This window comes from Xenopus laevis, chromosome 7S (assembly GCF_017654675.1).
Source record: "Xenopus laevis strain J_2021 chromosome 7S, Xenopus_laevis_v10.1, whole genome shotgun sequence".
In the NCBI taxonomy this organism is placed as follows: domain Eukaryota; kingdom Metazoa; phylum Chordata; class Amphibia; order Anura; family Pipidae; genus Xenopus; species Xenopus laevis.
In genome coordinates, this window is record NC_054384.1 from 60658035 (window position 1) to 60914533 (window position 256499).

The 256499-nt window shown below is 38.1% G+C and overlaps 1 protein-coding gene across 13 annotated transcripts; it reads right to left on the reverse strand.

Moving 5' to 3' along the window:
* Positions 1–6074: 6074 nt before the first annotated feature.
* On the reverse strand, positions 6075–216221 carry arhgap32.S (Rho GTPase activating protein 32 S homeolog). 13 transcript variants are annotated; one of them, XM_041571305.1, is made up of 25 exons: positions 216203–216221; positions 202608–202662; positions 127855–127963; positions 103376–103482; positions 99204–99288; positions 66245–66331; positions 57639–57776; positions 56470–56562; positions 54581–54703; positions 53971–54048; positions 52415–52496; positions 46095–46145; positions 44029–44103; positions 33197–33346; positions 24587–24689; positions 24100–24244; positions 23584–23666; positions 21183–21311; positions 20187–20332; positions 18748–18949; positions 16154–16314; positions 15274–15345; positions 11916–12893; positions 9413–9855; positions 6075–8686 (listed from the first exon to the last, which is right to left on the reverse strand). In XM_041571305.1, exons 3-25 carry the CDS (start codon positions 127957–127959, stop codon positions 6443–6445), a joined length of 5880 nt encoding a protein of 1959 aa, XP_041427239.1. In that variant the 5' UTR covers positions 127960–127963; positions 202608–202662; positions 216203–216221; the 3' UTR covers positions 6075–6442. The 13 variants fall into 13 exon arrangements, with proteins under 13 accessions (XP_041427239.1, XP_018083205.1, XP_018083204.1 ...); XM_018227716.2 differs by lacking the exons at positions 202608–202662; positions 216203–216221 and adding exons at positions 162824–162979; positions 163098–163433; XM_018227715.2 differs by lacking the exons at positions 202608–202662; positions 216203–216221 and adding exons at positions 162824–162979; positions 163090–163433.
* Between the last annotated feature and the right edge of the window lie 40278 nt (positions 216222–256499).

Here is a 256499-nt window from a genome sequence, read left to right on the forward strand (position 1 = left end):
TAGTTTTTTTTTTTTAAACCAATTGATTGTCTCAGAATATCACTCTCTACATCATACTAAAAATTAACTCAAAGGCAATCAACCCCTTTAATATTATTCGGATAGTTTTCTCCATTTTAATGAAAACATATGAATGTTTAAATATATTCTGCTTTTGATGAATATGTTTATAGCTTTTGATTAACTTGTTTATGTGAAACTAAATAAAATATTCGAAAGGAGAAATTTAGATTTTATGCTGTCAGGTCCTTAGTAGAACTGAAAGAATACGCAAATGCACTCTGGCCTGTAGATGGCGATATAACACAAGCATTTAACTATAGGGATCATAGAGTGGCTTTGGATACATGTTTTTTTTCCCTCAAAACTATTTTAAAATATTAAGAAATATATAAGAACAGTAAGAGGCCGAAGGGGGGCTCTGACCACTCATATTGTAAAGGTTATATAGCGAAAGTAACATTGTGCTGCATGTTGTGTAGTGTATGACTTTTCATATTACAATGCTTCTCTCTGTGACATGTAAAGAAAGGAGGAGGCAAAAGGGGATTGAAATGTCCCCCCCCTATAATGGTATGGGCCCTAGTGTGAAAGCCGGCAGCATCTGATGTGAATGATAAAAATCCTCTGTAAATGTTCTTCTGAATGTTTCAGCACTAATAGCAACTTATATCAAGCACATAAATAGGCCACAGTGCTGCTGCCACCATAGGTTCTACACTTCTATCACTGTAGTCTAGGCCGTCTGTTTGTTTATACGGCAAGATGTGGCATAGATCAAAGAGGCAGCACCAGCATAGAAAAGTAGTTGTAATGAGAGAAATCTGTAGGTTGCATTGGGTTCATTGCAGGGATTGTCTATGGACTGACTAAACATTATTCAGTTAGGAATTCTGCCTATTTGTTAGAGCAGGGCTGGAGAGGTAGGGCCACATTTGTAAAAATGAAATGTTAGAAATAAAACCACCCCACTTTTTTCCACAAACTGATCTACAAAAAGCACTCCTCCTATTTATTCAGTGTCAAATAAATCTACATTTCCGCATGACTTTTTCACCTCCCTCTTCTGCCTTTGATGTGCACGTGAGTTTGGTTGAAGAAACACCTCGTTTCTGTCACAATTTTTTTTTATATTGACTGAAGCAGTTTGCTGGGAATCTGCAAATAACGGTTTATCATTTCTAGCAGCTGCTCAACTCCAGAATGTAGGTTAGACCAGACACTGCTATATGGGTGCTTCTAGCAGTTAGTTACTGAGCATTCTCTGAACATTCTCTGTTATCTTCTTGTTACCATTTATGCACTAGTTCTCTCTCTTTGCTTTTCTTTTGGCTTGTCTTTCTATTTCTCTTGTTCTGTTTCTTTCTCCCTGACTACTCTTTCCCATTTACATTGGCTCGATTTCTCTCCCTGATGCTTTTATGTTAAGGTGCCCCATTGAAGACCTCTTTTTGTAAGTGTGTAAGTCTCTGTTGTCTATTTAATGGTTGTTATCAAACCAAGCAAAGCTAAACAAGGGACCAGAAAGAGATGTTTAAATTATTGTTTAACCAATCCCCGGGTCCACTCAAACACCCAATGTAGACGAGACACAACATAGGATTTCATTTATAGATAGTCCCAGTTGTAAGTATAGTCTGTACATAACAAGGGCTAAGGGAGCATGTAGCAACCCACCTGACAGCCATGTATTATTGGACTTCTCCAGGAAATCCGCAATGGAATTATTGGTATCCTTTATTCAAAGGCTCCCCCTGTTCTAAATGATCTTATGGTTATTTGTAGAATTAATGGCATGCTAGGCCAATGTGCTTTTCCCATCTCCATGCATGGAAGTAGAGGGGCTAGGGCAGATGTTAACCCCCAATAAATCAGTACTAACACATCATGTTCTGAGATTGTTACATTAAATTGTGATTATATGAAGTCAAATAAGAGTAAGTCCTGCTTGCTGCTGCCAAGGCCTAGGTATATAGCAACCAGAAGGGAAGCCTTCACAAAATGTATAAATAGTTGACACTGTGCAGCCTATGGGGTATATTTATCAAAGAGTGAAGTTAATAGTGAAGTTCCGCCACTAGAGTGAAATTCCGCCACTTCCCATTCATTTCTATGGGGTTTTTAAAGGCGTATTTATCAAAGGGTGAAATTTCACTTTCACCCATTGATAAATACGCCTTTCAAAATCCCATAGAAATGAATGGAGAGCTGCGGAATTTCACTCTAGTGGAGGAACTTCACTCTTTGATAAATTTACCCCTAAATCACAACCTCTTACAGAGAAGTTAAAGAAATAACATTATCCTGGATATCCTTACATCCCACTGCTGCTGTGTAGCTCTTATTGTCCTTTCCAACAAACACCAACTTTCTCAAGGTTATCATTGAGAAAAAGCATAGTTGGTTCGAAACATGGATTTTCTCAATAAATTTAGATTTTTCACTCCCAGTAAATGCAGTACAGCCTTCAGTAAACCAAAAATCTTCAGCACATATTGCATGCGCGAGTGCCACCTGATTTCCTTCTTGTTCTGGATGTATTTGGAACTCCTGAGCAACAACGTTCCCAGATAGAGCACCACCCAAGTTGCCACACTAAATACGAATTTGTGTAAAAGTGAATACAATTTACACCTCTGCCTCCAAATCCAGTAAGAGAATAGTTTTGCTGAGCTGGAAGTGTCATCCAGTGTTTCCCTGAATTACAAAGAGCTTGATATCACAGGACTTGAGATTTAAGGTAAGGCCTGAATGTGGGTCTGCTGTCACTGAATTAAAATGTATGTATCAGATAAAATAACTAAATGGTCTGTAAAACAAGAGGAAATTGTAAATATAAAGTAAATGACCACAGGTGTTGATGCAGAGATATGTACCATACTAGTTATGGATTGTGGGAGGAAGTAGCACTGTACAGCATCACAGTCAGTTATAAGACAAACTGGACTGACCTTTTCTATATAGACTGCAAAGATGCTCCTACTATTCGTAGCAGGAAGGATTTACAATAATGTTAAAGTGACTAAGCAAGATATAAGTCTTCAGTGATTTAACAAGAATAAGTAGCCACTGAAAGAAAAGGCATTATAAGGAGTGGCTGGTTGTGCAGCTGTAAAGCTGATTTAAAGGCCAACAAACAAGCAAATAGCATACTATGCATATATACTGAAATATTTAGACACTGTATTTACTATGCCATTATATATATAGGTATGTATTATATGGAAACTATCCATAATATATGCAAGCCGATATTTTAAAGGCAACTAACAGCAGTTGAATCAACCTGGTTTTGCTGTTGCACCTGCAATTAAACTACACCAGCCCCAACAGCTCTATCTTCTATGATTGTAATTTAAGGGCTTATAAATTATGGCACAAGTGTTTATTTCTGACAGTTCGGTTTAGAAAGAAAGTGTGTATGCTATAAATGAGTTTTTCACCTTCGTCTGGATTGAATGTCACAAAACAGATTTTTGGGAAATGTTAAGCACCGCAGAACAAAAAAGAACTATGCAACCCGTAAGTGGAATAACGTGACCCAGCATGCACCATACAAGACAAAAAAACAAATATGGGAACAGACAAGAGAGTAGGAATTTTTTTTGCAAGAGGGACAGGTAGGGGACTAGAAGGAATGTGCTGCTTAGCCTCTGGCAACAGCAAATTCCATTGGGTTTAACACTAGGAATGGAAAGGTTTCTTGATGTGGGTTTTTTTGTTCGTCAATGAGCTTTTTTTTTAACTGTATGAACGATCATAGCTTTTTGTAAATATATTCAGGCATAGTGCAGATGTAAACTTTGAAACGAGGGCTTTGATTTTGGTTTTTGTTTTATGCTCCACTTCTATCTCTCTCAGGAGAGCAAAAGGGAATAGAGACAAAGGAATTGAGGTTAAGAATATCAAAGGAAATACTGGAGAGCTTATTTATAATATTTAGCTTAATCCAATAGTGCAGTTCTGTGGGCGCAGTGAAGTCAGTACCAGTGACTCTAGAGCACTTGCTGCATAAAAGACATGCAAGTCTGGGTGGATATAGGGGTTGCCTTCATATCTTCCCCCAGTCAATGCCACATATGTTGGGTTCTCTGTCTGCCTTGGCTCCGGCCCAATGCAGAGCAGATTTCAGCTCTGAAACATGTATGCATTTTGGCTCAGAATTCGACTCTGTGCCTGCAACAAGGCCAATGCAGTGGTTCTGGGTGTGGGCACATCAGAAACCTGTTAAGAATATAGGGCCAATCACAGGCCGAGAATCTGCCACGACGCATTAGCCTTAGTGGGTTGTGCCTACACACGCAACTGATGCCATACTAGCAATTCTTCACTAACAAACACTGGTGCCACAGCTTTGTAACAGCCCAAGGCAACCACAGCCTTTTATCAGTAAATATCTGTGTCTCCAAAGATGCCCCAGTAGCTCCTCATCTTCTTTTCTGCTGATTCACTGCACATGCTCTGTGCTGCTGTCACTTACTGAGGTAAGGTATTTATACAGATGCTAAATAGTGATTGTACTGCTAAATCCCATGCAAGCTTCAGTACATGCTAATCTGCAGTCACACAGTATTACACCAGAATTCTGAGGAAAAGCTGCATTGTGATTTGTGCATTGCTGTAGCAAACTAGTGTTTGTCAAGTTTAGACATTCTAATTTTTAGTCATTTTGATTGATGTACAAGTATTAATAAGACCCCCTGTGACAAACAGTAAAATCTCATACAAATACACCATGTTGGTCCTGAGGAAGAAATGTGTCCTTTAATAAGAAACATGTGTAGTGTAACGCAATGCCTGGGCTACTGCAAAGTCATTGTGTGTGTGTCCTTGATGTTGTTTCTTTATGTGGTTCCTTGTGGCGGATCTTTTATGTGTTCCATGATAAGAACTGCATGAAGAAACATAAGGGAGAATGGAATAAAAGTCGGTAATGGAAAAACTATTGTCAATGCGAAAAGTTATGCCTTTGCGCAAACAACTTTTGCTTTGCGCGAATTTAATATAGCTTTTGCGGAACCGGAAACTATTTAGCGACCACTTTCGCCAGTGGAAGACCGTTTGCAAAATTTTATAGTTTGCCCAGTAAATGTAATAAAACTTCTTACTGAAAAAGTCATTATGTTTGCTCCAAAAGATTACAACACCTTCAAGCACTTCTTAAGAGTGCGCAATTAAAATCCACAATGCAATAACAGGTTAAGGAACAATTTAACATTGTGAGATGTGGATTTTTATTCTTATTGGTGCGAATTGTTTTGCTCTTTTATTACATTCCCCCCCGATAGCCTGTTGTTTGCAATGAGTCTGTACTCAATAAGTTGCAGGGATGCATCTGAATGTAAGAGAAATGCAACTTGAACAGTTAACTCCTGCATTCCCTTGCTGTGGAACACATAAAAATCCACCACATGGGAAAGCAGGAAAAGCTGCTAGATACTGTAGTTTTCAATAATTAATTAGCATTGGCACTTGTTCCCAACATTAAGGAGCAGATTTACTAAGAGTCGAATTAAAAATGCAAATTTGAATTTTCTGATTTTTTTTTATGGTCAAAACTCTCAAATTCGAATTATGCAAACTCATATCGAATTATAATTTCGAAATTTATCAAATAAGAATTTGACTATTCGCTAGCTAAAACCTGCCGAGTTCAATGGGAAAGTTCCAGGGACCAATTTGGACGTTACTAGCCTTCCTGATAGTTGAGGTTTTTTTCGCAGAAAAAACTCTAATCTAGTTTAGTCTAATTCAATTAGATTCGAGTTTTAGATATTCAATTTTTTTTATTAACTAACCCCTCCAATTGAATTTCGAGTATATTCGAATTTATTAGAGTTAAAAAAACTCACATGAATTTGAAATTCAACCTTTGATAAATGTGCCTCTTACACTGTGATTCAGCAAAGCAAATTAGTATGCAAAATCATTGGCATTATTTACTGGAACTATGAAAACACACTGTTAAGTTTTGCTTTTCAAAATGTAAAAAAAAACAAAACAACCCCCCCACACACAACTTTTCAACTGTCTATGAACTACCCTCTGTTTTTTCATATATACAACAAAGCAAATAAAGATTAAATAGGAGTCCTTTATTCCTCTTTGCCTTCCTGCTCACACTCTGGAAGGACACCAAGGGGGACAAATGGTACAGGATAATGACATCACGGGTTACAACATAAAAACAGTTCTAACATTGTAGTGGGTGCATATGTATCAGTGTCTCTGTATATTGCTAGATGTATGTTGTGTGTCAGATATTTTGTATTTCATCTAGGTTTTGGTTTTCTTTTACTTTTTTTAAATTTTTTCTGTCTTTTGAAAAAATAAAACAGTCCACTGTCCAGCAGGGGTCTGCCTAAAAAGAATGAAGTCCTCTCCACATCTAGCCCTCCCATTCCTAAACCCCTGTAAAAGCCACACCCATGCTGGCAGCACCTCACTCCACATGGATTTTTGTCTCAGGCCTTTGCAAGCCGAGTTCAGCAGCTAGGAAGGCACCCTGGCCCAGGGCAGTGGCATAGGCCTGTCCATGTGGGAGGGGAAAGGCATTTGGAGTAGACTGGTTAGTGGTTCGATGATGGGGTATGGAATGGTAATTAGCTAGATTATCATACTGGGAGACTGCATTAATAGTACTCTGCCTCTTGGCATGAAGTGTTTGGTAAGGGTAGAAGATACTAGGGTCTCTCTCCAATACATCTGGATTATGACCTTGGAGGCTATGGCTCCTCTCTGGCTTAGGAGGAGGTGCAGCAGAGGCAAACTGTGCCTGCTCCTCCCTGTAACAGTCACGTTGGTGGTTGTCAGCCGGTCTGATATGTGAACGTTCAATATCCTCAGTGAGCCGGAGCTCTTTGTGATTGAGTCTCATGGGTTCCTGTTTTGTCACGTTATACTTATTTGTAGAGGAATGATATGATGTAAGGTCTGGGGAATTTGGCATTCCTTTGGCGCTGTAGTCCACAGGAGGAATTGGGGGACCATTTCTTCCCTCTGTGGGCTGCCAAAGCAAGGTATCTTGAGAAGGTGGAGTCCGCTGCTCAGTAGATATATCATGTTGCATTCGAGTCCTGCTTGATCCAGTTTGCTTCTGAGGAAGAGATGGCTTATCTTGATGGCCATTTCCAAACACAGGAGGTGGAAATGTTGTACGTTCGTTACCTTCTGCCCTTCCAGCGTAACGGACATCTTTAGTCTCTGCCACGCTTAACAAACCAGGAGTCTTGCCAGGATCAGAACGGCTTCGCAGATGAATCACATCTATGCCTGCTACATCCTCTACTAAGGATGGTGTGACATTATCATACTGAGACATTACTGGTCCTTTAGCTCTCTGCCGTGCCCTGTTCTCACGCCGCAGGGATTGCAGTCTGTATCTGTCCATGTCTTCCATGTCCCAAGAAATGTGAACAGGTCGTGGATGTTCTGGTGGTAGTGCAGGAGGAACATCTCTACTGATAAAATTGTGTTCCCGTAGAGTTCCTCTAGGATACGGAGGTAATCCTTGTGAACGATATGTGGCTTTGGGCTGCAATCTTGTAGTGTAAGAAGCAAAGTCCCGACTTGGGTAGGGAGGAAGTGGTCGTAGACGTAATGTGCCGTAGTGGTCAATATCACAGAAATTGCTGTCTGATGAGAAATAAGTTGGACCCCCTGAATATGGACTGTAGCGATAATGAACTCGTCCATTCTCAAAGTAAGGTTGCAGCTGAGTTACATGGTAATCTGATTGAGAGTTAAATGATGGGCATTGTTTGTACTGGTAAAGTGGTCGAGGGCAGTATGCTGGATCATCATCAGGAGGAACTTCTGTTCTTGAAATTGGAACAGTGCGGATAGGAGGTGGTTGCATAGGCACATGCAGAGACTGAACCCTTCGAATAGTAGGGTAGGAAGAAGAGTCATCTGAGTAGCTTCGGAGACCTGGGCTCATAGATATATAATCAGGTCTGTTCCTGGAGCGGGGGTGTTTGGTCTGATTTATGAAGGTGCCATAAAATGTTGAGGATGGGGTATCACATCTTGAACCATAAACTTGAGGAGGCATATGTGGTAGAAGTGTTTCTGCTCTATATGTCTTTGGCGCAACTGCCGACTTGTGATGCAGAAAAGGATCTAGTTGCTCCTTCAGACTCTCTGACTCATTATTCAAAGGATATGGGTGCCGGTAAGTGTTTCCTATTTCAGCATTCTCAGACTTGCCGGTGGAAATATTTGGCTGTCTGTATAAATCTCCCACATCAGCTGGGTCCTCTTGCTTAGTGTGGGGTATATAAGGTTGTCTGTAATTGACTCCTTGCTCATCTATATTCTCTGCCTTGAGAGGAGAATAGTTTTGTCTAGGCAATGCATCCTCTAGAGAAGAAGGGAGCATCATGGTGTTCAGGAAGGAGTGGTAGTTATTAGCAGTGATAGCATCATTGAAGTTGGAATGCATAGCAGTTGCCAGTCGACTATCCATTGTTCTAACTGGTGGAGTGGGTTTTGCAGTGCTGTATGCAGGGTGTGAAGGGAAGGATTCAGATCTCTGGTGAAGATGTGGTGGTTTCGAACTTTCCTTGGGTTTTTCAGTTGGTGGGGTGACAGGAACTCCTGAAGTAAATGCTTCACTTAGTATGATAGAATTCAATTTAACAGTTTCAGAAAGTAGCATCTCATCAGTAGGAACTGAAACAGAAACCTAGGATATAAAAAATATTTTCTGGTTAAAAACAGGTTTAAAATGTATAATACTATACTGTAAAGGTACAGCAGCATTAACCCTGAGTCTTAAGTGAATCTGAACCTTTATGAAACATTGTGTAATCAATAAGGTCATTGTGGTATGACATAGACTTAAAAAAACACAGATTTCTGTAATTAGCTAACCACTGATACACACATATCCATATACTTTTAACATATTCTTTTGTGGTAAAGTGCCGTAAGTGCAAAGGGAACTATAGTGACTTTTGCAGAACCGCTCAAGATGCAAAAATATATTTTTAATTGAATAGGAAAATAAAACACAGAACTGACTCAGGTTTGGTGCATGAGTATTTTCATATAATAAAAACAAAGTTACAGACACAGCATCTAATTTAGTACCATAACACCAATCCTGCACTAGACTAGACTTATGCCATTATAATGGTGCAGCTATTATTCACATTCAAATAAGCTTGGCTATAAGGTGAAACAGACACTATAAAATGAGGTGCTTTAAGAAAGATGATAAAGCTCACTGAGCTCAATAACACTGCTTGCATGTCCACACATTATTGAGTTTATAAAATATATTAAGCACCCATTAGGGATGCACTAAATGAAATCATTGATATATACAGCAATGATCTGGAGCCTGTCAGAAAACCAAACAGAACCCTGTCATAATAACATACGAGTGTGAAAGCTGTGGCTTGAATACCTGGTTTGATGAAGGACTAAGTCCAGGAGTGACTGCTGTAGGCATCTGTCCTGCAAGAGGATTATGGTTTTTCACAGGACTGTGATGCATTGTAGTGACAGAAAATGATGCGGTTGTGCTTGGTGGAGTAGCTGGAGATGTTTTATTGGATATGATTGGAGGACTGGCCGCTGGTGTTGCAGGACCAGATCCCAGTGGCTCCGGAGACATTTGTGGTGAGAACTCAAGTAGTGGCTTGTCCTCTGGTACCATTGGTGGAGGGGGCAGGGGCAGATCCATGAAGTGCATATAAGAAGGTTTTTTATTTGCAGATGCTTGTTGAGCAGATTCAGCCAGTGCTAATGCCAGCATGCGTGCAGGATTCTTTGGAGGGGGTGGAGGTGGAATGATAGAAACACTACTGACACAGGCTAGTTCCTGGGGAGATTCTGAGGCAGAAGCTCCTGCAAAAGAGAAAATAGCATCAATAAGATTAAAATATTTGTAAAGGAGAAACAAACCCTTTACCTACCCCCCCCCCCCAGAAATGCTCCTAACTTTTTTCTTAACCCACGGTGCAGAGCCACAGCATCGGAGTTCACCGTTCAGCCATCTTCCAGGTCTTCGCGTCTCCTTTGGGCGCTTCTGCAATTTGGTACATTTTGTCGCATGCACAATTGTCGCAAACCGGTTACATGCATATTCGCCACTTCGCCGGTCTCCGTCTCATTTTATCAAAGACCCGGAAGATGGCTGAGGTGAACTCCGATGCTGTGACTCTGCAACGAGGGGTAAGGGGGTTTTTTGGTAAAGGGTTTGTTTCTCCTTTAAGACTAAATGTGCTTTATATGCAAAATCCCTACTGTTACACTCCATATATAATGTGTGCATGATTATTATTATTGAGTCTTTTTGTGTTACTGTTTAAAACAACAAAAAACTGTAATTATTGCCTCTATGACATATCTGCAATACTGTGGCACCAACGTTCACATACTGAAGATACATATTCCTCAGAATGACGATATTGATATAACCCAATACCCTTCAGTTTTGTTCTTTACTAGGTTGCTAGTTAGGTGGCAGCCTCCCAGAGAAATGGCTGGAATGAAAAATGAATCTAGGGGAATTACTGCATTTACTATCTGGTGCACATCCCTGTTAAGGCAGGAACATCTTACTTGACCAAATGCCCTGCTTCATATATTGTCACTAGGGGCACCGAAAGGATGCCGAATACAGAAATGAGATTTTTTTTACCTTAGCACTCATGGAGGTCACACTACCGCATACTATCTAAGCTGCATGAACCCATACTAATGGTAAAACAATCTTATTGGGTTTATTTAATGTCTAAATGTGGTTAAGTAGATTTAAGGAATGGTGATCCAATTTATGTAAAGATCCCTTTTAAAAAAATCTACACATTCATTTTCACACTAGCTGTTGGACTGTCACTCAGCAGGCTTCTGGTAAAACATCTAATTTCCTCATGTGCAAATTCAAATATAGCTTTTGCAAAACCAGAAACTCTTTAGTGACCTCTTCCGTAAAACTGTGATTTTATAGTTTGCACCAGTGTGCAGTGTATGTAATAAAACGTATTATTTTTTGCGCAAAAAGATTATGCCTCATTGGCGCATACCTTAAAAGTGTGCTAAGATACACACACACACATATATATATATTTGGCTGTCAGCCCCCACCACGGAGGTAGGTGAGGGGGATACTTCCTGACCTTACTATAAGGTCGTAGGGAGATCCTTTGATTGTTTTTATTTATTTCACTCACAGGGTATGTTTTTCCCTGTCACAACAATCACGTAATTTGATACTGGGTGTTTAATTAGCATTGAGAGTCACTGTAGTATTCACCTATACGTGATAGGTGCACTCCTATGACACTACCACTGATATAATGCACACAATTGGCTCAGCTCCATGACACTATCACTGATGCACACAGTACTATAACCACTACCACTTTTTGTGATGTCACTGGCATGGTTTTGGCGCCATTTTTGAATCCTGTGTGTGTATATAACTTCATGTTCACTTTAGGCTCTGCTCTTCCTGATGACGGCTTGAGTTTGTAAGCCGAAACGTTGAAATAAATCTACCAGCTTTTTTTCACTTATCAAGACCTATGTGTGCGGAAGTTTTTTTTGCTTTATAGATATGAATTTTATACACACACACACACACACATTTATAGAAAAATTTGCAACGCTACCACTGTCAAGAAGAATATTACACTCGGAAATTCCAAATATTAGTCTTGCTACTGCAAAAATGTTTTCCCAGTTTAAGACATTTGTTGTAATTCCCTCTACATGTCTACCGTTAATTAAGAAATACCGTATGTGTGTTTTTTGTTACTAAACAAGAAATTAACAGTTTTCTCACTACCGTAATAATACAATACAAACAGCTTTGTTTCTCTATACAAAGCTATAGTATCTGTATTTTAAAAGGTTTTTTTTACAGTCACTTCAGCATGGTTGTTAAATTAATATGTACTTACCTTGAGGGGAAGTAGGAGGGTGAGCTTTTTTCTGATTTGCTTTTGACAATTCTGTATCACCTTTCTGATACTCTGAAGCTACATTTGTGATACCAAGTTCCAAGTTGCCATTTTCTACATATTTCAAGTCACTACTTTGCAGAGGCTGGGGAAAACTGTGAGTAAATAGTCCTGCTTTATCTTCACTTTGTAATCCGTCTGGGTTACACTGAGTAATTACAGGAGTAACTGTAGACCATGGATCAATTGTTGATGGTGTGGATGGAAGTTTGGAATCCATGATCTTACAACCATAATTGGTTTCAGTTTCTTTAGAATTGCCACTGCTTTCTCTGTACCACATTATTGACTGGGAGACAACAGTATTGCCTTGCATACCTCCGAACATTTCTGATACCCGACTAGGGAGAGAGATGGTGACAGGCTCTGAGATTGTTAATGGAGGAGATTGAACTGCTTTACGCCCCACTTTAGGTGACAAGGCCTGCACAACTTTTTCTGCAAATGATGCAGTTTTGGACACTTTATCTGTACTAGGACTGCGGTCAGGAGTTCGAAAAGGACTAAAAACCTTCTCTTGGAAAGGAGAGAAAGGTTCACAGCCAGTGACAGTGCCTGGGTTTTGTGAACCACTTTGCACTTTATCCTTGCCATTGCTAGCAAAAATGTCAATCTGAAAAAAATTGTCTGGTCCTTCAGAGTCTAGTTTGGGAGGGCTGCACTGAAAAGACATTGGGTCGAAGTCCAAACTGGCCATTCCAATGTCTGGTGGGCTGAGATCCTCATCCTCAGGAGAGCGACCCGACAGCATAGCAGGGACATGAATCAAACCCTCATCTCCATCACTATCATGGTCACGGGGCAGATTATCATAGGAGTTGCAGCGGTTGCAGCTATCCAGAAGGTCCCCATTATATGAAGCAGACAGAGCGTCACTGCTGGAACGAGGACGACGTGGGCGAAACAACTTTGACTCTCCTGGAAGTAGTTTAATGTTTTTAGTGTGAAATAAAATCTATTCTGCTCATTAAAATATTATTAACCATCAATATAAATCTACATACATTGTTATAATTTAACATTTTGTTTTGAATTGCCTCAAACCTCTCTAGTTTATTATGTAAAGAATACAGCCTGACTATTTGCTCTGCTGTACATAACAAAATAGTTCCTCTTAAGTGAATATCAGTATGTGACAATTGACAAAATATGCAATACAGAAACATTAAGGGGCTGATTTACCAAAGATCATAGTTGTGCAATCCAAGGATCTTGGTTAAAATAACATAAATAAATAAGGTTGCTGGAGTATAAAAACTATCAATTCTAAAACAAGAATGGGGTTTTTTTTGGCTCGGATTACGCAATTATAATCTTTCATCATTAACAAATCACCCCCTACATGAACATATGCATTATACAGGGCATATGTACATTGATTTGTTCTGCTCTACACAAGAAATGTAGATTTATAGCAATGATAGAGATCTAACTCTTTGCTTGAGTTAGAGTTGTGGTACAAAATTATACATGTTTTAGAATTGCCACACTTTGCAGATGAGCGTGGGAGTCACACAACTCTTGGATTAGCAACAGAAGGTGTGTGACCTCACGCGCCATCATTTGTCAGCCAAGCATGACAAGTTCTATAGTTAAAGGAGAATTCAACCGTTAACTAAAAAAACCCTACCCTCCTACCCTATGTAGACCCCCTCCATGCAGATTCAGGGATCGCAGTTCACGGCAGCCATCTTCCGGGTCTGAGACTGGCGAATCTGTGCTTTCGCAGTTGGAGCAATTTCCCGGTTTGCCACAGCTGTGTACGCTCCAAAATGGACGGAAATTGTTGAAGTGCCGGAAGAAGACACAGAGACCCAAAAGATGGCTGCCATGAAGTGCAATCCCTGAATCTGCACCGAGGGGTAAGTAAAAAGTTAGGGCCATTTCCCGGGGGGGGGGGGGGGGATCAGCTAGGCTGGGGGCGTCTAGGGGGGGGTAGTTGAATTCTCCTTTGACAAGATACTTTTATGTAAGTTAAAGAGGAGAAGAAATAAATATTTTACCTTTTAAGTTTAAATAATTAATCAAATTTGCATGGATCCATAGGCTTTTAAAGGTGGCCATAGACGGGCCGATAAAAGCTGCAGACAAACCGAGTCTGCAGATAATTGGCTCATGTGTGTGGCCCTCCGACGGTGTGGGCTTCCCTGGCCATCGGGCAGGTAAAAATACCTTTGGATCGCAAACCGCATCTGTTTGTTCATGCGGTCCCGCAATTCAACAGCCTGTATTGCTTTCATTATGATCCTAGGGCCCACGATTGGATTAGCCCGATATCGCACATCTTGAAGGATGGCATATCGGGGAGAGATCCGCTCGTTTGCCGAAATTGCCAAACGAGTGGATCTCTATGTGTATGGCCACCTTAAATTGACCATACATTAATTTGGTCCTTTAAACAAACATGCCAGATTATCTGTCAGTGTATGGGGCCCTCCGACAGGGCTACAGGTAGATTTCTGGCTGAAAGACAGTGAGATGGGGTTCTGGCTGGTTTGATCCTCACATTGAATAGAGGGCCGCATTGGTTCATTGATGCAGTCTGATGCATGATGTTGCTGTCCAAATAAGAATAAAGACGGTTTTTTTGAAAAGGGAGTGCTGTCTACTGGATGAAATTTGCCTCAAAAGCCCCAATTCTGTTTGTAGTAATGTGGACACTGGCCCCAGGACCAACAGATCAGATTAGCTCAGTTTTACCCAACTTTAGTGGTCATATTGAGGGAAAGATCTGCTTGTTTGGTGATCTTGCCAAACGAGATGATCTTATAATGTATGGCTACCTTAAACACATTAATAGAAAGCCTTGTATTAAGGGAAGCCCAAATAAAACACATTTTATTTATAAGAGACTTAATTAACTTTAACAATGTATACAATGTATACGATTAAGTGAATGTAGTATGGTTTAGCAAGTGTTCAGAGTTGGAAAATCATTGATGTGTTTCGACGTTTACTTCTTGCATATTCCTAGTAAACAAGACTCAGCCATGTGATTGTTTATTCTCACTACAAGAGTCAGTGATCTGAAATACCATTGTTTTCTTATACTATATGACAAACCTACCTTCTGATGATTTTTCTTATAAAAGTAAAGAGACCAACGAGAGAACAAACAAATAATAGCATAAGCTTATATTATCCCTGCAGCTGTTCCATTGAATTCTCCTTTACAATGGTGCTAGGCAAAACTTTGAAGTAAAAGCCTAGTTTACTATTTTTGTTCTGTAAATAGATTTTTGCTCTTGATAACAATGGGGAACTTAGGGGACTCTAAATAATATACCATAATACATACCATCTGCTGCATGCAAGGAACTGAGAGACTCCTCACTTTTAGCTGATCGCATGGTGCTACTATCTCTTCCACCTGTAGAGAAAATAAAAATTAACCAGTGTCAGTAATCAGAAATGAACTAAATGTTACCATTTATATTGCAGGCAGCCTATTCAAATGGATATTATGCAGGAAGCCAGTAATGACCACTCCCGGTTTTTAATCCACACCCACTTTAAATCACACATGTTACCATAAGAACTTTTAAGACCATGTCCACATAAATGGTGGTAGTACCCAAAAAAAAAAACCCACTCGTGAAAAATTATATTAAAACATACCCTCCAATACATATGCCTTCCCCTCCCCTGTGGATAACACAGGGCCCTCCGCACACAATTAAACACCTTAGGGGCCCCTAACAACAATTTACAAATGCTAACAAACGCCCAGAACAAACCCTAACGACTCACATCCCACAGACAGAGTAGGGCGCACACAGAGTGTGGCAGGCAGAGTATGGTGCACACAGAGTGTGGCAGGCAGAGTATGGTACACACAGAGTGCATTAGGCAGAGTATGGCGCACGCAGAGTGCGTCAGGCAGAGTTTGGCGCACGCAAATAAAGTGCGTCAGACAGAGTATGGCACACACAGGGAGCATAGGACAGGCAGAGAATGGAACACTCACATGAAGAATAGGCACTATCTGTGATAGTTGATCTGTGATAGTAGGAGGTTTAGATCTAGCATTTGAGGAAGGGCAGTCCAGAAGTTAAGTGGAGTCCTAAAATAGTACCTCTGAATGTTTATGGATTATAGCATGGATAGTAGCCTTAAAAGCTTGTAAGGTAAATACGCCACAACTCAAAACCACTTGTGAATTAATAAGTGCAGGTTACCTGCAAATGCCATGGACTTCATTTCCAAAGGCTCACTTGGATTACGCTGTAGTTTTCGTTTAGACATGGATGCTGATGTTGAAGATGATGATTTGCCTATGCTAAAAAAGGAACGCCAGCTTCCAACAGGAGACTTTTTCATTTTACTTGGTGGCCTTTTTCTAAAAAAAACGAGAAACAGAATACAAGTATTAACAAACATGATGGTTTATGAAACACAGGAAATGAGACGTTGCAACTGTTGAAATCAAATCCATGCTAGTACTCTATTATGGAACCATAAATCTACAAACTGACATTCAGTAATGTCAATTTAAGTTAATTTATTACAAATTATTATTATTCTGTATGCAACAGAAAACAATTATTTTGAGTATTTGTTATTACAGACAGTTCACCTCTGGCAACTGTGTTTGCCCATTGTAGGTATGACCCCTAGGTATATTGATCCCCTGCACAGTCTACTTGCATACCAAGGTAACTGAATGATGTAATAGCCTCAGTGTATTTATCTTGTGTTGTGTTCCTTACTAAAAGGTCATGGGGAGGACAAAACAATATGAAAGGGTAGTACATTTCTTGCTACAGCATGGACTTTGCACAGTGTTGCAAATCATGTTACAGCAACATAAGCAATCATTCTTATTTGATCAATAAAAAGCAAGATATTTTTGTTCAACAGAATTGCAGGCAAATGCTGTATAACCAGATAACCTGTAACAATGACAAGGAGATTTTTAGAGCAAGCAGACAGTAAAATTGTGGATTTTCTTGCAGTTTTCGAATTCTCTCCCACAGCCCGGACAAGCAATTAGGGTAAAGTACTCATGCAGAAACTCATCCTAGTGGGGATTATTTACTAATGTTGGATATACAGTAGCTGCACCAGCACAGTAACTGCTAACAAGAGATACTGCTTCATTGTTATTTCTGCAATAGACTGATAAAAGCCAATAATATTCTGAGTATTAATCATTATGGGATAATGCCCTGCTGCAATTTTGCCCTATGTTAGTAAATTAAATGGAGTGTGAATGTGATAGAGCTATTTTACATTTTTAAATGCACTGAAGCAGGAATTGATGTGCATGCTGAACATTCTTTGTAATAAGCTTGTACACCCTGACTTTTACTACGGAGCCATGCTGTAATAAATTCAGATTGCAGTTTGGCATGAAAAAAGTCTTTGCCTGAAAAAGACATCTGGATGGCAGCATAAGTTGCTCCAAAACCTGTATATATCATTCAGCAAATGTGCAAGCTACCTATGCCATGTTCACTACTGCAATCCCATACATAACTGATGCTGTCTTTTAAACTGTGCGCCAATAAGAAGCTGGATAGTCCTTCACCACATCTCCCTTGAAAGAGGTGGTGTCCCTGATTCCAAAAATAATGTCAAATATTCATTTGTCAGACCACAGGATAGTTTTCCACTTCACCTCAGTCCATCTCAAATTAGCTTGGGCCAGGGGAAGGCAACAGTTATGGATCATCCTTATAAACGGTTTCTTCTTCGCATGGTAGAGATTTAACTTGCATTTGTGGATGCAGTGACAAACCAAGTTTACAGACAATGGTTTGCGAATGTATTCCTGAACCCATGCAGGTCTGGTTTTTATATAGGGCCGTCTGAGGGTCCATATCATACCATTCAATTTAAGCTTTTAGCCTAGTCCCTTTCAAACATAGATTTTTCTGGATTCTCTGAATTTTTTAATCTTTGCAATTTAATTGTTGAGGAATGTTATTTTTTTGCCCCTATCCCAAATGTGTTGTTGGCATCAAATCCAAAATGATCATACATTTTTCAGAAAACAACATTTCTCAGTTTCAACATTTGATATATTTTCCTTGTGCTATTTGTAATTCAATATAGGACTTAAATAATTTGCATTTCATCCCATTCTCTTTTTATTTACATTTTACACAGTATCCCAACATTTTAAACAATTGGGTTGCAGAATCGAGTGTTCATAACCATTTGGGATACATAACCCTAGACTGGGATGTTTCAAAGAATAATATGAATTTAGTTTACACCGCAGCACGCTTGGAACCTCCACTTCAGAAGGCGATGTCAACAATGTAACATTTTAATAATGCTGAAGGTTAATCCTATCCCAAACTACAAACACTGAATAAATGGGAACAAGGCCGAGGGACTCCGGTTGTGGCAAATTAATCAAAATGTTTTGGGCTGAAAGGAACCAACAAATATGTTAATGTGTCAATTGACGGGAGAACATATATAAAATTCTGTGTGACAGGTACAGTGTTACTACATCTTATTTGCCCAAACACTGAGGGCCCTTTTTTACAGACCTTGGCACATGCAGCATTTCCTTTGCCAACCCCCCTCCCTGTCCCCAATAGGCCCTGGTAACTTGTGGGCTGATGCAACTGAGATAAATTTCTCAACACTCCACATGGCAGCAGTGCCCCTGCATACACCTCTCCTCTTTGTTGGCAGATGGTAACCAAAAATATTTATTTCCTACAAAATGTCACAAAATATTTGATTAAAATTAAATCAGTCACACACACACACACACACTGTTTAATCTACCATACTAGACAACAAGTAACCTTACCTTTCAGTAGGGAAATCAATTACTGTGTGGAATCTGCCCTGCAATGCAGCTGGTCCCTCTCCCACCTCAATGTACTTGCTGTCAGCCACAACAGGGGAATTGATTTGGGCCTGAGTCCTTGCTTGAGCCTCCTCAAGACTAAGTAGCTTTGTAGATGGAGAAGATACTAACAGGGACTTGGGCCGGGACAAAGAAGTGTGACCTACAAAAGAGAAAATCTAGTTTGTGACACAATATTTGATGTGGTAAATAAGGTAGTCAGATTATTATCTTACAAATTATTTTCAAAAGGTACACATCCTGCATTAGAAATCTCTAACTTGTGCTAAATTCATTCATTTAACCACTCAAAAAACAAAAATCTTTGGAGAGATAATGCTTAAGTATATGGGAAGACAAGAATCACTCATCAGAATTGAGAAACTGCCTGACTATATTACAACAGCATCAAGTAGAACAAGAAAAATACTGAAATAGAACCTGTCATTTTCTAAGCATTACTATAAGCCGACACTATATGAACAGTGCAATGTTTGCACTGCTGACGTAAACTTGCTTTTCTTGTATGGAAAGGCTAACCTTAAACTATAAGTAGTTTGTATTGTATTCTTTAGTCTGTCCAGGGTGGGGTTGTTTAGCAACTTAAGCTACTCTAAACTCATGTAAAACTACAAATTGTTTCATGTTTAAGACACAACCTGGATTATATTGACTGCTTAATATTTAATTATAGATTATTATAAATAAAATTGTCAGTAAAGAATGCAAGAGTATACTTAAAAAATTCTATTTGTTTTACAGATGACATGGAAATTGCAAAAGTTGAATTTATTACATTTTCACGGTTATAACCCACACATAGAATTGCAGCTAATTCCTCAAAAAAAAAATTCCTTTAAAAGTAACCCAGGGTAAAACATTACATTGTGTTCTGTCCCTGCCATGGTTGAGTCTCTGACTGATACACATGCAATAAAAACAAGGCCATATTACAAGAACTAAACATACAGGTTTTATAGATGTCTATACTTGTCATGCACTACAGACAGCTATACATCTTGTATAATCTCAAAACTTTGAATACATATTGAAATACAAATATTGCAACTAATATATGAAACCATTGTATTTTGAGCTTATTTTTTTCCATCTATAGCTTCCTCCATCACTGATCACAAAGACAAATTGTTCATTCATGATCGGGTGATATTAGATATATTTAGCTCTAAGATCCTAAAACCTTTACTCATTAATTTATGATTGTTATTAAAGAAGTTTTCATAGAGCCATGTGAATTATCATAATTGTATTCTAAAGCCAAATTTTTAGGCTGAAGCAAATGGTTAAAATGAAGCCCTGTAAAGCAATACAAGAACAATAAAATATTTTAACAAGCCTAAATACATCTTTACCTATGTAAATATTTAAGAATTACTCACCAGCACCCTCCCGTATCACAGAACTAAGCTTAGGACTAAAGAGAACCTCCACATGGTTTAGGATAAACTCCACTACCACAGACTGTATGCGCACTTCCATGAAAGCTGCAGTACCACTGAAACACGCAGACTCAATCTGTTTTGACCTAAAAGCAAAAATAAGTTAAATTAGAAAACAGCCAGTTACAGCTTAGCTTCCTTATTCACTGCACTAATGACCAGCCAACAGGCATGTATTTGAATGCAAGATAATAATAATAATGTGTATAATGCCTTGCAAAAGTATTGAGATATTTTGCAGAATAACCAATTCTACACTGAAAGTGCGTGAAAGCTGCTTGCATAATAATTCTGTCACCACACTTTAAAAGTTTGTAGTGTTTGAAGAAGAAAGAAGCTTGAAGTCATTTTAGGTATGTATTTGAACACTGTTTAGGGAAATGATTTTTGGGAAATCTGGTTCATAGTTGGACTGGAGAATTGGGGGCCCACTGGAGCTGCAAAATGAAGGGCCCTCCTGGCAGTCCCCGGGGGACCCTTCGCGACCTCCAAACTCGCACCGCGTGCATGAACATGTGCAAAAAACGCTTCGCAATAGCTCATCATCTGATCACGGGTGTAGGAATGGGCCCATGTGGGCCGGGGCCCACCGGGTTTTTTCTCAGTGTCCCGACGGTCCAGTCCGACCCTGTGGTTCATACTTACCCCAAGGGGCAGTTCTACCAAAGGGTGAAAATGAAAGCTTACCACGGTAAAATTCCAACACTCTCTATTCATTCCTACGGGATTTTTTAAAAGTTCACTGTTGATAAACACCTCTAAAAAAAACATAGAAATGAACAGAGAGGGGTGGAATTTCACTGTGGTAAGCTTTAATTTTACACTTTTATAAAAATGTTTACTTCAAAATGTGTCTTTAAAAAATATCAGTATGCAACTTATGCAAATATAAAAAAAAATGCAGAGTGTATCCTTAAATCTCTTTCTACAACATACCAGGAAGTTTGGGTACCATACCGGAGGAGGTTGGGGGCCCATACGATTGCCAAATTCTTAGTGTGCATATTGGTAATAGTGCAGTATGTCGCAAGTCTTGATAAGTGCCGCATAAGGAACTCCAGTGTTCTATGTAAAAAAAATTAAAAAGTGAGAAACAGGACAACTCAGAGATATTACCGTGGCATACAAACACATACTGTAGTCATGTACAAAACTGGCCTATAGTCACTACAATGGATGAGTTCCGAACTGTTGAAAATGAAATCTTTTTATCTTGGTAACGGAATTGTTTGGAACGTTTCATTGTGAGCTGCTTCATCTGTAATGAGGATCAGTGGTAAAGTCATGGCAAAACAGTAAAGAACAGCAAAAAACAGCAGAACAGATCTAAGAACAATACTACATCTTTGTATAACTGCCATGTCTCTCTATTGATGTGTTTTTAAAACACAGTTCATAAATTGACATATGTAATTATCATTTATTTATAATGCTATGTAGGGGTATAATTATGTATGAGGAAAACTGACATAGTTACACAATGTACAAAACAAAATCATTACGTATGCCAACAAAGGGCTTGCTACATCAACAAATTTACTATAGTTACTAAACCCTTATGATCAGTGCCTCTAAATGTTCTCTGTCTGCAAAAATATATTCACTGAAAAAACCTAAATGGTTAATCTCGACACAAATTTGTGTGCGCTGGCCTCAAAATTTGTGTGCGCCCGCATAAGCACACACCTTACATGGACACTTGCTAGAGAGGGCTATGTCCATGACTGGAGCACTCAAAAAACAATGTAGCAGCAAGGACTAAGTACTACTGAAGCACTAAAGAGGGTTCCTAACAGTAACCCACTTGCCTGGGGACATGAATTGTTTGAAGCTTGCTTTTCCTAACCAAATAAGACAACAGCTATGTATGCCCAGAAATAACTGTGACAATAAAAATTATATTACATTTAACAAATGAGAAGATGTGATTTTGCTAGTTAATACATGGGGTTGGGAGAATCTGAGTGCAGGAATGTCATGCCTGTGTATGCAGTTTTAAGAAAAGCAGACATACAGTAGATGAAAAGCCTTAACAATCAAGTCTTTGCATGATCACCTTTATTTCTAAACATTCCTTTATGCTATGTGGGCAAAAAAGTCTTGATACAGGCACAAGTGTACTAGACTGTAATCTCATACCAACCATATTTGCTGTATTTACAGTTCTATATGCAAAAGAGATCTGCTCTGCTCTATTAACCTTATAACAATATGAATTCTCTAGTTTGTTTTCCCGAGCGACATGCACATGAGCAAAGCGGCACCAATAGAAAAGTTAAGCATAAAGTTTACACATAAATTTACCAGCAAGGGGAACTAAGCTGTTATGGTAGATGGATAAGAAAAGTAAGCTGGTACATTATGGTCACACAGTGTATTTATAAGCATCTTAGATCTAAATATTCTGAAGCATTGAAAGTAGGGATGCACCGAATCCAGGATTCATTTCAGGTTTCGACCAGGATTCAGACTTTTTCAGCAGGATTTGGCCGAAACCTTCTGCCTGGCTGAACCGAATCCTAATTTGCATATACAAATTAGTGGTGGGGAGGTAAATCATGTGAATTTTTGTCACAAAACAAGGAAGTAAAAAATGTTTTCCCCTTCCCACCCCTAATTTGCATATGCAAATTAGTATTTGGGTTTGGTTCTCTATACAGCCAAATCTTTTGCAAAGGATTCGGCCGAATCCAAAATAGTGGTTTTGGTGCATCCCTAATTGAAAAAGAAGTACTTTTTCATTTTTAGGCATACAGTTTAGCACGAGTTTTCTAGATGCAAACATGCTTCTTCCAAAATATCTTATATGTATGAACAGAAACTAAAATCCTACTCAGTCTATCACTAACATATTTGTAGATAAAGACAGCATACAAGATATAATGGTCTGGATGGTCTCCCCTAATAGCACCTTAAAATAAAAGTCCACCAATGCCTATTTTGATCATAATATACTACAGGTATGGGACTTCTTATCCAGAATGCTCGGGACCTGGGGTTTTCCAATCTTTCTGTAATTTGGATTTCCATACCTTAAAAGTCTATTAAAAACTCACAATAGGCTGGTTTTGCTTCCAATAAGGATTAATTAAATCTTAGTTGGGATCAAGTACAAGGTATGGTTTCATTACTACAGAGAAAAAGGAAATCATTTTAAAAAATTTGAATTATTTAATTATAATGGAGTCTATGGGAGACAACTTTTCAGTAATTTGGAGCTTTCTGGATAACAGGTTTCCAGATATCGAATCCTATACCTGTATTACAATTTTTTTTATAATAGTATGCTTGTACACATTATCAATCAACTCACATATTTTTGGGTTTATGAACTAACCTGTAATGAGGTGGGGGAAGCTGTTGGATAACATCATGAATTTTCACCAGTCTTTCTTCATCGGTGGCCGCTGACACAGCATCCTGATGAAAGAGAAGGCAGAGAATGGGGAGTCAAATAAATGCCATGGTGGCCCTAACAAACAATTCCAACAATACTTTTTAGAAATTATATATATGACTTTACCTGACAGGCCAAGCACTGTAGATTTTGCATTTACTGGTTCTTTGTTTATTACTGTGAATCACATATTGCTAGGTAATGTACAATAATTAAGGGGTAATTAATAAAAGTTGTAAAGTTTGATGATGGGCTAATAATCCATAGAATGCCACTCAAGAGGCAAGATAAGATTCCTCATTTGCCGGAAAGAAATTATAAAGCAACAACTTCCTTACAGAATATTTATATTTAGCATCTCCTTACTAGACAAAGAACATAAAGCAGGAAGGATAACATATTAGTTATCGTCATCAGAAGGCGGTTATAAAGCTCCGGATATTGGAATATACTTACAGAGAATTTTTCATACAATTGATATGTGAGGAGAGGGTTTGGGAGTTCCCGGAAGTAGAGTTTGCAGAGAGAACCAACACAGTGAATGTCCTGGATATACACATCTTTAGTTAGGTCTGGAATCTGTTCAGAGTCAAATTCATGACTGGCCAGTAAAAGAAAGACATTTTGCTTAATTTGAGTCCAAAGTTTTGAGACACAGCATATATTTGTTTTTATTTCCCCGAAAAATATAAAGTAGCAAATTGTTAAATACTCAGTGTTAAATACTGTCCTCTATAAAACGTGTGATTTGAAACACTAAATGAAATGTATAAAATTTCATGTTAGGAAATAAAAAAAAAAAAGTACATACTTTTTGCACAGAACATTCACACTCTGCATATTTTCCTTTACACATGAATGGAAGTGGCCACAGTAGACGAAAAATAATGATATGCTACATATGGCACCAGCAGAAGTGCAAGTTCAAAATAGGTGAACTCACCGTAGTTTTTGGATGTTAGACGCAATTCCAGACAGACGGTAGATTCCATCAACAACGCCGTGCTTTTCTATGAACTCTGTACAACTCCTGAGGACTTGGGGGACTTCACGTGCAGAAAATAAGAAGGGTTAGAAGTTAAGAGCTGTAGCTTATTGTGCTAGAGACAAAGACGTGAATGCTCTTGTCATCATGGATTGTGCTGGGTACAGTACATTTACTGTATAGTATCTCTTTTTAAAAGTCTGGGGTGGGGGTTATTCCTGCTAATGCACATGGAGAAATTCAATTAATGGGCACATTTGTTTCTGTCATGACTCACAACAGCAATAGACCATGTACCCTGGGCCTCTATTTCCGTTGTATTTTTCTTGAAAGGGCATTTTAACACAATATCAAGGTAGTGGGTGGTGAAAGGGAAGACAGGGGCCAACCAATCGCAGACAATAGCATTTTAGACATTATTAAGGCTAATAGCACACAGGTTTTCTCAGTTGACACATATAGATCAGCTGCCTTCTGCCCCCTATACATGTGATACTGACAGTATACATACAAAACAGATTTCCATGCTAAAATGCATGCTTCAGTGCTTCTGCACCAAAATCTGCTGACAGGCAGATTCTGTAAATGTCAGTACAGATGCACATGTGGTGTCAGAAGGCTGCAGATTGGGTGGCTGTTCTGGCAAAATATATGACATTTTTAAGAAAAAAAAAAAATAGAAATCAAGTTCTTAGAGATGAGACAGGGGCACCCCGAAAATTTCCTCATGCAGCAGAACTAATGTCAACAGACCTTTGCATTACTAACTGTCACTCTCTATCCCAAGCCAGGTTTTCTGTGTGACAAAATCTGAAATTATTGTGTGTACCTCTTTGCAACAGTAACTCTGAAAAGCTTTAAAGGAACAGTTCAGCGTAAAAATAAAAATTGGGTAAATAGATAGGCTGTGCAAAATAAAAAGGTTTCTAATATAGTTAGTTAGTCAAAAATTAAATGTATAACGGCTGGAGTGACTGGATGTCTAACATTATAGAACCGAACACTACTTCCTGCTTTTCAGCTCTCTAACTCTGAGTTAGTCAGCGACTTGAAGGGGGGCCACATGGGACACTTGCTCATTTAGTTTGCAAGTGATTTATGCAGCTCAGATTGAAAAACAACAGTTATGACCCATGTGACCCTGCCTCAAGTCACTGATTGGTTACTTCTTGGTAACCAATTAGTGGAAACCAAGAGATCTGCATGTTAGACATCCAGTCACTCCAGCCTTTATACATTACATTTTTGGCTAACTAACTATATTGAAAACATTTACCCAGTTTTTATTTTTATTCTGAACAACTCCTTTAAACATGCCGATATGTAGAATATATATTTTTTTTAAAAATGTCAGTGACACAAAATTTCTGTATTTAGTGCATCAAAGTTGGCAAAAACACAGATTAGCCTCTTTGCCAAGTGAGATATGGGGTGCCAATTTGCACAACTGAAACTGGTACAGAATCACTGGGGCCTACATGCACCAGCCTGCCTCTGTACACAAACCTGCAGAATTTTTTATCAACACAATGATCCTGAAGAAAATGCTGAAATTTATGCCGCAGAGTAGCATTTTAATCAGCCATATTACACCAGCCTTTAAGCTACATAACGGAGGCAAAAGCTCCTCCAAGTAGAGAAATAAAAATTAAATATTATTAAAATAACTGACCTGTTATGCAATACTCAGGTAAAATATAGCATTATGTACATATCTATACAAATACACACACTTACGCTATATCAGAAATAACCTGGCTGGATTTCATTCATTACTCAATTCAATATGCTAATTTCGTTTCACATTCCTGGTGTTTGGCTTGGGTGAATAGTAATGTCACTAATCATCTGCCTCTAATAATTATGACATTTTAATTTTTCCATGTGATAAACGCTTTGTAAATTGAAAATATACCCCTTTTTCTAGTTGGGATTATGTAGAAAAGTTGCACTAACCCTAACTGAGCTTTCAAAAATAAATACAAAATTGAAAAACAGTTTTTAGTTCATTATTTTCTGCCTCAACTTGTTCAACTGTGAAGTGATGGATTCTGGAATAATTTCTGGAATTTCACATAGTGTTTATGCAACCTTTCTTTAAGCACAGATTAATGAGCTCATGTAAAAAAGGGGGTATATTTTCCTTTTATAGTCCATAAGAATAACTCCCATGCGATAAGACTGTACACTGCATTTTGGCTATTTATTTATGATGAATTTAAGTAAACAGTTGTAAGCCCTCACTATTTGTACTGACAAGTATCTGTCACAATGTTTGCAGCTATTACCTACTTTTTGTATATCACAGCAGAAAATGTTGATGCTTTGCAAACAAAAGATAATGTTAATAATGATAACACAAAAGGCCTGATGCAAGTATGTTTAAAAGTTGCTTGAGCGTACAGGCTAAAGGTGGCCATACACTATAAGAGCCACTCATTTGGAAAGGTCGCCAAACAAGCAATATCTTTCCAGATATGCCCACCAAAGGCAGGCGAAATCAGGTTAATCTGATTGTTTAGTCCTAGGGCTAAAATACAGAATACAATGACAGGAATAGGTACCGTGGGCATGAGGAATGCATCAACTAGCAGATGTAATCCTTGATCCAATGATAAAATGAAACCTGACCGATCGGCATTTGGTCAGTTTATGAGTTGGGGAGGCCTGGCCCCATACACAGGCAAATAAGTTAGTCTAAAGGATCCAAGTCGGCAGCTTAAATCTGCCTCTGTATGGCCACCTTGGCCTTTTGAGACAGAGTCAGCAGCTTATTTACCTGTGTATGGGGTGCTCCATCTGCCTTTGCCTACTGATGTCTGGTTGAAAACCAGCCCGGTTTAAAAAAATCCTATCGGATTGTATTGGCTCGTTGATGTGATTCTCCTTTTAATGGCCTTCAAATCCCTTGCTGGAATGCAACTGTTTTGGCCCAAGAGAAACACAATATTTGGGATCTTTTAGTGTACAGACAGCTTAAGGTTTCCTTCTGGTACAATTCTGGGGGTTATACAAATATATGTATTTTGTCCTTTAAAGGGGTGCTTCACCTTTAAGTTATCTTTTAGTATGTTATATAGAATGGTTAATTCTAAGCAACTTTTCAATTGGTCTTCATAATTTTTTTAGTTTTCTATCTGCCTTCTACTTCTGACTCTTTCCAGTTTCCAAATGGGGGTCACTGACCTCATCTAAAATAAACAAATGCTCTGTAAGGCTAGAGAGTTATTGTTATTGCTACTTTTTATTATTCATCTTTCTATTCAGGGGTCTGCTATTCATATTCTAATCTCTTATTCAAATCAGTGCATGGATGCTAGGGTAATGTGGACCCTAGCAACCAGATTACTGAAATTACAAACTCGAGAGCTGCTGAATAAAAAGATAAATAACTCAAAAACAGATAATAAAAAATGAAAACCAAATGCAAATTGTCTCAGAATATCCCTTTCTAGATCATACTAAAAGTTAATTTAAAGGTGACCAACCCCTTTAACAGCTATTTATTTAAAGGATGCAGATTTTAAACCCACAAAAAATATCTGCAGCTCAGAAGCTCTGGGCAAATGAAACATTATAGGTACTTCCTCTTTATAATGGCCCCCTTTTGTATGCCACCCTGGGGTTATCTCAGAAATGTACATTAGCAGACATAGATGTAGTTAAATATAAAATCCTAATGCAGATTTTCATTTCTTGTTTAATTTTCCGAAACTCTAATCTACACACCTGCTTTATAGCTCAACATGTCCCAGAATGCAACAGCTTACAAGTTAATGGAAACAAAAATGCCACAGTAACTGCAGGCCAAATAGCCAAATTGCTGCTGTCATAGCTCCAGAAGGTATCATTTATTTATGGAGATCTGACTTGGTATGAACACGATTTGTGTAACAGATGCAGCATAAAAAACATCCCAGCTTTTGGCTCAGGCTTCCTGGGAGGTGCTCATAGTATCACTGATGATGTCACATGCAGGCTCGCAGAGAATGCTTGCATCACCAGATATGATGGTGCCTTCATTGTTCTTCTTTGCTCCTCTGAGCATTGTTCAGTCTACAGATCTGTTTACGAAGTTAACGTTTGTGAAGTTGCGCTAGCGAAAATACGATAAGCAGTTTGAAGTTACGCTAGCGATTCCTTATTAGCATGCGGCGTGCAGTTAAAGTACAATGGCCGTATGTGCTGCAGCAAATACATTACACTACACAAGGTCAGGGAACCTTAATAAAATTATAAAAGTTGTTATAATGCCCTACACATGTGCCCACAGTATAGTTTAGGTGCCATATGTTAGGAAATGTAGGGGGGGAAGGAGGGTACCCAAAACATTTACGATCTTTTTCAGTCTATCACCCTGTAACTAGGAAAAAATGTCAGCGTTTTTTGGTCCTATCTACTCTATTGCATTTCGCCTGGTCTGAGGTGGCAAAAGGAATGTCTGGCGATAGAGGTAACGTTTAGTAAAATCAAAAAATTTTGAATTAGTATATTCACCAGTGCGAAAATTCGCCTGGCGTTAAGAGTGCGAAGTTGCGCCAGAGTCTATCTCCTTCGCTAGAGAATTTTCGCCAGCTTTAGCCACTACACCCTTTAGTTAATTTCCCTCTATGTGTTTCTATGCATATCTGTAGAAGCCACCGTGCATTTAATTATAAGAATGAGAATTATGAAAAGAGCTGGTTTTAAATGTTTTTTAATGCTAAAAATAGCAGTTTAGATTAACCTGTGATTATAGATGTTAAATGAACAGATATTGGAAACGTTGGAAACACTTACAAGCAGCCTGTCTTTGACTGACTAATTTTATTGCCTTTCAAAGGGATAGTTTTGACAAACATTACTGTTATCTGAGTAAAAAGGAATTGCAATTCTGTTCTGCGTGATTCTGAAGCCCCATGTGGGAGTAGTATTTAGGCTGCTCTTAGGAACTCCCCAAGCAGCAGCTGTTAGTAGGTGCACATGGTGTTCCCTAAAACTGGCTGCAATGAATGAGACAAAATGTGACCTTCCTCAGCTACCACACACTGAATTGCACAATTCTTCATTGAGTTTACAAAACATAAAATTTGAATAGGCAGTATAAGCACAGTTTATTGTGTCCATGAAGCATTTCTTCTGTTCATATTTGCCGGTGGAGATAAAGGTGTGAGCTTGCATTCTGATTTTAAACAGCATTATTTTTAGTAAAAAAAAAAAAAAGACAAAACACCATTGGTGGTAGTGGTTGTAATAAATTTAGAATACACTTCACTCAGAAAGTCAAAAAGTGATAAGTCACAAATTCAGTTCACAAGATCCTTAGCTCTCCACACTGAAGTGTATCCTGACTAATTATGTTATATTGGGCTTGACAGTGCCCAAATTCTTGTGTAAGAGCATTAGGAATTGGAATATCTAACTGACCGACTACAGGATATTTGCCATAAATTTCATACTCATCACAATAAGGTATACCCTCACATTTTGTTTCTGCCCTAAGGCTTACTCACACCACTAATCTATGTATTGTGTGCAGGAACCTGGATTGGAGACAGTCAAGTGGGTCATAAAAACACAGCACTAAAGCACAGAGATAATAAACTTTGTATATACAATCAATTAAATATTCTGCATTGTTTCTGAAATAACCAAGTTTATATTCAATATTTCTCTCTCAGCATCTGTTTCTCTTCATTCTGTCTTCTTGAAGCAGTTGGGTGTCAGATAGTCATAGACAGTAAGATCCAATATATCTTATAGGGAGGGCTTCCTTTCCTAGCAGATTTATTAGATCTCATTCAAATAGCTGATTCCAGTACAAACAAAATCTAAAAAAAATAACTTCCTTTTGCACACATCCTGCATGTAGAGAGGCACGATGTCTGGTGATTTTAATAGAGTAAACTAATACATCTTCTAGGCAAAAGGAGCCCCCCTATAAGATATACTGGATCTAACTGACAATAATTATCTGACACCCAACTGCTGCATGAAGAGAGAATGAAGAGAAACAGACACAGACGAATAGTGAAGACAAACTTGATTATTTCTGAAACACTACAGAATAATTTAATGGTATGTATTTAGAAAGTTTCTTATTTCGGTATGGTGAAGCTTATATTACATTTTAATTTTAGTGATAGTTCCCCTTTAAAGACACCCAATATACAGCACCAACAACAATACACTATAAAACCTCTAGGGTTTTATAACAATGAATTTATCTAAAACAGCTACAGACTGTGCTTGCAACAAACATATGTGAACATATAATGAGAATCATGACTATTCTTTTGTTTATTTAAGATAATAAATATAGTTCTTGCTGGGAGGAGCACTGTGGGAGGGCTGTATCTTTATGGGAAATCATTTTACAAATGCAAAAGCAACAAGAAGTAAAAACACAAATGGAAACGTTCACAGAACGAGAAAAAGATAATGAGACATTATGTCTCTCTGTCAGTGTGCAAAGGGTAAGGACTGATAATCTCCTCCACCCCCCAGAGAACACAAATGTCTGACATGCCTACGCTCTTGCCAGCAATTCCTAGAGTATGTAAAGCACCTCCATTACAAGTGATACCGGTCATTTGCTTTCAAAGTAAAGATTTTCCTGTTGGAATCCAGTTTTAGATTTGGTGAGATTGATTTTCTTTTTCACTAAATGCATCTGTGAGAGACAAAGCCAGCGGCTTCAGTTACGAAGAAGCATTACTGTCATTGATATGAACCCGTCAGCTGGATTTGGGCTACAATACAGCCACCTTTTGCATCACAATGCACAAACTATGGCGCATTTATATAGCACCAATAGAGTACACAGAGATTGTTTGTCACAAGACCGTTCCCAGCGGAGCGTACAGTCTAAGGTTCCTAATCGCATTCACACAAACATGCAAGCAAACATCAGCCTCTTTAGAAGAAAGTTACAAATACAATCTATATCCACATAAAGATCTATTTTAAGCAGATTTTCAAAATCCACAAATAGACAAAAATATGACAAAATACAGTTAGTGTCAGTGCTTCTATATACTGGATTGCTTTGCTAAAACCTCTAATTTGCACACATAATCATTCTATGTGATTATAAGGACAGTATCATCAAGAAAGGATAAAATAACTCTACTGTATCTGCCATCATAATTTGTTTCCCCCGGCATAGCTTCAGATTTCCAAGTACCGGTAAGACTTTTTATTGCCTCCTGGTATAAACATGTGAAGGAGCTGTGCTATTTCTCTAGTCACATTAGTGAACAGAAACCCAGATGATTATTCTTTGCTAGCAGTTCATTCACCTATAAATGGATCCAAATCAAGTCAAAGCAAACTTTATTGTCATCTCAGCAGTATACAAATACACAGTGAGACGAGACGCCGTGGCTCTAGCTAGTACATATCACAAAAAGGCACTTAAAAATACACAATAAATATGTAAACATGAAATGTGCAATATATTGGCAGAAATTGGCAGAAATGTGAAATATATTGGCAGGGACTGGTCCAGCTGCCATCTTGGAGACAGAAAGGAATTTTTCACCCTCCGAAGCAAATTGAACAGGCTTCAAATGGGCTTTTTCCTTCCTCTGGATCAACTAGCGGTTAGGCAGGTTTTATACAGACTTAAATGGTTGATCTTGACGGATGTATGTCTTTTTATAACCTAACTTACTATGTTACTTGAAAGATGACTTCTGAGCATATAAAGAGCTGTAACTTGTGGTCCCTTAGTCAAACAGACCTGCCTGAATCTTAGCAGTGTGTCACTTCTAAAACCAGTTATTTATGACGTTTAGGCAAATGTGACATTTATAAATTCTTTAAATAACCCAACTTTGGCTGGAGCATGCTATAACAAACTAAGTGTAACTGCATATTTGCAAAGATTCAGTTCAGCCATTCAGTTAACTTCTCACACCTGGTTTCAGGTTTCTTTAGGGCACGTCACACAAAGATAGTTCCCAGCAAAAATGTAATGCATAACTGCTCCTTTAAACCTAGTGCAACAAAGAAATGTATGTAAACGATGGGGGTGAACATGTGTAAATGTGCATGTACTGTTCTTATTGCACAATTGAAAATCTTTTGGGTGTTATTCCATATAATAAAGGACAGAATACAGGTTGCACTAATTTGGTCAGGCAGTTTGTCCAATTGTGACCATATTGCGGATTATCTGGGTATACAGGAAAGGTTTGATTTGGCAGACTACCCTGCAGTTTGCACAGTGTGAATATGTTACCACTTTATTGCTTCATGCTACATGATGTTATTCCGGTACAGCAACACACTAAAAAGATAACTATCAGTATCCTTACCAAATAGATGCACACAATTGTGTCTATATTTTAAATTCTATGCAACAACTATAATATCCAGTGTTTAATATAGTAAGATGATGTTAGATGACCCCAGTAGGTAAGTGGGAGAAAGGGACTTTTCTATGATTGCATACAGATGCTGAATTCAGATAAAAAAAATCCATACGGCTGATATTTACAGCTTACAGTAAAGGCTAAACAGTATATGCCCACACTGTAGATGTGATCAAGCAGACCCCCAAATTTTAATTGAAATGCTTCTTACCATCCTGCCCGGAGTTAAGCAGATGTTCCCCAAGGTCACAACCAAACACTCGCTCCCTCAGGATGCCTCTCTGCTTCAGCTTCTGTTTGCTGGGTCTGGACTTCATGAAGGTTCTTAGAAATGTGATGAGCTTGCCGTGCTTCCGGGACACTGCACAGACACAAAAGAAATCACGCATTAAGGCTTTGGAATCCTACTTGACTCTGGTTCTAACTGGCACAACCAATGAAACAGTATTTGTTTAAATGAATGAAGACCCCAACTCTTTATGTGATGGAGACTTCTCTGAATTGCCTCTTACAAGTACATCAACTTGTGTATTGTAGTTGTACAACTGTACTGTACATTTAACAAACGTCATTTTATCATAGAATTAGTAGAAGATTAGAAAAATGCTTATTCATTGTGCATGCAAAGATATAGTTCTATAATGCTAACAATATTTTCAAATGTTGCTTGAATGTTAAGATAAATAATTAAACTGAGAAAAATATATCCTCCCCCAAAACAAACTGTGATATTGAACAGAAAGACAGCATGTTGGAGCTCCCCAACCTCATATTACACACTGCCATTATAACAAATCATCTGACAAGAAGTCAGATAATTTCAAGGAACCCTAAGAAATCTAATAAAAAACATTCCGCAAATCTCCATAAGGCACACCAGCACTGCTCTCTGGACTCCCAGAGATCCAGCCCAATAAAATATGGGGAGGAGCCTAAACAATATGGATAGGAAAAAATACACACTCATGCAGGCAGTTTTTTTTAAAGCCAGTGCACACCTATGTGTATTACCCGCAAAGGTTACTGCAGCTCAAACGGAGAAGCACAAGGCTAGCAAATTTTTCTTTTCCAGAATAGGAACTTCCATTTAAGCTGCAGACTCAGCTTCCATTTAAGCTCATGACTCCTTTTAAAGCACAGGCCTTATATTTCCACATAATATCACATAATGGAAACACACTGGACAGGGTTCATTGCCAGACAGGGGGTTAACCAGCCTTTAGTACATGTATGAAACCAAATCCTCAGTATTCAATGCTGTTCAAGTTGGATGCTGGGCATTGCAGCTGAACAGGGAAACATACTGGAAAACAAACGTGTAATTTACATGCTTACTTGCAGTACAAGTGAGCTAAATTCTTTTCTGCCCTCTCATGTAAATAGATTGATTAGACTTTAAAGAGACATTTATGTTATTTCAGGTTACCATGAGATGACACAGTTCAAAACTTCAATACCAGGACACTAGTATTAAACACATTATCTGGAATGCTTGGGACCTGTGATTTTCCAGATAAGGGGTTCTTCTGTCATTTGGATCCCCATACTAAAAACATTACATAAACCAAAAGTACAAGGGAATCATTTTGGGAGATTAAAATATGGACATTTTTGTTAATACACTTGGATTCCATAGACTTCATAAAAAATTAGCAGGAAAATATATACATATGCTGGATTGGAGAATAAAGATCCCAGTAATTGCCTTGAGAGGTCAGTCCAAACACAGGCTGATCGGATTCAGCAGCTCTGCTTCTCTCAGCCTGCAAAAATATGCAGACTGACAACAGCCGCTGACAGTGGCGTAACTACCAGGGGTGCAAAGGGTGTGATCGCACCAGGGCCTGCACCCCCCTGGAGCCTAGAAAATGAATATTGCTGGTGGCTGGGCAGGGGGAAATTTTAGAGCATGCACGCCATCTGCAGTCCATCGTGCAATTCATAGGGGGGAGGGCCCGACAGGGGTGCCTGGGTGCCCATTATGTACCAGGGCCCGTCGGTGAGTAGTTACGCCACTTCACAAACTGCGAAAAAAAACAAGCAAATCCACCAGATTTTGCACTTTGCACTCAGCATGACTTTGTAAATGGGTAAGACTTAACATAAGCATCTGCTGCACACAGCCACACCTATTCAAACGAATGGTAAGTAGAGAGTACTGAATGCACCTTATGGATTCTCCATTTGTACATAGGGTTACAGTCCAACAATGTTTTGCAACAAGACATTTGCTTTCATTATTGTAACTGCAATAGGTCAATCAAATTAAAATGCTGAGTTGTTCTTAAGGGACTGGTCATTATGTATAAGAAGCAAAGTACGTTTTGTTCAAGTGAATAACAGAGGGGTGTTGTATTTAGAAAACACAAGTTTCAGCGACCCACTTGAAAAAATATTCTTTTAAATATAATACAATAAAGGAGAAGTTTTTAATATTTTTTCAAATCCCATTGTGCATTAGATAGCACTTGGGTGAATAATATATAATCTGGCTACAAATCCGAATTGAGATTGTTCACACTAAAACTTCCAGAGACAATAGATACAGAAACATTGAAACAGAGATACTGTAACACAGGGCACATACACCTGCAAATAAGAAGGGTGGACACAGAGTCCTTAGAATTAAAACATCTCTTTTGTAGTTAGCGCAACACATATTATGATACATTGTTCTGCTTCAACTTTTTTTTTAATAAAGCCTCATCTTATTATGTATTACAGGGGTCCACATCTTCTCTTGGTCCTTGCAGGGTCTGATGTCTGTAGATAGATTTTTATATTTTGCCTACAATTAAATAACATTGTGAGGTTGAACTGAATTTTTATAATATGCCCCTTTAATGTTGTTATAGGGTAAATAAGTAAGCAGAATTATGCTTAGAGTAATGCAACATCAGGCTTGCCTGGTTGCCAAGGATTTCTAGCACGAATACAGTGGTGCACTACAAGTATGGGATCAGTTATCTGGAAACTCGTTATCCAGAAAGCTCCGAATCACAGAAAGGCTCTGTCTTATAGACTCCATGGTAATCAGATAGTCTGAATATTAAAAAATTATTTCCTTTTTTCTCCATAATATAAAAACAGTAGCTTGTACTTGATCCAAACTAAGATATAATTATTTCTTATTGGAATTAAAACATGATTTTCTAATAGACTAAGGTATGAAGATCCATTACCCGGAAAACCCCAGGTTCACAAGCATTCTGGATAACAAGTCCCATACATGTACATGGTAAAAGCAAAATACACTAAAAGACTTTGCCATTTAACTTCCTACCTAAAATATACAGTCTTGGACAGCTGCTACCCTTCTTTTAATGCTGAAATGGAAGCTGGCGTGCTTGCGGCTGGTGCATACCTTAATTTTGCTCCTGGACTACTGCCACTGTCTGCAAACTAAGCAACTTCCTTTCTTACAATCCAAATGTATAAAAAAAAAAGAGCAAATAATAATATCATTCACAAGCCAGGTGTCTCCTGTCACACGCCAAACTCATAAAAAAAATCTCAATCTTAGCACTCCAAGAAACAGATTGTGTGTAGATTCGGTGCCAGCACTAATCTCACTCTATTCACCACACAAAAAACTCCACAATGTAACAAGCACTGTCTACAGTTACAATGAATGGAACAAACCACTGCTGTTACTTAGCACAATAAAATTGTCTATAAAAATAAGAAAGGGATAGATGAACAAGCAATTTGTCTCAAAATGACCGTTTTTGGCTAAATATTACCACTGCCTGGCATAATCCAAGCTTGCTTCTACACGTTTGGATTTTTTATGCAGATCACAGCAACATCAGACTCTGTAAGTCCATGCAAGTATATAAATCATGCAAGTAAACCCCACAAATAAAGAGGAAAGTCTAACAGAAAGGACAAGCTTGTTTCATTTCAGTAAATTATTTAAATTTAAAAATAAACATCAGGTTTTCAAGACTAGCCAAGACTCCGGTTTTCTGTAACTGCCTGTGAGTTTTTTTCCATACCTTGTTTTCCATAGACTCCAGTTTTTGTATCTGCATTAAGTAATTCTGTAGTGATTTCCCCTTTACACTCTGTAATAAGAACTGAAATTAAATCCTTTCACTTTCTAAATGTCTCTGTAGCTTTGCCACATGCTCCGTTCTTTCAGACTGTAGCAAGCCTGCAAGCTGCCCTGAATTTCTTAGCCTTTATTCATTTGTTTTGTATGATTTCACCAAAATCTTGATGGGAAATAATTTTACCTTGTTATGCTGTATTTAATCTTCCCATGAATGCCCTGTCATTAGCCTTCTTTGCTAGGCAGTCTCTCACTCTGCTTCATAAAGGTTAATCTATGTCACATAATTTATCACTTACAGATCCGCTGGGCTTTTCCTTGGTACTACTCCCACTGACTAGCTTTTTCTTTCTCCTGTATTCACACTTAAGGATCTGTTCTGTCCAGATTCCCAGCAGACTCTCCTTGGATCACCTACACATAATTTTCTTCTTTAGCAGAGTTGAAAAAAGAGCTCTGACTTGTTCCTTACACGGAATCTTTTGTCTCCACCTTCATCTCAGGTGAATGCCCCTCCCAAATACATACTGGGAATGGTTGTTTTGTATTCCAAGCCAGGGTCAATTGCACCTTTTACTCTAGATCCTGCCCAGTCTCATATTCCAGGTGCATTCACTGCTTTCTCCCCCTCCCCCTTTCTTTTCCTATGTCTGTTCTCCAGCTCACAATTCATTCTAAAACCATTCACTGCTAATAATAATTCAGGCTTCAAATAAATCCCAGGCCATGATTTTTAGTCTGTTAAAGCAAATGAAAATAAATATAAACATACATTTTGATTTGCTTGGCAGACAATTGATAATGAAGTTAAGTAATATAATAATAATAAAAAGGTAAATCCCTCTAACAAGAGAAATTCAGTTGCGATCAAGGTTGTACTAACATGTGAGAAAGATAATAGCTATAATAAGTGCAAAAGTCTGAAAACTGGCAACAAAGAATATGTGCAAAAATTAATATAATTGCTAATGTAAATATAAGGGAGAAAACAGCTTATTATAACAGCAACTGATCTGATTCACCTTCCAAACACCTTTTCCTGTTCAGTTGTGGTCAGATGGTTTGCCAGACATAATCCCTTTTTAATTGATTCCATTTTTTTTTTTAATATTTTATGCCATTTTTCCAAAATAAAAGACTAAAGTGTAACGATTCCGTCTCTGTTGTTTCAGCTCAGTCATCCAGGTGCTTATTCTGAACTATTACAATTTGCTACATTAGTTGATACATTTCTCAGCAACATCTGTGGAACATTAGCAACCAACTATTATTATATCAATTCTAATAGGTGCCTTTAATGAAACTTAGGGATTCCACTCAACAGGGACAAAAACAAGAAATATATTAACGAAGATATCAATTTAAAATGGTTTAAACAGAGTTGATGCCCCCCAGAGCTGTTTCAGAAAGCCATTAGAAGGTTAACAATTTAAATTTACACCCAATTTTAGGAACAATATGTTACAAATAGATAATGGAAATAATTTGAACTTCTAAAACATAAATGGATTTTATTTATACTGACATACCTGCTTCCACAGATTGAAAGGAAACATTATAAGGGAGCTAGCACATGGGCAGATTTGGGGAGATTTAGTCGCCTGGCGACTAATCGCCTCTTCTGCGGGGCGACAATCTCCCCCCGAACTGCCTTCCCGTGCCTGCTATAATGACAAAACGCTAGCTCCAATGCACTTGAGGCGCTTCAATTTCCGAAGTCGCCCGAAGTTGCCTCACGAGGAAACTTCGGGCGACTTCAGAAATCGAAACAACGAGAGTGCATTGGCGCTGTTGTTTTTATCATTATAGCAGAAGGCAGGCACGGGGAAGGCAGTTCGGGGAGATTGTCGTCCCGCAGAAGAGGCGATTAGTCGCCAGGCGACTAACTCTCCCAGAATCTGCCTGTGTGCTTGAACCCTAAACTGCTTGTACTCCCCCCTCCCCAACCCCCTTAGGGTGATGACACACAGAGCTACAAAATGCAAAAAAAATAACCTGCCATAGACATTAGCGAGAATTGCCTCTGCTGAAAAACATGCAGGGGAAAAATTAATAAAATTCGCAAAGAGAATTAATTTGCAAATAAAAATTCAAAAGTCACAATGTAATATTTTTCATTAGAAGAATCTTAATTGCGCATTGCAAACCTTTAACACCTGCTTAAAGATGGCATGAACTTTTGGAGCAAACATAACTTTTTCATTAAGAAGGTTTATTACCTACACTGCACACTATCACAAACTAACATTCACAATAAAATTCGCAATCCTACTTTCATGTGAGGGGCAAATTGTTCACTTTGCGAACATTTGCATTGCAAACGAGTTGCGAATGAATGTTAGCGACTAAGGCTAAGGCCACACTAGGCGATAGCGCCGCGATTTTACTCGCGGCGACTTTTCGTCGCGACTTTTAAGCAATCGCTGGGGAAACTTTTGCGCTGGCGTCTATGGGGAATCGCGTAAAATCGCCAGCGTAAAAACACACGCGGCGATCTTTTCTCTACTGTCGCTCGAAATTGCCTCGCTAGGCGATTTCGAGCGACAATAGAAAAAAGATCGCGCGTGTGTTTTTACGCTGGCGATTTTACGCGATTCCCCATAGACACCAGCGCAAAAGTTTCCCCAGCGATTGCGGCTTAAAAGTCGCGGCGAAAAGTCGCCGCGAGTCAAATCGCGGCGCTATCGCCTAGTGTGGCCTTAGCCTAATATTACATTCCCCCAGTAGTGTCTTAGCAAAGCGAATTATCACTATTGTCTAATTTGTAGCTGTGATAAGTAGCTGCTACTAGTAGCTCTGTGTGTCTTCACCCTTGGGCTCACAGAGTCACCCTGCAGCATTGTGAAGTGATAGCTTCAGCAGAGGGACTTTAAGTCCCAGAATCTAATTTAAATGATCATTACACTGATCATTTTGTTGTCCAGTGTGACTAAGAATAGCGTGACTATGCAAAATAACTGGCAGTGATGCAGCAATTACAACAATATGTACTACAAAAAAATTCTTTTGTAAATTGCTTGAAAAGTATTACCTGGGATCGGAGCTTAAACCTGTTCTGCCTAGTGTGTTATATCTAGCAACAAGCTTAAGGGGTTGTTCACCTTCTAAACAATTTTTCAGTTGAGTTGTTTTCAGATTGTTTAGAAATAAAGACATCAGTTGCTTTCCATTTTTACTGTTCCAAAATTGAAGTTTAAAGTTGAATGTAAAGTTGAATCCAGGTGCAGATTCTGAACTGTTACAATTTGCTGCATTTACTTGATACAATCAGTAGTTTCTCAGCAGCATCTGTGAAATATTAGCAACAACTGTATCAATTTGAACAGCTGCCTTTAATGAAACTCAGGGATTTCGCTCAGCAGGGTCAAAGATTAATGTATACATTTAGAATAGTTTACTGTCGGTGACCCCCATGGAGCCGCTTCAGAAAGACATAAGAAGGTAAATAAAATGAAACTTTGAACTTCAACATTCGAAAAACAATCACAAATAGTAACGGAAGAGTGTCTCTTTTTGGTGAATTATCTGAAAACAACTGAAATGAAAAGAAGGTGAAAACAGAGGTGAACAGTCCTAATACTATCGAAAGGGTTCTACTGGATGCACAAGTACAAAAACAAAACAAAAACATTGGTATCAGAAATTATTAATGTTAAATAATCTTTCCATGGGCATCTTCCCATCAGTACCCTAGTGCTTTGTGTTGTGTCAACAAAACCATTTACAGTATGCAATAAAAGCCAACACATATCAGTGCATCAGCTTCAATTAGGAGGCCTTCCTGAGCTATAGTTATCACAACAGGTTTGTCTAGCAATGTACACAGCACGCGAGTCTTGCCCAGTGACCACATGCCTGGCATTCTTTCAATATTCTTTCAATATTCAAAGATGAATATCTTAACAAAAATGAAAAATACAACCACATCAGCCAAAAGAGACTGCTTTCCCTCAACATATTTTATCTTGCATTTATATTGTTTATAAAAACACCTTTTCAGGTATACAAACTGTAAATATTGTCATTTGCAAAGCATTTAAATGATGTGACTTGTGCAAAGAAAGCAATATAATGTGCAGTCATTCAGACATCTTTAATAAACTTTCATTTCGGACCACCAATTTTTTTTTTAGATAAATGAAAACAAAACACACAATCTGGGGGTACCAATATATTAGGCACACCCAATAACCCTATTCACTAGCCAAGGCTGGTGCTATTCTTAAAAATCACACTGGCTTAGAGTACTTGGCTTATGGTGTGATGAGCATTGCATATTTGTTGATCTCCCAGGTATCTCCTGCACTGTCTCTATCTACGTCAGGTAAAGAAAACCCAACATATTCTGTATTGCACAAGAGTTTGCCCAACATGCACACTCCCAATTTACAATGAGTAAAATAAAATCACCTTATTTAACATATATGCACTTAGTAGTAGTAGTAGTATAAGCAGTATGAGAAATGTAGGAAAAAAATTAAAAGCTCCTTTATTGTACATATGTTATGCATGGCTTTTATTATTATGATAAGAATTTCTTATTATTGAATCATTTTAGTTTCTTATTATTGAATCCTTTTAATTGTGTATATGGCAGTACTTATTTTGTGACAGGTTCATGTGCGGTTATAACGCTTCTTTTGGAGCGACTATTTTTTTCATCTCAGTACAATTCCAGGATAGGAATGGTTTGGTATTATCTAGGGCACATAATTATTGACAAAAAAGATCTGTTTGGGGTCTGGGGTCTACTGAAATTTAGGGGAATGCAAGTTTTTTTTAACTGTTTTTTTTTCTTTTACTGTTTTTTATTTATGTCCTACATTTTTTGAAGAAGACAAATGCCAGCCCAGAGGAAAGTCACTAGAATCACTGGGGGAAACCTAACAATTTGCCAATCCCGTAGTCCTTTTAGGTTTCATTTTCCTTTAAAATGTTTCCATTTACCACCCAAGTGATGAACAGTGAAGCTATAGACATGGACGTTTAATTCACCCCCGCATGTGCTTGTTGGGTTTTCCAAATATTTTTTGTAATGCCCCCTAGCACTTTAAAATATTGCAGCCTATGAGGGATCTCTATTTACTACTTTGTACACACAAGGTGTATAGCACATAAGTCATTCTGCTAAAAAAAAAACTGTTTGTTTTAGAACTGTTTTCTGCTATGCACAGTGGTGGTCAAAGGCTTTGTGTGCCATAGGTCTCAGGGCTATTTGCATCCCTACATGAATATCTACATAGTATTTCTCTAAGCAATAAAGCCTAGAAAATAAAATATGCACTGGAAAAGGATGTACATTACAACTTGTTTTGGCCTGGGGTTATTTGCTCAATTATCAGGCAGTGGTATGAAGTTCCTATGTGGTAGGGACAGTATATGGCAGGGATTCAATGTGAATTACTGTGTCAAAAGCAGACTAGAATTAAAAGAGCTATGTAAGAAAAGTTAATAATAACCACCATACACATGATCAAGGGCTTACAGCTCAATTACAAAAGCTAAAAAGAGTTTAGCACACACTAATAAAGTATATGTGGCTGTACACTGACTGGTTCCAGTAAGCACACCATCTCAGATAATGATCAGCCTTCAAGAAAGTACTCTAAGCATGTGTCAGTTTCTATGGTCTTCTTGAGCTTGCCCCACATTCAGAGATCAGATTGTCCATTATGCTTATCATCATAAGAAACTCCTGGTTGATTTGTGGGGCATCAATCTTAGTGATCAAGCTGTTGAAATTCCAAAAGAGACGATTTCTCAAAATGCATAATCTGACATTAATCCATGAAAGATGTCTGTCAGTAATCCATGAAAGATGTCAGTGACTAAGTTAGAGCGGAATAGGGCTACACATCTCTATGGAATTAATGACCTGAATTAGGTAAAAAACCTGATGAACATAAAACATGGCCATCCTTGTGAGGAGCCAAACCACCATTGTATATCCACTGCTAAGGAAAGAAAATCTAATGGTTACAGTTAGTTTAGCTCGGAAGTTGGGACAAATTATGTACATTATATTAAAAAAGAGTGACGATTCTAAACTCTCTCATTGTGACACAGCCTAACAGATAATAGAAGTGAAATAAGTTTCAACTACTAACAGGTTTACTATCCTAATAAATATAGATATGAATATATTAATGTCTATCGTTTTTTTTATGTAATAGACTGGTAGTAAAGCAAGGTCTCCAACATTATATATATGATTTACTTTATGATTAACTTTTTAGGCGATTCAAATTCTGAAAGAAAAATCATTAACACAAACACCATCTTCAACAAAACAAATGCACCAAATATGTATAAACCATGGATACAGTATATTGCTGAGGCAATGAGTCCATTAATCCAAGTATTCCTGAATATAAGAAGGTGATTTAAGACAAAGTAGAATTTCACTGTAAATGAATGAACAAACTCAAAATCTTGGCTGTGCAGAGAAGACATGCAAGCTTGAAACCAAGCGTAACAATTAAAGGTATACCAAGATCATAGGGAATCGTAGAGTCTGCATATCCATTAATGCACTGCATGTGACAACAAGTTACTGCATTCCTGCCCATCCCCTGGGGTGCGTGTTAGTAGAAAGTCTATACTAAAAGTATTGTTAAGCCTGCAGACCCTGTCTTGAGTCCACTGGGGAAATAGCTATAAATTTTTGTTCTACAAACCTAAAGAGAAAAGAGCAGCGAATTCTGTATCTGGTCTTTATTTAATATCCACATGCTTAAATTATGGACAATTTTTCTTGTATTAAGCATTATTTAAAAACAAAAGGAATTGAGATATAACAGTGACAAGCAAAAAAAGCCATACTGTATCCCTGAACACATCACCTTCATAGTAAACTGAGGAATTAATGGTTCCCAGCATACAGCATTACCCAATACTAACCTATCCTGTATCAAATGGTCAAACCTCCCATGGACTCAAAGACAGGGCCTGGTCACACACACACATATATTTGCACATGGAAGAGGTACCTGAGCTTAGCTGGGAGTGATTTAATACCTCAGAACAGCACGATGTTCCAGGCCTTACACTATCCATCTCCAAATCTGTAATTATTTTTTGGGGGGGAGAATGAAAATAAATGAGATTAGGATTAGCTAATACAAATCTGGTTAGGGCTATCATGAAACATTGCTGCGTATAGGCAATCCCTACTGAATCGTTGATTTCCTAACTTTATCTCTGCTTCCAGTTGACATCCCTAGAAACACAGACCCACTAATTGTATATGACCTTGCGCTAGACCTGGCCTGTCAATAATGGAAACAGCAAAGAGCTGCTCATGAAATGTCATCCTTAGGGCACCTACACTACACAAACAAACAGTACTTGAAAGACAAACTTTTAAGCACCTTTGCAGCAAATTTGTTTATTGGACAAAATCCAAAAACACATGTGTAAGCTTACACTGTTATTTTCTTCTACTAGTGACAAACTTTGGCAACCAAGCTATCGCAGAACTACAACTCTAATCACCGCCTACCTACTCTGGAATCTTTTAAGGGGAACTATCGCGAAAATAAAAATTGAATATGAGCTACAGCATACTGAAATACGTTTTCTAAATATAATCAAGTTTATATTCACTATCCCTCTCTCAGCGTCTCTTTCTCTTCATTCTCTTTTAATGCAGGAGTGGGGTGTCAGATATTCGTTGACAGTTAGATCCAATGTATCTTATAGGGGGGCTCCTTTTGCCTGGAAAATGTTTTAGAGCTCACTCTATTAAAATCATCAGACATCATGTCTCTCTACATGCAAGATTTGTGCAAAAGTCAGTTGTTTTGTTAGATTTTGTTTGTACTGAATCAGTTATTTGAGTGAGCTCTAATACATCTGCTAGGAAAGAAAGCCCCCCTATAAGATATATTGGATCTAACTGTCAATGAATATCTGACACCCAACTGCTGCATGAAGACAGAATGAAGAAAAACAGATGCTGAGAGAGGGATGTGAAGATATACTTGATTATTGCAGAAACAGTACACCATTTTTAATTCATAATATTTAGAAAGTTTCTTATTTCAGTATGGTGAAGCTTATATTAAATTTTCATTTTCGTGATAGTTCCCTTTAAAATTGCAGATCTGCAATAGCTAGAGTGTCTATCACTTTCTGTTTTAGTGACACAATTTTTGGCATAACTTTCCTCATGTCTCATGCCATGTGGTAAACTGTGGGCATAAAAATAGGCATGGCATGCAATTTTTTAATCTAGAATGCAAAAACCAGACATAATAATAGCTACAGATGGAGAATATACTGTATAAACCCATAATCTTACCTATGCTGTGTATACTACAAAGAATTTAAAGGTATGTACAGCACCGGGCCTCTCTTTTACACAGTGCGACCATGTCTTTGGGCTGATCTCTTACCACTTAGCAGTGAAACCAAACAAGAAGATTTGTGACCTCCAGAGTTGCATGTTTAGTCAGATCAGCTGAAAATTGCTGAAGCGGCTGAACATCTCTATTGCACTACAGGTATGGGATCCGTTATCCTGAATGCTCGGGACCTGGATTTTCCAGATAACAGATCTTTCCGTAATTTGGATCTTCATACTTTAGTCTACTAGAGAATAAATCTGAAAGGATTGTTTTGCTTGCAACAAGGATTCATCTTCGTTTGGATCCACTACATGGTACGGTATTATTATTACAGAGAAAAAATAAATAATTTTTAAAAATGTGGATTATTTGGATCAAATAGAGTCTATGGGAAATGGGCTTTCCGGATAACGGATCCCATACCTGCACTGCTATTTTGTAGTTTCCTATATAGTGTTATAACCGTGAAACACAGGGCATTAGCTGTTGAATATTCAGCAATGTATTTGTAATATTTTATCACTGACAATATCTTCATCTAATACAATTTAGCAAAAAAAAAAAAGTGCTCCACCTTTTTACCCTCAAACTTTTTTCAATATCCATTATATATGGCAGACACCCCTGCGAGTACCTTACCCTTGTTTGCAGCACATGCATTACAGAAAAAGAAAAAAAAGGAGAGGACAGAAGACATGGAACCGTACAGGGGGGGAAGTAGCTCCAGGAGGCCGGCCTCATTCCATGCGCGGGGGAGACTGGAGAGGAACAGATCACAACGGAAACAGAAAAAAGCATTAAACAAAGCAACCAAGCAAAGCTGACCTATTTTCATTCCACTGATTTTCAATTATTTTTTACAGTTTATCCTTACAAATCCCATTGTAGATCGATAACGGATATAAACTGATATAAACTGGATACAGGATTAAAAACTTTAGCTTGGTTATCATTCTTCCAAAAAAATAAAATATCTCATCCTGAAACAGTTAAGATTTTTCTTTTTTGACAAACTAGTTTGACACTAGTTTGTCAAGCAGTCATACTAGCATACCTCATCATTCATAGTTAAACATTGTGACTACATTCACTTTGGGGAAAAATACACAATTCTAATGAACATTTCCAACATTTTGTAAATAGATCTACTATAACCAGTAGGTGGTTTTATTGTTTGCACAATGAAAACACAGAACTAGGAGACAAAAGGAATGAAAATGAAAAAACAAAGTGCAAATGGCAATTTGACACATTAAAGATACAACATTGCTAGATTAAATGATTCTTAAAGACATTGAGGCATTAGCCACAATGGATTTCTACTGAATGGATTCACAGCCACCTAAATGCATAGGCAACCAAACTGGTATTACTGAAAATTTTACAAAATCAACTTCTGGAAAACTGCAGGTGGGAAATGGCTTTTTTAAAAGAAAGTGTTATTCATAATGAATTCATATACTTTAGCTACAGACCAAACATGATACTAGAATGCAGTATGGGTATCATATAAAAAGGGATAACCCCCCTGGAAGAACCATTTTAGAAGAACCGATTAGAAGAAAAGAGGTTCCACCTAAATATTCGGAAGGGGTTTTTTACAGTGAGAGCTGTGAAGATGTGGAATTCTCTCCCTGAATCAGTTGTACAGGCTGATACATTAGATAGCTTTAAGAAGGGGTTGGATGGCTTTTTAGCAAGTAAGGGAATACAGGGTTATGGGAAATAGCTCATAGTCCAAGTTGATCCAGGGACTAGTCCGATTGCCATTTTGGAGTCAGGAAGGAATTTTTCCCCCTCTAAGGCAAATTGGAGAGGCTTCAGATGGGTTTTTTGCCTTCCTCTGGATCAACTGGCAAATAGGTAGTTAATAAAAAAAAAAAAAAAAGGTTGAACTCGATGGACATGTGTCTTTTTTCAACCTTACTTACTATGTTACTATGTTACTATGTATGTTACCATGCTATAACAAGATCACAGTAGGAAACTATAGTAAAAATAATACACTATGATACAATAAACTCAATAGTCTTTAGTATTTATTTTGTAGCAGCACGTAACATTAAATTATCAGTTGTATTTTGTAATAGCAACGTGCACATGGAATATTTCATGGAACATGCCACGTTATGTCATAATAACTGTCACAAAGGACTGTGGAGTCAATGGAATGCTTTATCAGCTCAATTTGACCCTGGACAAGTCTTTTTTACCAGCAATTCTGTGCTGTCAACAATGGCAAGTTCCTTTGTAATGTGCACATGAGCCTTATGACAGTTCTTAAAGCAACAGTTCAGTGTAAAAATAAAAACTAGGTAAATAGATAGGCTGTGCAAAATAAAAAATGTATCTTATATAGTTAGTTAGACAAAAATGTAATGTATAAAGGCTGGAGTGACTGGATGACTAACAGAACAGAACACTACTTCCTGCTTTTGAGCTCTCTAACTCTGAGTTCGTCAGCAACTATAAGTGGGGCCACATGGGACATAACTGTTCAGTGAGTTTGCAATTGATCCTTAGCATACAGCTCAGATTCAAAACAGTTATGACCCATGTGGCTCCCCCTCAAGTCACTGATTGGTTACTACCTGGTAACCAATAAGTGGAAACCAAGAGAACTGCAAAGCAGGAAGTAGTGTTCTGGTTATTATGTTAAACATCAAGTCACTCCAGCCTTTATACATTACATTTTTGGCTAACTAACTATATTAGAAACATTTTTTTATTTTGCACATAATATCTATTTACCCAGTTTTTATTTTTACACTGAACAATTCCTTTCAGTTTTCAAACTGAGAATGCCAGTGGGTTTTATACATTATGCCTAGTTATACTATTGCAAATTTTCACTTGTATCTCATTACACAGCACAGCAGACACACCTTCAATGTGTTGGTGGCACAGCTTCCTAAAGGCCACTTGGAGGTCGAAATGTTGCAGACCACTGTAATGTGCCCTTGACTGTCAATAAAGGTGGAGTAATGGAAATAAAAATTGGTGCTGTTCTATTGTGGCATTTTTAAGACTGCTGGGAGGGGGCCAATAAATAATGTGCACATGAAAAGATTCTAAAAGGGCTGGGTCAACTGCTGCCACACATTGGGTGGCACAGTTCAAATGTATTTGTCAAACTGTTACAGAAGTTACAAACAAGATACATTTCATTTAAAAAGAGCTGAACCAAAATTATCATTACTACTATTATTATACTTTTGTCTTTTCCTGTTACATTGTGTTACAATGCATAGCATTCAGCAAAGTAACTATGTCAATGAGCAGGTGCTGTCTACAGGGTCTTACGGTTTGACAAAATATAATGCCCACACCTTACTGACTATTCAACTGAAAAACAATACTCAATCCATTCAAAGCAAAGCCCGACAGAGTCAGGAAATGCAGCTAGTAAACACACATACACCTGTTTTGCGTTATTTTAGGAGAAAATGTACAGCTGTAATTATTGCTGAGAGTTAATCAGTTGCTTTAGGTCCCTTAATTGCTTTACAAAACAATTACTAAACTTAAGCTAAATAATTGTATGAACTACTGGTATGCTCACAGTCTTTAATTAAAAAAACCCTTCTTTGAAAGAATTTGGTAGAAATGTTGCACTTCCGAGTAACAATAAATCTACCTAATATTAGAAAAAAGCCAATGAATATTTTCTGTCGAGAGCTAGGCAGACCAGTAAATAAAACTGTTAAGTATACAATTAATAACAAAGTCATTGGTACTATATTCATTATTTATAGGACTGGCAACACAAAATTATAAATGACCAATTTGTTTTAACCCTATACACATTAAAATACTTTCTTTAAAGCAAAGAAAAGATCTTATTGGTTGTTATGGATTACTGGACATGGACAAACTTAGTGTTTTTATTACATATGGGTGTTTATGTTTATTTTATATTGTGATTGCTTTTAGATTTTCAATAATTCTTTTCGGTTCTGCTGTGTTTAGGCATCTTATACCTAGGGGCACATTTACTTAGGGTCGAATATCGAGGGTTAATTAACCTCTCGATATTCGTCCGTCGAAGTAAAATCCTTCGACTTCGAATATCGAAGTCGAAGGATTTACCGATATTCGTTCGTTCGAACGATCGTAGGAAAAATCTTTCGATCGAACTATTAAATCCTTCGAATCGAACGATTCAAAGGATTTTAATCCATCGATCGAACGATTTTCCTTCGATCAGAAATTTGTTAGAAAGCCTATGGGGACCTTCCCCATAGGCTAACATTGATGCTCGGTAGGTTTTAGGTGGCGAAGTAGGTGGTCTAAGTTTTTTTTAAAGAGACAGTACTTTGACTATGGAATGGTTGAATAGTCGAACGATTTTTAGTTTCGAATAGTTCGATTAGAAGTCGAAGTCGTAGTAGCCAATTTGATGGTCGAAGTAGCCAAAAAAACCATTCGAAATTCAAAGTATTTTTTATTCTATTCCTTCACTCGAGCGTGCCCCCTAGTAGCTGAACAAACCACCACTCAATCTGTAGCACTATATGGAGCCTTAGATAATACATATTCACGATTTAACCTAAAAAGCCCAGAATTTACAAAAGTGCAGACTAAGTTATCATTATCGGCAACCACATTGAGGGCATTTTTACTTCACAGTACATTACTGAACCTTTCAAAAATCAGAATATCAAATTCTGTGAAAACATAAAAAGACCCTGAAATTACATTTAATGACAGTGGAATTAGTTAAGATAAATTTGTGGATAACTAATATTCAGGGAACGGCTGTGGTCAGATTGAGGGGGAAAAAACAAGATACAGACAGGGTCACCAAATTTTAAAGTCAAAGGAAAAATTAACCAGCTATTACACATTAATACTTCATTTCTAACCTGAAAAATCTTTAAACAGACATTGCAATATGTTTGCTATCAGCTTAGTTTTTCCTCTACTACAGCCATGCACTCATTCTATTGTCTTTAATGGACCAAATAGTTATGGACTACTCCCAAAAGCAATATATAGTATAGTATTGTATAAATAATTTAAAAACAAAAACTAAATAGTTTCATATGATTTTCGAACCATGTGTGGATTGGCCTGACAAATTTCACACCATGGCAATCGTTCGTTCTGACAGGTTAGAAGATTACGGTCAGCTAACGATAATATGTCTGCATGTATCAATGGGTGTCTGTCGCTGCTATTTGTTTCGTAAAATTGCAGTCTGCGAATTAATGGCCAGAACATCGTCTTGATTTGTTCTTTTTATTACTTTAACATGAATGGTTAGTTGTAGGTCGGGAGAAGGATCGTTCGTCGGGACATATCGGCACATCGATAGCCAGAACATATCACAATATATACCCCAAGCCCCTTGTTAACTGTAGGCAGAAATCTCACTCATTTTTTCTATGTAAATGATGACTTCATTAGGTAAATACCAAGTAAGGTAACAAAGATCAAATTAATAACACCTATGCAAAAATAATATTGTTTGAAAAGTATTTCAAACTGTAAAATAAACACAATCCATAATACAACTGGGCTGCAAACAGGAGGCCAGAGGCTGGATGAGAGGTTGTTTTTTGTAAACCCAACAGGCTCAAGAAATATAGATATGTATTTTAACAGAAACTGGACAATAGACATGACTGTATAATAATAATTGGGCCAATTCAGAGATATAGTCCTGTCCTGTATACATTATGATTGCTAAAAGGAATCAGATGGATCTGGATTGCTATTATATGTAATTTTAGTTTTATTTATACTGCAAATTTGTGTGCATGCCAGCAGTTTTAGGTGAAACATATAAGCATATTTCATAAGCACTAAAAAAAAAATACTTTGTGGCCAGGTAAGTGCAATGGAAGGAAATGTTCCTTTAATAAAAGTTCATTTAATCGCATTCATTAACAGGTATGACTTGTTAGGGGTACATGTGAAGGCAGAGTGAATGCCATTAAAGGAGAACTAAAGCCTAACTAAAGAAGTAGGCTAGAAATGTTGTACATCATGTTTTGGCCTTCTGTACCGCAACCACAGCCATTTAGCAGTGAAGATCTGTGCCTACAAAACTGACCCTGTAGCTCCCCATCTTTTCTGCTGATTCACTGCACATGCTCTGTACTGCTGGACAGACTCAAACTCTACAGTAGACATAGGGGCATATTCATTATGCTGTGTAAAACGTATTTTGCAGAAAAAACGGTGTCAAATAAATGGAGAATTGAGCAAGGTTTTTATAAATTACACTATGCGAATGCCATATCGGATGCTGTATTTTACATTGCTTTCAACAGAAGTCACTCTAACAAAAACCGCGAAAAAATTTTACACTGTTTTTTTTTTCACACAGTGAAGCCTGCCGATGTGGGGTGTACCCGCTGTTTTTTTAAACAGCATAATAAATATGCCCCATACTATAAATGTCACAATATACGGCTGATTAGTAATTAATACAGATAATTACTACATGGCAGCACAGAAACCAGTGCAATTAGCATCAGAATTTAATAATAATCTTGTAACATCAGCTTATATTACAGACAAACATTTTCTGCTTGATAATTTGTGACAACCCCTAAGCTTAGCTTCTCAACAGCTGCACAGAGCCCACTGAGCATGTGAGTGTCGCAGACACTTTCCAAGATGGTGACCCCCTGTGACAAGTTTGAAGTCCTGGATCATTGCTGCTATTGTGATGCTGAAACTTTAGGCTGATGCAATAGGTTCATTATATAAAATATGGAATTATGGGCCATATTCATTTTTAGGGTTCAGTTCTCCTTTATAGAGGTACAAGAGAAATAAGTGAAATGGAAAGGTGCAGACACAAAGCAATGTTAAAAAAAAAAACAAAGGACTCAAAGACATACACATAAGAAACTGTGCATATTTATGAATATATAAAATATACCCAAATCCAGCTATTTTTTTCTTTTTTAATCAATTCATTCAGTCTCATAACAAGCTTAATCTGGTACCCAACTACATGCACTGTAAAGGCATATTTTAGAAAATATCGAAAACAAAAAATACAACTGATTACCTGGTTTAGGCACAGAGTTTGTCATTGATTGGGGAACTTTATCATTTATTAATTCCACACATTCACTTGGAAAGAAACCCACCTGTGAAATAAAGCAAGTACAGATGAAGTCACTTTGGTTTGTGTGTTTGACACAGAATAACTAAACCCAAATAACTCATTTATCCCATTTAACACAGAAAATTGTGTCACAGCACCCCACCTAGGCTTCATGTGAACAATGGTAGTACTGTATGCTTCTTGGAAAGGTTAAATGCATTAAATGAGTTTAGATAATTTTAGATAACACAGTTTCTTCAGTTTATCTCGAGTCATGACACATTTAACACACAAAGCCAAGTGGCTTAATGTATATTATCAAAGGTCAGTTACAAGTGAATTAACAGTATCCAAACAGATGGTTGGTAATTATTTCTTGGGTTACTGGCTTTATTAATGCCAATTAAAACAAAACAATTCAGAAGGGTCACTTAAGTTGTGTGACAAAGCATTTTTCTCCTTCTTTTAGGATCTCACAGCATAGGGAATTGCATCTCTTTTCACTATGTGATCCAATGTGTATGTTCAGACTAAACGTTTTGTAATGATTCACCTCAGTGTCGGACTGGCCCACCGGGATACCAGGAAAACTCCCAGTGGGCCCAGGTATCAGTGGGTCTCTTGCTTCTAACCATTTGGCCTATTTCATGGCTATTCCCTATTCCTTTATGGCAGGAATCCCCAACCTTTAGAACCCATGAGCAACATTCAGAAGTAAAGGGAGTTGGAGAGCAACACTAGCATGAAAGATGTTCCTGGGGTGCCAAATAAGGGCTGTTATTGGCCATTTAGTAGCCCCTTTGTGGATTGTCAACCTACATTGAGGCTCTATTTGGCAGTACAGCTGGTTTTTATGCACCAAAACTTGCCTCCAAGCCTGGAATTCAAAAATAATCACCTGCTTTGAGGCCACTAGGAGCAACATCCAAGGGGTTGGAGAGCAACATGTTACTCACGAGCTACTGGTTGGGGATCACTGCTTTATGGGAACAAAGAAGCTTAAAAATGGAAGAAAAGCGTATAGTATGTAGAGAAAAGAGACTACTAGAATAAAGAGGTTGAGTGAGGAGAGGAGGTATAATAGTTTGGAAAGTGGGCCCTCAGCCTAAGGTTTTCTGGTGGGCCCCTGGCATCCCAGTCCAACACTACTTCACCTTTTGACTAACTGCACAAAAATAAACACAGAGCTTCATTTACTAACAATGGTCAAATTGGTTGTATTACTATTGCAAATTTTCCTACTATTAGTAAATGAACAGTGGCCCTATTAAAATTGAATGTACACAAAAATTGGTCTCAGAGTATTTTACTTATATGTATAAAGCAATAAACCTATACCGGATGTGGTAATAATATACATGGGCAATGTATAAGGTTAAAGCAATGTCTTTATTTAAGAACAGAAATTACCAGTATTTGTTCAGACCTTGGACCATCAGATTATGTACACACACGCAATTATATATTTAATCACTGCAATGATTTCTTACTCAAAAAGAAAGGTTTATTCAACCTACTTGAAATCCATTCTTTCCTCTCCACCATGTGGTCAGTTCTTTTGGTGGCATGTCAATTACAGATACTATGTCTCCCACCTTAATAAAAAACAACATTAATAATCAAATAACAATTCAGTCACAGAAAATGCAGTCCACTATATCCATAGAATTAGAGTGTGCTGAACTTTGTTGCACATATTTACAGGGGTAAAAATGATTCACAGTTTTGTGAATCCAACACAATGTTTTATCCAACAGTAAATACAAGAATGCTGATCTCTGTGCCTGTACTACAACATGTAAAAATGCTGCGCATGCTTTACAAATTAGGCAGAGCTACGATGCGACATCACTTACCACCGGCAATTCAAATTTATGCTGGTGGGAAATCTACAGATAATTTTGCAGGTATCGATGAGCTTGAAGAAATTCCCAAGTTAGGAAAAATATTACAAATCAGCATCAAATGACGTAAAAACATCTTCAATGTTTGCATGATATAAAATACCAGACCCTATACATGCCTGATACAACATGGAAAATTACGACACTTTCTAGGATCTACAAGCTGCATCAGTCTTGCTGCGACAAACACTTCCTGCATCTATAGATGAGTAAATGCTGGTACCTCAAAAGAGAGTTCATCTGGGGCCTGAGCATTATATCTCTTTATGACATGGGCTGCAGCGATTGCGGGAACATTTATGGAGGACTCTTCATGCACAAGCAAATGATTGCCTTTGTTATCGATCTATAAAATAAAACAAAACATAAGAAGAATTGTATAACCTTTAAAACTAACTAGGCAAAATTAAAGGCATCGGAGATATCATACATATATATTTATTTCTAACACATTTGCTGATTAGGCAAAATTAAAGGCATCGGAGATATCATACATATATATTTATTTCTAACACATTTGCTGAACACGGCAGTCTAAATGAAATAGTTACACTAGCAAAAGTACCATTGCAACAGCAAGGGCAAAAGCTCTGAAGCCCACCCATTTTTATATGACCAAAGAGTGTTGAATGTGGATACGTTAATAACTTTCCAGAAATTCTATCTCAAATAAAGGTCCAAAAACATTCCTGCAGCAGAATAGAACTTTCAGCTGATGTGTGCATCAAGGACACTTATGACGCACAAATATTGTAGCCTACCTGTAACTGTATGTGAAGGCACTTAATTCTGAAGTTTGCATTAACATTTTAGTAGATCTTAGATCTTGCTTGTTTTTACTTTCATCATTGCTGATTTATAATATGCCAAGCATTTCTTTAGGTCTGAACAGTGAAAATCATCTAGGGGCTAGTAAGCACACGATTATGTCCTGACTGCTGCCTTGCACCCCTGGAGTCCTGAGTTCAATTAGTACCCAGGCACTATCAACAAGGAGTTTGCAAAAAATTGCCTGTTCTTGTGTATATTTCTGCCTCCCCAGAAAATTGAAATGTTGTTAAAGAAGTTGTAGCGGTTAGCAACTCAATAAGTGGCTTGTAGTATTTCCGCTGGTTTCCATAGCCCCCTCCTCTTCACCCTAACCAAGACTCATTTTCACCTTTTGTCTCTAAAAATGTCACCCACTTATACTGTATGTCTCATGCTGCATATTTTAGAGGCTGTGCTGGGGAGTAAACAGGGGTGACCTCATATCTAATGCTTCATTAAAAAAAGAAAAACAAACAAACAAAAAAAAAAAAACCAACAACCATAGTTCAGTAACTATTTCAAGATTACATAAGTTGGCCACTGACAATGCATTACTGTCATGTGAATCTAGGGATAATTAATTTTACACAACTGCTCCCATATAACTGTCAAAATGCATAAAGCATGATTAATAGTGACAGTAAGCTGTACTATATATAAAAAAGAGAGTATAACACCCCTTCCATAAACCCCCTAAGTTACCAGGTATCCCCCCCCCATCCCTCTCCGTGACATGCTTTAGTGTTAAAAAAAACCCTTTTAAAAATTCTGACCCTTAAATGCAGACTTCATGTAGTCTTTGGTTCTCTTCGCCACCACGAAGCCTGCCGGCCCATGTGCAGTTGGGCCAAGTCAGGAATCAGCTTCAACTGCACATTCACAAATTGGCATTGAGACCCTAAGACTACACATAGATCCGCAAGATGGCTACCAGGAGCTCTGCTGCGCTTCTCTGCATTTAAGGGTGAGGATTTTTTAAAGGTTTTTTTTACACTAAACCACTTGGAGGGAGAGGGGGACAATGCCTGGAAGCAGGGGGGTTAGTTCTCCTTTTAATTAATATTTTATAAGCAAATACTGTTCTTCCAGCTTGTGCATATTCTGATTGCCATGTATAATGATGAGATTTAATGTGGTTGTACATAATGAAGTATGTACAAATATATGCAGCATGTGAAATACAACACAAAATTGTAAATTAATCAATCAATTAATCAATGTGACAACGCAGTAAGATTCTCCTGAATATTCAGCTTTCTATTGCATAATGTGACTGCCATATAGCCAGAGGCATGCACATACCTCCATCCACGTCAGGGCTGGCCCACAATTGATCTTGTTACCTGCGATGGCCGAAAGCCGTGATAAGTAAGCCATCAGCATCTGTGTGACCAACTAGAAATAACAAAGTCACAGTAGTTTAGTATATGAAAAGCAATTTTTTATCATTACATTATACAAAAAAATTAAATCAGTTCTTTAATGAGTTGTAGCATTTTTCATTTTAAACAAATAAACAAATAAATCAGTAGAATGCCAATGCTACACCTTTCATTACTGTTAGCTATAGACCAGACAATGACTTTTCAGCCTTTGTCTGATTTATATTATACATATAACAGCTGCATAGGCTATATTAGCCACCTTCCCCAGCCTACGAACTGATCACTGAGAAAGTACTGTACTACAGACAAAGGTTATCCAGAAACCCCAAATTAAGGTAAGGCCACCTTTTCCCTTTTCTATGTAAAAGCAGTACCTGGTAACTGATAACTAATATTTAAATGTTTGCTTTTGCAGACTTAAAGAGGACCTGTCACCCAGAATTAAACATTCTTTTTTAATTACACCTATGCCTGTTACAAACTAAAAAAGATCTCAGCTGTCAATCATAGTTTGCCTTCCCCACACTATGCCTGGGGCATGGCAATAACTTTCCATTATGGACTTTCTAGATGCCCTCCCAACATTCCCCCTCGTTCTCACTGTCTATAATTGCTAAGCCTGATTTTGGGATGATGAAAAGCTTGCACAAAATGGTGCCTGTCTATTGCTATGATAGTGTATTACAAAAGAATAATGAAAAGTATATGTAAATAATTTATATACTGCAGGTCAAATTTATGCTGTCCAACTAACACAACAGAGCAGAATCCGGTTTTATTATTATTCAACGGCACATCCCCTTTAAGTTATTGTTATCCAAGTTAAATAAAGATCACCTATAGGGATAACCCCTGGTACCGAGCATTCTGAATAATTAGTCTTTCAGCCTATGTTCTTCCAAGAACTTGGGTACTTTATGCTAATTAATTCAATGCAATGTGCGCTCTTTGCCAAAATCCATGGAAAGCAAACCAAACTTAAGATACAGCAATACTTGTTTATATCACTCATGGCATTGCATGTTGAGTAATGCATAGCATACTAGCCCTCATTAGATACTATTTTCAGTTTGGAACAGACATTACCTCTGGACTGTCCTTCACGGGGTCGGAACGGGGCAGCTCTGAGAGCTGAGAGAAGCGTCTGTCATATATGCACAGATGAAGGTGTTTATCCAGAACCCGGAAATCTTCATAACTCCGTTTAACTATCCAGCTTCGGCCCTGCACAATTTTACAATCAAATCAGAGAGGTGCAACCATGTAGATAATTGGACACTTCAGTGTCTAAAGAGTTAGGTGCAGTTATAACACATTCTAACAAAAAGTAGCTATTTCATAGGACAAACATTAATGCAACAAAACTGTACCAGGGCACACAGGATAGTCACAAAAATGATATCTATCGAAAATAGCTGATGTTTTACAGCAATGTAGTTCTCCTTATTCACAGCAAGGAAGAAGCACTGTGTTTAATTTTCATTAAATACATCTTATGTTTGTGAAAATCCTCAGTGCCCTTTAACCTTTTTTTGTTTAGACTCTGACTGGAGGTCGCTTTTCCTGTCTGGTGAGCATCAGGTAAACATTTTCTGTGAATGTACAGTTTTGCAATATACCTGGAATCCCTTTAGTATTCAAGGGTTAATATTATTTGGCTCTAAAGAATCTTTAGCATTTGAATAGGTGTAAAGGGGTTAAACAGATCTGATTCTGGCAAGATGTAACCTAGCTCTGACAAGTGTTGTCTGCTTCAGCATGGATTGACTCTTTGCTAATGGAGATGGAATACACAAACTGGGCAAAGGTAATGTTGCCATCCCTCCATCTTGCAAAATCTCTGAAGGGAATAATTAGCACAAATTAAGATAGTTGCATATAAACACTGAAGCAAGACTAGTTGAAATCTGTTTTTGACTGCACAGTACGTCCAGCAATGGTATCTGTTTGCTAAGATCTTAGCATAGGAACAAAGCCAAATATATTTGCAGACATCAGCAAAACTGGCACCCATTTTTTTGTAGTCAGCAAGCTTAGAGAGGCTCTTGAGAGATTTCCCCTCTGAGAATAGTTCTTCCCCATTGTCTGGCAACAATATGTACATTTTTAACCCAGTTCAGAAACTGCACAGTAAAGAAGCAATTGGCTTGATCATATAAAATGTCAGACAGACAGGAGGTAGAAAAGACTAAGTCAGACAGCTGGGGTTATTTCTTTTGCATCTGGGAACTGTTTCAAATATCTCACCTTAAGTAAAAAGAAGAAAATTAATTTACATGGGAAAAAGGGGGAATGATTTAAACTAGGAGGAAAAGGAGGAGTATGGCAATTCGAATATTCTTTATTCACTTTATTAGCAAAGTAGTATATTATAGTCAGCAGGTTAATTTAGGAATTTTAACATGAGTAACAAAGTTAAATATCTGTAAAACTCAAATCAAATCCAAGGTTTAGATTTTAAAGCTAAAGTAAAGTTTTGGATTAATATATTTGGATCTTATAGGAAACACTCTACAGGTATAATCTGGAAACCCATTATCCCTTAGACTCATTTTATCCAAAAAATTGAAATTTTTAAAAATGATTTCCCTTTTCTCTGTACTGTTATGGTATCCGTTATCCGGAGATCCATTATTCAGAAAGCTCCAAATTATCGAAACGCTGTCCATCATGGACTCCATTTTATCCAAATAATCTAATCTAACAATTTTCTCTGTAATAATAAAACAGTAAGATATAATTAATCCTTACTGGAAGCAAAACCAGCCTATTGGGTTTATTTAATGTTTACATGATTTTCCAGAAAACATAAGGTATGAGGATACAAATTACGAAATGATCAATTAACCCGGCAAACCCCAGGTCCTGGGTATTCTGTATTAATTAAACAGTACCTTGTACTTGATCCAAACTAAGATATATTTCACCCTTATTGGAAGCAAAACCAGCCTACATGGTTTATTTAATGACTACATGATTTTCAAATGTTAGACTTAAGGTACATAGATCCAAGTTATGGAAAGATCCATTATGTGGAAATCTCCAGGTCCTGAGTATACTGGATAACCTGTACTTTTTTAGGTTAATTTCAAACACAATATCATGCTCTACAGCCACGACTCCCTTCAGCAGTGATCCCCAACCTGTGGCTTGTGAGCTAAATATTGCTCACCAACCCATTGGATGTTGCTCCCAGTGGCCTCGGAGCAGGTTCTTACTTTTAAATTCCAAGCTTTAGTTGCATAAAAGCCATGTGTACTGCAAATAGAGCCTTCCCGTAGGCTGTAAATCCACATAGGGTCTACCAATAGTCATTAAGAGTCTATATTTGACATCCCCAACTTTTTCATGCTTGTGTTGCTCCCCAAATCTTTTTACTTTTTAATGTTGGTCAAATGTAAAAAAATAAAAATAAAAAAAAAGTTTGGGGATCCCCGCCCTACAGTCTATGACGGCACATAAAGGGGCAGATTTATCAAAAGACTAGAACTCACCACAGAAAAACTCACTCACTTTCTCTTCCTTCCTATGGGATTTTTAAAAACATATATTTAGCAAATGGTGAACTCCATTGATAAAATATAATTCTAAATATCCCATAGGAATCTCACATTCTGATAAATCTGCCCCATAGTGTTGCATTTTGGCCACTGCTTTTCCTTCACCAACAGTGAAAATACCATGTGGCAGCATTCTCATGCAAATCCCCCTGATTTCAACAAAAGATGGTATGTAGCATCGGATGCCATAGGGGTCATTTATTAACTGTGGGGCAGGGCCGAAAGCAAGTCTGGAGCACAAGGATCTGTACTTTTTGCATACGACATGGGATGGGCTAGGTCCTTACTCGCATTTTCTTCAACCTATTTTCTTAACTCTTTGGTTATTAACCAAATAATGGTAAACAAATCAGTAAGAAATACATTTATATGGTCACAAATTGCTCACAAAGAGACACTACTACAGTAGTTTAGAGAGATATCCTCCCCTACCTACTAACCTACACCACATTCATGCAGCTAGCTAACTAGGTACCTAGGACTGGCAGGGTTGGTTCCACAGTTATCTGGAGCTGTCCATCTCTGAGAAGGATATATCTGGCTTACTGGTAATTTCAGGAATGGCACAGTTTGTTTTTAAGTATACTCTAGGGCAGGGGTCCCCATCCTTTTATATCCATGAGCTACATTCAGATCGAATAAAAGTTGGGAAGTGACACAAGCATGAAAAAGTCCCAGGGGATGCCAAACAAGGGCTGTGAATGGCTATTTGGCAGTTCTATATGGACCGGCAGCCTACAGGAGACTTGCTTCCAAGCCTGAGAATTAAAAAAAAAAAAAAAAAGCACCAGTTTTGAGGCCACTGAAACCAACATCCTAGGGTTTGGTAAGCAAAGTGCTGTTCACAATCCACAGTTTGGGGACCACTGCTCTAGGGGCAATGGGCTTTCAATTTCTGCTGCTACACTCAGTACTATGTAATTGTATTGCAAAGACAGTTTGTCCTTCACATTTGTAAAGAAAACAAATTATGGGTTCTGCATTTGTACTGAAAGGACACAGTCTACAGTTGTGATGGCAGGGATAACATACAGCAATCACTGATGTGAATGGAAGTTAAAAGGTAACTCCTCCATATATCAGTTCTGATGTGTTTATAGACTATTTCACCCAATTAAGTGAAAAGACACAAAAAGACAAAAAGCTACATACACAGATTATTTTATGTCTAAATAGCAGCCAAAAAAGTCAAATTACCAAATATATATATATATATATATATATATATATATATATATATATATATATATATATATATATATATACACACACACACACACATATATATTCATATATATTATATATGTTCAAGTCTCCACAATGTATTTAAAATGAGCAAGTTCATTCAAAGTATGGTTTTCCAAATATTTGCACATAAAGCAAAAATTCTAAAGTCTAACAATTTGGATTGTTCAAAGGTTGAACTTGATGGATGTGTGTCTTTTTTCAACCTAACTTACTATGTTACTAAGCGAAGATGTACAGTACCCTACACTTGTGAGAAGAGTGAAAAGGTAATGTTGATGTAAGTGGACAAATGTGTCAGTATAATAATCATCACTATATAGTATGGAAATGCTTTTATAGCTGCCTCTACAGGCTTTGCAGTGGCAAGAAAGCTCTTTGAAATATGAATGCCTTTGATTATAAGGAGGAAAACAGAGTTTGTATCTAACACTACATTAACACCACAGCAATACTTTACCATTACAATCCAAAAACTGAATTATTTTTACAGCACCTTGGAAAAGGAGCCATGAGATTAGAAATGAAAGTTCAATGATTTGTGAGGGAGAAGCGTAGCATGTAAAGCAATACCACTTTAGCTGTAAGCCTCTGCTCTCTTTCAAGCTATGCATACTCAAGATAGGCCTTACAGGCCCTACTTTTAGAGGATGGGCTAAGCAATGATTCTATTGGAAAAGGGGATGCTTTAAGTAAGAAAAGTCTACTATATTCATACACATTTCCCAAAAGATTATAATACTTCAGTTGAATTTCCTGCTTCAGGGCTTAAGGTGGCCATAGACGTAACAATTACAATCTTTCTTGGAAAAGATCTTTCCAAGAAAGACCGTTCGTTTCAATACACACATGAAGAGCTGAATCGTCAGATAAACAGGTAGAAACAATAGAATTCTACCTGTATCTGACGATTCAGCACTAACAATGGGTGCACTAACAACGGGTGCCTTCAAAGGCACCAGATCAAAATTTTCCGTCCAGCCCGATCAACGAGCCGACCGATATCCTTCTGCCAATATCGGCCGGCTCTTTTCTCACCATACACGCACCAAATATCGTACGAAAATTTGTTTTGTGCGATATTATCTGTGCGTCTATGGCCACCTTTAATCTTGCTTCTACAAAGGCATCACTGACCCATTTCTATTCTTTGCCTTGAACAAAACTATATTCTGTTTTCTTCCCACACAGCTCATTGTTTATATAAATGAGCTGCTGAGCAGCCATGGGGCTGCCCAATTAAGTTGAATAGGGCAAAAAGCAGATAACAGATACCAGCCAGGGCACAATCAGCAAGTAGTGTGTATGTTCTCCCAATGTCTTATGGGTTTCCTCTGGTTATTCTGGTTTTCTTCCACACTCAAAAAACACAGAAAACATACAAATAGGTTCACTTGTGTATTTGATATGGGCTCAGATAGTAAGCTGTACTGGGGCAGGGACTAATATCAGTGATGTATAATCACTTTAAATCACTGCAGAATATGTTGGTGCTATAGCGCTATATAAATAAAGAATAATAACAATCTGTGTACAATAGTACAGTAGTTTAGTCCTTAAACAAGAATATAAAAAGGGGCCAATTGCCATTCAAGAAAACCTCTCTCACATAAAATGCTGTGGGATCAAAATAATTTCACTGTAGGATGTCACTGTTCCTTTTAAGCTTTTAACGATAACCAATTAATGCCGGCAGATAAACATTTAGATTCCGCAGCTAATTAGGAAAACAATAGTGTCCCTTGATCTTATTCAGCTTCCGGGGCAATCTCTCCTTTGCTGACAAACAAAAGATGAAACAGTGTGACTAAATGGAAAGTTAAAAATGATCCTCATCAGAACTCATTCACAATGGGGCAGATTTATCAAAATGTGAGTTTAGATTTTAATAATGTTCTATTCATTCCTATGTGAATTTTAGAAGCATATTTATCAATGGGTGAAAGTTGGAACTCACCATTTGATAAATATGATTCCAAAAACCCCATAGGATTGAATAGAATGTGGATGAGTTTTTATTTATTAAATTTAAACCCACATTTTAATAAATCTGCTAACACCTTCAGCACACAGGCAACAGTATAGACCAAGTGGCAGATTATTTCACTGAACATGTGCCCAAATATTATGGCTATGAGATTCCTTGTTTAAATGAGGCGCGAAGAAAAAGTCGGAATGGTTGTCAGACTGAATGGTCGGCCCCCACACATTTTCTGACCCTCGTTGCAAATAGTTTGGACACCCATGCCCTAAGAGCTAATAATTCCCCTAAATATATGTGTCATGGAGCCAGAGTAACGGTACAATAAACGAGACTGACATATGTATGAAAGCTCAAGGTAAGTAAACTATACAAAGACAAATAGTCATTTCTCATCTCCCTGAAACTGCATAGTAACACAGGATTGGGAAAATTGTGTTCCTGGAACATCATATTACATTTCACACTCTTGCTACATTATTACCAACTTTTGGGGGAATGTAATAAAAGTTGGTAACAGAAAATATATTCCCAATGTGAAAAGTTATGCCTTTGAATGAGCAAATTTTTCTTTCTGCTACAACAGTGGAAGATGGTTTGCAAATTTTATAGTTTGCGCCAGGAGTGTAATAAAAGTTCTTACTGGAAAAGTTTCATGATGAACTATACGTCACTAAATTACATATTAAAGCAGACAGGAAAAATATAGGGTGTATATTAACATGAATGGTAACTAGGGAAAGGGGAACATAAAATCAATACAAAAGTATAAAGATAGTTATAGTTTGGGACTAAAGATGCAGCAGAACTACTACTTACTATTCATCAGATGAGATCACAAGGGGTGCTGAAGTGGCTTATCAGCTCATAAAATTTTAACTACCCGGTAATGATAAAGACAATATAAAGGCAGAACATTTAATGCCTGTGGGGTTTCTGTTTTGAAATACTGTATTTTAGGATATGCAGTATCATTACAGATTAGTTTGATACAAAATAAAAGCAACATACACAAACAAGGATGGGGGTAATTGGTAACTGGCAGCTGTCCCAGCTATATTACATGAAAGACTTGAATATTCAGAAGAGACTTTGAAATTTTGCCATCTCATGCATTAAAATATTAATATCAATCTACACTATGTCAGGTAACAACAAGAGGGCAGGACTACTTTATTGAGCTCACTAGAAAAACAAAGTAACAGTGTACAGACAATGACAAATAAGGCATTTCCAGAACTAAGGTAGTATTGCATGACTGAGCTACCAGGGTTTTTGTGGGTAACCTGTGGGTACCCGACCCGCTGTAGGACTCTACATCACCCTATCAATGGGGGATAAAATAACTAGAAGGTCTTTAAACATTGACGTAAATTACCAACAAAATAAATTGTTACACGTAGAGCATAGTGATGCTTTATTAGTCCTACCTATAAATATAAATCCGGAAACACAGTAAAAACAAGCACTAGCTATGAAATTGAATCAACTACCTTTTTATTTGAGATTAAGTTCTTATAATTATCTTAGGTATAAATTTTAATAGTTGGGTGACCTTCACCAGGGCAACCGTAATGAGGTTTGGCATGCTATATCATGGTAGTTTCTTATCAATTAAGGGATCCAAGGGAGAACAAGGCATATTAATCTTTCCCCTCTCTTCCTGTTCTAACCTCTAATATCCTGCAATTGCTCCTGAAATTTTTCCTGTGGTTAGTAAGCGGTTTTATTTGAACGTAACAATTTTCTGGCAGTTATGGGTTTAATTAAGGGCATCTTTACCATTTATTTGTTAAGAATGAAAAAGCTACTCCATATTCCTAGTGGCCTTCAGCTCAGAGCGAAAAAGTCCAGAGAGTACTGTAGATATTTGTAGTGTATGCAGCCATGCATGTGATCAGTATAGCTTGCTTAAACACAAACTGGATGTTTTAGTTACTAATTGAACATGCTACTACAGTGTTAAAGCTTATGTACAGCATTTAATTAATGTTAGCGCAATCACAGCTTACACACTAAGCTCATATTATTTCCTTCAGTGCTTAGCAAATTAGAAAGGCACCATCTCTCAGACAATTGCAAACTGCTTCAGCATGCTGTTGGCCCAGTAACGTCAATATTACATGAATCATATCAACTATATAATACAAGGATAATCTATATTCCCTGTAGTGATCACAATAAACTTGAGATTACTTGCTTTAGCAAAGGGCTGGATACCATGCTGCTGTATTAGTAATTGTTAATTGAAAAAAAAAAAAAAAATTATATATATATATATATATATATATATATATATATATATATATATATATATATATATATTTCCCAATGAGTAAGTATCAGCACTCCAAAGCTGCTATTAATGGCGGGGTGCACGATAATTATGTATGCATCAATTATCTTCAGACCAGCACTCCCTTTAAAGACTTGGTAATTTTATTATTACTTAGTATCAAATACCCGACATTTAGGTCCACATTTGGACCTTTTTCAAGGTCCAAATGTGGACCGAAACGTCGAGTATTTGATACTACTGTACGTAATGATAAAATTACCAAGTCTTTAAAGGGAGTGATGGTCTGAAGATAATTGATATATATATCATAACTCCTATGAAATAAAAAGCATAATAAACAGGAAATTTGCCCCTTAGTCTAGCGTACATATAGTGCATGCTCAGGGAAGAGTTTTACATTTTCCCAAAAAATATATACCTTATTGGAACCTCCCCTTCCATTGCCTAATCAAGAATAAGCAACTTATTAAGCTAATTTTTTCCTAGGAGAAAAGAATTTGTATTGGATACAAAATAGGTTATGGGGGTGAGGGTGGGGAGAGGACAAGGTCGGAGGGACATGGAAACAGGACACAGACTGCTGTAAAGGAATAATAATAGCACATACCTGACAAGCAATCTGCACTAGGAAAACAAGTTCCTTGGATTCACAGCCATTTCTGCTCACTTCATTTTGATCTTCTGTGAGCGTAAGCTACAAATCAGAGATAAATAATAAGTTAATTAGAGGTATTAACTATTGCATTTAAAATACAGGCTATTTATAACCTGTGGATGGTTGTTCTTCAGGCACCACCCTTCTAGCTCTTATGAGTGACCCAATTCAGGGTAAATAGTTATGATACATTGCATAAAACAAGACCATCTAGTTGCAAATGTTTATTTTATGGCATTTGTACCTCATAACAAATTCTATCTATAATTTATTTGTTCATAATAAGGATCTACAAATAATCCTTGGGAAGTTCAAAGAGGCTATCCTTGCCTTTTGACCCCCTGATAAGCACAAACTGCTAATTAGTCAGATACTGATAAAAAGTCAGTGAAAATTTTAGTCCCAAAGTTTACACAGACAGATACTCATTTCCATATCCATATTACATACCGGTACTTTGTTTCATTTCATGCCAACCTCCCTGTTCACTGACTGATCAGCTGCATGAATATACCATGCAATGCAGTATAACTTCATCAGTTAATTTTAGGCTAAGCACACAATAAAATATATCCATAAGGGGACTCCCTAATATATAATTAACATTTTAGCATAAGATGCATTCAGGACATGTTATCACATGAAATGTGCTTTAATTCTTCTCACTATCATGACCCAGGATTGTAAAACCTTGGCAGCCCTATCACCATAGGGAAAATGCTAGAAGCCCGTGCCCATTAATTACTGAAGATGCCGAGCTTCTGTGAATCAGCCTTGATCTTAATGATCAAGCTGCACTTTATATAATATGTCTTATCTGACAAGGCAGTAAATTCTCAGGTCTTGCTGTATTGTAATAAATTGAAAACATTCTGCATGAGCAGTAGAAGGGAAAAACAGTCATGAATTTTAAACAAGTATTATATTCTGCAAAGGCCAATGCTAGCACACTAAAGTGAGAGAGTTAATTAATAGCAGACATAATTTATATTTGCATACATAATTTAGCAAGCCGTTAAAGGTAACCATGAAGAACGGGATCAATTGGCTTTAGGACAAAACCAATATAGTTTCTTCTCCAAGAGCAAAGTGGAGTATTATTGCATTTACAAAGCAGTCATTAGAGAAGAGGAGCAATCTACTTCACAAGCCGTCCCTTCACAAATTAAATTAGCACAACTTCTTTCCAAGAAACACTGACTTTGCAACGCAATGCATTCCTTAAATTGAGACATCAGCAGTGACAGAAATGAATGACATTGGTAAGCTATACTGATGCATCAGTACAGCCGTTGAATGCTCACTAAGATTAAGTGGGCTTATTAATAAAGCAATGAATTTATAAAATGGTTGAACCTTAAAATATCACGTCTCCTGCAGTCAGGACTGAAAGAAAAAGGTGACCTTTTTTCTCTCACTTTGGTCGGCAAAGAACTTTGGGATTCCCTTCAATTGAAATAACCAAAATAAGCGTTTTACCTACTCAGACGTAGTAGAATTCCATTTCTTATGGAATGATTTTGATTTTTAATAATATGTTTAAAGGCAGTTCAAGCATATTTACTAATTTTTCTATTCTATTAGTTTGATGAGAAATGAGCAAATCACACCAGCTTTGCAAAGTATTTTTCTTTAATTCTATCACAAGTAACAATCCCAAAAGAATCATTTTGGAAAGAATTCTGAACTGTTGGCCCAAACTGACAGTGAACTGTATTGATGGATTTGGTTCTGGATTATGCAGCATCTGAACAATGCTAAGAGAAAAAGGGTCTTGAAGCAGGAAAAAAAACAAAAAACAAAAAAAAAACAACCCATCTTCCTTAGTCCAGTTTGTTATAAATAACGAATAATCTGTATCTTCCACCTAATACTAGTATGACTACAAAAAAAACCCTTGAACAGTGGCACCAAAGAGAATATATCACAAAAAAAATATGTCAAAGGTATTAAAGTAAGCATAACAACATAGTTCTATTTTTAAATTACTACTTACTAACAGACAGTAACATCATTTCTTGTACATTTTACTTTCTAACAGACAAACCAGAAACTACAGGCAACAGAAAGGGGCTCCGGAAGGGTTCCTCCTAAAGAATGCCCCACACAGAGAAAACCAAAAGTTTTTCCCATCTTTCTTGGCAATCCTTTCAATACAAATGTGTATGAACAGCTGTTGCAACTAAATACAGGCAGACACGAATGACACACCCCCTGCGTGAATGGGAAAAATTAAACATTTCCATTTTTAGTTCCCCGTTGGCTTGAAGTTTGCAGCCAATAAAAAAAAACCTTTATTATGGAGCCTCTGGGGTAGAATAGAACAATGGTATTGTATATGAACTACAAACCTGTTCATGTTAATACTTGTATTTATTGGAGAGATACTTCCCTGCAATTCTTTCATCAAACTGGGCTTGTTGCACAAATATGCAAGCAATACGTTCAGTTACTTTTACACACCAATTAGACAAGCACAGCTGCAGAAAGCAATAAAAAGGTAAAACAAAGTTGATGACTGGACTTTCAAAAGGGTAGACCACATCCTGAGTAGTGGAATCCTGCCATCACTCAGAAGACATTAAACAAACCTATTCAGAAGATCTATACTGTATATAAGGAAGCACTAGTGCTAACAAGCATTGCAGCATGTGTGTGCAGGAGGTGTGAATTGTATCAGGGCAAACATCAACATAGTGCTAGAAGCAAATTGCTGTGATATCCAGTACCACAAAGATGCTTAACAATCTTGTACACTCTAAGCTCCCCCCCCTCAAAAGAAATGAGCCCATGGCAAAAACTATGCTATGAGTTTCAGCAGGCTCGCTGGCTCAGTGATACTTTTAAAGTAAGTAATTTTAGCATGTTAGATTATAGAGATATAAAACACAAAAGCCATGCATATCTTGTAAATGATATCCTTATAAATGGCTCTTAGTGATGTCATAAGTTATAAACGGAGCTTAGTGATGACTCACTAAAAAACAGAAATATCAATTGTAACTACCCAATTAGAGCAAAGGGCAGAGAATAAGCCAGATCTGGATTACCCACAAAGTGGCCTAGGCACTTGCCTAGGGCCCGGTCCAGTGGATGGTGCTGGCAATCCAGACCTGGGTCAAGTTTAAAGTTCCTATCTCAAGTGTTTCAGTCTGGCAGCTCAGTGATCCAGGAGCATTCTAAACTATTTAAATTTGCTACATTAGTTGATAAAATTAGTTGATACATTTCTTGGCAGGATCTGTGGAATATTAGCAACTATTGTAGCTGCCTTTAACGAAACTCAGGGATTATGCTCAGCAGGGCTATAGATAACTAAATGTATCAATTTAAGACAGAGTGGGCAACCCCGCTCCCAGAGCTGCTTTAGAAGGCGAAAATTGACACTTTACACTTCAATATTAGAAACGGTGAGAAAGTAGAAAGTAGTTGGTAAAAGTCTATTTCTGGTTCACAAAAAGAAGAAAGATTGCTAGTGCATGGTATGCAAGCTCATGTGCCATGGTAAGGTCCCTCATTATTGTGAGCATTTGTAATGCATTTAAAATCAAGTCCCCCAGCAACCAGTGTGACTAGTAAGTAATAAGTAGTGAGTAGTAAGACCATTGTGCTCTTACCCTTCACTCATTTCTGGTGAACAATCTTAAACCAACTGAACTGAAAAATGTTTTTGAAGGTGAACAACCTTGTTTAAACATCAACGAATATGCTGTAGCTTTCAAACTGCTGACCATAATACTCTGGCCATTAGAATATTTCCGACTCATCCACATGTTCGCACACTCAGAGTAAAAACAACTTGGCAAAAAAAGTTGGTTTGAAAATCAATTTTTACTATTTGTTCAAAAAAGCATTTAATACAGACAATGCCTTACAATATGGCATAATTTTCACAATGTATAAAAATAAGTATCAACCACCCATTAGTTATATACAGCAAGAAAGAGAACAGCAAGGGAGCGGATACACCTACCAGAAAAATGAGAATGGCCCCAACATTTCGGCACCAAGGCCTTTCAAATTATGCCATATTGTAGGGATAATGTCATGGGAAAACATGTTTTTTTCAAAACACATCAGTTAATAGTGCTGCCATGACAACATTTTCATTGTGCGTTGTCCACTTTTAAGAAGTTGTAATCTTTTGGAGCAAACGTAACAACTTTTTTTAGTAAGAAGTTTTATTATATTGACTGCGCACTGGCGCAAACTGTAAGATTCACAAACCGTAGTCCACTGTCGGAAGTGGTCGCTAAACAGATTCTGGGTTCTGAAAAGCTATATTAAATTTGTGCAAAGAAAAATTTGTTCGCAAAGAGACATAACTTTTCGCATTGCGATTATTTTTCCTGTTCCTGTTATATTTCCCCAAAGGTCTTCAGAAACTCAACCTGCAGCTCTCCCATAACAACACTTTGGCAGGGGACGCTGGTACTGGGAATTTTACTTCTTCTACAGGTATGGGACCTGTAATCCAGAATGCTAGGGACCTGGTGTTTTCCAGATAAGGAATTTTTCTGTAATTTGGATCTTCATACTTTAAGTCCACTAGAAAATCATGTAAACATTAAATAAACACAATAGGCTGGTTTTGCTTCCAATAAGGATTCATTATTTCTTAATTGGGATCAAGTACAAGGTACTGTTTTATTATTACAGAGAAAATCATTTTTAAAAATTTGGATTACTTGGATAAAATGGAGTCTATGGGAGAAGACTATTTCGTAATTCAGAATTTTCTGTATAATGGGTTTCCGGATAACAGATCCCATACCTGTACTAGTTCGAGCAACAACCATTTTTGACATTGGTGCACATTTTCCATATTTCCATCTATTAGCACTTGAAGACAGTACAGACATATGCCTATGTAAGCAGAAAAAACATATTCCTATGCAAGCAAAAAAAAAAAAAGGATGCAATAGGCATGCGCCCATTAAGAGAGCCCAGATGAGATCACAAAACTGCTATTATACAAACACGCAACTTGTGTATGTGTATATGTAAGTAACTATGTATAGATCAGCACCTGCTGATCTAGCATCTTAATGGCACTATTTGCTGACAAAAAAGGAAAGAGCTATTAGCAGAACAGATTATATCCTAATATAACTATTTCTCACTTCCTCTGCTCTAAGTATTCCAGACACTTGGTGACTAAGCTTTGCCTGCAAAAAGCACTATGTCATTATCAGCACAACCCTGCAGGTGACTTTTCCTTACATTCCTATTCTTATGCACAAGATATTAGTTCATTAAAACATATACCACAAAATTCAAAAGAAATTATATTGTCTATGTAATTAGGCCAGTTCTTATTTCTTAGGCCAGTGCTTTTCAACTTTTTCAACCAAGCAACTACTAAATTCTTGGTCCAAACACATGGGTGGGCTCAAACAAGTAGAACTTTATGTGTATGGCCAGTTGTAATCTTTCTCGAAAGACTTATCAGAACCTCCAAGATGCAACATGTCTTTTTGAATGCTACTAGATGGAAGAAGGAAGGTGTGGTGTGATTGGGGTAGGGCCATCCGGTGATCCTGCAGGAGCCTAAATTAGAGGTAGGCAGACAGATCTGAACTAGTAAAAAAGCACCATATTATTTTCCAGAGCTGAATGTTACTTCAGGAGTTTTAGCAGATCTTGTAATGAACTATAGTGACATCTATAAAGAGGATTACCCTTAAGTTTCACTAATAAAATAGTTGCAAAAAAACCCTGAGGGGTACACCCCCGAAACTTTGTAACCTTTTTTCGGCTTGACATTAAACACGATATAACCCTTAAGCAGAACGTGTGCTGGAGTATTTCGTTCTTTGTTATTTACACATATCCTCCTTTCCCTGATAAATTAAGCTTCAGTGGGAACAGAAGTAAAGGTTAAGGAATATTCAAAGACATTTTGCTACTGAGCCAGTCCTTTTATACATGACGTAAGTGCCAACATAAACAAAGTCATAACTGGATATAATTGGACATAAAGGATAATATTATTGTTAAAAAAAGATGTGTAGTGGCAGGCGAGTCTGCACAAAGATATTGTGTGTTCTTACCAGTACAATAGAGAATACGTGTCATGCTTGCATGCCTACATAAAGCAGCAGACTGTGGTGTCATTACATTTGTAACGCTGTTCTGGAATTCCAGAGAGGCTTCACTTGGAGGGTTGACCTTCATCAACCTAAAACACCACAGACTAAAGACAGTAATTCCCTCCTACTAGATGTGAATGATGTTTTTTTATCCCACTTGGGAGATTATGCATGATGCTTGATATTGGTAGCCTGTTGGGAAACTGCCTGTAGAGGTTCTCCATTGCCTTTATATGCAAGGAAAAAAATAATGAAATATTAATGAATTTTACACCCGCGTTGGTAGGGTTCACCTCACTCTGTATTGCTTCTATTGATTGCTTTCCTTCAGTATTAGCATAAGCAAAGCTGCTTAGGTCAAAGCCCTGAACCAATAAAATCTTCCCCTGGTTTAGCCCTGTAAGCAGAAGGCGGGGAGAGCTGGGGAGAGAGGGGGGGTCGGCTGATTTGTATTGAATAAATGCAAAGGAAAAGCAGCAGCCAAATGGTTGCTTTTTCTTATTTTTTCCTGCTTCAGTTTCACAGCTCATTTAGACATAGAAGCATACAAGTGTGATCAAAACAAGGATTTAGTTCCATTTCACAGAAATCAATACGGAAACATATTTTGCTTGTATTGCTGCTGCTTCCTTGCAGTGCTGAGGTCCTGAGATTGATTAAAAAATGGGAACTGTGTGCATAAATGTATTGGTGTATTTATAAATAAAGAGTAATACATACCAAATGATGTCATGGAAATGTCTTCCATAATACCTTTATTTACAGCCAAGTGCCTCAATAGGATGTTGAACCACAATTCCCAGCATCCCCTGACAGTCTTTCACTAACGCTGGGATTTATATAACAACATCTGGAAGACCACAGGTCTAGCTAAGCCCACAATTTAAAACACAGCAGAGCAGGCAAAACATATACATACATATACATAAGTAATGGCCTCCATTTACAAATGATGCCATACACAATACAAGTATAAGCAGTCCTCTGCTCTCGAGCAGCAAGAGAGTTAAGACAAAATGCAGCTGCTCTACTGAAGTTCAAAGTCACACAGAGGCACAGCATAGGATTCCAAACACCATATGGCTGAATTTTCCCTTAAATTTTAAGTTCACGCAATACAGGAAACTATGACTAAATCCTTTTAACCCCTTTGGCTTTGGGTGAAACTGCACATGAAATGAGGGAAATACAAGCCTAGTTTTACTTTTTGAATTCCTGAGAAGTCTCTAGGGGCACAAGACATAATTAACTACATCTGCTCATCTATGTGTGAGTTAACCCTTTGTTAATCAGCAGTAGAACCTCCTGCACCCACACATATGGGAAATGAAGGGGTTAGCAAAGGGATGTACAATGCATCTCTTCAATAGATTTATCCAGAACATTCTCTGCAAATGAGCCAAACGCCACCATTTTCCAGTAGATACATGCTAGAACATAATCTGACATTTGCCACAGACAATATTGTAACAGTACATGAAGATGTATGCATGCCTGCATATTTAAGAGCATTCTTCCATTTACTCACCAACAAGTCTATCTAAAAATGTGCACAGGCACAAATTCACTAAGGAAAGCTAGCCTTGCGTAACTCATTGCACAACCCCTTATATTTATCCAGATGTAATGGAACATTGCTACATGCACATTTCATATAGACACAAGTTGAAATGATGGAAAAGATAATCACAAACATTTCTAGTCAAGTAAATAAAGGGTTCCGTTCTGTTCAGCAGCTGCAGTTATGCTTTAGATGCCTTTGTTTGCAAGAGCAGTGGACAGCATCTTCAGGGCTGTTAGTATTTCATCTCCAGAGATCCCCAGATTGCTGGAGAAGACAAAAGGCTAAGAGGTATATGTCTGGCAGACACTCTCACTTACCTCTGTGACAATGAGCTATTCTTTGCATAAAGACTTGCTGCCTAGTTCAGGCCCAGCTTGTCTGCTCTCTGTTTCCCGAATTCTTGCTGCCTGGAGGATCCTTGTAGGAGACATTGGAAGGAGCACCAAACCTATATAAATTACATTAGGGGCTCCTCATTGATCTCTGCGATAGTCCTGTTGGCCCTTTGATACAAATGTACTGCTGCTTCTTTTCCTAAACATCCTCCCTCTTGTGTGCTGCTTGCACGCTGGCAATTTCATGCTCAATTTGTACTATAGAGAAATCTCCCACTCACTCGTTCTCTCTCTGTTTCCTAGCTGGCTGCAGGGGTCCCATAGGATACACTCAGGAGTGCTTTACAAGAACCGAGGAGCAAGGAAGGGAGGGAGAATGGGAGGAGGTAGTGTTAATGCCATGCCTCTTCTGTGCTGAATGTGACAGCCGGCTGTCCCTGCATGCCTTCTGGGGACAAAATCATGCTAGGATAGGATGAAGAAATCATGTATGCACTGCCTACTACATGGAGAATAATAATGGTTTCAAGGGACAGTAAACATGCCAACAAGCAAGGGCAACAGCATTATTTCATCTTTCAACAAGTATAATTAGAACTTTTTGGGAACATGTGTTTAAAGGAAAACTATACCCCTCAAACAATGTATGTCTGTATAAAAATATATTGCATAAAACAGCTCATATGTAAAACCCTGCTTCATGAACGTAAACCATTTTCATAATAATATACTTTTCTAGTAGTATGTGCCATTGGGTAATCATAAATAGAAAATTGCCATTTTAAAAAAATAAGGGCGCCTCCTGGGATCGTAGGTTTCACGGTGCACACAAACAAACTATACATGTTAGGTCACATGAGCCAATTAACAGACAGGGTTCCTGTAACAGTTGTAGTATTTCTGGTTAGGTGATCTCTGAGGTAGCACACAGACCATCATGAAATGGTGGTTCAAGGCAAGAGATGTAAAAGGGCAATATTTACTTAAATCTATATTCCAGTTTCATAAGATTCTTTACTATGCCACTTAATTTGATATAAACTGTTGCTCAAATATTCATTTTGGGGGTATAGTTTTCCTTTAATATCCAAATGTATGTTTTAGTAATAAATGATTCTTAAATTAAACTAAACCCTAAACATTTATATATCATTAAAAACTGTTACACATCATTGATTAGTGGGCCACATATAAAGCCTGTTATGTTACTGCACTTAAATCCAGACAATTATGTAAACGTTTCTGAGATTATGATTTATATGCTTAATCCGTGGTTTAACCCACTTAATTAGTATAGACTGTATACATTGTGATAATACTGGATAATCACTGGACAGGGCAATGCTCTACTAGAAGTCTTTCACAAAGAAATGTTACTTGTATGATGTCTGTGCTAATCATGAACATTTGGCAATTATTTTTTCAAATTTGTTGGGCTGGTGGGCTTGGGAAAGTGACAGAGAGACTGAAGGCCAGCTAGGATAGTAATTAGGGAACAGTTTTGCTCCCCTAGTTACTATTAAAGTCATAACCCAATGATACACAGATACATTCCTATATTTCTATAGTGTTTGTAGAATAGCCATTTTTCAATAATTTTAGCTGAGAAGTCTTAGAATAACATATATACTGAATATCTGCTCCACCTATTAGTGTGTTGGGTTAAAATATATTAAAAAATAAAAGTAATTTTAGGCCATATCCCTAATTCATTTTGTTCAGCTGTAAAAAATGCTTAGAAGAGAATTGGGTCTCAGGTGGAGCTCAAATTCACAGGCTCAGGAGCACAACATATGCTGTCAATTTAAGATCCACACAGCCTGCCATTCACACTTGGATCTCTGATTGTGCCAACAGAAACTTAGGTTAAAATTAGATTATCAGGTACATGTTAGCCACTCCACCCTAACTATGTCTGGTAGATCCTTCACCATTTCCCATCATGGCCAGGCCATGCACTTTAATATGCTTCTGAGGGTTTTCATGTATGTTTCAATGCTTTTAGTGGCAGGGAATTAAAGCATAAAGCAGAGAAGAATAGTCAGTTTGAATCATGCCCTAATCTAATATCTAGAATATGCCCCAATATTTGAATATTTCCCTATAAAACTCACTAAAAACTATAAAAGAAAATACTGCAGAGTATTAAAAAATAACATGAGAGCAGAGAATCAGATGTAGTAGAGATTTTCTTATTCAGGTTGTTGCTGCCATTAGGTAAGTTGAGAATATTGCCTCATGCTGCAAACAGACACTCCTGGTAACTTTAATTACCAACATTACAATTTTCAAAAAGGAATTCTGTCTCTTCAAGTGCAGACAGTGCAGTTGGGGGTTACCAGAAAGTCAGGGGCACAGAATTCATCTTGTATACCTGCATTATTCCTGTGGTTTAGTAGGGAGCTCTTTTCAACTTTGTATCTGACTGAAGGCTGCACAGAGGCTGCTTCTCTGCACAAATGGGTCTTCCCACATTCTTTTGATTTTCTTGGGGTTTATTATACAGAGCATGAACCGAGAAGCACTAATCAACCTTGATTGATTTCTGCTATAGGTATGAGATCCCATACCTGAAAAACTGATATCCAGAAAGCTACAATTTATGGGAAGGCCATCTCACATAGAGCCCATTTTAAGCAAATGATTGAATTTTTTAAAAAAAAAAATGGTTTCCTTTATCTTTGTAGTAATAAAACGCTACCTTGTAATTGACAACCAAGCTTCATAAATCCATATTGGTGGCAAATCAACCCTATTCAGTTTCTATAATATTTAAATATTTTTAGTAGAACTAAGGTATGGAGATCTAAATAATAGAAAAAGCCCTTATTCAGAAATAAGGTATAAGATGTATTATCCACACTGCCTGGGACCTGGGAGTAGGCAATAGGAGGAGCTAGAGTGTAGTCCCTGCTATTGACAGCCCCATTAACCCCAATGCCACCCTCTTCTGTTTTTTTAGATCAGGGCTGTCCAACTGGCAGCCCGCGGGCCGCATGCGGCCCACAACCCCCCCTTATGTGGCCCTCCACATCAAAGTCTGCCTGCTGTGTCTGTTTACCATGTAAGGTTTAAAAGTTATCACTACAGAGATTAACTGGCCCCTGCATTGTCAAAACCTCAAATTCAGACGAATCCTCTGTTTTGTTCACACCTGTGATCTGCCTTCCATATGCTCCCTGTGTGTGTCATACTTTGGTATTTGTTCTAGGGGTTTGTTAGCATTTGAAAATTATTGTTAGTGACCCCTAAGGTGTTTAATCATATGCTGGGGTACCCTATTAAACACAGGGGAGGAGGAGGCATATGGATTTATGGGTATGTCTTAATATGACTTAGCTTTTTTCACACGAGTGGCATCCTTGCCAGGGCAGGCACAAGGTAGTCCGGCACCCTAGGCAAGAGTTTCAGTCAGTGCCCCCTGTCCTGCATTACCATTTCCCTCCTTACCAGATGGTTTTTAAATAAAGAGAGCAAGAAAGCGTACAACACTTTTTCATTTATATTACTGCCCCCCATACCTGTACCAGTAAGCTCAGCAGCCATCCATCATACAGACCTCCTGCAGCCATCATATTGCCCCAATCTTTACCTGTGTAAGCAGCAGCCAAAAATAAATCTGATCACATCATATTGCCGCCAAGTATTTATATACCAGTCCCAGCGCCCAGTCCAGCAGCAACAGCAAACATATGGCCCCCAAATCTGCACCTGGCTGTGCCAGCAGGAAGCTTCAACACTTTACAGTAATAGAAAGAATGTCTTCAGTTCAGTGCAACTGTGCAAGGTTGAGAGCAGCAAGAGCGAGCCACATCAAGCAGGCTGCCAGCTCTCTGTCTCTCTCATCCAACACATCAGTGACGTCATTGACGCATTTACTCACATCGCGGTGCACCACAGAGAAGGAGCTATTACTTGCCGGCGGGAGAAGGGGAAGGAGATGGATTCCACCCAACTGGGTGACCATGATTACTGAAAAAAATTATTAAATAAACCCTTGAAAAAAGTGCGCCCCTCAATGATGGCGCCCTAGACAGCCGCCTACTCTGCCTAACCCTGGTTCCGGCCCTGATCCCTGCAGTGAGCACCAACCATTTGGTTTGCTATTAATGTGGACATGGTCTTGCGGTAACATGGGTGTGGTTTAAAGTGGGTGTGGTCTAAAAACAGGGAGTGGCTAACATTGGCTTCCTTTATCGGCCCTCCACCATGTAGATTAGAAAAATTCCAGCCCTCTGTACCATAGAAGTTGGACAGCACTGTTTTAGATAATACTATTATAACTCAAGAGACAATGGCTGTTTAAGCAAGACTAAAACTGCAAGCTGAGCTATGTATACCTTTAAAAAATCTGATAAAGCTAAATGGAAACAATTATTAATTCCAATCTTTAAGAACTTAAGGCATACAAACCCCCCAGGACTGTTCTTCACAGCGATTGATACTTGTGGATCTTACAGGTGACCCCAGCAGTGAGCACCTCACCAAAATATTAAAGTTATATGGAGTGCACCACCAAATACCTTTGCTTCACTGTGATTGGGACAGTACAGGAAACCCCTGATTAAAATTTGACTTTAGTTGCCCTTAAATAATTTCATTAGACAGATCTACTGTATGAGTAAAATTCAATTATAAAGTATATAAAGTGAGCCCACAAATGTACTCTTTAGAAGGCAGCAATGTGCATGGTTAATGATAAAAAAGTGGGGTTTTAGAAGTGTGATCACTGTATACATCCTTTCGTTTTTTTAATTATTGGCAGATTGTTTGTATTACAAATTTCACTTTGCATGTAAGCAGTTTATGATATCGAGCAACAAGCATTTCCTAAGCTTCTTAAACACCAAGCCAAATGAGCAAGGACAAGCCTTTGTACTGGAACACCCCTCACTTTCTGCTTACAAGATGCATTCCTTGTGGGTTTTCCGATTTTGAGAACCAAGTGGATTTTTCCAAGATGGGTTACAAACTACCCTACAAATAACATGCTTTCAGCCTAGTAGCTTTGAATGATAACTATGTCTAAGAAAAATGCTTGTGGCTGCTGGAATTTGTAGGCAAAAGCCACAATGATCTCAGACTGATATTGGCAGTAGCATTCCAATAATAGGGGAAACTTCCCAGTATTAAATATATAAATATTACACTGAACACATGAAGCAGATAAAATATATAAACAGTCATATGAAAAAGTTTGGGAACCCCTCTCAGGCTGCATTATAATTTACTCCATTTTCAACAAAAGATGGTGGTATATCTTTTATTTCACAGGAACATCTACTGGGGTGTTTTCTGAACAAAGATTTTTAGTGAAGCAGCATTCAGTTACATGAAATTAAATGTGAAAAACTGGCTGTGCAAAAATCTGGACACCCTTGATAATTTGAATGCATGTAATTGCTCAATACTGATTACCAGCAACACCAAATTGTTTGGATTAGCTTGTTAAGCCTTGACCTTCATAGACAGGTGTGTCCAATGATGAGAAAAGGTATTTAAGGTGGCCAATTGCAAGTTGTGCTTCTGTTTGACTGAGTGACAGCATGGGATCCTCAAAGCAACTCTCAAAATATCTGAAAACAAAGATTGTTCAGTATAATAGTTTAGGGGAAGGCTTAAAAAACTATCTCAGAGGTTTAAACTGTCAGTTTCAACTGTAAGGAATGTAATCAGGAAATAGAAGGCCACAGTTGCTGTAAAACCCAGGTCTGGGCGGCCAAGAAAAATACAGGAGCGGCATATGCGGAGGATTGTGAGAATGGTTACAGACAACCCAAAGATCACCTCCAAAGACCCGCAAGACCATCTTGCTGCAGATGGTGCATCTGTACATCGTTCTACAATTCAGCGCAATTTGCACAAACAACATCTGTATGGCAGGGTGATGAGAAAGAAGCCCTTTCTGCAGAGTAGCTTGTTATATACAAAGCTCATTTAGACAAGCCATAGTCATTTTGGAACAAAGTGCATTGGACTGATGAGACAAAAATGGAGTTATTTGGTCAGAACAAAAAGCACTTTGCATGGCGGAAGAAGAACACCACATTCAAAGAAAAATACCTGCTACCTACTGTCAAATTTGGTGGAGGCTCCATCAGGCTGTGGGGCTGTGTAGGTAGTTTAAATTCGAGGGTCGGGTGAATTCAACCCAATATCAATAAATTCTTCAGGGTAATGTTCAAGCATCAGTCACAAAGTTGAAGTTACACAGGGGTTGGATATTCCAACAAGACAATGACCCTAAACACACTTTGAAATCTACAAAGTCATTTATGCAGAGGGAGAAGTACAATATTCTGGAATGGCAGTCACAGTCCCTCGACATGAATATCATCGAAAATCTATGGGATGATTTGAAGCAGGCTGTCCATGCTCGGCAGCCATCACATTTAACTGAACTGGAGAGATTTTGTATGGACGAATGGTCAAAAATACTGCCATCCAGACACTCATCAAAGGCTATAGGAGGCATCTAGAGGCTGTTACATTTGCAAAAGGAGGCTCAACTAAATATTGATGTAATATCTCTGTTGGGGTGCCCAAATGTATGCACATGATTAATTTTGTTCTGATGCATATTGCATATTTTCCGTTAATCCAATAAACTTTATGTCACTGCTGAAATACTACTGTTTCCAGTTGAAGGCTTTAGCACTACAGTAATATACCAAACTGCTAATGATTCAGTTGGTAGCACATTTGCTTTGCAGTGCTGGGGTTCAGAGTTTGATTCTGTCCGGGCACAGCCTGCAAGGCATTGGTATGCTCTCCCCATGTCTGCAAGGGTTACCTCTGTGTAGTACTCTGGTTTCTTTTCACATTCTAAAAATATAAAGACCGGTCAACTGGCTCCTAATAATGGATTACGAACTAGATGAGCAAGCAACCCAGAAAACATCAAATCATACAGGAAAATTAGTATAAAACAAATTGGCTTTATTAAGTTTGTTTAAAAAAAAAAAAAAAAAAAAAAGCCTTACAAACTTCTTACTGAAGAACACATGGAGGCTTATTTATTAAAGGTTGGATGGTTTTAGAGGTTTTGGAAACCACTACTAAACTCAAACTCTAAAACCACAATTGTGTTGTGTTAAAAGTTCGATTTTAAAAAGTAACAATGAAAAAAAGCACTGAATGATCCAAAAAAATAAAAATTCCTCTAAAACCACTAAAATAAAATTGAGTTTTTCAGACAATTCATACTGCAAATAAATAAAAGACATCTAACATTATGATTGGATTTAAAATGGCCCGTTAGAATGGCTTCTTCCATTGACAAGCACCTTGACAACTTTTACGTGGCAAAGTTTTGACTTTTGACTGAGGTTTTTGTGGTTAATAAAATACACTTAATAAATCTCACATTTTTAGAGCTTTTTAGAAATATAGGAAAACCACAATTTTGTTTGTGGTTGTTGGTAAATGGGCCCCTTAGTTATATCTGGCTACAGCTTTAAGGCTTGGCACCTAAAGCCAACATTTCTACCAGTGAGTGTACTGTATACTCACTGGAGGTTATTTCTTATCCTACCATATCCTCATAAAATAGACTATAATGTGTGTAAATGTCATAGTAACCATAGAGTCTAAGCTCCTTTGGGGCAGGGACTGATTCTCTGTACATCTATACAAAGTAGAATTTTAAGTATAGTTAGCATTTTCTGTTATGAGCTGGAACCTTTGGTTGCTTTTTTAATATTGAAATTTTTTTAAGAACATGACAAAGCCAACAGACTTTCATGCGAGTAGGGTTCTCTCCTCACGGTTCTTCTCATTGGACTCCTTAATACCAACTCAGAAGAACCATGTAGCGTAAAATAAAATTACATATTTTATTACTTGCACCACAGACCACTAAAACCATATCCTAGCCCATAAAAACAAGGCAGCAGTATTAGAGGGGCCCCTTTAGCAGTGATTAAAGTTAAAACATGTGAAATGTTTATGATAATTACTTTATAAATTAGAATGCTTCTAGACCATGTTACATCTTCACCGTTACAACATCTGCACCTTTACAAAATATTACTGAACTTGGAATAAACCAAATATAAAACAACTATTGTTCATGTATGTTGCAAAGAAGGATACTCTGATGTGGAAGGCACAGAACTCACCATAAGCCTCTTTGTGTCATTACAGTAGAGGCTTATATCAACCCATCTGCAATAGCTCAATGTGATCCTTGCCCAAATGGATTTGAAAACCAATAGATACATGGCCAGTTAAAACCAGGTTTAAATTTGGACACATACATGGGCTAATAAAGTGTAGAGTTGCCAAATGGTGTCAGTGTCAGACTGTGTATAGCAAGCATATGGATACAGGCTTAGAGATCCAGTGATCTTATACAGCCAGGGTAGGTAAACCATACAACGTTCTTATTTAGTTTGCAAACACAAAGTGAATAGTGGAACACATACACAATGAAACTTGTTCTATTATGCCACCTCTGGGGATTTCAAAGTGAGTGAATCCTTAGGATATTATATAATTTGAAGGTGAAATCACTCTGGGGTTTTCAGTCAATAGGATACGCGTAAGAGATCCTGTTTTATCCAGCAAAGCCATACAACACATTTGTGGATATGTATCATGGCTCAAACAAGGGAGGTATCTATGGGCATATATTTTGTTTTATTTTAATTACTTTGATTAGGTAAAAAAAATAGATGAGTCTGAGTTGAAGCATTTATGTACCGACTCCAAAGCCTTGGTTACAAAGAAACTCATGGCAACTGAAGGCCTGTTTCCCATTGGTGAATGTTGATGTACATGAGTCCACTGAACCATAATGGTGCGTATGGCAGGGTAGCAAGGAGAACGCCCCTGCTCTCCCACAAAAATATTGTGGACCGTCGCAGTTTGCATGAAAGGAGAGCATGTGGACAAACCAGAAGGATGCTGGTAGAATGTTTTGTGGACAGATGAAGCCAAAATAGAACTTTTGTGTTTAAATGAGGAGTGGTACATGTGGAGAAAGAAAAACACTGCAATCCAGCATAAGAAGTTTATACAATCTGAGAAACATGGTGGTGAGTTTTGGTTTGGGCCTGTTTTGAGGCATTTGTGCCTTGACAGCTTGCCATCATTGATGGTACAATGAAATCTGAATTATACCAGAGAATTCTAAAGGAAAAAAAAGACATATGTTTGTGAACTGAATCTTAAGAGACAGTACATCATGCAGCAAGACAACAACCTTAAACAAACAAGTTGTTCTACCAAAGAAAGGTTAAAGAGGAATAAGGTAGGTGTTCTGGAATGGCCAAGTCAAAGTCTTGATCGTAATCTAATTGAAATGTTGTGGAAAGGCCTAAAGTGAGTGGTTCATGTGAGGAAACCCACTAACATCCAAGAGCTGAAGCTGTTCTGTATGGAGGAACCGTTACCGCAAACGTTTAGTTGCAGTTATTGCTGCACAAGGGCGTTACACCAAATACTGAGAGCACAATTCACTTACTCTTGCCACGTGCAAATATGTTATTGGATTTTTTTTTTCAATAAATACATGACCAAATATAATAATTTTTGTTTCATTTGATTAACTAGGTTTTCTTCATTTACTTAAGACTTGTTTGAGAATCAGATGATGTTTTAGGTCACATTCATATAAAAATATAGAACATTTTAAACTTTCACACACTACTGTACCTTAAAAGCCATCATGACCTGCATGAATAAAAGCAAACTGAAGGTTTCGGAAAGGCCCTCACAGTCCCCAAAAAAGCCGAGGATAGAGCTTAAACATGCAAGCTCGCCCAAGAAGATCTCTGTATTGAAAGTGATTAGCAAGGAAGATTTGGCAATGCTCATATACTGTATATTAAAGACTGTGAAATAAAATCAAACTGCACATTAACATTTGTAAATATGTTTTTAACACACAAATGTCTGCATTAGTTGCTTACATAGTGAGTTAACTTTAAGTAAAATGTAGTAACTACAAGGGGTAGTCAACTGTATATATCAACACACACGGCAAGCTCCTAACTAGAATTTCATCAGACAAAACAATGCCTCATCTTACTAGGATCAGCCTAGACTTCCATACATCTCCCAGCACAGTTTCTTAGCCTAATAGCTCCTAAAGGTGGCCATAGACGCACAGATAATATCGTACAAAACGAATTTTCGTACAATATTCGGTGCACGTCTGGTGGAAAAAGAGCCAACCGATATCGGCAGAAGACTTGGATATCGGTCGGCTTGATTGGGTGCTTTGAAGGCAAACATCAGCCATTGTTAGTGGTGAATCATCAGATACAGGTATAATTCTATTGTTTTTATCTGTATATCTGACGATTCTGCTCTACACATGTGTGTTGAAACAAATGATCTTTCTTGGAAAGATCTTTTCCAAGAAAGATTGTAATTCTTACGCCTATGGCCACCTTAAGGGTAATAAAAGTCATTGAAGCAAAAAAGTAGTGATGTGCGGGCCAGCCAGATACCCGTGGGACTCGCAGGTTCTGGCTGACCTCGCTGCCCCATTTGCGGGGCACACTGCCGGCGCCTGCCCTGACCCTTTTGTGATATCATCAGCAGTGCGGGTCTATAAAAGGAAGCCCGAAGTTGGGTACAGACAGGCATGGATAAGGGGTGTGCGGGTCCAGGCCGGGTGCAGGTCAACTATTTCTCGACTCGCATTTCACTAATCTAAAGTGATAAATGCATAGTTAAAATGGTTACAAGATCAAATGACACTTTTTAAAAGCTTTCATAAATTTTGTACTCTCCAAAATTAATTAAACCAGCTTACATTCAAAGCTATCAGAGAAAGTGTGAAGGATTAACAGGTATACCAATTCTCCCCTGGAAGTACTCGTGCTGCAAGTAGCCATGGATTGGTGATCGTCCTCAGACAGGTTTGTTTATGCCACAATAGATCGAAAACAAATCCCACAGTAAGGAGAAAGCAAAAGCTTATTCCATTAGCAGATATTAACAGCAACAAAGAGGTTAATTTAAGTTGAATGTCTAAAGTATTTCTTTTAAAACACTTTGATTTTCAGGCCAATGGAAAGTAAAATTAGTATACTTTCCATTTAACAATTCAGTATGGAAAACTCCTTTTACAATGCAAAAAGTACAAATGGAAAATGGGCTGAATTCCAGTGCGTTCATCTCAAATGCTACACCACCAGTTAAAGTAAATAAATAACTTCCAGCCTAAAGTAAGAAAAGTGTCATGAGATAGCATCCAAAATTTAGCACATTTATGACCGAAAAACAGATGCATAGCCAGCAGGAGATTCAGTGTGAAAATGGAATTTAAAGAAACAGGCATAAACAGTGGCGTAACTAAGGCCCCCCCAGACGCCACAATAAGGGGGGCCCAAGGTCCTGAAGGTCCCCCCCACACATTGCAAGGTCACGGGGTGTCTTCTTTATGACACTTGCCCGGAGAGAGCAAGTAGGCAGCAGGATGTACAGCTAAAGAACGGCATCTCATATTACCGATTTGCTTATTTAAACTTGAATTTTCAAGCTACGGCTGTCTACTTTCCAGATTCTCTTCCCTCCAGGAGGGAGACCAGTGAGAACTTTAGCCTTAACTCTTTCTCTGTTGTCTGCCATTACCTGTGAAAATGTGATGTTTATTATTATACATTTGCTGAGGCTGTTGTACATAAAAATAATTGTTCAGTGGTATCATTTATGATTCATTTGCCATCCTGCTATGCATTCTGAGAGTATTATACATTGAACTGCCTCTGTGCCATCCTGCTATGTATTCTGGGAGGTATTATACATGGATTGCCACTGTGCCATCCTGCTATGAATTCTGGGGGGGTATTATACATGGAATTACCTCTGTGTTATCCTACTATGAATTCTGGGGGGTATCTTGTAATTGCATTTTGTCATTCAATTTCTATTCAATCTTCCACTCTAAATATTATCTATCCTGCTTTCTTGTTTCTACTTTGTCTCATGCCCTCCCATTCTAGCCTTCTGCTCTTTTCTTTAGTTCACTCGATTCACATTATCTCCTTTCCTTCTATTCCCTCATATCTTTTCTCCCCATTTTTACATCCTACTCATATGTTCTGATTTTGGCTTAGTTCTGTAATTTCTTGTTCTTCCCTTTTTTCCAATAGTCCATGAATATTTTGCCCCATGTATTGCGTTTCCTGCTTTCAGCATGCTTCCACCACTTTAATTTTATGTTTTCACTCTTCTTTTTGCCAATAACTTCTTCCCTTGCCCCATGCTACTGTCCTTTTCCATTTTTCTTCAGCCTCCCTATTTTATGCTTGTCTATGTTTTTCTTTTATGTTCTTATACCTTTTCTTTGTTTTAGCTGTTCCATTTTTCTTCTTTCCCTTCTACCCCTCCCCTTTCCCTCCGGCAGTAATCCCCTTTAATTAAATTGAATGTCAAAGAGAACTGCACATGGATAGAATAAGTTGAGTCCTAGTTATCTAGATAGCAGGTCTGCTATTAGCATGGATTCCCAACAGGTAAAAGGCTAATCCTATAATGATCATGTATATTTTTACATTTCTTCAGAACTGGATTAATACAAATGATCAAATTCTTCAGCCCTTGTTTAATTTGTTTTTCCTTTATCGAATTTCCATAGATTCCATATGATATATATGAAAGAAAAACTGTATATTTAATATCGTCATTGCCATTGACTAATATAAATGGAGGGGGCACTGAAAGTTCCTGGCCAGGTGGGGCCCGGAAAGTTGCTCTGCAGAGGGGCCCCAGAAACTAGTTAGCCATTGGGCATAAGGAAGTGACTTTTAAAAAAAAAAAAAAAAAAATAGAAAAACAAGGTAACATGGTAATCTTAGGATTGCCTCCACAGGTCTACAGCCATACATCATCACCTGTTCTCCGCTACTTTATAAGAAAATATTCATCACAAATAAAGTCATGTACCAGCTTTCTGAATAAGGAAAAAGACCAATAATTCATATTACACATGCATCACAACTAGAATTCCAACTTGTTTGACACAAATTGTCTCTTCTTCGGGGCGGCTAATCTCCCCGAACTGCCTCCCCAGCCTTCCTGTCGGCTAAAATGTAAATCACCGGCGGGATGGCACTCGGAGCGATTTGTTTTCCGATGTTGTCCGTAGTTTCCTCGTCAGGCAACTTCGGAAAACAAATCGCTCCGAGTGCCATCCCGCCGGGGATTTACATTTTAGCTGGCAGGAAGGCAGTTCGGGGAGAATAGTCACCCCGAACAGGAGGAGATTTGTATCCGAATCACAACCAGAATTCAGGAAAATTTATGACAGCATATTTTAAGGGATGAACAGACAGCGTACAGCTTGGCAGTGAAATTGCTCAACATGAAGCAATATGATGGCTTGTATTTTAACCCCACCATAAACATGGCACCTTAATCTGGTTAAATTAATGTTGGCTTTGAACATAGTAGTTGTACCTGGATAGAGAACTGACTACAAAGAGTGGTGGTAAATGGAACATATTCTAATTGGACCAGTATTGTTAGTGGAGTACCTCAGGGCTCTGTACAAGGTCCTTTGCTTTTCAACTTGTTTATTAATGACCTGGAGGTGGACATTGAAAGTACTGTTTCTATTTTTGCAGATGATACTAAATTGTGCAGAAATATGGGTTCCATGCAGGATGCTGCCACTTTGCAGAGTGATTTGTGATTTGTCTAAGTTGGAAAACTGGGCAAAAAACTGGAAAATGAGGTTCAATGTTGATAAATGCAAGGTTATGCACTTTGGCAAAAATAATATCAATGCAAGCTATACACTAAGGATCAGGGCACACAGGCAGATTCTGGGAGATTAGTTGCAAATCTCCTCTTCTTCGGGGCGACTAATCTCCCCGAACTGCCTCCCCAGCCTTCCTGCTGGCTAAAATGCAAATCACCGGCGGGATGGCTCTCGGAGCGACTTTTGTTGTCGAAGTTTCCTCGTCAGGCAACTTTGGAAAACGAAACGCTTCGAGTGCCATCCCGCCAGGGAATTTCCTTTTTAGCCGGCGGGAAGGCAGGGGAGGTAGTTCAGGGAGAATAGTCACCACTAACAAGAGGAGATTTGTATCCAAATCTGCCTGTGTGCCCTGACCTTAAATGGCAGTATGTTGGGAGTTTTCTTAAATGAGAAGGATCTAGGAGTTTTTGTAGATAACACGTTGTCTAATTCAGGTCATTCTGTGGCTACTAAAGCAAATAAGTTCTGTCTTGCATAAAAAAGGGCATTAACTCAAGGGATGAAAACATAATTATGCCTCTTTATAGGTCCCTGGTAAGGCCTCATCTGGAGTATGCAGTGCAGTTTTGGACTCCAGTCTTTAAGAGGGATATAAATGAGCTGAAGAGAGTGCAGAGATGTGCTCAGATGGTGAGAGTGCAGAGATGGAGGACTCAAATTATGAGGGTAGACTGTCAAGGTTGGGGTTGTTTTCTCTGGAAAAAAGGCACTTGCGAGGGGACATGATTACACTTTACAAGTACATTACTTACGAGGAAATTATAGACAAATAGCAGGGGAACTTTTTATCCATAAAGAGGATCACCGTACCAGAGGCCACCCCTTCAGAATAGAAGAAAAAAAACTTTCATTTGAAGCAATGTAGGCAGTTCTTCACAGTGAGGACAGTGAGGTTTTGGAATGCACTGCAGGATGATGTTGTGATGGCGGATTCTGTTAATGCTTTTAAAGGAATTGTTCAGTATAAAAATAAAAACTGGGTAAATGGATAGTCTGTGCAAAATAAAAAAATGTTTCTAATATAGTTAGTTAGGCAAAAATGTAATGTATAAAGGCTGGAGTGACTGGGTGTGCAATATAATAGCCAGATGGCAATTATATTAAAAATGGCAATTTTCTATTTATGATTACCCAATGGCACATACTAGAGGTGTGGGACCTGTTATTCCAAATGCTCGATAACAGACCTTTCTGTAATTTGGATCATCATACCTTAAGTGTACTAGAAAATCATTAAATTAAACATTAAATAAACCCAATAAGCCTGGTTTGCTTCCAATAAGGATCAAATACAATGTACTGTTCTATTACTACAGAGAAAAAGGAAATCTTTTTAAAAAAAATTTGGGCATTTGGGAAACAGCCTTTCCGTAATTCGGAGCTTTCTGGAGAACAGGTTTCCGGGTAATCGATAATAATAACTTTACAGCGCGTAGATTTCACATGAGCAATGTTTACATTACTGCAGGTGAGTTTTCTGTAGCTTGTATATTTTGTTGCCCATCGCATAAATCAAAGTTGCAGGCAGATTTCAGTGGTCTGCATTTTAGTTTTTCTTCAATTTCTCTTGGATTCCAGAAGCTTTTTAAGAGTGTTCCTTTGGTTAATGCCTTGCAAGAGATTACTTTTTTTGTCATTCATAAGCCAATTTCAGTGTTGTTCAATGCATCAGAACAAAATATATAAAATATATAGCTTTAATAAGAATTCTTCAAAATTAGGATATTCCAACATGAGATCTTTTGGTTAGCATTGCCTTGCAGTACTTAGGTGGCAATTTCAACATTGGCCTGGGCACCACTTTCAAGGAGTTTGTATGTTCTCTCCATGCTTATTTGGGTTACATCTCCAATTACTCATATCTGCAGAATAACCGTTCTGAAAAAACTTATCATTAGGGTTGACAACGTGTTCGTTGTGACCCAGACAGCACGGTTTATTGATGGGATGCCTGGGTCAAAACTGCAGGACGGTTTTCCAAATTAGGAAAAAAGGGCAAGATTTTCCTATATTGACATGTCAATCAGCCTATCCCCAATCACCACATCACAGTCACGCCGTATGATAGTACCCGGTCTGCCCTGCAACATAATCTGCCCAACGATGTCATGGGCCCGCCCCTGCCCGAACAGTGCAGCCCCTAAAGGTGGCAACCCAACTTATCATAATGCGTGTGACAATTTAACAGGGTCTTTAGACTGTAAACTCCAGTAAAGTAAGGACAGATTTAATTGATGCATAATCCCCGTAAAGGTCTGTGTAAGCACTGTGTAAATAATAGATAATACTAAAATGACAAATTTAAATTTTTCTGTTAGTGCCTATACCCACCCACAGGGTCTGGAAATATCTAAATTGTAATATGTTTGAGCATTAGCATGGGCTCAGCTGAAAGTACTACAATTAAGACCTTCCACAAACTGCTTTTTACGTCACTAAAATAATATTGTATAATCAGCGATGCTAAAGAATTCCATGTGCATCCAGATATCAGATCAAATTACTTTGTGCAGAAGTGCATAGCAAGCCAGTGGGGGAGGGAGCAGCTGGCCCACAGCAGCTGACAGTCTTAGTGGAGGAGATGAATAGGATAAAGCAGTACCAGTTCAGCTGTTCTTTCCAACTAACAATTTATACACTAATTCAAGCACAAAGCAGATTTGCAAAGATAAAACTCTTGGGAGTCTTACATTTGATGCTTTCACATTTGGTGCATTCACAGAGTTTTAGAAATATTTCACAATGTTAATAGTTTATCAGTGTGTAGCTCACCGTTAAAGGTTAACATTTAGAGGGCTATTTATCAATATACAATTTTTTAAGTAAAAAACCAAACTAGAATCCACGATTTAACTTATTTATCATTGGAAAAAGTCGATAAGATTGGTTTGGGAAAAAAAACACAAAAGTGTGAAGTTTTGCTGAAAAAACCCCCCCCAAATATTTTAAGTTTTTTGCCCGAATTGCTCTAATTTTTCATGAAATCTCTCGAAACCCACAATTTTTTTTGGACTTTTGCCCGAAACTCAGCGCAGACAATGATATCTGCTAAAATTGAACACTAAACAAAACTAAATAGTTTGAAAGTAACAAAAATTTAAAAAATGAAGACTAACAAATTATCTCTGTCCATTTTCTACATAATACTAAAAGTTAGCTTGAATATTAAGTATATATTATACTATTTGCTAATATGAATGCGTCAAAGAGGATCCTTTATTTGTCCTATGTAAGATACCACGTTTTACAGTAGACTGTAAAAAAGGTATAAAATATGGAAAAAGAAAAATTATCATTATACATTGTATAGTGTTGGGACACAAAAAACAGCGTAAAATGAGGGAAATCTTAAAATCATTTCATAATAGTCTTCTATATTTGTAAGAAGTAAAAGCTTTCAATCCAGATGTCTGACAAATGCAACAGCTTCCATGTGTATACCCTAATAGAGCTTTCTGCCAAAAGTGCTGCAGTGGGTGTAATTTTTCAGCTAATAGACAGCAAATTAAATAACAATCCTACTAGGCTTCAAAGGTTTGTCATATTGCCATGTGTCCATAGGAATGTGTTGAGGAAAGCACAATTTCAACAATTTTCCTCCCCATCCCAAAGTGAAGATTTTGGAGGAACTTTTTTTATGAAAATAGAAGAACTGCTGGAAACTTGTTACAAATATTGTCATGTATGACAATAGTTTAGGCCAAAGCAGAGCAGGCAAATACATTAATCCAGAGGAAAATTTAAAAATGCAATGCAAAATAATGCAACAAAAAATATTTTCCTTTGAACTTCACTCATAGAAATAAAGAATATACACATTAAAAAAAACATCCACTAAAAAAAATAAAAAAATAAAATAATTGCTGCCAGATGACATGGAATTCTTTTCACAGTGAAGTACTTCCCTTCCTTTATACTACTGAAGAAAGAGAAAGGTCGTAGCTTGATTCAGCTTGATTAGCTTCCTCATTCAAGTCACATATATTGACTCTAATACCGCAATCTCATCTAATTTTGGCTCCTTGAGGAATGAACATGACATATTGTATAACTCTAATTTCAGAAATGGCATAGGATTCTCTTGCATATATGTTCTCCAGCTGCTTTGATTAATAAATAAAGATGGCTCCATAAACGTATCACTGTAGTATGTTAGCCGGAGTAGTGGATATATATATATATACATATACACAGTATCATGCCATTGTCCCACACATATGCCATTATTAACTCGTACACTTGACTGAGAGTGTAAATTATAATGACTTTACGCTAGAAGGTTATTTTGTGTATATTACTGCAACCAACAATTGTATTTGAAATATCATATTAAAGGGGACCCGTCACCCAAAAAACTATTCCAAATCCTATTTTATCACATTAGTCAAGCAAAATGAACTTTAATTACACTGTTTAAATGATTTGAATCTTGTTTCCTTCAGTCTGGGAATTCAAAATGATAGCAAGCAGGCAGCAGCCATTTTGTGGACACTGTTTTTAAGGAAAGCCTTGCGTCATCTCAGAATCTTGTTTGTGCACCAGAATGGGGGACCCGATGTCCATTCCCATGCCCTGGTTACACAATTAAATGGTAAAGAGAACTGGGGGAATGTGTGGAGAGCAGTGACATCTAGGAAGTGCTGAATGGAAAGTGAAAGTAATTGTTTGCCCCGCCTCTATGCCCATGGCATAGAGGAGGGGCAGACAATATTTGATTGACATCTGAGATTTTTAAATGAGCTTACAGCAGCTATGAATGCTTTAATAAAAAATAGAAATTGGGTTTCATGTTTAATTTGAAAAGGACTTTTATTATACAGATTTTTGTGTCTGGGTGACAGGTCCACTTTAAAGGGGACCTGTCACCTACACATAAAAAGCTGCATAATGAAAGTCCTTTGCAAATTAAAAATGAAACCCCAAAAAATGTTTTCATTAAAACATCCATACCCGTTATAAAGGTGTTTAAATATCTAAACTGTCAATCAAATATTACCTGCCCCGCCTCTATGCCCGTGGCATAGAGGAGGGGCAGTCAATTACTTTCACTTTCCATTCAGCACTTCCTACATGCCACTGCTCTCCTCACATTCCCCCTACCATCCTCAGACTCTATAATTGTGTAGGGCACTGCACATGGATATTAGGTCCCCCATTCTGGTGCATACACAAGGTTTTGGGGTGATACACAATTTCCCTTAATAACCGTGTCCACAAAATGGCTGCTGCCTGCTTGCTGTGATTGTATAATTCCAAGACAGAAGGAAACAAAATTTAAATAATAAATACAGTGTAAGTAAAGTTTATTTTGCTCAACTAACATGATAGAAAATAATTTGAAATTATTTATTAGGGTGACAGGTCCCCTTTAATGGGAATTTCACTTTCTAGTAACATTTAGTTTCTTATAAACCTATTGGAAATGCAAAAATCAGCTGGGCTTATATAGAAAAGGTGCATGAACATCTGAACTTCTTGATATAAATATAAATGTATTTTTGGCTACACAAACATGACTGTGAATCCACAGATTGCATGCAAACTACTGTATGTTACAGGATCCAAATTCTCCACCCCGCAAGCATACACAGTTATGCAACTCCTTCCTTTTCTTGTTCCAATTGTGAAGTGATGTTATCTGGGACTAGTAGTCCCTCTGCTTTCCATAGCGGATGGTGCATGGTTTCTCTGCAAAGCAGAACGACTTCAAGTCCCAGAATTCATCAAATCAGAACTGAACAAGATATGGGTGGAGTTGCATTAAGGGATGTTGGGAATTTGTTTAAAGTAATTATCATAGTTTTCTTTTAATCTGTGGAATCAGGGTCGGACTGGGCAGGTGGGACACAAAAAAAAAAACCTGCTCCTTCAGCTGCCCCAGAGCAGAGCACGCGCCGGGATGAGAGTTTGGAGGTCGGGAGAGGGCCCTCGGAACTGCCAAGAGGGCTCTTCATTTTGCAGTCCCGGTGGGCCCCAAACCTTCGACCCTGCTTCGAATCATGGATGTTTGTGTCAAAAATAAATAAATATTTATTTCTAGAAGTCAGGTTAGGAATAAAAGGTTCATAAAAACTAAGCCCAACTGAATGAGCTCCTGTCAAAAGGAGGGCGGTATTTACTCTAAGGTACTTTTGTTTTGTGCTTCATCATTAGTTATGTAAGTTTTTTAGACATTTAAGTCTTCATATTTAGTTTTTGGTGGTTTTTTTTTTTTTAAATATTCCTATTTTTGGTTCTGCAATTCCCAAGTTTGGAATTTCTACATTATGGATGCTAGGGCTTAATCACCCTAGCAACAAGGCAAGTTATACTGCTGATTAATAGAAGTGGACCTGAAAAGAAAAAAATAGATATATGAGAAAACTAACTATAAAATATACAGTACCTTTACAGCTGACCTGATTTTGGGTTGCTGGGGTCACTGACCCTGACAGCAGTTTCAGTAGTAGGTAGGAATAGACAAGAAAGGTTAATAATACAATAACGTTTTAAAAAATACAGCCCCTACACTAAGAACAGGGAGTCATTCTCTGTGGGACTTTTAGTGCTCAGTATAGTCAGGCTGCATGTTCAGGCACCTCTAGTTCGGCAAAACAAAGTGCCACCCCCAGGACATCAAGTACTGGGGCTGGCACGTCTACATCACTTAGAATTTCCAAAGCCAGCTGACAGTATTGCTTGAAATCGTTTATTTCAGCATTATGACCTGAACATTTTCTTAAAAAATTAATAGTTTAGACTAAAAAATTATAACACTAAAAAGGACCATTATCTGCAACATAAACCTTCTGTGCCAGTACAGGTACAGGTGGAATATTATACCCGGAAACACATCATTAAGAGAGCTCCATGTCTTGTGCCATTATGTTGTATTTAAACAAACAATTCACCTTTGCCTTTTTTATCTGTAATTGCATTACAGCTGTTACATCAAAGTTTATTCCAGAGTGGAGATTCATATCATGCAATTTTAATTTACAACTTATATTCATGGAATCTGGAGTTAGCACCTTTATGTTTTAGATTTTATTTTCAAGTAACATATTTTGTAATTTTGTGCCTTGGAAAAGTCATTAAATAACTATATTCTATTACTCTATGAAATTGTAGGATACTAAATTGAAATTATATAATTATAATGATCAGAAATTGAAATATATATATATATATATATATATATATATATATATATATATATATATATATATATATTTAAATATTTGTTATCTGAAATGTTAACAAAAAATATTTTTTTTAGTCATTCATAAGTCCCACGAGTGCTCCATTTTTTCATGTGGCTATTCATTTCTCTTGGATGCACCTGGACAGTTTTTTAAATTTTAATTTCTGACACTGACTGCTGTAATACACACTTAGGGAGTTATTTATCAAGGTCCGAATTTATCTCAATATCGGCTGCTACAAACTCCGATCTAACCCGCTCGGGTTTTTAACACTTATTTATTATTACATTTTCCCGAAAATTACCATTGCGGGAAAAGCTCAGATTTTCAAAAATTTTTCGTGAATTTTCCCCAAAAGCTCCGAAAACATTGTGAAATTGCCCGAAACCCCCCGACACAACCAAAAATCAATGGGAATGTTCCCATTGACTTTTATGCAACCTCGACAGGTTTGAGATGCCGTGGTTTTCAATTCAGTCTTTTTAGCCCTTGGGGTTTAATAAATTCCGAAAAATTCGTGATTTTTTCTAAAAGTCCGATTTTATATTAAAAAAAAAATCACAAATATTTCTGATTTCGGGGAATTTCAGTATTCGGAGCTTAGTAAATAACCCCCTTATATTTTATTTTACTTCTAGGTATCAAGCACTTAGGCTTTATAAAATAGGAGATAAAAAGAAGAATATTTTATCAGGAAAACCTAGACAATTTTTTTTCCCTGTAATTGAAAGGTATAAAACTACCAAAAACAATTCATATTAAAAGGGAACTCCGGCTTCCAAACCAAAATTTTATAAAGAGACCCACATAACACAGAAACTAGGGATGCACCGAATCCACTATTTTGGATTCAGCTGAACCCCCAAATCCTTTGTGAAAGATTCGACCGAATACCGAACCGAATCCGAACCCTAATTTGCATATGCAAATTAGGGGTGGGAAGGGGAAACCATTTTTTACTTCCTTGTTTTCTGATAAAAAGTCACGTGATTTCCCGCCCCTAATTTGCATATGCAAATTAGGGTTCGGATTCGGTTCGGCGAGGCAGAAGGATTCGGCCTAATCCGAATCCTTCTGAAAAAGGCCGAATCCTGGCCGAATCCCGAACCGAATGCTGGATTCGTTGCATCCTTTACAGAAACCCCTAATATACCCATCACAGTTACCGGTTTCTTCAAAAAGTATGAATAAATGCCATTTTCTATGCTGAAATTCAACAATTAACAATTGCTAGTGAAAATAAAAAATGCTTATTAAAAAGAATGTCTAACATTTCAGCTACAACAACAGCACTTTGACAATGGCATCCTTTATAATTAACATGTTTTATTTTCACTTAAAGACCTGTGAGTGTGACCTCTTCAAATGGTTTCTATATACATATATATATATATTTATGTTTTATTCCATTTGCGTTTCATCTTGTTTTTTTAGATGTAGTATGTGGAGTTTTGTTGCACTTGATGTTTGTTTAGAAACCAGTAGAACAGAGGGTCCCATTTGGAACTGACAAAAAACACACCTATGCATAAAAACATATCATCTACCTATACATATATTTACTCATTAACAATAGCATGATTTTAAAAATGCATTAAAAATGCCCATGTGTAAGAACCCTTGGAGAGGATAAGAATCCCCCCAATAGTTTAAGCTACAACATATTCATAACAAATTATAAATGATCCATTGTAAAGCTGGTTTTGGTAGCCTCCTCATATTTATCAATGGCATTAAAGGGGAACTCCGGCTTCCAAACCACATAACACAGAAACCCCTAATATACACATAAAACAGTAAGAAAAATCAATATATCTGTAAGCTTAATCACAGACAATGACTGGGAAAAGGGATTATGAAACCATGAATACAATGCTATGTCAGATGCATTTTTCTCAGAAGCACCAGTTATAATTTGGTACATGTACTGAAAAGGGAAGTCACTAACCTTGGAGTCACCAACATTTAGTATATGAAATAAATTTGTCAAGCAGAACATATTGGCTGCTTTTCACAGTGATGCCTCCTGTTTGCTTTATGTAAGAAATACTGCCACTTGAATTGCTTTCCAAGTCTTGTGGCGTGCCTATACTGCCCTCTGGTGGTTACAGGTCATGCCATGGTTAGTCTGCAATTCTAGACACGATCGGTATTACTTACATGTGCTCTTTGGTTTCTTTTAGCCCTTTTCACCCTAGTAAGGATGATTTAATTTCTTACACACAGACACTAGAGTATTTACAATGATGTAAGCTCAATCAGTGTCCAATACCAACCCCTTTAAATGTAAAGAAACAGAAATTCCATAAGAGATGCCATATTTTGATTAATATTCTAAGATGAAATATTGTAATATTGCCAAAAGATCCATTTAGACAAGTGTTTCAACACTCAAATTGCCTCCAGAAGCAATGCCAATGCCCAGCATTGGCAGGAGGGGTGCAAAGATCTATGCCATTGTACCCTGGAGCGGTGGAAATGGGTTCTCTGAAGTTATAAACATGCTTCACATGTGACAGTCTAAAAGACTGCGTCTTGGGTAACATACTAACATAGTAAGTTAGGTTGACGCTCGTCCATCAAGTTCAACCTTTTAAGTCTATATTTAACCTGCCTAACTGCTAGTTGATCCAGAGGAAGGCAAAAAAAACCCATCTGAAGCCTCTCCAATTTGCCTCAGAGGGGAAAGAATTCCTTCCTGACTCCAGGAAGTGGGTGGATGATGCCAACTGCTACCTGCCTAAATATGCAAGACTCACTGTATAATTTGATAGAGGAGGATTGGTCTGAGGCTAATTTTCATGGATTGGCATATGATCATTGGTGCTAATAAAAACAAAACAGTCTGTTACAGCGTACATTAACATTCATAACAATTCAGCACTTCCTACTTTGTTGTCTGTACAGAATCATTTTGCTGAGATGACAATAGAAGCTTGCCCAGAGCCCTGACTTCAACCCAATGAATCCTGTGGGATGTGTAGTGATTGTGCAGAGCAATGAAGGCGTTTGCACATTATTTTGTGCCAGGCTCACTTGCCTAATCCCTGAACTGGAAACTGGTACTAATATGACAGTGTCACCCACTGTAACATACAACACTCAATATCCTCCTATGTGTCTCTTGGTTACTCACCTATTTAGATTGTAAGCTCTAGGGGGCAGGTACCTCCATCCTCTTGCTCTGACACTAAGGGAGTTATTTATCAAAGTCTGAAAATTTCTCACTATTTTGTTAAAACCACTCTGACAATGGACTTTTTTTTACTGTGTTTATCAATATAGTTTCACGAAAAAATCACGGAAAAGACTTGATAAAATCGAGACTGAAAACTCAGACTTTTTCAGATTATCGCCTGAAAACCACAAAATCTTATTATGGATTATATTGCGAAACCAAGCACAGATCATATCTTCCAAATGTAAACGGGACATCTGCCATTGACTTCTACATGACCTCTGCAAGTTTGAGATGGAGTATTTTTTATTAGGACTTTTTAAGACCATCATGAAAAATTTGGTTTTTCTTTCCCCTTTAAAAGTCCAACCAGAAAAAAAAACAGAATTTAGTAAATAACCCAAGCACTTTCTTTACCATAACTGTGGTATTGTATTTATTAACCAATCTGATATATTAATTTATTGTTCTGCTGTACAGTGTGTACTATATAAATAAAAAAATATATACAAATGTAGAAATGTATGAAGCATATAGTACAGTTAGCTTATTAAATTCAATAGAGATCTGTCAGAGTTAGTCTTTCAGATGAGTCAAAGGGATAAGCGATGGTTGCAGAGAGAGAAATGAAGCAGGTCACACAAGCTGCGTACAGATCTTCATATGCTTCATTATATATCAATCAAATAACAGATAAAAGATTGTATGTTGATGGCAAGCCAGAGATTTTAAGCACTCTTTTTTAAAATGTGAGTGTTTAAAGCCCAAATGCAAATCTGCCAGGTTCCAGCTGTTCAGAAAAATAAAACAATTGAATATAACATCCCCATAACAGGCTTACCTGTATGCTGCCAAAGTCTACATTTTCATAGTGGAAATGTGCGCATTCTGCAAGTTTAGGGAAATGTCCTTTGGTGAAGGATAACCTGTTTAAAAAGACAGTGGAATGTTACTGATTTAGAGTGTCAATTCCATGTTGCTTTCTTAGTTCGGTTCACAATTAGCTGACAACTGTCATTTATTTTTGTACAATTATAGGACAAGTCAACACAAAAAATAATGTTTTGCCCATACAAGAAAACCTAATTCTAAGCAACTTTGCAATATCCATTCATTACAAATTTTCTATGATTTGTATTTGTATTAAAAGCAGTGTTTATCTGACCCTGTCTTTTCTCTGCCCTGGTCGCTCTGCCATTTGAAACAATGTAACAGAACTCAAGTAATTGACAGACCTGTCTTCCTGGAAGAGACTGGCTTTTGCAACACTGTATAAAAAGTAACAACCAGGAGTTAAGTAAATGCTGCTTTCTACAGCAATTACATTTACAAATAACTTTTAAAGCACTAACAATGTTCAATATATTCACATTGCAAAGTTGCTTAGAATTGTGCTTTCTTTTATTAGGCAAAACATATTTTTGCGTTGATATGTTATTTAAGCTCTCTATTGCAATCATTCATTGCAACCAAATAGTACATGCTCCCCTTACTAGTTATGTTATATATATCACTTACAGAATGAATAAGCAATGTATTTTTACATAATGACCTACAAAACCCAGTATAAATAAATAGGGTGAACACCAAATCTACGGAGGCACCTTGTATGATGTGCAAACTATGGTCTTTGATGGAAAATTTAGATTTGCACTTTGTACATGTATGGGATCTGTCATGAGAATGCTCGGGACCTGGGGTTTTCTGGATAAGGAGTCTTACGTAATTTGCATCTGCACTCCTTAAATCTAGTAAAAACAAACATTTAAACATTGAATAAATCCATTAAGATTGCTTTGCCTCCTGTAAGGATTCATTATATCTTAGCAGTGATCAAGTTCAAGTTTCTGTTCTATTTTTACAGGTAGAAATGAAAACCATTTTTTAAAAAATTGTATTCTTTGAATTAATAGAGTCTGTGGGAGATGGCCTTCCCATAATTTAGAGCTTTCTGAATAACTGGTTTCTGGATAATGGATCCAATACTTGTACATATTGTCATTTCAATGACAAAAGCAAAGTCAAAACATGTGTGGTACCAAAAATGGTGACCAGCACCGTATGGAATTAATGAACATTTATGCGAAAAGACAACATCCACAAAAAATTATGGGAAGGATTTTCCTCATAGAATTCACTTCAAGTAAATAGTTGTGTATATTTTTGATGATTTCCTTTATACCTGTAGTGTTAAAACAGTACTTTTGCACTTGATCATAAAGAAGCTGCAAAAATTCATGTCAGTGGCAAAAATAATCCTATCAGGTTTATTAAATGTTTATATGCTTTTTAGCAGACATGGTATGTTCCCCAGCAATGGGTAGTCTTGCCAGGAGGCACCTCTCAACCATTTTATTTTATATCTCCCAGGTGGTCCTAACATGGGTTAGGGCATGACATATGAACAGCTTAGCATTTCTAAGAAGTCCCATTGTATTGGACATGTGTGTGCTAGACAAGTACCCTGGGCTGGTTTGTTTTTTTTTACTTTGAAATGATCTAGAAGTCTGTGCTGGTCCTGCAATCTAATACAATAGTACCTGCACTGACAGAATGCGGTGAATACTATTATTTTGTCTATAATCTCATCTTTTCTTTATTAGATATATAGTGAATAAAGTACCCCCTCCTCTTGTAAAATATAAGGATATTATAAGTTACCGAGGAGTTTCATGACAGGTCATGGAACTCCGAGGTAACTTCTAATATCCTCATATTTTGCAACAGGGGGTACTTTATTTATTATAATACACAAGTTTTAGTGAGTCATGTGACATAAATGACATCCGTTTATAACTGATGACATCAGAACTCACCGTTTATAAGGATATAATTTACAAGATATTCATGGCTTTTGTGTATTATATACCGCTCTCTCTCTCTCTCTATCTCTATCTCTCTCTCTATGCATCCATTCAGAAATAAAACAGGAAGAGCACAGGGTAGAAGTATCAGATGCTTTGGTTTTAGGTAAACCATAAACTATCCAGATTTTTGTTGCCTAGAGACTGACAACTTAACTTAAAACTAAAGTAATGTACTGACTGCAGGTAGATACAACAGTTCTTTATTCTTGCCACAGGAAAAACAAAAAAAGTACAGACAATTGCACACAAATTGGATAGTACTATCATGGTACATTGATAATTTATTTTTTAAATCTCTCGGCTCCATTGTATTCTTACTGTATAATCTGAATCCAATATAAATGAAAAAGCCATATAACGTTCGCTCTTTTTCACTTAGAAATGACAGAAAGTAAATGGATCCAGAGAGCAGTGGGGTTGTTCACAATAAATGCTCTGCTCAAATTCACATCTAAATATTCTTAGGCTAATGGAACACATGCTATTTTATCTGCCTCCATGTGCCCCAAACTGCCCTACAATAACAGCAAAAGAACCCCCATACACCACTAGTAATGGCAGTCCTTGGCCTTAAAATATATTTGCAGTAATAGTTCCCATGTGGTAATGGTAGATTTTCCAAGGCTCACTGATATATGCAGATAAACACAGTATGACCATAGCTATTTTTAGTGCAGCATAGCTTTACTATTCAAAGTTTAAGGGTTGATATAAAAGGGTTTAGGGGTTGATATTGCCCCAAATCGTAGAGAAGAAGCCTCAAGCACATTAGAAAAGTAGAAGCAAAGCAATAAGTGCAGGGACAAATCAGTGGTATAACTACAGGGGAAGCAGACCCCACAGTTGTGGGGGGCTTCCTTTCTATATACAGGGGCCCCACAAAGGAGGGTTAAGAGTGACCTGAGACTCTGTACTTCACCCGCGATGCATGCAAAATCATGATGACTATGTTTTGGGTGTGTTTTTTAGGGGGTCCAAAAAAAATTGCTCAGGCCCACAAAGGTACGCCACTGGGGCATATACAGGTATTTGAAATGGGTTTTATTTGAGCTGCATCAAAATGGCATTTGCTGCAGATTGGCCTGCCAGTTATTGCTGGAAATATGAGCAGAAGGCTTACACAAAAAAAGAACACATTTCATCTGCTTTACACTCACGATTATTAAAGGAGAAGGTAAGGCTAAAATTAAGAAAGGTCTATCAGAAAGGACTATTTAATGCTGCTCTGAATCCTCTGTCAAAAGAAACACAGCATTCTTTCCTTCTATTGTGTACACATGGGCTTCTGTATCAAACTTCCTTCTTTCAGTTTAAACCTCCAGGACAGGGGCTTGAGCATGCTCAGTTTGCTCCTCTCCCCCTCCCCTCCCTGCTGTAATATGAACCCAGAGCTATGAGTGAGCAGGGAGACTCAGGCAGGAAGTGATGTCACACCAAGCTAATATGACAGTTGCTATCCTAAATAAATAAAGAGTTTATAGAGCTGTTTACTCAAGTATGTTAAAGCATTCTGCAGAATAAATATAGTGTTATAGCTTGCACTATTGTGGCTAATCTATTGGCACTAAACTGCTTTGGTATATTTTCTTCTCCTTTAATATAACATTTAAAAAGCTGTGGACTGCACTGGACCTAAGGCCGCCCCCTGGCAGGCAAATATGCATGCTCGTGCGCGTGATGTCACTTCACCTCCACTAATGACTCAGACACCCCACACCCATCCAGCTCCACCACCAGATTCAGACAGTAAGTTCTGCCTGGGCTGGTGAGATCATTTATATTTGATTCAAAAAAACATAGGCACCCAAAGGCCACCCTTTACAGCTGCCACTCTAGGCACAAGCCCTTGAGTGCCTATATATTAAAAAAAGGCTCTGTGTGTTATATGACTCATTGAAAGCTGCGTATATTGTACCCTCGGTGGATATTAAAAGTTATTTTGGAGTTCCATTATCTGTATTAAAGTACTCTGCCTGTAGACTTTGCCTTTATATTGTCTTGAACCCATCATAAAAAATATATGCCCCCAGTGTTTACTTGAAAGCACAGAATACCAACAGAATCCAGAACTGTACACTGTACCCGAAACCTAAGGACACTGAATTCATGCTACTGGTTGGGTTATTTGAGCACGACACAAACTTACTTCTTGACATTTTTCACCTTCATGCTGGCAGTACTACCACAGGAGCGGATAGGAAGTTCTGCAGGAATCTGTATTTCTCCTGGGACTGGGATGTCTGCCCCTCGTGCCTGTAGAAGAAAAACAAATGCTCATGTTGCTAAGTGTGTAAAGCATGTCATTCAAAAAGCATATCAGTTTTATGCATATCAGCCCTACAGGAAATTAGCTTTGCTTTTTGCAAGTAAGTAAACAGGATTTCCATAAATGTCAAGTATCTATCTAGTTACTTGCATTTATAGTTCATAAGTAGATGGTCTTACTACAGCAACAAAAACAGAATCACTTAGGTTGTTAAAGTTAATCCAGTAAATGTTTCTGAAATTATTTGTTCTAAGCGACATTTCTGTGTTTTTTTTTGAGTGAGGTTTTTTTTTCATTAGAAGTCTTTTTATTCAACCTCTTTCCAGCCCGCAACTAAAAGTGCTATCAGGGGACTAACCACATCAACCAAAACATATACAGCAAGCATTTAATATTATTGTTATTCTGATTTTATATTGATTTTTTTTTTGTTGGAGCCATCTCCTATTAATTTTTCATTCCAATATCCAAACTGGTAACAGCAATCTTTTAAGATAAATTACATAAATACCTTGAATTGTGAAAGAAAAATTATCATCCAAAAAACAAAATATAAACGCTAACTATAAATTGTCTTAATATACTACTTCCTACACCATACTGCAAATGTATTTTTCAGATGAACTGCTTCTATTGAACAGGGCCATCGTTATCTCTTGTAATAACCTGTTTCAGCAGCTCCTCAGAGAGAAATAAAGTTACTTGCTCCCTAAGAACAAATTTTACCACTTAAACATCATATTTAAAGGGGAAGCGCTCCAAAAAAACTGTTATTTTTATTCAGAACCTAATTATAGTAATCAGATTTTATAATGAATATTATTTATTTTTCAAGATAATCAGAATTTCAATTCTTCCAGCCTCCAATTTTAAAATTTTTAAATGCTAGCCTCAGTCTAGAGAGAAGACTGAATATAGAGAGCATATTTTATTGGTATTATCTTTCACTATTTGTTTTTTTCCTTTACAGGACCACTTGTATTTATCTTTTATTGTCTGTTACTGAAATGAATTCCTAGTTGCTAAGGACCATGCCATTATAGTTCGATTTTAACCTCAAATGAGAGCTGCAGAACACAAAGGTTCATTCAACTCCCCCCCCCCCCCTCAATTTGTCACTGAATACTACTGTCTACATCAGTGATGATCAACCTGGGGCCCTCTGAGACTGCTGGATTAGATCTGTAAGAGATATCAAGTAACAAATAGAATGGGTAGCCAACAAGAAGCATTCCAGCTATACATCCAATCTCATTAGTCAGGACATCTTATTTTACTTAAAGAGAGCTTTGCCAGCCCTTGGGTAGGGGTTCACATATTTATACTGTAACCAGAGGAGGGCAGTAACAACACTTAAAACAGAATGTGGAAGCTGAAATGCTCTAGTAACTGTTTATTGTACATCTATCATGATATACAGGTCAACCACATTTTTGGCATATTGATTTGGATTTCACTACAGGTTTCAACCTTTTACATTCCTGCTCAAAACTGAAGGTACCATGCAGTCACGAGTTTTCATTTTCATCCTCTAGAGAGCTTTGCAAAACATAAAAAAAACACCTTTTATTTGGTACCAGGGCAATTTATGTAATAGCAGTGACCAGGATGAGTATTCTAATAAAGTACAACCATATAGTATAGGGTATAGGGTCCAGGGCTGGACTGGGATTCAAAATAGGCCCTGGCATTCCTAGTACACAGAGGCCCAAACAGCCCCCAGCAACCCACTTAATAGTCACTTTCTATGGCATCTTACAGCAGCCCCTCTGGCATTTGTCAGAACCCACAGATGGCCAGTCCGAGCCTGATAGGGTCCTATTATTTTAGTAACAATACACCAATGCTCAATAAGGTGAAGTGAGGCCCAATTCACACAGTTGTAATATAATATAAAAGTACGTACGTTAGTACATTGACCTCCGTATCTATTGCAAACAGTGAAATCAGCATGACAGGTCCCACACAGAGCTCACATAAACCTTTAACAGAATTCTTTGAGATCACTAGATATATACAGAATAAAATGATCTGTACTTTTTTGTAAAACTTTTAATATGTAAAGCAGTTAAAATCCTAAGTGTATTTTCTCTTTAGTAAGACTTCTTTAAAAAATCCAATTATTAACACTGGTGGAGAGCAAGCCAAATATTGGGCAGAACCTTCAGAATCTGAAAATTCTGATTGGGTTAAAAAAAAAACCCATGAGCAGTTATTGGATAGCTCTTATCCTTTCTGCACCAACCTAACGACAGGCTGGTAAAGTCTAACTCATTGACAATCAACCTTTGTTAGCTCAACTTTTAGAATAGAAACAGCCTAAACTTTTAGAATAGAAACAGCCTAAAACGTTTCATGCCTAACAGGGAACTTATGAGAAAGTGCCCCATTAGGCTGTTTAGGAACAAAAATTTTTGGATCTGAACAGAGCAGAAACAAGAAGCTTTGACACCAGGACAAGGGTGGCAATTTGTGTGCCTCCATGATACTATTACTACTCTACACTATCTGAGTTGGGGCAGACAATCCTCAAGACAAACTAGAATGGTCAGGAAACAAGGAGTTAATATTGATGACCTATTGACTATTGGACAATATATTTGGACAATATAAAGTCAAAACCCACAATATATTTTTTAAAATTTTGCTTCCCTTTTGTTCAACCCCATACACACTATTTCATAAGCAAAAAAAATGTCACCACTTTTGATTTTTTTTTTAACACTATTAACTTAACCCATTTCATGAGGGTGATAACAAGCCTGTCCTGGACTTTTATTTAATTTTTAACCTTTATTTATTAATCCAATTATTAATTCCAATTTCTGTCTTGGGTCAGCACTAGGAGGGAGGGCTCCCTATGCAGGAGGAAGCAGAGTTGAGAGACCCCCTAAAACGTAAGTACTCATTAAGCATATTACAGCATAATTACTTTAATGTCATACAAGTCTTTGTTATCCATTTAAGCACAGTGCTGTAATACCAATATAGTTACATAAATAAAGTATTGTGATACTGCAGATATGGAGATACTTGTACTTAATTATACTTTATATATTTCTGACACACCTAACCAATATTTTCCCTGGAATGCAATGAAATAAGTTTATGCAGGGAGGCATTGCCCCAGTGGAATATGCAAAGTCAAAATGCACAGGATGCAGAGACCAAAGAGAAACATTAATTACATGCTCTGTGGATACAAAACAAAGCTCTGCCTCGAAGCATACAACCATTAATAACTGAAAAAGAAGCTATGGGGCTGCATTCCCAAGGGACTTGGGTGAATAAAGTTGGAGAACTGTTTATCTCAGCCTCACATGCTATTTCCAGTAAACACACATGCCTCACCCATGTGAGACTGTGTTACTAAAACTGATGGTAGGCGTCTCTCACCATCACTGTTGGCCATTTTGCAATGTGTCTGTAGAAAGAAATATATAACAGAATTTTCTGTTAATATTTTATCCTGAAAGTAAACAGGCATCCAACATGATTTAGGTAGAACTAGGCGAGGAAGGTACTATCTTGGTTAATGAAGACCCAAAGTTTACTTTTCTATCCCTGTCTACCTTTCCAGTACATCCTCCTCTTTATCTCATACATCTCTGCTTCTTTACATGGCAAAAAAAGAAAATAAATTCTATTTATACTCAAAGTTCCCTTACCACTGGCACTTATGTAAACCAACGATGGGTTAACATACAGTATGCACCGGTGTGTTTATGATTTACATATATGGTGGTGGGAAAGGAACTTAGGAAATTATGATGTCTGTGATAGAATAGATTGAGCATAATGATCCATGAGGCCCTAAACTGGCAATAAAAGTTGCTCTTTTAACCCTTTAAGTGCCAGCAGAATTTCACATTTTGGTTACGCGAAATGCCAGCCGTTTTTGAAACATTTTGTGCTCTCTCACTTTAGGGGCATTTTCTGAGGGGAAACCTATAGTTTACCTAGGAAAACTATACATTGTTTTTTTCGGTAGAAACTGAGCTTTCTAAATCTGCCTGAGTTTTCATGTATTTCCACCTGTGCAAAAAAATTTATAGTGCTAAATACCAAAAAAAAATGAAAAATTACCATTTTTCATCGTATATCAATTTATACCAGAAAAATATTTCATTTTACGGATGAAAATCCAACTGATTTGGAAAGCCTTATGTCTCTCGAACGTGCCAATACCAGATATGTATAGTTTTAGGGAGATTTAGGATTTCTGTACAGCAAAAACTCCCGGCAGTATATTACCGAATTTTGAAAGCACTAAGGCAGAAAACGGCATGCTTTAGATTCCAAGGCAAAAAATCCTGAAACCGTAGGTTTACCCCAGAAAACCATACATTTTTGAAAAGTACACATTCTGCCGATTACAAAATGGGTAACTATGTCTCTCTACTCCCAACTACCAAACATAAAAGCTTGTCTGAACATAGCGGTTTTTCAACAAAAAATTCAAAATTCTGAAAAATCATTTCAAAGGTTTTATTTTGCTGCTCCGCATATCCCAAACTATATTAGGTACCAAGAAAAAGCACCTGAAATATGATTGCCAGGGGTCCACTGAACAATTTGATACCCATTATGCATAGGTTTACCAAAGTATCTGGCATTTAGAGACACCAATATGAAGTTAGCACATCCAAATTGTTCAGGACTTTACTTCAGCTACTGAGAAATCAACACATTGACTGCATTTTTTGTGGGGTAAAAACACAGAAATATATGTTTACCCCCCAAACCCATATATTTTTGGAAAGTACACATTCTACTGAATCTAAAATGGGTACCCATGCCTTTCTGCTCCAAACTACTGAGTCGCAAGGCTTTCCCACAATTGTCGGTTTTGGTGAAATATCTGAAAATTTCCTCAAAGCTTCAACTTCCCAGCACCATATCGCCCATGTATCATTACGTACTAAGAAAAAGCACCCTAAATATGATTGCCAGGGTTCCTCTGAACATTTTGGTGGTCATTGTTCATAAGTTTACCAAAGTATCTGGCATTTAGAGGCCCCAAAATGAAGTTAGCGCATACAAGCAGTCCCGTGGGTAACTTCAGCTAATGAAAAATCAACACATTGACTGCATTTTTGTGGGGTAAAAACACAGAAATATATGTTTACCCCTCAAACCCATATATTTTTGGAAAGTACACATTCTACTGAATCTAAAATGGGTACCCATGCCTTTCTGCTCCAAACTACTGAGTCGCAAGGCTTTCCCAAAGTTGTCGGTTTTGGTGAAATATCTGAAAATTGCCTCAAAGCTTCAACTTCCCAGCACCATATCACCCATGTGTCATTACGTACTAAGAAAAAGCACCCTAAATATGATTGCCAGGGTTCCTCTGAACATTTTGGTGGCCATTGTTCATAAGTTTACCAAAGTATCTGGCATTTAGAGGCCCCAAAATGATGTTAGCGCATACAAACAGTCCCGTGGGTAACTTCAGCTAATGAAAAATCAACACATTGACTGCATTTTTGTGGGGTAAAAACACAGAAATATATGTTTACCCCCCAAAACCCATATATTTTTGGAAAGTACACATTCTACAGAATCTAAAATGGGTACCCATGCCTTTCTGCTCCAAACTACTGAGTCGCAAGGCTTTCCCACAATTGTCGGTTTTGGTGAAATATCTGAAAATTGCCTCAAAGCTTCAACTTCTCAGCACCATATCACCCATGTATCGTTATGCACCAAGAAAAAGCACCCTAAATATGATTGCCAGGGTTCCTCCGAACAGTTTGGTGGCCATTGTTCATAGGTTTACCAAAGTATCTGGCATTTAGAGGCCCCAAAATGAAGTTAGCGCATACAAACAGTCCCGTGGGTAACTTCAGCTAATGAAAAATCAACACATTGACTGCATTTTTGTGGGGTAAAAACACAGAAATATATGTTTACCCCCCAAACCCATACATTTTTGGAAAGTACACATTCTACAGAATCTAAAATGGGTACCCATGCCTTATTGCTCCAAACTACTGAGTCGCAAGGCTTTCCCAAAGTTGTCGGTTTTGGTGAAATATCTGAAAATTGCTTCAAAGCTTCAACTTCCCAGCACCATATCACCCATGTGTCATTACGTACTAAGAAAAAGCACCCTAAATATGATTGCCAGGGTTCCTCTGAACATTTTGGTGGCCATTGTTCATAAGTTTACCAAAGTATCTGGCATTTAGAGGCCCCAAAATGAAGTTAGCGCATACAAACAGTCCCGTGGGTAACTTCAGCTAATGAAAAATCAACACATTGACTGCATTTTTGTGGGGTAAAACACAGAAATATATGTTTACCCCCCAAAACCCATATATTTTTGGAAAGTACACATTCTACAGAATCTAAAATGGGTACCCATGCCTTTCTGCTCCAAACTACTGAGTCGCAAGGCTTTCCCACAATTGTCGGTTTTGGTGAGATATCTGAAAATTGCCTCAAAGCTTCAACTTCCCAGCACCATATCACCCATGTGTCATTACGTACTAAGAAAAAGCACCCTAAATATGATTGCCAGGGTTCCTCTGAACATTTTGGTGGCCATTGTTCATAAGTTTACCAAAGTATCTGGCATTTAGAGGCCCCAAAATGAAGTTAGCGCATACAAACAGTCCCGTGGGTAACTTCAGCTAATGAAAGATCAACAAATTGACTGCATTTTTGTGGGGTAAAAAACAGAAATATATGTTTACCCCCCAAAACCCATATATTTTTGGAAAGTACACATTCTACAGAATCTAAAATGGGTACCCATGCCTTTCTGCTCCAAACTACTGAGTCGCAAGGCTTTCCCACAATTGTCGGTTTTGGTGAGATATCTGAAAATTGCCTCAAAGCTTCAACTTCCCAGCACCATATCACCCATGTGTCATTACGTACTAAGAAAAAGCACCCTAAATATGATTGCCAGGGTTCCTCTGAACATTTTGGTGGCCATTGTTCATAAGTTTACCAAAGTATCTGGCATTTAGAGGCCCCAAAATGAAGTTAGCGCATACAAACAGTCCCGTGGGTAACTTCAGCTAATGAAAGATCAACAAATTGACTGCATTTTTGTGGGGTAAAAAACAGAAATATATGTTTACCCCCCAAAACCCATATATTTTTGGAAAGTACACATTTTACCGAATCTAAAATGGGTACCCATGCCTTTCTGCTCCAAACTACTGAGTCGCAAGGCTTTCCCACAATTGTCGGTTTTGGTGAAATATCTGAACATTTCCTCAAAGCTTCAACTTCTCAGCACCATATCACCCATGTATCGTTATGCACCAAGAAAAAGCACCCTAAATATGATTGCCAGGGTTCCTCCGAACAGTTTGGTGGCCATTGTTCATAGGTTTACCAAAGTATCTGGCATTTAGAGGCCCCAAAATGAAGTTAGCGCATACAAACAGTCCCGTGGGTAACTTCAGCTAATGAAAAATCAACACATTGACTGCATTTTTGTGGGGTAAAAACACAGAAATATATGTTTACCCCCCAAACCCATACATTTTTGGAAAGTACACATTCTACAGAATCTAAAATGGGTACCCATGCCTTATTGCTCCAAACTACTGAGTCGCAAGGCTTTCCCAAAGTTGTCGGTTTTGGTGAAATATGTGGAAATTGCCTCAAAGCTTCAACTTTCCAGCATCGTATTGTCCATGTATCGTTACCAGCATAAAGCATCCTAAATATAAACATATGGGTCTACTAAACAGTTTGATACCCAATGTGCATAGATATACCAAACTATGTGGCGCACAGAGACCCCCAAATGACAATATGTATAGACATTTTCACGGCTGACGCGCTGGCTGCTGCAATATAACCACCCGGTGTGTGTATTATGCGACATTAGCCCACCTAACAGTACAGAGACCCCAGAAAACCATATATTTTCAGAAAGTACACATTCTGACGAATCCAATATGGGTAAATAAGTGTTTCTACTGCAAACTGCCAAACTGCAAAGCAATGCTGAACATAACGGTTTTTATCAAATTTCGGAAAATCGTCACAAAGCTTGAATTTTACCCCATTATATGCCACACATTTCGTAACGTATCAGCATAAAACATCCTAAATATGAACGCCAGGGGTCTACTGAACACTTTGATGCCCAATATGCATAGATATACCAAACTATGTGGCGCACAGAGACCCCCAAATGACAATAGTGTATATACATTTTCACGGCTGACGCTCTGGCTGCTGCAATATGAGCACCTGGAGTGTGTATTATGCGACATTAGACCCCCCTAACAGTACAGAGACCCCAGAAAACCATATATTTTCAGAAAGTACACATTCTGACGAATCCAATATGGGTAAATAAGTGTTTCTACTGCAAACTGCCAAACTGCAAAGCAATGCTGAACATAACGGTTTTTATGAAATTTCTGAAAATCGTCACAAAGCTTGAATTCTACCCCATTACATGCCACACATTTCGTAACGTATCAGCATAAAACTTCCTAAATATGAACGCCAGGGGTCTACTGAACACTTTGATGCCCAGTATGCATAGATATACCAAACTATGTGGCGTACAGAGACCCCCAAATGACAATAGTGTATATACATTTTCACGGCTGACGCGCTGGCTGCTGCAATATAAGCACCTGGTGTGTGTATTATGCAACATTAGACCCCCCTAACAGTACAGAGACCCCAGAAAACCATATATTTTCAGAAAGTACACATTCTGACGAATCCGATATGGGTAAATAAGTGTTTCTACTGCAAACTGCCAAACTGCAAAGCAATGCTGAACATAACGGTTTTTATCAAATTTCTGAAAATCGTCACAAAGCTTGAATTCTACCCCATTATATGCCACACATTTCGTAACGTATCAGCATAAAACATCCTAAATATGAACGCCAGGGGTCTACTGAACACTTTGATGCCCAGTATGCATAGATATACCAAACTATGTGGCGTACAGAGACCCCCAAATGACAATAGTGTATATACATTTTCACGGCTGACGCGCTGGCTGCTGCAATATAAGCACCTGGTGTGTGTATTATGCAACATTAGACCCCCCTAACAGTACAGAGACCCCAGAAAACCATATATTTTCAGAAAGTACACATTCTGACGAATCCAATATGGGTAAATAAGTGTTTCTACTGCAAACTGCCAAACTGCAAAGCAATGCTGAACATAACGGTTTTTATCAAATTTCTGAAAATCGTCACAAAGCTTGAATTTTACCCCATTATATGCCCCACATTTCGTAACTTATCAGCATAAAACATCCTAAATATGAACGCCAGGGGTCTACTGAACACTTTGATGCCCAATATGCATAGATATACCAAACTATGTGGCGCACAGAGACCCCAAATGACAATAGTGTATATACATTTTCACGGCTGACGCTCTGGCTGCTGCAATATGAGCACCTGGAGTGTGTATTATGCGACATTAGACCCCCCTAACAGTACAGAGACCCCAGAAAACCATATATTTTCAGAAAGTACACATTCTGACGAATCCAATATGGGTAAATAAGTGTTTCTACTGCAAACTGCCAAACTGCAAAGCAATGCTGAACGTAACGGTTTTTATCAAATTTCTGAAAATCGTCACAAAGCTTGAATTTTACCCCATTATATGCCCCACATTTCGTAACTTATCAGCATAAAACATCCTAAATATGAACGCCAGGGGTCTACTGAACACTTTGATGCCCAATATGCATAGATATACCAAACTATGTGGCGCACAGAGACCCCCAAATGACAATAGTGTATATACATTTTCACGGCTGACGCTCTGGCTGCTGCAATATGAGCACCTAGAGTGTGTATTATGCAACATTAGACCCCCCTAACAGTACAGAGACCCCAGAAACCATATATTTTCAGAAAGTACACATTCTGACGAATCCAATATGGGTAAATAAGTGTTTCTACTGCAAACTGCCAAACTGCAAAGCAATGCTGAACATAACGGTTTTTATCAAATTTCTGAAAATCGTCACAAAGCTTGAATTCTACCCCATTATATGCCACACATTTCGTAACGTATCAGCATAAAACATCCTAAATATGAACGCCAAGGGTCTACTGAACACTTTGATGCCCAGTATGCATAGATATAGCAAACTATGTGGCGTACAGAGACCCCCAAATGACAATAGTGTATATACATTTTCACGGCTGACGCGCTGGCTGCTGCAATATAAGCACCTGGTGTGTGTATTATGCAACATTAGACCCCCCTAACAGTACAGAGACCCCAGAAAACCATATATTTTCAGAAAGTACACATTCTGACGAATCCAATATGGGTAAATAAGTGTTTCTACTGCAAACTGCCAAACTGCAAAGCAATGCTGAACATAACGGTTTTTATCAAATTTCTGAAAATCGTCACAAAGCTTGAATTCTACCCCATTATATGCCACACATTTCGTAACTTATCAGCATAAAACATCCTAAATATGAACGCCAGGGGTCTACTGAACACTTTGATGCCCAATATGCATAGATATACCAAACTATGTGGCGCACAGAGACCCCCAAATGACAATAGTGTATATACATTTTCACGGCTGACGCGCTGGCTGCTTCAATTTGAGCACCTGGTGTGTGTATTATGCGACATTAGACCCCCCTAACAGTACAGAGACCCCAGAAAACCATATATTTTCAGAAAGTACACATTCTGACGAATACAATATGGGTAAATAAATGTTTCTACTGTAAACTGCCAAACTGCAAAGCAATGCTGAACATAACGGTTTTTATCAAATTTCTGAAAATCGTCACAAAGCTTGAATTTTACCCCATTATATGCCCCACATTTCGTAACGTATCAGCATAAAACATCCTAAATATGAACGCCAGGGGTCTACTGAACACTTTGATGCCCAATATGCATAGATATACCAAACTATGTGGCACACAGAGACCCCCAAATGGATATATAGTAAATAAAATTTACAAGGCAAAACAAAATAAGGCAGTAAAGAGTGAAATGCAAAAAAATCCAATAAAACCACAAAAATCAATGTTTTTTTCCAGACTCGTGTTATCGGCCGTCAGAATCACAGTTTGAATATTTTAGCTGGGCCAAACAGGTTATACGGCTAGAAACAAGTGAACACAACATACGCAGAGCTGAAAATGCAATAAAATGGCTAAAAATGCAATAAAATGGCTAAAAATGCACCAAAATACCCAAAATTGCAATATAATCACCGAAATAACATAAAAAAGATATTGCACAGTACGGTTAGCGAATACGCTATTCGTAATGGCAATAAAACATTTTTTTCAGCCAAAAAAAGAAACGATGCGATAAGAAAAAAAAAAAAAAGCCACAATGCCATGTATGTGCGTGTGCGTGTGTACAAATGGTAAATTACATGTTATGTGCGCGTGTGTGCGTGTGCACATGTGTGTAAGTGCAGTGAGTGTAAGTGACCCCCCCAATCCCCAAAAATGTATGTGTAAGTGTGTGTAAGTGTGAATCTAAGTGTGTATTACTGTAATAAGTGTGTGTTGGTGTGTTTGTGTGTGTAATTGTTGCACTAACCTGAAAAAATCGCTGGAGACTGTTGCAGGCGATCTGGAAGGGCCTCAGGAAGAGATCTGCGACGTCCTCTGTGTGCCTGTGCTGTGGGGGCGGAGATATCCAGCGCGGTGTAGGCTGCAGCAGCAGGACACGTAAGTTACACGTGCCTGCTGCTGTTTTTGGGCCCCTGGGCGATCGCGCCCCAGGGGCCACTCGATCCCCTGCTCTGCTCGTTGCCTAGGGGCAGGGGATCGATGCGGAACGGAGCGAGCGGCTCTAACAGCCGCTCCTCCGCTCCAGAACCCGGAAGTGCTGCAGAACGTAGAATCTACGTTCTGTGGCATTTCAAGTTACTTTTCCACAGAACGTAGATTCTACGTTCTGTGGCACTTAAAGGGTTAAAGCTATTTGTAAATGTGATTGTTGTGTGTACTGTATATTTTGAGTTGGTCCCTTAGCTCAGTAAGTGACAGCAGCACAAAGCATGTGCAGTGAATCGGCAGAAAAGAAGATGGGGCGCTACCGAGGCATGTTTGGGGATACATATCTACTGCTAAAGGGCTGTGGTTGCCTGGGGCTGGTACAAAAGCCCAAAACATAATGTACAACCTTTCTTGCTACTTCTTTAGTTAAGCTTTAGTTCTCCTTTAACCGGGCATGCTCCTGACCAGCCAAGAGCTAGAAAATAAGGATTTCATGTACACATACAGTAGATGCCACCCATGGGCAAACATCGCAGTATTGGGGGTCTTGCATGGTTTGGGACAGAATGTGGCAGACCTTTAAAGAAGGTCTAACAGAGTCAACTGTTGAAATTAATGTATCCTTATATTCACCTTGGTGTGAATATAAAGGGTTGTCCACCTTACAGTACCTTTTAGTATTATGTAGACAGTGATGTTCTGAGGCAACTTGCAACTGGTTTTCATTTATTAATATTTGTGGTTTTTGCCTTATTTATTATTCAGCAGCCCTCCTGTTTGCAGTTTCAGCATCTGGATCCTAGGGTCCAAATTACCCTAGCAACCATGCACTGATTTGAATAAGAGATTGGAAATAAGAATAAGGGAGAGACTGCATAGCAAGATTTATAATAAAAGTAGCAATAACAATAAAGTTGTAGTCTTACAGAGAATTTGTTTTGAGATGTAGTTAGTGACCCCTATTTCAAAGCTCGAAAGAGTCAGAAGAACAAGGCAAAACTTAGATGCCAAAGAGGGGGAGATAGGAAAACACTGCTTTTGAGACATTAAGTCAATGAAGCATTGAACTTTTTAATAGTATTGAACCAACAGAATGAATAAGGCACGGAGCTTGATGCTTGATGCTTTCTGTAATTTTTTGTAACGAATATATCGTTTTTGATTTATAATAAACTTGATACTTTCTTACAGACTTGTCTCCATCTGGGGGTAGATGGACTTAAAAGGCTGTTCTCACTCAGTGTTCCTTAAACTTCACCAATGGAAGGACCCATTAGGTCCCAAACATGAAGTGCTATACATTTCTAAACTACACAGAACTGCACTTGCTTGCTCTCCAGTGGACCTGTATTTTCATGGTACAGGTATGGGACCCCGTTATCCAGAATGCTTGGGACCTGAGGTCTTCTGGGTAAGAATTATTATAGTAATTTGGATCTCCAGATCTTAAGACTGCTAAAATCAATTTAAACATTAAATAAACCCCTAATGAATTGGTGCAGCTGGGAAATTGACAGATTTTGTCAGATTTCAAAATTGAATATAAAAAAAATCTTTTTACTCTTTTGAGAAATGGATTTCAGTGCAGAATTCTGCTGGAGCACCACTATTAACTGATTCATTTTGAAAAAAAAAATTTTTCCCCATGACAGTATCCCTTTAATTGCAAATAATAATACAGAGTTTGTGCCAGCAGACTAATTTAGTTTCTTTTAAAGTGGACCTGTCACCCAGACACAAAAATCTGTATAATAAAAGTCCTTTTCAAATTAAACATGAAACCCAATTTCTATTTTTTATTAAAGCATTCATAGCTGCTGTAAGCTCATTTAAAAATCTCAGATGTCAATCAAATATTGTCTGCCCCTCCTCTATGCCATGGGCATAGAGGCGGGGCAAACAATTACTTTCACTTTCCATTCAGCACTTCCTAGATGTCACTGCTCTCCACACATTCCCCCAGTTCTCTTTACCATTTAATTGTGTAACCAGGGCATGGGAATGGACATCGGGTCCCCCATTCTGGTGCACAAACAAGATTCTGAGATGACGCAAGGCTTTCCTTAAAAACAGTGTCCACAAAATGGCTGCTGCCTGCTTGCTATCATTTTGAATTCCCAGACTGAAGGAAACAAGATTCAAATCATTTAAACAGTGTAATTAAAGTTCATTTTGCTTGACTAATGTGATAAAATAGGATTTGGAATAGTTTTTTGGGTGACGGGTCCCCTTTAATGAGAAGGTGAGCAGGGACCTCGATTCTGAGATGGCAGTGGATTGATCTTAGACTTTGCTAAAGCATTTGATACAGTGCCACACAGAAGGTTACTGGTTAAATTAAGGAATGTTAGCCAGGAACACAGTATTTGTACCTGGATAGAGAACTGGATAAAATATATATTACAAAGAGTGGTGGTCCTTTGCTTTTCAACTTGCTTATTAATGAACTGGAGGTGGGCATTGAGAGTACTGTTTCTATTTTTGCTGATGATACTAAACTGTGCAGAACTATAGGTTCCATGCAGGATGCTGCCACTTTGCAGAGTGATTTGACTAAATTGGAAAACTGGGCAGCAAAATGGAAAATGAGGTTCAATGTTGATAAATGCAAGGTTATGCACTTTCACAAAAATTATATAAATGCAAGTTACATACTAAATGGCAGTGTGATGGGAGTTTCCTTAACTGAGAAGGATCTAGGGGTTTTTGTAGATAAGCAGTTGTCTAATTCCAGGCAGTGTCATTCTGTGGGCACTAAAGCAAAAAAAGTACTGTCTTGCATAAACTCAAGGGATGAAAACTGTAGATCAGGGGTGTCCAAACTTTTTGCAATGAGGGCCAGAATTGGTGAGGTGAAAATGTGTGGGGGCCAACCATTCAGCCTGACATTCTTTGAACCATTAACATCATTTAACTCATTTAAACAAGGAATCGCCTAGCCGTATTATTTTGGGAACATTAGTGAAATGATCTGCCACTTGGTCTATACTGCTGCCTGTGTGCTGAAGGTGTTAGCAATAGACACGTACTGGCATGCAGTTTACTGTACCCTGCATGCCAGTACGTCTATTGACACCTTCATCCCTAAAGAAGTATGTGAATCAGCACATCACTATGTGCCAGTACGTGTCTATTGCTAACTTCTTCAGCACACAGGCAGCAGTATAGACCAAGGGGCAGATCATTTCACTAATGTGCCCAAAAATTACGCTAGGCGATTCCTGATTGCACTGTGCTGGTCGGCCGCATTATTATTAATTTAATGATGGAGGCTGAGGGCCGGTGTAAATTTGAAGATTAGCCGCACTTTGGACATGCCTGCTGTAGATACCGTATATACCCGAGTATAAGCCGAGTTTTTCAGCATCCAAAATGTGCTGAAAAAGTCTACCTCGGCTTATACTCGGGTCAGCGGTACCCGACTGGAGTAGCTGAGATTGCAGTCACTTTTAATCATTCCTATACCAACAGTACACTTGGGGAGAGACTGCAATATCCCACAATTCCCTCTGTTGGTTATATGAAAGAATAACAGTGCGCCCTCTGTTGGTTATATGAAAGAATAACAGTGACTGCAATATCACACAGCGCCATCTGTTGGTTGTATGAAAGAATAACAGTGCGCCCTCTGTTGGTTATATGAAAGAGTAACAGTGACTGCAATATCACACAGCGCCATCTGTTGGTTGTATGAAAGAATAACAGTGCGCCCTCTGTTGGTTATATTAAAGAATAACAGTGACTGCAATATCACACAGCACCCTCTGTTGGTTATATGAAAGAATAACAGTGCGCCCTCTGTTGGTTATATGAAAGAATAACAGTGACTGCAATATCACACAGCACCCTCTGTTGGTTATATGAAAGAATAACAGTGACTGCAATATCACACAGCGCCATCTGTTGGTTATATGGAAGAATAACAGTGACTTCAATATCACACAGTGCCCTCTGTTGATTATATGAAAGATTAACAGTGACTGCAATATCACACAGCGCCCTCTGTTGGTTATATGAAAGAATAACAGTGACTGCAATATCACACAGCGCCCTCTGTTGGTTATACGAAAGATTAACAGTGATGGCAATATCAAACAGCACCCTCTGCACATGGTAGTGGGACAGTGGGACAATGCACACAGTAATCCGTTTGGCAATTCTCTGTCACCATCAACTTTGCAAAGAAGTCCGGTTGATCGCTGGGGGGGTCACTTTGGCAGAATGTGCGCTGCTGGGAAACAGGGCTGTAGTTGTGTCTAGGCTTATACTAGGGTCAATACGTTTTCCCAGTTTTCGTAGGTAAAATTAGGTACCTCGGTTTATACTCGGGTCGGCTTATACTCGAGTATATACGGTACTAAAGTCTACAGTTATGGGCAGATTTATTAAGGGTCGAAGTGAATGCGAGAGAATTTTCGAAGTAAAAAAATTCAAAATTCGAAGTAATTTTTTGGATACTTCAACCATCGAAAAGGATACTATGACTTCGAATTTAGTTTTGAAGTAAAAATCGTTTGAATATTAGAATATTCTATAATCTAAGTAATGTCTCTTTAAAAAAAACTTCGACTTCAATACTTCGCCAAATTAAACCTGTCGAAGTGCTATGTTAGCCTATGGGGTCCTTCTACATCCATTTTCTAAGTCTTTACACATCAAAGTAAAATCGTTCAATCGTACGCTAAAATCGTTCAATGGCCAAATTCGGTGAAAAATACTTCGACTTCGATATTCGAAGTATTTTAATTCGATGGTCGAATTTCGAAGTATTTTACACTTCGAAATTCGACCCTTGATAAATCTGCCCCCTAGTGTAGATATGGGTATATATAGTTTATGTGAGTATATGGAGGGGTTAGTGTGTGCATTTGTATAGATGCTGCACTTTTTCAACCCAATATAAACTGTTTTAGCATTATAGAGAAAAAGAAAATCATTTTAAAAAATAGTATTTTTTTTTTTTTTTAAATGGACAATATGCACAATGGCGTTCATGTAATTCAGAGTTTTCTGAAAAAAAATGGGTTTCCAGATAAGGGATCACATACCAAAACATACTAGATCTATAGATCTATATCCTTCAGGCAATTTTATAAGCCGCCGATTTTCCTGGAAAAAACCCCACAAAGTATAGTATTCCGAGGTAAACTAAAAGCCCCCCTGAAAAAATGCCCCTAAAGTGAAAGAGCAAAAAAATCCTTTTTACAAGTCTAGTTCTGAGTGTTACAGAAATATGTTAATAGTGTAAACTGTTTCTGTCTAGCAGTTTATATTGTTTTCATTAGAGACTCTTGTCTGCTGAACCAAGGTAGAAGAATCCAGCTGATTCATATACGTTGAAGAGAATTACATTAGAATTATATTATTTCTAGTGCCAGAACCAGAGACCAGAAAATATGCAATAATACTTCTTTCATTTGCAATTACAATTACGAATAACTTTAGACCCTGTAATTTTTTCATTAATGAATATAGTGTAAGGCTGATTAGAATTACACTGTTTGCATTATGCACATGGGAGTCACAATCGCATAAACCCACTAAAGCACAAGCAGGGTCCAGGCTCTACTGTTAATAGCTAGGTTAACTACACTAACCACTATAACTAACAAACTAGGGGTACACAAACAGCTTATATGATAAATATAAATAGCCATGCTCAGTGCTAAAGGGAACATTTTTAAAAATTAAAAAACGCATTCTTCATAAATGCAATATTACAAAAAGCTAGAGTGAAATAATAGGGCAATTTTAGATATTTAATCAATATTATTTCAGCACTTTAATATAGGCTCACTGGTGAAATGGCATTAATGGTGAGGGGAGCTGAAAAGAACATCGAATCAATAACATGGTTCATTCATACCCCCAGCTAGAATCTATAAAAAGAATCTATAAATAATCTATAGAATCTATAGAATCTACCCTCTTTTCTTGGATTCTACCTGCTGCTACTCAGCAATTATCTCTTCATATATGGGATCAAGTGCCAAAAACATTAGTAAGGAAATTCAAGAGCCCTGGAACTGACAAGCATGAGAATGGCACAAATAAATTGAAGCCTGAGCTTTCAGCAGTAAAAATATATCTAGACTAGAAACATGAGATTTATGTTATTTTACTCTAAAAGCAATACGTCAGCCAGTTTGGATATGTATATCCAAGCAAATTGATTGAAGTTTATGGATTGGGGGAACCTAAACTGGCACTAAGATTTCACTGTCTCATAGGATTGAGGGACTTTAGAAATTCAATATCCCAATGCATAAAAGTGAAACACTACATAGGAACAGCATATAGTCAAAAGGTGAATGTTACCAAAAAAACAAAACAATAGAAGTTTAAAAAAGACAAACAAAACAAAAGACATTTGAATATAAACTATAACTCTTTGCAAAGTGGGTTCTGCTGCAAAACTATCTACATTTTAAGGGGAAATTGCATTTGGTTTATTACCGTAATATACTTTATTTGCTGTTAATCCATAAATCTTATAAATGTAAGGTGCTATTTTTGCTCTGGGGAGGAAATGTCTAGACTATTCTTATTATTATTAGTAGTAGTATTATTAATAATAATAATAATAATAATCTCCAATAATTTAACAGTGACATACGAGTCAAATTTTTTGTACAGTGGTAAAATGCTAGCTTTGCCAAAAAACTACTATTACCTTAAGAATAAAGTAGTCAACAAGACTCACAGAATTTGATTCTATGACAAGGAATTGAGTAGATAATGTGTACACAAAGGGCTAAAAAGTCATCACCAGTGATTACTGCAAATTTACAAAATCACTAGCCTGCAGGGTCAGAGAACCCTGAGACTTTTGACATCCTTATAGTTTTTCATAGGTAATTATTATTTATATTGCATACATGTTAAAGGAACAGTAACACCAAAAATTTAAAGTGTTTTAAAGTAATGAAAATACCATGTAGTGTTGCCCTGCACTGGTAAAACTGATCTGTTTGCTTCAGAAACACTACTATTGTTTATATAAAGAAGCTGTTGTGTAGCAATGGCGGAAATTGAAAAACGGCTATATGGCACAGGATAAATAATGGATAACAGATAGCATTATGTTCTACAGAGCTTATCTGCTATCTGCTGTGTAACTTGAGCCTTTTCTCTTTTGAATAACTGCCACCATGGCTACACAGCAGCTAATTTATATAAACAGTAGTAGTGTTTCTGTTTTACTAGTTTTTTTACAATTAATTTACAATTAAATTTTTTGATGTTACTGGTTACTATTTCATTTTGGATAACACTATTTCCACTCAAGTGACTCTAGAAACGAGCCTAACAGAATAAAAGTATCATTGTAATGATACCATACATTTTGGTTATAGGTTCTGCTTTGATCCATACCGCACAGCAACACAATTAAACAACCATGGCATGGAAAGGGTTAAAGCACACAATTAAACCCTACCTTCTAACCAAAAATGAAGGCAACAGAGACAATTAGCCAGTCATTTTGTACTGCCAACGCAGTCAACAAGGTACAAAGGTGCTACAAATGATGCACCACAAAAATGTACCCTCATGTGTGAGCAACTCTGGCAGTTACATAATGTGGAGCAAAGCATTTTAAAGTAAACTTGACTTGGGGTAATGGTGACTTTTAACGACACATTCTGAGATCTTAAATATGTTAAAAGCTATGAATTACTGAGTATCATCAACAATGCCAGCTTTTCTAATGTTGAAATGGAAAGTTTCATTTTTCACCTTCATATGTCTTTCTGAAGCAGCTTTATGAGAGGGGTCACCAACTGTAAACTGTTCTAAACTTAAATATTAAAAAAAAATTGTCCCAAATAGAAAATAATTGGAAAAAAAACTTATTTCTGGTAAACAACCTGAAAAACTGAACTGAAAAAAAGTGTTTGGAAGTTGAACATCCCCAACAGATAAAATGCAGGTGTATTTACGGCACAGTCTTTGAGAATCCCAAAGAGAGCTCCAAGAGTTTTTAGAAAGATACAATAGCAATGGACATCCCTGCAAAAACAAAATAATTTTTTTCTTTTATTAACCCTATTAGGAGACTACAATGACATTTGCCAACTCATCCCTTAATAATAAAAAAAAATAGTGTTATATGTATACATGATACATTTTGGAACACATTCATGCATTTTCCCTTTTAATTGGGGAAATATAATGGCCACTGTTCCCTTAGTAATAAAGGAATGGGTAGCGTTATGTGTATGTATGATATAGTTTGTGGAACACATTCGTGCATTTCCCAATGTACTGCATTGCTTATATTATCTGGGAAAACAATCTAGTCAAGAAACATAAATATAGAGAAGCCATTAAATAAAGTTCTTAGTATTCCATAAAGGATTCATACATCGCTTCTGCCTGTAGTAAACACATCTTGTGCAAATCTCAAGCAGAGATGTTCTCTGTTATTCCAGTAATGAGTGAATGTGGGTGTATCTATAAAGAACATTTGACAAAAGACTGCAGAATTACCATTCATTGATGAATGAAGAACTTTGTCTTTTTGTCTGCCATTATTCCTCAGCTATTATATTAGCCTAACATAGTTCTGTAAGGCATGAAATAATATTCTAGCCTCATTATACAAAAAGGCACTTTCTCTATGGTGCCCTTTATTAGTTGCCAACCACATGAGCAAACACCTTCCTGTGACTTAATATCCATATGTTTGACATTGGATACAAATAAAATCCAGCTCCATGCTACAACCTAAGACCTATTTGCCATAATAAGGGTCTAATAACTCTTTTATGGATGAAAACACATTGCGACAAGGAATCTCATATTTTGATTCTAAATATTACAGAATAACATGGCACAAGGACTGATAGAAATGCAATTTCAAGAGGAAGTTCTCATTAAGAGTATTCAGGGGCAATGTTTACAAGAAGTCTGTTTTTACTTGTTTGCTATAAACATTTTTAGGACTTTTTTTCCTGGAGTGCTCCAGCTTGAAATTGAAATTGCTATCTAGCTCTGAGCAATAATGTCCCTAGAAAAAAAGCAGTAGCAATGCATGCTAAGTGTCACTGGAAGTTATGGCTTATGCTATTTTACCCAGTCATAGTGGAACATGCCGACAGATAAATCGCCTTGGGTTATCCAGGTGCTTCTCATGACGGTATTTCCTTCAGTTTTATCAAATGAGATTCTCATTATTCACACAATCATAAACATTATAATCTAGAGAAGATGGTGGGCTCCCCAGGTGCAAGCGGATTTTAAATAAGAGAGATTTCTAACCAAATAATTCCTGCTAGGGAATGAATGCTAAATGAATAGGAGACATCCCCCCCCCACCAATAATAAAAACCCTACATAGTCCTCCCTCACCCTCCGCATAGGTGATTACCGTTGAAAGTGTCCCTAATTCATTACTCACATATAGGTGCAGAGTAAGCGCAGAGGAGCTCATAGGCACCATCTTCCTGCTCTTCAGTATTCTTTGGGTCCTCTATCGGCAATTTCCGAATCTTTTGGCGCGTGCACTTTCAGGGATAATCACCTATGCGGGGAGGAAGCAGGGGGGGGACTATGTAGGGTAGTTGGTAGGGGTTTTTATTATTGGGGGGGTCTAGTTCTCCTTTAATGGCAATATTGCATTGTAAAACGCTTGATCATTAGGAGTCTGAAATTAGACCATTATTATTATTATGCTTTCTTATACTAAATAAAGAAAAAAAAGAGATGAAGGACATGAGAAGGTGCATGTTTATGGAGTCCGAAACAACATTTAATACATTAGCTGAATATCAGATTCTATTAGTTGATGGGACAATTTTTTCACATTATGCTACTACTAGGGATGCACCAAATCCACAATTTGGATTTAACCTAGTCCTTCATGAATTAATCAGCCATATCTCAGACCAAATCAGAACCATGATTTGCAGATGCAAATTAGAGTTTGGAAGGGTCACATGATTTTAAGGATTCAGTTCAGCCAGTTCAGGAACCTGGATCCTGGCATTTGGTGTATTACTAGCTCGTACAGAAAATCATATATTTCATGTTCTCAACAAATTTCAACATAAAACAGCTCTGATCGGACCATTGATACATTTAGACTACTATTTATGTACTTAAGTGAAAAAAGTGGGAGCAACATTAAGGGGCACATTTACTAAGGGTCAAATATTGAGGGTTAATTAACCCACGATATTCGACTATCAAAGTTAAATCCTTCGACTTCAAATATCGAAGTCGAAGGATTTACTGCTATCTGTTCGATCGAACGAAATTCCTTCAATAAAAAAAACCTTGGAAAGCCTATGGGGACCTTCCCCATAGGCTAACATTGATGCTCGGTAGGTTTTAGGTGGCGAAGTAGGGGGTCCAAGTTTTTTTTAAAGAGACAGTACTTCGACTATCGAATGGTCGAATAGTCTAACGATTTTTAATTCGAATCGTTCAATTCAAAGTCGTAGTTGAAGGTCGATTCAATTATATTCAATTTTGAAATCTGACATAGGGCTAGACATTTTGTCAATTTCCCAGCTGCCCCTGGTCATGTGACTTGTGCCTGCACTTTAGAAGAGAAATGCTTTCTGGCAGGCTGCTGTTTTTCCTTCTCAATGTAACTGAATGTGTCTCAGTGAGACATGCGTTTTTACTATTGAGTGTTGTTCTTAGATCTGTTTGCTCTTTTGAGAAATGGATTTCAGTGCAAAATTCTGCTGGAGCAGCACTATTAACTGATTCATTTTGAAAAAAAAAATTTTCCCATGACAGTATCCCTTTAAAGTAGTAAAGTAATAAACATCTTATTTTATAATCTGCTAATGGTTAATTCATTTAGGCATCCACTTCTCACTCATTGACGATGTAGTTAACTAAGAGTGAATGATAGTAGTTACTGGAAAAACTAGATGTTTATTAGAGAGATAGTAATTACTAACGGATGCTCCATTAATTATGCATCAAATTAGAAAGTAGGAACACAAATATTCCATAACTTTTGTAAAACATTTATAAGGTTGCAGCAGAATATATCACCTTGTGATGTGGCTGCAACATAACAACGATGGGTTCCAATTAGCCCCTGCAATCAATGTAACTTCAATGTGCTATTTGTGGCATACACAAATCCACCATACTTTGAACAAGAATAAGGGCAATGGCACACAGTATGTTTTGTTACCTGTTTTTAATCTCGTCCAATGTGAGTAACTAAGCGTTACACTGGGGTTTACCACCTGCAACAAAGAGCACGGTGTGCTACTGCCCTAACAGGCCAGGACGCCTGAATGAAATACAATGAAAATAAACAGGTATTTTGTATTATTAAATTCTAAAAGATCAAAATATAACTGGATTACTACCCACTGTTAACAATTTAATGTTTGTCTGAACCTATTAATACATTGTATTAACATCAATAACTGAAACAAAAAGAAATAGAAAAAAAAGCACCTAATTTTTATGCCTCTGATCTACAAAAAAAAGGAGCATCCAGCCAGTGTGTGTACTCTTATTGCTTATAAAGAACTCAATAATGAATAATCAAAAAGCAAAAGTATCACCTTGTGTGAGTCCATGCTAACTAAACAACATACAAAACAAATATTTAAGCAAATATGCATTTCTAAATACAGCCTTCAATATGTAACATATGATATACTTTCTATTTGAACAAAGGGGAAAGGTATGTGGGATCAATGAGGCATAAAGCTGCTCTACTAGCAAACAAACAAAATACTCTCAAAATACCTGCTGGTATAGGATGCTTACCATCTATTTTCCTTCACGTAATTTGAACTGATATTTTAGCCTGAAATCACAGATTTTCATGCCTGTGGTTCCAAATAAGCATGGTGTTTTAGAGAAAAAAAATCTTGGAACTTCCCTAGAAAATAAAGAATGAGTCCTCCTGTAACCTGTCAGGTGCTTTTATGCCTTTCAGGTGATGCTATATTATAGGAAAAAGGGAAACGCCTTGAAAACACATATGCAAGAGGAAGTGGATATAGTGTGCAGAGCAGCAAATTTAACTGTTTTACATTTCATGTCCTTAAAGGGGTTATTCACTTTTGAGACAACTTTTAATATGATGTAGAGAGCGATATTCTAAGACAATTTGCAATTGGGTTTCATTTTTTATTAATTGTAGTTTTTCAGTTATTAAGCTTTTTGTTCAGTAGCTCTCCAGTTTGCAATTTCAGCAAACTAGTTGCTAGGGTCTAAATTACCCTAGCAACCATGCATTGGTTTGAACAAAAAAATGGAATATGAATAGTAGAGGACCATTCTATAACATACTAAAAGTTACTGTGAAGGTGAACCACCCCTTTAAGGATATTGATATTCGAACTAAACAGCAATCCAGTGCAAGCCTTAAAGCATGGGTTTCATCCGAGATGTAAAATATGGAAAGCAACCCCCTGAATGTGTGAACAGTTCTGACTCCTAACTGCAATCTGAACATATTAAAGAGAAAAGAGACAAATGCAGTCACAATCATCAATGGAAAAAAGTCAGTTCCAACCAGCAGGTGTTTTATAAATAATAATTACTTATCTAACTATAACAGTAAAGTAAAACCACTGTGCACCACCTATGCAATCCCTAAGCAAAATCACACTAATAGGTGTTTACAAATTCAGGCAGACTCACCATGGCACTAATAGTCTCCTCCCAGTCGGGCCTCTCTCGGGGATGGATGCTCCTTGGCAACTCAGGTACAAAATCATCCTCTTCTAAGTGAAGTGAAGACTTCATTATTCTGTGAATATATGTAAAGAATATGGTTTACGGATTTATTAATCCTTTCCCCCTGTTACAGATGAATAGTAGTTATAAATATGCATGCTTCTGGGTTTTCTACCTCTCTGCACTCTTGTAGAGGTTAATGGAACAGTAACAAAAAAATTTAACGTGTTTTAAAGTAATGAGAATATAATATAATGTGCTGCATGGATACAACTGGTGTTTGTTTCAGAAACTCTATTATTATACAAGCGGCTGTGTAGCCATGGGGGTGGCCATTCAAAGCTGAAAAAAAGAGAAAAGGCACAGGTTTACATTACAGAGAATAGAAAAGCTCTGTAGAATATAATGGGATTGTAGCAAACGTTTCTGTTATCTACTGTGTAGCCTGTGCCTTTTCTCCTATTTACCAATGTAGGGCAACAGTAAATTATTTCGAGATTCCTTTCAAAACACTTTAATTTTTTTAGCGTTATTGTTCATTTAAGGCATTACAAGGGCTAGAGAAAAAAACATCCAATCTGTACATTTAAGATATATATATATATATAGATGTATATAGATATATATATATAGATGTATATAGATATATATATATAGATATATATATATATATATAGATATATATAGATATATATAGATATATATAGATATATATAAATATATATATATATATATATATATATATATATATATATATATATATTACAGTATAGTGCTGCAAGATCCAACAAAGGATCAACAAAGCTTATAGTGCTTTAATTAATTCTAGTAAATTATGATCAGCGCTAGTCTGCTAACACAAATTAATGGCTTTATGTACCTTTATATTTACAGGCCCACATATACATAACAAATAAGCTTTTTAGAATACAACAGGTTTTCGTATTTAAGTGATAAAATAATGCACACATAGAAAGTCATAGGAGAGCTTTCTTGGCAAGAAACATTTTATTTGCAGATGCAGAACGGATATCATTAAATGTACATCTAATAACTTTAGCAGGCCCCTTTAAGTGAACCTTTTATGCATCAAACACTTTCAAACCATTAGATGCTCTTTCAAATTCACAAGCCTATGAACAAGATAGCATAATAAAACTGTAATGAACATTCTGATGGAAAGGCATTTTACATTTTTTTTTAATTTCATGAGTTTTTGCAGCTGCTGCTTTCAGCACAGATCTCAGCTCTAGTTCCCAAACCCAACTCCAGATATTCAAAGAAACCAAAGTCTTTGTGCTCATTAACACAGTCAGCAAAATACAAAGTAAGCACTGAGCTAAGGAGCTATTTCTGGTGGGATTGAGAGTGAAAAACTTATTTGTTGCTATAAAGTTGCAAAAAGTTGTATGGAACTAGGACAAGGGCTATGGCAAGTGCAACTGTTATATTCTATATTCTATTTATATTTTATTACAGCCAGGGTCATGTCCGCAAGGAGTTTGTATGTTCTCCGCCTGTCTGAATGGTTTTCCTCTGGGTACTTGGGCATGTTAGTTGACTCCTGATAAGATTGGAACTACCATGTGAGAATATGACAGGGACCTTAGATTGTAAGCTCCATTAGAGCATTAGTCCACTCGGTGCACACCATATGCTACATCTATACCTGGGTGCCACAGCAACAAAAACATATAAAAACAAACAAAGCTGGTGCATGCTCAGTATTTGAAAAATAGCAAAAAAGATTTATTTAAAAAGAAAATAAATGAAGAATACTCAACGTTTTGGCCCTATACAGGGACCTTCGTCAGGATAATGTACAAGTAATAAACAGAGCTGTAGTGAGATTACAGAATATGAACCCTTGCCTGAAAATGGCACCAAAATGGTTGCTCGGTAACCAATCACCATGTAATTACACACACACACAAAACACTGTCACAAGTTAAGACATTATCGAGAAAGCAAAGTGTAAACAGTTAACTAGAGAAAGATCAGAGAAACTGCAATAGGGGGTAGTATACTGACCATTGTCTATGGCAGGGGTCCCCAACGTTATAATTTTGGAGAGACCTGCAATGTTCGAGGTACAGTTTTCCTTTGAAGGAGAATGCAAGCTTAACTGAAGAAGTCGATATTGTAGTCAGATATTGATCGGGAAGACACATCGGATGCCTCCATACACGAGCAGATAAGCTGCCGATTTGGGCTAAAGGGCCGATATCGGCAGCTTTAATCTGCCCGTGTATGGCCACCTTTAGAGATCTGTTCCAAACCATTAAAAATCATGAAAAGTGTGCATATTTTTTAATTTATGTATATTGCAACATTGCTTGAAATTATGCTTACTTTTCCACAAGCTTAACTTGTGTGTGTGGAGTTCCCCTTTAAACATTTTCAGCGCTTTAAAGTTATTTGTAAAAACAATTGCTATTGAAAAGCAGCATTTTAGCAAAAGGTCTTTTTATCAGCTGCCTTGTCTTACATTGTATCAACAGTCTGAGCCACCAGTGCCGAGAACAGAAAGGTGCAAACACTGCTTTCAATAACACTACATACACAAATAAAGTAAAAACCAAAGAAATATGTAATGAATGTGCATTGCAACGTTGCTGAGAATTATGTTTTCTATTAACAGGCAAAAATGTAGGCTGGCAAGTTGCAGTGTGCCCCTGACCAAGCATTTTTTTTTTTACAATAATGAATATGAATATTTTTACAATAATGAATAAAAATGCATCATCGAAGAACACTATATGCATGTAGAAGAACATTATATGCACTTATACATGCATCTGTATTCAAAATTGTAAATGCACATACATGCTCTGTGTGTATAGCTAAATTTACAAAATTAACGATTAGTTATGATTAGTTGCTATGGGTAACTGTACTGGTACAGCTTTGCAACTATTTTAGAATAAATCAAACCCAGGCTAAAATGAGAAGTAAACTCGCCCACCCACACCCCAAAAACAAATACAGTCTAAGTAAATAGACATGACTAGTTCTAGGAAGAAAAAAATGCTTTGGATTTCAGAGTTGACACCTATTGGTGCAGAGATCATTAGTATGGGGTGCTGTTCTACCAAAGTGAGCTGCAGCTGTGAACAAGATATCATAGATTGACATAAAGAAATGTTATGGTATTAAACCATTTCCAGTAAAGGAAAATCATTCATCTCTTTTTGTAAAAATAATTTAAAATAAAGATGTTAATATTACAGTATATAAATATCTGCCTTGATAAATGCTTAATAAATGTGGGAATATCTATCAATTCAAGAGAAGCAGGAGGGATATTACTAATGCATAAATTATGCAGTATGAAGAACTGACTTGGTAATATATGATTTCTCATCTTAATGTAATGTTATAGGAAACCAAATACAAATAAAACTAATTTACTAAGCATTCAAAAATGCTAAAATAGGTAATTATCTAAAAAAAACAAGAGGAGGAGCGGATTTTTACCTTCTCCAAACAATTAACATTTATAATGTAAATATAATCTACATATGGGAGAACATTTGGGAGAAAAATATGTAAATTTTTAGCTTGTAAAATTTATTCCTGAGGAATGAAAAGCTAACAAAATGATGAAAAACATTACAAAAAAAAAACTGCCCACAGACTTTTTATAGAGACAAAACACTAAAAAGATGAATCAGGAAAATCACTTTAGCAGTCACAGGAATATTGCATTCTATACAAAATAAGAGAGAAAGCCTGACGTTAAACATGTGATGGGCACTGCATTTCCTTGGGTTTTTCAACAGCCAAAAATCTAACTGCCAATTTGCAGACAAGAGGCCTATAGGACTAAAAATGCCATGTTATATATAATGAACTTATTGAACCATCCTAAAGTTTCAGCTTCTCAATAGCAGCAATGATCCAGGACTTCAAACTTGTTACAGGGGTCACCATATTGGAAAGTGTCTGTGACACTCACATGCTCAGTGGGCACAAGTTATCAAGCAGAAAATTAGGCTGGCCTGTCACATAAGCTGATGGTACAGGGCTGATTATTAAATTCTGATGCTAGTTGCACTGGTTTCTGTGCTGCCATGTAGTAATTATCTGTATTAATTACTAATCAGACTTATATTGTCACATTTAAATTCTATGTGTACTGTATAGTGTGAGTGGGGTCCTAAGCTCAGTAAGTGACAACAGCACAGAGCATGTGCAGTGAAACAGCAGAAAAGAAGATGGGGAACTACTGGAGCATCTTGGAGACACAGATCTTTACTCCTAAAGGGCTTTGGTTGCCTTAGGCTGGTACAGAAGTTCAAAACATAATGTACAACATTTCTAGCCTACTTCTTTAGTTTAACTTTCCTTGTCCTTTAAAGCAATGGCGCACAGTAATGGGATAAGATCTTCATTCAAAAATACTCCCATCCTTTTAATGGGTGTTTAGCTATAGTGGTGGTACCAGGTAGTTATGTGCTTTTCTGGTATTTTTCCCTGCAGTAAGAACATTTACCAAATTAATAATGCATAACATTAGCAGCTTTAAAGAGCTATAATGCAATAAACCAATCTTTGTAGCTGACAGAGTCACTTAATGAATTAAATGCAGTTGACATCCCACTGGAAAATGTACCATAATTACAATAGGTGATAAAATGACAGGTCACAGTAAATATCACAACTCAAATATTGACATAAAAAAGCAATTACTGAGAAATGTAGTCACAATTCATAAGCAATGCAGCTCTTCAACAATTCATACAGCCTTTGTAGAAATGAATTCTGTGATTTGTAAGGGATGGGATTAAGATAAATCACACAAGCTTTTATGTTCGAGAGTGTATTCTATACAAGAAAAAAAAGATGGTTAAAATTTAAGGTAAAAGTGGAGGAAGATATTCATGGAAATGCAGGAAAAAGACAACAATACAATAAAGCATAACCCATGCCAGCTGCCCATTATTCCTTAGGAATCTAGATATCAATTTTTTTTTGTTTCTGTGCAGCAAATGCGGATTCAAACCACATTGTGTATGTGCAAATATCTCTCTGTCGTAAGGTGAAGGATGATTGGAATCATGTCTAAACATAGGACTTCAAAAATTGCTCTTGCATTGGAAATAAAAATTACACCATTATACGTCAAAAATGTTCTAAACCGATTGGTGCATCCTAAAATAAAGGGAGTTTACAGGGAAAGAAGAAGCTAGGTATGAATGGATGAAGCTATGCACATGTGGATAGAGGGATCGACATCGATCCAAAAGCAAAAGACAAAACAATTATAGATGTATTTGCCTCTAATATTCTGTATTAATGCAGGAATGATTTATCAAAAACACATCAAATTCAAATTAAATATGTTAGACAGTCAAAATGGTCGTTAATTGCTACAGTGGTTCAAATAAGATATAAATTAGCAACAGGCAGTGTAGCAATTATTAGAAAAAGCTGCCCCTGTAACTGCTAGTAGACGGGGAGAGTATAAGGGGACAAGTAGGGCACAGACTGATAAGCAGTTTCAGAATATGTTTATTTCCAGAGTTTAAAGAGGCCCTAAAATGCTGTTTTTCTATGAAGCACAGTAACATCTAGTTATGTCACTGGCAACAGCTATACTTTCACGGTTTTGCTGAACACAAAATATAAACTTGATCATTACACTCAAATAAGTAAACATTTTTGCACATAGAAAGAAAATTAAATTTTAAGCGGTTCTGAAATATATATTAGTTAAAACATATAAATTATTTTGTAATGTGTTAGTTGTAAATGGTCTCTACACAGTTTATCCAGACTGTTGATAAAATATACCAAATGAAAGCTCTCCTCCAGGCATAACTTCAACCACACAATACCCACCCAGTACACTTTCTTTATACAATATGCTAGCATTGTGGGAACAGGAGTTTTGTCTGGAGAATTGCTGTATTCTATTAAAAGTACATTGTTTCAAGAGTCAGAAGGAGAAACAAATAGAAAGTGGCAGACTGTTGTTAGTAAAAAAAATTAAAATATAAATGTAAAACTTTTCAGTATGCATTGTTTTGGGGGTGTTCCCCTTTTATACACATATGTGATTAGTGTAGGCAACTGTATTTCATGTCCCACTTTTTATTTAATGTTAAAAAGCAAAAGAATAGTTGGTTGATGAGCCATGTAAATTGCATTTAGATACACATAGGCAAATGCTTAAAGGAATAGTGTCATGATTTTTATGGTGTAGTTTTTATTTCTAAATTACACTGTTTACACTGCAAATAATTCACTCTACCATGCAAAATTTCATTCCTAACCCAACAAGTTTATTTCTTTAAGTTAAATTAGTATGTAGGCAGCCATCTTAGGTCATTTCAAAAAGAGCCATCACTTCAGGATGGAACTGCTTTCAGGCAGGCTACTGTTTCTCCTACACAATGTAACTGAAGGAGTCGCAGTGGGACATGGATTTTTACTATTTTGTGCTGTTCTTATAGCTACCAGGAAGCTGTTATCTGGTTTCCTTCCCATTGTTCTGCTGATGGCTGCTGGGAGAGAAAAGGGATGGGGTGATATCACTCCAATTTGCAGTGCAGCAGTAAAGAGTGACTGCAGTTTATCAAGTTACATGACGGGGATACCTGTAAACTGACAATATGTCTAGCCCAGTGTCAGATTTCAAAATTAGGTAAAAAAAATCAGTTTGCTCTTTTGAAAAATGGATTTCAGTGCAGAAGTCTGCTGGAGCAGCACTATTAACTGTTGTATATTGAAAAAAACATGTTTTCCCTTGACAGTATCCCTGTCTGTACAAGTGAATCCAGAGTTACAGATTCATTTATTTCATGTTAACAATCAGCTTCTATAAATGAAAATCCACAAAAATATTAAAGCTTTGGAAAACAGGATTTAAACTGAACGTTTATCATTTAACTCAAAGAAAAGAAAGCAGCCTTTTATAGGTATTTTCTGAAGAAAATGCCTGGTCTCTGCAGACTGCAGAGTCCATGAAGCACAGAATAGACAAGCCTCAGGAGTAAGTGGAAATGCTTCTGCTTGCACTCTTTTAGTAACCGTCACTGAACAAAAGGAACAGGCATTCTCACGATTCACAATGTGACCACTGTGGTGCTTACAGTTTCAACAGATTGCATTCACATGCACTGTCCTGAATAAGTCATTTATATTTGCAATGAAAAGGGTTTTCAGCTCTGGGACAGCATAGAGGCTACTACTCTACATGTGCAGTTATTTCTATTTACAGTGCCACAACACGTGTTATTGTTACGCACAAAAAAAAGTTTCTAAACAGTCACTTTTAAATATACAGTTTTGCTCCAGAAGACCAGAAAGTGAAATATGGAATGGGGGGGGGGGGTGGAGAATATTGAATAGGAACCTATGAAAAAAACAATTATTAAAAATAAATATGAAATAATAAGTATACAGTATAAATAATTATTAACAAAACTATGGAAGCACCAAATCCACTATTTCTGGATTCGTCTGAAACATAAATCTTTCATAAAGGATTCGTCCAAATCTTGAACCAAATCCAAGGCCTAATTTGCATAAGCAATTAAGGGGAGAAAAAGGACTGCATGTGCAGAATGTGGGAAAAAATTAGCAACTCCTTCTTGTGTGATGAAAAATCAGATGACAAAGGATTTGGTTAAGAATCAGGCTAAAATAAAGGCAGAATCCTGGATTCCTTAAAAAAAAAAAAAAAAACAGTACTATGTTCTTGATAGCAATTAAACTTTATAACAACATAAGGGTAAGTCCACACTGGGCATTTTGAAAATGAAAAACCGCTGGCGCTAATCACACACGGCGATTCGTTTTCCGAAGTCGCCCGAAGTTTCCTCGTGAGACAACCTTCGGAAAGCAAACTGTGTGTGATTTTCATTTTGAGCCGGTGCAGAGTCAGAGAAGGCATTTGTGGACTTACCCTAAAGGTTGCAAGACAACTACCCTTACCCCCGCCCTGAGGCAGATTCCATAAAAACAGGAAATTTGAGCTCCAGCTCAAACACACTTCACAGAAAATGTCTTGCGTTTCATCGACCGAAATCCGCCAAGTGTGTCCGATATGGAGCTGATAAATAGTTCCAGTTGTAAATAGAAGTGGAAGTCTACTGCTGGAAGTAGGGACTGAAATTGGCCGGATAGGCTGATTTCGGCCCTGTGTCAGCCTAGCTTTAGGGAAGGATAGGGTTTGTTTACACAGAGCAATTTGAACAAATTACTGTTTACAGTAATTTTTTTAGCAGGATTCGGCCGAAAACTTCTGACTGGCCGAACCTATTCCAAAACCTAATTTGCATATGCAAATTAGGGGCGGGGAGGGAGATTGCTTGACTTTTTGTCACAAAACAAGGAAGTAAAAAATGTTTCCCCTTCCCTCCCCTAATTTGCATAGGCAAATTAGGGTTCGGATTCGGTTCGGTATTCGGCTGAATCTTTCGTGAAGGATTCGGAGGTTCGGCCAAATCCAAATTAGTGGATTCGGTGCATCCCTAGTAAAAAATGGTGGAATAACTCGCCACACATTGCGGTGTAAAAAAAATTATTTAAAAATGTCATATTTTTTATGAGTCAGTCGGAATAAAAATAATGTAAAATAATGGTGTCAAAGATAAAATAAGGCAATAAGGCAAACAATTACATAGCGCATGAAAGATAAATTACTGTATTTAGAATGCAAAACAAGAAATATAAATGTAAAAAAAATGAATTTTCTGATTTATATGATGTTACTGAGCCTTTAAAGATGGGGCTCTTTGAGCCACTTGGCAGAAAAGCTGCCAAAACGAGAACACCTCACCAAATGAGCAGATCTTTTCCCAATTTGGCCCACCCACACATAATATGTGTATGGGCCTATGCAGACCCACTGGAAGTCTACAGTATTGACACATTGCTACTTAGCCATAGAGGATGCCATTCAAGATAAAATGAGGCAATAAGGCAAACAATTACATAGCGAATGAAAGAGAAATTACTGTATTTAGAATGCAAAACAAGAAATATAAATGTAAAAAAAATAAATTTTCTGATTTATATGATGTTACTGAGCCTTTAAAGATGGGGCTCTATGAGCCACTTGGCAGAGCTCTAATGCACGCTGGTATGGATTGAGAAAATTTCCAGAAATCAATGCCAGTTGCATGAAATACAAAGCCATTCCATGGGGATGAGCCAAACTAAACCATGGCTAGGAAATGCACCAGCTGTTTGTCCTAGTGCCTAGCTAGCAGAACATTTTCTGAACTCCCGCAAGAAGTCTCCGAGGTCTCTTCCTCATGCCATGCTAGCCAAAATATTAGGCAGTGGGGTATGACCAATATTTTTATGCTTGTCTAATCAGGATGGGATTTTAACCACTCAGTAAATTGTATTGTAACTTTAAAATAGAAGAAAAATAGAGTTACAACTCATTCACTTTCTATTTATTCATATATGGAATATTTAGTGTTTTTAAAGGAGAAGGAAAGCTATGGAGGCATTTTATTGCCAATAGATTAGTTGCAATAGTGCAAGCTAGAATACTATATTTATTCTGTAGAATGTTTTACCATACCTGAGTAAAAAGCTCTAGAAACTCTCTGTTTGTTTAGGATAGGAGCTGCAGTATTAACATGGTCTGACATCACTTCCTGTCTGAGTCTCTCCCTGCTCTGGGCTCAGATTACAGTAAAGAAGGGAGGGGGGGGGGAAGAGGAGCAAACTGAGCATGCTCTTGCCCAGGGCAATGAGGTTTAAGCTGAAGGCAGAAAGTCTGATACAGAAGCCCATGTGTACACAATAGAAGGAAAGAAATGCAGTGTTTCTTTTGACAGGGAACTCAGAGCAGCACTACTTTGGGGGTTTACTGGTATATTTAGATGGACCTTTCTGATAAGCCTTACTTAGTTTTAACCTTTCCTTCTCCTTTAACAAATTGGGGACTCGAACTTTCACACATTGATAAATACATTTCAATAAATCCCATAGTAATGCATAGAAAGGGCGAGTTTTTTATATGTTCATTTCAAGATCACTCCTCCCTTGCCCCCCAAATTCTAGTTATAATCTGCTCAAAATCAAAGAGATCCCATTTCAATATGATTGTAATGTGTGTAAAATCTGCAATGTGTCAAGCCAGAGCAGACACATGGTATGGTTTAACCCCACAAAGAGGATTTATTGTCCTACTGTTATTTGTGTCCCCTGAAAACAAAATGAAGAAACCCTGAGATAACATACCACATGATGTAATTATGGGGCCTATTTACTAACATTCAAATGGGTTTTTTATCATGACCCAAATATTCATGTTTTTTTCCTATTTCTCTAAAACTCTAAAAATGAATTATGTATTAAGTGTAAAAACGCAAAAAAATTGCCAATTAAAAGTTGTCAAGGTTCTTTAGAAGCCAATGTCAGAAAAAACAACAGAATTTTTACAGGTTTTGGTTTTTTTCTGGTCTTTAATACATTTCATGACATTCGTGGTTTTAGAGAAATTGTTTATTTGTGGTTTCTAAATTCACTAAAATGACGGTTACATGGCCCTCTCTACCTTTAGGATTTTTAAATTAAATAAATACAACATACATATATACTGACAGTATAGAATAGTTTCTGAAAAAGTCACCAGCTCCAAGTATAGGTTTTAGGGAGAACTAACACAACAGCTCCACATGTGCATCTGTGAATTCTTGGTAAATATCAATATCTCCTTTATGCGCTGCTAGTTTTATGGTAACCTCCATGGGCAGCCCAACCCACAATTTGAAAGCTCTAAACACATATGCACACTAAAGACCAATGGACTTATTTGGGAGAAAAACATTTAGTAGGGTCCCTTAGATGTACCTGAACCATGTGTTGTACTTAGTACTTAGTACTCACGGCAAACCAGATTAAAAAATGCAGAGAAGCAATTTCTCGTGGTTAAGCCAGATGGCCACAAGTACCACATTTTGCTTGCAGCAATCATAATGTTATGGAAAGCTTTTTCTGTCATCTGTAGTAGCAAAGATTTCACTGCAGGTAAATCTCCCCGTGTGCCATGGCCCTTAAGGTCCCCTTAGACGCAAAGATTTCTCTTGCTGAATGACCGATTTTAGCCCGACCAATCCTTCGAAATTATCGTGCGGTTATTGGGATTCAAACAACTGTACATCTTACGATTTTTCGGCCGACATCTGTCAGAAAATTGATCGGCCAGGTTAAAAAATCTTTGTCGGTCCCAGTGCAATCTATCTATGTTTGCAGGGCCAAGCAGGCAGCTACCCTTTGTTTTCCTGGCAAATTGGTCTTTTTAGTTGATGGACAATTCGTACGATCGTTCCGAGATGATTCAGGGAGATTGTTGCCCAGACAAAGAGGTGATTAGTCTACTAAACCTCTCCAAACTTCACCAAAGTGAGAAAAAGTAAACAGAAGGTCTGTAGCTCAAAGGATGAGTTTATGTTTGAAAAACAGAAAGTTTATTTTTTAACGAGACAAAGCACCAGCAAGATGTTATGTATGGAGTGTTGCGTGTTATTACAGAAACTAAAAACTTTTGAATGAGTGCATCTAGAGGTTAATAGGTTAGTGTGTACGCAGAAGTGAGTTTTAAGTAAACATTTTGAACCGTAGAAAAACACAGCAACTTCGATTCTACGGTGATTGGCAACAAAAGGGTTAAGGGTCTACAGCTGTTTGTTAAATGCAAAAGACTGGACAATATTTCATATTATTTACAACCCTGTACCTGTATATATATAAAATAAAGGGTGCAATAAAAGAATCTCTTGGTGGGTCACTAGCCCCCCAGTCAAACAGCACATTATAATACATACAACAAAGTAGAACTGCAATATTTAATGAATCCAGGGGCATTGCAAAAGCAAGTATATGCTTCTGGAAGCTAGTGGTTGCCTACCACTAGTTAAAAGTGTGAAGAGACTTTTTTTTTTATTTTTTTTTTTTTAAGTAACTTTTACTTTCCTGTTAAAAACACCTGCAAGGCATATGCGACTTCTGCACTGGAGATACTGCCCTAAAGCAAAGCATTCAGAAAGTCCCCTGCTAAAGGAATTATTATAGGAATGTTACTTCTGTGTGCAAAAATCTTTTAAATTCACTTTTTGTATGGTGGTTTCAAGTAGTTAGTGATCATGCATTCCTTGAATGTATTTTTCTCCTCCTCAAATTCCTGTCTGTTTTAGGTTAATAAGGGCCTATTGTTGGAGGTTTCTCTAGCTGAACTAATGCAGTTTCCCCAAGACCAAGAGTTGCAGCTGTTAAATTGTGCCGTGTCTGCAATTCAGTGTTCTATCTTCCAAAATTTCAGGGTTTCATCACTTCAGCTCAAGCTGATGAAAGGTAGAGAGAGGGGCAAAGGAGAGACAGAGCAACTCGAAAAACTTTGGAACTTAGCTCTTGGTAGTAAGGACACAGGTGACCCACAAATATATAAAAGGCACAAGTTGGCAAGCAAAGCAAGTAATAAACATAGGCAAAGTTGGATATTCTAAACTCTAGGATGCATTAAAGGAGAACTAAAGAAGTTGGCTAGAAATGTTGTACATTATGTTTTGGGCTTCTATAACAGCCCACTGCAACCACAATGAAGATCTGTGCCTTCAAACATGACCCAGTAACTCCCCATCTTCTTTTCTGCTGATTCATTGCACATACTCTCTGCTGCTGTCACTTACTGAGCTTAGGGACCCACTCACAATATATAGTACACAGAATATAAATGTCACAATATAAGGCTGATTAGTAATTAATATAGATAATTACTACATGGCAGCACAGAAACCAGTGCAACTAGCATCATAATTTAATAATCAGCCTTGTAGCATCAGCTTATATTACAGGCCAACCTAATTTTCTGCTTGATAATATGCAACAACACCTAAGCTTAGCTTCTCAACAGCTGCTCAGACCCCACTGAGCATGTGAGTGTCACAGACACTTTTCAAGATGGTGACCCCCTGTGATAAATTTGAAGTCCTGGACCATTGCTACCATTGCAAAGCTGAAATGTTAAGCTGGTGCAATAAGTTCAGTGTATAAAATTTGGCATTTTTAGCCACATTCATTTTTAGGGTTTAGTCCTCCTTTAAAAAACAGCTAAAAAATGGTCAATAAATGGTTGAAACTTATGTTGAAAAATTAATATATCAACATTCCTTTCACGCTGTAGTGTTATAAAGGGCCAGAACTAAAATTCTAATAAAATTTATGATGCTATAATTATTTTATTGTTGTATTTTTACATAATTTCTTTTTGTCCTGTACCTGTACCTCTCCGTTTCAGCAGCTATTTGGTTACCAGGATCCCACTTATCAGCAAGCAGTTAGTGGTTTGAATAACTGACTGGAAGGTGAATAGCAAAAGGTCAGATCGATTATCTGGAAAGCCAGATAAGTTAGGTTTGCATAATTTTAAGCCCAGCTTCACCTTCCCTCAAACCATAGGACCATAGGATCCCAGGGAGCAGCCTTTATTTGTTAAAATGGCAATTTTCTATTTAGGATTAGCCAATGGCACATGCGACTAAAAAAGTATATTACTATTAGCAGAAAAAAAAGCAGTCGCCATCAAGCGTGTATCAATAAGTCTTTATTTGTGCATGGTGCATCATCGCGTTTCGGCTCACATGGATCCGGACGACGGCTCCATGTGAGCCAAAATGTGTTGATGCACCATGCACAAATAAAGACTTATTGATACACGCTTGATGGCGACTGCTGTGAATGCTTTTGTGGTACACACATACATACAGTGTCGGACTGGGGGGCCCCCCCATACAATCCCCCAGACTCCCCAGCCGCGAAGTTCTCAGTCTCTGCACTCCTCCCTCTCTAGAGTGCTCACCTCTCACTCTAGCGTGTGCATGCGCACATCTTTCATACAATCGTCACTGCGTCAGGGAGGTAAGGAGAGGGAATTGCAGGGAGTGGGTCTGGGTCGGCGGGGCCCAAAAGAGCTGGGGCCCACCGGGTTTTTTCCCAGTCAGACCCTGTATATAATTATAGAAATATACTGTATTGGAATCGGCATTTGCAAAACACTCACATTGATTTGTCATTGAGACTTCAAGAATGTTAACAGTTATTTCTTGGGTGTTTTGTCATTTCATGTGGCAGCCATATACACTGGCTTCTGGCTCTGTTCACAGTTATAGCAAAACACGCCAGAGAAATTGCCAGTGCCTTTTGATGCAGCATCTACAGTGCCTTTTCATTTTTTTTAAAAAAAATGCTGATACTGATTGGTTGATTGACCTTGCGGAGCAGCGACCAGGGTTGTATTTAACAGACTTATATCATAATAAGTGCAACAGAAGTCAACAGTGATACAAGGTGGCAACAAATCAGAGGAATTGGAAATTCTGTCTGAAGCACAAAAGGTTAGAACAATATAACATATGTCTGTGGGGTATTTTTTTAAAAAAAGAAAGACTAATTTGCGTAGAGTAGAACTCATTTTACAAAACATAGATTGTTGTGCATTTTTATACCCAGCCAACTACTCTTTAATACTGCCCAGGGGGAGGGGGTCAATTTTGCTGGAGAAACATGTGAAGTGTAATGCTTGTTTTAAGCCTACTAAAAACAACTACATTTTTTAAAACATCCACTAGAACGATTTTCCTTTCTCTATGGATTAATGCTAGCATATGTAACAAAAAGCAATCAATTACAAATTGAAAAAATACCCTAGATCAGTACTGTCCAACTGGCGGCCCACAAAGTCCCCCCCCCCTTGTGTGGCCCTCCACATGAAAGTCTGCCTGCTGCGACTACTCACCTTATGTAAGGTATCAGAGCGGAGATTAACTAGACCCTGCATAGTTTACACCTCAAATTCAGATTTTAAGATCCTGCATTGTTTGCACCTGTAATCCTCCCTGCTTCGTGCACTCCTATAAAGCCCTGTACAGTTCACACCTCTGACACAGACTGAAAATGGCCACATTGCTCACCTGTTCAGGGCCGCTGCACCCCACTAGTTACCAGGGAAGGCAAAATGCCACTGTTGTATGTGTAAACTGGAAATTCAGCTCTACTAGCAGAGAGAGCGCATTTACACTCTCTGCGCTAGCCTCCTTTACCCCTCCGTCAACGTTGCAGACCCTATCATCCCAGCATCTGTTCACACCTCTGGCAAACTACTAATGCACCAGCATTGTGTCACTGTATGAAGCACAGTTTGAACGGTCCGTCTTAGGTTGATAGGTTTCCCTGTCTCCTGCTCTATTCTGCCTTGCTTATGCTTCCTTAAGTGTCATACATACTCTGCCTGCCCTATGCGCACTATATGTATCATAATCTGCCTGCCCTACTCTCCTTATGTGTGCCATACTCTGCCTGCATGTGCCATACTCTGCTTGCCCTATGCTAAGTGTCTGCCATACTCTGCCTGCCCTATGCTTCCTGTGTGTGCCACACTCTGCCTGCCCTATGCTCCCTATGTGTGCCATACTCTGCCTGCCCTATGCTCCCTTTGTATGCCATACCCTGCCTGCCCTATGCTCCCTGTGTGTGCCATACTCTGCATGCCCTAGGCTCCCTGTGTGTGCCATATTCTGTCTGCTATATACCCCCTGTGGCATATGAGCCTGGTAGGGTTTGTTTTGGGGTTTTGTTAGCATTTGGAAACTGTTGTTAGGGGCCCCTCTACCATGTTCCATTGTGATAGATTATGAAACTTCCCTCTCCATTTACCAAAATATCTATGTACCACCCACTATGGAAAGCAGAGGGACTTCAAGTTCCAGAATCCATCACTTCACAATAGGTAAAGCAGAGGTTGCCTTTCACTGTAAACACAAGGAATGTTGGGAAACGGTTAATCAGAGTATCAAGACTTCCTTTTACTCAACATGGTGTTAGAGTTAAAAAATAAAAAAGTACATTTATATCTACTTCTTGAAGTTCAGCAAGTATTTATGCAACTTTTCTACATGAGAATGAGATCATGTTAAATTTTCCTTTAAACTGTGCAGAAAACAAAAGTATGAAAAATAAATAATATTAATCTGCTTGGAAAAAAAAACAAGAGGATCTATGATGTATAAAAAAAAACTGAAATTCTGAGAACATATCAAACATTGGATACTTTACACTAGGCAAAATCTGAAAAAATGCAACAAAAAGACTATGGACAACACTTAATCAAGAAAATGTTCTTTTATGTAGCAATGTGACATAATATAGCCAAAGCCATCCATAGGTTAAAGGGGTTGTTCGCCTTTTAATTAACTTTTAGTATAATTTAGATATTCTGAGAATGTTTGCAATTGGTTTTCATTTGTTTATTATTTGTGGTTTTTAGTTATTTAGCTTTTTATTCAGCAGCTCTCCCTGGTTGCTAGAGTACAGATTAATGTAGCAACCATGCATTGAATTGAATAAGAGACTGGAATATGACTAGAAGAAGCCTGAGTAAAAAGATGAGTAATAAAAAGTAGCAGTAACTATAAATTTGTAGCCTTACGGAGCATTTGTTTTTAGATGGGGTCAGTAACAGAGGAAGACAGCAAATAATTAAAAAACTATTAAAAACAAAAAAATGAACGCCAATTGGAAAGTTGCTTAGAATTAGCCATTCCATAACATACCAAAAATTAACTTAAAAGGTGAACCACCCTTTTAAGGCATGTGTCAAATGTCCTGTTCACCTTTGTTATAGCACCTGTTGACAAATTCACCTTTGTTATAGCAAAAAAAAAAAGTACAGAAATGCTCTTTTGAATTAAAAGTAAAACTCCAATTCCCCCCAACTAAAAGAAAGAAAAGGCAGATTCAGGAACAGCTTAGATTCCACTGTATCTGGTGTCCGAATTGCCTGGATTGTTCGTGACCATAACTATAGACAAAAATGAAAATGGAGTGCTTAGTGTCGTATTGCTAATCTCAAGGTATGCAAAGAAAATAAAAGGAGGTTTTTGCTTTTGAGACATTTTCCCTAAAAATCTGGAACTTTCAGGCTCTTTACATTATTGTAAAGGCAATTTCACACAGTCGCCCACAATTTGTTGTGCCTACAAAATGCCAGAAAATACCCAGACAAAATTGAGAATTGCCCCTGCTAAAACACTCATCACGTAACCTCTGCACTTTTGAACAGTTAGTGTTTTAGCAGAGACCATTAGTATGGTATACGGCAGGGTATTTTCTGGCATTTGGTAGCCAACTTGCAGGCAACAAACTATGTGTCATTGCCATAAAAGGAGGCAATTGGCAAAAGTGTTACTTGGGTACTGCAAGGAAGAACACTGCAAGTCAAACACATAATTCATGCTACATGTCACAAATATTGGAAGATCAAGTTTGTCATTCTGCCATCAAAAAATTAACTATATTGTTATTATAAAAGTTAAATTATATTATATAGTAGGGGAAAATACACCCCCTTATTTAGCTTATTCATTGGTTATGTTGAAAAAAAATCAGAATTCCAAACAATTCTTTAGTGGTGATCAATATTTTTTGCCAAGTTTCATGTGAAAATGACGCCTATAGACTCAAATGGGTGAAAAACATTCTTTCAAGTCCAAAATTCTCGGCGAAGCAAAATGGTTCAGATTTGCCTATCACAAATAGACGGGCGACTAATCTCCCCTGAATCTTACCGTGTGCCATCAGCCTTAAGCATCTTGAATATTGCATCTTGAATATGCTATAGCGGTTAATGTTCAGTATATGGTTAATCCTTGTTTAAATAAAGTGTAAATATAATTTCTTTAGTTTTTATTAATTAATAAAACAACAATTAAGGCTGAAAACACATGCATCAGAAAAGCCTCTGCAATCATTAGGGATTTCAGAGCACTTTCCCACACTAACACTTGCCATTCTTAAAGTGATCTCCTGATGGTATCCAGCTATTCGCACATCACCACTGCAGGGACACTGTGTTCGAGCACTACAATAAGCTTTGAGAGTGTGGGAAGAAACTAGAAGCATGCAAAAGAGCACTCTATTGTGCCAAAGCCCAAGTACTTTCTTTCACCCAATAATGCTTTTATTATAGCCAAACAATGTTAACCTACATACCACCTTTTTAACTGGTTACAATTAAAATATCTGTGGTATAATCAATGTTATAAGAATATCAATAGTGCATTTGTTGTGATAGCCTGGCTACTACCCCTTTTACTACTGCATTTTTCACCATTTCAGTTTTAAAGATTTAAAAAAAAAAAAAAAAAAAAAAGTCTCTGTATGCATCAATAAATTATGGATAAGACAGACTTTAGCAGCACTGTCACACAAACAAGTTGGGTTGAGAGCAACCCAGCTGATCAACCACACATTGCAATATGTGTGCAGCAATAGGTTTACTAAATTCCATATTGTTAGGCAGGGTACAAACTCATTTTCTCCATATATCCTGCAATGTCTTTCTTTCTGTGGTTTCTTTACATGCACTATAAGGTTTGGGAGCCAATTTATGTAATAATATTTAGGCTGGCTAAATGTTATGGCCAATGTGAAACGTTCAAGGTTGTTCTTGAGGTCTGTTCAGTCTTGTTGAAGTTTATAATCCTTTTTAGCTGCAGATACTTTTTCTTGTCTTTATTCAATTCACAAATGCATTGCTACTCACTGGAATTAATTCTTACTTCCCCATGCACCTGAATTTAAAAAAAACATAAAACCAGAAGAATGCAATTGTTTACTTTGTGTTACATTGTAAGATGAAATTTAAAGTAATCTTTGAATGTTAGCTGCCACCATTATGGCTTTTTAACCCATGTCCCAATAAAGCTTTCTTAAAGGAGTTGTTAACCCTTGAGTAAAACTTGTAGTATGATGTAGAGCAGTGATCCCCATCAGTAGCTCATGAGCAACATGTTGCTCCCCAACCCCTTGGATGTTGCTCCCAGTGGCCTCAAAGCAGGTGCTTATTTTTGAATTCCTGGCTTGGAGGAAAGCTTTGGATGTATAATAACCAGATGTATTGCCAAATAGAGCCCCTTGTAGGCTGCTAATCCACATAGGGGCTACCAATAGCCAACCACAGCCATTATTTGGCAGTGCACCCCCAGGAACTTATGCTTGTGTTGCTCCCCAACTCTTTTTACATCTGAATGTTGTTCATGGGTGAAAAAGGTTGTGGACCCCTCGTGGTTTTCATTTTTTATTACTTGTGGTTTTTGCGTTATTTAACTTCTAATTCAGCAGCTCTCCAGTTTGCAATTTCAGCAATCTAGTTGCTAGGGCTTAAATTTAAATTACCCTAGTAACCATGTGTTGATTTGCATAAGAGACTGTAATATCAATAGGAGAGGGCCTTAATAGAAACACAAGTAAGAAAACATAGTAATAACAATACATTAAGAGCATTATAAAGGATTGGTTTTTAGATGGGGTCAGTGACCCCCATTTGAAAGCTGGGAAGAGCCAGAAGAAGAAAATAATTAAAAAAAAACTATAAAAAATAAATAATGAAGACCAACAGTTGCTTACAATTTGCCATTCTAGAACACACTAAAAGTTAACTCAAAGGTGAAACACCACTTTAAAGAAAAGACGGCAACATTGCAACTTCTGTTCTGTGCCAAGAAGTTCAGAGGGCTGTAACCTAAAATATAGGGTGCAGTGAAAAAAAATTGCTGGGTCCAGTGACGGTCACAGAAGTTATTAAAACTGTAAGTTTCCCTGTAATACTAATAATGTCAATTGGTAAAGGCTAAATGATTATATTTGAACTTCACTCAAAAGCAATAGTAGAACAGTCAAAGCTATAACTTTAAAAAAGTGAAACATTTAAATCTTAACCAATAACTGATGAAAATATTGTAAAAGATCTGACCTACAGATCTACCCAGTTTCAGGCAAAGAAATGTCTTTATAAAAGCTACTGGCAGATGAAATAGCTCCAGTAGCTGGAACCATTTAGATTTTTAAAGATGAACTAAAGCTTGTTCATGCCTTCTACACACTTAACAACATCACTGAATAATTCATTTCAGGTCAACCCTGACAGCTATGGTTTCTTTTTGCAACTACATACCTGTATTTGCATGTGTTAAATGTGCAGTTACATTTTACTTCCCAAACTTCAAAGCATAGGAACAAAGAACACAATAGCTGTGGCATGTGCAAAAGTTTGGTTACCCGTCCATTTGACCAGTTCTAAACACTGTTTTTGCAAAGCCCCTGACCCTAATTATTTCTTTAAGCTTTCATAGCTATTAGGAATTGTCACCTGTGGACAACTGCAGAGCTAAATAAAACCGGACACCCCAAACAATACCCTCCTCTAAGCAAAGTGAGGATCGGAAAATAAAGTTAATTGATGCTATAAAGCAGGGAAAGGCTATAAAAGAATTGCAAGACAGTTTTAGGGTCAGGCCACACAGGGCGTTTTGGGGAGATTTGGTCGCTGGCGACCACTCTCCTCGTTTTTGCGGCGACCAATCTCCCCAAACGCCTTCCCTGAGTCTGTGCCAGCTAAAATGAAAAAAAGCCGGCGCTAATCACATGCGGCGGTTCGTTTTCCGAAGTCACTGGCGTTTTTTAGTTTTTGCTGGCACAGATTCAGGGAAGGCATTTGGCATTCGTCAACGCAAAAACGAGGTGATTAGTTGCCAGGCGACCAAATCTCCCCAAAACGCACTGTGTGGACTTACCCTTAATGGTATACCCAATTGATGCACTATATTAATTTGTTACCACCACTTTATAATGCCAACTGCCAACTTTACTAGAAACCTGTTGTCAGCAAGCTGATAAACTTGAAGGGTATCTTTCCACACTATATAGTTTTTCTTTCCCAAGATTATACATCACCTTTGAAATGTATGTGAGAATTGGAAAATTACATCGGAAAACCTATTCTACAAAGCGCAAGAAATAAATTATGAGTAGTAGTATATCTCTCTCCAAATACTTCCATCAACAAATCCAAATTTAAGGTCTTAAGGTCCCCATACATGGATAGATCCGCTCGTTTGGCGATGTCGCCAAACGAGCGGATCTCCCTCCGATATGCCCACCTTGAGGTGGGCAATATCGGGCAGATCCGATCGTGGGCCCTAGGGCCCAACGATCGGATCCTAGCATTCTCAAACGGGCGGTCGGATCGCGGGACCGCATCAACAAACAGATGCGGCCGCGATCCGACGGGATTTTTAAACCCATCCGATCGAGATCTGGCCGACTTTCGGCCAGATCTCGATCGGGGAAGCCCGCCGGGGGCCCCCATACACGGGCCAATAAGCTGCCGACACAGTCTGTCGGCAGCTTTTATCGGCCCGTGTATGGCCACCTTTACACTGCAGTACACCAAAAAATGAAAGTGTACTGACATAATGAGAATATAATGTACTGTTGCCCTGCACTGATACAACTGGTGTATTTGCTTTAGATACTATAGTTTAAACAAGCTGCATTGCAGCCATTCAAAGATGAAAAAGGAGAAAAGGCACAGGATACACAGCAGATAACAGTTAAACTCTGTAGTATACAATGGGATTCTTCAGAACGTATCTATTATCTACTGAATATCCTGTGCTTGAATGGATGCTCCCATGGCTACACAGCAGCTTCTGAATCAAACACGCCAGTTTCAACAGTGCAGGGCAACAGTACAATATTAAAAAAAAAAACTTTCATTTTTTGGTGTTACTGTATTGAACACAATACTGGTCATACCCCAAGTCAAAGGATCAAAACCTGATGGATATCCCTTAGGGTTAATTAAATGATATGTTTAAAATGTCTTTGGAAATAAGAGGAAGACATTTACTGGATCTTGCTTTGCTTAATATTAATGCATCCATTTGATAAATTAATATGCGTTATCTGTGTTTGGGCCCTGGATGTCAACGGCAGAGTTTTCCATTTATCAGATGTGCCTCTGCCCAAGATCAGACACACTTTAAAAAGGGGCCCTCAGGAGTTTGAATTGGTTTTCCTTATTGCTCATTACTGGCTTCACCTCATTGTTTTAGCCAATAGCTAACTGCATTTCTATTTTCTAGCAGACATTTTTATGGTTCAATGACTTAACAGAACCTGGGGACACAGTGTTTTGGGTGTGTCTACATTAATACATGGCTGGTCAGAGTGGTGACATGGGAAATTATAAAAAGAAAAACATCTGTTCAAATAGAACGGAACTAATGGAAAATAAAATGATGTGCAACTATATTTGTCTTTGCTCATTACACTATATGCAGTGAATTTTTTCTATACAGGCACCCAAGAGCTCACATCACTATGGGGTATCCCACTCTACCACAATTGCCCCCTTTACATGATCATGGAACTCTATGATTTCTAATATACTTATATTTTGCAAAAGGAACTATGAGCAGCGGATCTAACCCTGTGCACACTTTTATTATTAAAAACTGCTCCGCCCTGATGCTCTAGCAAGCCCAGAGAAGTGGTACCCTCATCCCTGTTAGTTATACTCCTAGTGAGTACATTATTCTCTGTACATCCATGCAAAGACTCAGATGCTACTTTTAATATCAGTTACATTTTCAATTCCATTTTTTACCACAGAGTATTTAAAATGATAAATAATGTTGTTTGAAAAGCGATTAGAAATTGGGTTTGTTTCATTAGGCAAAATACTTATTATTTGGGTGATGTTATCCATTAATGGACATCTATTCTAAGTGGTAATTTTATTATATATCCAGTATTACAGTGGGCATACAAATCAATCTAGCATAGAGAAAAGAAAAGCAAAGAACACACTGCAATTGCTTAAAGGGGACCCGTCACCAAAAAAAAAAAATATTCAAAATCCTATTTTATCACATTAGTCAAGCAAAATTAACTTTAATTACACTATATAAATTATTTGAATCTTGTTTCCTTCAGTCTGGGAATTCACAATTATAGCAAGCAGGTAGGATACATTTTGTAGACACTGTTATTAACCCTTTCCCTGCCAGCCGTTTTGTCCTAGATGCGAACATCTACTGCCAAGCAGTTTTTAGATATTTTGCACTCTTTCACTTTAAGGGCCTTTCCTGGGGTGGTCTTTTAGTTAACCCAGGAAAACAATATATTGTTTTTTTCAGGACAACCTGAACTTTCACAATATGCAAGAATTTTGGTGTAATTCTACTTCTCTAAAAAAATATTGGATTCTAAGTGTCAAATAAAATGAAAAAAATCATGTTGCACGAAGAACAATCACATATATCAGAAACATCATTCATTTTACGTACGAGAACACAGCTGATTTAGAAAGGTCTATGTCTCCTGAACGCGACAATACCAAATATATATAGTTTTATGGAGATTTCTCACTTGTATAGCTCAAAATCTACAAGCAGTACACAACCAAATTTCCAAAGCAACACTCCCCAAACGGCATACTTTTGATTTCAAGGCCAAACATTCCACTAACAGTAGGTTTACCCAAGAAAACTACCCATTACTAGAAAGAACAGATTCTGGTGAATCAAAAATGGGTAGAAATATCTTTGTACTCCAAACCACCAAGTTGCAATTGTTTCCTAAAGTTATAGTGTTTTATAGAAATTGGTGAATTTTTTGAAAAATGACCTCAAAGCTTCCACTCTACAGCAACATATCTCCCACACATCATTAGGTATCAATGTAAAACACCCCAAATATAAAATCCTGGGTCCACTGAACAGTTTGATGCCCAATATGAATAGATGTACCCAAGCACGTGGCATAGGAGGCCCCAAAAGGAAGACCCCCCGTTTGTTCTGTAATTTCAGATACTGCAAAATCAACACATTTACATCGTTTTGGGGGGCGGCAAAGGTAGAAAACAGTACGTTCACCCCAGAAAACCATATATTTTCGGAAAGTACACATTCCCCTGAATCTAAATTGGGTATGCATGTCTTTCTACGCCAAAGTACCAAGCCGCAAATCATTCCTAAATTTGGTGATTTTGGGGACATTTCCAAAAATGACTTCAAAATTTCGACCCTGCAGCATCGTATTACCCACATACTTTTAGGTATCAAGACAAATCACCCCAAATATGAAAGCCTGGGGTCCTCTGAACAGTTTGATGCCCAATATGTATAGGTGTACCCAAGCACGTGGCGTATAGGGGCCCCAAAACGAAGACCCCCATATGGTCTGTCATTTCAGGTACTGCAAAATCAACACATTTACATTGTTTTGAGGGGGGCAAATGTAGAAAAAAGTAAGTTCACCCCAGAAAACCATATATTTTCGGAAAGTACACATTCCCACGAATTCAAATTGGGTATGCATGTCTTTCTACGCCAAAGTACCAAGCCGCAAATCATTCCTAAATTTGGTGATTTTGGTGACATTTCCAAAAATCACCTCAAAATATCTACCCTGCAGCATCGTATTACCCACATACTTTTAGGTATCAAGAGAAATCACCCCAAATATGAAAGCCTAGGGTCCTCTGAACAGTTTGATGCCCGATATGTATAGGTGTACCCAAGCACGTGGCATACAGGGGCCCCAAAAGGAAGACCCCCATATAGTCTGTCATTTCAGGTACTGCAAAATCAACACATTTACATCGATTTGGGGGGGGCAAAAGTAGAAAACAGTAAGTTCACCCCAGAAAACCATATATTTTCGGAAAGTACACATTCCAACGAATCCAAATTGGGTATGCATGTCTTTCTACGCCAAAGTACCAAGCCGCAAATCATTCCTAAATTTGGTGATTTAGGTGACATTTCCAAAAATCACCTCAAAATATCTACCCTGCAGCATCTTATTACACACATACTTTTAGGTATCAAGACAAATCACCCCAAATATGAAAGCCTAGGGTCCTCTGAACAGTTTGATGCCCAATATGTATAGGTGCACCCAAGCATGTGGCATATAGGGGCCCTAAAATGAAGACCCCCATATAGTCTGTCATTTCAGGTACTGCAAAATCAACACATTTACATCGATTTGGGGGGGGCAAAAGTAGAAAACAGTAAGTTCACCCCAGAAAACCATATATTTTCGGAAAGTACACATTCCAACGAATCCAAATTGGGTATGCATGTCTTTCTACGCCAAAGTACCAAGCCGCAAATCATTCCTAAATTTGGTGATTTAGGTGACATTTCCAAAAATCACCTCAAAATATCTACCCTGCAGCATCGTATTACACACATACTTTTAGGTATCAAGACAAATCACCCCAAATATGAAAGCCTAGGGTCCTCTGAACAGTTTGATGCCCAATATGTATAGGTGTACCCAAGCATGTGGCATATAGGGGCCCTAAAATGAAGACCCCCATATAGTCTGTCATTTCAGGTACTGCAAAATCAACACATTTACATCGATTTGGGGGGGGCAAAAGTAGAAAACAGTAAGTTCACCCCAGAAAACCATATATTTTCGGAAAGTACACATTCCAACGAATCCAAATTGGGTATGCATGTCTTTCTACGCCAAAGTACCAAGCCGCAAATCATTCCTAAATTTGGTGATTTAGGTGACATTTCCAAAAATCACCTCAAAATATCTACTCTGCAGCATCGTATTACCCACATACTTTTAGGTATCAAGAGAAATCATCCCAAATATGAAAGCCTAGGGTCCTCTGAACAGTTTGATGCCCAATATGTATAGGTGTACCCAAGCACGTGGCATATAGGGGCCCTAAAAGGAAGACCCCCCCTTGTATGTTCTGTCATTTCAGGTACTGCAAAATCAACACATTTACATCGTTTTGGGGGGGGCAAAGGTAGCAAAAAGTAAGTTCACCCCAGAAAACCATATATTTTCGGAAAGTACACATTCCCACGAATCTAAATTGGGTATGCATGTCTTTCTACTACAAAGTACCAAGCCGCAAACCATTCCTAAATTTGGTGATTTTGGGGACATTTCCAAAAATGACTTCAAAATTTCGACCCTGCAGCATCGTATTACCCACATACTTTTAGGTATCAAGACAAATCACCCCAAATATGAAAGCCTGGGGTCCTCTGAACAGTTTGATGCCCAATATGTATAGGTGTACCCAAGCACGTGGCGTATAGGGGCCCCAAAACGAAGACCCCCATATGGTCTGTCATTTCAGGTACTGCAAAATCAACACATTTACATTGTTTTGAGGGGGGCAAATGTAGAAAAAAGTAAGTTCACCCCAGAAAACCATATATTTTCGGAAAGTACACATTCCCACGGATCTAAATTGGGTATGCATGTCTTTGTACTCCAAAGTACCAAGCCGCAAACCATTCCTAAATTTGGTGATTTTGGGGACATTTCCAAAAATGACTTCAAAATTTCGACCCTGCAGCATCGTATTACCCACATACTTTTAGGTATCAAGACAAATCACCCCAAATATGAAAGCCTGGGGTCCTCTGAACAGTTTGATGCCCAATATGTATAGGTGTACCCAAGCACGTGGCGTATAGGGGCCCCAAAACGAAGACCCCCATATGGTCTGTCATTTCAGGTACTGCAAAATCAACACATTTACATTGTTTTGAGGGGGGAAAATGTAGAAAAAAGTAAGTTCACCCCAGAAAACCATATATTTTCGGAAAGTACACATTCCCACGGATCTAAATTGGGTATGCATGTCTTTGTACTCCAAAGTACCAAGCCGCAAACCATTCCTAAATTTGGTGATTTTGGGGACATTTCCAAAAATGACTTCAAAATTTCGACCCTGCAGCATTGTATTACCCACATACTTTTAGGTATCAAGACAAATCACCCCAAATATGAAAGCCTGGGGTCCTCTGAACAGTTTGATGCCCAATATGTATAGGTGTACCCAAGCACGTGGCGTATAGGGGCCCCAAACAAAGACCCCCATATGGTCTGTCATTTCAGGTACTGCAAAATCAACACATTTACATTGTTTTGGGGGGGGCAAAGGTAGAAAAAAGTGCGTTCACCCCATAAAACCATATATTTTTGGAAAGTACACATTCCTGCGAATCCAAATTGGGTATGCATGTCTTTGTACTCCAAAGTACCAAGTCGCAAGCCTTTCCTAAATTTGGCGATAAAAGCAACTGTTTTTACATTTCTGAAAATCGCCTAAAAATATTGCAATTGGCCGCATTTATCTCACCCAATTTCTTACATACAATTGTAAAACACCATAAATATTGATGCCAAGGGTCTACTGAACAGTTTGATGCCCAATATGCATAGATATACCAAGGCAGCTGGCATGTGCGGACCCCAAATAAAAATAGTGAATATGAGTTTTCTCCGCTGCCCATTCGCCTTCTGTGAACATAGACCCTTGACTTCATATTATTTGCCTCAAGACCCTCCTAACAGCAATGACCCCCCAAAACCATACATTTTTGGAAAGTACACATTCTGCCGATTCCAACAAAGATAACGACGTCTTTCTACACGAAACTACCAAACTGCAAAGCTTTTCTAAACATATAGGTTTTTACAACATTTCTGAAAATCGCCTAAAAATGTTGCAGTTTGCCGCATTTATCGGACACAATGTTTTACGTACAAAGAAAAATCTCTCTAAATATGGACGTCAGAGGTCTAATAAATAGTTTGATGCCCAATATGTATAGATTTACCAAAGTATGTGTTGTGTATGGACCCCAAATGAAAAACGTAACTATGAATTTTCACGCTAGCCAACTAAGCTGCAGAAAAGAGAACCCTAACTGTACGTTATGTGCCGTAAGACCCCCAAACTGTAAAAAGACCCCCAGAAACCCATATATTTTTGGAAAGCACATATTTTGGCGGATCAAACTAAGTAAAATCTATCTTTCTATACCAAAGCACCAAACAGCAAAACGATACTAAAGATACATAGGGAACAATAATGCAGGGATAAAATTGCAATAAAACCACAAAAATAGCGTAAATCAATGAAATAACAAAATAATTGTTCTGACAGCGTAATTAGTGGCCGAAATCGATTATCCAATAGTCACGCTGCCAAAATAACACGTTTTTAGGCAAAAAAAACAAAAGATAACAGTATAATGAATTCGTAAAAAAAAAAAAAACACCTGTTTGTGTATACATATTTGTGCACTAATAAAAGTTATCTGAGTGTGCAAATACATGTAAATAAGTGTAAATAAGTGTAAATAACTGTACAAAAGGGACCAAGTGTGCTAAAATTAAAAAAAAAAAATTTAAAAAAATTCCAATCTTTACTAAAATGCATAAATGTACTGTAAGTATGTGTAGGTGCAGGTAAGTGTGTAAAAAAACGTGCACTTACCGTTTTTGGAGCAGGAGAATCGCTGTCTTCTTTGGAGGAGTCCTGGCAGCGTGTCTGCAGAGTTGCTGCGCAGCAGGAAGTGCGTGGGCGGCTCTGCAGGCAGGAAGAAGGTGAGTGTAGTAGCAGACGCTCCATGCGATGCGTCTGCTACTTTGAAGTCGGATCTGCGACAATCGAGTCGCAGATCCGACTTGACAGCCCCCCAGCCTCGTTGCCTAGGGGGCTGTCTTCTCTCCCCACTCTCTGCGGAGGCGGCAAAAGCCGCCGAAGCAGAGAGAGCGCTCAGCTGCTAAAGAACGTACAATGTACGTTCTTGGCAGCCTGAGCATTTGCCTGCCAGCACGTACGCCGTACGTGCTTGGCAGGCAAAGGGTTAAGGCAAGCCTTGCATCACCTCAGAATCTTGTTTGTACACCAGAATTAGGGACCTTATGTCCATCCCCATGCACTGGCTACAAAATTAAACGTGAAGAGAACAGGGAATGTGAGGAGAGCAGTGGCAGAAGGGGCAGACAATATTTGATTGACAGCTGAAATCTTTAAATGAGCTTACTACAGCTATGAATGCTTTAATAAAATATTAAAATTGGATTTCATGTTTAATTGGAAAAGGACTTTTATTATACAGCTTTTTGTGTCTGGTTGACAGGTCCACTTTAAACTTCATTTTTTTTAATTTTGCGAATATATGCTTACTCTTGTATCCTTTAACCATCTCCTGTTTGCCTCTAGAAGAAAGAAAGCAATACACATTTTAAACTAGATGCACCGAATCCACTATTTTGGATTCGGCCGAACCTCCGAATCCTTCGTGTAAGATTCGGCCAAATACCGAACCGAACCCTAATTTGCATATGAAAATTAGGGTGGGAAGGGGAAAACATTTTTTACTTCCTGGTTTTCTGACAAAAAGTCACGATTTACCTCCCGCCCCAAATTTACATATGCAAATTAAGGTTCGAATTCGGTTCGGCCGGGCAGAAGGATTCGGCCGAATCCTGCTGAAAAAGGCCGAATCACGAACCGAATCCTGGATTCGGTGCATCCCTATTTAAAACCTAATCTGGGATAGAAACAAATTTAATAGGTGTTGTGTTATAAATTAAAATTAAAAGGCATCCCTTGGTTAATAATTATAAATACTAGGTATAACCAACCAACTTTATTTTTATGCCTTTATAAGGTGAAAAAAACATTGCAGTGTTCTCAGTGAAAACAGAGAGAACCAAGTCAAAACACCCCTGTTCACCTTCACCAACTTCCTGTTGAAAATGATGGGAAATGCTATCCCTATAGCAGATGGAGGAAATGACTCTGAAGTAGTTTTATGTCGATCCATACACATTTTTAAGGCTTTAGTTCTTACCTGAAATTAAATAGTTCTAGTGCTACAGTGATGTGAATTATTCAGAATATTTGTATATATGATGCTGTATATTTTGTAGCTTGTTCTGTTCAGTCAACAGAATAATGTGTGTTGAACATGTCTACATTAGATAGACAGCAAAATGTGTGTGTGGAAAGGCCCTTTTATAAGTTAAAGGAACAGTAGCACCAAAAAAAATGAAAGGGTTTTAAAGGAATGACAATATGATTTACTGTAACCCTGCACTGGTAAAACAGATGTGTGTGCTTTAGAAACACTACTATAGTTTATATATATTAAGCTGATGTGTAGCCATGGGCCATTTAAGCACATTCAATAGATAGCAGATCTGTTCTGAAGAATCCTATTGTACACTACAGATCTTATCTGTTATCTGCTGTGTACCCTGTGCCTTTTCTCCTTTTTCCATCTTGAATGTCTGCCTCTGTTGCTACACAGCAGCTTGTTTATATAAACCATATTAGTGTTTCTGAAGCAAACACACCAGTTATACGAGTGCAGGACAACACTACATTATATTTCCATTACTTTAAAAAATTTAATTGTTTGTGTTACTGTTCCTTTAAGTCAGAAAAGGGCCTTTTGCATACACACAAATTGCTGTCTATCTAATGTAGACATGTTCAACACACATTATTATTTTGACTGAACAGAACAAGCTACAAAATATACAGCATCACAAATATTCTGGCTAATTCACATCACTCGTTGCAGTACTCAAACTATTAATTATAGAACTAAAGCCTTAAAGGAAAACTATACCCCCAAAATGAATACTTAAGCAACAGATAGTTTATATCAAATTGAATGACATATTAAAGAATTTTACCAAACTGGAATATATATTTACATAAATATTGCCCTTTTACATCTCTTGCCTTGAACCACCATTTCGTGACTCTATCTGTGCTGCCTTAGAGATCACCTGACCAGAAATACTACAACACTAACTGTAACAGGAAGAAGTGAGGGAAGCAAAAGGCAGAACTCTGTCTGTTAATTGGATCATGTGACCTTACATGTGGTTTGTATGTGTGTACAGTGAATCTTATGATCTCAGGGGGCAGCCCTTATTTTTTAAAATGGCAATTTTCTATTTATGATTACCCAATGGCACATACTACTAAAAAAGTATATTATTATGATAATGGTTCATTTACATGAAGCAGGGTTTTACACATGGGCTGTTTTACTCAGTATCTTTTAATAGAGACCTACATTGTTTGGGGGGTATAGTTTTCCTTTAAAAATGTATATGGATAGACATGCTGTATTTTGTACACTGAGTGATTCAGTGGCCCCTGTTACACTAGATATCCAGGTCTTAACAGATTTGCACAAAAGCTTCCCTGTAAGGCCATCTTTTAAGAGGAAGCTTGCTTATTACAGTCAGTAGACTGGGCGATGCCCCAACATAACTGGCAGCACCAGGAGCTAGAGCACTTAGTATAGGTTTCTGAAAAGCAGGCTCTTTTAGCCAGCACTTTCGGGGGGAGGAGACAGTTCTTAGGTAGTAAGTGCCCTTTAAACCTCAGACAATTAAGGTGGCCATACACAAGGAGATCTGCTCGTTTAGCAATGTCGCCAAATGAGCGGATCTCTCCCTGATATGCCAACATTGAAGCAGCAAAACTATCAGATCAGAATGAAGGCCAATGAAAAGATGCGACCACGATCTGATGGGATTTTTAAACCTGCCCGATCAGCATTTGCCCGATTTCGGCCAGATATCGATCAGGGACGCCCGTCGGATGGCCCAACATACACTCGGTGTCAGCAGCTTTTATCGACCCATGTATGGGGGCCTTTAGTTTGGTTTTGTTTAGTTTGCTGATGAAGGGTGTGGTATCACCATGCTTACTCTTATAGAGCTCCCTGAGGTCTTTAGAAAAAATTTGAAACAAATGCCAATTTGCCCAGGCCATCTCAGCATATTCGGCCCAAGAGCAGAAACCAAGATGGTAGGGTCTGTAAGAACCCCAGAGTTGCATGACAGAACCTACAGGTAAGTAGCTCTCAACAATACTGGTGTCAATGTGCAAGAGTCTACACAAATAAGATCTACATGGGAAGTGTGCCAGAAGAAAACCTTTTATGTCCAAAAAGAACATGGAAAGATCAAAATTTAGCCATGATCACCTAGGCAAGGACTTCTGTGTTATCGACAGAGGAGGCAAAGATTGTGATTTGGCCCAAGTACCAGAATAGGTATTTGACAAAAATATTTCAAAAGAACCTGATACCAAATAGTGATGTTAATTTCATGGTTCAAGCTGCTTTGCTGCATCAGGACTTCATATATTCCATTATGAATTATTCATTGTATCAGAGTGCTTGAAGATAATGTGAGTCCATCTGTCAACAGATTAAAGCTCAACCAAAGGTGGGCCCTGCAACAATACAATGGCCCTTAACATTCCAATTAATCCACAAAGGAATGGCTGATTCTGGCATGGCCAAGGCAAAGCCTAAATTTAAATCCCTTTGTGATGCTGTGGGGGGGATTTTAAAAAGACTGAACATGCAAGAAACCCCTCAAACATCACATAGCTTAAAGAAAATTCCTCTCCGTCAATGTCAGAGACTGGTAGACAGTTCTTGAAGTTGCTTCTGCCAAAGGGGATAATACCATGTATTAGAGAAAAGGTTGCACTTTGTAAACTTTTTACATAGAAGAAAACAGCAGATCAGTTTACAGTATATTTTGTGGCATAACTTTAGGAGTGACAAAGTGGCAAAGTGACACTGTTCCCTCTTTCTTGCCTATTTGAGATGCCGGAGAAGCCAAACCCTAGAGAAGACCACGTGACTGCCAGGGTACTGGAAACACTGGCTATAGCTGGGTGGGGAGGGGGGAGTTGTTTATACAGAAGTTCAACTTTTTATTGAACTAATGTTCTAAAAAATGTATATACTGTCCCTTAAGGCTATGCAAGCAACAAATGCTAGATTGGAATCTGGTTATCCGCCCTAAAACAACATATGCAGCAATACATTTGTCTTAGCATCATACTATATTGGATTATCTTATGGAGATAGTTGTTCAAATGGCATGCAAAAAAGTACACTATTTATGGTGACTGACAAAGCTGTTCTTCTAAAATATATGTACAAACATACAAATATAAAATCAAGCTAAGTGAAGTTTTAGCTAAGTTTACTATGCGGCTTCTTTGAAAACAATTTAATATTGATTCAAAACGTATCTAGTGGTTTGGCTGGCAACACAGGAAGCCAGGTAAGAACCAGTAAGTGGTTTGTATACTTTGCATGTATATATTGGCCTTATCGAAAGCCCATCTAAACAAATGCTTCAGGTGGGCACGGAAATATGCCTCATTAACATCTGTGGTTTGATACAGCATCTAATCGACTGACTATTACTGGATCAAACTAGATCACATTGCAGAATTGGAACCGCTTGAACTAAATTGCAGCTGCATGTGAACTTTGACAATGAGATCTGACCCGGACTGCCAGACTAGCAACTTTTATCTACCAGTTCAAGTTGCATCACATCGTTGGATTTCACATCTGAGTGCAAAACAGTTCATTGGGTTTTCTATCATGTGATCTGTTTATTTTACAGCAATTTTAAAAGGTACACAATAAGATCCACATGTTTGGCAAGGTTGTCAAATGAGCGGATCTTACCTTGATATGCTCACCAAGGGCAGGGAGATATCGTGCTAACCCGATCGTTCGGCCCCAGGGCCAAGCGATTGGATTACAACGAAGGAAATGGGTGCTGATGGGTCATAGGACCGTATCAACTAGCAAATTGTGGTCCTCGATCTCAGGAAAAATTAAACCTGCCTGATTGATATCTGGACGATTTTTGGCCTGATATCGATCAGCGAGACCCGTCAGAAGCCACCATACATGGGAAGATAAGTTGCTGAACCACTCTAAAGGACCAATATCGGCAGCTTTAATATCTGCTTAATATCTCAAATCAATGCCACTTAGAAGAGTGGCAATTTAGCTATGTTTTTATTATGAAAGAAAGTCCTCTCCCATACAAAATCAAACTGGAAGATTTCAGTGTAAAGATGAACCAAGGCATTATGTTTAGTTTAAATGCATAACTAGAGTGCATGGTTCCTTCTCCAAGGGAATGTACTGCAGTACTACTACTACTCACTGGCTGGATTTTAATCACCTTTAAATGCAGGTGTGCAAGACTTATTGGGACTGACACCCCTTTTTTAATGTGATTTATGAAAGGGGTCTCTCATTGCATAAACCGTCAGTACGCTAAATTAATGAAAGGGGAACGTACTCAGTGAAGGAATGCCAAAAATGTTAGACAAACAGAAACAAATTCAGAAATCAATTGAAAAATATCTTGCACATACTTAAATATAATTCACCCAAAAAGCAACTATATTTACAAGGTACTAATTAAAATAATCATTCCAAATGCATTAGTTTATATGTGTAAACAACACAAGCAATAGGCATACCTTATAAATACATTCAGGGGAGCTAAATGATTTCGTTTTTCACTGCGTGGCTGTACAAAAATGACAGATGGGCATCCAAAGGCAATTATCACAATTGAAAATAAATTGCTTACAGGGGGGGGGATTTCTTCACAAAATGTTTAGGCCAAACAAGAGATAGCAAGGCTAATACGCAATGAAGCCTGCCTGCCTGCTGCACTACATATCATATCACTAAACACCATCTGGCCACTGCAAATCCCAACATGCAATGTACTGTTGGCTTCACATCAGACTAGACCATAGGACAAAGGAAAAGTGCTGCTACTAATTATTGCATGTTGGCTACAATGTACCAAAGTAAAATTCTAAAAATTGCCACCTTAATTAAACAGGCATTGATGTAATGCTCCCCTAACGCCCCCACATTAGGGAAAGGGGACTCACGTAAAATACATAAGAACTGCCATCAGTTCCCATAACGGGTTGAGGCGATTCAAAAAACCCCCAATACACCCTAAATAGTCTATTCCCCTCATACATGATACCCCAGTTGAGAGGCACAGGACACACGGGGTAAACCATTGACACTAGGGTGGGGGGTGGGGGGAGGCTATAACTGAGGGAATGGTGACCTTCTTGACTTAGTTCTCGCCCAAGTGATGCGTTTTATTTTAAGTGCGAGCTTCCCACACATAAACACGTAGCTCACAGTGTTAGCTCACAGTGCCTTACATACAGCCGTCCTACATGAAACAGAACAGCAGCCAAGCACCAAATTCCCAAAGCTCATCTCCCAGCAGGGAAACGCCACAGCCTGCAGTGTAATTGTCCTGCTGCACCTTTGCACTAGAAAGAACAAGCCGGGCTCCGGGTCACTGAGCTGAATGGGAGGCTGCAGAGACAGCAGCTATTAGCGGCGCAGATAGAGAGGAGAGGGCAAGGTGTCCGGCCACTACTGACCTTTCTAGTTCATCCAGTTTGCCTCCCGTTGCCATCCTGCCAGAAGGAACTGCGTGGATACTGCTGGGAAAAGCAGCAAAGGCAGCAGCGTCGGTCCCTCCCTCCATGCTGCAAGATCACTGCAGGAGCAGCTTGCGAGAACGCAGAAGACAGAGACTGAATGGAGAGAGGGGAAGGTACAAGGCTGTGCTGAAAACCTGAGAGAGAAATCCAAGATCCAAAGTATAATAGACTATCCATGCGGAGCCATGATTCCTGCTGCGCACCTCTGTACCTGTTCACTGGCCGAACTAGGGGGCCATTGCGGCTCGGCGCAGAAAACTGGGCGGACGGGCAGCTCTAGTAGCACTGCGGAGTTCCCTGTCTGAGGTGGCCACGAGCCCGGCTGCTTCAGCTGTTCCTTTGCAGAGGGAGGGAGGGGAAGGGCCACAAGACAGTGTCAGAGGGAGGGAGGAGGGGAAGGCTTGGCTTCTGGGGCATATTGTTCTCCTATTTCAACTTGTGTGAGCTTCAAAGGATTCATTGAGCTGTTATTGCTCTCGCACCCACGGCTTTCTTCTCCCTCACACAGGGACTGCACTCCCCACATTATTCAGTGCAGGTTGCTGGTGATGATGGGCACAAGGGGGGAAGGGGGGGGGGCGCTGGGAATCTCGGATCTCTCTGACTTTATTTCTTATTGGGAACTTATCAATAGATGGTGGGGATAGGGGGGAGGCCCCGGGAAATAACGCATTTCCCGCGCAAAAGATTCGGGGTGTAATTCTAAAACACCATCAGCAAAATTGTGGTACTGCATTTGTGCTACTGGTGGCTGTAGCAGGTTAAACATAGAGCCCCAGATAGATGATAGCCGGATTTCCCAGCAAGTTTGGAGTATGATGTGTCAGTGAGTCAAGGAGTGTATCAGCAGTACAAGTCTGGGCAGGCAGATGTTTTACAGCTTTCCAGTTAACCCCCACAGACCTGTGTACCTAACACACATTTCTTTATGTACCTTACGGCTAACCTGCTGTGCAACCTTGAGTAACACTTTACTGCTATATAAATAAAGCACAATAATTACACTGGAGACAGAATTCAGAGAACAGGTGTACCTATACTCGGGTGTAATAAAGTATAGCAGCAAATAAGGGCAAGGCCAGACATGGCGTTTTTACGCTGCGTTTTTAAAAAAGCTCGGTCTGGCATAAAAACTCATAAACTCCACCACCACTAAACACTAAATAGTGTTTTGCTGCACACGTGTGGCAGATTTCAGCAATAAGCCTGGTTTGGGGTGAAAGGAGAGCCCAATTTTCCTGTTACAGCTAAGAGACACTCATTGCCTCTTAGCTCATAGAAATAGGGAATGACAATGAAATAGACCAAAAAGAAGAAGAAGTCCAAAACAGGGTACACATGGCTGTCCAAGAATCAATTTTAATGGGGCTGATTTATAAACATAAGTGCTAAATTTCAAAAGTGCAGTTGACAAAAGAAATCAATAATGTCTTTGCTTTAATTTTCTACCTTTAAGTTGTCTGTTCAAAGCTTAATGTTGATTGGTTGCTAATGACAACTGCACTTGTGCAATTTAGCCCTCCAAGCCAGGACCAGAACTAGTGGTAGGCAGAAGAGGCACTTGCCTAGGGCTCAAAACTGAGGGGTAGGGGGACTAGGCAGGTACCTCAAATTTTGTCTACTTCTGGACCCATGTCAAAGGAACAAAATTATTGTTCTTAAGTTTTTACTGAGCTCAGTGTTCATCCTTTCCATTGGGAAACATTTAACACACTGCTGTGCAATAGAATGCATAAAAGTCAATGGCACGGTTACAAAAATGTTTTTCCCTATGTTGTGTTTGTATCCTGAGTTTGCTTTGCTCATAAAAACCTTCCTTAAAAATTTCTGATCTATCTTCAATCCACTTCAAAGATGACCACAAAATCTGCTGGAAGAATTGTGTTTGCATATCTCTAGGGCGTGTTTACCATATGAAAGCCCAATAATCTAAACTGGGTGCAGATTGGCACCAATGTTATGCACAGGTAAAGGCAGAGCAACATGCACCTTAGCCCAAGTAAAGAAAAAGACCAATTAATCAATTAATACAGCATGCAAGAAATGGCACACAAACACAGGTAAAAATCTGTAAACAGGCAGAGATCTGTGGCAAATAGATTATCATCTATCTATCTGTAATGGTTAATAGACAAAATGTTCCTTTATTTGTCCCCCTGATGATTTATAGCATACTTTTTTAAAACCAGGCCAAGGTTTTGTACTGATAAGCCTTAGGCACAAATTTGCGGCAGAGCAGAAGCACAGTGGCATGGCAGTGTAACTTCATTTTTGGGTGAGTGGTTACATGGAATGAGACATAACACAATTCTGAGATTTACGTACATTAGACTTTTCAGCTCAGTGAAATGTACATTTATTTCTGTCAGTGTAAAGTGGTAATAAAGCACAGAGAAGATGTGCAGAACATGTTTTACATACTGAATATGGCACATAGGCATACACTAGCTCTTATTATGTTTTGGACAAATGCCTACCCTGCCTGGAGAAACAATCACTTTGGAAGTCGCATCTGCAGTATATAAATGCAGGAATTTATATTCAGGGGTTACTAAAGTATAAACGAAAATTCAATTTTGGCAGAAGTTAATAATATAAGCTAGTTAAAAAGCAAAAAAGAAAAACTTGTTTTTAAAGGAGAACGAAAGTCCAAAATTGACTATTGCTAAAAATGCCATATTTTATTACTGAACTTATTGAACCAGCCTAAAGGTTCAGCATTGCTATAGTAGTAATGATCCAGGCTTTCAAAGTTGTCACAGGAGTTTCCCATCTTGGATTTTGTTAGGTCATTTAAGCGGATGCTACATGCCTGATTATTACATTTTGAATAAATAATAAAAATACATTGTGTTGGTTTTTGAGCTGCCATGTACCAATAATCTGAATTATTTACTAATCAGCCATACATTGTGACATTTATATTATATACATACAGAATATCAGTGATCCTCAACCAGTAGCTCTGTAGCAACATGTTGCTCTCCAACCCCTTGGATGTTGCTCCCAGTGACCTCAAAGCAGGTGATTATTTTTGAATTCCTGGTTTGGAGGCAAGTTTTGGCTGCATAAAAACCAGGTGTACTGCCAAACATAGCCTCAATGTAGGTTAAAAATCCACATAGGGGCTACCAAACAGAACACTGAAAACATAATTTAAAACATTTTTGCCCTACTTCTTTAGTTAAAGGGATACTGTCATGGGGAAAAATTTTTTTCCAAAATGAATCAGTTAATAGTGCTACTCCAGCAGAATACTGCACTGAAACCCATTTCTCAAAAGAGCAAACAGATTTTTTTATATTCAATTTTGAAATCTGACATGGGGCTAGACATTTTGCCAATTTCCCAGCTGCCCCATGTCATGTGACTTGTGCCTGCACTTTAGGAGAGAAATGCTTTCTGGCAGGCTGCTGTTTTTCCTTCTCAATGTAACTGAATGTGTCTCAGTGGGACATGGGTTTTTACTATTGAGTGCTGTTCTTAGATCTATCAGGCAGCTGTTATCTTGTGTTAGGGAGCTGCTATCTGGTTACCTTCCCATTGTTCTTTGGCTGCTGGGGGGAAAAAGGGAGGGGGGTGATATCACTCCAACTTGCAGTACAGCAGTAAAGAGTGATTGAAGTTTAGCAGAGCACAAGTCACATGACTTGGGGCAGCTGGGAAATTGACAATATGTCTAGCCCCATGTCAGATTTCAAAATTGAATATAAAAAAACGGTTTGCTCTTTTGAGAAATGGATTTCAGTGCAGAATTCTGCTGGAGCAGCACTATTAACTGATTCATTTTGAAAAAAAATTTTTTTTCCCATGACAGTATCCGTTTAAGCTTTAGTTCTCCTTTAAGAAGAACTAACACCTAACTAAAGAAGTAGGGTAGAAATGTTGTACATTATGGGGCAGATTTACATATGGTCGACTATGTGTATGTCATTCGACTGCCGAATGTAAATCCTTCGAATATCAAAGTCGAAGGATTTACCGCAAATAGTTTGATCGAACGCTTAAATCGTTCGATTCGAAGGATTTTAATCCATCGATCGAACATTTTTCTTCGACCAAAAAATTGCCAGGAAGCCTATGGGGACCTTCCCCACAGGCTTACATTGCACCTCGGTAGGTTTTAGGTGGAGAAGTAGGGGGTCGAAGTTTTTTTTAAAGAGACAGTACTTCAATTATCGAAAGGGTCGAATATTCAAATGATTTTTAGTTCGATTCGAAGTCGAAGGTTGAAGTACCAATTCGATGGTCGAAGTAGCCAAACAAACCATTCGAAATTCAAAGTTTTTTTATTCTATTCCGTCACTCGAGCTAAGTAAATGGGCCCGTATGTGTATGTCATTTTTAGGGTTTAGTTCTCCTTTAAATAGCATCACTTGCATTATAAGTCTCACGGGGGAATGTAATAAAAATCGCTAACGGAAAAACTATTCGCAATGCGAAAAGTTATGCCTTTGCGCGAACAAATTTTGCTTTGTGCGAATTTAATATAGCTTTTGCGAGCCCGGAAACTGTTTAGCGACCACTTCCGACAGTGAAAGACCGTGTGCGAATTTTATAGTTTGCGCCAATGCGCAGTCAATGTAATAAAACTTCTTACTGAAAAAGTCGTTATGTTTGCTCCAAAAGATTACGACACCTTCAAGCACTTCTTATGAGTGCGCAATTAAAATTCGCAATGCGCAATTAAAAGTCGCAATGCGCAATTAAAATTCGCAATGCAATAACAGTTTAAGGAACAATATTACATTGCGAGATGTGGATTTTTAGTCTTATTGGTGCGAATTGTTTTGCTCTTTGCGACTTTTATTACATTCCCCTGTCAGTCTGCTAGGTATATATTAATCAACATACAGTGTTGCCAAAGTTTCACTGTTTTCTATGGAGCATGCCTAATGCACTGCATGTAGCTCTATGCCTCGGAACTAGCATATCCATGTTTAGAAGTCAGTTAAAAGTTGCTTGTGTAACATATGGCCCTACAATAAATTAACTCAGCCACCTACAATTCTATGTAACCAATTTTCCTCCTGCAGCAATTACGTTTAATAAATGGTTTGCCATATTGCTCCATTAAAGCTTGACATCCTTTTAATACACATTTTAATATGTTGATGTTTGTATTCTGCTTAGAGGGAATATCGACAAGAGTAATACTAAAGAAACTAGAGAGGTACATTTCCTGAAAAAAATGTGAGTGGTGCTTGCCGTGGCAAAACTCAGGCCCAAATCTGATTGGCTGTTGTTGCCCCGCCCCTTTTTTCCTAATTGTGAACCACAGTCACTCAGTGACTAACATACCAAAGTTTGGGAATGCTGTCATTTAATGTGTAAAAATGGCAGCATTTCTATTTTTTTCTATTGAAAATCAATGAATGAAATTTGATTGGTTGTTGGTGGCTCCGCCCACTTTTTCTAAACTTGAAGTGGAAACCCCCAGCGACCACATTTGTGATATTCAAGGTCCCTGACATCAATACTGAGAGAATGGCAGCCTTCTTAATTTTTCCCATTAAAACCAATCAAAGAAATCTGATTGGTTGGTTTTGGCTCCACCCACTTTTCTTAATTTTAATCCCAGTCCCCCAGTGACCAACTGTGCCAACTTTGAGGAGGCTGCCATTAACCGTCTAAGAGCGGCAGCAGTTTAAAATTTTCCTATTTAATTGAATGGCTGAAATTTGATTGGCTGTTGTAGACTCCGCCCACTTTTTGTAAATTTTGGCTGCAGTCACCCAGTGACCCACGGTGCCAAGTTTGGGAGCTCTGGCTTTATTACTGTGAGAATTACAGCTGTTTACATTTTCTCATTGAAGTCAATAGGGAAAATCTGATTGGTTGTTTGCGGCTCCGCTCACTTTTTTGGGTCCCCAAAATAGGACAGAAAAGTCACAACACCCCATTCCCGAATAAGCTGAACGGTTTGACACCTCATTCATGGGTCTGCGACAAACTAATTATTCGATAAATTCCCCATTATAAGTCAATGGGGCAAATTTGGGGACCTCTCCTGCCCCGGGGGTAAAACTTATACCCTCGTGTGGGGTATCATCTGACACAGGTCGCAAACCTCTTCAAATGTGGTAAATTTAACGTTTCTACAAGATTCCCTCTCTGCGCTAGAATCCGTCAAAAGTTGGCCTCAATGTTAATCTATGGGACTTTTCGGGGTGGTTAATTGCCCCCGCAAGGGGCAATTAACCACCCACCCCTTAGAAAAGTCATACCACCCCATTCCCGATTAAGCCGCACGATTTGACACCTCATTCATGGGTCTAGGACAAACGGTGCGGGACTAGTTACGCGCCAAACTTTCATACGGAAGAAGAATAAAAATAAGTTTGCAAGATAACAGTAGTGATGCTTTGCTTCGCAAGCACCACTAAATATAGTGAAAACATATATAAAGGTATTAATGCTTATTTTTCTGATGATATTCAGTTAATACCAAATACATTTAAAGTGTTATCTGTCCTTATGTCGTAATATGCTGTAGACTAAGTACTGGGGAAATACTGAGTTGTTTAGAATAGCTCTTTGGGGTTCTTTCTTATTATTTATTCATGGTGTAAAGCAAGAGGCATTCCTTATTCTAACTTTAACTAGCTGTTGTAGAGAGCAAATGTTTGGTGCCTTTTAAATGATCAATCTCAATGAATATCAACAATTAACTGAATATATGTTTCTATAGCTGGCCACAGACGCAAAAATATAGTTGCATTAATCGAAGTTTGATACGATTTTCAGACCGCGTGTGGTTTGTCCTGACATTTTTCATACCTCATAGCATGGCCAAAGGTTGTTTAGTTAAAATATTTCTGTTGGCTAACGATAATTTCTTTGCATGTATTGCCTATCTGACGATATAAATGGATGACTGTCACTACTATTTGTCGGACATAACATCGTCTGATTTGTTCTTTTACTACTTTTATTTCATCTGTATGGTTAGTGGCAGGCCAGAAGATAGCGTTGTCTGATCATTCGTCAAGGTTAAAATCTGCGAGTCTATAGCCTCCAAGGGAAGAGTTTTGACCCTGATGCTTTCAACCTGCGCTTATTTGCAAGGTGAGAAAAGTAGATCATCTCCCTTTCCAAGCTCCATTGATCTGGACTGAAAACTACAGCTTCCATTTTAGTGCAGGTATACAGAGTAGAGCACATAGATAGATCTATATATGAATGTGGATATAGGAATGGAACCTGTTATTCAGAATGCAAGTTTTGGATCAAATGATCAAATACAATGTACTGTTTTATAACTACAGAGAAAAATCCATAATTCTAAGCTTTCTGGATAACAGGTTTCTGGATATTGGGTCCCTTTCCTGTACTGCTTATTGAAGTAAAATAAAGCCACATCATTGGCAGGAAATATACCCCTCCTCCCATTCAACAACAAAAGTAACTTTTTTTCTGAATTATTTTCCAGAGCTGATCTACTACATATCACACATGGTCCAGAATCAATAGAGAAAAATGTATTTCCACAGCAACTGGGCCCACCCCACAAAAAAAGAAAACTTTGGAGGGGCCTGGTACTCACTATGATCACATGAAAGCACTATTGAAGTCTAGGGGGAAACTGGAACTGAATTAGGAGTAATGTTTTTCTCCTTGAATTTAATCTTGCCCATACATTTTTTTAAAAAATCTTTTCTCATTGATTTGTATCTGGACCATTGCTTTAGGCATAAGTACAAATTATTATAATTTAAAAACATCCCTTTAATTAATCATTAGGGGGCATGTTTACTAACATTGGAGATAAATATCTGGAGAGATTTCTGGAGATGTTGCCCATAGCAACCAATCAGATCTTTGCTTTTGTTTTCTAACTTGGCTGTGGCTGTTTAAATCTAATTGCTGATTGGTTGCCATGGGCAACATCGCCAGAAATCTCTCCAGATATTTATCTCCAATGTTAGTAAACATGCCCCCTAGGTCTTGTTTTTTTGTCCTAAGAAGGACAAATATACCTAGGGAGGCATGTGGATCTATTCCACTTAATAATAATATATATTTAATGAATGCTTTCATGTTTTTAATGGAATATTAAAATCACATGACAGATGTTTACAGTGACATTATTTTCTACAGGTCAGCATTTTCCTAACCTGAGCTCACATGGTTACAGTACATGATGACATTGCAAAACCAGATTTGCATGCATGTCTCTTTCCTCTTTTCTTTAGTGAGCGTAATATCATCAATGCTAAAAATAGTTTGTCATGCTTCAAAGCATTTTGTGTACTTAAACAAGGGAACCTTTTACACAGGAAATATAAGCAGATTGCAGCATTACACTGACATATGTTAAGAGAGAATGAACACAGAAAGTGCAGATTAGTATGCAGTATATAAAAAATTACATTATGACAGAATAGCCACAGACAAGGGGGTGGATTCAGCTGTTGCCAAGGAAGACAAAAATCTGACTATCCCTAATAAAGCAAGGCTGTTCTTTGATTAAATGTGATCTGCTTAATTGGCATGCACAATGTACAATAACCAATTATAAAGCAAAGGCAGGAGGCCTTAGCATCTGGCACATTAAACAGGAGTTTTGTTAAACTGACATGGATAAATTCAGGTAGCATTTCAGTTGAACAGAGGAACATATTTGCAGTTAAGTGGCAGTGCTAATAGTTGCAACTGTATTAATAATTGAGACATCTGTACGCATTTTTCAAGAGCACAAAACTTGTGCCCCTTTGTTGCATTACAAAAAACAGGAAGAGGAAATTACAAAACAGAAACATTTTCATATATTAATGATTACAGGAACATTTCTAAATCTCATATTTACTTTGCCATTAAAATAATTATTGAGAAATTTTGGAAAACTTCAACAATTCCTATATCTCATTTAAAGATAACTAAATTGGATTATGGTAAATGAAAATGATCTAGAATTCTCCTGGATATATTCCTAAGGGCTGGGACACACTGGGCGATTTGGGGAGATTTAGTCGCCTGGCGACTAATCGCCGCGACTTTCCACGACCAATCTTCCCCGAATGCCTCCCCTCGCTCTGCGCCTGGCTAAAATGAAAAATCGCCTGCGCTAATCACACGCGGCGATTCGTTTTCCGAAGTCGCCCGAAGTTTCCTCGTGAGGCAACTTCGGGCGACTTCGGAAAACGATTTGCCGTGTGTGATTAGCGCCGGCGACTTTTCATTTTATCCAGGCGCAGAGTGAGGGGAGGCATTCGGGGAGAAAAGTCGCTGCGATTAGTCGCCAGGCGACTAAATCTCCCCAAATCGCCCAGTGTGTCCCAGCCCTAAAGGTTTGGGAACCCTGATACTGTATACCTAGGCTTTTCCAAAAAATAGAAATTCAACCTTCCTGTTATTTTAGTGTATGTGCAATGTTAGTCTGTTACTCTCAGACTTTACTTAATTGATATGGCTGTTATTTTATCAATATTTGGAGCCACTCCTAGGTCTGACTTCTAGCCATTCATTTTTGGCAGTGACTAGTGATAGGTGACTCTGACCCATTTCGGTTTGGCAAAAATTCGTGAAACGGCGAAAATTCACCAAAATGCACTAATTTTCTTTTGTCACGTGATGTAGTTTGTCAAATTTTTTTTGGAGCAAGAAAAATTTTTCACCTTTGGCGTCTATGAGCGTAATTTTTGCAGCGAAATTTCTCTCATTAGTGACCAACCACAGTGGGATCTCCAGAGTTCCACCCCAACCTCAGTTTACTTTTGTGCCCATATCGCTTATACAGACTGCCAACCAAACTAATTTATCATTATCATTCATGTAGCATCGCTTTGATCTTTGTTGATAAACCAATTGTAATTTCTTTCTTGACTATTCTACTTTCCTTCCTTATCAAATGAATTGGTGGAAAAATTAATGCACATTTCTTACTGATATCTACCTTGTATGTGTAATCAGAGAGCAGAAGGTTTAAAGCGTGTTTATATGCTGAAGGTATCCTTTTCCTGAATGTTTAACACTTGAAATATATATTTTTAGTTTACATTTGATTAGTAATCATATTACTGTAGCTGAGCCTCTAATAGAGATAAGGGGTTAGCCAAATATGAAAAGGGTTATGTTGGAGATATTTATCCTTCACAGGGGTTATCAGTGTGGATATTAAGACTTAAAAATAATGTAGGAGAACCAAGTAACCATATATAAACATTTATAACTATCATAAAGGGTAATCCATGTTCAAGTATAATTAGGAGTAATACGATTTTCATGAATCATACTGTATATATTATATTAAGCCATATAAAGGATTAGGTTAGAATGCTAGGAATGAAATAAGAATAAGGCTATTGTTCCAGCCACTCTGGAAGAAACTGGGCGACTCTGACTATAAAGTCCCAACCAGTTACACAAAGTGGTGTTCCCAGATTGCATTGATGCAATGCTCAATAACATGCAGCTGTCCAATTCACACTGAGCATGTGCAGAGCAGCAAACACCAGGGAGGATCCTGACAAAAAGTGTAAATTGCTTTGACTATGCCTTCATGCAAGCAGAGTCAAGTCTCTTTTGCTTTCATAAGGATTAACTTTCCTTGCTTCCCCCTCACAGAGACACCGAACCAGTTCCTTTCCTGCATAGCCCCAGCTACACGTTTCCACATGCCCCTGTTCCACCAGGCCATACCCTGTGACTGCCTCTGAGGATTCAAGTGACTTTTTAAGAAAGAGCGGATGTCATGTAGCTATGCCTGAGGAGAACATTCACCCCTACCCTGAAACAGTGTAAAAGCTAATATGTTACTCAAAATCACACAAATATATATATATATAAATATACCAATACTTGTTTTCTAACGATAATATTTAATTAGTGTTAGAAAGTTAGCTGTATCTTAAATTAAAGTTGAAATCTCTATTATTTTATGTGGTTAAAAATTACTTACAGGAAAAATATCTGTCTCAGCACTTTAGTTTGGACCACCACCAAACACACAATATGTCTTCCCACTCCAGCTTTTGTAGGGTCTGCTACCCTAGTTATCAAAGATTGAAATACCTCCAATAACCTGTAAAATCAGATTTTTTTGTGAAACGAAAAAAGACAATTTATTATACCCTGAGGATGGAAAAACGTTGAATCCGAAAATCCGGCATCTCAGACCTACCTATATAAGTTTATGGGAGAAATCCAAAAGATACTCTGATCTGCACTGGGTTTCATGCTAAAATCCGAAGATTTCTGGATTTCGGGCAAAGATTAAAAAAAAACAAAACAGACTTTTAAGAATTTTTCAAGTATTTTCCCACACAGGAATTTTTGGGGAAATGTATTAATAAATAAGAGGAAATAACCCATGCGGTTTTGATCAGAGTATATTTCAGAAAATAATGAGATAAATTCATATTTTGATTAATAACCCCCTAAGTGATAGATTCATGACAAGGAACTATTTGATCATTAATCTTCACGTGTGTAGTCCAATAGCGCGATTCAGCTGAAGAGAGTGTAAAAGCACTTGATGGATGTGACTGTTTAGGAATGAATACACTATATGGTATCAGTACAGAAAATTGGCGATTTTATCAAAAATGAAAGGTTAGGCCATATATATATAATGAATTTTTTTGTAGATCAGATTATGTAAACCTCATTAATGAGTTATTTTAAATTCGCAATAGCAACTGCATTGATTGGTCAAAAAAGACAAATCATCCGTTCAATAAACCATACTAGAGAACAAATGAGGGGCCATTTACAGAAACTGGGGGAGTAGAAGTGCAACAGCACTAAGGGGTGCAACAGCATGACCCTTATTACTCATTCAGGCAGAACTTCTTTCTCTGGTCTGGTTTTGCTTACTCAGTGGGAGTAAGCCAAATTTATCCTTATTGTCTGCCATAGGGCAGGCAGTAATGTTAGGGCTTCTTTGTGCCCTGTGTTATCTACAGTAGTAGGAGCCGAGTTGTGCCAAAGTAGGAGCCTAGTAGCGCTGAAGTAGGAGCCGAGCCATGCCGAAGTAGGAGTCGAGCCCCCCTGGCACCCTTTGCATATAGTCTAATACCTATACGCAAAGACCTAACCAACATCCCACCTTAGATCAAGAGACCACTCCGCAAAACATTGCTTCGGAAAGAACAGCTGGAGGGAACTACCCACAAACACGAGTTTGAACAATTACTTGTATCTGGGCACTGGAGGGAGGTCCCACAATATTTCACCATTGCAGCTCTTTACCGACAGGTGAACTCAACATCCAGAACAAAGAAAAAATCAATTTGAAATGCTGTCTGATTGTTCCTACCAAATGTGAGTTGGTATACTTGAAATTACGGGCATTTACCTAAGGGTTTAACGCACTATTGGCACCTTTCTTTTTTTCATAGGAAACGCATAAGTCTTAGTTCTGCTTTTGCTTGACATTTTTTTACATGGACTAGTGGGTCCAATAGTTACTACAAGCGCTGCACTTAGTAACCAGAAGTACCAAGCGCAGAGTCCACTACCCTTGTATTGGATGTTTTTCTTTAAGTTGGGGGGGCCCTGGACACCAATGTTTTTTTTTTAACTTGTACCTGTTCCTGGTCACCATTGTTTTTTTTTAACTTATAGGGGGCCACGGCACCAATGTTTTTTTTTACTTGTAGCAGGCCCCAGTAAGGGCACCGTAAATTCTGATGGTGACCCTGTATCTACTGCTTCCTACTCATATGAATAAAATGTTAGGGAACAGGTAGGGACAGGAAGTCAGTCAGAAAATGTAGCTCAAAAACAACTAAACATGTAGAGTAACAAAATTATGGTGATGGTGGCTTCATATAGGGATTTGATGACACCCATTAAAATACTGAAAAGCAACAGCATTACAGGGTTAATTTTTTTTAAAGAAGCATGTGTTACTAGTTTTGTCATATGGAGTCAACTGATGAGGCAATAGCTTCATATTTACTGTATGTCCCAACAAATTACAGATTATGAAAAAAGGGTTTTACAGTGTAATGTGAAACCATATAAATGTTCACACATTGCAGCCATCATACATAGCGTATGGAAACAAAAGGTATAATGCGTACCTGTCAACTCCCCTGGAAGTTACCCAGCCTGGCCAGGCCTTCCTTTGCATTCTCCCACGAGGAACAGTAACAACAAAAACTAAAAACATTTTAAAGTAATTTGAATATAATGTACTTTTGGTGTGCATTGGTAAAAGTTATGTGTTTGCCTTAAGCTGGCCACAGACGCAAAGATCCGATCGTACGAATCAACGTATGATCAGACTTCCCCATCTCCCTACCTGACACTAACCATTCCGATCAAATAAAGTACAAAAGAACAGATCAGCCGATGTTCTGCCCCTGACAGCAATCGTACAAAAGTTATGTCCGACAAAGCTAGTCTCCCTCTGAAAATCGTACGATGGGCAATACATGCAGAGATATTACCCGCAGCCGACAGAAATCTTCTAACCTGTCAGATCGACCAAACGACCGATCTCCGCTGGACGAAAAATTTCGGCACTCTCCACACACGGTCCGAAAATCATACGAATCCTCGATTCGTATGATCAGATCTTTGCGTCTATGGCCAGCTTTAGAAAGACTACAAGAGGTCCTCTGCACTCAACCCATTATCAATATATTTAAGACAGAGACATTTTGTGCATACTGCTACTAAAAAATGCCTTACCCTTTAAACAACACAGGGATTGTTTGTCCATATATTGCAATATATTTAAGCTGGCCAACTACGTCAAAGTCATCCCATATCTGGCCAGTCCTACGCTTAATTTTCATCTGATTCATTAAGAATTCAATTGCTTAATTATACATTTTACAAAGGGACTAAGTTTTACCTGCAACTTACTAGCTGCTTTCAAAGTAAAACTCCCAAACTTGGCTGCCCTTTTATTAGACACCAGTGGGATCACCTGACTATAGCTGGGAGGGGTGGGAGCTACAACATGGAGCTGGTCACTGCTCATGTATAACTATAACAAACAAGGGAAAGTTGTGCTCACCACTATTTATTAAAACCATTAGGCGGGGGTGCAATGAGGGTGTGACCACAAAATACATATAGTCAACTACAAGAGGTCCTCTGCACTCAACCCATTATCAATATATTTAAGACAGAAACATTTTGTGCATACTGCTACTAAAAAATGCCTTACCCTTTAAACAACACAGGGATTGTTTGTCCATATATTGCAATATATTTAAGCTGGCCAACTACGTCAAAGTCATCCCATATCTGGCCAGTCCTACGCTTAATTTTCATCTGATTCATTAAGAATTCTTAATGAATCAGATGAAAATTAAGCGTAGGACTGGCCAGATATGGGATGACTTTTTCATCTGATTCATTAAGAATTCTTAATGAATCAGATGAAAATTAAGCGTAGGACTGGCCAGATATGGGATGACTTTGACGTAGTTGGCCAGCTTAAATATATTGCAATATATGGACAAACAATCCCTGTGTTGTTTAAAGGGTAAGGCATTTTTTAGTAGCAGTATGCACAAAATGTCTCTGTCTTAAATATATTGATAATGGGTTGAGTGCAGAGGACCTCTTGTAGTTGACTATATGTATTTTGTGGTCACACCCTCATTGCACCCCCGCCTAATGGTTTTAATAAATAGTGGTGAGCACAACTTTCCCTTGTTTGTTACAGCTTTAGAAAGACTACTGTTTATATAAATAGGCATCTGTGTAGCCATGGGGGCAGCCATTCAAGCTATAAAAGGAGAAGAGGTACAGGATACATAGCAGATAATGCATAAGCTCCGCAATGGAAGAAAATTGGATGATCGGGATTGCAGTGTGTTATCCCCTGCAGAGATTCACACTCTAGTTACACCACTGGATAAAAACATATTGGTTTTGGATGAACAGGCTCTTTTCCAATTAAGCTATGTTAACAGACAAGATTAAGTTTATATTTGTCAAGGGCACAACACTTGCTTCTTGCTTGATTTTTAAGTCAATCATTACATATCTGAAAAAAACACAATGGGTCAGTAGAATGCAGATAGTAAAATTCTATTAAACATTTGTACATATTCTTCAAAGTTACTTTGCGTAAGGCCTCATCTAGACTTGCAGAACGAGAAAATCCTGTAAAACATGACTGTGGCAATTATTGTACTAATAATATATATTCTTAATATGACAAGCACTTATAAACAATTGTTGATGCCTAACATGACAAATTACCCATAATAATTCATAATCTATGTATATTGTTCTGTGCAAGCAGAAATACATTGTGGCCTCATAAAACTACTGTGTATAAAAGACTTAAAGTAAAACTATACCCCCAAAATGAAAACTTAAGTTTATATCAAATTAAGTGGCGTATTAAAGAATCTTACCAAACTAGTATATATATATATATATAAAGTAAATATTGCCCTTTTACATCTCTTGCCTTGAACCACCATTTTGTGATGGTCTCTGTTCTGCCTCAGAGATCACCTTACCAGAAATACTGCAGCTCTTAATGTAGCAGGAAGAAGTGTGGGAGTAAAACACAGAACCTTGTTTGTTAATTCACTCATGTGACCTAACACGTATGGTTTGTTTGTGTGCACCGTGAATCCTAGGATCCCAGGGGGCGACACTAATTTTTTAAAATGGCAATTTTCTAGTTAGGATTACGCAATGGCACATACTACTAAACAAGTATATTACAGGTATGGGATCCGTTATCCAGAAAGATCCGAATTACGGAAAGGCTGTCTCCCATAGACTCCATTATAATAAAATAATCCACATTTTTACAAATGTTTTCCGTTTAATAATAAAAACTCTTGTACTTGATCCCAACTGAGATATAAATAATCATTATGGGAAACAAAATCAGTTTATTAGGTTTATTTAATATTTACATGATTTTATAGTAGATTTAAGGCATGAAAATCCGAATTACAGATAGATCTGTTATCGGGAAAACTCCAGGTCCCTAGCTTTCTGGATAACAGGTCCCATACCCTTATGAAAATGGTTTACTTAGGGTTTCACATATGAGCTGTTTTATGCAATATGTTTATAGAGACCTACATTGTTCAAAGGGTATAGTTTTCCTTTAACATTTTATTCTGAGAAATAAGACACACAAACAGCACATACACACATTCATACTGAGAGAGATATTCAGTACCCACATATACCACCTCATTATATTTTTTTCTGCGGAAATAAATAAGGACAGTAAATCACAAAAGGATCCTTACAAACAGTTGACCTCTGAAACATATACAATGCAAGGAAAAGAGGTCTTAAAGGAGAAGGAAAGTCTCCTGTTAGGCACCCCCAAGTGAACGTATTTACTTTCCTGAAACCATGGGCCAGTGCTCCTATCAACAGAAAACTGCACCGGCCCGGGGTTATTCCAGAAGCATGCTCAGTAGAATGTAATACCCAGCTTTTTAGTTAAAGTTCGGCTTTTCACTCTAATGAGCATGTGCAGCTGTGTGAAGCAAGAAGAAGCTGGAAGAGGACCGATCCGTGGTAATCACTGGAATAACCCCGGGTCGGTGCAATTTTCTGTTGATAGGAGCATGGGCCTGGGGTTTAAGGAAAGTAAATTCATATACTTGGGGGTGACTAACATTTGGCACCCCCAAGTGTGAAACAACGTTCCTTCTCATTTAAGCAAATTCCACATGGAACATTTTTCCCTGCTTTGGTTGTTTTTTAAAAAATTATTTTGCATGCCAGCAGCCAGTCCTTATTAAAGGTTATTGATTCGGTTATTTTCGATTTCCACTTAATTGTACTAGATTTTTTCATAGGGCATCATAAGGACATGGGCGATTAAGAGAACTTTGCCACCCGTTTGATTTCCATCATGAGAAATTACAACTAAACTTGCATTCTTTAAAATCATAAATTTTGTGAAATTTATTAAAAGATCACAGTTTGAAAAGTACAAACAAAAAAAAGCACTGAATGATGCACTAAAAAATATGAATACCGCTAAAACCTCTAAAATTCAAGTTTTTCGGACAATCTAAAAGTCCGATTTGCTTAAAAACGATCTCATAAGCACAGCTCCCATCACCTTCTATAGCAATTCAGGCAGCAAAACACTCAATTCCAGGGATAGTGTCCTTAGCTTGGTACAGATTAGATCTGTGTTTCTTAATTTTTTTCAAACTACATAAAGATAAAATTAAGAATAAGCTTTGAGATTTAAGAATAAATTTAGAATTACTGCCTTTTTCATTATTATTTAAGGAGGATATATCTGTCTTTTAGAAGGGATACCCTGGGCTCTTGTTTTTTTTCCCTAAAAGGAGCACCAGACCAGGGAAAAAAAAACTTAATTTAGTATTTAAATTTAGTGGTGTCTAACATATTGGCATCTCGAAGTAAAATTGTCTTTCTTTATCCTTTAAGGCAGTAGGCTAATATTCCTCTGCACTCACCAATTTCCTACCTAACATGATGCCTCTTACAGTATATACAAAATGGCAGCCATCAGGAAAACTCAATAATGTAGGATAACATGACATAAGTATGCTCCAATTTTATTATAATACAGCATCATAACATTGCTCAAAAAAATTATTCTCTGTCTATAGACATAATTCCTTTTTTACTTGAGAGATAATCCTTTCTTTTCTATGTTGAACATTAAATGCACATTACTAAAAATACCAAAATTGGTTTTGGTGGAGATCCCATTTAAATATTAATTTCCCACTCGATTGGTACACACTCAAAATTGTGCCATACACTTAATATTAGTTGCTCCTTTTTCAACATAAACTTAATGAATATCTATGTTTTAATTTTCACTAAACAGGTAAAGTCTTAAACTGAAATTTCCCAACTTCCTGGTTCCACCAAATCACTATTTGAAGTACAAAAAAATAATAAACATATTACTAGTCAGCAGATAATTTGTATACTGACTATATAATTAGTGACTCTAACACTCTAGGGGTTATTTATTATAGACCGAATGCCAAAATGTTTAGTGAAAAAAAAAACTTGAATTTTTCGGGATTTATTATACCCCGAGGTTGGAAAAAGTCAGAATCTGAAAATCGGGCATCTTAGACCTGCCGAGGTTGTATATAAGTCAATGGGAGAAGTTCCGAAGATATCCTGATCTGCACTGAGTTTATTGCAATATCCGACGATTTTGTGGTTTTCGGGCAAATATCCGAAAAAATCTAATTTAGTCCCTTTGTAAAATGTATAATGAAGCAATAGAATTCTTAATGAATCAGATGCAATTTGAGTGTAGGACTGGCCAGATATGGGATGACTTTGACAAACAATCCCTCTTTTGTTTAAAGGGTAAGGCATTTTTTAGTAGCTGTATGCGCAAAATGTCTCAATGTCTTAAATATATATATATATATATATATATATATATATATATATATATATATATTTACATATATATATGTAAGCTGCGAACTCTTTTCTTCTTTTTAAGACACGCAGGGGTGACCAATTTAGAGGAAAAAAAATAAAAATAAATTCTGCTCACTAGGCGCTACCTTCACACATGAAGAGTTCCCTTACTAAACTGGGCCCCTTTTGGACTACCAGTAAGCAAACCCATGAGTTGGGGGTCACCCCTGTACTCAAATGTCCTGGGGGACTGCTCAACCTCCTGGCTTTTCTCTAATGTGTTACTCAGACCGATTCTCTGTTACTTGGTCTTGTCTCTCTCTGCACCTTGCAGTGACAAGTGGCACCCTCAGCCCCTCTGGGAGTTCCTCACACAGGCAGTATCCTTCCAGCTTTGTGCCCTGCTCTGAGAGAGCTTCCCAACAGCCTCACTAGAACTAAATATCTTTCCACAGGACAGCCTTCCGTAAGCTCTAATCCGTAAACTGGACTGCTGGATCGGAGTACCTGGCTTGCTTATTTCTTCCAGAATACTCCATCCTCCAGGACCTGGCCACCAAAGCCTTTAAACAGAGCAACTCTTCTCTGTTTATTAACACCATTCCTGGTGCCTATATCTTCTACTGGGGAGAAATAAAAAAAAACACCTTTTTAACCAATTCATCGGTCACTCTACCACAACATATATAAATATATAATCCATCCAAAAGTCGGCACTCTCCAAAATAACTTGCCTGGGTGCAGTATCAAAAATCAAAGTAATGGTCCATCTGATAGAAACCGCACTCATATTGGCGGCCGCCAATATGATAATAAATGAAATTTTTAAAAAAATACTTAAAACCTGTGAGTGCGGTTTCTATCCGATGGACTATATATATATATATATATATATATATATATATATATATATATATATATATATATATATATATATTCGCAGGAACAGCGACACTCACAGGATTTTCTTTGCGGGTAAAAGTATGTTTATTCCACTCAACGTTTCGATCCCTCACAGGGATCTTCGTCAGGAGATTACAAACCATATATATATATATATATACTCACATAAATACAATATTCTATTTTTGCACAAAAGTTCCGGTGTTGCTGGTCTTAGCAGTGATTGTATATTAACATATAATACACAAAAGCCATGAATATCTTGTAAATTATATCCTTATAAACGGTGAGTTCTGATGTCATCAGTTATAAATGGTGAGTAGTGATGTCATTTCTGTCACATGACTCACTAAAACTTGTGTATTATATTAAATAAAGTACCCCCTGTTGCAAAATATGAGGATATTAGAAGTAACCTCGGAGTTTCATGCCCTGTATAAAAACACTCGGCCTTCGCCCTCGTGTTTTTATATGGTCATGAAACTCCTCGGTAACTTATAATATCCTTATATTTTACAAAAGGGGGTACTTTATTCCCTATATAATACACAAAAGCCATGAATATCTTGTAAATTATATCCTTATAAACGAGTTCTGATGTCATTTCTGTCACATGACTCACTGAAATTTGTGTATTATAATAAATAAAGTACCCCCAGTTGCAAAATATGAGGATATTAGAAGTTACCTCGGAGTTCCATGACCTGTATAAAAACACTCGGCCTTCGGCCTCGTGTTTTTATATGGTCATGAAACTCCTCGGTAACTTATAATATCCTTATATTTTACAAGAGGGGGTACTTTATTCACTATATAATGTATAGGGAGTACAGTTGTTGCCTTGAAAATAGTCACTGTTTGTGATAGAGTGTTGGGTTTTTGAGTTTATAAAACCAAGTCCTGTTGAGTGCTGTACTCTTTTTATATATTATTATTTTATTACTAACACCCATTTTTGTACTTTAAATTTGTCATCCTCTCTCTCAATCTCTCTCCCCTCTATATATACAGTATATACGCACATCCATTTAAAGACTTATTGATGGTACAGTATATTACAGTTGATACATGCACCTACCTTGTCTTCTTTTACTTGGTTCAGATACTACTCAAACTTTATTTTATACAAATACCAATACTATGCATTCCCTAATGCAATCTGTCCATGAGATTTTGTGGTTTGGTAAAATCTTATACTGTTTCATATGTGACTTCTATCAATGGCCTCAAAGAAAAGTTTATTTTTTAATTCTAGGGGCAACTTTTGGTTGCAGAAAAACTACGTGCACTGCCAAACAGAGCCTCCTGTACACTGCTAGTCCAAATAGGCATACCCCCAACTGTCCTGTTTTCTGTGGGTCCTGATTTTGACAGTTCAGACCATAGTCCCAGCTTTTTCTTAAAAACTCCAGAGTTTCTGTTTGATCTCCTGATGCCAGAAAAAGATACAAGGTTTCTGAAACTCAATTAAAATAAGAGGCTTTTTTTGACAAAGAGCACAGAACACTCAGCAGCTGCACTTAGATACATTTGTAACAACTTAAGATAAGCAGAGATACAATTGTAAATCACAGACACAACTCAAAGGGCAATCTCCCCATCATTAAAGGAGAAGGAAACCCTTTTGGCGCAAAACCCCTTCCCCCTCCCCCCCCGTAGGCCCCCCCCTACCTTTGCCCCGGACAAATGCCCCTAACTTGTTAGTCACCCCTCCATGCAGGTCCTCTCTTGCCAAGTTCACGGGCGCCATCTTTGTCAGAATGCTAATCTTCCTGTACTAATCGGCGTTTGGTGGCGCATGTGCAGTAGGAGGCATTTGTCGGTTGGATCTACTGCGCATGCACCCCAATTTCACAAAGTTTCTGATTTATTTTTTCGGAAACTTCGTGACTTTTGGCGCATGCGCAGTAGATCCAACTGGCAAATGCCTCCTACTGCGCATGCACCGCCAAATACAGGAAGAAGAACAATCGGAGGGGGGCCAACAGGGGGGGGGGGTTTGCGCCGAAAGGGTTTCCTTCTCCTTTAACAAACTGTTATATCATAAAACATGTCCCTAAAACTCCCAGAAATGTGTTCAAACTTTCATAACCTGCCAAATTTAGTAAAATGGGCATGGTCATTCAGGGGTGTGAACATAAAATGGGAGTGGTGAAAACATTTTGCCGCGCACATCGATGCATATATTTTTGTCCCTGTTTACATTTTTCAATTGTCAGGAGGTATGCACATAGGGGCTACCAAATACTCAATCAGAGCCCTTATTTTACATTTCCAATGACTTTTTCATGCTTGTGTTGCTACCCAACTATTTTTACATTTGAATGTGGCTCACAAGTAAAAAAAAAAAACCTCTTGTTCAAGCCCTCCCATAAAATATTATTACAAGTGAACACACAGGTCAAATTGTAACCAAACAATACATTGTAACCTTTATGTATCCCCTGTTGCTAATAATATTGCTATACCAAAGATATCAATTTAAGTTTGACTAAGCTTTTACTTATCATATACTTTCAATAATTTATCATGCCTCTACTTCTATTATTATCTATTTAATTATATTATTTGCAGATATCTTCTGTGTGGGAATAAACTGCATGATTAACCCCACAATTCTATATAAGATGAGCCATAAACATGTATTCATTAACTAATAATTATATTGAAATTCAAATACAGTAAACATAACATATCCAAATTCATTCCTCGCAGGAAAATAGTGCTAAGACTTACGATTTCCACTCTTTTAGAAGCACAGCTAATACATTTCAGGTTCTTCTTCTGATGTATGCCACTCATTAAAAGCACATAACCTTTACTTACATCCAGGAGTCATAAATCTTGTAATCGAAGAGTGAAAAATGAAGTGAAGTCTATAGAAATAGTCTGACGCCTTGTTGCTCATTATTCCTAATTGAATATGTAATTGCTTAGTTACAGTATCAGCCATATTATTCTGCTTTATATTATACTTCACACAAACTCCTATGAATGCTATAAAATGTCTTCTAAACCAGAAAAGCTATATATTTATAAGATTAGTGTCAGGACTTACCCTGGTGGTCTAGTGGGCAGCGGGGTCCACCGCCGCTCCTTCGGCGTGGACGCCCGCTGCGCAGCTCTTGCAGCTCCGGCTCACTTCCTGGTGCCGGTTTCCCCTAAGGCGCGCGCGCCGCGCACGCTCGGTTCTTAAAGGCGCAGTGACGCTGGCGTGTGACGTCAGCGCGCAATGGCGCCAAATTCAAATGTATTTAAGGGGAATTTAGGTTTTAGCAAGTTGACCGTTGTTAGGTTCAATTAGTTTGTTCCTGGGTGTTTGCTTTGTGTAATTCCTGATTGATCTACTGTGTCTTTACCCTTGCTTGCCTGCTGACTACTCTGACCTCTCCAATCCTGACCTTGCCTGCTTTCCGACTATTCTATGATCTCTAATCCTGATTCCGGCCTGTCTGACTATTCTAACTGCTTGTGCTGGCCCGGCTTGCCTGTTCCTGGTGGCTTCCTATCTTCCAGTATCCTTGTAAACAGTCGTGCCCCATTGCCTGCCAGAACTTATGCCTTGCTCCTCTCGTTAAGTCCAGGTGGCATCTGAGTACGCCGAGGGCTCCTCCCGAGGCCAAAGGCGGTCACTTACTGGTGAAGTCGAGCTGAGACCAGGGTGCTTGGCATCTGTTCTGGTGTTGGGTGCCGACCGTGACAATTAGACTGTACTTATTATTATGTTCTTTACCTTTTACTATCAAAATTACAGCAGAAAGCTTACACATTATAACTCTTCTCGCTATTTATTGAGTGACTGATTTTTGTTATTATTATTATTATTATGAGTGATTTTTTGTAAGGATGGCTAATGGCAGTTTTGTTCTGGACCATGCCTGTTCAGTCACATGCGTTAGCTAACTGATTAAATAGGTTTGATACTGAGCTATTTTAGACTTTTGGATAAATGTCATAAATTTGCAACATTAAAAAACCATAGCAATTAATCCACCAAAACAAATCCAAACATTTAAATTACTGGTCCGCTGTTTAAATTGATTGGATGGGATGCGTTGGGTTACTGCTGCACACGTTGTGATTTTTATTTCATCACAACATTTGTTTTTTGTAGCCTGGCCTGACCTAAGCATGCTATCTATGACAATAAGGGGCACACCAGCCATGAGGTGAAAAGTCTTACCCCAGGCAGCATTTCCAAGCAAGTTACCAGGGGCTGCACAAAAATGGGAATTCGGCTCTTCTAGTGCACAAGAGCCTTTGACAGTGAGTTCCTCTCTAACTCTTCGTGAGAATCCCCCCAAAAAAGCTGTTGCAGTTGGTGAACCAAAGTGTTAGGATACTGTCCTGCAAAAATTAAAGTAGTGCAAAAATTAAAATAATGACTGCATGTTTTACTCCCTCAGGCATAATTGAAACCTTCAAGTTCCATTCTTCTAAAAAGTAAAAATAATCCATTTGCTCAAAACAGAACCATTAACAGCCTTTATTTAGAAGAGCTTTGCACACTAGGTACAACGTGTCACTATGATGACCAGTTCCTGACCCTGACCAAGCCTTGTCTGCTACCCATCCCGACAGCCTGTACCGAAACCATTCTATCGGATCCTGTCTTATATCTGCTATTTTGTGTACCGACCTAGCTTGTGACCTCAACTACGCTTCTGCCTCTTAAATTTGTACTGCGCATCCTGATTTGGCATTGGCTCTGCCTGTCTTTGACCATGCTCCAAGTTCACGGGCGCCATCTTTGTCCAAGCCCTCTTCTTCCTGTACTAATTGGCGTTTGGCGGCGCATGCGCAGTAGGAGGCATTTGTCGGTTGGATCTACTGCGCATGTGCCCCAATTTCAAGAAGTTTCCGATTTATTTTTTTGGAAACTTCGTGAATTTTGGCGCATGTGCAGTAGATCCAACTGACAAATGCCTCCTACTGCGCATGCGCCGCCAAATACAGGAAGAACAGCGATCGGACGAAGATGGCGCCCGTGATGATGAGAGGAGGGAGGGGGCCTACAGAGGGGGAAGGGTTTCCTTCTCCTTTAACAAAACTGTTATTTCATAAAACATGTCCCTAAACATGTCCCTAAAACTTTCATAACCTGCCAAATTTAGTAAAATGGGCATGTTCATTTAAGGGTGTGACCATAAAATGGGAGTGGTGAAAACATTTTTCCGCGCACAGCGATGCAGATATTCTTGTCCCTGTTTACATTTTTTCAAATGTCAGGAGGTATGCACATAGGGGCTACCAAATACCCAATCAGAGCCCTTATTTTACATTTCCAATTACTTTTTCATGCTTGTCTTGCTACTCAACTATTTTTACATTTGAATGTGGCTCACAAGTAAAAAAAATAGGGGACCTCTGGTTCAAGCCCTCCCATAAAATATTATTACAAGGGAACACACAGGTCAAATTGTAACCAAACAATACATTATAACCTTTATGTATCCCCTGTTGCTAATAATATTGCTATACCAAAGATATCAATTTAAGTTTGACTTTAAAAGCTTTTACTTATCATATACTTTCAATAATTTATCATGCCTCTACTTCTATTATTATCTATTTAATTCTATTATTTGCAGATATCTTCTGTGTGGGAATAAACTGCATGATTAACCCCACAATTCTATCTCCATATCTGTTACATGTATGGTTCCCTTGCTCACCCAGAACTCTCTCCTAGGTTCTCTCACATTAAAGGAGAAGGAAAGCTACGGAGGCATTTTATTGCCAATAGATTAGCTGCAATAGTGCAAGATATAATGCTATATTTATTCTGTAGAATGTTTTACCACACCTGAGTAAAAAGCTCTAGAAACTCTCTGTTTGTTTAGGATAGGAGCTGCAGTATAACATGGTGTGACATCACTTCCTGCCTGAGTCTCTCCCTGCTCTGGGCTCAGATTACAGTAGAAAAGGGAGGGGGTGGGGAGAGGAGCAAACTGAGCATGCTCTTGCCCAGGGCAATGAGGTATAAGCTGAAGGCAGGAAGTCTGATACAGAAGCCCATGTGTACAAAATAGAAGGAAAGAAATGCAGTGTTTCTTTTGACAGGGGACTCAGAGCAGCAGTACTTTGGGGGTTTACTGGTATATTTAGATGGACCTTTCTGATAAGGCTTACTTAGTTTTAACCTTTCCTTCTCCTTTAATACCTGGCGGCATCCGAGTAGCAGAGCGAAAGGCGGTTGTTATAGGCGGAACAGTGAGCCATGACCGGGACCTTGGGGCCTGTTCTGGGTTTTGGATACCGTCACTGTAGAATTGAATTACAGTCAACCTGGGAATGCCCTAGTATAATTTGTTCATTTAAGAAACATCAATTCACTTATATATAAAGTAGGGTTTCTATTAAATAAATTTGTTCCAGATTCACAGTACAGTAGATAAGATATGCAAGCAACATATCATGAAAAAATATCTGTTCTATAGCTCATACAATATGCACAGGAAAAGAGGGTGGGGAATAATGATATTTAACGACCATGACTCACTGCTGCATTTCTCTGAATAGTGTGGAGTGGGATGATAATTTACTGAGTACTTATGTGTGGAGAGCATTGTTTGTCTAGAAACCTGTTTTAGAAAAAAATATATGTACACTGCAAATAGCAGAATCATGTGTTAATCATGTGTGAGTTAATACTCTTCTAGGCGTTTGTGTTAAAAATTGTACTGCAAGATTGCCACCACCTATTGAGAGTTAAAAGGACACTGCTGCTGCCATCACCTATGCTATTACTATGAATCCATGCTGTGGTGTTCTCACTGGGACAAATCAGTAGAATTTTATCAGAAAATGCTCTTATAACAAAGATTACAGTTGTGTGTCCCAGTGAAACCTACCCCTACATGGATTTCTGGTTATCATCTCCCTATGCTAAAGGTCTACATTATGTGGATGGCAGCATGCAATGTGCAAAAATGGTGCTAAGTCCACTATTATTTTCACTTAGCTTTTGATTTGCTACAGGTGCTCTGAAATGACCGACTCATGAATACAGTGCTGCCTGTGTTTGGTAGTGTTGTGTTCATGTGGGATGGGCATGTAGGTTGTCCAACCCCCTATACATCCTGCATCTTTCACACATGCAAATTAGTGAGCTGCAGGAGACATAGATGGCAATTTGGCCTTCTGCTTACAGGTCACAAGGTGCAGAGAGCAGCCAAATTGCAGACAAAAGTGCTCTGTGCATGAGAACTAAAGGGCGTGCTCTTGCATTTCTGCTCAGGGTAATAGAAAATTGAACCTTTTGTTGTTGGGCGTTTACAACGTATGCAACATGCACCAAATACAGAGGCAAAGTAATTCCCTGAGATGATCCTGAGATGATCCTGCAATTACTGATAGGCTGACAGTAGACCCCGGGTTCCATAATGCATACCTCCCAACATTTGGAAAATAGAAAGCAGGACAAAAACATATGCCAGGAGTAGGGAGGCAATTGTTTTTTATGACCAAAGCCTCCTAAATAGTGCATCCTTTTTACAAAATTTGGCAGGTTATGGAAAGTTTGAGCACATTTCTGGGACTTTTAGGGTTCAGATTTTATGTGCAATTACAGTTTTGGTAATGAAGGTGAATTGCTCTGTAAAGGACCAGTAACGTCATTTTTTTAAAAAAAAAAATTTCGTTAGTATAGAACTAAAAAAACACAAGGACAAATTAAACTTTTAAATCGCTAAGTCTTTATCAAAAAATAACTTACCGAAACTCTGCTTGAGCTCCTCTTCCGATCTGGCGTTCCATCGTTTGGCGCTCAATTTCTCCTCACTGCTTTCCTTATAGGAGATAGCCAGGGAGGAGAAATCGAGCGCCGCATGATGGATCGTTACCGTGTCGCCTTTTCTGAAAAGGAACGCAAGCAGTTTCAGTAAGTTAGTTACTTAGCGATTTAAAAGTTAAAGTTAGCATTTTGCACTTGTATTGTTCACAACATTTGACTGTTGCTGGAAACTGGAGCTGATGGCAACTATGTGATTGGTCAGGTCATAAAGCAGATTTAAAGCATCTGTCACAGGTTTTTGACAGAAGGATAACGATGTAGGTATGTTTCAGAAGCACTTGTTTTCACATATGCAAAAGTGAAATAATAATAATAATATAAGCAACATAAATTTGTTGGGAATAAAATATTTTTAGCATTCTCAAGTGGAGAAAAATTGCTGCCTTAGAAAAACAATTGCCTGAGAGCTGCAAAAAAACATCAGGCATAGCAAAGCATTAATGCCACCAGGGATAACAATGCACTGAATTATATAAATAAAATACATTTGATTATACCTAAGATTATGTTGTAAAATACTGCATAATGTCTGTTATTGTGCCATTACACATTCCCCTGTGGCAGGTGATATATTTAATAATAGTAATAATAGGTTTGTTTTATTTTCAAAAACTCAATTCTGAGGTTGACTCATTGCTACTGCCTCTGAATCAATCATTTGACTCTGTAAAATAAACTTTGGGGCTGTCTGGAGAACATCCTCAGCCCCGCGACAGAGCATTTATAAGGCCGATCTCGGTGCGAGCGCCCATGTCAGTCAGAGTGCCTACACAAATGGCCTTCTGATGTCACACACATGCGCATAATGAGCAAGTCATTATATTCACTCATCATGCACATGAGTGTGTCCCAATATAGACGCTCATACCAGGAGCTCACTCCAAGGGGCAAATTCACTAACCTCCGAAATTGCGCCAGCGACGGCTTCGCTCACATCATCACACTTCGCCAGGCGAAAATTCGCCAGCACAATGCTAATTCAATAAAATGCAAAGTTGCGTCCAGGGCACCGAACGATGGTGAAGTTTTGCTAGCGTTAATTCGGCAAGCAAAACTAAGTTGCACTAGTGCTGGCTAATTTGCATACGGCGGGAAGGTAAATTTCAATGGATGTATATGTTGCAGCAAATACAATACACTACACAAGCCCAGTAATAAAAGAAAATAGAGTTGTTATAATGCCCTACACATGAGCCCACTGTATAGTTTATGTGCCATATGTAAGGAAATGTAGGGGGGAAGCCACGTACCCTAAAAAAAATTACGATCTTTTGCAACCTATCACCCTGAAAAACTGAAAAGTCGCCAGCGTTTTTTGGGACTGTGTTGTAGTTCTGCTCTGGAAGAATCCTTTGACTTTTGTGCAGATTATTACATTTGGATGCACACTGCTGCTTTGTATGTGTGTTTATTGCTATTTGGGCCAGGTAGAATAACAGCAGCAAAGTCTATGATTGAAAGCTTCATATAGCACGAGATGTATTAGGCCAATTATAGATTGCATACTTTTAATAAAAATGTTGCTTTTACATCGCCAGTCATGTGACTTTGACAGAGTGCCAGCCTCTCAAATCAATATAATAGAAGTCAGCTGATTAACAAACCTGTGGGAAAGCATGCAGTGTATTCTGAGAAATGGAGCCTTGCGTTGAGTATAGGAAAAACCTAAACAAGCGGTGCAGAAAGAGACAAACAAATAGTGCTTTCAGTTGCAGTTAAGCTGACAACTGAGCAACTTTAAAACCATTGGTAATGTTCAATTAATGTATACAAGAAAATACATTTTATTCACCAAAAAATACTTTTTGTTGTATTTTTCCGGTTTAAATTAACGTCTCATATATCAGCAGCTTTTGTTTCTGACTACCCCATGAATATAAATTTAGTTTTGTTTTTAAGGGTAGAATCTACTACACTAGTGTTTTGAATCTGATACCTTCCGTTGCGACGCGAGGAAGCACAGGCATCACCTCGGATGCGCCGAATCTAAGGTAAGTAATAAGAGTGTCAAATGCACACTGCGACAGTGTCCGACATTCCTATTACTTACCTTAGATTCGGCGAATCCAACGTGATGCCTGTGCTTCCTCGCGTCGGAAAGGAAGGTATTGAATTCAAAACGCCCGTATAGTTCTATCCTAAATGTTTTTTTAACTCACTGTAGACCTGTCCTAGCAGTACCTTGGAGGGCACTTTGAAAACATGTGTATTTTTCATTAATAATGTTGCATCAATGGAGGATTATCCATGTTACCATGTGTTTAGTGTAGTGCCATAATACAATATGTATATACTTATGATATTGCTTACACAATAAGGTACCTAGAGGGAGCACAAAGAAATATACTACAACTAATATGAAATAACTTTCCTACAGACATCCATTTTATGAGCAAGACAAAGGTGAGATCAATTAATAAAGCAAGTGGTTGCACAAATTGTGGTGAAAATACATTGCTGCTGATTCACTTGTAAATCCAAAGTCATCCCAGTCTACAAGACACCCACGTTCCAGTTATTATTAAGGGTGAATGCTGGCAATCCCCTAGCGTCACAGCCCCAGTTACTATGACAATGTCAATAACTGTGTGGGCTCCGTATAACCCCACAGTGCAGTAATACTATTAAATGAAAAAAAGAGGAAAAACTATGTGGTGAACAGATATAGTGATTGGGGTTCTTCAGCACATTTCTATTAGAAGTGACTTAAATTAAGCTCTGAAAACTGACAGAAAGCAGAAGCCTTAAGAAACTGGTGTTGTGGAAGGTGGAACAGAAAGATTTCATCTTTGAGGGTCCATAATTTTGTGTTGTCACAAAAGTCTTTCGTATGAGCAATTCTTATTGGTCAATGTTTTGGGTAGGACACAAAATGCATGAATGTGCTAGACCAATATTTTGGTGGGAAAGACACAAAGCTTGAGTGTTAGCCTGCATTATTTATTCAATCATGTGACATACACACTGCTGCCTATTCCACAATAACAGAGTTTTCAAGAATCGGAAAGAGCTGGGGCACACATATGGAGCGACTGAAACTGTAGGGCAAAGGCGAATGCTCAGAAATCTGTTGTTAGTGCAAGTTCAACAGTAATGCTGAGTATCATATAGCATCCTATAGATCTGATGGTTTTTACAAAGGAGGATTCAAGGACAGACATATATGAAGATTTGGGCTGCCAGTGCCAGAGATAACAGCAACGCTAAGGTGCTACTGTCCCATCCCAACATGCCAAGCAGGCCCAGGACATGAAAAACCCAGGTCTCAGGGCATTACCCAAGTAAATGAAGAATAAGGAGCCACTAACCTGTCCAAGTCCCCCCGGCTATGTGGTGTCCCTGTAGGCAGCAGCAGGTGGCAGTTAGCTCATAAGGGCCAATTGTCCGCTGAGTGTGACCATTAACTTCTTTTTGCAGCCTCACTCATGCTGAGCTGAGCGCCCACTCATTGGCTGACCTGCTCCTGACTTGGAAACTGGCACCAGAATAATGCCCAGGGCGGGTGCCCAGCTCCCAGAGTGTTACATCTAAAATGGAACATTTCACTCAAAGGTTTTGGGGGGGGGGGTGCAGCGTGGATGATTGAAATTTGAGGGCAGTGAACTGGCCAGGCAGGTGTTGGGGAGGGAGTGGCACTCAGAACAGGTGCCCAGAAACAGTGCTGGGCCTTGGGCAAATTGTGCCCAAGGCAGGACCAGCGACTCTTCACCCCTCCCTCTCTTCCCCCTCGGCAATGTGTTTGTCCACACTACACAAGCAGCGACAGGTCACACAGGGCATTGGATGATTAGGTTGGGGGGAGCAGAATGGAGCAGTGACAGTGGGGCAGGCAAGTGAGGAGTTAGGAGCAGAAGTGATCTGCTGAATGAAAGCTGCTGTATCCCAGTAGTAACACATTCAGCCTGCTTAATGCTGAAACTGTTAAGATTTACCTCCCCTAGTCACCCTTCCCTCTCCTCCCCCTCCTTAATGAATTTCCCTGCACTACACAACAAGGAGGGAGTGGGTTTGCAGGGGGCAGCAGCAATAATCAGATCTCTGTCTCTCCTGCCCCCTGCCTTGCCCCTATATGTGGATGCCCATGTCCAGATCCTTTTTATACTATACTACCCACCATGAGGAGTCTGAGTGTCTTACTTTCCCACAAGATATGCACCTCTTATAGCCTCGTGTATAAACCATATACGGTTACACAGTTACTGTACCTCTTCTTTTTAGATATCTAGATAAACATCTTGTGTACAAGTCAATCAATTTCTAACCCAACCGTAAACTGTGCATGTTTTGTCCCCAGAATAAGCAAACCAACATGGAAAAACAGTGATCCAAACCACACTTCTATCCACTTGTTACAAGTTCTCGATTGTATTGGCCAGTGGGCCATTTTTCAGCAAATCTACCTGAAGGATGATTGGTCAGACTCGGTAAGTAGTCACAAGGTAAACATTTGCCAATGAAAATAGCTATAACCAAACTCACTAAACTTTCTCTCAACAGATAATTGATCACAATAAGGGTAAGAAGGAGCGTAAAGTAGCTAAAGAGCCCTTCACAATGCAAGTCATGCAGTGGAAGCCTTCTTAAAACAAGTTTTCACATCCACATTGTACATTGTTTACAATATAAGTATATTTAAAAAAAGAGGCTGTATCTGTGCTATTAACGTGGTTCTGGATTCATAGTTTGCCACAGAGCTATTAAGGAGTAATTAGCATTGCTCCACCTATAAGCCTTTCATTTGTGGTTTTTAAGGAACATTAACATTACCAGTTTTAAAACATAACCATATTCTAAACTAATGTAATAAAATATACATTATGGGGCCGATTCACTAAGCTCGAGTGAAGGATTCGAATGAAAAAAATTCGAATTTCGAAGTATTTTTTTGGTACTTCGACCATCGAATTGGTTAAATTCGTTCGAATACGAACGAAATCGAACGAATCGAACGAAAAATCGTTCGACTATTCGACCATTCGATAGTCGAAGTACTGTCTCTTTAAAAAAAACTTCGACCCCCTACTTCGGCAGGTAAAACCTACCGAAGTCAATGTTAGCCTATGGGGAAGGTCCCCATAGGTTTGCTAACCTTTTTTTGATTGAAGGATTTTCCTTCGATCGTTGGATTAAAATCCTTCGAATCGTTCGATTCGAAGGATTTAATCGTTCGATCGAACGAAAAATCGTTCGATCGATCGAACGAACGTTTAGCGCTAAATCCTTCGACTTCGATATTCGAGGTCGAAGGATTTCAATTCGAGGGTCGAATTTCGAAGTATTTTTTACTTCGAAATTCGACCCTTAGTGAATCTGCCCCTATAAGTCCCCTTAACTTTTTCCACCAGTGCACCCATAAATACATGTGATGAAAGTCTACTCCAAACCTAAAGTTAACAAGAACTGCTGGAAATGTATTCCAGAACAGCTTTTGTTGCTGCATTCTTGATACATTTTTTCAATTCACAACAGTGCAAATACTTTCCAGGGGCCTGAAGGGTGAATATTTATTTAACAATACAATTTGTGTTTAGCAGCATATTATTGTGATATTAGTGTGGGTCATGGTTATGTGTATAAAAACAGGTCACTGGTCTGATGTAGCTTGATGCTGCAGTAGGGGCATAGGGTAAAACTATTGGCTCTTAATTGCTGTTAATTATTGTGTACATTTGTAGTTGTAGCTTTTATGTTAGCTAAAGCATATAATATAGTGCTATATTGATTTTTTTTACAAATTGCATAAGCTAGACATAGCTGTAAGTGCAAAATCTCAGTATTTTTGCACTTGAAGAAAAGGAAAACAGACTTCCATAACAGTTACACATTTTCACAATATAAAATGAAGGAAAGGTAGAAAAAAAAATCTATAAATGAACTGTTTTTGACATCTCAACATGTGACAGATCATGAGATACTTTAACTAGCATGCATTTAATTCTTGTATATAATACTCTGATACATATTTGTTTCAGGGGGAAAGTACCATATTTATAAGCAAGGTCATTAGTTTTTCATTTATTTGGCATTACATAAAAAGAAAAGTATGAGAACAAGGCATATTTTTTGCTTGATATGTGGTTTCACATCACTCCTTTTGAACACAGTGGTTTGATTTTGGTAATAAGGGGGGTGCTTAGGGCTTTTTTACTAAAGCTCTATTTTGTAGTCAAACTTTAAATGGGAAAATACTCAAATTCTTAGAAAAAAAACTTGGACTTTTTCGAGATTTATTATTTTCCGAAGCTGCTAACAATTCTGAGTCCGAAAATAGTCCAGCTAAAACCTGTCAAAATCATGTAAAATACAATGGCAAATGGTTTGTTTGAGCTGGTTTTCATTTGATAATCCGAATTACTCAAGGTTTTCAGCGACAACTTGAAAAAGTCGAGTTTCCAAATGTCAATTTCGAATTGACACTCAATTTTGTTGCAACGATTTTACAAATGAATATCAGTAGAAACTGGCAGGAAGAGCGCTTTCCTGCCACAGAGCAGCCTTGGAGACAAGGTAACAAGTACTGGAACCCTCATCCCACCCATTTCATCCATACAAACCTCATGGACATAACCTGGATCAGTATTCAGTTATCCATTTGCAAATGACACTCCTGGGCAACAGAAGGAAGCTGGCCCTTTCTGACTTGGCCTAAGTACCCCACCACATCATTTGGAGCAGCTGCCTTGGTTCTATTAGGTGTGGCAAGCACAGATTAAAGATAAATGGGAACTTCAAATCAAAGAAGGCTTCCCTCCCTCAAAGAGGATTTCTGCCTTCTTTAATACCAAAAAAGCCATGTAAAGAACAAAGGTCTATTCTCCTGTACTGTATTCTGTATTATGAGCATGTGCTCTGACCAACATGGCCACTTACATTGGGAGTGTCTTAGCACTGGCAGGGGGCAATTAAAAAAAATACTGTTACTCCAAACCAGAGTGTGGGCTCTATTAGCCCACACTTTTGGTTGAGGATAATATTTTTTGGCAACAGGTGTCCTTTAAGTTATTGTGCAGTTCTCCCTCCTACTATTTGAACACAGAGTGAATTAAAATGCTGGTTTATTTGGCAGACTCCTTGACCCCCCTCAAAGCTATGAGACCAAGCTGGCTGCCCTATTGTCCCTATTATAATCTGCCTCTGATTTATAAACAAAGTAATCTATATTTTTAATTAAATTATATTTCTATTTTTGTTCCATCATGTAAGCTTTCAGTTATTTCATTGTTTGGGTGGATTTCTCTTTTAAATGTTTATTTTTCTTTTTTACCATACTGTTTTCTGCTGCCACCAAGTGGCCAGCATCTCTCCACTCTCTTACAAATACCTGATCAGAAGGCAAGAAAAAAACGAGAAACTGAAAATGTGTTTTTTTTCATCAATTGTAATGCATGTTCATTCAAAGGCAAATGTGCTTCAATAGGGATGTTACATACAGCTGATCTGTGCACAAGGGTCTCGTGTTAGTGCCTGTGAAAGGTAAGCCACGCATGTTGATTCATGTCATATTGCTTTGCAATGTTCACTCCCTCTCTTTAGATGTGCACTGGGTTTAATTTTACTTTGAATAATTGCAGCTTGGCAAATGATTACTGGGTCAGACGGGGAGTAGTGTATACTTGGGGTCAGAGGTCCTTGGGAAGACACACTTCAGTTAGAGAATCTACTGTATGTTAGGAGAGGTGTTGTGCTAGAGGTGTGAACTTCTACACCAGTGATAAATGAGCTGTAAGGAACCTGCAACTCATCTGTTGCTGATGTTGTTGGTGCTGTAGCTTTAACTTTTAAACAGCCATGCTAAGGTAACCAACTTTAGGTTTTCTCAAAATACTGTCCCTAAAATACAATATAGGCACAAAAATGGGCATATCTATACAACTTCATATAATACTGTACAATGTATCTCTTTTTATTACCTTCAAAATAATGTTTAAATATGTTGTACTGTGCAGGCCAAAGGCTGCCTCTTTAAATACTAATTACCCTTGGTTTCATGCCTGGCACATACAGAGTCTTTGCCTCTCCTTTTAATGTAAAGGGAATTTGTTTCCCTTTACACTGCCCCTTTGAAAACTTGGCTTCATGCCTGGCAGTTGCATATTTTTGCCTTTTCAACTGGAATATGCAGGCCATATGCCTCCCTTTTCATTGCCCCATTGAAAGCTTGGCTTCATGCTTGGGATATGCATTTTTTTTGTCCCTACTTCAACTGGGATATGTAGGTCTTATACATCCTTTACACTGTTCTGCTGAATGTTTATTTTGCTTCATGCCCGGCAGATGCATTTTTCTTTCCACTCCTATTAATAAAAAACACAAGCCATATACCTCCCTTTACATTACCCCTTTGAGCACTTGGCTTCATGCTCAGCAGATGCATGTTTTGTCCCTCCTTTTAATGGAATATGAAGGCCCTATGCTTCACTTTACCTGTTCCTTTGATTGTTTGGTTTTATGCTTAGCAAATACATATTCTTATCCCTCTTGCCAATTGAATAAGCAGGCTATATAGCTTTCTTTATGTTGTCCCTTTGATTGTTTATACATATTGCTTATTTTTATGCTTGGCTTATGAAGATTTTTGCATTAATTTAACTTCAGACAGTACTGGCAAATCAAGAAGCCTATATTTATATATTTACTGAAGTGTTACTAATATTGCTAAATCAACTTATTGCATATTAACTGAAATGTCTGGCTTTAAAAACATATTTCACTTCAACCAGAAACATATTCTTACTATAGATTTATATCATACTGGGATTTTCCATTCTCTACCCTCTTAATATAAAAATAAAGTCCATATATATTCCTTTTAATCGTTCATGTTGAATGATTAGATACAGGGGTTTCTTCATCTCCAACAAAGGTGTTCAAAGCTAATTAAATAAAAATAAATAGTATCAATGTTGCTTTGATATTATATTTTTTTATTAGTTAATTAGATAACCCCCTGGCAATATTTTAGCTCTAGAGCTAGGCCATGTAACATATCATTTTTCACCCACCCTCATGTATGCTTCATTTATTTGACTTCAGTTTTTTGGGAAAATACATTTTTTACTGCTTACAGGAATAAAACAGTTAAGTGGCAGGATGTCTTTATACATTTATTTGCTTCTCGTTGTTTTCCCTCCTCCAACCTCTCTTCCTTATTGCTGTCATTAAAGGGAAAGCCCTCAAGTTCATAAACAAGGGTGAAGTTCACAGATTCTTATCGCTTTAGTGGTTATCCCTTGCTAAAGGAGCTGTACAATATTCTGTCTCTGATGCATTTTGATTCTCAATATGCTACTAACAAAGCAAGCAGTTTTTCCTGGACAGAAGAGAGGGTTAAGACCGAAGTTAAAGCTTTATGTTCTTTTACTGCAGATAATTTGTTCATGGTATGATGTGAGATGAGAACCACCCAGAGCATACCAAAACTGACAAGCCTGTATGCTTAATGAGTATAGGGGGTATAGTATCAAAAGCGTACTGTATTAAAAATGGTATAAGTTTGTAACGTTTTGTGATTATTTGACACTCACTAATGTAAAGGGGAAGTCAAAATATGTACAAGATGGGAAAATATTGGTACATGTTTGCTCTTCTATCGTGTTTATTATTATGAGTATTATTATTTTGCATTGGAGGTTATTCTTACATGGCCCAGCAGAATGTTTCCAGGTATCCCAGTGGACCTTGTGTTACATTCTTATTCAGTACTATCAGATTCTCTCACCAGTCAAAGTGGCCCAAAGATAGTGAAAAAGATTTAAAGAGTATGGCTACACAACGTAACCAAATCTAAAAAATATTTTATTGTGTTGAGAAATGTATTTTCTGCTGCAATGTATTCATTTAAAGCAGAAATTAGCCTGACATTCTTCATATAATGAGATGAATCCCATAAATGAATTTAAAATATGCTAATGCAATGCTGTAAGGACACTTCTGGAGGTGTAATTGACATTTTAAACAGGTATCTACACACACTTGCCAAGCTTACTGAGAAAATTCTAAACATCTCTCTAATTGGCATCCAAGAAACTGATTGAATCGTTTCTAAAGTAAAAATGCAGATAAATGAGTTGTAAACAAGTAGAATTAGCTTGGCAGATATCTGAATATTTGCATGACACATAGCAATCCACTTCGGTAATTATTATGCACCTGCAGTGATTCTTTGTTTTAAATTCAGTTACAACACTCTATGGATTTTACAGAAAAATGCATGATCCAACAAGGCAATTTAGATAAAAAGTTGAAAATGAGTAAAAAAGCAGGAACCCTACAGAAATCCCTATTAATTACCCTTTGGTTATACTGTATATGATCTCTAGTAGTGTAACAATGACTGACAATTCTACCTCTGTTCCTGCTGGTGATTTATAATGTGTTAATTATAGAGAATTTAGAGAATATATGTGTGTGTATGTGTGAACTAGTGTGGTAGAGCAAGGACCACACTGGGCCCTCTTTCAACAGGATAGGTTTTCACTATGTGGAAAGAAGAGGGTGTTGTTGATCTACTTTTATTTAACTTGTTCATTAATGACTTAGGGGAGGGTGTTGTAAGTAATGTATCAGTGTTTGCAGATGACACAAAACTATCCAGCCCAATTAATTCCAGGATGTGGCATCCTTGCAACATGATCTTAGCAAACTGGCAATCTGGGCAGCTCAGTGGCAAATGAGATTCACTGTTGATAAATGTAAAGTCATGCACCTGGGATGTAAAAATGTCCAAGCCACTTATACCCTTAATGGGACTGCACTAGGCAAATCCATTATGGAAAAGGACCTTGGAGTCCTTGTAGATGATAAACTTGGTTGTAGCAAGCAATGCCAGTCAGCAGCATCAAGGGCAAATAAGGTCTTGAGCTGTATTAAAAGGGGCATAGAGTCACGGGAGGAGGAGGAGGTCATTCTTCCACTGTATAGAGCACTTGTAAGGCCCCATCTAGAATATGCTGTACAGTTTTGGTCTCCATGTTTTGGTCTCCATCACTCAAACAGGTTATTATTGTATTAGAGAGGGTACAGAGAAGGGCAACTAAGCTGGTAAAAGGTATGGAAAATCTTAGCTATGAGGAAAGACTGGCCAAATTGGGGATGTTCACGTTAGAGAAGAGGCGCTTAAGAGGAGATATGATAACTATGTATAAATATATAAGGGGATCATATAATAATCTCTCTAATGCTTTATTTACCAGTAGGTCTTTCCAGCTGACACAAGGTTACCCATTCCGATTAGAAGAAAAGAGGTTCCACCTAAATATTTGGAAGGGGTTTTTAACAGTGAGAGCTGTGAAGATGTGGAATTCTCACCCTGAATCAGTTGTACAGGCTGAAACATTAGATAGCTTTAAGAAGGGGTTGGATGGCTTTTTAGCAAGTGAGGGAATACAGGGTTATGGGAGATAACTCATAATACAAGTTGATCCAGGGACTAGTCCGATTGCCATTTTGGAGTCAGGAAGGATTTTTTTCCTCCTCTGAGGCAAATTGGAGAGGCTTCAGATGGGATTTTTTTTTGCCTTCCTCTGGATCAACTAGCAGTTAGGCAGAGTAAAAAAAATAAAAAAAAAAATAAAAGTTTGAACTTGATGGACGTGTGTCTTTTTTCAACCTTACTTATTATGTACAACTCTATACTGCCAAAAATGTAAAATATTAAAAAAAGGACGCCAGGAGTTCTTTGCAAACAAAATAATACATGCTTTATTCAGCATAAAGCACAACAGGGTTGAGAATACTCAGCATATGATTTAAGTACAATCACAAATATAGCAGATACAGCACAGAATGGGACCACTGGAGGAATAGCAGGGGGAGTTGAAGTATGCACCTTCCAGGTTGTCGCTACAATAGACGTGGAACAGGGAGAGAATAATAATCTAATTCCCTTGTCAGTACTGCGGTCCCTTTACTACAGGCAAATAGGGCCTAGAGGAGAGCTGCTCCATTCTATCCTCCTTAAAAGCTGCTCTTGCTAACTACTGCTCACTGACTTACTTCTCCCAGAGAGTGCTATAACAGTGGCTATCCTGTACACTATCTAAACCTCATTTATGGGGTCCCTGCTCCCCGACTTCTCTAAAGGTGTTGTTCCTTTGGGCCTAACTTGTCTGGGACCTTGTAAGCTCCAGGCTCAATGGAAGATCCACCCAGACCAACTGCTGCAGGCCAAAGAGGAAGGACCTCCCCCTTTAGGATGATACAACAAGTTCTTTGTATAAAATTGGCAATTCTAGCCATATTTATTTTTAGTGTTTAGTTCTTTACAATAATGATATTCAGAAAAATATACAGTATGCAAGGGTTAGCATGCTGTTAAAGGCATTGTTCACCTTGAATTAACTATTAAAATGATGGAGAGAGTGATATTCCGACACAATTTGCAGTTGGTTTTCATTTTGAATTATTAGTGACTTTTTATTCAGCAGCTCTGCAGTTTGCACCATTGGACCATTAGGGCCCTATTTACCTCCTGTATTAGTCAGTTTTGTATATAATATGTATGTTTGATGTGTATGCCCTTCTATTGTACAGTGCTCTGGAAGAATTGAAGGGAATGGAGAAGTTAAAAGGAAGGAGGATGGGTTCCCTGCACGACATCAGAATCATACCATTATATAGTAACAATAAATTATAATGACGTTTTATAAACTATAATCCCACATTAACAAGCAAAACTACAAATGTTTTGGTTCTTACCTGTAAATACAAAGTCAGCACACTGATATCACTTGGAAAGGGTTCATACCAAGAACTGTAAAGAAAGAAAAAAAATATTTAGAATACCACTTGCAATGGTTACGGTTGTACTTAAAGTGATACTAACACTAAAACGACTTTTTAAAATATGAATGTACATTAAACGTTACCTATAGGTCATGCTGCTTTATTAGTATAGACTCACTGGTAAACATGAGCTCATTTTGTGAATTGAATGCATTGACCTCACAGCAATTACTTATTATTATATTAACTAATTATTATATTATATTAATAAATGATTGCCTTTGTATACTAATTAAGATAATAGAATGTTTGTATTCCCCAAGAGCTGATCACTAGATTCCTTATGATTTCTGCTCTGTTACATATTAATAATCTCAAGAATGTAAAACTAGATTTATGCTCTCTATGATGCAATGATGCATGAAGTCATCCTACTACCTACGTACTAATTTCCTTGCAACCTGACTAATGCCATGTAGTCATTTATTTTATCAATTGCACGCACCCAGTTGTTGCAGTTTTGGCCTGACCAAAAATTCCCCACATAACTTTACTAGACACATTTACTTTCTGAGTCAATCGGATCCAAGCTGCAGCACAATGACCTGTAAAATGGGAGGCCTAAGCAACAAGACTATCACTATCTTCTCCTGTTACTTCCTTGTTTGAATCTTCTTGATCATCTACTTGATCACTTTCACAAAAAATATAACTATATAAAATACCTATACTTGAGGCAGGATCATATGTGGGAAGAGATCATAACTGCATTAACCAAGTAGACTTGGAGCAATTAAGAAGAAAATAGAATAATTCCTTGGTGAAAACTTTCCCTAGGAAGTACTTTCCTTGACAGAAAAGAAAAAGCAATTGTTTCAGTCTTTGGCAGATATAGGGTAGTCTTAAGACTGAAGCTCAGAAGTAAGACCATAGTTAATGAAAAGACAATGAATAATTAATATAGCCATCAGGAGAAATGGCTGTTATTATTCAAATTTATACCTGAATGTATGATAGCTTTTTTTTAACGATTTATAAAGTCTAGAAAATGGATCACTATGAAGCATTGGATGATAATGCCATTGCCGTGGTTCCATCATAAGGGGTGAGGGTATAGGGTGTTGAGCAGGATCTATTTTTGCATAGGCCATACATATCATAAATTGTTGACTGCTATCTAAACTGGATATTTGTACCACTACAGGGAGTCAATGCCTTCATTCTGTGGAATTCAAAAAACATATTAGGCCAGAATGTGAGTAAAGAGAACACCAGTGAGGGTGTGAAGCTGGAGAGTTTATGTTATGTGATTTCCCCCATGTGAAGCCAGGGGGCTGAAGAATTGTGTTTATTTGAAAGTAAAAGCCAGCAAAGCGGCAATTTGAACTCTTTAAGTTTGTCAGTCTCAGTTTCTGTGCTAAAATCTGTGCTGGGGCCTTGGGTTTCGCTACCGGAAGCTTACACTAGGGGCAAATTCACTAAGTGACGAAGCGCCTAACGCTAGCGTGAATTCTCCAGCGTTGGGCATTTTTGTTACTTCGCCGATTCACTAACGGACGCTGGCGTAACTTCGCTAGTGTTACTTCGCAACCTTACGCCTGGCGAATTTGCGCAATGGACGTAACTATGCAAATTCAATGCACGCATTGTTCTGAACGCTACCTTTTATGCTAGACTTCCTTTGCCACCTCAGACCAGGCGAAGCGCAATAGAGTAGATTGGGATTGCTTCAAAAAAAGTTAAAATAAAGTCCCAAAAAACGCTGGCGTTTTTTCTTTATTATGGGTGGTAGGCTGAAAACGATTGAAAAATTTTTTGGGGCTCCCCTCCTTCCCCCCTACATTTCCTAACTCATGGCAACTTAACTATACAGTGGGCACATGTGTAGGGCAGAATAAAAATTTTATTTGCTGTTTTGAAGGTTTCCCAGGCTTGTGTAGTGATGCTACATATACCTCCATTGTAACTTCAATTTGGCGCCGTAAACAAATTAACCATCGCTAGTGTAACTTTGCCTTGCTTGTCGAATTAACGCTAGCGCAACTTCGCAATATTACGCTGCCCCTGAGCGCAACTTCAGATTTTAGTGAATTTGCGGAGCGCTGGCGAAAAAACATCTGGCGAAGCGTGGCGAAGTGGACGCCAGCGCAACTACGAATCTTAGTGAATGTCCCACTATGTGTGATACAATGTTCTGTTCTTTGGAATATAAATGTATTGGTACAAATGATTTTTTGTTTTTTTTAGCATATCTATATATATATATATATATCGGTACCCAAAGGGTATGTTGTGATCACTGAATTAATAAATAGCAGACCTAAATAGTGGTGTTGCCTTCATAAATCTCCATATAATTTACTTTAACGAAAATATAAAAATTGGCAGGATGGATTCATATTGTGATATATGTGTTTCTTATCCTTGTCCTAATCAGGGTTCATTCTTTTCAACCAGTTTTCTGTGTACACGTTTTATAAGCATATTGCTTTTAATTATGCTGTCATGCATGGGGCATAGCTGCAGGTACTGAAAATGTCAACTTTAAATTTAGATTTAAATGACATCATTACAAGGGTGGAGCTTTTTAACCTAATATTGGTGGTGTGCATCCAAAAATGTTGTCCTTCCTGTGAAAAGTTGGTATTACCTAAAACACAATCTAATGTGATTTTAGGTAAATCATTTACCCACATTTTGAGAGCAGATTGGGAATAATGGCTAAAGAGTTTGAAGGTTGTTTTTATGATGAGAAAAGCCATGACAAAGCCTTTATTTAAGAGATGTGTTGGAGATTGAGGATGACATTTCTGGAGTCTCTGTAAGAAATTGATCTTAACAGATGGATTGATGCTGCCAAACCAAGACTTATTGGGGGCCATTCTTTCAAGCTTGTTTGTTGGTTTACCAGCAATCTTTGGTGGTTTTTGGAAAGCACATGCAAAACATTTGCTGGTATATAGACATAAAGGCTTCCAGATGCCACACAGTGAGTAGCTTTTATTGCCGTAGTTTTAATTCTTGTTTGTAAGCTATCGTTCCTCTCTCCATTTCTCTGCTGGGTTTGAATCAGGTACCTTGTAGAGTGCAGCCTGTAGCCTTAGCTCTTTGCTGCTCAGGCAGGTTAGAGGTATAGACTAACCCTGTACTGAGGTTCTTATGGCTATCCCTAGTGCTATTAATTATACTCAGCTGCTCTGCATTAACTGGCAGGTACAGCCTATCCCTAATGAGTTCCCAGCAGAGAGCCCTTATTCAAGGGCTGAACTCCAAGAGCGATATTCGTCGGAGCGTGCAAAACGCAGGCGACAAATCAGATGCAGTGGCATGTGTGAATAAATAATGGACTACACACGATAATACTGTCGAATGAAGATGTAGATTGCTGCATTCAAATCTGACAGTTGTGTCGTATGGAATTTAGTTTATACCTGCGATTTTCCGTTCAGTACCATTATATTTTGACGCGTGCCACTACATCCAATTTGTCGACTGCGTTTTGTTGTTTTTCAGGCACAATCTGACAGAAAACACTAGTGGAGTTCAGCCCTAAACCCTGATCTGGCTCCTTTCCTTCAGAGGGCCAAAAATACAAGTTAAAAAGCGTCTTTATTAATCATAATTAAAAGGATAAATGCATCTCCATAGGCCCTACATGTTTTGTACCTACATGGTATTTAGTCATGGGCTCATATCTGTTTGCCACTCCCTGAAGCTGGGGGTGTGGGGTGGTACACTTGGACCACACAATCAACTTGGTGAGCTATCTACCTTTTTTGTAGCGCCACTTATTTGGCTCCTCTCCTTGCCAATTCCTAGGTCTCCATACCTGCTGGTGATCCTGCTGCGTTGAGCACCCTGTCCTTGTTCCTGATTGCTGAGCACCTTATCCATGTTCCTTATTGCTGGGTAGGCACCTTGACCCTGTACCTGATTCTGAGCTTGATTCTGAGCTTGACTCCATTGCACTTCATCTGGTCTGAGCTGGCGAAAGCAAGTCTGGCGAAAGAGGTACGTTCAGTAAAATCTTAGTGAATTTGCGGAGTTACGTCCATTCGCCAAATTGAAAATTCGCCTGGCGTTAGACTGTGAATCAACTCTAGCGTCTATTTCCTTCGCTAGCGAAGTGACGCCTGTGGCGAAGTAACGAAATGACATCATCCTGGCGAATCATCGCCAGCGTTAATCACTTCACCCTTTATTAAATGTGCCCCCTAAAGTTAATAAGGTATAATTAATACTATATAATCTCATGTTTCCTGTTGCACCCCTTGGTAGAACTTGTAGACTAGGAGGGAGTAGAGACTGGCAAGGGGACTAGAAGGATGCTTTCTCACAAAACAGTTTACTAATCCAACATAAAATGAACAACTACCGTTGTACCTGAACAGGCAGGATAATAAAATAAGCAACTTTACTGGCTCAGGATACAGTAGAAGGTACAAGATACAGTAAGGAAAAGGAATTGTAGATCAATACATTAATGCAGCCACCAGGATTCCCAGAAGTCACCTTCAACAATATAAACAAAAACCTGAAATAAATCGGGTTCCCCTAGTGGTCACATACAATCCACAACTAAGGACCCTCAGAAAAATAGCCAGAGATCTACAAGGTACACTTCATAAGGACGAGAGGCTCAAAAGCATATTCCCAGACCCACCACTCCTAGCATTCAGACAGCCTCCCAACCTAAAGTCAGTAATAATAAGAAGTGCCTTATTGCGCCCCACCAATAATGGAACATACCCCTGTGACATTGCAAAACCTGCCCACACATCCTGATATCCACTGAGGAAGGGAGCGAGAGGCTCCTGAAACGTTTGGTTATATTCCGCACATTAAAGCCTTGGAGGTACTTTAAGTACACCACCCGCATTGGCATTGCGTCTTCATTATTTTTGTTCTAATATTGAATGCATCCTGTTGAGTCACGTGATCAGGAGACACGCAGAGCCTGCAGCATACAAGTTATACAAGTATCGTGAGTGTATTGGCACTATTTATTTTCTTCAAGAGAAGTAAACTGGTAAGAGGCTCAATAAATGAATAAATAAAAAGGAGTTAATATTCTTGTCTTGTGCCATTGTTAAAGGGACAGTATACACCTCTTTTGTAACATGAGCTCATTGAATAGGGGTTGTGCTGAACATATTTATGGGAAGAAAGTATTTATGATTTTTGTTATTTCTTGCACTAAACAAGAATATGAAGCCAGTTTTACGTTATCACTTCCTGTCACTTCTGGTCCCAGAGACTTTAAAAGGAACTGATAAAACCAGTAACCCGTCCACTGATAATGAGCTGCTCAGAAGCTGCTGCTTATATATGTAGATTAGGCAGTTCTGAACAAATTGCTTTTTTTAAAGGAGAAAGGGTATGTTCAGTGAAAATAGCCCAAATTTTTAAATGAGTGCTTTAAAAATGGAAAAAAATGGAGAATAAATTCCCTCCTTGTGATGGCGTCATGGCATACTTAGTGTGCCTATAATAGCTGATTGTGGTACAAGTGTATCTGCAATGATAACTTGTTGGGTGAAGCATAGGGGCATCTTCCAAGAAGGCTCGTGCTGGGCCCAGCTTTTCAGGGGGCTGCATTCTGTTTCAACCTGTTTCTGGAAAAAACTTGAACTCCTGCTGCTTGTTTTGTTATTTATATTTTTCCCAATGACTTTGGGGTCTTTTAGACTGTGTTTAACATAATTTCTTTGATGAAGTGGGACTGGGCTGTTGATGATTATATGCCATTATGACCATGCAGCCTAATGAAGAGTACACAGTTAAAGCAATGGGAATTATAAAATTGAACAAAGAGGTACAGACAAAATTATATGAGATCAATAATTGATAAAATGTTGGATCTTAATGCAGTTCACAAGCTGAGGGAACTGATCCCAATAATAAACAGAGCTCACTGGACAAAACTGTTGTAAATATGATGTGGAACCAAAATCTATCTTTAGGATACACATTTTAGATCAGCAATGGGGATTTTATCACACATTTCAGTATTGTACTGCAAATACGACAAATAAAATATTGGTATGTGGAGTATGGAGTGTAAATCTGTGCACCTATCTACTAAAATAATACAGAAAGACAGAAAGTGGGGGAGGCAGAAAAGTCAACTTATCTAACTTATGGAGTGTGCTTTTTACATAATGCATGCAATTTTTATAATCTATGCTATTGAACTATATAGCAAGCAGCCATTTCTTCCACTGATATAGAACATTATTTTGTAGGAAATCTTCAAGCACTTGAACATGAAGTTCAACAGGAACAAAAGCAATCAAGCGTTCTTTAATGCTAGCAAAACTATTGCAGCATTTTCCCCAATAAGCAAAGGATCATTAGCTGTTGATTTTATTAAAACAAACAGACACATTCTAATCGCTATCATTGACAATATGCTACTCTCAAAAGCAATAACTGCATCTACATTCAAGGTGGATTCCACTAAACGTAAAGGGTAGACCTTTTATATATGGAAAAACCCTAAGCAGTTCAATATTTTCCTATTTACCAAAATATTCCTGACTGTCACAAATCTTTTTTTTTAATCATTCAACACAGAAAACAAATCAAAAAGTAATTGATAATGTAATTATGTTACTAGCTGGTAAAATGTACTAGTACTTAAAACCGTCCCTCAGTCAAAGGTCAACTTTACCTGAAATGTTGTCCTCCAAAAAATATTCTGCAGTGTGGGACCCTTGCATATCCACTCAATATGTAGATATATTTTACAATTAAGGACTTTTTTACTATTATTTTAGAATGTGGACTTGAATGTGAAACTTGAGAGATGGAAATTTGTCTACAGTACTTATAGTCTATGTTCTGAGTGAGTAAACTCAACCTCTAGTAACCGCAGCCACTGAAACCTTGATTTACTTTGTGCCCATCTCCTGATTTAACAGCGTAAGGCTCCAATAAACATAATCAACTGCGCAAACTTCTATGTTTGCCTCCCTTCTTGCTTGAGTGAAAAACAGTTCATGTGACAGTTCACCATAGAATTCAACACCTTAGGGCATACTTACGTTCATAATTGCAGTGAACAAGGCGCAAATTCGAGCAGCATTTTCACAAAGAATTATGGCAGCATTGTGGATGCAAAGGAGTGTTTAATCTACTGCAATTGTACTGCTCCCAGCACAACAGTGGCCTATTTGCCAAAACTGCATGTGCATTTCGCTGCAAATTAGTCGTAGTTGTGACGAATACTTCAAAAGTCCGTCTAGTGCCATTTCCAGTGTGTGCAGTGCAAGTGACATATGCTGCAGTAATAATGCAGGGCACTGTGGGAACCCCTGCTTCAATAGGTGCAGCAGTGCCTAATTCAAAAAGGAAGGCGCGAATAATGGAGCAGCTCCTAGCGCAACTGCGCAAAAGTGGTTTTCGAGTGACCCCACCACAGAGAACAAAGAGTGTTTCTATTAAAAAAAGAATGATTACAGGTATGGGGCCTGTTATCCTGAATGCTTGGGACCTGGGGCTTTCTGGATAACATATTCCGGAATTCGTAGCTATCTGGATAACGGGTTTCCAGATAACGGATCCCATACATGTACATTAATTGTCTAGCCCTGAGTTTAGCTTAGTATAAGAACAGGACTGTTAACTGCATAATGAATTGCTGACTCAAGATGACAAGTTTGCATTTATTTGGGGAAACTCACAATGTGATGTTCAAGATCCATACCAGTTATGCTTTTGGCAAGGCTATGGCTCTGTAATACATAAAAGTGCTTAATAGATGGAAATTTCACTTTCCTGTAAAATGTAATTCTATGCAGATGGCTACTGTATAGTGGGAAGAAGCAACAAAGTGAGTAATAGAAATCTGCTTTTAAGTTTTGTATAACTACAAAAGACTCATATCCATATACAACTCTAAATATGATGGCACACCTAGTTTGTTTTAACAACAGTATCAGTTTAATTAAAAATATGCCTCAACTTGAAAATGATGAATCAGTGTCCAATTCCCTCTGACATCACCTCACGTGTGTATCAGGATATAGACAGAAGGTGGAGGCTCTGAAAATGATTTGTTTAGTCAGCATACAAAGCTTCTTCATCCCCCATCCTGCCCGCAATAAATGTGTTCAGGAATGCGTTAGGAACTGACTACTGAAACATGTAAATGGGAAAAGTAGTTCATTTTAGTGTCATAGAGGCTTTGCAAGAACAATAGATTACTGGGATTCAAATATCATGGTTTCAGAGGATATGAAGAGCCAACTCACGTACCTTGTATCTTGGAGGTTAACTCATCAAAAAATATATACAGTATATTTAAATTCATTATAATTATATAATTATAATTCATTTTCAATCAAGGCCATTTTTACCATGAGGCTAGGTGAGAAACTTGCTTCAGAATATGCAGGACCCTGAGTGTTTTGGATAAGGAATCTTTCAGTAATTTGGATCTCCATATAATAAAAAATAATTTAAACATTAAACATCTTATTAATTAATTAAATTAAATCTCTTATTTATTTCTGTAAATAAGAGATTTCTGGATAGTGGGTTGCCGGATAATGGATCCTATACCTGTATTAAGATTAGTTGTAATTCTCACCTGAGACTGCCTGATATTCAAATATACTTGCAATAAATCAAACGTCCTATGCTAAGTCCACTATCTACTGTAGAACTATTCATAGAATTAAGTAGATCTTTTGTTATTTCATATTTAAGGGGGTGATGGACTATCACTATTTTTATATTTTTCTTTGTTTTTATCTTTAAGTTTGTAGGCAGTTTTAGCCAATTCATGTTGTCTATAAGAAAATACAGGTAAATGGAGGGCACACCTAATTCAAACTATAAAAAAGCAAATATGCAGTGAGAGGTGCAGTCTATGTTGTCTATAAGTCATTTTTACTAAATTGTTCTGTATTTTAACAGCATTATTGGGAGCTTAACATCATTAAGTGCAATTATTTGACAAGTAAGGCTCAGAACAAATTGTTGTGTACTCTTTTTGTAAAATGACCTATTCATGACTAATCTCAGGGTGAAATATTGTTATCTATTATTACTGTATGTCCATATGCCTTGTATATTAACATATATTTCTGTGGATTTATTCAAAAATTGTTTATAATAATTTGGGCAACTTTGCATTTAAGTAGTCCCCTCACAAACTTCTTTTTCCCAGAGAAAACAACCCCAACCTTGACAGTCTACCTTCATAATTTAAGTCTTCCATCCCTCTAACCAATTTAGTTGCACATCTCTGCAATCTCTCCAGCTCATTTATATCCCTCTTAAGGACTGGAGTCCAAAACTGCATTGCATACTCAAGACGAGGCCTTACAAGGGACCTCTAAAGAGGCAAAATTATATTTTCATCCCTTGAGTTTATGACCTTTTTTAAGCAAGACAGTACTTTATTTGTTTTAGTAGCCACAGAATGACACTGCCCAGAATTAGACAACTTGTTATCTACAAAAACTCCAAGATCCTTCTCAGTAAAAGAAGGAAAGCCACCAAAGCAGTTTATTACAGACAGATTAGCCACAGTAGTGCAAACTATATTACTATATTTATTCTGCAGAATGTTTTATCATACTTGAGTAAACAGATCTAGAATCTTTCTCTGTTTCTTTAGGATAGCAGCTGCCATATTAGCTTGGTGTGACATCACTTCCTGCCTGAGTCTCTGCCTGCTCACTCATAGCTCTGAGCTCAGATTACATCAGGGAGGGGAGGGGAGGAGGGGGAAGAGAGGGGGAGAGAGGAGCATACTGAGCATGCTCAAGCCCTAGCCCTGGAGGTTTAAGCTGAAAACAGGAAGTCTGATTCAGAAGTCCATGTGTACACAATAGATGTAAGGAAATGCTGTATTTCTTTTGGTGAGGGTTTACTGATGTATTTATATAGACCTTTCCAATAAAGCTTACTTAATTTTAGCCTTTCCTTCTCCTTTAAGGAAACTCCCGACACACTGCCATTTAGTGTATAACTTGCAGGTGACTATGTCATACTTTGTCCTTAGCCATAAAACTATGGAGCTTTTACTTGAAATTCAGAGCCAGGGTCTGACAACAGCCACATACACAAATAGATTAGAGAGAACACTGTATGTGTTGGGAGTTACGTTCACAGCCAGTACCAATCATTCTTAGCACTTGACTAAAGGTCAAAATTTAAAAACTTCTTAAACTAAATATTCTGTAGACACAATAATTTCCTATTTACCAGAATATAATTCTGGACTGCAACCTTTATTATATTAAGAATGTTGTTGGATCCAGCACCAAATGTAGTTTCACATTCTCTTTCTAACCTTATCCAAATTAAAAAACGATTTATTTATATGTTTATTATTATTGTTAACACATACTTATAAAATGCCAACATATTCCGCAGCTATGCAAAATGAATTGGTGCATGTGCAGATTTATGTACAAAAACAACGAATAACTAATACAGGAGGTAAAGAGTTTACACGTAATAATTGCGGTCAATTAAATAATGTCTCTAGCACATTCAAGTGACACAGCTTTAAAATAACAAAACAGTTCTGTAAATCTAGTGTCTGATTTGCAGGCAATAATACAATAATGCATAATCACTGTGTATTCTCATACCCAAGGCCTTACTCTTACCAGTAAGAATGAAGCTAATGGTGCATACATTCCAGGTCATGGGCTGTAAACAAAGCATGGATACAAAGACATTTCATGGCAGAATGCACTGAGCATCCACTAAAGCCTGACACATGCCATGCACATTCATGCTCAGTTAGCAGCCATATGCCATAAACGGAAAGCAATTATCAGACCAGGATGAACTTTGTGCACTTCGAGCATTTTCATGTCTCCTTCCTAATCTATCTGGGGTTGGTACACTAGGGTTAAATAAGCATAATGTATGAAAGGGCACAAAAGAAAACTGTAACTGAAGTCTGTACAAAGCTCATTAACTATAAGGGGCACATTTACTATTGGTCGAATATCGAGGGTTAATTAACGCTCGATATTCGACCGTCGAAGTAAAATCCTTCGACTTCGAATATTGAAGTCGAAGGATTTACCGCATTTCCATCGATCGAACGAAGGAAAAATCGAAGGATTCGAAGGAACGATTTTCCTTCGATCAAAAAAAGCTAGGAAAGCCTATGGGGACCTTTCCCATAGGCTAACATTGGTGCTCGGTAGGTTTTAGGTGGCGAAGTAGGTGGTCGAAGTTTTTTTTAAAGAGACAGAACTTCGACTATCGAATGGTCGAATAGTCGAAAGATTTTTAGTTTGAATCGTTCGAAGTCGAAGTCAAAGGTCGAAGTAGCCAATTCGATGGTCGAAGTAGCCAAAAAAATACTTCGAAATTCAAAGTATTTTTTATTCTAATCCTTCACTCGAGCTAAGTAAATGTGCCCCTAAATGTCATGTTCTTCTAACCAGATGTTGTGCAGATTGTTAGATGTGCTAAACACGGAGTTAAGACAAGACAAGATCCAACAACATTATTATTTCACTTTCTAAGGTCCAAAGTTATCAGAATAATATCACAAAACTGATTACAAATATGTCACCATCCTGGACTAATATGGTATATTCTGTCATCCAAGGTATGGGTAAGAGGATTCTTAGAGCAGAGGGTGTTGGACTTCTTTTATTAAAGCTTATTGTCTGTGATAAGTTATCAGCATGCAATATATTGAGTTTTACTGGACTTTTTTCTTTTGAACTTTTGTGTTTTATGATGAACTTTGGACATTTTCAGTAGAATGAATTCAGTTGAAAGCCGGACCAGTGTGCTTGCTTACCTCTATGCACCCCGGCCAGTGGGCACGTCCTGTTCGAAGCTATTGCGCATGTGCAAAGTCCGGTTTTGCATTGTGCGTGATGCCATCACGGCATGCGTGGTTGCACATTTTGAAGCAGCGGGTGCCATCTTTGTTTTGGACTATGCTTTATTTTGCTTTTACTTTTGGTTTCTGGTACCAAATCTGCCTATTTAAACCTGCTCAGCCAATCATTCCTTGCCCAAGCTGGCTTATGGTTCTGTCAGATTCTGCTCAAACCTTTGACTACGAAGCCCGTCCTGACCACTGCCTGTTCGTGACTCCTCTTCGTTTGACCCTTGTCTTTTCCTCGTTTTGGAACATCTGACCTCTGAAGTTGGTAGGATCCCTGACCAAAAGGGCGTCGTGAAAACCGGGACTAGTTGGGCTTTCCTACTTTACGGATCAGTCAGATTGATACCAGCAACCTAACTCCAGGTTCCGGCTTAACTAGTACGTTACATCAGTTTTTCTTATACATACAGACTGTACATGTCTAGTGCACTTTTTATTCGTAAAAAAAAATCCTCTCCCCCCCAAGCCCCTGGCCGCAATCCCCCCTTCTTTATAGGAATTCCTAGAAAACATGCTATTATTTAGTACCTTTCTAAATCAAATTAATGATTTCTGAAAAAAGTTTTTGCAATTAGACAAAAATGCAATAATACATCACTTTTTAAAATCTTTTGAGCCTCAAGAGCTGCTAACACACTGCTTTAACAAGGCAAGAAGACAACAAAATACGGGCCTTTTAACTCCTCATGTCCTCATGACAAAACAATCCCCCTACAATGCTGTATAGTCTGCTAGCTAGAACAGGGCAAACAGTTGCCTCCAAAAGAAAAAACAACAAGATTTTTACATTCTGATGCATCTATGGGGCAGATTCACTAAAGAACAAAGTGGGTAACGCCAGCGCTACCATCCGCAGGGACATCACCTATTCAATAACAGCCGCAGGCGTTAATTTGCTAGTGAAAGAGACCGTTGCTAGCGTTCACACTCTATCGCAAGGCGACTTTTCCCTTTGGTGAAAGGTTCTTACTCCACAAATTCAGTAAAGTGTGGATTTTACTGAACGTTACCTCTTTCATCAGAGTTGCCACATCAGAAGAGGCAAAGTGTTTAAAAGAAGTCAGATCATCCTCAATCTTCTGTCACTTACATTATATCCTGTGTGCATTAAAGTTCCAAAAACGCGGGCGACTTTTCCTTTTTTGAAGAGGAATTGCCTGCAAAAGTCATGACTTGAACTATTTTTGGGTAAGCGGTATTCTCCAGACATTTAAAAATATATGGAACATTAATTTTACTGTGGGCTCATGTGTAGGGCATTATATTAAATCTCTTGTCTTTATTAAGGTTCCCTGGATATGTATTTGAAAAAGTGGTAACTTCAAGCATTTGCACCAACATTTATAAAAAAGACAACTATACAAATACAACTATAATTACCCGCAGTAGTGAACTATCGCAGTGGTAGCGAATTTGCAAAGTGGTGTGATGTGTGCGAAACAGTCACTGGTGACAATTCACCCTTTAGTAAATCTGCCCCTTTGTGCAGACAAAGACTGGATAGAATATGTTACCAAACATAAAACAACACTATAAATATCTTTACGTATGCATTATTTCCTTATATATAGAAAAACTATAATTAAATATGCTCCTGCAAGTATTGGAGCCAGCATCACATACAATGCAGAGTGTACAAGTTAATTTGCTGAGTTAACAAAGAGTGCTAGCGATAAGGATCCCTTACTTGGTAAATAGTCCTTGCAGTAAGGTTTCTTTGATGTGAGCACCATGATTGAGATGTCTAATTCGCAGATGGCTATACAAACATTTTCGAGCAAAGATCCATTCCCGCCCACAGAGAACATAGTAGATCTGCAATATAAGGCAATAGCAGTTAGTGAACAGTGCGTTAGTATGCAAGTGTCATGCTTCATCTCATCTGTTGCCATAGCAGCCTCGTAGCAATTCACAGCTCTGGCAAGAAGCTATACTAGCACCATCCCCCTCTTTCACCATAGCCTGACAGTTTTAATGACCTGTTGAGAATAGCCTATTCATACAGGCAGCGGCACGGCACACTATTATATCACCAAGTTCAATTTTCTCTGCAGAAATGACACATGACAAAGCAAAGTAGTCAGAAGCATTCTTCCAGCCTTCCCTATGCCATGTTGCTCTCCTAGGTAAATGCACATTAATCACTTGCTGCTCACATGTCTAGGGTTGCCACCTTTCCTGGAGAAAAACAAATACTGATTTTCCTTTATTTTTTACTTTCTTTCCTATTTAAGGATAACTATACCCCAAGACAATTTAGGTCTCTATAAAAAAAAATTGCATAGAACTGCTCATATGTAAAACCCCGCTTCATGTAAATAAACCATTTTCATAATAATAATTGGGGAATCCTAAATAGAAAATAGCCATTTTAGGAACTAATGTCCACCCCCCGGGGATCCTACAATTCATGGTGCTCAAAAACAAACCACAAACCATTCATGTTACGTCACAAGAGTCAATTAAGGGACAAAATGCTGTAACTTCTTGTTACAGTTAGAGCTGCAGTTTTTCTGGTAAGGTGATCTCAGAGGCAGCACAGAGAATATCATAAAATGGTGGCTCAAGGGAAAAGATGAAAAAGGGCAATATTTACTTATACAGTCGAACCCCCATTTTAGGGTTTTCAGGGGACCAGAAAAAAATGGTGTAAAATCCAGGAAAATGTAAAATCAGGGAAATGTATTATGCATAATATATAGGTAGGATCACAAAACAACAATGTAAAATGAGGGAAAACTTAAAATCAGGGGATGTAAAATTGAGGTTCGCTGTATATACCAGTTTGGTAAGATTCTTTAATATGCCACTTAATATAATTTAAACTATCTCTTGCTTACAAGAAAATTATAAATAAGGGGCCTATTTACTAAAATTTTAATTTATCTTTCCATAAATCAAATATTTTCTCCAAATATTTTTCAAAGGAAAAATCGTTCGATCGAACGATTAAATCCTTTGAATCAAACGATTCAAAGGATTTTAATCCATCGATCAAACGATTTTCCTTAGATCAAAAAAAGCTAGGAAAGCCTATGGGGACCTTCCCCATAGGCTAACATTGGTGTTCGGTAGGTTTTAGGTGGCGAAGTAGGTGGTCGAAGTTTTTTTTAAAGAGACAGTACTTCGACTATCGAATGGTCGAATAGTCAAACGATTTTTAGTTTGAATCGTTTGATTCGAAGTAGTAGTCGAAGGTCTTCTAATCCTTCACTCAAGTTAAGTAAATGTGCCCCTTAGTGTAAAAACCATGAAAAACTGTAATACAAAAATTTACCAAATAAAAACAAGATAAAATACTGCTAAATATAATTTCCTATAGAGTGCAAAGATGTTGTCAGTTTTAAACAGTATAATATAATAACACTAATAATAACATATATAGCTGCATAAACACTGTCAGAAATGTTACTATATGATTGTGTAAATGTGTATGTTGCAGTTCTTAGATTTCTGAGGGTTCAGAAAACCCTTGCCTTAGTGCTGTATTCAAATCCACTTGATAGTTTTGTTGATTGTATCCCGCATTCCTAAGGGCTTGTCACAATGAGAAAAATTGGATGCAGTCTTAAACAAGCCAGAAAGAGTTTACACGATAAACTAATAAGAAGCACCAACTAGTTATTAATAAAAAAAACCTCAAAATATCTTCTTCTTTATGGACACTAAAAAGGGGTCAATTTATAATGCTGTGATAAAAGTGGATTGAAACATTACAGTTAGGGGCACATTAACTATTGGTCGAATATTGAGGGTTAATTTTCCTTCAATCAAAAAAAGCTAGGAAAGCCTATGGGGACCTTCCCCATAGGCTAACATTGGTGCTCGGTAGGTTTTATGTGGCGAAGTAGGTGGTCGAAGTTTTTTTTAAAGAGACAGTACTTCGACTATCGAATGGTCGAATAGTCTAATGATTTTTAGTTCGAATCGTTCGATTTGAAGTCGTAGTCGAAGGTCGAAGTAGCCAATTCGATGGTCGAAACAGCCAAAAAAATTCTTCGAAATTCGAAGTATTTTTTATTCTAATCCTTCACTAGAGCTAAGTAAATGTGCCCCTTAATGTTGCAGAGCAACCAATCAGCAATTAGATTTCAACAGTTAGAAAAGCTGTAAGAAACATCTCAGATCATGCTTTACTCCACTTTTTTTTACATAGCATGATAAATAGACCCCTAATATATTGGTCAGTTTTCAGACTGAGACCATTCTCCTATAATGCCAGACACATGTGGGTATGTGACATAAATAAACACTTGGCTAGGGCCTAACTAAGAACTTGTGGTTAAAAGTCATGTGAAATACATAGACACTTTGATCCAAAAAGGATTTGGAGCAATGTCTTGTATTTTTAAATATATTGTAGCATTTGCCAGGCCTTCTATACTTCTGTAATTTTAAGCAAGTTCACAGATGCTGCTTGATCTGTTTTATATATTCAGCAAAAGAATCAACTGAGCAATTAGTGTTAAATAAAACTCTTCTATGGCAAAGGACACATAGCGATATCACTATCATTGCTCAAACTACAAAGTATTATACAGTATATCCAACAACCACAAAGCAAAGAGAGCATGAAAAGAAACTGATCATTTTTGGGATGATTAATACTATGACAGAGGGGCAAATTTACGGGTGAAGTGACTAACGCTTGAAAATTCGCCAGTGTGACATCATTTCGGGAACTTCGCCGATTTACTAATAGTCACTGGCGTAACTTCGCTAGCGAAGGAGATAGACTCCAGCGGTACTTCGCTCCCTAACGCCAGGTGAATTTCCGCTCTGGCGAATGGACGTAACTATACAAATTAACAGAGAAGCGGATTTTACTGAACGGTACCTCTTGCACCAGACTTGCCTTTGCCACCTTAGACCAGACGAAGTGCAATAGAGTAGATAGGAGTTCCTACGCTAGCGTCTTTTCCTTTTTTCAGGGTGATAGGCTGAAAAAGAGAGTAAATTTTTTTTGGGGTATCCGGCTTCCCCTCTACATTTCCTAACATATGGCACATAAACTATACACTGGGCTCATGTGTAGGGCAATATAACAACTTTATTTTATTAAGGTTTCCCAGGCTTGTGTAGTGTAATGTATTTGCTATAACATATACATCCATTGAACTTTAACTTTCTGTCATATGCAAATTAGGCAACGCTAGCACAACTTTGCTTCGCTTAGTGCAGTAATGCTAGCGCAACTTCGCCAGCGTTCGGCGCCCTTGGTGCAACGTTGGATGATAGGGAATTAGCGTTGTCCTGGGGAATCTACGCCTGCCGACGTGCTGCACTGTGAGCGAAGCCGTCGATGGCGAATTTTCGGAGGTTAGTGAATTTGCCCCCGAATGTCTTTGACAGGGTACTTTGTTTTAGATCTATCTCAGTTACAAACCACATACCTTAAATGACACTGGCTTATGCATTTATTTGTTCAATTTTTGATCTACAACTCAATAAAGCCATAGGCTTTTAGATGTTTCCCCAAGATGCCTGGTTGGCATGGTGCCATTTTACTGTTTGACGTAGTATCCACAAGAATCACATTTAACAGTTTCAGTTCACAGCAATAATGCCACAAAATAGCAGTTGGTCTACCCCATCTGTAATGTATGTCTGTCTCTTAAGAATAACATTACCATATACAAAAGAAATTCAGCTCAAATTTCCTGCACACTTTCAGTTAGATTCCTTCAGATGTAAAGCCATAACTAATTCTCATGATCAGAAAAATCTGTGAACACCTTGGGCTCCTTAAATGGATCACTTAGTTCTTCCCATTTTAAGGGATGCAGGTGGAGCCGAATATGTAAGATATACATGTTTAAACCTTCTGCCCCTCTGCTGACATTGCTTAAGTTGGCCTTTTAGAGAAAGTATTCAGGGAAACAGTGTCTTTTTTTTCTAGATTTATTATACCCCAAGATTGCTAGAAGTCCAAATCCGAAAATACTCCATAAGTGAATGGCAGATATCCCTTTTACAATTTGAAGATTTCATGATCAGTGCTCGGTTTTGTACTATAATCCGAATAATTTGTGGTTTTCGAGCGCTAGTCCAAACAAGTTTTCAAAATTGGTATGATTCTAATTTTTTCACAATTTTTTTTAGTCTTCTTCCACACGTGATTTTATTTATGAATAAAATTGTAGCTGTAAATAAACCCAATGTGATTGGTTTGCCTCTTATAAGGATTCATTGTATCTTAGTTTGGATCAAGGTACTGTTTCTTTGTTACAAAGAAAAAGGAAATCAATTTTAAAAATTTGATTATTTGATTAAAACAGAATCTATGGGAGACTGCCTTCCCATAATACAGATCTTTCTGGATTACTGGTTTTGAATAACCAATCTAATACCTGTACTGGACACTTTTTTTATGCATAATAACAGTGACACATATTAGTGGAAAACAGCTATATTGCTTATCTCATCAAAGTCATTTCTGAAATTATTTGTGGTTTCCAAATCATTTATGTTTCAGAATAATTTAGTATGAAACCTTCCACTTATGGAAAGCAGATTTCACTATTCCAGATTAATAATATGGCACACAGCCGTGGTCGCAGTTTTTCTTATACTGATGGCCCTGGCCAGAAACTAAATAATGGTAAGCTAAATTTCTACCTTAGGCCAACTACAATCATAATTTCCAGATTCCTAGAGGTTACTGGCAGTTTTAAAAGAAGAATTAGCTTTTAGCATAAATGTTCTTTTAAAGGGGACCTGTCACCCAGACATAAAAAGCTGTAAAATAAAAGTAATTTTCAAATTAAACATGAAATCGAATTTCGATTTTTTTATTAAAGCATTCGTAGCTTTTGTAAACTTAACTTAAACTTTGTAAACCTCAGCTGTAAATCTAATATTGCCTGCCCCTCCTCTGCCTTAGGCATAGAGGAGGAGCAAGCAATTACTTTCACTTTCCATTGAGCATTTACTAGATGTTACTGCAATCCCCACATCCCCCCTCTCTAACATCTAATTGTGTAATCAGTGCATGGGAATGGACATCAGGTCCCCCATTCTGGTGCACAAACATGATTCTGAGATGAAGCAAGGCTTGCCTTAAAGGAAAACTATACCCCCAAAATGAATACTTAAGCAACAGATAGTTTATATCAAATTGAATGACATATTAAAGAATCGTACCAAACTGGAATATATATTTACATAAATATTGCCCTTTTACATCTCTTGCCTTGAACCACCATTTCGTGACTCTATCTGTGCTGCCTCAGAGATCACCTGACCAGAAATACTACAACACTAACTGTAACAGGAAGAAGTGAGGAAGCAAAAGGCAGAACTGTTGGAATACATGCAACAGCATTCATGCTTAAACACTGGAGTATTAAAATGGTCACAAGGTGGCGCTGTGAATATTGTTAATGTATAATTGCAATGATCTTTGCTGCTGTTTTTTTCTGCACTCTGTTGTTTTTCTTTTCTATCCACCATATTGATTTTGATCTTTCACACTGTTAAATGTGCTCTGTATTATCCCTGAGTGATTCACAAGTAAATCGTTTTCCAAGTTGCTGTGCTGAGTGTTCCCTGTGTGATCATCATAAAGACCACCTCTGCCAACAGGTTATGGGCCCAGGCACAATCCAACTCAGTGAAAAGACTGACACAAGGAATCTTCCAGAGGTTCTGTTTACTACAAAGCACAAGTAAGAATCACAGCTTATACAAGGAAGTGAGGCAGACATGGCTAGCAGCTCAGAACTTAAACTAGCAGTGGCTAAACTGAATAATGAGAATTATCAACTGTGGAAGTTTAAAGTAGAAATGCTGCTATCCAGAGATGACTTGTGGGAAGTTATAACTACAGATAGACCAGATGTTAATCACCAGGAATGGGATAAGAAAAACAGACAGGCACGGGCAACAATAAGTCTGTTAGTGGAAGATGAATAGCTTATTCATATAAGGCATCAGAATACAGCTAAAGGCATGTGGGATGCATTGCAAAAACTGCATGAAAGATCCAGCCTGAATAACAAACTATTCCTGCTAAGGAAACTATACCAGATGAGATTAGGTTCAGGAAAAGACATGCAGGAGCATATAAATGCAATGTTGCAGGTTGTGGCACAACTCCAGGCAATTGGAGAGGATATAAAAGACAGCCACGTATCAGCCATACTTCTGTGCAGTTTACCTGAATCATACAGTGCACTGATTAATGCCATGGAAACAAGGCCTGAAGCTGAACTAACACTAGAATTTGTCAAAACCCGGCTCATAGATGAATACATGCGCAGAAAGGAGCAAACATTTGACTATACAGAAAGTAATACTGAGGCAGCTCTTAAAGCCACAGACACAAAGCTACATAAGAAAGACAGCAAAGTTTGCTTCAGATGCAAGAAACCAGGACACTTTAAGAAAGACTGTTCAATATGGAAGGCAGAGCAAAGGGCAAAATTTCCAAGAAGTTTTAAACAAACAGTCAGAACTACAGTGAATGACAATGATAGAGATCAGTGGCACGGAACTTTTAAAGTAACAAACACCCTTTCAAACCAGAACTGGTATATAGATTCAGGAGCAACAAGTCACATGACAAGCGACAGAAACTTCTTTACAGAGTTTGATCCAAATAACAAAGAAACTATTTACCTTGCAGATGGAAGTAGCACTACAGCTGAAGGAATTGGGCATGGAATTCTTATTTGTCACAATGCTGACGGACACAGATTGCCTATACCAATAAAGGATGTGCTATATGTTCCAAAACTAGAAGGTGGGCTCTTATCTGTAAGGAAACTGGGATCCAAAAGACTTATCACAAAATTCCAAGGTGACAAGTGTACAATCCAGAATGGAGAAAAGGTCATCACAACAGCCATAGTGGATAAGCATCTATATCGACTGGACACAGTAAAGGAGCAGGCAAGACTCTGCACACAGGGGCACAACAACTGCATTCACATGTGGCATAGACGTCTAGGTCACAGACATCCAGATGGCATACAAGAACTGATTAGGCAGAACCTGACAAAAGATCTAGTATTGTCAGCCTGTCCAACTACCGTGAGATGTGAGTGTTGCATCAAAGCCAAAGCTACAAGAGCAACTCCTCCAAAGGTAAGCCAGAACAGAGCTTCAAAAACGCTTGACCTTATACACAGTGACGTATGTGGTCCTATGCGAGTGCCCACACCAGGAGGTAATAGATACATAGTGACTTTAACAGATGACCATTCAAGATACACAGTCACATATCTAATGAAAAACAAATCAGAAGTGTTTGAAAAACTGCAAGATTATGTGACAAAGGCAAGTAACAAATTTCAGAGAAAACCACTTGTGTTCAGAAGTGACAATGGAGGAGAATTCACTGGACACAAAGTAGAGAATTTCTTAAAACAGCTTGGGATAGAGCATCAAAAGACTGTCCCATATACACCAGAACAGAATGGGGTAGCTGAAAGGAAAAACAGAACCCTAACAGAAATGATCAGATGTATGCTGACTGATTCAGGACTATCTGAAAAATACTGGGGTGAAGCAGCAATGACAGCTACTTACGTGCAAAACAGATTGTACTCCAAATCTGTCATGAAAACACCATATGAACTGTGGCATGGTGAAAAACCCAGTGTTAAACATATCAGAGATTTTGGGTGCAAAGCATTTGCTTACATTCCAGAAGAGAAACGCAGCAAACTGCAAAATCGGGCAGTGGAAGGTATCCTTGTTGGATATGCAGAAAATTACAAAGGATACAGAATTCTGGATCCAAAGATTGACAAGGTGGTGATCAGTAACAGTGTAACATTTATTGAAGACCTAAGAAATGGTGTTATGACTTCACTAGAACAAAGACGAGAAAAGGTGAAAGATACTGAACAAGTAACATGTACATCTCCAGAACAAATAGTTGAAGTTGGCACTGAATTTGACACCACAGATGGGCAGACACAACCAAGCACTGACAATGAACCAAGGCGTTCAATAAGAGAGAACAAGGGCAAGCCACCTGTTCGACTTTCATACAAAGCAAATACAGCCTACATATGTGAACCTACATGTTGGAAAGACGTATCACAACTTCCAGAAGGGGAAGCCAATAAGTGGATAAAGGCTGCTGAAGAGGAGATAAAATCTCTGCATAACAACCACACCTGGAAGCTTACAGAACTACCAACAGGAAGAAAAGCTATTGGCTGTAAGTGGACTTTTAAAATCAAGTATAACACTGATGGTACAGTTGAGAGATACAAAGCAAGACTAGTAGCCAAAGGATATTCTCAAAAATATGGAGAAGACTATGATGAAACATTTGCTCCAGTAGTTAAGCACACTACAATAAGGACTCTGCTCACTGTAGCAGCTGCAAAGAAAATGCAGATAAAGCACTCTGATGTCAAAACAGCCTTCTTACACAGCGAGCTAACAGAAGAAATCTACATGGAACAGCCACAGGGATTTGAGAATCCACAAAAGCCAGACCTAGTATGCAAACTCCAGAAAGGGCTCTATGGCCTCAAACAGGCAGCTAGAGCATGGAATATGAAAATTAATGATGTGCTCACAAAAGAAAAATTTCAAAGGAGCAAAGCAGATCCCTGCTTGTATACTAAGAAACTGACTGGTAGGTGGATCTTTGTACTCATATACGTGGATGATCTGTTAGTATGCTTTGAGGAAGAAGGGGATCACATCAAACTACTACAAGCTCTAAATAAGGACTTTGAGACCAAAGACTTAGGTGACATAAAACATTACCTTGGCATACAGATTGAAAGAGAAGAAGATGGCAGTTATCTTCTGAACCAAAGTCACAAAATACAAGAAGTAATTGAAAATTTTGGGATGAATGATGCAAAACCAGTTAACTCTCCTATGGAAACAAATTACTTAAAAGAAATGAACAATAAAGTTGATTTGCTACCAAATAACTGTCAATACAGAAAAGCTATAGGAAAACTGCTTTACATTGCTACAGTTGCAAGACCCGACATCGCTACAGCAGTGGGATTTTTATGCAGAAAGGTGTCTAAGCCAAGTCAGATGGACTGGAATGCTGTAAAACGGGTCATACGTTACTTAAAGGGAACAATACATTTCAAGTTAAAGTTGCCTGCAAGGGGCAAATGTAACCTGATTGGATTTGTTGATGCTGACTGGGCTGGAGACTCAAGTGATAGAAAATCTACTAGTGGACACTTGTTTCTACTCTCTGGTGGACCCATTAGCTGGACCAGCAGAAAACAGTCAACTGTGACACTTTCTTCAACCGAAGCAGAGTATGTTGCAGCAGCACAAGCAAGTCAAGAGTTAATTCGGCTAAGACAACTGTTAGCAGATTTGGATCAAAAGCAGATGGAACCACTCAGATGTTTGAAGACAACCAAGGGTGCATTGCACTTGCACAGACAGAACGAGTCAACCCAAGAACCAAACATATTGATGTAAGGTATCATTTCCTAAGGGACTTGCAAGAGCAAAGACAGCTTGACTTAAAATATTTTCCAACTGAGGACAAGGTTGCAGATATGCTTACCAAGCCTCTACATGCAAAGAGACACTTGGAACTGTTAAAGAAGAGTGGATTATCAGTTTAAGCCTTTCACTGTTGAGAAGGGGTGTTGGAATACATGCAACAGCATTCATGCTTAAACACTGGAGTATTAAAATGGTCACAAGGTGGCGCTGTGAATATTGTTAATGTATAATTGCAATGATCTTTGCTGTTGTTTTTTTCTGCACTCTGTTGTTTTTCTTTTCTATCCACCATATTGATTTTGATCTTTCACACTGTTAAATGTGCTCTGTATTATCCCTGAGTGATTCACAAGTAAATCCTTTTCCAAGTTGCTGTGCTGAGTGTTCCCTGTGTGATCATCATAAAGACCACCTCTGTCAACAAGAACTCTGTCTGTTAATTGGCTCATGTGACCTTACATGTGGTTTGTATGTGTGCACAGTGAATCTTACGATCTCAGGGGGCGGCCCTTATTTTTTAAAATGGCAATTTTCTATTTATGATTACCCAATGGCACATACTACTAAAAAAGTATATTATTATTTTAATGGTTCATTTACATGAAGCAGGGTTTTACACATGAGCTGTTTTACTCAGTATCTTTTAATAGAGACCTACATTGTTTGGGGGGTATAGTTTTCCTTTAATAACAGTGTCCACAAAATGGCTCCTGCCTGCTTGCTATAATTATGCATTCCCAGACCGCAGGAAACAAGATTTAAATAATTTATATAGTGTAATTAAAATTATTTTGCTTGACTAAATTATAAAATAGGATTTTATATGTCTATAGGTCTATATGAACTATAAGAGCCATGAATATCCTATAAATGATATCCTTATAAATGATGGTAATGTCATCAGTTATGATCATAGCTCAGTGATGTAATATCTGTCACATGACATACTGAAGCTTGTGTATTTTAATAAAAAAGTTACTCCTTGTTATAAAATATAAAGATATTAACAGTCACTTTGGAGTTCCAGGACCTGTATAATACCACTTGACCTTGTTCTTTTATACGGTCATGGCAGGGTTTGTGATTTACCAGTACTGACAGCATTGCCAGAACCAAAGAAGTGATAATTGCCGACCAGTATTGGAAAACTTTTAGGAAAAAAGAATATCAAAACATGTCTAGCAAATGCATTCATCTTTATTATGTACAGTTAAACAAAGAATATATTGGAGGTTAACATCAACCAATCCGTAGGTCAGATTCTAATGTAACTTTTTTTTCTACTTTAAAGAATGAAAATCCACAGATCAACAAGTGCAATCACAAAGTCACTCCTAATGCACGCATTTAAGTTAAGAACTTGATTTTGCAACAGCCTTGGTTTCCATGGCAACTTATTTTGTCTTAATGAGTATAATTGACTGTGGCCGATTAACTGCCCAGAGCGCACATTTCAGTGAAATTACTTCAAAAAGAAAATTTTACAAGGTCAGATCACATAATGCAAATGTACCTTGGACAAATGTGAATAAAATAACATTTGTTATTCATTGAAGAATACACATCAGTTCAAAAGTATTGGATGAGCAAGAAAACTCAAGAGGAACAGGCTATTTTTTCCATCAAAAGAATCATCTTATAGGTGCTGTGCTATTGGTTTGTCAAAACTCCCGAGTTTCTTCTATATCAGCTCCTTAAAGGAATAGTTCAGTGTGAAAATAAAAACTGTGTAAATAACCAGTCAGTGTAAACCAAGAGAGCTGAAAAGCAGGAAGTAGTGTTCAGACTGACATGTTATACATCAAATCACTCCAGCCTTTATACATTACATTTTTGGCTAACTAACTATATTAGAAACATTTTTATTTTGCACAGCCTATCTATTTACCCAGTTTTTATTTTTACTCTGAACAATTCCTTTAAAACCTTGATTAGATTGGTAAATTCCACTGAACCCCAATGAACTGACTTATTAGCAGATTAATTCATTATATTATTAACTATTTATAAGATAAGATGCTTATAATAGAGTAACAGGGCAGATCAGTGTGACGGGCAGGGCTGGATTTGTATAGCGGGTGCCCCTAGGCCCGCTGCCATTCATCACCCCTGTCCCCTCCCCTTTATTTGTGCACATGCACAAATTTTCATCATCAGGTATGGAGCATTGGGGATTGGTGCATGGGAGATTAAAAAAAACTATTGTATCTCATGATCGGCCTCAGAGCTTCCGGGTGTAGTTGGGCTTCATGCCGCTCCCCAAAAATCCAGCCGCCCTGGGCCCAGGCCTTGGTGGCCTTTCCACAAATCCGGGGCTGGTGAGGGGCCAGATAGGTGGGTAGGGTTTAACTTTGGGCAAACTCCACTGACCCTAATGAACTGACTACTTATGGCAATTATTTAACTGTGTATATATATATATATATATATATATATATATATATATATATATATATATATATATATATATATATATATATATATATATATAAATAAATAAATATATATATATATATATATATATATATATATATATATATATATATATATATATATATATATATATAAACTGCTTATTGCAGAGTAAATAAGGGATATTGGGATCTATTTAATGGATTGTATGAGCTACACCTACATTAACTTTTTAGGAGTAGAATGAATAATTAATTGGCCTCACAGCGAGATCAGTGGGCACCTAAACTTATGGACAAGAAATCTTACCATATATATACAGTATACTGTATATTGCAGTTGCTGATCAGTCAAAGTCCTAATGCCCCCCCAGTTCATGTTCCCCCCAGCAGTTGCACGGTGTGATCCTTTATAGTTAAATCAGTGACTCGTGAGCAACATGTTGCTCTCCAACCCGCTGGATGTTGCTCCCATTGGCCTCCGTGCAGGTGCTTATATTTGAATTCCAGGTTTGGAGGCAAGTTTTTGTTGCAAAAAAAACATGTGTTCTGCCAAATAGAGCCTCCTGTAGGCTGCCAGTCCACATAGGGGCTACCAAATGGCAAATCAAAGCACTTATTGTACCACCCAGAAACATTTTTAATGCTAGCATTGCTCCCCAACTCTTTTTACATCTGAATGTTGCTCAGGGGTAAAAAGAAAAGAAAAAAAAAGGAGGGACCAACAAGTTAAACCCTACTTTTTCATAAAATCATTTATATCAGTAGTTGAGATAATTAAGAAATATCTATGGTCTCTGTTATTTCTGGAACAAAGAAGAATATAAAGCCAGTTTCACTTTAGTACTTTGTCACATCTTGTCCCAAAGAATTTCAAAGGAGCTTATAAAAGTAACTACCAGTCCACCGAGAAGCCCCTAATAATGAGTTGCTCAAAGACTGGTGCTTAGATAATGAAGAGATTTGTTTAAAGAAAGGGGGCTCTGAACAAATTGTTTATAAAGGATGGGGGATGATTTTAGTGATCGTTCACAAACATTCAATGAATGCTTTATAATGGCATTAAAAATTAGGAAAATATGGATGAATGTAATTTCAGAATGTTCTAATTTCTATTTTTTTTTTTTATAGTGACACCAAGAGGCGTTAATGACAACATACAGACAGAAGATTGTCAATGCATAATTGCATCAATCACAGCTCCACTTTGCGAACACAATGACACAACAATTAAGGGAAAAATCACTGCATTGCAGCTAAAAACATTGTTACTTACCAAAATTGTACTTTGCACACTGCACTTGCGGTTGTAAATGAGCTCTCATATCCCTTAACCAACAAACATATGTGTTTGGGAAAAAGATCTTGCAGCAAGTACTTAATTTGTTATATTAACCCACAACAAGTAATCATAGCCAAGGAACACTATGTAAATAAAGGGATATTGATTGTTGTCTATGTATATGCTAACTGCAATCCACTTAAGCAATGATTTTTTCTTTTAATCCTCTTTAAATGTACTACTGGGAGTACAGCATTATTGTTATTCTGACAGGATGTAAATCCAAAAATAAAATGAAAATACATTTTCTCAGAGTGCTCTCCTGGGCAGAGAAGATATCAGTAGTTTAATACTGCTAAATAGGATAGACAGCTCCCTAGCTCTCACTCCGGGGTGTTTTTAATGAGATGTTACTCTGCATATCACTTTCTCTCTCCTAGGGGTTTGAGGACTGGGCTGACAGCCATAGGGAAGAGGCTCAGAAAGAGTTGTTTAGTGGGAGCACTTACCGGACACTGGGCTCAGCGTGCTGCACACCCCACCGGCATCCCATGCGGTCAATTCATTCCAGGAAAAGAGCAAAAACAGCGGAGCACTGAGGAGGCCAGTAAAAATATAAAAAATCAAAGTTTATTTAATATACATAAAAAATCAGATTACAGCAGCAAAGTATGGACCCTGGCTGCCTTTCGTGGCGTCCTGCCACTTTATCAGCAGCTAGGGAAGAGGCTACCTTCCTCCAGAGCAGCACTTTTCAAAGTTCCCTGATCACTAGTTACAATGTCCTATCAGGTACCAGATGCAAACCTGATGCTCCCAATCACTTAACTTTGTTTCTCTGTAATTACTTTTAATGGCTGTCTTTATTGAATATTTTTGCTTTGTTCCACTTTTTTTTGACAAAATGTTTTAGTCAAATAACTTGTATAGTCCTTTTTTTAAACTGATATTGTATTCACAGTCATCCCTGCTAATTATGCAAACTACATAACAACATCACTTGCCAAATATGACAAGTCCTTGCTACTTGCCCCCATTGCCCTTTAATGCTTATACATGTCATGAGTCATTTAACAATACTGTCATAATACTAACTCCGTCTTCAAACTAAACACACTATTCTGACTTCATTCAAGAATCTATTCAGTAGTTTGCGGATTCCCTTTTTCTTGCACACAAATACACAGTTATTCCGTCCCCAGTTAGTTTTACCAAAAAGCAGTCAGCAAGTTTGCTGGCCAGTCTAATCATCCCACATTGGTTTCCTTTGCACACAAAAATATCCACTACACATCATGAACTGCTTATTACTGCAGAAATCAGGAAGCTTAACCGGCTTGTTTGTTAGTGGAGCTGACACTTCCATTTGGGCCCTCTCCTATTCATATTGATATCTCCTATTCAAATCAAATCATGATTGCTTGGGTAATTTGGATCCTAGCAACCAGATTGCAAACTGGAGAGCTGCTGAATAAAACACGAAATAACTCAAAAACCACAAATAATACAAAATAAAAACTAGTTGTCTCAGGATATCACTCTCTACATCATACTAAAGGCTAATTTAATGGCAAACAGGATATTAGAAGATGAATTATGTAACTTTGTATAGCCACAAGTTATGCAATTCAGGGGACTATTAGAAGGTTGAGCAGGAATAAAACACGAAATAACTCAAAAACCACAAATAATACAAAATAAAAACTAGTTGTCTCAGGATATCACTCTCTACATCATACTAAAGGCTAATTTAAAGGCAAACAGTATATTAGAAGATGAATTATGTAACTTGTATAGCCACAAGTTATGCAATTCAGGGGACTATTAGAATGTTGAGCAGGAATCCCCGCCCTTTTTTTTTTAACCATGAGTCTCATTCAATGTAAAAAGAGCTGGGGAGCAACAAAAGCATGAAAAAAGTTCCTGGGGGTTCCAAATAAAGGAAATAATTGGCTATTTAATATCCCTATGTAGACTGGTAGCCTAGATGAGGCTCTGTTTGGCCATAAATCTGGTTTTTATACAATCAAAACTTGCCTCCAAGCCAGGAAGTCAAATATAAGCACCTGATTTGAGGTCACTGGGAGCAACATCCAAGGGGTTGGGGAGCAACATGTTGCTCACGAGCCACTGGTTGGGGATCACTGAGGTGGTGTATCTAGGGACACTCCTGGCATGAGGCAAGGGGAGAACCTTGCCTCAGGTGTCAGTGAGCAGTAAAAAGCTGCATCTTGTAACTTTAAGAGCTGAATTTATGTTTTTTTAAAATCTGCTAGTGCAGAGAGGGCTATAGTGCTCATTGCACTAGCGATGCTGCCCTCTTTTGACCCTCTCCTAAGCTGAAGTTTTAAGCAAGGAGTGGGAGAGGGATTGCCCCTGAGTGTGTCCTTACTGTAAAATATAAGTATATAGTTATTAGCTGTCACTGGGGATGTCTGTGACATTATAAATTCACAAGGTTGCAGGCTGAGATATTTAGGTTTAGATTAATCGTTATTGCTCAAGGGGGAGCCAAAATGCCTGTGTGTTACAAACCCGAACACAAGTATCTTGAAGTACAGAGAGCAACCTAAACTCTGTCCAACAACACAGAGCCAGAAGGAACAATATGTGACAAAAACATTTTGAATTTGGAGAAATATGTACAGTATGTAACTGGTAATCTGCCTAAAGTAATAGCCTAAGGTATAGGTTTATAATGTACAAAAAAGCAAGAAGAGAAAATGAAGTTGGACAGAGATTGCTTTACTACAGTTCAGCAGCAGTAGAGCACAAAGGGATGTACCGTTTCAGAGTTTCAGACATAACAATTTACTTTCTATATTGGAACAACTTTGCAAGCACCCCATACAGCAGAATACACATTTGTGTATATCCCATGTCCGTTTGTTAAATGTTGAATGTTTCCTGACCATTAGGAAAGTGCTGATAAATTAGGAAAATACTGAAGTGCTGGCAGTCCTTTAGAATTTCCCAGTAACTTTATTTAAGATAAAGCAAAGCATCATCTAAAAAAAATTTTTTAAAAGTTGGCAGCATCCCTTTAAAATGAACTCACTGGCCAGGGTAACACACTTCCCAAGACAACACTACAAACAATTTGCTGCCATATTACTAAAGGTGTATGGGTAAAAACATCATAGAGGGTTCCTTAATTTAGTTGGTTTGGAGACAAAGTAGAATGTGCTGCTGTTACTAAATCTTTAAAGCAACAGGTCAGAATCACACAGACTGGAAAATCTTTGCAATCTACAATACCTTCACAGAAATACAGTATGTCTCTGTATAGGGGAAAATACAGGAAAGTATAAAAAAGGTAATGGTACAGGTATGGGATCTGTTATCTGGAATGCTTGGGACCTGGGGCTTTTCGGATAATGGATGTTTCCGTAATTTGGATCTTCATACCTTAAGTCTACTAGAAAATCATATAAACATTAAATAAACTCAATAGGATGGGTTTGCCTCCAATAAGGATTGATTATATCTTAGTTTGGATCAAGTACAAGGAACTGTTCTATTATACAGAGAAAAGGGAAATTCTTTTTTAAAATTGGATTATATGGATAAAATGAAGTCTATGGGAGATGTCCTTTGCATAATTCGGAGCTTTCTGGATAGCAGGTTTCGAGATAATGGGTTCCATACCTGTATCACAATTGCTGCAAGCACAATCAATTCCCCCTGAGCAATGTTGGCCATATTGTTTTGATTTAAAATGGAATGACTAGGAATGATAAAAAATAATTTCATAAGACTAAATAGTTCCCAAACGTATGATAACATTATATGAGCAGATTGAAATCAGATAAAGAGAAATGGGATTAATATTTCATACTGAAATTTGACTTTATTACAAACCATCTCTTTGTGAAGTTAAGGCCTAATGCACTTCCATTAGCTAAGCGATAGAAAAGTACTTTTATTTTACTGTATCAACCCCAAAATACGTGTTATGTTTTTCTTTAAAGGGACCTGATCATTTTGAATTTAAGTTCTTTCACCCACAGACATATAACCAAGATAGCAATGCCCAATCTTTTCTAGGATTTTGTGTCTTTTCAAGGTGGGGGGTGTGAGTACAATGCTGGTGCAAATTACATGGACTGGATGGAAGGCACAAATCAGGATGACTCCTGGAAAACCAGCAAATGTCAATTTAGTACACCTGCAAATGACAACTTAATGGAACTGCTTATCCATTAGGAGTGTCTGCGTCACTTACAAATGCAGAGCAGTGTGCAAAGTTCAATTTTCAAAAGCAAATTTCTGAATTGACCCACAATGCATTATATTCCACTACAATTACAGGCTTGCCAAATGTCCAGTTTTGACCCTGACAACCCGGTTCTTTGAAGGGCTGTTTGGGTCAAAACTGTCTGCCCGGTTTTCCAGGAAATTAAAAATATATTCACGTTGTATAAAATCTACACAAAGGATTTAAAAAAATCAGACAAAGTCTAGGGAAAGGAATTTAAACAAAAGAAAACCAAAGCACAAAATATCAAAACAATCAGAAACTATGGGGCCGATTTAAAATATCATGAATTCTAAAAAATCCCCAACAGTTCAATGTCCCTTTCCCTTTCAAGAACGAATACCTGATACATGTCTCCAATTAACATTTTCTAGTAATAATGTGATTTTTTTTTTTATTGTAGAATATCTGTTTTACGCAAACATAAGTGGGAGACTTTTTCTGTAACAATAAAGAATATTATTTGATGGTGTTAAAACAATAACAGTACAGGTATGGGACCTGTTATCCAGAATGCTCAGGACCTGGGGTTTTCCTGATAATAGATCTTTCCGTAATCTGTATACTTTGAGTTTACTAGAAAATCATGAAAATCATGAAAACATTAATATAAACCCAATAGCCTAGTTTTGCTTCCAATAACGATTCATTATATCTTAGTTTGGATCAAGTTCAAGAAACTGTTTTATTATTACAGAGAAAAAGGAAATAATGTGGATTATTTGGATAAAATCTATGGGAGACAGCCTTTCAATAATTCGGAGCTTTCTGGATAACAGGTTTTCAGACAACAGATCCCATACCTGTATAAAAATACATGCTCTGTTAGTCTATAGGGTCAATCATTTTATAACTAAGAGTTAAAAGAAACTTAATGTATTCTAGAAGAGAGAATATGGTAAGGGCACATTCTCTAAGACCTTCATAGATAAACTTATTATCGCACACAATGTCATGCATATGAATAGAAGTCAGGTGCCATGAACTTGACAGGATGCAATTTTATAGATGTGCAGTTAATTCATGTACAGAATTGCCTTGCAGAGAAGTTAGTGGAATCATCCTTCAGTGTAGGTCATACAGGAACATAAAATATACTGTTAAGAAACTGTGTCCTTTTCAATCCTGCCTTAACATTTACGAAATTCAGCGCACATTCATATTCTAATTTATTTCACCAATCAAAATACAGCCTTGACATTTCCAAAACTCTGCTCACTTCAGCAGACCATTTTCCTAGATGCTGCTAAGTATTTATGGCTATTTGAAATGTCGCTTTCCACAACATAACAGACAATTCGAAGAGTAAGAGAGCGATTTTATATTAAGAGTCATTAAATAAATCTTTTCCACATTTCCTCTGAGTCTGGCTGCCTCCAGTCCTGCATACACAGAAGGCCGGGCGCTCATTACTGAAAGCAATGAAACACAAGAAGCAACCGCAGAGCTAACAAGAGCAGGATAAGAAGAAAGAGTACAAAACTATTACGTAAAGCTGAAAATATTTAGTATGCTGGCTGGCCAACATTTTCACCATAAAGACAAGACCAAACCACATCCAACTGTACTAGAAGGTTGAGCTCATCAACGATGTAAATAGTTCAATGGATCAGCATTTATTTTTTACTTAACTCTATAAAGGCAAAACAGCTAAAGAAGTATGGGGTGCAGTTTGTCCAAAATATATTCTGTATACAAAAATGTCCCTAATACAAAGAATGAATGTCTCTCAGGGTACATAAGTATATGTGACAATAACAATCACATTTTATTCCCCACGAAAAAAAGTTTAAATTTAATTTGAGCTTTATCAAGTGAAAAAAACACGAAAGCCTTCATACCAAGTAGAAGTTGTTGAGGTGCTGTAGAAGTGAATGGGAGATCCCATTGGACCAATTTTAAAAAATCAGAATGTTAGAGGTTTTCGGATTTTTTGTCGCTAGGAATTGTCCCAAAAATTAAATTTTTAGAGCTTTTTGCTTTTTATCGCTTTTATTCATTTGTAATTTTATATTCGGAACTTTATAACCCTCTAAAACCACTAAAATCTGACCTTTAATAAATAAGCCTCTAAGTGTAAAAACCACAAAAATTTGCTAGATAAATGATGTTGATGTTCCATAGAAGTCAGTGGGAGGTGCACTGATCTTATTGCACCATTTTTAATCAATTCAGGCTTTTAGAGGTTTTGTGATTATTTTTTTCTAGCAATTGTCCGAAAAACTCAAACTTTTAGAGGTTTTAGAGATTTATTTCATATATTTTTAGTGCATCATCCAGCATTTTTTTTCCTGATCATACTTTTTATAGTAAGGTCTGATTTTAGAGAAAAAGGGGGGCATGTAATATTGGTTGCTAGTGCAAAAATAATTTGCAATTCATTCGCAAGGAATAGCCCCTACAGAAGTAACATAACTAGCCAGGTTCGTGCCTGAGTGCGACTGCTCTCCCCACCACCCTCTAGAAGTGATCTTCTAGCCATCTATGCGGGTGTGCGAACCACCAGCAGACCCAGAGGGGGTGCGGGCCCTGCAGTCTTTAGTGAGGTTGTATACTTACTAAATACTTGTGCAGACTCAAACATTTTAAAACCAGAACTGATGAGGCACTCCAGCTTTGTTGGAGCACCAGATTGCTTTAGCACATACAGCCTACAGCTTTCCATGGTACTTCTTCCAAAAAATATTAAATTGAAAGCAGCATTTCTAGCTGATTTTATATTTCTGTAGGGAGGTAATATGAAATCAGACAACGTTTGCCATTTAAAACACAAAATTCCACCATCCTTTTCTAGTCTTGGCAGTAAGTTCAGAGAACAAACATTCATACAAGCATGAGCAGCGAAATTAAAACAAACATATTTCAATATCATTTATACACAACAAGTGGGACTATACTCCCCGCCCATGTGACCCCCAACTACTCAATTATACATGAATGCTTCAAATATGTCAAAGGCAATATTTATTGTTCAACACTATGCCATATCTCAAAATAAAAACAATTAAAACCAAACTAAGCAGCGCTGCATATACAAAGGGATCCCTTGTAAATATTCCCTAAGTGTGACCCAGCATAGGTAATGGTTGATATGCTGCAATGTAGAAGTGGCGTATCTGGAGCCAACTGTAGCGCTCCGATCCTGTGCCACAATCTTAAGCAATTGAAGAAAATGAAAAGTTCCAAAACATCCGATGCTGGTATTTGATTAAATGTAATCAATATATGATGCTGAAATGTCCCCAGGTCTCAAAAGTGCCAAAGTCAACAAATATCAATGAGGCACCCCTCCAGCGTAAGTCTCCTCAAGGTAACAACCCCGTTCAGTATTCAAGGGGGAGGAGGAGGTTTTGTGCACCTGCCGTGCGGCTAAAACCCTGTGGGTAAGTGCAAATGTGTGGAATAGCCAAAGGACGCCTCCGTGGGGTGTCTACAGGTATAGATGTTTCCCACCGCAGCCCCGCTCAATTAAGGTAAAAAATATATTACCGACCATGCGGAAGTCCGTGAGTGACTGTGAGTCCTTGAAGAGACGTATAACAACGTCTCCGTTGCGGTTCCGTGATAAGCGGTGTTCGGCAGTCCTGGCGCTTGTGGACCTGTATGGAGGGATCCTCACTTGTACAGCGCGCGCTGCACCTCGACAGCCGTTTCGCCACGAGCGTGGCTTTGTCAAGAGGTCGAAGAGCCGGAAGTGATGTGCATTTAACAGAAAGGTCATGTGACCGTGAGTTCCAAATGCCCCAAGCGCTGTTCCAGTTTAATTGTATCTAGTGGGCAGTAAAGTTACATGCGCCCAGCAATTGAAGTTCCGCAACTTTTGTTGCCAATTATTTCCTTTGAGCGATTTCTCTGTACAATGTTTTAAATTCCACATATATGAAGATCAATGCTAGGTTGTCAATATAAATTGATACTGGTGAGAGTGTATTATAGGATAGCCCTATAGTGCTTTATGGCATCTCGGAAAACAGGACATAATGGTGAAAATCTTATATTAAAGATCAAATGAGCAATAAACTTAATCAATAATGAATAAACCAAATTAAATATAAACATAATAATAGGGAAAGCCCCAAAATTATAAAATATAACCAATAAACCTTAGATCTAAACAAAAAAAGGAAAAAAAACGGGAAAAAAAGAGAAAGAAAAGAAAAGAAAACGAAAATAAAATAAAATAGATGAAAACAATGAAGAATTAATTAACAAAAATTAATACAAAATTTGAATACAAAAATTTCATGCTTAAGGAACAAATCTTAACGCATTCAGGGAGAAAGAGAGGGAGGTTTTCCTGATTTTGAGCATAACAGGCTTTGTCAACCAGTAGTAAGTTCGACAATGCCTTAATGCATTATTTGATTATTTATGAATAAATGCTTGAAAATTTAAATGTCCATTAAGTCCAAATTCTGACTTGTAGGTATTAAGTCTAAAGATCCAAGAAGTCTCTAATTGAAGTAATCTATTTTCCAAATCACCTCCCCTTATGTCTCCATGTAAGCGATCTATACCCTGGAACGAGAAGCCCAAATATCGGCCATTGTGTGAGCAATATATGTGCTTAGCGATACTGGACGTAAGATTGCAGTTTTTTATGTCCCGTATATGTTCGTAAATACGTCTCTTTAGCATTCTGATTGTTTTCCCCACATACATGCTGCCACAATGGCAAGTGAATAAGTATACTACAAATGTGGTAGTGCATGATATGTAATGATACATGTCAAAATTTGTCTGCTCGTTCCCGAAGGTACTTGACATTTTTAGAAATTGACACTGTTCACAGGCTCCACATCTGAAGGTGCCTGGGTTCTCACATCAGGTCCTTTTGGACCCCTTCTGAAAATGGCTATGTGTTAAAAGGTCCCCGATACTTGTGTTCCTTTTATATGTAATTAAAGGGTGTGGGGAGACCAGGCGTCCTAAAGCAGGATCCCTGGTCAGTATGTCCCAATGTTTGTGAATAACAAATCTCACGTCCCTGTCATTACTGTTAAAGGTTAGAATTAATCTCGTATGTTCCTGATTTATTGGTTTCGCAGGTGAGTTTCTTTGCCTATAGGCGTTATAAAGCAGGTCTTCCCTGTTAGTAGCCAGAGCTCCTTGGTAAGCTCTGCGAAGGCATCTTGTTTTATATCCTCTAGCCTTGAATCTCTGATAGAGTTTATAGGCTTCCCGTTTATACTCCTCCTCAGAAGAGCATATTCTTCTCAATCTTAAATATTGTCCCTTGGGGATGCCTTCTATGCATCTTGAAGGATGCATAGATTTGGCATGAAGGAAGCTATTACTTGCAGTTTGTTTACGAAAGAGAGTAGTGGTCAGAAAGCCTTGTTGGTCCTTTCGCAATTCAATATCTAGGAATTCAAGCCTCTCCCTATCATAATTAACCGTAAAGGTCAAATTATACGTATTAACATTAAGTTTGGCCACAAACTCTTTCAATAAAGTATCGGAGCCCTGCCAAATGATCATGATGTCATCGATGTACCTGTGCCATCGAAGAATATGGCACAGGTACATCTCATACTCATCACTAGAAAACACAAATCGTTCCCATTCTCCAAGGTACAGGTTGGCATAACTAGGGGCACATTTTGCCCCCATGGCCACTCCCTGCCGCTGCAGGTAATATATGCCATCAAATAGAAAAGCATTATGGTGCAGAACGAATTCTAGTGCCTGCAAAATAAACTCATGTTGTTCAGCAATGGGATTATGTAACCGTTCAAAAATTGATCTTAAAGCCAACAACCCCAAATCATGGGGTATACTCATATAATGCTTCCACATCTAGTCCCACCAATATACAGTCCGGATCCAGTACTAAGCCATTTAGTTCCCTCAAAAGATGAGAAGTATCTAATACGAAGGAGTCTAACTCCTTTACGAGGGGCTGTAGTACTATGTCAATGTACTCACTGATGGGCTCAGTCAGTGATCCGCAGCCCGATACGATGGGTCTCCCTGGTGGATTACTAAGTGACTTGTGAACTTTTGGTAGGGCGTAGAAAGTGGGAACTCTTGGATGATTAACTTTTAGAAATTCACTTGTGTTCCCATCTATAATACCCATTTCTCTCGCTTGTTCAATGAGCACAAAAAGCTCCTCCTTAAATTTGTGCAATTGGGGTAGTAGCACCGGTTGATACCACTGCTTATTTTCCAAGATTTTTTTGCACATAGTGACATATGCTGAAGAATCCATGACCACCACATTTGATCCCTTGTCAGAGGGCTTTATGGTTATATCGGGATTAGATTGTAACTGTTTAATTTGCAAGAACTCCTCTCTTGTGAGATTGGGAGATTTGACATTTTTTGGGATCACTATGTGCAAAAAAATCTTGGAAAATAAGCAGTGGTATCAACCGGTGCTACTACCCCAATTGCACAAATTTAAGGAGGAGCTTTTTGTGCTCATTGAACAAGCGAGAGAAATGGGTATTATAGATGGGAACACAAGTGAATTTCTAAAAGTTAATCATCCAAGAGTTCCCACTTTCTACGCCCTACCAAAAGTTCACAAGTCACTTAGTAATCCACCAGGGAGACCCATCGTATCGGGCTGCGGATCACTGACCGAGCCCATCAGTGAGTACATTGACATAGTACTACAGCCCCTCGTAAAGGAGTTAGACTCCTTCGTATTAGATACTTCTCATCTTTTGAGGGAACTAAATGGCTTAGTACTGGATCCGGACTGTATATTGGTGGGACTAGATGTGGAAGCATTATATATGAGTATACCCCATGATTTGGGGGTTGTTGGCTTTAAGATCAATTTTTGAACGGTTACATAATCCCATTGCTGAACAACATGAGTTTATTTTGCAGGCAATAGAATTCGTTCTGCACCATAATGCTTTTCTATTTGATGGCATATATTACCTGCAGCGGCAGGGAGTGGCCATGGGGGCGAAATGTGCCCCTAGTTATGCCAACCTGTACCTTGGAGAATGGGAACGATTTGTGTTTTCTAGTGATGAGTATGAGATGTACCTGTGCCATATTCTTCGATGGCACAGGTACATCGATGACATCATGATCATTTGGCAGGGCTCCGATACTTTATTGAAAGAGTTTGTGGCCAAACTTAATGTTAATACGTATAATTTGACCTTTACGGTTAATTATGATAGGGAGAGGCTTGAATTCCTAGATATTGAATTGCGAAAGGACCAACAAGGCTTTCTGACCACTACTCTCTTTCGTAAACAAACTGCAAGTAATAGCTTCCTTCATGCCAAATCTATGCATCCTTCAAGATGCATAGAAGGCATCCCCAAGGGACAATATTTAAGATTGAGAAGAATATGCTCTTCTGAGGAGGAGTTTAAACGGGAAGCCTATAAACTCTATCAGAGATTCAAGGCTAGAGGATATAAAACAAGATGCCTTCGCAGAGCTTACCAAGGAGCTCTGGCTACTAACAGGGAAGACCTGCTTTATAATGCCTATAGGCAAAGAAACTCACCTGCGAAACCAATAAATCAGGAACATACGAGATTAATTCTAACCTTTAACAGTAATGACAGGGACGTGAGATTTGTTATTCACAAACATTGGGACATACTGACCAGGGATCCTGCTTTAGGACGCCTGGTCTCCCCACACCCTTTAATTACATATAAAAGGAACACAAGTATCGGGGACCTTTTAACACATAGCCATTTTCAGAAGGGGTCCAAAAGGACCTGCTGTAAGAACCCAGGCACCTTTAGATGTGGAGCCTGTGAACAGTGTCAATTTCTAAAAATGTCAAGTACCTTCGGGAACGAGCAGACAAATTTTGACATGTATCATTACATATCATGCACTACCACATTTGTAGTATACTTATTCACTTGCCATTGTGGCAGCATGTATGTGGGGAAAACAATCAGGATGCTAAAGAGACGTATTTACGAACATATACGGGACATAAAAAACTGCAATCTTACGTCCAGTATCGCTAAGCACATATATTGCTCACACAATGGCCGATATTTGGGCTGCTCGTTCAGGGTATAGATCGCTTACATGGAGACATAAGGGGAGGTGATTTGGAAAATAGATTACTTCAATTAGAGACTTCTTGGATCTTTAGACTTAATACCTACAAGTCAGAATTTGGACTTAATGGACATTTAAATTTTCAAGCATTTATTCATAAATAATCAAATAATGCATTAAGGCATTGTCGAACTTACTACTGGTTGACAAAGCCTGTTATGCTCAAAATCAGGAAAACCTCCCTCTCTTTCTCCCTGAATGCGTTAAGATTTGTTCCTTAAGCATGAAATTTTTGTATTCAAATTTTGTATTAATTTTTTGTTAATTAATTCTTCATTGTTTTCATCTATTTTATTTTATTTTCGTTTTCTTTTCTTTTTCTTTCTCTTTTTTTCCCGTTTTTTTCCTTTTTTTGTTTAGATCTAAGGTTTATTGGTTATATTTTATAATTTTGGGGCTTTCCCTATTATTATGTTTATATTTAATTTGGTTTATTCATTATTGATTAAGTTTATTGCTCATTTGATCTTTAATATAAGATTTTCACCATTATGTCCTGTTTTCCGAGATGCCATAAAGCACTATAGGGCTATCCTATAATACACTCTCACCAGTATCAATTTATATTGACAACCTAGCATTGATCTTCATATATGTGGAATTTAAAACATTGTACAGAGAAATCGCTCAAAGGAAATAATTGGCAACAAAAGTTGCGGAACTTCAATTGCTGGGCGCATGTAACTTTACTGCCCACTAGATACAATTAAACTGGAACAGCGCTTGGGGCATTTGGAACTCACGGTCACATGACCTTTCTGTTAAATGCACATCACTTCCGGCTCTTCGACCTCTTGACAAAGCCACGCTCGTGGCGAAACGGCTGTCGAGGTGCAGCGCGCGCTGTACAAGTGAGGATCCCTCCATACAGGTCCACAAGCGCCAGGACTGCCGAACACCTCTTATCACGGAACCGCAACGGAGACGTTGTTATACGTCTCTTCAAGGACTCACAGTCACTCACGGACTTCCGCATGGTCGGTAATATATTTTTTACCTTAATTGAGCGGGGCTGCGGTGGGAAACATCTATACCTGTAGACACCCCACGGAGGCGTCCTTTGGCTATTCCACACATTTGCACTTACCCACAGGGTTTTAGCCGCACGGCAGGTGCACAAAACCTCCTCCTCCCCCTTGAATACTGAACGGGGTTGTTACCTTGAGGAGACTTACGCTGGAGGGGTGCCTCATTGATATTTGTTGACTTTGGCACTTTTGAGACCTGGGGACATTTCAGCATCATATTTTGATTACATTTAATCAAATACCAGCATCGGATGTTTTGGAACTTTTCATTTTCTTCAATTGCTTAAGATTGTGGCACAGGATCGGAGCGCTACAGTTGGCTCCAGATACGCCACTTCTACATTACAGCATATTAACCATTACCTATGCTGGGTCACACTTAGGGAATATTTACAAGGGATCCCTTTGTACATGCAGCGCTGCTTAGTTTGGTTTTAATTGTTTTTATTTTGAGATATGGCATAGTGTTGAACAATAAATATTGCCTTTTACATATTTGAAGCATTCATGTATAATTGAGTAGTTGGGGGTCACATGGGCGGGGAGTATAGTCCCACTTGTTGTGTATATATGTCAAATTGTTGGAGGACACCCCAGCCCATCTGCCCCCACATATATTAGTATCATTGAATTTTGGTGCCCACACTGCACTTATAGTTCGTTTGGTGGTGTTTTATATTTCAATATCATACAGAGATCAAACATGTATATTTTAAAACACAGTCCAAGGATATGTTATTAATCCTTTTTCAGTCTGCATCTTTTCTCTCCAACATTCATCTGCTTCCTTACTGTGCAGGATTATATCTATCTACTCAATGGCAAGACTACCCTGTTCCTTCAGCAAGAAAGTCTGATTGGCTAAATACCAATTTAAACACGATCTTGCACAATTCCCATAGCCAGTGTAATGGTTGAACCTCAGAAAAGATATTCGGGCACCACAGGGTAACACTTGTTGTGGGGAGAAAAAGCAGCTGAATTAAAAACAAATCAAATATGATATAGAACCTGGTGTCATACCTATAGTATTTAGAGATTTGGAACTTATCAGTATCAAGATTTGGTGACTTCTACTAACTTTACACAATACTGCAATTAATAATGCGTACCCCCCTCCCAACTGTTTTCTGCAGGCAGTCCTAATTTTAATAGCTCAGCCCACAGTCCTGGGTTTCTTACGGAAATGTCCTGGGTTTCTATTTGATCTCCTGCACTGACGCCAGAAAAAGATGCAACATTTCTGAAACTTAATTAAAGGGCACCTGTTGGGTAAAAACGTTATCCCCAACCAAAGGTGCAGGCTAATAGAGCCCGCATTCCAGGTGGGGATAACAGTATTTAAAAAAAAATACCCCGCCAGCGCTACACTAGCTGCACCGGGAGGGAGCTCCCGGTGCAAGCAGCCATGTTGTGTCACTCGCATGCACATAACGCGCTTGTGACATCACTCGCATTCGCATAATGAGCAATTTGTGGCACATTTCCATTATGCGCGTGCAAGTGACCGGACATGGCTGCTCGCACCAGGGCTCTATTAGCCCGCACCTATAGTTGGGGATAACATTTGTACCCAACAGGTGCCCTTTAAATAAGAAGATTTTCTGCACTTACATTTTTGACAATTTAAGATAAGCAAAGATACAAGTGTGACTATTTAAGATAAGCAAACCTCTTAGCAGAACTGAGACTCGTTGAAAGCCTATTTCAACTTCTTTAGTAAAACACATAAAACATGACCCTAAAATTCCCAGAAATGTTGTCAAAAATAAAATCAGTGAAGCCCTGACAATAAGCTTTAGAAAAGTGTCTACTAGCTTATCTAGTAGTTCAGGCCCTTCAGATCACTACTTCTATATATATTTAAAAATCATGGAAAAAAACCTGGGCAAGGGAAAAAATGCAAATTTCTTTCCATAATCACATTTTTTTTTAATCTCAAGCACTAGCATCTGTAAGAAAAAAAATAAAAGAATAATTACGATAGCATTTTTTTGTGAAAAAGTTTTGCTAAGCTAATAAAAATATAATTTTTTCATATACTTTGAATGCGGCCGTAAAATGACAACTGTTTTAATAAACTTCCTTACTGAAATGTTTGCTTTTATTTTCTTTAATAAATCTCAATTATTTGAGAAATTATCCCTGAGTATATTCACAATCACGGTTTTTAGGTGCAGTTAATGGTGATGTTAGGATTGTGTGGTGCTGCTTCTGAGAATAATTATTGCACTGACTTTGACTGGCAGTGAAGATATGCACACATAACATGTAACTACTATACTCACATTTCTACCTGTGGAAAAGGAATAGTAGTACTCCTGCCTTAGTTATGGAGTATGGAGTTGTAAGGTCCCCATTCTCCATGTACACTGGATCAATACTATACAAAAATTAAAGAAGTCAAAGGAAACACATTTTGTCTCATAAAACCATTTACAACAAATGCTATAAATATAGAAGCTACTAAGGATTATGAGAATGTACCTAACCCTGGCAGGTGCAGATTATTCCTGAGCCTGTATAATCTTTTCACTGTAGTGCAGGACTGTTTAATGGCTTCTTAGGAAGTGTACTCTATGAATAGCAAGAAATCTCTTCTGCAGTTTGCAATTTCCATAAATAAATCTTAGCATAATATATGATTCATGCTTCAGAACTGTCTGTAGATATGATATCCAAACACAGCAAAGAAATCCCCAGATTGTTACTGAAATGCAAATGTACGCTTCTAAAACTGCCAATTGTGCCACTCATCTGACAACTCTGAAGCGACTTCATGCACAGCTGAATTTGGAATTTCGATTTATGGAGCCTTGAATGTTGGATTCCCAAGAACTGGGAGAATGGCCAAGATATCAATCAACTTGTGATGTCAAGACTCAGAATTGTTTCCTGCTTTCAATATATATTTGCACGGAGACATACAGTAAATGGTTTTGAAAACAGTTAAATCAAGCTCATCTGGATAGCACTGGCATTCTTACTAAAATACAGGCTAGCTCTACAGTTCATCATAAAGATCATTTCAAAAGCAATTTCTGACAGATAATCCTTACCAGAGTATGCCACTCACTTAGCCGATTTATGCCAGTCAAAGTCAAAACAGAGGAATGGTGTCTTACTTATATATAATCATAAAGGTAGTACAGAAGTGGCGGGGACATCAGGGATACTTAGAAGCAATCAGACTAAATCCGAACTGATTTTTCAGCCTTATTTATCAGTATATTTTTTTGAAAATTTTCTGTACTAAAAAAAATTAATAAAATTTGAATCGTACAGATTGCTCGCATTAGACCCTTGAAAACTTTTGAAAGATTTTTTTGGATTATTGCCCAAAAACCACTAAACCTTCAGATTATTGTCCGAAACCCAGCGCAGATCAGGATATCTTCAGGACTTCTGCCATTTTCTTCTACATGAACTCGACAGTTTTTTTCCCCACTAACAATTCGGATTTTATAGTGAAAAGTTTTTGGCAGTTGGACTTTTAGTAAATAAACCCTTAATGATTATAGACATACTTTTCCTAAGAAATACAAATATACAGGGAGGTGCCAGTTTAGGAAAAATAAGACGAGGTAAATCGTTAGGATCCTGTTTCTGAAAATGTTTGCACTTGCACATATACTAAATGACCAATAAAACAATTGAACAGGGAATGTGAAGTGATCACATTATGTTTGTGCTAAATTTGACCAAATCAGTCTTACTTTCAATGTACTGGTATTTTACTTGGAATTCTCCCACAACGCTCTCTGTATTTTAATATCAGGGAGTATATTTTCTGCTAAACAGGGCTCTATTTGGCACTTTCATTAATATTGAAAATGCCCCATTTCTGTGCACCCTTTACAGGGCCGTCGCAAAATTTGTTGCCAACACATACATTTATGTAGCCAAATCCTGCAGCAAAGTTCAGGGGTTTAGGTGTATACTGTATCTCCCAATTAGGGAACAGCCTTCTGTTTTAAATCCACTGCAGGCATTTTTCATTTAGAAAAGTTAAATACCTAGTCAATTAAAATATATACACACAGCTTTAATATCATTCCACCTTAATAAGGATCTTTGCTCCTACAGGATTTTTTTTTCTGCCAAGTTAAAAAAAAAATACTTTTGTTCTAGAATTGGGTTTTGAAAAGAAATAGCTTGACAGCACTTGTATCCTGTGGAGATAAAAATATCCTTAATTCATGTTTGCTTGAATGTTACCCTTTAATGAAGGCTCATTTGTTACTTCATTGCTTATTTGTCATATAGCTGTCAACAGCTGCTGCTTCCAAGACAATGTGTCTGATCATAGTAGACATAAACGCTGAATATCAGGAAATGCCCTTAAACATATCATTAAGTAAATGCAGCCAGTAACATTCTGTGCACAATAAAATCCGCCATTTTTAGAAATGAGAACCATACTTTCAAATATCCTTATATGTGCATAAAAATCAGGTAGAAATACAAATGCAATAAACATGTTATTTGTAATCTATTTCTTCAGTAGTCACTTTTTACTTTTGATCGGGAAGGTACTATATGATGAACTTCAGTGAATGCTCTGAATCACCATAACCAGAGAGTAAATGCTATTAACCAAGGAAGCCCCGTCTCAGGTGACAGGGACTTTTGATTGATAAAGTGTCACCTGTGGCAAGGCTCTCACCTTGGCTGCTGACATGTCTGTCATTGGGCACTTACAAGGGGCAGATGTAGGCAGATTTTTCTTCTCTCCATTGGCATATGCATGACATGTGTGCCTCTAGCCTTCATTGTTTAATAATCAGAGCCAATTTATAGAAAGGAATAAAACAAGATACTGCTTTTAACTGCAATACAAATTTTACAAAGTCCTTAGTAATCATGTCCCCTAACACACACATTTTTCTCTAGAGAAAACAACCATAACTGTGACAATCTTTCCTTGTGGTTAATGGTTTTATTCCTTTTGCCAATTTAGTTGCACATCTCTGAAGTCCTTCTGGCTCATGAATATCCTTTTTTCAGGATTGGGGCCCAAAACTGCACTAAATAATGACGGCCTTACCAGAAATCTATAAAAATCCCCAAATCCTTCTTAATTAAGGATTCCACAAACACTACCGCATAGAAAGAGAAACATGTTTGTATTACTGAAGTCACCCATAATAACAACATGACCTTGTAGTAGCTGGGCTTCATTCTCCTCACTTATACTGGGTGGTTTGTAGTTTACAGAAATTATATTTTTTTCAACTGAAATCTCTACCCATAGGGATTCCACACGCTCCCTAGAGCTATCCTTGTTAATTTCTTTAATGCATGACTTTTTTTTAAAAAATCCTACCAGAAAAAAAGTGTTTACCAATCTGCAATCATGTCTCACCGGGTAATACCAGGGTAGGAGGTAAAGGTTTTGCCAACCTTAAAATTCTGTTTGTTTTCCAAGGAGGATTTTGGCCAGCTAGAGTTGGGCCTAAAATACAGTTAGGAGGGGGAACAGGTCCCACCAAAGTTCGAGGTTTGGCCAAAGGATGGAAGGATTCCCTAGTTTATACAAAATGTAAGCCAACATGTGCTTGGTTTCTACTTCCTAGAGGAAGTGTGTGCTGAGAGCCTGGGATGGAGGTAGTTACTTGTAGTTACTTGTAGTGCTAGGAAAGATTTCTAATAACTCACATTAGACTAGAATTCGATTTGAGTTTTCGGTTTGATCCTATTCACCCGAGTTTAACAAATTTGATTTTTTTATTACATTTTGAAAAACTCCCATGAATTCGAAATTGACGTTTGATAAATGTGCCTCTAAATATCAGGAAGGCTATTAACATCTTTTACATTTTTCAACGGACCTCTGCCATTGACTTCTACATGAACGCACCAAAGTATGTGTGTGGCAAAGTATTGAATTAGAACTGTTTCCAGGGTTGAGGTGTAATACATCTCACATTCGAACTCAAATTCGAAAATGGTTTTTAATTTGGAATTTTTTGATCAAAAAACAAATTAGAATTTACCATTGGAACCTTAGTAAATCTACCCCTAAATATCTAAAATACTTTTAGGGGCATATTTATTAAGGGTCGATTTAGAGTTAATGGGAGTTTATAAAAACTCCCATAAACTCAAAATTAAAAAAAAAAAAAACAATTGAAATTTATTAAAGATAGTCGAATTTGAAAATTCAATTTGAAATTCAAATTTAAAACTCAAATCAAATTCGGACTATTCCCTAGTCGAATTACACTAAAATAAACTCAAAATTCGAACTTAAAAATTAAAATTTTCAATTCAACCCTTGATAAATCTGCCCCTTATTGTCATTGTGCTCTTCACCCCTCTTTTGCTTTATTGCTTCTAGCAAATATAGAAAAATACAAGTGTGCTCACTTCTTAAACCTTAAGAAAAGTGCATTTGTTCTAATAAATATGTGTTCTTTAACCCATATCATATTTTTCTAAGATTCTATTTAATTTCATACTGTTCTTCATGTATCTTCTGCTTTATTGTTCATAGCGAATATAGAATTTTGCAACTGTATGTTTTGTTATGCACTTAGTCTCTGTTCCTTGGAAGGAAATATATGTTCTAATAAATCTAATGTGTTCCTTAACCCATATCTTTAAATTTCTATAAGGATTTACCATATTTTAAATTAGCAGCTGCATAAAGCACTTTGGGCTGCTGTTTCCCATTATTTTATTGACATATAGCTCCCCATCTTTTAAACATATCAGATATTTATATAGAAAATCACATATGCAACAGATTAGTTGGATTTTTAATTTTTGGCAGTGCTTCAAGATCGGTGGCCACTGTGCATGTGAGTGAGCGAGAATCCTCATTTGTTCCCATTTGGTCTGCGCTAAGGGCTTTACTGTGATTCAAAAATAACTAGAGGACAGAGGTTCTGAGCATCCTACATACATGTGGGGATAAGAGGTCTACTGAGCACTTTCTTTTGTCATTCACAGAACTTTCCTTTCTCACGGTCAAGCGCTGACCTCCTCTCTCCCAATCCTCAGAGGATTTTGACTTACAATTTTGGAAGATTTCAGTATGCACATCTGTCTCATATCTGCAAATACACACATATTCTTGGAATATTTCACTTACACTGTTTTAGGATCCAAATGAAAATCGTTTTTTTATTTTAGACATTCCCCATATGTGATAAAAAGTCTTCCTAGTATAAATAACACATAGTAACCAAGCAGATGCTTTCTTTTAAACAGGTCATTAATAAATGCTACCTGCTGATTGTTTGCTATGGGGTACTGAACCTGGACAAACTTGTACCTTTTATTACATAATCCCAAGTACTCATTTATGAATTCCATACAAAGTTAATGGATGCCAAATTTACCTGTTGGCATATAACATGTATTTTGATTGTGCCTCTAATGCACAGCAATTGCGTACTGGGATCTTTGCTGGCTGGTCCTTGTGTTCTCTAATCCTTCCTCTTTATAAACAGTTATCTAATTGCTAGTGTCCCACTGACCATAGCAACCAGACAGTCTTGAGAATGACAGGCCTGGGCAGTAATCTATATAACACAATGGCAATTTTGCTCTATTTGTTTTTTTCTGCAGCTGTCTCAAAGATGCTATTCTATAATTGGTTGCCGTGGGTTACCATCATGGGGCAACTTTGCCCAGTGTTAGTAAATGAGTCTGACTGCATTCACTTCCTTAATATAGCAAGTGGGCCCCTAGGTTAAGGGTGCTGCAAGTACTGCCAAATGTGAATCTGAAATGTGGCATTGTGGACAGGACTCAAGGAAAGAGTAGGTTGTCATGACTGTAAACTACTAGCAGTGAGCAAATATATCGTGTTTCAATTTGTGAAACTACGTGAAAACTCTCGAAACTGTGACAAATTTGCGAAACATAATAAAGTCTATGGGCAAAGTTTTTGTCACTGCAACAGTTTTGTCTACCGTCCGTCATTTTTGTCTTCCATGTGCCATTTTGATACATGCAATATTTTTGATGCACTTGAAACTAACCGTGTGGCAAAAATTTGGGGCTGTTAAGCAAAACTTTTCACGGGTGGGTAAATTTGTGACAAAACCATACATGGTGAAAAATCATCTCTATAAACTACACCAGGATAACCTAATTGTTTTATTTCAAGCTGATGGTTTGGAAAATTGCTGAACTTTCTGCAGTAACCCAGAGTCATCAAGGAGATATTTGCTGTCAAAGAACAAGCAATCTACTATTTGGTTACTAGACTTAAAGTAAGCTTTACACATTGGCACCAGCTTCTAGAGAATAGAAGAGTGTAGTAACTTACTTCCCTGGTGATCCAGTGGTGTGGCGGGGACGCCTGCCTCGCCGACCTCCTGTGCTCGAATGTGCCGGTAACTAGGGCGCGTGCGGCGTGCCTCTGCTGTATTTATTGGCTCATGCACGCTGGCGTGTTGCAGCTAGCGTGCAATGGCACAAAAGTTTAGGGTATTTAAAAGGCCAATGTACTCTTTCTCACTGCCCGTTATAGGATTTGTTCCTCGTAAGTTTCCTGGTGCCTCTGTGCTGTATAGCTTCTGTGATCTGTTTCCTGTTGTGACCCTGTCAGGCTTACCAGGAATCTGGAACCAATATGCTGATAGAAGGCCGCTCCTACAGTACCCCACACGGTATACCCTCGATATGAACAGAGGAGAGACTGGTAGGGGAAGGTATGAGAGCCGATTAGCAGTTGGATGTTGAAGCACAGCTCCCAGCGGAGAACAAGAAGATTGGTCAGGCAGGCCGGGTCAGGAACGGAGAGGTCAGCGAAGTCAAGGTCAGGCAGGGTCAAACCAGAAAAACAGCAACCGGAACGTCAAAACAGGAGGAGTAGGCAAGAGGCGTAGTCAAGTGGATCAGGTCGAAAAGAATCAAGCTTGGATAATTCACAGGAATCTTCAGAGTAGCAAAGACGATGTCTGAGCAAGGTCCTGCTCTAAAAAGATGGTTTAAATAGGCCCAGCGTCCAAATGGCGTCAGCGTCACAGCGCCAGCGTCAGTACCGTCGCGCTTGCGTCAGTGCCGTCGCACTTGCGCCGGCGTCACCGCGCTTGCGTCGACGTCACCGCGCCTGCGTCGCTTCTGACGCGCTGCGTGACTGCGCCTGGAATGACTCGAGGGGCGGAGACAGAACCCTTACGATCCTGACAGTGCCCCCCCCCTAGGCGCGGCCTCCGGACGCGGTCCTTAGTAGTATTACCAGACCTCCGAGACTGAAAGATTTCCACCAGTCTAGGGGCGTGAACATTAGCTGCTGGTTCCCATGAATTCTCTTCTGGGCCAAAGCCCTTCCACTTTATGAGGTACTGAAGTTTACCTCCTCTACGTCTGGAATACACGATAGACTCAACCTCGAACTCCATATGATCTTCCACCAGGATAGGATCAGGAGTAGACTTCCTCCGCCCCGGAAATTGATTTGGTACTACAGATTTCAGCAATGAAGAATGAAAAACTGGATGTATCCGAAAGGAATCAGGTAATCGTAACCTAAAGGCTACTGGGTTGATTCGTTGTATAATCTCGAAAGGCCCCAGAAAACGTTGCGCCAATTTCTTGGATGGACAATTCAGCTTCAGGTTTTGAGTAGACAGCCACACCTTGTCTCCGACCACAAACTCCGGATCTGGATTTCTGCCTTTGTCAGCAAAGTATTTGGTATCAGCCTGTGCCTTTAACAAATTCTCATGTAACATCTCAATATTAGATCTTAACAGGGCAAGTCTATCTTGTGCAGCTGGAACAGATTCCTCCTTGAGTAACCCAGGAATCATGGAGGGATGATAACCAAAATTAGCGTAGAAGGGAGTTTGCTTGGTGGATGAATGTACGGAATTATTATAGGCAAACTCCGCCATAGGTAGGAGTTTGACCCAGTCGTCTTGAAGAAAGCACGAAAAGCATCTTAAGTATTGCTCTAAGGTCTGATTAGTCCTTTCAGTCTGACCATTTGACTGTGGATGGTATCCAGACGAAAGGGATAACTTAATTTGTAATCCCCTACAGAGAGCTTTCCAAAACCTTGAAGTGAACTGGACTCCTCGATCAGACACAATGTCTTTTGGTAGCCCATGAAGTCGTACCACCTCTCTAATGTCCGCTGTCTCTGCTGCCGTTGGAACTCCAGATAGAGGAATAAAATGCGCCCATTTAGTCAACCGGTCTAAGACTACAAATATAACTGAGCAACCTTGGGAAGGAGGAAGATCCGTAATGAAATCCATTGAGATGGAAGTCCAAGGACAATTTGGGATGGGTAACGGATGAAGAAGTCCAATTGGTTTCCCCGTAGAAGACTTACAACGGGCACAGATGTCACAAGATCGAATAAATCTGGAACAGTCACTGCCCAATTTTGGCCACCAGAAATGCCGCCGTGCCAAATCTAGAGTCTTACGTAACCCAAAGTGTCCAGCCAAAGGAGAATCATGGATGGCTTCTAATGCTTCAGTCCTTAAAGTTTCAGGAACAAATAGTCTTCCTTTATTGAAGTAAAGTCCTTCCCGAAGGTGTAAGGGAACTTCTGTAGAAGGGGGAGAACTCCCCGACTTCTCTCGAATCTTATGTAACAATGAAGATTGTAACAGTAAGAAGCTGTTGGCTGAGAGAATAGTTTCGGGGGACTTTACTGGAGCTACTTCTTGAGAACCCAAACGGGACAAAGCATCAGCCTTGTTGTTTCGTGAGCCTGGACGATAGGTAATGTGTAACTGGAACCTCGAAAAGAAAAGGGCCCACCTTGCTTGTCTAGGTCTTAATCTTTTGGCAGTTCGCAAGTATTCAAGGTTCTTATGGTCTGTATACACCAAGATAGGATGGACTGCACCCTCCAGCAAGTGTCTCCATTCTTCTAGAGCCAATTTAATTGCTAACAGCTCTCTATCTCCGACGTCATAGTTACATTCAGAACTGGACAATTTCTTTGAAAAGAAGGCAACCGGGTGAAGAAGGTTTTGGGTCCCCAGACGATGAGATAGAACTGCCCCTACGGCAACTTCAGAAGCATCCACTTCCAGAACGAATGGTTGGGAAGGGTCAGGATGTGCAAGAATAGGGACCGAAGTAAAACTCTTCTTCAAGGTGTCAAATGCTTCCTGCGCTTGGGAAGACCACAGAAATTTAGAACATTTCTTCGTTAGGTCAGTAATTGGTCGGATAATCATGGAAAAGTTTTTAATAAATTTACGGTAGAAGTTGGCGAACCCCACAAATCTTTGTACTGTTTTACGATCTGTAGGAATAGGGCAATCTAGGATTGCCGACGTCTTCTTTGGATCCATGATGATTCCATTAACAGAAATAATGAACCCCAAGAACTCAATGGTGTCTTTTTCAAACTCACATTTCTCTGCCTTCGCTATCAGATCATGAAGGCGTAAACGACGAAACACTTCTCTCATGTGACAACGGTGTTCCTCCAGTGATGAGGAGAATACTAAAATATCATCAAGATATGCAACCACATAAATGTCCAGAATGTCTCTGAAAATGTCGTTAATGAAATGTTGGAACGTTGCTGGAGCGTTACATAACCCAAAGGGCATAACGAGATACTCGAAGTGTCCGTATCTGGTTCTGAAGGCTGTCTTCCATTCATCCCCTCTCCTAATTCGGATGAGATTATAAGCTCCCTTCAAATCCAATTTTGAAAATACAGAAGCAGAACGAAATCTCTGAAACAGTTCGTGGATCAACGGAAGCGGATAACGGTTCTTGATGGTTACCTTATTAAGCTCCCGATAATCTATGCAAGGACGAAGAGAATGGTCCTTCTTCTCTACAAAAAAAATTCCAGCTCCGGCAGGTGACGTGGATGGTCTAATGAAACCTTTCTTTAAGTTTTCGTTAATGTATTCGAGAAGGACCCCTAGCTCCCTTTCTGAAAGAGGAAAGATACGTCCAAATGGTATAGGAGCACCGGGCAGCAAGTCGATCGGACAATCGTATGCCCTATGGGGTGGAAGGACATCAGCACTCCTCTCATTAAAGATGTCCAAGAATTCATGGTAAACCGCAGGCACTGTCAACAGCAGTTTTTGTTCAGTTGTAGTACAAGCCACAGTCTTAGGAGGGGCCTGTGGATGAAAACAATTTTGGAGGCAATATGGAGAAGAAAATGTTACAGTTCCTAATGCCCAATCAACCACCGGGTTATGTGCCTTTAACCATGGCAGTCCAATAATAATTGGAAATAAAGGAGAAGAGACCACATCAAAGCGAATTAACTCAAAATGCATCTCATTTATTGAAGAAAATAAAGGTGAAGTCTCTAAAGTAACTGGACCAGAACGAAGAGGAGACCCATCGGCCATCTTGATAAGGATCGGCTGAGACTTCGTCATTAATGGAACTTGATGGTCCCTTGCGAAAGTTGAATCCATGAAACAACTGCTAGCGCCTGAGTCAAGGATTGCCGCCACTTGCAGACCGTTTGTTCCCCACTGCAAAGAGATAAACAGAGAAATATGGGCACTTGAAAATTGGAGCTGGGACTTAATTTCAGTCTTTGTAGGACCATTACCCTCTGGGCGAACAGGACAAGTGCGCAGAAGGTGATCAGCCGAGCCACAATAGAGGCAGAGGTTACGGCGTCGTCTTCTCAACTTCTCCTCAGGGGACAAACTTGGCCGAATTAACCCCAGTTGCATTGGTTCAGCTGCAGGAAGTGAAGAGGTGCTAGGAATCGGTGGAGGAGCCTTGGGCATGACCCACGAAACTTGAGGAGAAAACTTCTCAACCTGGCGTTCCCTTAACCGCCGATCCAATTGGATGGATAATTGGATCAGCTCTTCCAGGCTGTCCGGAACTCCAATTCTTGCTAGCTCATCTTTCAACGGAACAGACAGACCGAACCGGTAGTGATGTCTTAATGCCGATTCATTCCATGAGGTGTCAACAGCCCACCTACGGAATTCAGCCGCATAGTCCTCGACGGGTCTCTTGCCTTGGGTCAAATACTGAATGGCGGTTTCGGCAGTAGTTGGCCTCTGTGGGTCATCGTATAGGGAGGCCATAGTAGCAAAGAAAGTCTTAGCATCAGCCAGGAGCGGGCTGTTGAGCTCCAATAGGCGATGGGCCCAGATCTGTGGCTCTCCCGCAAGGAAAGAGATCACTGCCCCGACCTTAGTGCGTTCGTCATAGTAGGTTCTAGGCTGGAGCGAAAACAGAAGTCTGCAGCTGTTCCAGAAGGTCCGAAATTGGCTTCGGTCACCCGAAAATTTATCCGGCAGCGCAATCTTTGGTTCAGGGTGTATCTCCCCTGAAGCTGCTTGGGAAGGAGTGGCGCTGGATGTGGAAGCCGAGGCAGTATCTGGATCAGAAGGTGGAAGTTCGGTAAGCCGAGCTTGCAAACCATGATACCCCCCTTGAAGTTCTTGCACTGCTTGTGTGAGGGCTGCGATCTGCTGGGCTAAAGTCTCTAAAGCAGTTACTTCCTCAGCTGGTTCCATTCTGCTTGGCTCAGACATACTGTCAGGCTTACCAGGAATCTGGAACCA

What these genes read in the sequence shown, in the direction of transcription:
- arhgap32.S (XM_018227716.2), bottom strand. Translation starts at nt 162,930, where the DNA reads ATGGAGGGAGGGACCGACGCTGCTGCCTTTGCTGCTTTTCCCAGCAGT. An exon ending in AAACTGGATGAACTAGAAAG is followed by an intron (nt 127,964 to 162,823) that starts GTCAGTAGTGGC and finishes ATATATTCACAG; the next exon opens with AATAATGAAGTCTTCACTTC. An exon ending in TCTAACATCCAAAAACTACG is followed by an intron (nt 24,245 to 24,586) that starts GTGAGTTCACCT and finishes TTTACTGGCCAG; the next exon opens with TCATGAATTTGACTCTGAAC.